Genomic DNA, 235,698 nt, shown 5'->3' with positions numbered 1-235,698 from the left:
CCCTGGAGGAGGGCACGGCAACCCACTGTAGTATTCTTGCCTGGGAAATCTCATGGACAGAGGAGCCTGGCATGGTATGGTCCATGGGATCACAGAGTCAGACACGACTTAGTGACTGTGCACATACACATTATTCATGAATTTTTTTCCAAAAATAGTTTGATTAGACTTCCCTGATGGTCCAATGGTTAAGAATCCGCCTGCCAATGCAGGGGGCATGAGTTCAATTCTTAGTCCAGGAAGACTTCCCAAGCCACCGGGCAACTAAGCCCATGCACAACAACTCCTGAAGCCCGCTGCTGCCTAGAGCCAGTGCTCTGAAACCAGAGAAGCCACCGAGACAAGAAGCCCTCACACCGCAACTGAAGAGTCACTCCTGCTTGCTGCAACTAGAGAAGGCCTGAATGCAGCATTAAAGACCCAGTGCAGCCAAAAATAATAAATAAAGTGTTAAAAAATACTAATAAAAAATAGATCGACAGATGTAGGTTGCATTGTAAAAAGTATTCTTTACTGAGGGTCCCAGTAAGAAAACTAAACAGTCAAGTTCATTGCTGCTTATTGCTTTCGATTGCTGTTACTCATCCATTGCATTTTATCTGTTCACCTTAGTGATGAACAATAGGTCACTCCAGAACCCTCACCCTACCACCAACCACACTGGTGAATATCTTAATACATGTCCGTCATGTGAGCCTTTATGTCTTGGATGCCTCCAAGCACAGCACCGAACAGGCTGAGCCAGCGTTCACAAAATAGAAAGGCTCAGAGGCCAAATTAGATGCCTGGATCACACAGACTAATAAGTCAATCAGCACCCAGCGAGAAGGCCAGGTGGGTGGGAGAGATGCAGTGGGTTCACATGCAGACCTAGGATGCCATACAAGAGGCTGGGAGGTATGTACCACCTGAATCTTGGTATGTGGTCCTCACCTGTCTTTTCCTTCTTACTCTCTCTGATATTAGCCTTTTCCAACGAAGGTGAATTATTAGCACAACAGTTGAGGTTTGAGCCAGGGTCCCAGCAGACAGAAGGTGACTGAGGGCAAACACTCACACTTTGAGAGTCAAAGGACAAAGGATGAGTAGGTCTGGCTACAGGTGTAACTCAACATTTAGTCTGATCAACAGCCCTGGGCTTTCTGTAGCAGAGGACCCTTGGGGCAGAATGGTTGTCACCGAATAAGAGCTGTATCCAGATCATGACTATTATGTGCCTAATGTTTTACAGTCTGTGCCTCATGAAAACTGAGTGGGGCAGGGGTACTGAGCATCTTCTGGGCCCTCCATCCCTTTTCATCTATATTCAGTGCGTTCTCTGGATCTGTTCTCTGGATCTGTCTCATATGTCTTATCTACCTATACTTCACAAACCTTCTGAGTTTCACCCTTCCCATTTGCCTGACGGAACTGAATGTTCTCCAGCAACCTGGCCGATGCACATTACCTGCTCCCTAGATGCCAGGTCAGGGGCACATGTACACACTTAGATTTGTTACACATGCCCGTGGCTGCATAGAATGACCCCTCTGGACATGAGCACCCAAAGCAGCAGAGTTTTCATTTCCCAACATCCTTGCCAAATGTGATTTTCTCCTCCTCTTGACATTTGCTATTTTGATGGGTATAAAATATTGTGATGGGTACGTAACTTCATAATCTCACTGCTTGGTATCCTGGGTGCTCTTTTTAAAGGGTTTCACAAATCTATCTCAGATATTTCCTAGAGACTTTGCAGAATGCCAAGCCACTGAGATGGTGAGCAGGGAACCAGAAAATGCCTCTCTCTGGGGAAAGTATCAGTGGGGATCGGACAGAGTGGGAGAACTGTGGGATCTGGGGCTCTCAGCCTACCCACCCAATTGCCCCAGGCAGTCTGGCCCGGCTAAGCAGTGCTAGAGACAAGGGAAGACACCTTCTGTCACTCTTCCCTCCCTTGCCACTCACCCCAGGTTGCCACCCACAGAACTGGTCCCAGCTGGGAAGACATGGGGCTTCCCAAGTCTTGTCTACTTGGGCAGGATGCCACAAAATCCAAGCCAATCACTACACCTCCCTCTGCTGGCCTCTGTCTCGTATTGTTACTGAAAGGAATTCGTGGGTCTGGTTGCTCACCACTCAAAAGGCAATAAACAGGTCAGGTTGGTGGAAAGGAAAGTTTGTTTTATTTCAGAGCAACAGCCCTGGGCAAGGGTGGCAGACATCTGTCCAAAGGCCCGCTCTCTGCCCCTGACAAACAGGCTTTACAGACAGAGTTGCCGGGGCGGGGGTTGGGGGGTGGGGGGCGTGTTACAGGCAGGAACAGCACAGTCATCTTTAACAGTCATCTTCAAATTGGTGGTCAGCGGTCTGACCAGCATCATCTTGATTGTTTTAGGTACAGTTAATCTGCAGTTCCGGGGTGCACTTGTTCCCATTTCTTCGTGGTCCATTCTAAGAATTGTGGCAGCTCATGTCCTGGGTACAGTCTGGTCATCATGTAGCTAATTCCTCCATCTGGTGTTTTGGTATCTATAAGACGGGTCACAGGATATGGCTCAGAATATTATCTACAGCCCTTGAGAAAGAACTAAAGGTCCTTGACTATGTCTAATGACTACATTATTATTATTTAGTCTCCTTTGACTGTTTTCCTTTGTGTCTGCATTTCTCATGTCTCTGATTAAACTTATCCTTTGACTGAAGTTTACCACAGGCAAAGGTGGGCAGAGGACTTGGGGTGGGGTGGGGGGGCCTACGGTCCTGCTCCGTCTCAGCACTGCAGGCAAAGAATCCACTTGTAAGTCCCCCAAAGCCTGGCACCCCGTTGCCTCCTTTCAACACACACCTCTGCTGATGCCGCCCAGTTCTCCTGGACAAGGTACGGCTGTGGGTGTTGTGGGTGGAGTCTTGTCCTCTCCACCGTGAAGTCTTGTCATCTTGTCCATGTCACTCCGTCCCACTGAAGCCAGGATCTCAGAATCTGGCTGTGACAATAGGTACACGGTCCGGGGCAGCAACAGTGATGGCCTGATGGGTGGACACATAACCCAGACAGGCCAGTCCCGGGCTTCATATAGGTACCCTGTGCTAGTCCCTGAGAGGGTAACAGGCAGGAAGGCCAGGGGTCTCCAAAGGGAGGAAATAGCCTGCAAGTGTCAGACATTTTTGTCTCTCTTAAGCGGCAGGAGGAAACAAAGTAGAGATATTTTTTCCTTCTCTATACAAATTTAAAAGGAGGTTTCTCTTAAAATACTGTGTTGCCTTAATGACACCTGGTTTCACCTGAAGTTAACTATTCTCAAACCTAGAGACAACCAATGCCTTTCTCTTATGGAAATGCTTGTCTTAAGCTATGCTAATGTACTATGCGTTTACCCCAAACTCTGTCTTCAAGTCAGTTCCTCTTGGCTCAGAACCTACTTGACAAACCAGTATGTTATACTCAGATATTGTTCCCCTAATCTATGTAAACAAAACTATTTGTATGGTGGTCTGCCCTTCTTCAAGATTCAAGTTAATCATTTTATGGCCCAGGATGAACCATTTGGTGTCAAGATTATCCTAAAATGCATCTTATGGGTGAGGGGCCTGGTGCCATTCTGAGTTTTAAGACATTCCTTTTTTTCATTAACAGACTGCTAGTGACTGGAAAATCCCATGGACAGAGGAGCGTGGTGGGCTGCAGTCCATGGGGTCACAAAGAGTTGGACACGACTGAGCGACTTCACTTTCACTTTTCACTTTCATGCATTGGAGAAGGAAATGGCAACCCACTCCAGTGTTCTTGCCTGGAGAATCCCAGGGATGGAGGAGCCTGGTGGGCTGCTGTCTATGGGGTCGCACAGAGTTGGACACTACTGAAGCGACTTAGCAGCAGCAGTGACTGGAGAAGGCAATGGCACCCCACTCCAGTACTCTTGCCTGGAAAATCCCATGGACGGAGGAGCGTGGTGGGCTGCAGTCCATGGGGTCGCAAAGAGTTGGACACAACTGAGCGACTTCACAGCAGCAGCAGCAGCAGCAGTGACTGGAAAATCCCATGGATGGAGGAGCGTGGTGGGCTGCAGTCCGTGGGGTCGCTAAGAGTCGGACACACCTGAGCGACTTCACTTTCCCTTTTCACTTTCATGCATTGGAGAAGGAAATGGCAACCCACTCCAGTATTCTTGCCTGGAGAATCCCAGGGATGGGAGCCCATTGGGCTGCCGTCTATGGGGTCGCACAGAGTCGGACACGACTGAAGCGACTTCGCAGCAGCAGCAGCAGCAGCAGCAGTGACTGGAAAATCTCATGGATGGAGGAGCCTGGTGGGCTGCAGTCCATGGGGTCGCTAAGAGTCGGACACGACTGAGCGACTTCATTTTCACTTTTCACTTTTCACTTTTCTGCATTGGAGAAGGAAATGGCAACCCACTCCAGTGTTCTTGCCTGGAGAACCCTAGGGACGGGGGAGCCTGGTGGGCTGCCGTCTATGGGGTCGCACAGAGTTGGACACGACTGAAGTGACTTAGCAGCAGCACCAGCAATGACTATATAACATCCAGCTGAAGACTAGCAGAGGGGTACTCTTTCTGCCCCCTTCTGATGCCTATGTCAGAAGCTTTCTCTATCTCCTTTATACTTTAATAACTTTATTACACAAAAGTTCTGAGCGATCAAGCCTTGTCTCTGGCCCCGGATTAAATTCTTCTCCTCTGGGGGCCAAGAATCCCGGCGTCTTTGCGTGATTCAACAACAACCTTTCATCCCCTTGCTCTGGGTCTCTCAGGCGGGTCATCAGCTTGGGCTGCGTGTGGCCTCAGCCCTCCTCCTGGCATAAGGTAACCCATCCACAGCAGGAGGGAAGCAGGCCAATGTCTATTTTCCATAGCAGAGCATCACAGCTTCTGGATCCAGTCTGAGTGGGCTGCCCAGTTCCTTTCTTGAGAGCAGGGTTTGCTGTGGGAGTTAAAACACCTGGAGGAAAAGACCTCCAAGGAGGAAGCTGGGGGCTCCCTAGAGGGGTGGTCACTTTCCACCCTATTTTTTGGCTATTCAAGATGTATTATATATAAACATATATTTTTTGGCTGGCAGGATCTTAGTTCCCTGACCAGGGATTGAACTTGGCCCCTCGACAGTGAAAGAGACAAATCCTAACCACTGGACAGCCAGGGAATTCCCAAGATGTATCATATTTAAAATCTATGATTATTATTTTGTTTCCAGATATTTTATAGCTGGTATGAATGCAGATTACTTTCTTATACGTAATAATACAATTGAATAGAGAGGGTCATGAGCATAATGTTCTTCCTTATTTCTTTGTATTTTGAGAGAAATTGTGAAATGAGAGAAAAACACAGTTTGAGCCCCTTCCTGGCAAGCTCCAAGGCATGACAGCTGTGTCCCAGTGCTTCAGACAGTTATCGCTTTCTTGGAGTCATCTCTGGCTCTCAGTTTCCAAATTGAGACAAGTCCAGAGTTTTCCACTTTTATCTTCTGCTTCAGTTATTTGTGATTATGATCAAGACTGCATTGTAGTTAATCACAGAGGATTTTATTCCAATCAGAGTTGCAGTACTATGTATCTTAATAGGCTGACCATCCAGCAAAGAATGTGATGGTGGAAATGGGCATCTCTTTTCTAGGGAGAGAATAGGTTTTACTTTCCAGTGGCCTAAAAGACTGATGTTTATATCTTTCCTTTTATCTTTTCTTTTCGCTTCTCTTCTTTTCACAGCTATTTGTAAGCCCTCCCCAGACAGCCATTTTGCTTTTTTGGATTTCTTTTCCATGGGGATGGTCTTGATCCCTGTCTCCTGTACAATGTCATTAACCTCAGTCCATAGTTCATCAGGCACTCTATCAGATCTAGCCCCTTAAATCTATTTCTCACTTCCACTGTATAGTCATAAGGGATTTGATTTAGGTCATACCTGAATGGTCTAGTGGTTTTCCCTACTTTCTTCAATTTAAGTCTGAATTTGGTAATAAGGAGTTCATGATCTGAGCCACAGTCAGCTCCTGGTCTTGTTTTTGTTGACTGTATAGAGCTTCTCCATCTTTGGCTGCAAAGAATACAATCAATCTGATTTCGGGGTTGACCATCTGGTGATGTCCATGTGTAGAGTCTTCTCTTGTGTTGTTGGAAGAGGGTGTTTGCTTTGACCAGTGCATTTTCTTGGCAAAACTCTATTAGTCTTTGCCCTGCTTCATTCCATATTCCAAGGCCAAATTTTCCTGTAACTTTGACATTGTACAGGAGACAGGGATCAAGACCATCCCCATGGAAAAGAAATGCAAAAAAGCAAAATGGCTGACTGGGGAGGCCTTACAAATAGCTGTGAAAAGAAGAGAAGTGAAAAGCAGAGGAGAAAAGCATCTGAATGCAGAGTTCCAAAGAATAGCAAGAAGAGATAAGAAAGCCTTCCTTGGAGATCAATGCAAAGAAACAGAGGAAAACAACAGAATGGGAAAGACTAGAGATCTCTTCAAGAAAATGAGAGATACCAAGGGGATATTTCATGCAAAGATGGGCTCAATAAAGGACAGAAATGGTATGGACCTAACAGAAGCAGAAGATATTAAGAAGAGGTGGCAAGAATACACAGAAGAACTGTACAAAAAAGATCTTCAGGACCCAGATAATCATGATGGTGTGATCACTCATCTAGAGCCAGACATCCTGGAATGTGAAGTCAAGTGGGCCTTAGAAAGCATCACTACGAACAAAGCTAGTGGAGGTGATGGAATTCCAATTGAGCTATTTCAAATTCTGAAAGATGATGCTGTGAAAGTGGTGCACTCAATGTGCCAGCAGATTTGGAAAACTCAGTAGTGGCCACAGGACTGGAAAAGGTCAGTTTTCATTCCAATCCCAAAGAAAGGCAATGCCAAAGAATGCTCAAACTACCACACAATTGCACTCATCTCACATGCTAGTAAAGTAATGCTCAAAATTCTCCAAGTCAGGCTTCAGCAATATGTGAACCGTGAACTTCCAGATGTTCAAGCTGGTTTTAGAAAAGGCAGAGGAACCAGAGATCAAATTGCCAACATCCGCTGGATCATTGAAAAAGCAAGAGAGTTCCAGAAAAACATCTATTTCTACTTTATTGACTATGCCAAAGCCTTTGACTGTGTGGATCACAATAAACTGTGGAAAATTCTGAAACAGATGGGAATACCAGACCACCTGACCTACCTCTTGAGAAATTTGAATGCAGGTCAGGAAGCAACAGTTAGAACTGGACATGGAACAACAGACTGGTTCCAAATAGGAAAAGGAGTTTGTCAAGGCTGTATATTGTCACCCTGCTTATTTAACTTATATGCAGAGTACATCATGAGAAACGCTGGGCTGGAAGAAACACAAGCTGGAATCAAGATTGCTGGGAGAAATCTCAATAACCTCAGATATGCAGATGCCACCACCCTTATGGCAGAAAGTGAAGAGGAACTAAAAAGCCTCTTGATGAAAGTGAAAGTGGAGAGTGAAAAAGTGGGCTTAAAGCTCAACATTCAGAAAACGAAGATCATGGCATCCAGTCCCACCACTTCATGGCAAATAGTTGGGGAAACAGTGGAAACAGTGGCAGACTTTATTTTTCTGGGCTCCAAAATCACTGCAGATGGTGAATGCAGCCATGAAATTAAAAGACGCTTACTCCTTGGAAGGAAAGTTATGTCCAACCTAGATAGCATATTCAAAAGCAGAGACGTTACTTTGCCAACAAAGGTCCGTCTAGTCATGGCTATGGTTTTTCCAGTGGTCATGTATGGATGTGAGAGTTGGACTGTGAAGAAGGCTGAGCGCCAAAGAATTGATCTTTTGAATTGTGGTGTTGGAGAAGACTCTTGAGAGTCCCTTGGATTACAAGGAGATCCAACCAGTCCATTCTGAAGGAGATCAGTCCTGGGTGTTCTTTGGAATGAATGATGCTAAAGCTGAAACTCCAGTACTTTGGCCACCTCATGCGAAGAGTTGACTCATTGGAAAAGACTCTGATGCTGGGAGGGATTGGGGGCAGGAGGAGAAGGGGACGACAGAGGATGAGATGGCTGGATGGCATCACTGACTCGATGGACTTGAGTCTGAGTGAACTCCGGGAGTTTGTGATGGACAGGGAGGCCTGGCGTGCTGTGATTCATGGGGTCGCAAAGAGTCGGACACGATTGAGCGACTGAACTGAACTGAAAAGACTGATGACTCTCTTGTTCTTCAGGCGGTGGCTCCAAAGAATGAGGCATGTTCCAGGCAGGTAAGCAGGCATGGCCGGAGCAAGGCATCACCAGCTTCATCAGCAGAGAGGCTGAGGCACTAGTACATTGAACGGCTTTGCATCCCGGCCAGGAGGGGGCGCAGGCACATGTCCTCCGACTATTGACCCCGAGCGTCCTGCTCGGCCCTCAGTGGCCGGCAGGTGGCGCCAGAACCTTCTTGGGCTCTGCACGGGCGCATGCGCACCTCTCCGGCGTCCTTGGCAACGGAGCGGCTTTTTCCCTCAGGAAGACCGAGGGCCAGCCATGGTGGCTCTGGGGCAGTGCCTGGGGTGGTGGCGTCCGAGGCGGCAAAGCGCTTCCGGCTACGCCGCGCGTCTGAGGAGGTGATCATGTGAAGGGGCTGGTTGTGCAGCGGGAGCCGGTGCGAGAGCTGGGACGGAGGTCTTGCTGCCGAGATGTCTGTCATGGGCACGGTGGTTTGTGCGGGATGGCAACCCACTCCAGTATTCTTGCCTGGAGAATCCCAGGGACGAGGGAGCCTGGTGGGCTGCCGTCTCTGGGGTCGCACAGAGTCGGACACGACCGAAGCGACTTAGCAGCAGCAGCACAGATGTGTCGTCGTGGAGGGAGATGTGGTGCTGGGGACCCCGCAGCCTCGGGAGAGGGATGAGCGGGACTAGGGACTGGCCTGGGGAGACGCAGGATCCCTGGGCAGAAGGGAGAGTTTACAGTTATCCCCGTTCTTCCGTTACTGTTTGTTCACTTGCCCTCAAAATGTTATAAAAATATCTGTTTTCCTTAGTGACTGAGAGTGTTTGCCTCCTCTTGTCCATAGGGCACTGAACTATTCAGTCACTGGTGCAAAGATGTTTACTAAATTCCTGGTATGTGCGGACAATACGGATAGAATGGAATAGTAGTTGAAAAAATACTGAAAAAGTAAAGAGGAAGTGTGTTACATTATTTTAATATTTTAAGTATGCAAAACCCAGAATTTTCTATAACTTTAATTTCCTGACTTTAAAGGAATGCAAATTATCTAAAATATACTTAATATACTTCTTAACCTCATTTCCAGATTAAGATGCTTGGGAAAGGAGCTTATTGAAAAATAAGATTATAGACATTCTAATTTACCATTCAAATAGAGATATACAAAATTAATCTAAATGCCTTCAGATATTGAAGTTATTAGGAGAAAGTTTATAATTTACAAAAGTATTTAAAAAAATACTAGCCATGCTTGACAGTTTCTTTTAACACAGTGACCATCTTAGATATGTATAAATATTAGATCACTGAAACATCTTTTGCAGGATTACAATGCAACTAGACATGTTAAAATAATAATATCCAGGTCACTACCAAGTTTTTATAAGAATATAGTGAAAATACTGCAAATCACTTTTAGAAGATCCAAAGACAGTTGTGATTAAAAAAAAAATACTAGCCTTGCCTATTAAGACAATTTAAGATGAAATATAGTAAAACTCAAAACTTTAGCATATTTAAGAGCCGAGACAATGGCTGCTTTTTGTAAATTAGACACTTTTGTTGCAAATTAGAAACTTTTGTAAATTATAAACTTTCTCCTAATAACTTAAATATCTGAAAGCATTTAGGTTAATTTTGTATATCTCTATTCAAATGGAAAATTAGAATGTCTATAATTTTATTTTTTAATAAGCTCCTTTCCCAAAAGAATTGATATTTTTATATGTAGTTCTTCATTCCCCATTTCTTTCCTTTTCCTTTTTTTATTTTTTATATCAGAAAATGTATGTCTGTGTCTTGTTAAACCTTTTCATTCTTCTAATGTATTTCAGGAGGTACATTCTCTTCCTGTAAACAAGGAGAGAGCCCTTCTAATAAGCATGCATTATATATATGATCAGGAATTTTCCAAGGAGCACTTAACAGTTTCCACTTGGCTTACAGTATCATCTTGTCTTGAATCCTGCACAAATATTTGTACAATAATGTCCTTTTACCAATGTGCTTCTGATTTCACCATGGTATATTTCCTAATATGACTTTATTTTATCTTATTTTTTCATATCATTTTATTTTTTTTTATTGGAGTATAGTTGCCGTACACTGCTGTGTCAGTTTCTGCTGCAACCCACTCCAGTATTCTTGCCTGGAGAATCCCAGGGACAGAGGAGCCTGGTGGGCTGCCATCTATGGGGTCGCACAGAGTCGGGCACGACTGAAGCAACTTAGCAGCAGCATCGCCCTATATACTCCTGTTTTTGAATTTCCTTCCCATCTAGGTTACTACAGGGCACCAAGTAGAGTTCCCTGTGCTATGCACTAGGTTCTTCTTCTTAGTTATCTATTTTATACATAGTAGCATATATCTAGGGCTTCCTGGGTGGTACTAGTGGTAAAGAATTGCCTGCAGTGCAGACACAAGAGATGTGGGTTCGATACCTGGGTCGGGAAGGTCCCCTGGAGGAGGGCATGGCAACCCACTCCAGTATTCTTGCCTGGAGAATCCCATGGACAGAGGAGCCTGATGGGCTACAGTCCATAGGGTTGCAGAGAATCAGACATTACTGAAGCAACTTCGCATGCATGCGGTGTATATATGTCAATCCCAATCTCACAATTCATCCCACCCCATTCACCCCCTTAGTGTCCATATATTTCTTCTCTACATCTGTGTCTCTATTTCTACTTTGCAAATAAGATCATCTATACCATTTATCTAGATTTCAAATAATGATTTTATTTAAAATATTAATCTAATAATACAGTATTTTTTACTTTGTTTTGTATCATATACTAATATATGCTTTAAGAGGATACATATTAATATTTACTAAATGTAGTTAATTTGCATGAGATGGTAGCTGATTGCATTTCATCTTGATGCCCATTGGGCATTCTTATTAGTGTTTAAAGTACTTTTTAGAACAGATACGAAAATATCTCCCATCAGGAAGCTTCCATTAGCCTCTTATCCTTATCTGTCAGAGGACAGACAGAATGAAAATCACAGTCACAGAAAACTAATCAACCTGATCACATGGATCACAGCCATGTCTAACTCAATGAAACTATGAGCCATGACATGTAGGCCCACTCAAGACGGACAGGTCATGGTGGAGAGGTCTGACAGAATGTGGTCCACTGGAGAAAGGAATGGCAAACCACTTTATTATTCTTGCCTTGAGAACCCCATGAACAGTATGAAAAGGCAAAAAGATAGGACACTGAAAGATGAATGCCCCAGGTCAATAGGTGCCCAATATGCTACTGGAGATCAGTGGAGAAATAACTCCAGAAAGAATGAAGGGATGGAGCCAAAGCAAAAACAACGCCCAGTTGTGGATGGGACTGGTGATGGAAGCAAGGTCCGATGCTGTAAAGAGCAGTATTGCATAGGAACCTGGAATGTTAGGTCCATGAATCAAGGCAAATTGGAAGTGGTCAAACAGGATATGGCAAGAGTGAACATTGACATTCTAGGAATCAGTGAACTAAAATGGACTGGAATGGGTGAATTTAACTCAGATGACCATTATATCTACTACTGTGGTCAAGAATCCCTCAGAAGAAATGGAGTAGCCATCATGGTCAACAAAAGAGTCCATAATGCAGTACAATTTCAAAAACGACACAATGATCTTTGTTCGTTTCCAAGGCAAACCATTCAATATCACAGTAATCCAAGTCTATGGCCTGACCAGTAATGCTGAAAAAATTGAAGTTGAATGGTTCTATGAAGACCTACAAGACCTTCCAGAACTAACACCCCCAAAAGATGTCCTTTTCATTATAGGGGACTGGAATGCAAAAGTAGGAAGTCAGAAACACCTGGAGTAACACGCAAATTTGGCCTTGGAGTACAGAATGAAGCAGGGCAAAGGCTAATAGAGTGCTGCCAACAGAACACACTGGTCATAGCAAACACCCTCTTCCAACAACACAAGAGAAGACTCTATACATGGACATCACCAGATAGTCAACACTGAAATCAGATTGATTATATTCTTTGCAGCCAAAGATGGAGAAGCTCTATACAGTCAGCAAAAACAAGACCGGGAGCTGACTGTGGCTCAGATCATGAACTCCTTATTGCCTAATTCAGACTTAACTTGAAGAAAGTGGGGAAAACCACTAGACCATTCAGGTATGACCTAAATCAAATCCCTTATGACTATACAGTGGAAGTAAGAAATAGATTTAAGGGCCTAGATCTGATAGACAGAGTGTCTGATGAACTATGGATGGAGGTTTTTGACATTATACAGGAGACAGGGATCAAGACCATCCCCAAGAAAAAGAAATGCAAAAAAGCAAAATGGCTCTATGAGGAGGCCTTACAAATGGCTGTGAAAAGAAGAGAAGTGAAAAGCAAAGGGGAAAAGGAAAGATACCCATTTGAATGCAGAGTTCCAAAGAATAGCAAGGAGAGATAAGAAAGCCTTCCTCAGTGATCAATGCAAAGAAATAGAGGAAAACAATAGAATGGGAAAGACTAGAGATCTCTTCAAGAAAATTAGTGATACCAAAGGAACATTTCATGCAAAGATGGGCTCAATAAAGGACAGAAATTGTATGGACCTAACAGAAGCAGAAGATATTAAGAAGAGGTGGCAAGAATACACAGAAGAACTGTACAAAAAAGATCTTCACGACCCAGATAATCACAATGGTGTGATCATTCACACTCACCTAGAGCTGGATATCCTGAATGTGAAGTCAGTGGGCCTTAGAAAGCATCACTACGAACAAAGCTAGTGGAAGTGATGGAATTCCAGTTGAGCTATTTCAAATCCTAAAAGATGATGCTGTGAAACTGCTGCACTCAATATGTCAACAAATTTGGAAAACTCAGCAGTGGCCACAGGACTGGAAAAGGTCAGTTTTCATTCCAATCCCAAAGAAAGGCAATGCCAAAGAATGCTCAAACTACCACATAATTGCACTCATTAAAGTAATGCTCACAATTCTCCAAGCCAGGCTTCAGCAGTTTGTGAACTGTGAACTTCCAGATGTTCAAGCTGGTTTTAGAAAAGGCAGAGGAACCAGAGATCAAATTGCCAACATCTGCTGGATCATCGAAAAAGCAAGAGAGTTCCAGAAAAACATCTATTTCTGCTTTATTGACTATGCCAAAGCCTTTGACTGTGTGGATCACAATAAACTGTGGAAAATTCTGAAGGAGATGGGAATACCAGACCACCTGACCTGCCTCTTGAGAAACCTGTATGCAGATCAGGAAGCAACAGTTAGAACTGGACATGGAACAACAGACTGGTTCCAAATAGGAAAAGGAGTATGTCAAGGCTGTATATTGTCACCCTGCTTATTTAACTTATATGCAGAGTTCATCATGAGAAACGCTGTACTGGAGGAAGCACAACTGGAATCAAGATTGCTGGGAGAAATCTCAATAACCTCAGATATGCAGATGATGCCACCCTTATGACAGAAAGTTAAGAAGAACTAAAGAGTCTCTTGATGAAAATGAAAGAGGAGAGTGAAAAAGTTGGCTTAAAGCTCAACTTTCAGAAAACTAAGATCATGGCATTGGTCCCATCACTTCATGGCAAAAAGATGGGAAACAGTGGAAACAGTGGCTGGCTTTATTTTGGGGGGCTCCAAAATTGATGCAGATGGTGATTGCAGCCATGAAATTAAAAGATGCTTACTCCTTTGAAGGAAAATTATGGCCAACCTAGACAGCATATTAAAAAGCAGAGACATTACTTTGTCAACAAAGGTCCATCTAGTCAAGGCTGTGGTTTTTCCAGTAGTCATGTATGGATGTGAGAGTTGGACTATAACGAAAGCTGAGCACTGAAGAATTGATGCTTTTGAACTATGGTATTGGATAAGAGTCTTGAGAGTCCCTTGGACTGCAAGGAGATCCAACCAGTCCATCCTAAAGGAGATCAGTCCTGGGTGTTCATTGGAAGGACTGATGTTGAAGCTGAAACTCAATACTTTGGCCACCTGATGCGAAGAGCTGACTCATTTGAAAAAACCCTATGCTGGGAAAGATTGAAGGCAGGAGGGGAAGGGGACAATAGAGGATGAGATGGTTGGATGGCATCACTGACTCAATAGATTTGGGTTTAGGTTGACTCTAGGAGTTGGTGATGGAGAGAGAGGCCTGTTCTGCTGTGGTTCATGGAGTCACAAAGAGTCAGACATGACCTAGTGACTGAACTGAACTGATATTCGTCAGGTATATTTGTCTAGTCAAATACCAACAGGCAAATTTGGCCTTGGAGTACAAAATGAAGCAGGGCAAAGGCTAACAGAGTTTTGCCAAGAGAATGCACTGGCCATAGCAAACACCTTCTTCCAACAACACAAGAGAAGATTTTACGCATGGACATCACCAGTTGGTCAATCCCGAAATCAGATTGATTATATTCTTTGCAGCCAAAGATGGAAAAGCTCTATACATTCAGCAAAAATAAGAATGGGAGCTGACTGTGGCTCAGATCATTAATTCTTTATTGCAAAATTCAGACTTAAATTGAGAAAACTAGGGAAAACCTCTAAACCATTCAGGTATGACCTAAATCAAATCCCTTATGATTATACAGTGGAAGTGACAAATAGATTCAAGGGATTAGATCTTATAGACAGAGTGCTTGAAGAACTAGGGCGGAGGTTTGTGACATTGTACAGGAGGCAGTGATCAAGACCATCCCCAAGAAAAAGAAATGCAAAAAGGTAAAATGGATGTCTGAAGAGGCCTTACAAATAACTGAGAAAAGTAGAGAACCTAGAGGCAAAGGAGAAAAGGAAAGATATATCCATCTGAATGCAGAGCTCCAAAGAATAGCAAGGAAAGATAAGAAAGCCTTCCTCAGCGATCAATGCAAAGAAATAGAGGAAAACAATAGAATGGGAAAGACTAGAGATCGCTTCAAGAAAATTAGTGATACCAAAGGAACATTTCATGCAAAAATAAGCTCAATAAAGGACAGAAATAGTATGGACCTAACAGAAGCATAAGAGATGGCAAAAATACACAGAAGAACTATACAAAAAAGATCTTTATGACCCAGATAACCATGATGGTGTGAATAGTCACCCAGAGCCAGACATCCTGGAATGTGAAGTCAAGTGGACTTTAGAAAGCATCTTCGTACTCTCTTAATGGTATTTCCCATTGTGGTTTTAAATGAAATTCTAGGTAATGAACAGTTTTCCTTCGTCTCAAATGAAAACTTGCTGGTGGGCCCGATAGTTTGATACTTTCCTCTCACATAATAAAGTGTACTTAGATGAAGTGAAATAAGCCTTACAGAAAGGATACACAGGTATGATTTCACTCACATAAGTTGTAGAACAGGCAAAACTAATTTATGGTAGAAAAAAAATGAGAGTGATGTTTGCCTCTGGGAGCATGATGACAGACAGTGACCGGAGAGGAACGTGAAGGAACTTTCTGGATCAATGATAGTGTTCTATATTTTTGTTGCAGGAAGGGGGACCCCTTCCTGGGCCCTAGACTGAGCTCTTGTCTAACACTCAGAAATGGATTGTCTAACAAGAAACACAGTGCTGACAAAGCAAGAGACTATTGTGAAGGGGCACCCCAGTGGAGAGCAGGAGGGTAAATGAACCCAGGAGACATGTCTACCATGTGGCTTGCAGTCTCTGGTTTTAGGTGATGTACTGTCCAGATTCTCTCTGATCAATCATTCTGGCTCAAGGTCCTTCCTGTGGTATACACATTGCTTAGCCAAGATGGATTCCAGCAAGGAGGATTGTGGGAGATTGGTAGGGCTTTTGGCATCTCTGGTTGACCTTTCCCGAACTCCTGTGGTTGGTGGTGGCTTGTTAGTTCCATGTTCCTTACCAGGACCTCCTGATGTAAAAGTAACTGGTGCAGATGATTACTATGGTGCCTGGCCCAGGGTGAGTGGTTTCAGTCAGTGTTTCCCCTAAGATAGGGATCTGGGTTGTACAGGTACATGTACTTGTTGAAACTTACAGTTGGTATATTTAAGATTTTGCATTTTATTATAAATAAATTTTATTCCAAAGAAATAATAAAACTGTAAGCAAATGTTGAACTGTACTTAATAATATTCCATAACATCTTACAGAAACACCAGAATGAACTTTTTGGCCAATCCAATATATACTCTGAAATATTCAGTGAGAAGCATATGAATGCCTGCAACTTACTTTGAACGGCATCCAAAAATCATTCAGGTTGATGGATAGAGTAGTGGAAGGAGAGCTAGCTCTGTGATAAAATGTCTAGAGTAAAATGCTGTGGTAAAAATCTAGGTAGGGAGTACTCGAGAGCTCACTGTAAAAAATAGTATTTTCACCTTATGTTTTCAGTTTCATTAAAAATGGGCAGAAATAAGTTGAAAGTCCTTGAAAAGTCCTTTAAAGTTCGGCGAGGCTAAAAGAAGGCTAGCTTCTCTTGCTCTGCTGTGCTGTGCTTAGTCGCATAGGACTGCAACCCCATGGACTGTAACTCGCCAGGCTCCTTGATCCAGGGGATTCTCCAGGCAAGAATACTGGAGTGGGTTGCCATGCCCTCCTCCAGGGGACCTTCCCAACCCAGGAATTGAACCCAAGTCTCCTGCGTTGCAGGCGATTCTTTACTGTCTGAGTCACTAGGGAAGCCCAAGAATACTAGAGTGGGTAGCCTATCCCTTCTCCAGAGGATCTTCCCGACCCAGGAATCAAACTGGGGTCTCCTGTATTGCAGGCGGATTCTTTACCAGCTGAGCCACCAGAGACGCCCCTCTTGCTCTGCAGCCACCTGTTTCTGCAGATCCTTTCTCAATCTGTGTCTTCCTGTCCTGCGGCTGCCCATGCAGGAGAGCGGCTTCCTCCCTCCTAGCCAGGAGCTCGTGTTCCCGAGCAGGCTTCTGTGTCTTGACTGGTTGGCCTGGTGTAGGAGGACTGAGTCCTCACCTACTGCCTGCGGTGACTCCAGGAAAGGCTAGGCACTTAGCCTTCTTCTCCCAGCCTGTGTCATCCAGCCTGCCCAGCCTGCCTGGGGGAGGCATCTCTGCCCCATGCCGCTTTCCTGGGTGCAGTCCAACTCTGCACTCCTGCCATCTCCAGGGGCTTCCTAGCTGACCATTTAATATACATGGCCTTGATTAATGGAAAACATCTGGCCTCGTGCTCCCTGGCAGAATACTTTGGAGAGCAGAGGTGAAACTGAGAAAGAAACGTCTGTTCCAAATAAATGAGCAGAAACTGTGCAAGATGGTGAAAGATGGCTGGGAGGTTGAGAGAGAGAGAGAGGGAGAAAGAATCTGTAGGAGCAGAGGTTACTAAAGAACCTGGAAAAGACAGCCCTCAAACACTCTTACTTTCAAGGGAGTTTCAAACTGCAAGACACCACTTTTTACCTGCCAGATTGTAAAAACAAAAGAAATTTTAAGTGATAATATTCAATGCTGGCAAGGAGGTGATAGTGAAAAGGCACTATTGTACATTAGCAGTAAGAACTTTTCATGGAAATGATTTAAAAATATGTATAAAAGATGATAAATTTTGAATCAATAAATTACATTCTAAGTGAAAATCAAAATGTTTTCAAAGATCTGTATATAAAGATGTTTAACAAATTATCATAATAATAGCAAAAAGTAGATATTGTCTATCAGGGTACTAATTATAGTCCAACAAAGTGATGCAACTATTATGCAGACATTTTTCATGAAATGATTTTAGGAAAAGAGAATCAGGTTACAGAATTTCATATACAATGTGATTCCCATTATATGCTATAAGACTCTCAGAGTTGTTCTCTTTTTCACATTTCTGGCATTTCCCAAGTTTTCTGCAATGCATGCACATTGTTTTTCAAATCAGAAAAGAATTTGTTTAATTTTTTAGTATTTATTTCATTTTTGGCTGTGCTGGGTCTTCACTGCTTTGCATGGGCTCTCTCTGGTTTCTGAGAGCGGGGGCTACTCGCGATTGTGGTGCGCCGGCTTAACGCGGTGGCTTCTCTTGTTGTAGAGCATAGGCTCTGGGAAGCTCGGACTTCAGCAGTTGCAGCATGTGGGCTAAGTAGTTGTGGAGCACGGGCTTAGTTGCTCCGAGCATATGAAATCCTCCTGGACCATGGATTAAACCTGTGCCTCCTGGATTGGCAGGCAGACTCCTGTCCACTATGCCACCAGGGATGTCCAGAAAAAAAAATTTTTTTTAATGCTGCACAGTCTGGGACTGGGATATGAGAGCGATATCTGCAAAAGGATTTGGGATATGTTGTAAAAAAAACTGTATCTTAAAAGACTTGTTTAAAAACTTAATCAATTTGCAAAATCTTTTGTTTATAATATAAAGTCAGTGCCGGTCCCACTTTTGGATCATATTGATGTAAATGTTGAGTTGGTAAGTAGAAGGAACAAAGATTGGTGCTTAAGAGCAGAGCTCTGTCTGTACTGGGCTGGAGCCATGTACTACAAATTTCCTGAGTGTACTTGTAAGCATAGGGTATGAACTGTCCATGATGATAAAGGTTGCTGCTACTGCTGTTTTGCAACATAGATGGCATTAGTTGCGGATTCTCACTAACCACAGGGGAAATGAGTTATTGGAAGGAAAGGAGCAGGGGTAAGGGAACTTCTGATTATGGAGCTCCTACAGTTTGCACTGTGCTGTGTGTTTTGCAAGCATTAGCAATCATCTAATCCTTAGAGTAGCCCTGTGAGATATTGATATAGTGTTGTAACCAGGAAGTGACAGAAACCTATGTTAAGCCAGCTGAAGCAGAATGGGAGTGTAGGGGTTCAGTTATCTGGAAAGGACAGTTTGATGGTGGCCACATGCTATATGGTCATAAATCTCTGGCAGGTTATACTAATATTTTCCCAAAAGAGCAGCAACAGTGTCTCCCATCTCACCAGCCTTTCCTACATTGTGATCATGAGACTTTCCATCAAGAATGGGGTCCATGTTCTTTCTCCTTGAATTTGGGTAGGCTTGTGACTATGGTAGAGGTCATGCCATGTGACTTTCCAGGCTAGGTTATAAAAGGCAGTACGGATTCACTCTGAGTCTCTTGGGACACTCACTCTGGGAACTCAGCCACCATGCTGTGAGGAAGTCCAAGCCATGTGGAGAATTGTGGGTCGGTGTCCTGGCTAACAGCCAGCATTAACCACTAGACATGCGAGTGAGGAAGCTCTGAGGTGACCCCTATCCCCACCATCATCTAGCCTCAACCATATGAGCCATCCTGACTGAACAAGAGCCACTCAGCTGAGCCTAGTTAAGTCCAGAACCGTGAGAATGATAATGAAATCATTGTTAAGTCACTAACCTTGGGGGTGACTTTTATAGCAACAGATATCTTTTTTCTTCTGGTATCCAAATAGAATCTCAGGTAAGAGATTTTACCGAAATCATTCTTTGCTATGCCAAACAGCTTCTTCCGTGCTTCTGGGAAAGATGGCAGCAAGCAGCTCTCTCTTATAAAGTCCCTACAGTTAGAGATTGTGGAGGATGGGAGACCTTTCCAATAAGGCCTGGCCACTTTAAGGTGTTCTATGCCCCTGGCCATGAAGTTGGTTCAAAGACAGTCAAGTGACCCAGACATTTCTTCCCTAGGATTTTCATGCTGGGACCTTCAGGAAAAATGACCCCTCTTATACTCCAGGACTCTGGTGGACTAATTGCCCTGGAATAGGGGAGGAGGCGTCATTCCTCAAAAGCAGGGATGCCGGTCCAAGCACACACGAGCACAAAAGATACAATTTAAGATCAGGGAAGAGTCTGGGCTATCTCAACCAGAACCTCTCAAATTTTAAAATTCTAAATAGATGAATTCATTCTTTAGGCATCCTAAATGCTTTTGTTGATAAGCATGTATTCATTTTTCTTTTTTTGTGTTAGGCATTTATTAAAATCTCCACTCAATTCTGCACCATAGAGATTATCCCTATGTTATAGACAAAAAAAAAAAAAAAAAAAAATCCAAGGCTCAGAGAAAATAAGCTGGCTCAAGGTCAGAAAGAGCAAAAGTAGCCACTTTGTGGTTCAAATTTAAATCGATCTGGGAAGCCCACGCTATTTCCACCACTACATATCTTCTGGTGAACAGTGTCCCTCAGGGCCACACTTAGGCAAAGCTGTGTGAATGGCTGAGGTAATCATTCTTTCCAACACCCTCCCACTTTGCAGTCTCCACTCTCTTTTGTAAGTCTCATGCCCTGGTGCCCATGGGTGATTTCTAAGTATGGTCACCTTAGCAGAAACCTGAGCTTTGGCTTTTTCATGATTTCCACCAAAACTGTGCTAACTCCCATACCTTAAGGCTGGTGATTTTTAACTGCTACTGCTGCTAAGTCGCTTCAGTCGTGTCCAACTCTGTGCGACCCCATAGACGGCAGCCCACCAGACTCCTCCATCCCTGGGATTCTCCAGGCAAGAACAGTGGAGTGGGTTGCCATTTCCTTCTCCTATGCATGAAAGTGAAAGTTGAAGTCGCTCAGTCGTGTTTGACTCTTAGCTACCCCATGGACTGCAGCCTACCAGGCTCCTCCATCCATGGGATTTTCCAGGCAAGAGTACCGGAGTGGGGTGCCATTGCCTTCTCTGGATTTTTAACTGAGGTGAGCCCAATCAGGTATTCGTTAGAGAGCCCTCTGGGTAATGGTGTCTCATTTGTACTTGACAAAGACCTTGAGGGTCTTCTGAAGAAGGGCCGCTGGTGGACAAGACCAGCCCACAGACAGCCATATGAGGATTATTAGCAGGCATATTAGTTTCCTGGGGCTCCTCTGACAAATCACATAAGCTGGATAGTGTAAAACAACAGAGATTTATTTTACCACAGCTCTAGATGCTAGAAATCCAGATTCAGGGTGTCGGCAGGCCTGGTTCCTTCTGGAGACCTAGAGAAGCTCTGTCCCATGCCTCTCTCTTAACTTCTGGGGTTGCTGGTAGCCCTGGGCATTCCTTGCCTAATTCCAGTCTCTGCCCCCATGTTTACATTGTCTTTCTCTCTGTGCATATCTGTGTCTCAAATTTCACTTTCTTTCATCTTATAAGAACAACAGTTATTGGATTAGGGCCCAACCTTAATGATCTTGTCTTGAGATCCTTATCTCAATTGCAACTGCAAAGATCCTCTTTCCAAATAGGTCACATCCTGAGGTGCGGTGTGTGTATTTGGGGGTGGTGGTGCTTAGGACTTGGACCTATATCCTGAGGGTACACCATCTACCCCACTCTAGCAGAGTATTTGGAAGCCCCAAAAGTTACACACTGAAGCTACTTGAGATTACCCCCCCCACCAAGTGCAGAGTCCTTTACTGTCTTTGATATCTCACTGATTACTCTGGAAAGGCTTTGTAGGGGTATCTAAATGTTTGCAGGCTAGACTTATATTAGTTCGTTCATTCCCGAGCAAGGATACTTATCAAAAAATCATAAAACAAAAAAGGTGTAGGTCGACTAATTCCTGGTCCTCCAAGGATCGAGTTGTATCCAAGGCAGGAGGGTGTTGTGAAGCAAGGGGGATTCTCTGCTTGGAGGTGTGCACAGAGGGCATTCCTGAGCCCTTCTGGTGCACTTCCTGGTTTATGGCTCTTTCAGAACAAGGAGGGCATCTGACTGATCTTTAAACCCTAGGATCCTGGTGGGGCTTTGCTCATTTGGGGGGTCTGTTCTTAGCTACCCCAAGTCCTTTCAAAAGACAGGTTGTGTGTGGTCACACAAATAAATAAAAGGGAAGAACCATTCTGCCCCTTTCTTTCCTGGGAGCTGCTGAGGGCAGAGGCATTGTCCTGCCCTGAGCCAGTCCAAAGCCTCAGCTCCTTAAAGCTTGCCTCCGCTGGTTATTTCTTTTGGTTCATCCTCAACTCTGAATACCTATAATTTTACTTTACACACCTTTATGCTGCTTAAACTGCCCCCTCAAAACTTTCCAGCCTGATTCCTGCAAGCCAGGAACCCTTGGGGCCTTCTCATTCCCCTGTTCTGCTCTCCTTCTTTTCTGTACTGGACCCCATTTTACTGATGAAGAAGCTGAGGGTTACAGAGGTGACACAACTTGCCCTATGTCTATGTAACTTGAGAAGTGCTTGTCCAGTTGCAATCCAGGGGCCTTTCTGTGTCCCCTAAGATGCCTGGTTTCTAGCAGCAGTTCCCAGGCTTTTGGATCTTGGAACTACTTTAGTGTAGGGGAAACATGGTGACCGCCCCCCCATCCCTGCCAACCTTATTATTGAAGCACTACTAAGGAGGGGGTGCTTCCCAGGTGGCTCAGTGGTAAAGAATCTGCCTGCCAATGCAGGAGACCTGGGTTCATTCCCTGGGTTGGGCAGATCCCCTGGAAAAGGAAATAGCAACTCACTCCAGTATTCTTGTCTGGAGAATCCCATGGACAGGGGCTGTAGTCCGTGGGGTTGCAAAGAGTTGGACAACAGCAACTAAAGAGCAACAAAGTGGGGAGCCGCAGCTTGTGCCCTCAGACCAAGGCTTGTCCAAACAGTTGGGCAGGGAAGTACTGAGGGTGAGGATGCTGGCTAGGGAAGGCCTCCAAGCTGCTAGCAGTCACTATTTGCTGGGCATTGTGCCAAGCACTTTCCCCATTTTATAGGCTCATTTTCCAGATGGAAGAAAGTGTGGCTCAAAGAAGATAGGTGATTCAGCACCTGAGAGAGGCTGGAGTGGGATTCACATGTAAGTCTGTCAATCACCTGCAATGTAGGAGACCTGGGTTCAATTCCTGGGTCGGGAAGATCCCCTGGAGGAAGGCATGGTGACCCACTCTATATTGTTGCCTGAAGAACTCCATGGACAGAGGAGCCTGGGGGTGAGTTGCAGTCCATGGGGGCTGCAAAGAGTTGGACATGACTGAGTGACTTTGACTTTATGTTAGCCTGGCGAGACAGGGGTCACCAGGTAATGAGTGGAGACCAGAGGGGATGTGACAGAAGTGGACAAGCAAGGCCTTTCTGGTCAGAGAGCCCTGGGTTTGGATCAACTCATCACCTGAGCCTTCTTTTCTTCATTTGAATAATGGGCATGGTAACACAGCAAGGAGGTACTGTTCCTACCTCAAGGCACCGTGGATAAATTTCAGAACTGAAGCAAAGAGCCTGACCCTGCAGGTCCTTTGCAAATAATGGCCATTCATCAGAGGCCATGCCCTTGGTTGGCAGAGGGGCCTTGGGTCTGTTTTTTCACTCCAGTGTCTCTCCCATTGGCATCCACTGGAGAAGAGATACGAGTCATCATAGTACAATCTAAGCAGAGTGTAACTGCAGAGGGCCATACTGTGCTCTTTGTCAGGGCTTCCCTAAGCTCAGGTCCACTCTTCTGGGATCCTGGCTGGCAAGGAGGCAATGACGTCTGAGCACAGGTCTGCGCTGCCTTTCCAAGCTAGAAATAGGGCAGGGTACCAGGTAGTTGATTTTCTTACCCACACTATATCCAGTGTTAGGCTCTTGGGGTAGGTCCCTGACTGATAGATACTGCAAGGGATGCTGCCAGGGACAAAAACTGGTTTGAAGGAGGGTGAGAGAGAAATTCCTGATAAAGTGCTACACACTGTGGTACCTCCTTTACGGCAGGACCTTCTCACACCCCCTGGAGGCTACACTAGGCCTGACCCTGGAGCCAGGTCTATTTAAGACAAGCGCCATACCCTGGACTCTAAGATTGTTTTTCCTTTGGCTTACTCCCCAAAACAGCCAATAACTGAGCAAAGATGATCTAAATATGGGTCCAGGTGGGTGGCTATGGCTCCTTACTGCCTCCCTTAGGGTTGAGGTGCCCCCTGAGTTGGGTGGTCTTGGCAGCCTGGGTGGAGTGGAGCCAGGTGGGAGGCCAGGTTCCCTGCCTCAGATGCCCTTAATCACATCAGCACCTAGGAACTGGTGCTGCACAAATGACACTGCTACTCAGGACATCACCTCCCCTACACTGCACATCTGAGCTGTGGGGCTTCATTTTCCATAGGCAGCCTGGGCTGGAACTGGATGACTCACACTATTCTCAGTAATCACTGAGATGGTCAGACTGACCGTCTGAATGCCTTGACCATGTTGCCTCCCCTGCATCTCCCCATCACCTATGGTCAAATTCTGTACTTTTCAACTTGGTTGTCAACTTCCCAGTACCTAGTCTCCTTCCACATTGAAGGCACGCTGTATCCAGCCATACCAGATGCCCTCCCTGCTTGCTCCTGTTTTTCCCACCAGTGCTACTCACTCCTTTGAGGCTGCCTTGGCTGGTACAGGTGTCTGAACCAAGATGACCTGCACCTGAATGCTGGTCCTGGGTTTCTTTAGCAGCTGAGTGACCTTAGGCAAGTTACTGTAGTGCTCAGGTCTCACTGTTCTGGAGCAAGGCTGAACTATGTCTAGGAACAGGGCACTGGCTCTAGAGGGGAGATCTAAGAGCTGCCTGGCCTCAGAGAGCCTCTCTTTAATTCCTTTTGGCCTCAGCATCCTCACCTGCAAAATGGAAATATGACTGCCTCCCTTGCAGGACTGTGGAAGTGACTGAAGGGGAACATGAGGCACAGAGGGTCTGATTGCTGTCTCCTTTAATTCTTACTATTCAACCACCTGCAAAGTCAAGCTTCAGCCTGTTTTCTTTGCAGCCTTAACCCCTTGCCCTTCTGAGGTCCTGACTGCCGTTCTCCCTGCTGAGCCCTCACTTCCCCTACTGGCTTTTTGCCTGCCCAGGTGCATGTGGCCAAGCTTCCCCAGAGGACACTGGGGATGCTTCCTGAAAATGCATGTTTCACCCTGACTGGGGTTTCCCTCCTTGCTTGTTTACCCTGCAACCACAGACTGGTTGGACCTCAGCCAAAACTCAAATGCTCATTAACCCTGCCTTCCTCAGAGTATGAGGCCAGCAATGTTCTTGACAGAGAGTTGGCAGTCCCTGCAGATTGACGTTTCAGCCCACCTGACTGGTGTAGTTGAAGCTGGGGAAGATGGAGACAGGGAAGGCCACTGCTATAATAACTCCTCTGCACCAAGGTGAACACAGGCCAGGTCTGAACAGGTGGGTGCGCCTGCTCACCCTCCAACAAAGTGTACAGGGGGAGATAGGTAAGTTCAAACACTTCTAGATGAAATCTTTGGAAAAAGTGAGGAAGAGAGATTGGAATAGAGGACATTATTTCAAGAACCCAAGTTATCGAAGTAAAGTAACAAAGATACTTTTAATTCATCTACTGATAAAAATTACTCAGCAAGGATTAGTAACCGTTTCAGCTCCTAATCTGTTAGTCATATCCTGGGCTGTCTTGAGCTTCTGGCTTAGCTAGTTATTTATGAACTTCATCCCCAGTATTAGAAAAACAAGGCATTAAATCAGTTTAGGTGAAATGAATGGCTGGCAGCCAAACTCAGTCTCTTATATTCCATATTTTTTCTTTAGTTCTTCTACTTTGTCAATGTAAGCTTTCATGGCATCTTCTTTAGAAGTCCCTGCAAGGTATCAACAAGATTATTTGTCAGAGAGGCAGTACTGTAGAAAGGCAGCAAACTTTAGAGCCCCAGGTTAATGCTGCGAGGCTGTTTCTCATCTGTGATGGGGATGGGGGTTCCACTACCTACACCTCACAGACCTGGCCAGGATGTGACTTTTGAAGTCCTTAAGGAGCTTGGCCCACAGGGAAGGCTCCATAAAGCACTGAGCTCATAATGTGTGTGCAGCAGCCTGAGGCCTGTCACTGGCTTGCTGGCCAGGTGAGTATCCCACTGTTGTGTCCCACTGACTTTCACGATTGGCTTTGATCTATCAAGTATTTCTCTGTTGGGCTCTTATCTCTCAGAGCTGTTAAGCTGCCAGGGAAGAAACAAAGCCAGATACCCTCTTCTCCCCAGAGAGCAGCTTTGGGAACTCTGAAGACAAGCAGCTGGCCCTTGGAGGGGAAGACAGAGGACACTGGAGATATCCCTCAGAGATAGTGATGCCTGGTGTCCTGGATTCTATGCTGAAGGAGAGATACTCAGTGGGAATTAGTGTGTGTTCTGGAGCAAGGGTGAGTACATGGGGCCTCAGAATGGTATGGAAATGCCCAATGGGAATGGACAGTCAGAGGGGCATTCCTGTTTCACTTACTTGCAGATCCTAGGAGTGTATTTATTGTATTCTGGCCCCTTCTGAATTCAAGGGTTTCTCATTTGCAGGAAGACAGAGGGCTTATTCAGAAATGAGCAAGCTAGGACACAAAAGCTGGCAGGCACTTCAGTGCCAACTTCTGGGTCTTGCTGCCGCAGGTGGCATGTGATTAAGTCACAGCCGGGATACTTCTTGGCCTCTGTTCTTAGCATATAATAGCTCCATTCACCGAAGCTATGATGTGCCAGCAGCCTGCCATGCATTAATTCATTTCTGTTTTTAGGTGCCTTTCTGGCTGGAAGGGAACTAGGGAGTGCTACTTGGGCCAGGGGGTCACTGGCTGGCCTTGTGAGGGAAGGGAAGGTGTGGACAGGAAACCATCCCTATTCTGAATATCATAAAGCCCAAGGCAACTCATCACCTCCCAGTCTGTTTGTCAGTGGCCTGGTCCCCTGCCCCTCCACTCTCCAGATGATATTATGACTCAGAGATGGTGTTTTTGGAAATGGCACACATGGTATCATAAGTGGTCTAGTTTTGTTTTTTTTTTTCCATTCTGGTCTAGGTCAAACTGGTTCCCAGCACGTGCCTCATCAATTCTGTTCTCTGTCCTTACCCCTTACACTCCTTAACAGTATTTCATGACTGGGGTTCCCAAATGAGGGAAGCGTATTAAAACAATTACCTTTCAGCTCATTCCAGGCATCCCACTTGGCCTTGCCTTTGAAGTCCAACATTCCAGGACGTTCTTAAACAAGGGAAGGAAAGACATTAGACCTGCTGCAAGTTCTAATGGGGAACGTTATCCATTTTCTTGCCATGATAGCCATATTTTATCTTCTTTTTCCAGGCTCTGCTGTGGAGTTAAATGGGTCTAGTATAGTGGGTTCTGCCTTCAGAAACTTACATGTACAGAAATTCAAACTTAAAATCTAGAGAAAATAGGAGGAAAACCGTTTTCATTACCAGATAGCCCCTTTCTTATAAATTAACTCCAAAATTTCTTTTAAAAACCATACTTTATTTTTTTTAAACAAGTACCACAATCCATTCACCTGGCTTAAAATTCAACCACCACAAAGGGATTACTATAAAGTTTCCTTCCACTCTTCCCACCCAAGGTCTCTCTCCCATGTTATTGTTATCAGTTTTGTAGGTGTCCTTTTCTGTGAACTGTCTGTTCATATCCTTGCCCCATTTTGCTATCAAATTGTTAGTCTATTTCTTATTGTTTTATGGGAATTTTATTCCACCCCCCTCACCCCGAAGGCAAGCTTCCTTTAAGGTACACCATGGTTTTATACCTGTAGACATGTTATCAGTTGCACTTGGGGAACACACTTACACCTCCCTGCTGACCTAGTTCACTGCCATGCTAAGAAGAAAGCCCAGGGGAGCAATCGCAGTGCCCGCACCAGGACCACAGTGTCTGAGAAACATAAAAGTCTCCCCCGAAGTGCTTGCTGGGAAGCATTCCCAGGGACACCTGAGGGAAACCGTGCCCCAGAATCATCAGGATCTGAGATTGGCACATCCCAATAGCCCTCTCATGATGATGGAAAGGTGATACAACATTTACACTGTCAAACTCAGGGGCCACCTGCCACTGGTGGCAGCTGAGCACCTGAAGTGTGACTGGGGAGTTAACTGTTGACTTTATTTCATTTTAACTATTCTCAGTTTAAATTTAGATAGCTGCATGTGCCTAGTGGCTGCTGTATTGGACCGAACAGCCCTAGAGGGAGCTGATAAGGAAGTGATAAGAATCCCAAGCCAGTCTACCTACACTAATGCGAAAGCAGGGCAGAGGACAGTCTCTGTGACAATCACGTTTGTCAGAAAAGTGTCTCAGTCACTCTGGTCACCCCTACTTCATTTCCCCTGCCTCCCTGGGAAGAGGCAGAGTTTATAAACCCAGGGTAAAACTCACCTTCACCACAAGACCTTTCTTAACTAAGCCCTCCCTGTGATTTTTATTTTAAAATATTTTATTTATTTGGCTGTGCTGGGTCTTAGTTGTTGCATATAGGATCTTTAACTGTTCCCCGACCAGGGGATCTAGTTCCCTGACCAGGGATAGAACCTGGGCCCCCTGCAGTGGGAGTATGGAATCTTAGCCACTGGACCATCAGGGAAGTCCCACTCCCTGTGATGTTTGATTTGGCACTGCCCAGGATCCTTAAGCAGCCAGCCCACCTGCTCTACCCTCTACCCTAACTGCAATGGAATTAGGGGCTATGCTCACCCTCCTAAACAGGAGCGAGGGGTGACCTCCTCTATGCTTCTGTGGCCACCATCTCTGAGTCCCTGTGTACAATGCATCATGCTATTGCCATATACTCTGGAGTTTGAAGAACTTAGGGGCAGAATGAAAACTGTCCAAGGGAGAAAAGACATTCTAGAATATGGTGGTCCAAACTAAGGCTTCAAATCTGTACCTAGATTTTTTGACAGGGAACAAATGGTGGAATTGCTGTCAGCAAAAATGCTTCTGACCTGCTGCAGAAAGCCAGCAGCTACTCTGGCCGTAGGAGCTGACATTGGGCTTGGCCCAGCTGCCAAGCTCTCCGACTTTGATCCTGTCCGACTGGGGTGGAAATAGTGTGGTTCAACAAAATTACTACTAGCTGAGAGCTTGGAGCAAGGCTCTTCAAAGCTGGGATCTTTGTTCCTCCCAAACAGATGGAAAATGCTGGTGATAACGAGACAAGTCCTCAAACTGGGATTTGAATTCTGCTATCTGAGCCACCAAGAAACCAAGAACAGTGCAGGGTCTGTAAACCCCATTCAGGAACATGATCTTTGGGCAACCTCTCCCAGTTTAAACCCCAGGAACCACCTTAAGAGTAGGGCTGTGGGTGGTTTTGAGAATGAGGTTCCCAGAGATTAACAGTTTCAGCACCAACCAAGGCTGCCAAGCCTACTTTGATGAATCTGGGCCCTCCCAACTCCACCTCAACATACCTGTATTTATGTCACCCACAGTTGCTTGTTTGTAGTGGCTGTAGATGAACAGCATCTCCTCATCTGCTGGCTTGGTCTTAAGATGCTTAACTTCCTCAGCAGCTTTGTCAAACTCAGCCTAAATATGAGTGAGAGAAGAGGCCTGACGAGTTCGGTAATTAGGATGGAGGGGTTGGAAAGGAAGCACTCTCTTGCCCTGCTGGTGAGGAAAAGCAGTCTTCCTCATCTCAACAGGGCAGCTAGAGAGATTCAGCAAAACCAGGAGGGTAAGCACATCCCTTCACTCACTTGGACAACTATGTACGGGGCTCTCACTAAACCAGGTATCACGAGCTGGAAACAGTGGTGAAGGAGGCAGGCTGAGACTGGCTGCAGTGGACACACACTTCACAGAAAAAGCAGCACGGCCAACTGGCTGGCCAGACAGAGGTCTCAGGATAGCCCTGACTTGCGATAGGGCTGGCACTGGGTGACTGAAACTGCGGAGAAAACTGCATGAGCGCAGCGGTGTCAGCGGCCAGAGCCCGCTGGTCCCCTCCCTCTGAGGCCAGGGGATCCGGCGCCGATCCCTGTTCCGGTGTCCGTACTGAAGACGGGGGAGGGGCCAAAGATCACCACCCCCCGCCCCCTCACTGCTAGGTCCCGGAAAATCGTCTACAGTCAAAGAAGAGGTCACCCCTCCTCAGGCTGTGACCCTCCCCTGGCCTCGCGCTGGACACTCGGCCCCTGCTTCCCCTGACCTCCAAGCTCTCAACCGCGGCCTCCTGGCTTCTCCACTCTATATGGCACCCCTACTCCTGCCGTGTCCTTCCGGATGGGGCACTCCGTCCCCTTAGTCTTTCAATCTATAAAAACCATTACATCCCATCTGTCCATGTTGGACGCTAGCCTCCGACCTCAATTCCTGCTTCACTGCGAACGAAGTCTTCCCTATGGGCAACTTGCCAGCCGTTGCGGACTCAGTAAAGATGTTAGGAGCCCAAAACCTGAAAGTTCCGCTTACAGGATTCTGTTCAGTCTGGGCTGGGCAAGGGTCCAGAAATAACAGCAGAGCACGGAAGGGAAAGACCCTGCGGGGTTGTGTCTGCGGGATAACCCCGCACCAGCTTCCCGCCTCGTGGCACCTTCGCAGCCAAGGCTGGGCACGCGTATTACCTGAGACATGCCGGCGGTGTTGCAAAGATTCCAGGAAGCCCGCGGAGGCGGCGAAGAGAAGGTAGCAGCAGCACAAGAGACTCAACTGGCAGCGATTTTAGAAGCGCAACCTTAGGCCTCTCCACCAGTGCTCGGACCAGGAGAGACAGCCAATCAGAAGCTAGATGTACGATGGGGGCGTGCCCAACCGCCCCAAGCTGCCCCCAAGCTGCCAAACTCTCTGCCAACCTCGCTTGAACCCGCGGGGGTTTCCTTGCGCAAGCGCAGCGAGGAGGAGTCGAAGGGGACGCCGGGAGCAGGTGAGGATCGCGGAAGTAGAGCGTTCTCGGTAGTGACTGCCAGTTGGTCAGAGCGGGAATTGGGTTCTTGGGTCACCGTGGGGACTGACCAGCGAGGCAGAAGACAGGGGGTGGACGTTGAAGAGCGGAGGTTTTAAAATTTGTTTCATTAAATCTTGTGTCCTGCGTGAAATGCCGGAAGTCGCGCCGCTGGACGAGTAAACGCTCACGCTTGGGGAGGGCGAGGGGCCCGGTCCTTCTGTTGGGACTTAGAAGAGACTTTCTGGGCGTGGTCCCTGGAGAACTGCGCGAGGGAGGGAAGCTGGATTGGTTCCCAGAGGGTCGAAGCCGAGGCCTCTTCCTCTGAATTTTTGACACGTTCTGTGACTTGCCGTTGGCCGTGATTTGCAGTCCTGTTTCGTGTGCAGTAATCCGTCTGGTGCACTTAAGTCAGGGATAGTGTCTTAGTTGTCTTGACCTCCCTGGTGGCTCAGACGGTAAAGAATCTGCCCAGTAGTGTGGGAGACCCAGGTTGGATCCCTGGATCGGGGAGATCCCCAGGAGGAGGGCACGGCAACACCTTCCAGTATTCTTGCCTGGAGAATCCCATGCACAGAGGAGCCTGGAGGGGCTACAGACCACGGGGTCGCAAAGAGCAGGACACAACCGAGCGAGTAACACTTTCACGTTAACAGACTTGGCCCGGACTAGGTGCTCAGCAGACATCTGTTATGACTTTCCTTCGTTCACGAGTGTGTACTGAAGTCTTGTCAGGTTACTTACACACTCCAGACCGTAGGGTGAAGGATTAAGGGAAAATAACTTTTGAGAAAGCCCCTCAAGAGGAAGCATTCCAGGCAGGAAATGAGTGTAAATGTCTGAGCAGGGAGTGAGGGGAGGATAGGAGATGAGGCTGGAAGTTTAAGGAGGTGACAGGCTGGCTGGATGATGCAGAACCTTGAATTTTATTCTGAGTGAATTAGAGGCTTTTGAGCAGAGGATAAGAAGACTAGGGCAGTTTTGCAAAGTTGTTGCAGAGGCTGATAGTCTCCATGGGAGAGAGGTGGGTGGGGGAGTTTGAAGGTGATACCTAAGAGACCAAAGGGAGAATTTTCTGGCTGCAGCTACAAAGGAGCTAGGTGAAAGGAGGGAATTGATGGAAAATAAGTCTCCTGTAATCTTTTGATAAAGAGAGACCATTCCTCTCCAATTCCTAATTTGTAAGGAGGAGTGGACTGCAGATCAACCTCCAGATCCTTCCCACATTAATTTATAGCTGTAGGTGTTTAAAGAAAGGCCAGGTAGATGCTTTCAGATATAACTTACTAACTTAATGGAGATCAGGCTTTATAAAAAGGGGAAAAATGGAGATGCAATAGCAGGGAGCACATCTTGAGTCTTCAGCCTATGTGTAATTTTGTTTGAGAAAGCAAAGCCAAACGAATTAACAAATTTTGGAGCTAACTTTGGGGAAAATTACATTTGAATTGTAAGAGATGTGAGTGTCTTCCAAAATGACAATTCAGAACTGTCTTTTTGCCCTTAGCCCCATATGAAACTTGGATTCACTTTTGTCTCCATCATTTGGTGCTTACAGCTTCCTTGATGAAATTCAGATTATTCCCTGTGTGGATCATATTTGCAGTCAAATATATTTTCTAGTAGGTAGGTTTTGTGCTTCCTGGTGGCTCAATGGCAATGATTCTGCCTGCAGTGCGGAGCCTCAGGAGACATGGGTAAACACAAAGTTATTGTGTTTGTGTTGTGTTTGGCACATTTGAAAAGATTAGGTACCTCTGAAAATGGAATTTTCTTTTTATTCCTCCAAGGTTGGCTAGTGTGATTGAATTTTGACTGAAGTTCAACATTGCAGAAAGCAAAGCTAGTGTTTTAAATTAACTTGGTAATCTCCAGCTTAAGTGGGGTTGATTTTTTGGTTGCTTCTTTGGAATATATGCCACATTTCTTGAAAAAACCGACCTTCCACATGGTGGTTTTGTGCCCAGGTTGCTTAAAGTGACAGAAGTATGGAGCTAATCTCAGGGAGCCTGAGTCTGCAGCAGCTTGAAGTGGGGCTTCAGTTCCTTAACCAGAGATTGAGGCCAGGTCGCTGTGGTAAGAGCCCCAAATCCTAGCCACTAGGCCAGTGGTCAGTGACAAGGGCCCCAGCCCTTCAGCTTTGCAGAAAAGAATTTCCAATGAAGTCAGAAAGTAGTGAAGCATGTGGAATATTTATTAAGAGGAAAAAGAGTACATTATATGTGGATAGAGACACGAGTGGACAGAGAGAGTCCCTGAGTTGTGCCTTCGTGGTAATTTGAATTACTTTTATGGGGCATTTCTTCCAAGTTTCTGTTGGCCAGTCATTTTGAATTGCCTGGTTCAGATACATCTCAGGATCCTCCCACATGTGTATATGTATCTCTTAGCCAAGATAGTTTCTACCGAAAAGGCCTAAAGGTAGAACATCTCTTATCATCACTCCCCTTTTGACCTCCACAGAACCTACATACAACGTATGTAGCTGGGGAGCCTCCTGACTTCAAGAATGGGAAATATGTGGTCTGGGCAGGGAACAGCCTCCTCTCTCAATTGTCCTGCTTTTCTCCACGTGGAGTTCTGGTCCACAGAGAATGAATCTTCAATTGCTTTACCCTGGGGTGGTGGGTGGGAGGGGAGCTGTGGCATCTGCCTCCTGCCTCAGAACTAGTAGTGATTGCAGATCCCAGGGAACCGGGTGCTATGTGATCTTGAGAAGAAGGAAGAATGTTTTTCCTTGTTAGGGGATCCAGCCTAGGCCAAGTTTCGAAATAGCTGAAGGCATGCTTACTTTGTGCTTCCTTCCCTCACCTATGCAAATACTGCTTTATGCCCTGGAAATCAGTCCTGGGTGTTCATTGGAAGGAATGATGCTAAAGCTGAAGAAACTCCAATACTTTGGCCACCTCATGTGAAGAGTTGACTCATTGGAAAAGACCCTGATGCTGGGAGGGATTGGGGGCAGGAGGAGAAGGGGACGACAGAGGATGAGATGGCTGGATGGCATCGCCGACTCGATGGACATGAGTTTGGGTGAACTCTGGGAGTTGTTGATGAACAGGGAGGCCTGGCGTGCTGCAATTCATGGGGTTACAAAGAGTCGGACACGACTGAGTGACTGAACTGAACTGAACCATCTCTGCTCTAGGGAATTGGAATGTCATTCAGCTTTTAACATAAAGAGAGGGTAACAAGTCAGCAGCTGGTATTTAACTTTTAAAAGTAAATTTTAGAGTATATTTGGGGTCAGTAGATGATATGAATTTAAAAAAATAATTTGTTTTTGGCTATGCTGAGTCTTTGTCGTCAGGCAGGCTTTTCTCTTGTTGTGGCTAGCAGGTGCTACTCTCTAGTTGTGGAGTAAGAGCTTCTCATTGCAGTGGCTTCCCTTGTGGAGCACATGCTCCAGGGCACGTGCAGGCTTCAGTCGTTTTGGTACATGGGCTCAGTAGTTTCAGCTCCCAGGCTCTAGAGCATGGGCTCAATAGTTGTGGTGCACGGGCTTAGTTGGCTCTGTGGCATCTTCCTGCACCAGGGGACCATGTCTCCTGCACTGGTAGGTGGATTCTTTACCACTGACCCACCAGGGAAGCCCCGAATTTTTTGATTCTACATTTGACACTACTGGAAGGGTCTTCATATCCCAAGAAAGAACAAGGTTGTTAGCTCTGTTCATATTCTTGTTAGCAGCTATCACAGTTAGTAATTATTTTTGTAATTATTTTATTTACAATTACTTTTATTTTAATTTACTCCTCTACTGTCTGAACCCCTGCCCTACCTAAGTCAGGGAGGATAGGGATTACTGAGTATCAGTTAGTGCTCTGTCTCCAAGTATCTGGCACTTAAATGGTGGGTGAATGAACAGAGTGCTTTTCTCTCTATGAAACATTTTCCTTCTGATTAGCCATGAACTTAGAAACCAACCAAGTTTATTAGAACTAAATGTGAAACTATGAGCTAGAGTAAAGTAGATGAACTCTGGTGGAAGGGCTATGTCATCTCTATGTTCTGCCCTCAGTCTTGGAAATAGAACACTTGAAATGTTAAGGGAAGATGAGAACCTGACGACGTGTCGCCCACTTGACCCTCCTAGTTAGTGGAGGGGCCATTACCATTACTGCAGTTTCCCCCACATCCTTGTCTTTCCAGTTTTGGCTGCTCACAGGCTTCACTTGCTGGGTGTCGGTGTAAAGCCAGCCAGGCAAGTTATATTAAGAGGTGAAAGCAGTTCTTGCCCAGTGGGTGTGAATAGTAGTTTAATATTATGTTTCTTGGTATAAACTAAATCTCTAATTTCTAAGAGTAACCTAGTCATTAAAATGTGAAAATCATTACCAAAAGCGTTACGGTAAAGCTTTACTAGAAGGCAAGAGTTAGTGTATTCACAAATGATGAATTATATTCATTTTGTATTTTCTGGTTTCTTGGCATAAGAGACTGGGGTTAATCATTTCTGTGACATTTTAAAATTGTAGTTTCTATTTTCAGGAGTCAGGGTGCTCTGGTTTACCGTTCTCTGGCCAGGTAGTCCATGGCCTGGGGGTCTATTAGCTCATGTTGTCCTGGAGAAACAACCTGAGTTTCTTCATTAATGATGATACCTATAATAGTAATTTTAGAAAGATGTTATCAGTAACAGTGATTGTAGCCATCTGACTCTGGTTTCTTAGTGCTCAGCACCCAATTGAGGTCAGAGGGGATAAAACAGGGAATAAAATTTTGGATAGAGAGATTAACCATAAACTTGGTAAGGGAACTTGATTTTAGGGAGGCTTGGGTTCAGAGGCACTTGGGAACTGCTGCTGGGATAGGAGTGGGGAGAGCTGGATAGAGTTGTGGCTTTTATTTTGTGAAGGTGGGGGGAACTGCCAGCTGAGGTGAAAATGTACCATAGCTTTTCTTCTCCTGCCTGCCCCCCACCCCCCTGCCATTTCTCCTCCTTTGTCTCTTTTCCTTTTCTGATGAAAAAACTGGTAAGAGGAGGCCTGGTTACCAGAGATCTTAACCAGCCCTTCCCCTTTGCCATTCTTTTCTTCCTTTGGGTATTTATATTTGGAGCAATTGGGTGAGAGAAGAATGGGCATGGGTGTAAGACACATGAGTGTGTGAGTCTCACCTTTCCCCTGTCCTGTTTCTGCCCAGCCAACATGGGGTGGGGGCGTGGTTTGGGCTTAGCTGAGACATGAAGACCAGGGCTTGGGTAGAGGTGGAGGTATTCCTGGCAGGAAGTGACCTTCACTGGCTGGGAGTTAAGAAGTAAGGAAAGTTACTTATAAGTTGGTCATGCACTGGTGAGCTGCTACCTGTGTTCTGTTTAGAAATACTTACGAATGTGGGCAGGCATAATGAAGTGCTCTACAAAGATAACTTAAGTTCAGTACTGTAGTTCCTGTTCAACTTCACTAGAAGTATGAACTCTCTTCTAAATCTACTTTGTCTTCCTCACTTTGCCTGTTTCCCTAGCTCCTAGTTGCATGTGACAAGTGCTTGGTAAATGCTTTGAAACTAGGTTGTTACAGATGAATTTTCTAGTGCGCTTTCCTATTGCCTGTCAACAACAACAAAAAAATAGAAATATTAATATTTGATGACAAATGATGTGGCTGATAATTCCTTTGGAGATAATGCTGCTGTTGCTAAGTTACTTCAGTCGTGTCTGACTCTGTGCGACCACACAGACGGCAGCCCACCAGGCTCCCCTGTCCCTGGGATTCTCTAGGCAAGAACACTGGAGTGGGTTGCCATTTCCTTCTCCAATGCATGAAAGTGAAAAGTGAAAGTGAAGTCCCTCAGTCGTGTCCGACTCTTAGCGAGATAATACAGTTTTATTTATTTGCTTATTTTTGATTTTTTTTTTTGGATGTGGACCATTTTTAAAATCTGTATTGCTTTTGTTACAATATTGCTTCTGTTTTATGTTTTTCATTTTTTTGGCCACCAGGCATGTGGAACCTTTAGCTTCTCAGATCAGATCAGATCAGTCACTCAGTCGTGTCCAACTCTTTGCGACCCCATGAATCACAGCGCACCAGGCCTCCCTGTCCATCACCAACTCCCGGAGTTCACTGAGACTCACGTCCATCGAGTCAGTGATGCCATCCAGCCATCTCATCCTCTGTCGTCCCCTTCTCCTCTTGCCCCCAATCCTTCCCAGCATCAGAGTCTTTTCCAATGAGTCAACTCTTCACATGAGGTGGCCAAAGTACTGGAGTTTCAGCTTTAGCATCATTCCTTCCAAAGAAGTCCCAGGGCTGATCTCCTTCAGAATGGACTGGTTGGATCTCCTTGCAGTCCAAGGGACTCTCAAGAGTCTTCTCCAACACCACAGTTCACAAGCATCAATTCTTCGGCGCTCAGCCTTCTTCACAGTCTAACTCTCATATCCATACATGACCACAGGAAAAACCATAGCCTTGACTAGACGAACCTTTGTTGGCAAAGTAATGTCTCTGCTTTTGAATATGCTGTCTAGGTTGGACATAACTTTCCTTCCAAGGAATAAGCGTCTTTTAATTTCATGGCTGCAATCACCATCTGCAGTGATTTTGGAGCCCAGAAAAATAAAGTCAGCCACTGTTTCCCCATCTATTTCCCATGAAGTGATGGGACCAGATGCCATGATCTTCGTTTTCTGAATGTTGAGCTTTAAGCCAACTTTTTCACTCTCCACTCTCACTTTCATCAAGAGGCTTTTTAGTTCCTCTTCACTTTCTGCCATAAGGGTGGTGGCATCTGCATATCTGAGGTTATTGATATTTCTCCCTGCAATCTTGATTCCAACTTGTGTTTCTTCCAGTCCAGCGTTTCTTCTGATGTACTCTGCATATAAGTTAAATAAGCAGGGTGACAATATACAGCCTTGACGAACTCCTTTTCCTATTTGGAACCAGTCTGTTATTCCATGTCCAGTTCTAACTGTTGCTTTCTGACCTGCATACAGATTTCTCAAGAGGCAGATCAGGTGGTCTGGTATTCCCATCTGTTTCAGAATTTTCCACAGTTTATTGTGATCCACACGGTCAAAGGCTTTGGCATAGTCAAGAAAGCAGAAATAGGTGTTTTTCTGGAACTCTCTTGCTTTTTCCGTGATCCAGCGGATGTTAGCAATTTGATCTCTGGTTCCTCTGCCTTTTCTAAAACCAGCTTGAACATCAGGAAGTTCACGGTTCACATATTGCTGAAGCCTGGCTTGGAGAATTTTGAGCATTACTTTACTAACGTGTGAGATGAGTGCAATTGTGTGGTAGTTTGAGCATTCTTTGGCATTGCCTTTCTTTGGGATTGGAATGAAAACTGACCTTTTCCAGTCCTGTGGCCACTGCTGAGTTTTCCAAATTTGCTGGCACATTGAGTGCAGCACTTTCACAGCATCATCTTTCAGGATTTGGAATAGCTCAATTGGAATTCCATCACCTCCACTAGCTTTGTTCGTAGTGATGCTTTCTAAGGCCCACTTGACTTCACACTCCAGGATGTCTGGCTCTAGGTCAGTGATCACACCATCATGATTATCTGGGTCATGAAGATCTTTTTTGTACAGTTCTTCTGTGTATTCTTGCCATCTCTTCTTAATATCTTCTGCTTCTGTTAGGTCCGTACCATTTCTGTCCTTTATCGAGCCCATCTTTGCATGAAATGTTCCTTTGGTATCTCTGATTTTCTTGAAGAGATCCCTAGTCTTTCCCATTCTGTTGTTTTCCTCTATTTCTTTGCATTGATCGCTGAAGAAGGCTTTCTTATCTCTTCTTGCTATTCTTTGGAACTCTGCATTCAGATGTTTATATCTTTCCTTTTCTCCTTTGCTTTTCGCTTGTCTTCTTTTCACAGCTATTTGTAAGGCCTCCCCAGGCAGCCATTTTGGTTTTTTGCATTTCTTTTCCATGGGAATGGTCTTGATCCCTGTCTCCTGTACAATGTCACGAACCTCATTCCATAGTTCATCAGGCACTCTATCTATCAGATCTAGGCCCTTAAATCTATTTCTCACTTCCACTGTATAATCATAAGGGATTTGATTTAGGTCATACCTAAATGGTGTAGTGGTTTTCCCTACTTTCTTCAATTTAAGTCTGAATTTGGCAATAAGGAGTTCATGGTCTGAACCAGAGTTTAAACCTGTGCCCCCTGCAGTGGAAGTGTGGAGTTTCTTAACCACTGGACAGCAGGGACGTCCTTCTGTGCTCTTTACCTGTTTTGTCCTGATGGTAACAGCTTGCACAACTATTGTACATACCACAAATAGTATATTGGCAATAATAGGTTGAAGATACAGAACATTTTCATCATCGTCCTTTTATTGCCCTGTGATAGCCACAACCACTTCCCTCCTGTCCTGACTCTTCCTCTGCTCCTGGCAACCAGCAATTTATTCTAGTTCTATAATTTTGTCATTTCAAGAATGTTATATAAGTGAAATCATGTAGTTTGTAACCTTTTGGGATTGGCTTCTTTACTCATCATAATTCTCTAGTGATTCATCCAGATTGTTGTATGTACCAGTAATTCCTATTGCTGAGTGTATTCCATCATATAGATGAACCAGTTTGTTTAACTGTTCACCTGTTGAAGGACATCTGCACTGTTTCCACATTTTAATTGTTACCAGTAAAGCTGCTGCTAGTCACTCATGTACAGATTTTTCTGTGAATGTTTTCATTTTTCTGGAATGAAAGCCCAGGAGTGCAGTTCTGGGCCATATGGCCATTCCATATTTGGTTTTGTAAGAAATTGCCATTGTGTCTGTACCATTTTACATTCCTACCAGTAGTAAAGGAGAGATCCAGTTTCTCCACATCCTTGCCAGAATTTGGTGTTATCACTATTTTTTATTTTAGGCATTCTTATATGTGTGTAGTGGTATCTCATTGTGGTTTTAGGTTTGCATTCCCTAATTATTAATGATGTTGAGCATCTTTGTGTGTGTGTATTTGTGCCACATGTATAATCTCTTCTCTGAATTTTCTGTATCTTTTGATTGTGTTTAAATTGGATTTTTTTAGATGTTGAGTTTTGGGAGTTCTTAATATATTCCAGATACTATTCCTTTGTTGGATATGTGGTTTACAAATATTTTCTTCCAATTTTTAGTTTTTTTTTTTTTTTAATCTTAACAGAGTCTTTCACAAACCATAAAATTTTAATTCTGGTGAAATCCAGTTTTTCCAGTTTTTTCTTTTATGGATTACACTTTTGGTGTCATGTATAATAAATTTTGACCTAGCCCTAGATTCTGAGAATTTTCTCTTTTTTTTAGTAAAAGTTTTATAGTTTTGCATTTTAAAATTCACATAATTTATTTTGAGTTAATTTTTGTATAAAGTATAAGATTTAGATTGAGGTTCTCCTCCCCTCCCCTACCTTGGATGTCTAATTGTTCCAGCACCATTTGTTGAAAAGATATCTTTCCTTTAATGAATTGCTTTTTGCACCTTTGTCTGTAATCTCTTGGGCATATTTATGTGGTCTTTTCTGGGTCCTGTCTTCTGTTGATCTGTGCATCTGTTCCTCCACCAATACTACACAGTCTTGATTATTGTAGCTGTATAATAAATTTTGAAATTGGGTAAACTAATTCTTTCTACTTTATTCTCCTTTTGCAGAATTGTTTAGTTATTTTAGTTCCTTTCTCATTCCATATAAATTTTAGAATAAACTTGTCTATGTCTAGAACTTCCAGAACTATGTTCTAGAACCATAACTATATTGAATAAGAGTGATGAGAGTGTATATATACTTGCCTTGGATTTGTAGAGAATATTGGTCTGTGGCTTTTGTTTTTATAGTGCCTTTGGTTGGTTATCCTGTAACTATTAACTTCATAAAATGAATTAGGAAATGTGCCCTCCTATTCTGTTTTCTAGAAGAGAATGTGTAGAATTCTTCAGTGAAACCTTCTGGGCCTAGAGATTTCTCTTTTGGGAGTATCAAAATTATGGATTTTCCTTAATAGTTTCCTTAAAAGTTCCATTCAGATTATCTATTTCTTATTGGATTAATGGTGGTAGTTGGTGTTTTTCAAGAAATTGGCCCCTTTAACCTATGTTGTGAAATGTGTGTATGTAGATTTTTTCATAGTATTCCCTTATGAAATGTACAGAGTCTTAGCGAATATTTGTTTCATTTCTGATATTGATCATTTAGATCTTCTCTCTTTTTTTGGCCAGTCTTGCACAAGATTTGTCAATTTTTTTGGTCTTTCCAAAGAACTAGCCCTTTTTTCATTGATTTTTTCTTTATTGTCTTTCTGTTTTCAACTTTATTGATTTCTGTCCTCTATTATTTCTTTCCTTCTGCCTATTTTGGGTTGTTTTGCTTTTATTTTTCTAGGTTCCTGAGATGAAAGCTTCTGACTCTTCACCAGGCCCCCTGTGACACTAATATTAACATTTGTGAAGTGGAGCACAGGTTGCTGGATGGCGAGCTGTGGTCAACGGAGGACCACAGAGAAGTTGAAATAGAGATCGTTATTACTCACCCGTCCTGAAGGAAGTACATGGCACTACTCGAGGACCCACATGGGGAGGAGGTCAAGACTGAGTACAGGGAGAGAGTGAGCTGTAAGACCTGGAACACGTGGTCTATGGGTGGAATCCCTGGGGTTCCCTGGCTAACACTGGATTGATCAGTTCAAACCAAATATGCAGGGTTCCAGTAAGCTCTGTGGAGGTTTTATCTAAGGAGTGTCAAAGGGCAGGCCCTGGAGGCAGGGGAAACTGGTGATCACAAGGGCTGTGGGGGAAGTCTTATCAGGAGCTTGTATTTCTTTGTGATTCAGGGCTGTTATCTAGGGCACATTCTTCCGTGAGGGGGCAAGTTTCAGTTTAAGGTCCTCGTGGGGCTACACAGCCAAACAAAATGTTTGCTGGGGCAGCAGTATCACGTAGTAGCTTAGCTAAACTCTCCACAGCGCCCCCGTGGGGAAGGCGGGGGCCTTTTATTACTGTGGAGGTGGGAGTCTGAGCTCTTTACTGACTCCAGGATGCCGAGGAGTCAAGCTGGTGATTATCCAGCTCCCTACTCAGCCTTCTCTAATGTGACCCTGGCGGGGGGGTTGGGGCTCCTCATTAAGGCCTGGGGAGGGTAGAAGTCTAGGCTCCAGCTCTACCTTTGCTAGTGGGGGTTGGGCAGCAGTTTCTTATGTGATTTCTGGCTGGATTAGAGGGCTCCTTTGTCTAAAAGTTTTCTTTCTTGGCTAGGCTGCCCCTTTCCTGGTCCTTTGGCTAGATAGAGAAGACTTGTTCAAGCTTTTTTTTTTCCTTTTCCTGCACCTGTTTGTGATTCTGGGTTGCTGACTTCTTCAGCTCTGTGTCTGAGATATATGAAAACCCAGGGACCTCTCCACCATGTTCCTTAGGTCTGTAGATCCCTAGCTAATTGTTGCCCTCCCTCCACCTTTCTGATCCTCTTACATTTGTTTTATAGATAATGTTCAGGATTTTTAGTTGTATTTTAATCAGGACATATAGGGAAAGATACATCTACTCCATCTTCCTAGACACAGAAATGAAGAATAGTGCCACTTAAAATTCATCATTAGTTTCTCCGTGAGTTAGACTAGATTCTGAATTCATAACCCAAGTTGTGGCTTTTAAAGTTGAATAAAAACTCAGTGTTCTCCATTCTTTTCAGAAGAGCATTAGTTCTCTTTTGGCTATTTGAAGGTTGTTTCATGTGGTTGAAGCTTACAACCTCCCAAATTCAATAGCAGGATTATTTTCTTCTTAAGAAGCCAAGTGGTAGGGGAATATAGCCAATATTTTGTAATAAGTGGAGTATAACCTTTAAAAAATGTTGTTCTCTTATAACTTATATAGTATTCTATAGCAACTTCTTCAATTAAAAAAAAAAAGAAGCCAAGTGGTCAAATACAAGCCAAGTGGTTTGCCATTAAAAGTGAGTTTGTGCTGTGCTATGCTAAGTGGCTTCAGTCATGTCCGACTCTGTGCAACCCTATGGACTGTAGCCCACCAGGCTCCTCTGTCCATGGGATTCTCCAGGCAAGAATACTGGAGTGGGTTGCCATTTCCTCCTCCAGGGGATCTTCCTGACCCAGGGATCGAACCTGTGTCTCCCACATTGCAGGTGGGTTCTGTACCACTAGCCCCACCTGGGAAGCCCAAAAAGTGAGTTTCGGTAAGGCCAAATCCAACTTTAGCTAGTGCTTAATATAATGTATGTTTTAAAATATTAACTTAGAAACAATTTATTTTAAAAAGCATCCTTCCTGGGATGGGTGATACAAAAAGTAAGTTTTGAATTTATCTTAACAGTATTTTCGGGCTTCCCAGGTGGCCCTAGTGGTAAAGAACTCATCTGTCAATGCAGGTAGAAGAGACATGGGTTTGATCCCTTGGTCAGAAAGATCCCCTAGAGGAGGGCATGGCAACCCACTCCAGTATTCTTGACTGGAGAATCCCTGGCTTTAGAGGAGCCTGGAGTCCGAAGGGTCCCTTAGTCCATAGGGTCACACAGTCAGACACAACTACAGTGACTTAGCACATGACAGTATTTTCTGATTATGTGTAACAGTACCTGAAATGTTGCTGCAGTGACACTGATTGTTCTTTAGTAGAGTCTGCCAAATACATTATTTGTGTGTAGGTAGCTCTTGATGGAAGGCATGTGTTCTAGTCTTGTCTCTGCTACTGAATTAGCTGTGTTATTCTAGACTCACATATCCTTTGTTTCCTCATCGGCAAAATAGGGGCAGTTGCACCTGCTTTGCTGATAGGTAATTGAGGATTATTAGTGACATTGTACAGGGGACAGGGAACAAGACCATTCCCAAGAAAAAGAAATGCAAAAAAAGCAAAATGACTGTCTGAGGAGGCCTTACAAATAGCTGTGAAAAGAAGAGAAGTGAAAGGCAAAGGAGAAAAGGAAAGATACACCTATTTAAATGCAGAGGTCCAAAGAATAGCAAGGAGAGATAAGAAAGCCTTCCTCAGTGATCAATGCAAAGAAATAGAGGAAAACAACAGAATGGGAAAGACTAGAGATCTCTTCAAGAAAATTAGAGATACCAAGGGAATATTTCATGCAAAGATTGGCTCAATAAAGGACAGAAATTGTATGGACCTAACAGAAGCAGAAGATATTAAGAAGAGGTGGCAAGAATACACAGAAGAAGTGTACAAAAAAGATCTTCACTGCCGGGGTCCAGCCCCGGTGGATCCAGGGAATTCGAAGGGGAGACGGCTTTGGCGATCAGGATATGATAGAATTAAAGATATAAAGAGTGGTTAAATAAGGATAGCTCAGTGAGAAAATTTAGTGAAGAAAAGAGGCTGAATAATTCAGCCAGAAGGTGAGAGAAAGAACGACATGGGGAAACCAACTTCAGTGAACAAGGCCCGCACTTTATTTTCCAAAGTAGTTTTTATGCCTTAAGTTATGCATAGAGGATAATGGGGGAAGGGGTAGAGTCATGAAGTAAGCCAGGCTTTCTTCCTGCAGACTTATCATATGCAAAAGTTTAGGTGATTTGCATCATCTTCTGGCCCGGAGGCCTGTTAACATTTTAAGACCCTTTCTTCAGAAAACTTATTTTTCTCTAAAGGTGATTAGTCAGGTGCCACCCTCCAAAAGCATTAGATAAAGTTGCATTCCTACAGGGCAAAGGTGTGGTGGGCTATAACAAGAAAAAGAATTAACTCAAGGGTCCAAGGTTACAAACATTAAAGCTACTACTTACACCAATTATATTAATCAATACACTGCCAGGGACACAGCAGGTAAGGGATATGGAGATTTAGCAGCAAACATTGGCCCAACAAGTGAAAAACCCTTCACCAATACAATTTCTAATCAATCTTTCAACTGCTCAAAGGAATCTGTATTTAGACAGTTTAGAACATCTCATGCCTCTCACAGTTGGGAAGCTCTGAACAATCACATGGCCGGAAAAACCTATTCAGGCAGGCTAGAGGACTTCCAAAGGAGTTTGTAGGTTGAAACACTATCACACCCAGGAACTTTATTAACTGGAGCTGTAAGTTAACTCTTTTTTCAGAGAGAGGTAGTGGGGGACAGCCCCCTGTAAAGTCAGAGGTATAGGTGAGAGCACAAAGCAGAAAGTAGGCAGACTCTGGTTTTGGGGGTAGATGCTCGAGAATTTCCAGGGGGACTCCTGAGGCTTGATCCCGCCTTTGCGTATGCCAAGCCTCCTTCCTCATGACCTTTGCCACGGGCGGAGTTCCTCATGCTGGCTCCTGGCAGTGATAGAATTCCAGTTGAGCTATTCCAGATCCTGAAAGATGATGCTGTGAAAGTGTTGCACTCAATATGCAATATGCCGGGAGATGGCTCCCGGCATCTCCCCCTTTTTTATTTCTTAAAACAGCCAGATGCAGCTCAGTCGCGAGTTTCTGAATGTTCTGCTGAAGAATCCTGACAATACAAGGAAGAATGATTATGAGAAGCAAAATTAAAGCACCAACAGATTAGACAGAATGTTTTTTCCTGAAATGAAGTTAGAGAAAGTGTGAAAAAAGTCATTAGCTGCTCCAGCAGCGGTAAAATCCAGTTGAGAGTGTTCCAGGGTCTGTATTTGATTATGAAGTTTCCCTAAGTCCAGGCCAATGTCAGAGCTGTTCCAAACACCTGAGATATGATTTTTGATTTTTTCCCGTTCATAATCTGTCTCATTCACCTTCAAACATGTCACGCATATCCACCGGTAATCAGTGTGGCAAGACAGAACCATTTTCACTTTTAAAGCCTGTAACTCAGTCCCAATATGCATTATTGCCTCTTCCAAGGCATCTACCCTCATCTCCAACTTTCTATCTATAGCTTCCTGTGTTGCTAGAGTTAGAGAAACATTTTTAGACATGGTATCAACATATTGGGCAGTATGCACTTGTTGAGTCAATGATATTGCTGCCACAGTAACAGAAGTAATTGTGGTTATTAAAGCTGCTATTTCCAGGATAAGCAAGCCCACAAACCGTCGTGATAGGATAAGCAAGCCCACAAACCGTCGTGATCGCATTAAATCTTGTAGCAGGAAGAAAGCCTGGCTTACTGCACTTCACGACCAAGATAATCATGATGGTGTGATCACTCACACTCACCTAGAGCCAGACATCCTGGAATGTGAAGTCAGGTGGGCCTTAGGAATCATCACTACGAACAAAGCTAGTGGAGGTGATGGAATTCCGATTGAGCTATTTCAAATCCTGGAAGATGATGCTGTGAAACTGCTGTGCTCAATATGCCAGCAAATTTGGAAAACTCACCAGTGGCCACAGGACTGGAAAAGGTCAGTTTTCATCCCAGCCCCAAAGGCAATGCCAAAGAATATTCAAACTACCGCACAATTGCACTCATCTCACACGCTAGTAAAGTAATGCTCAAAATTCTCCAAGCCAGGCTTCAGCAGTTCATGAACCGTGAACTTACAGATGTTCAAGCTGGTTTTAGAAAAGGCAGAGGAACCAGAGATCGAATTGCCAACATCCGCTGGATCATTGAAAAAACAAGAGCATTCCAGAAAAACATCTATTTCTGGTTTATTGACTATGCCAAAGCCTTTGACTGTGTTGATCACAATAAACTGTGGAAAATTCTGAAAGAGCTGGGAATACCAGACCACCTGACCTGCCTCTTGAGAAACCTATATGCAGATCAGGAAGCAACAGTTAGAACTGGACATGGAACAGCACACTGTTTCCAAATAGGAAAAGGAGTACGTCAAGGCTGAATATTGTCACCCTGCTTATTTAACTTCTATACAGAGTTCATCATGAGAAATGCTGGGCTGGATGAAGGACAAGCTGGAATCAAGATTTCCAGGAGAAATAGCGATACCCTCAGATATCCAGATGACACCACCCTTATGGCAGAAATTGAAGAACTAAAGAGCCTCTTGATGAAAGTGAAAGAGGAGAGTGAGACAGTTGACTTAAAGCTCAACATTCAGAAAACGAAGATCATGGCATCTGGTCCCATCACTTCATGGGAAATAGATGGGGAAACAGTGGCTGACTATTTTTTTGGGCTCCAAAATCACTGCAGATAGTGACTGCAGCCATGAAATTAAAAGATGTTTGCTCCTTGGAAGGAAAGTTATGACCAACCTAGACAGCATATTCAAAAGCAGAGACATTACTTTGCCAACAAAGGTCCGTCTAGTTAAGGCTGTGGTTTTTCTGGTAGTCTTATGGATGTGAGAGTTGGACTATAAAGAAAGCTGAGTGCCGAAGAATTGATGCTTTTGAACTGTAGTGTTGGAGAAGACTCTTGAGAGTCCCTTGGACTGCAAGGAGATCCAACCAGTCCATCCTAAAGATCATTGTTTATTGGAAGGACTGATGTTGAAGCTGAAACTCCAGTACTTTGGCCACCTGATGCAAATAGCTGACTCATTTGAAAAGACCCTGATGCTGGGAAAGATTGAGGGCAGGAGTGGAAGGGGATGACAGAGGATGAGATGGTTGGATGGCATCACCAACACAATGGACATGGGTTTGGGTGGTCTCCGGGAGTTGGTGATAGACAGGGAAGCCTGACTGACGTACTGCGGTTCATGGGGTCGTAAAGAGTCAGACATGACTAAACGACTGATCTGAACCTAATGATATTTCTAAAGCGTTTAGCACATTCCGAGTAGCTATTATTATCATCCTTAATGCACTTTGTTAAAGCAAAAACCTTGAAGCATATTCATAACAAAATTAGGGATAACTTGCCCCAGTCCTTGTTATAAATGATCATAGAGTTGAGATTGAGGAATCTGTGACTTTTCTTCATTGACTCCATTGTAGTTTTTCAGGAACTGTTTGCAGTGCCATTTAATACGGATTGGTGTAATAATAGAGATTTTTTTTGGTGGGGGGGGGGGGCTTGTTGAATTGGGTTCCTAGACTCAATTCCAGTGTACATATATGGAGCCTTCCCCACATCAACAAGCAGTTCTTGATGCTAGGAGGGTATCCACAAATTCAACTCAGTTCTGACAGTACCTGTCCAGATAGAATCAGATTCCGTAGACAAAGGGCTCAGTTGCACAAGTTTGCTCTCCACTTCAGAGGCCAGTCACACAAGTTGTTATCTGTGCTTTTGACCAGCTACAGACTGGAGGTTCTGTTGACCCCTCCAATTCAGGATGCCAGCTGCAAGTCTAGGTTGCAGCCCATACTTCTGATCAATTGGCTGTAAATCAGAGGTTCCCACAACTCCCTCTTGGGGTTCAATTAGCTTGTTAGAAGAGCTCACAGAACTCAGGAAAACCTGTTTACTCACTAGATTACCAACTTATTATAAAAGGATATTAAAGGATATACATCAACAGTCAGACAAGATACATGGGTTGAGGTCCTACAAAGGGACTTCTGTTGTCATGGCTGATGAAGCTGAGCATGGGGGCATGTGGAAGTGTTCTGGTTCCCCAACATGGAAGATCTCTGAAAAAGATCCAAAAAGCTGTCCTTTGGAGTTGTTTATGGAGGCTTCATTACATGGTTATGATTAACTAAATCACTGGCCAGTGGTGATCGATTCAACTTCCAGCACAGGGTGGGACTGAAAGTTAGTTTTCCTAACACAGCCCCCACCTTTGTATAGACCCCAAGAGTCATCTTCCCTGGAGTGGTTTTCAGAAACTGAGGGTGAGAGACCAAATTCCATTCCATTGTTCAGGAGATTCTAAGAGATTTGGAAACTGTGAGCAGGAACTGTGGATGAGGACCAAATATATATGTATTTCCTATAAGTCATGACATTTCTGTGTAGTGAGGCTTCACTGTCACTGTGGCTCATATGTATTTTTTTTTTTTCTGCACCATGCAGCATGGAGGATCTTAGTTCCCTGGACCAGGGATCCAAATCATGCCCCCTGCAGTGCAAGTGCTGATTCATAACTCCTGGACCACCAGGGAACTCCTGTTGTTCATATTTTAATAATTAGGTTACTTTCAAAAATGAAAGTTTTAGTTGAAGCAGACAAATGTTAAAACTGTCATTCATGCCCCTTTATCCACTGCCTCCCTCTGTAAGAACACCTTTCACTTCTATATATGTCTTTGCAATTTGGCATTTGTGTTAGTCTCTTAGGGTTGCTATAGCAAAGTATCGTAAGCTGGGAGACTTCAAATAACAGATATTTATTGTCCCATAGTTCTGGGGGCCAGAAGTCCAAAATCAATGAGCAAGCCTGATTGCTTGTGAAGATTGTGAGAGAGAATCTGTTCCTTGTCTCTTATTTTCTGGTAGCCCCAAGCATTCCTTGGCTCGTAGAGGCATCACTTCAGTCCCCCATCTTCACATGGTGGTCTTCTTGTGTGCTTGTCTTTACAAGGCCCTCTGCTTTCATAAGGACGCTAGTTGTATTGGATATGAGGCCCAGCCTATCCCAGTATGATCTCACCTTAATGAGTTGCATCTTCAGCAACTGCATTTACAAGTAAGGTCACATTCTGAGGAAGGGGTAGGTATTAGGTTGTCAACTTGTCTTTTTAGGGAGAACACAGTAATACCCACAAGAACATTCACCTAAAAATCAGAAATAAATGAATTGGTATTAAAAACAAGTGCTCTTCTTCAAGCATTATTGTTCTATAGTAGGGGAAAACAGAGCAAAGGAATAATAAGTGGAGCTGAGTCAGTCAGAAAAGGTCCTCCTGATAGGGAGGATCCAGTTTTAGAAAAAGCAAGAATGTTTCAAGCTAGAGAACAACCTGTTGTCTAGTTTCTGGAATAATTCAGAAAGCTGGATGTATTGGAAGAACCAAAGGAGGACCAGTGTAATTGTTGAGCAGTGGCATAGGGGGAGATGGTGTCTAGGGCCAAACCATGCAGGGACTAGCTGGCGTAATGATGAGTTCACTTCTTTCCTTTAGGGGCTCTGGGGAGCCTGTGAAGAATTTTAAGCAGGGGAGACATATTCAGATTTACATATTATGGAGATCACTCCTGCTGCTATATGTCACATGGATTGAGAGAACTGGACTGGTATTGGGACCAAGACCAGTTTCTATTATTTCAGTAGAGACAGTGAGAGTGGAGGCTTAGACTAGTGTAATGGAGGTGGAGAGAAATGGGGAAATTCAAGATAAGTTTTGGGGAAAGAGCTGAGAAGATTTGCTGGATTAGCTAAAGAGTAGGGAAGGAGGAATGCTCTGCTGATGGCTTGAGTAACTCAGTGTAATTGACTGAGATGGGGAATTTAGGACTAGGAGTTGAGGTCAGATTTAACTGCCAGGTTCAGTTTGGGATATGTTAAATGCCTGGGGTGATAACTAACTAGAGGATTTAAGTAGCCCACTGATGTCTGAGTTTTGAACTTAGGTCTGGAAATGTATTTGAGAGAATGGTCAGAGGAGCAGTAACATTTCAAGGTCTCAGAGAGGAGAGGAGCCTGGAGAAGATCTAGGAAAGGAAAAGTGCAGTAATAGACAGCTGGAGAGAGGCAGACGAGGATGAGCAGGTTCTTCAGCTCTGTTGAGTGCTTCTAAGAAGTTGAGTGTGATCAAAGGGATATGAAGAAAAGGAGAGAAATGTATTCAGTGGATCTGACCTCTGCTATTTTAACTGAGGGGTGAGTGCAAAGTCTTTCAGTTCTATTCAGTTCAGTCACTCAGTCATGTCTGACTCTTTGCGACCCCATGGACTGCAGCGTGCCATGCTTCCCAGTCCATCACCAACTTCCAGAGCTTGCTCAAACTCATGTCTATCAAGTCGGTGATGCCATCCAACCACCTCATCCTCTGTTGCCCCCTTCTCTTCCTGTCTTCAGTCTCTCTGAGCATCAGGGTCTTTTCCAATGAGTCAGTTCTTCACATCAGATGGCCAAAGTATTGGAGCTTCAGCATCAGTCTTTCCAATGATATTCAAGACTGATTTCCTTTAGGATTGGTTGGTTGGATCTCCTTGCAGTCCAAGGGACTCTCAAGAGTCTTCTCCCACATCACAGTTCAAAAGCATCAATTCTTTGGCACTCAGCCTTCTTTATGGTCCAACTCTCACATCCATACATGACTACTGGAAAAACCATAGCTTTGACTAGACGGACCTCTGTTGGCAAAGTAATGTCTCTGCTTTTGAATATGCTATCTAGGTTGGTCATACCTTTTCTTCCAAGGAGCAAGTGTCTTTTAATTTCATGGCTGTGGACATCATCTGCAGTGATTTTGGAGCCCAAGAAAATAAAGTCTGTCACTATTTCCATTGTTTTCCCATCTATTTGCCATGAAATGCTGAGACTGATGCCATGATCTTCATTTTTTGAATGTTGAGTTTTAAGCCAGATTTTTTACTCTCCTCTTTCACTTTCATCAGAGGCTGTTTAGTTCCTGTTCACTTTCTGCCAAAAGGGTGGTGTCATCTGCATATCTGAGGTTATTACTATTTCTCCTGGCAATCTTGATTCCAGCTTGTGCTTCCTCCAGCCCAGCATTTCTCATGATGTACTCTACATATAAGTTAAATAAGCAAGGTGACAATATACAGCCTTGACGTATTCCTTTCCCAATTTGGAACCAGTCCATTGTTCCATGTCTGGTTCTAACTGTTGCTTCTTGATCTGCATACAGATTTCTCAGGAGGGAGGTAAGGTGATCTGGTATTCCCATCTCTTGAAGAATTTTCCACAGTTTACTGTGATCCACACAATCAAAGGCTTTGGCATAGTCAATAAAGCAGAAGTAGATGTTTTTCTGGAACTCTCTTGCTTTTCCAATGATGGAACGAATGTTGACAATTTGATATCTGGTTCCTCTGCCTTTTCTAAATCTGGAAGTTCTCAGTTTGTGTACTGTTGAAGCCTAGCTTGGAGAATTTTGAGCATATCTTTGCTAGTGTGTGAGATGAGTACAATTTTGTAACAGTTTGAACATTCTTTGGCATTGCCTTTCTTTGGGATTGGAATGAAAACTGATCTTTTCCAGTCCTGTGGCCACTGCTGAGTTTTCCAAATTTGCTGGCATATTGAGTGCAGCAGTTTCACAGCATCATCTTTTAGGATTTGAAATTGCTCAACTGGAATTCCATCACCTCCACTAACTTTGTTGGTAATGATGCTTCCTAATGCCCACTTGACTTTGCATTCCAGGATGTCTGGCTCTAGGTGAGTGATCACACCATCATGGTTATCTGGGTCATTAAGATCTTTTTTTGTGTAGTTGTTCTGTATATTCTTCCTAATATCCTATATTCTTGCTTAATATCTTCTGCTTCTGTTAGGTCCCTACCATTTCTGTCCCCATCTTTGCATGAAGTGTTCCATTGGTAGCTCTTATTTGCTTGAAGAGATCTCTAGTCTTTCCCATTCTATTGTTTTCCTTTATTTGCATTGATCACTGAGCAAGGCTTTCTTATGTCTCCTTGCAATTCTTTGGAACTCTGCATTCAGATGAACATATAAATTTCCTTTTCTCTTTTGCCTTTCACTTCTTTCTAAGCTATTTGTAAGGCCTCCTCAGACAACCATTTTGCCTTTTTGCATTTCTTTTTCTTGGGGATGGTTTTGATCACCGACTCCTGTACAATATTAGGAACCTTTATTCTAAAGTCTTCTTTAGAATAGATTGAAGAGAGAATGGGAGGTGGGGAATTGGATCAGCAGAGTAAACATACCAGCCCTATGCTGGGGGCAGATACTATCTTCCAAGGCCATAGACTATATAGATATCCTGAGAAAAGATAGCTGAGAACAAAGGCCGCCAGTGCTTCTGCTCAGTAAGATATGCAGAAACTCAGACTCATGGAAAATTGTCTCTGGCTAGGAGCCACTCCCAAGTGGCACTGGTGGTAAAGAACCCGCTTGCCAGTGCAGAAGATCTAAGGAATGCGGTTTGATCCCTGGATTGGGAAGATCCCCTGAAGAAGGGGCAACCCACTCCAGTATTCTTGCCTGGAGAATCCCATGGACAGAGGAGCCTAGTAGCTACAGTCCATGGGGTCACAAAAAGTCAGACATGACTGAAGTGACTTAGCACACATGGCAAGAGCCACTCCTCATTTCTATAGCATATTCCAGTGAATTTTCCTCTGAGTATGCCACTCTCTCAGCCAGTCTGGTTAATCTACTGACAGGCTGGGACTAAATCAGTTCTGTTCATCTCAGACAGCATTTCATTAGGACTACTGTCAGTAAGACTCCAAGCAGCAGGATTAGGGGAACCTGCTGTATCGACCTCCACCATACCACCAGGGTCCTGAGCAAATCCCAGAAACCAACCATGGGCCTTGAAAAACCAGGGCCCTTTCTCTTTAAGTTTCTGTATTGATCTTCCCTCTGGGTACAAGACATCAATCCAGGTGCAGCAGCTTGTATTAGCCTTGGCAGAGACTTTATCCTGGGCAAAAGGCAGGAGTCTAGAGTCTGCCACCCATAGCCACTCTGGCCAGTGAGTGACCCTTGCTAACCTGCAGGATGACGTGGTGTTACTTATCGCTTTAGCTTAAGCTGGGGATGGATTTCAAACCACCCTTTCTGATTGGATGGCTCACTGTGGGGGAAACTGTCCATAGGGTCTACTTAAGATAGTTAACCCTCCTAGAAGCTTTCCTGAGTTCCCTAGAGCTCTTTTGGAGAGATTGCTACCTCTAATCTAGTTGCTGGTCATCTGAGATCTTACTCATGTGTGTTCTTAGACCTGTTTTTTGGGAGAGAGGCAAGTGGTGTGCATGTGCACGCATACACACATACACATTCACGCATACAACCAGTCACAGGCCTGGAGGTGCATTTGGTATCCCTGGAAAAAAATTTCTTTACAGTTTGCAACTGGTACTCACGTGGTTCGGAACACATAGGTTATCAGGGCCTCCAGTATGACCCTTGACCCGCTCAACCCAAATGTATCACTTGGGTTCACATTATTGCATTTAGGCCTTGTTTTTGGAGGCACTGCATGAGGGCCGGCAGTCAGTCTGTCTTGTTTGTTTAGGTTGCTTGCTGAGTGTCATTGTCTGTTACATGATATGCTGAGCAGTGGCTGTGGAAATGGGGTGGAGAAGATGTCTGGAGGTGTGGACAGATGTCTTGTATGAGAAGTACAGGAGCTGGGACAGATGTTCTAAGACACTTGTTTTCTTGGTAACAGTGATCACATTGGGGTCAGAGCCATCTGTCAGGGGTGGCAAATTCAGGAGTCAATTAAATTTGAAGTGCTTATACCAATTTTGGGGAAGCTTGTCAGGGTGTTTTGCTTCACGTGAACTGCTCCGGGACAGTTTGGAAAGATGAAAGATTGTTAGGGAATGATCGTTCCCACTCGTATCTCCTGGGGTACAAGTTGTTCTGTTCTTCAATGATGAGGTTAATTCCCTCCCTTCACCTCCACAAAAATCTGTGTGTCACATTCCAAGCCCGTGGACACTGCTGGGTTTGAGCTTAGCCAAACCATCCGTGAACTAAGTCCAGGCATTTAGGGCAACCTCGGTGAACAGAGTGTCCTGCTGAGTCAGTAGCTGTGTCAAGGAGGTGAGGAGCCCCAAACACAAAGGAGTGCCTCCGAATGGAGGCTGTCTCCCTTTGCTAGAGGCTGTAGTTTGCAAAATCATCAGCCACAGAGACTGGTACCTCAACGAGGTCGTTGGGTTGTGGGAACCAAAGTTAGACATGTAGGGCAGCTTGTTGGACTACTTTTGATGCAGCCAATTGATTTGGGCACCACTCAGGATGCTGCCTTGTAGGTTAAAAGACCATGTAGAGTGTCCATGTGAGGACTGTATCAATCAGGGTTCAACTGGAGAAGCAGCAGAACCAGTAGGGACAAAATACACAGACACACACACATACACACGGAATTGACTTACTCCATGGTGGGGACTGGATAAGCAGGTTGGAAATCCAGAGGCCAGCAGTCAGGAAGGGCCCATGAGGAGCAGACTGGACCCCACAGACGCCAACCAAGGCTCGTGGTCCCAGGCAGCGGTCAGGAGGGAGGACCCAGGGGGAGGGAGAACAAGCGCAGGCCTCACTGTAGTTTGGACTCTTTGAGCTCAGGGATACCTATGTCCTGTGCTGTGCTTAGTTGCTCAGTTGTGTCCAACTCTTTGCAACTCCATGGACCGTAGCCTACCAGGCTTCTCAGTCCATGGGATTCTTCAGGCAAGAATACTGGAATGGGTTGCCACGCCCTCCTCCAGGGGATCTTCCCAACTCATGGATCCAACCCAGGTCTCCTGCATTGCAGGCAGATTCTTTACTGCCTGAGCCACCAGGGAAGTCCTCCTAAAGGGCTTCTAACTGATTAAGTCAGGCCCGCCCAGGAAAATCTCCCTTTTGATTAATTTAAGGCCAGCTGATTATGGACTTTAATTATGTCTACAAAATGAATATGCTACAAAATGATCACTGCCCCCTTCTTCCTCTGACATTCTGGAGAGAATATCCCTTGTGCATTCTGGGGACTGTAGCTCAGCCTGGTCACGATGAGCCACCCCAGGCATATACTGTCTCTAGTACCCAAAGAGTGTAGCAAGGTGCTAGGCTTTCTCTTTGGTGGTGGGAGGCTGAGGAGGCAGCTGTTGTTCCTTGATCACCAAAGGGCTTGGGCATTGTGAATCCACCCACATAATCCCAGGAAACTTTACTTGTTGAGTAGGGCCCTGGATTTGGCTGGCAGAGGTGTGGTAACAGCACAGGCAGGACCATGGAGACTGAGGTGTCTGATTTGCCAGCCAACAGGACATCTTTTATATATTGAAAACTTTGAACATCAATGGGTAGGGCAATTACATGTTGTCTTGACCCACTCACTGATGATACACAGCAGGGGAGCTTCTCTCACTAGCATTTATCTATAGCTCTTCCTCATGGGGAAGAATCTCCTCTGGCACTGTGGATGGGGAAGTATTAAGGATATACAAGCATCATTTGTACAATCAGATGTAGAAACAACAGCAGTACTTTGAATTGGCCTGAAGCACCCATCTGCTACATCGTGTTAGTTTTCCTCTCCCATTGTAAATCTTGTCCAGATTCTGTTAGCTGAATCTGAGTACCTCTTCCTGCACAGGGCCAAGTAGCACAGTGACGTGGGTGCCTGTATCCACAGAGCCACAGATATTTGAGTCCCTCCTTTCCTTGGAGTTCTCCAGTATGCTTGGGTATGTCAGGTCTTCAGTCTCTCTTGGGAGCAGAGAGGCCTCAGGCCACCCCTGATGATTCTCCTAAAAGCAGAGGTCAGGGTAGAAGGCACAGGGCAGGATCAGGGTTACAAAGGGATAGAGGAGCTTTGTGCCAGTAAGCGTGTGTGTGTGTGTGTGTGTGTGTGTGTGTGTGCGCGCTAAGTCGCTTCAGTCGTGTCCAGCTCTCTGTGACCTCATGGACACAGGCTTCTCTGTCCTACCAGGCTTCTCTGTCCATGGGATTCTCCAGGCAAGAATACTGGAGTGGGTTGCCATGCCCTCCTCCAGGGGATCTTCCCGACCCAGGGACTGAACCTGTTTCTCTTACGTCTTCTGCACTGGCAGGCAAGTTCTTTACCACTAGCGCCACCTGGGAAGCCCCACTTATCTTTAGTTTCATATGGCTTGGTGACTAAACATGGCTCAACTTAATGAATTTTTCAGTTATCCAAAAGCTCTGCATCCTCACTGATGACATAATCTGTTTCAGCTCTGAGGACTCTACTCAATAGCTGCAGCCACATTGCTTCTCATCTGGAGTCAGGGGCTTGTGCTTCACTGCCTCAGTAATATCCCTTCCTCCTCCCACTCAAGGGAGAGTGAGCAACAACAAAAGGTGGGCAGGTTGTTTCAGTCCTACCTTTTGCTGCTTGTCCTCTAAGGTTAATTAGCCCTAACACCCCCACACCCATCACTTGGAGAAGAACCTTTGTTACTGGATCCCAGGGAATCTTCTTGTGTACCCTAAACCCATGGGACCCTTGTCTTTTCTGTTCCAGAAAGCCATGTTTCTGCCAGCATCCCATCCTTGTCACCTAACTGTGAAGAGTCTTGAGATTTTACCCAACTTGGAAGCTAGCAAGTCAGCCTGTCAGTTTCCTGGATGCTGGCAGAAGACATGGGACTCCTGGTTCTGAGACAAGGGACTGTATATCAGCACAGTCAACAGCATGAGCTCCCTGTCTGTGTCATTTCCTTTTGTCCCATGAGTCCACAGCTGTAGAACCCTGAATTTAGGTAATCCAAATATTGCAATATTTTTTAGTCCCATGAGTCCACAGCTGTAGAACCCTGAATTTAGGTAATCCAAATATTGCAATATTTTTAAAGAACTATAGCGAGCCTACCCAACCTTAGCCCAGAGGGAATCATTGTTTTTGTTATACTAGACAGGAAACACGGAGAGGGCAATGGCACCCCACTCCAGTACTTTTGCCTGGAAAATCCCATGGACAGAGGAGCCTGGTAGGCTGCAGTCCATGGGATTGCTGGAGTCAGACACGACTGAGTGACTTCACTTTCCCTTTTCACTTTCATGCATTGGAGAAGGAAATGGCAACCCACTCCAGTGTTCTTGCCTGGAGAATCCCAGGGACGGCGGAGCCTGGTTGGCTGCTGTCTCTGGGGTCGCACAGAGTTGGACACGACTGAAGTGATGCAGCAGCATCAGCAGCGGCAGACAGGAAACACAACCGCCCTCTATTCTGGAGGGGGAGAAATCTGTCTTCCTGGACTGTTTGCTCTGTACACATCCTTGAAAAGAGTATTTGAGAGCTAGAGCAGCCAGTGCCTCTGCTCACAAGGTGTGCAGAAGTGTGAGAGCACCATGAAGTATCTCCAACACACTGTGTAAGGATTGACATTCTCACTGATGATTGTGTATCAAGAAAAATCGAATTGGTATTCCATGTACCTTGTTACAAACAGGAAGGACGGCATGAAATATTTTTACCAAATGGTTAACTCTTAAACCCTTTGGAAAACTCAACTGTCCAGAATAGATAGTTCTCTGAGAGTTTTGTTTTCGTCCTTGAGCAGAGAAACCAGATTATGATTTTGTGTATTTGCCCCAAATCGAAGGTCATAAAGGCAGGTCTGTGGAATTGTAGGTGTTGATTTGTCAGTGAGTGATACACTCAGGGTAAACAGCAAGAGTTTACTTATTAGAATTGACCATGACTCTTTCTCTGAAAAGGCTAGCTGCTAATGTCATCTTACAGTGAAGCAGTTACAGTATGAGAATTATTTGCATAATCATCTGATTTAGCTAATATTTGTTGTTTAGTCTCTAAACTAAACTATGTCTGATTTTATCGACCCCATGGACTGTAGCCTGCCAGGCTCTTCTGTTCATGGGATTTCCCAGGCAAAAATAGTGGAATGGGTTACCATTTCTTTCTCCAGGGGATCTTCGCCTCCCAAGGATTGAACCCATGTCTCCTGTATTGGCAGGCAGATTCTTTACCACTGAGCCATAAGGGAAGCCTTAATTTAGCTAATTATTTGTCTTACACCTTTTGTGTTATCTTAAACATCTGGAGATTTTATTTTTCTGACCTATCTAAAAAATGGCTGAGGTCAAAGACTTTAAAGTCTTTCATAAGTTAATACATTGAAAATCTCTTTTTCAAAAGTTTTCTGTCACTGAAAGATGAATGAACTGATTTTTCTAATATAGTAATGTTTTGATTTGAATTATACAACTAAACATTTGGAAGAAAAAGGCTAGGAGGTTTTCACATGTTTATTTGATTCTCTCATGGACCTATTCTAAAAAGTTTTCGCTTATGATCTTAAAAATTATACTTTTGAAAATATTTAAAGCAAATTTCTGTTAACTTTTTTCTTTTTATTATAATGACTAGTTTTTGGTATTTCATTTTTACCAAGGTCTATTTTTAGAATAAAATTTTGTTCTTTATTTATGAGTTTAAAAATAATTACACTTTTAAAGTAGGCTGGAATAGATTAGAATGGAATTAACATTTTAGGCATAGTCTAAAATAATTGCCTTGATTATAATTTGTCATTCTTATCAACTTCAGTTAAATTGGAATTTTATATAAACTTACTAATTTGCCAAGGTTATGTTCTCTTTAAAAGGTGAACATTTCTCATTCACCTATTTAGCAGTGTGCTAGGTGTTCAGTATTTTTAAGAATAGTATAAAGAATGTAGGTCAGTTGTAGTGAGGTGAATGAACCCAGAGCCTGTTAAACACAGTGAGGTTAAGTCAGAAAGTAAAAAGCAAATATCATATATTAAAGCATATACTCATGAACCTACTTACAGGGAAGGAATGGAGATGCAAATGTAGAGAACGGACATAGGGGCATAGCAGAGGAAGGAGAGTATAGGATGAATGGAGAAAATAGCATTTACATGTATACACTTTGTTGTTGTTCAGTCGCTAAGTTGTGTCTGACTCATTGTGACCCCATGGACTGCAGCACGCCAGTCTCTGTCCTTGGCTGTCTCCCAGAGTTTGCTCCAATTCATGGCTATTGAGTCAGTGATGCTGTCTAACCATCTCTTCCTCTGCTGCCCCCTTTTCCTTTTGCCTTTAGTCTTTCCCAGCATCAGGGTCTTTTTCAATGAGTCGGCTCTTCCCATCAGGTGGCCAAAGTATTGGAGTTTCAGCTTCAGCATCAGTCCTTCCAATGAATATTCAGGACTGATTTCCTTTAGGATTGACTGGTTTGATCTCTTAGAAGTCCAGGGGACTCTCAGGAGTCTTTTCCAGCACCACAATTTGAAAGCATCAATTCTTACACGTACCATATATACACTATCATGTGTAAAATAGATAACTAGTGGGAAGCCATTATATAACACAGGGAGTCCAGCCGAGAGCTCTGTGACCTCCTGGAGGGGTGCGATGGAACCGGGGAGGGGAACACTGGAGGGAGGGTGTGTGTATATAATTATGACTGATTCAAGTTGTTTAGAAGAAACCAACACAACATTGTAAAGCAGTTATTCTCCAATTAAAAAAAAAAGGCAAAAACATTAAAGGAAAAAAGAATGTAGGTTTTCTCCCCTCTCTTTGGCCTCAAACAACTTTTTCTAGGGGTAAAATCACATATTTGGGTGATATTTAATAGTACATGTGTTTATTTTCTTCAGAATCATTGTCAAACTCGCTTGCATATTGAGTAATTTTCATCTTAGTAGTACTCTTCTTTTTCCTACTTTTATGCCAGTTTAGTTTCCTCATATAAAAGAACAATAAACTGTATTTCTTCTTTTTATTGATTTGTTTCAAAAGGAAGGCAGATTAACTCTTTGCTGTGTTTTATTAGTTCCTAAATCTAGAGGAAAATTAAGCATTTAGTGTAATACATGTTTTTTGTATGTGCTTAGAACATTAGTTTTTTGAAAGCTGTACCTTTTTCATATGGGTAAGACAAGTTTTAAAGCAAACTTGGTATTATGACAATTTTGTTTTTACAATACTTAAATTTAGGGGGTAGATATAACTACAAAATATTTTAGTTTTTCAAAATGATTCACCTTAGGAATCTGTTAAATTTCAAGTTATGTACACCCTTTATCCTTCCTGGTGATTATAAAATCTGAATGCTAACTGCCTGAATGGTGAGTGCTTTTCTACACTTAAAACTTCTGATTCTTTACATGTATGTGTATGGCTGAGTCCCTTCACCTGAAATTATCACAACATTGTTAATCGGCTATACGCCAGTACAGAATAAAAAGTTTTTTAAAAAAAGCTTTTAACTCTCAAGGACATTTGGATTCTCTTCCATTCTCTGACAAAAAGTGAAGAGTGTGCTTTCTTCATATACTGCAAAGCACGTGAAAGTGAAAGTTGCTCAGTCGTGTCCAGCTCTTTGCGACACCGTGGACTGTATAGTCCATGGAATTCTCCAGGCCAGAATACTGGAGTGGGTAGCCTTTCCCTTCTCCAGGGGATCTTCCCAACCCAGGGATCGAACCCAGGTCTCCCGCATTGCAGGTGGATTCTTTACCAGCTGAGCCACGAGGAAAGGCCAAGAATACTGGAGTGAGTAGCCTATCCTTTCTCCAGTGGATCTTCTCCACCCAGGAATCGAACCGGGGTCTCCTGCATTGCAGGTGGATTCTTTACCAATTGAGTTATCAGGGAAACCCGGAAAACACATATACTTTTTTTTTTTTTAATTGTAATGCAGTCAATCCTTGTTATTCACAGACTGTGTATTTGTGATTTGCCTATTCACTAAAATTTACTTGCAACCCCCAAAGCAATACCCAGGTACTTTCTTGGTCATTCTCCAGTCTGCAGGGCTGTGACACATTTGAATCAACAAAATTCACATTGCCACCTGAGGTGAAATGAGGCAACTTGCTGCCTTCTTGTTTCAGTTCATATTGTAAACAGGTGTCCACATTGTGCTTCATTTAATGCCATGCTTTTCACATTTTCATGGTTGTTTATTGGTGATGTCACTTTAAAATGGCCCCCAAATATCTTGCTGTCTGTGTGTGCCTTAGAAAACATGTGTGTTTTGCAAACTTTGTTCAGGCATCTTCTAATACTCCTGGCTGTGAGTTTAAAATTTATGAATCAGCAGTGTACAGTATATATCAAATAAGGTGTCTTTAAACAGAAATGCACATAAAACAAGGTTATGTATTTACCAGTTAATGAACATTGTGACTAGAGGAAACAGGTGTCCCAGAACCTGACTCTATATTTCCCCTGGAGCACTGGTCTAGTATTCATGAGTTCAGTGTTTGAGACCACTTTACAGACAGCATCCACTGCAAGTAACTAGAATCAGCTGTAGTTATTTTATTTTATTTTGTTGAACTGATAGAGATCATCAGTCAAGTATTTTAGGCATATGTGTGTTTGGTGTTTATGTTAATGCTGGGCTGTGCACTTTCATCTCAGCTCAGTGCCCTAGCTAGTTTACAACTCATCAGCTCAGAGCTTTGCCTCAGGGAGAGGCATCAGCTCTGGCATGAGAGCCATTGGATGGTTAGGGAACCTGGCTGGCAGCTTGGCTTGGCTTTCCCTGACCACTCCATCCTGACTTTCCACCTTCCCTTTTCGCGCTGCTGCAGTCTGGGCCATGAAATGCAGCTCCGACCTGACCTGTGACACTGGTCCAGGAGGGGAGGATATTGGACTGCATCGGTTCTTGGCTCTGATGGTGCAGGGACGTGGGATGTGGGAGCTCCTCATGAGGGCCTGCCTCTGTGGGTTTTGTGCTTGCTTTGTTTGTTTCTTTGTTTTTTAAGAGTTTTGCTTGGCTATGGTCATGGGTTTTTCTTCATTATCCCAAACCAGCTAGGTAAGGTACCAGCCAGAACAGGTTTCTAAGGCAGGGAAGTTTAAAGACCTTCCTAAGCCCTGAAGTGAAGTGAAGTCGCTCAGTCATGTCCGACTCTTTGCGACCCCATGGACAGTAGCCTACTAGGCTCCGCCGTCCGTGGGATTTTCCAGGCAAGAATACTGGAGTGGGCTGCCATTTCCTTCTCCAGGGGATTTTCCCAACCCAGGGATCGAACCTGGTCTCCTGCATTGCAGACAGACGCTTTAGCGTCTGAGCCACCAGGGAAGCCTTCCTAAGCCCTAGGCACTGTTACTTTTCAAATCCCCTCCCTACATTGTAGAAAATGGTCTTGTATCCTGTATTAAATCTAAGATTTATAAGTAGAGTTGAATTGCTGTTGAAACGTTACTTGTGTTGTAGTTACTTAAATGTTAAATTTGATTTTTTTTAAATTTCATGTTCTAGAGCAGAAAGTTTTTTCTTCAGATCTCAAGCATTTTCATAGACCCTGGAAAAAACTCATAGGTACCTGAGTGCTTCTCTAGTGGCTCTGCGGTAGAGAATCCTCCTGTAGTGCAGGAGATGTGGGTTTGATCCCTGGGTCAGGAAGATCCCCTGGAGGAGGAAATGGCAACCCGCTCCAGGAGTCTTGCCTGGAGAATCCCATGGACAGAGGAGCTTGGTAGGCTACAGTCCATGGGGCTGCAAAGAGTCAGACACAACTGAGCGACTAAACAACAATAACCATGTCTGTAGTGCTGGACTGTGTCAGGAATTCAGGTGTTCCTCAGCATTGCAGTTATCCAGACACTGATGGGGGCTCGGACGTGCCTCATGACACATATGTTGCTTTGGTACAAAAACAAGCCATAACAGATGACTGCAGTATGACGTGGTCAGGTGCTGTGGGTGGACAGAGGGCCTTTAGCTGAGTTGGGGCAGAGGAGAAAGTATTGTGATGCTGTCCTGGAGCATGGTGCCAGGCTGGGTTTTGGAGGCTTGCCTTTGTAGTAAGGTGAAGAGTGGAGAGACAAAGGGAGTTTAGAGAAAATCTGGGGGTGGAAAGGTATGGCAGGGGCTTGGGAACGGCGTGATGTGTGTGGAAAATTATGGGCTGACATTACTGCTGGTGTAATATGTACAAAGTGGGTTGTGGTGGTGACAAATACCATCAGAGGAGCAGGGAGGGGCTGAGTATGGAAGGCCTTTTGTGCTTCTTAGACAAGTGTAAACTCGTCTTGGGCGTGTGACCTGTTTCTAGTGCTTCTTGACTGCTGAGTAATACTTTCTGGATTTATCAATAGTTGGTATCCTTCAATACATATCAGTAATATAACTAAGTTTCTGACCCTCTCTGTCCTTTCCAGTATTTGCTAAGTTCTGTTTTGTTTGCCTTTGCTCAGTAAGCTCTTTTTTCTTAAAGGAAATAGAAATACCTTAGTTTAAAAATAACTTTTTGTTGATGTGTACCACATACCTCAGAAAAGTGAAAATGTAAGTATACAGAGAAATTAGCCTAATTTCAAAACACATACTCATTCTTAAAACATCAAGAAATATTAAAAATTTATAAAACAAGTCACAGTCTCTGGGATTTCTACCATTCATAGCTACTGTGAACATTTTGGTCAATGCTGCTCTGAACCTGTCTCTGATCTTATGCAGACACCATACACCCATGGTTTTCTAACTTATTTTTTCATTCACTAGTATTTCATCAGATCAGATCAGATCAGATCAGTCACTCAGTCGTATCTGACTCTTTGTGACCCCATGAATTATAGCACGCCAGGCCTCCCTGTCCATCACCAATTCCCGGAGTTCACTCAGACTCATGTCCATCGAGTCAGTGATGCCATCCAGCCATCTCATCCTCTGGCGTCCCCTTCTCCTCTTGCCCCCAATCCCTCCCAGCATCAGAGTCTTTTCCAGTGAGTCAACTCTTCACATGAGGTGGCCAAAGTACTGGAGTTTCAGCTTTAGCATCATTCCTTCCAAAGAAATCCCAGGGCTGATCACCTTCAGAATGGACTGGTTGGATCTCCTTGCAGTCCAAGGGACTCTCAAGAGTCTTCTCCAACACCACAGTTCAAAAGCATCAATTCTTTGGCGCTCAGCCTTCTTCACAGTCCAACTCTCACATCCATACATGACCACAGGAAAAACCATAGCCTTGACTAGACGGACCTTTGTTGGCAAAGTAATGTCTCTGCTTTTGAATATGTTATCTAGGTTGATCATAACTGTCCTTCCAAGGAGTAAGCGTTTTTTAATTTCATGGCTGCAGTCACCATCTGCAGTGATTTTGGAGCCCAGAAAAATAAAGTCTGCCACTGTTTCCACTGTTTCCCCATCTATTTGCCATGAAGTGGTGGGACCGGATGCCATGATCTTCGTTTTCTGAATGTTGAGCTTTAAGCCAACTTTTTCACTCTCCACTTTCACCTTCATCAAGAGGCTTTTGAGTTCCTCTTCACTTTCTGCCATAAGGGTGGTGTCATCTGCATATCTGAGGTTATTGATATTTCTCCCGGCAATCTTGATTCCAGCTTGTGTTTCTTCCAGTCCAGCGTTTCTCATGATGTACTCTGCATATAAGTTAAATAAGCAGGGTGACAATATACAGCCTTGACGTACTCCTTTTCCTATTTGGAACCAATCTGTTGTTCCATGTCCAGTTCTAACTGTTGCTTCCTGACCTGCATACAGATTTCTCAAGAGGCAGATCAGGTGGTCTGGTATTCCCATCTGTTTCAGAATTTTCCACAGTTTATTGTGATCCACACAGTCAAAGGCTTTGGCATAGTCAATAAAGCAGAAATAGATGTTTCTCTGGAACTCTCTTGCTTTTTCCATGATTCAGCAGATGTTGGCAATTTGATCTCTGGTTCCTCTGCCTTTTCTGAAACCAGCTTGCACATCACGAAGTTCACAGTTCACATATTGCTGAAGCCTGGCTTGGAGAATTTTGAGCATTACTTTACTAACGTGTGAGATGAGTGCAATTGTGCGGTAGTTTGAGCATTCTTTGGCATTGCCTTTCTTTGGGATTGGAATAGCCATCTTTTAAAGTTAATATCTGTGGATTCATTTCACCCTTTAATGGCTGCAAGGGATTTCATTTTATGGCATGACATAATTTACTTCATTGATGAACTCAATTGATTCAATTGATGAATTCAGTTACTTCATTGAATTCTAATTTTTATAAACTATTAGAAGCACATCAGTGGAAAAAATCTTCCTTGAATGTACATTTTTGTACATTTATCTTTTCTTAAAATGATTTTATTATTAAAAAACTTCAAGCATCTAAAAACTGTGTAGTATGATAAGGTCCCATGTACATTCAGCTTCAGCAGTTACCAGTGTTCTACTTTTTTTTTCAATCTACACATCCATAATTGTTTTTCCTCTGTCAAGAATATTTGAAAGCAAGTACCAGTCATAGTATCATTTTACCTATATACCTCAGTCTTTTAAGTTAGACTCACGAGCATAATAATATTAAATAAACAGAATTGATATTGATTCCTAATATCTTCTAGTATTACGCAGATTAAGATCCATGCATGATCTAAACATTAGCTGATATATCTCTTTTAAGTCTCTTAGTTTATAACCTTCCTCCCCTTCTATGTATTGCATGCTAATTATTTGTTGAAGAAAACAAGTCATTTATTCAGTAGAGTTTCCACAGTCTACTGATGACCTCCTTATGGTGTCATTTAACTTGTTCTTGCAGACACTGTCATAACCCCTAAACTGGGAGTTAGATCCAGAGGCTTAATTCATTTGTTAAGTTGGATTCATTTGTTAAGTTGGATTACTAAGTTTAGCCCCTGAAGTATCCATTCTAAAGTTTCCCATCAATCTTTTACCTAATGGTTTTGTCACCCCTTTATGATCACTGCCTACTTTCTTTTTTTTTTTTTCTGAAAACATCAAACATTTATTATCTCACTCCTGTGGGTCAGGAATTCAGGCTTGCCCTAGCTGGATGCCTCTGGTTCGAGGCCTTTCACCGAGTTGCAGTCAAGCTGGTGGTTGGAGAAGGCGGTTTAATATGAAGCCCTGATTGGAAGGGCTCCCCTTACAAGCTCCTGTATGTGGTTGCTGGGGGAGGCTTCAGCTCTTCAAGCAGGTTGATGATGGACTGAGGGCCTGGCTCCTTGGGGACTGCTGTTCCCACCTGGTACCTCACCCTCACCCCCTGCATGAGTTACCCTAGAGACAGTGAGAGAACGACACCAAGACAGTGCCATAATCTTTTTATAATGTAATCTCACAAGTCACATCCCACCATTCTGCCCTATTCTAAATACCTGCCTGCCAGTCTTTAGCTGGATGTTATGTAGCTACTAAGTAAAAAGTAAAAGTAAAAAGTCACTCAGTCATGTCCAACTCTTTGCAACCCCGAGGACTATAGCCTATCAGGCTCCTCCTTCCATGGGATTCTCCAGGTAAGGATACTGGAGTGGGTTGCTATTTCCTTCTCCAGGGGAGAAGTTACTGCTGCTGCTAAGTCACTCCAGTGTGTCTGACTCTGTGCGACCCCATAGACGGCAGCCCACCAGGCTCCCCCGTCCCTGGGATTCTCCAGGCAAGAACACTGGAGTGGGTTGCCATTTCCTTCTCCAATGCATGAAAGTGACAAGTGAAAGTGAAGTCACTCAGTCGTGTCTGACTCTTAGTGACCCCATGGACTGCAGCCTACCAGGCTCCTCCATCCATGGGATTTTCCAGGCAAGAGTACTGGAGTGGGGTGCCATTGCCTTCTCCAATGCCTACTTTCATTACTTCATTAGGGTTTCCAAAATGATGGCCTTTAGCAACTTTTTATTTTAAGCTAATTGCAGAGTCACATGCAGTTATAAGAAATAATACCAGTGATCCTTTCTGCCCCTTATCCAGCTTTCCCCAAGGGTGACATCCTGTGTCATGGTGGTCTTATATTAATCACATCTAGGGAATTGATGTTGATACAATCCATGGACCATATTCACATGTCACTAGTTTTACATCTTCTTCTGTAGGCTTGTGTGCATGTGCACGTGTATTTGGTTTTAGGCAATTTTATCACATATGTAGATAAGTGTGGATAACATCATGGTCAAGAATTAGAAACTTGCCATCACAAGGATCTCTTTTGTTACCCTTTTATAGCCAGAGCCACCTCCTTCCCTCCTTGCTAACCCCAGGGACACTAATTATTCTCCGTTTCTATACTTTTGTCATTACAAGAATGACATACAGGACTCCCCTGGTTGTCTAATGGTTAAGAATCCATCTTCTGATGCAGAGGGCATGGATTTGATCCCTGGTCTGGGAAGATTTCACATGCCATAGGGCAGCTAAGCTCAGGTGCCCTACCGCCCATGCTCTGCAACAAGAGACACCACTGCAGTGAGTAGCTGTGCACTGCTACTAGAGAGTAGCCCCTGCTTGCCACAGCTAGGGAAGGCCCGTGTGCAGCAGTGAAGACCCAGAACAGCCGAAAATAAACAAACAAGTAAAAGTCTACTGTTAAAAAAGAATGATGTATAATGGAACTACGCAGTATGTAACCTTCTGAGATTGATTTTTCTTTTCAATTTAATTCCCTTAAGATCTATCAAAATTGTTATGTGTATCAGTAGTTTTTTCTTTTTTATTCCCCAGTGTTTCATGATATGAATATACCACACTTGGTTTAACCACTCACATGTTGAAGGATGTTTGGGTTGTTTCCAGTTTGGGGGTATTAAACATGGATATACTATGAGCATTTATATATAGGTTTTTTGTGTGAACATAAGTTTTCATTTCTCTGCCATAAATGCTCAAGAGTGCATTTGCTAGGTCTATGATAAGCATGTGTTTTGTAAGAAATTATCGTATTTTTTTCTAGAGTGGCTGTACCATTTTGCATTTCCATCAGTAGTGAGTGAAAGATTAGTTTCTCTATACCCTCACCAGTATTTGGTGTTATCATTGTTTTTATTTTAGCCATTTTTATATTTGTGTAAATCATAATTTTTAAATTCTGTCATTCCTTCAGGGCTTTTTAGCTGTCATTCTTCTTTAAAGAAAAAACTTTTCATCAGCTATTTGGTAATCTTAAAATACAAACTGTATAAGAATCTGATTATTTTTCTCATTTTCAATGCCCCGTTCCCTACCTTGGTAAGCCAGTTTTCAGGAAAACAAATAAGTGCTCCTTTAGCTTCCCAAGTGACTAATCGACTTAAAAAAAATCATTATAATCTCATGGATTTTTAAATATTTGATGTGATTGTCTTCTCCGGGTAAATTAGTAGAATGAAAATTGTCATGTCAAAAGGTAGGCAAATTAAAAATTTTGATATTGGTTATCCCACTCCTCTCCAGAAAGTCTATCATTTAATGTTCTTGACAAGAGTATGTAAAATATTTATTTTTCTATATCCTTGCCAACACTGGTGTGGCCAGTTTTTAATTGAAATATATTTACCAATCTTTGGCTAATCAGTATGTTACTATTTGTATTTTTCAGTTCTATAGTTACCAGTAATATTGACTTAAAGATTTAGCCTATTGCTCATTGATTACCTTTATCCATGTTTCTATAAAGACATTTGTCTTTTCTTATAATTTTTTTTTTTTTTGCTATATCTGTCAACCTTTTCCTTGGTGGTTGCTGATTTTTATTTGCTTAGAAAGGTCTTTTCTACCTTAAGATTATAAAAGTTTATACCTATTTTTTGATGCCTTCCTGTGATTTTACAGTTTAGTTTAAATATTTGTTCTACATATAGTTTATTTTGTATAAGACATGAAGTAAGGATCCAGAATTACCTTTTTCTAAATGTCTGACCAGTTTTCCTAATGCCATTGATTAAGGTGTCTTTTCCCCACAAATGTGAAATGCCATTTTTATACTAAATTCTTGAATCTTGAGTCTTTTCGGAGTTTTCTATTCTCTTCTACTGATTTGTCAGTCTTCAGTGTCACATACGGAGAAGGTAATGGCACCCCACTCCAGTACTCTTGCCTGGAAAATCCCATGGACGGAGGAGCCTGGTGGGCTTCAGTCCATGGGGTCGCTAAGAGTCGGACACGACTGAGCGAATTCACTTTCACTTTTCACTTTCATGCATTGGAGAAGGAAATGGCAACCCACTCCAGTGTTCTTGCCTGGAGAATCCCAGGGTCAGGGGAGCCTGGTGGGCTGCTGTCTCTGGGGTCGCACAGAGTCGGACGAGACTGAAGCGACTTAGCAGCAGCAGCAGCAGCAGCAGCAGCAGTGTCACCTAATTTATGGTACTGCTGGTCTCTCTGTCTCTCTCTCTCTTTTCTTTTTTTTTTCTTTTATGACTTTGCTAAGTTCACAAGCATTTTCTTCTAGATTAGAAATACTTGTTTTAAGTCCAGACCACCCTGTTACATTTTGATGGGGATTTTATTTAATTTATAGATTAATTTAGGGAGAATTATTTCTTTACAACTCTGAGCTTTCATAGTTAAGAACATGGTCTATCATTTCATTTATTCACACCTTTTTTCTTGTTTTTGAATATGTTTTGTTAATTTACCTCTAAATTTTTGCTTTTGCTTTCTCTGTCCCTTCATTTGAAGGATACCTTTTAAACTTGATCAGATTCATTTTTTAAAAGTAGGTCAAACCTTCTGGGAAAACATCACACTTATAATTTGTAATACTTGCATTCCAAGCTGTCTCTTCAGTATGTCTGGCTCCCTAAACTAACAACATAGATTTCCCACAGTCCTTGAGACAAATTAAATAATGGCCTCATTCTAATAGTAGCTAATATGGCTTAGTTACTGAGTATAAATTACTACAAATTTCTGATGAAGATGACAATACATTGTTAATCAAATTAGACAGTAATGCACATTTGGAGTTTTAAACTGAAAACTTCAGCTATTTAAGTACAGCATATGGGGCAGCTTTTTTTAAAGTGGAAAAAAAAGCCTACAGTTATAAAAGTTTCATAAGGCATACATGTGCTAGCTTGCTTGGCCTCTTTCGTTAGTCCATTTACATAATTTATTTCATTGCACCTGGGAATCTTGTATCTTTGTTTGCTGCCTACATGAGCTGTCTTTATGCCCAAACCTGTTTAATCCCAAGTAGACCCTTGATAAAAGCAGCTACTATTTATTGAGATCCAACTATATGTTCGGGCTGAGAAGTAGAGTCAATAATTAAGTTTGATTTGTCCGGCTCTGAACTCTTTAGGAATTTGGACTTCATTGTAGGGCTTCTGTCTGTGTGTGTGTATGTGTGTACTGAATTATAGGGCTTCCGTGTGTGTGTGTGTGTGTGTGTGTAGTGTGTTTTGGAGAGCTTCTTTGTTGTTTTGGGGGCTAAGTGAGAGAAGGAAGAAATTGGTCATAATTTTCACAAACCTGTTAACCCTGCCTCTAAAATATGGAGTCGTTTTTTTCTTTCTTTTTTAAATGTATTTATGTATTTATTTGGTTGCTTCAGGTCCTAGTTGTAGCATGCAGGATCTTCGTTGTGGTGGGGGCTCTCCAGCTGTGGCTTGCAGGCTCCAGAGTGAGTGGGCTCAGTAACTGCAGCATTTAGTTGCTCCTCGGCATGTGGAATCATAGTTCCCCCACCAGGGATCACACCTGCGTCCCCTGCATTGCAAGGGATTCTTGCAATGGATTCTTAATCACTAGACCACAGGGGAAGTTCCTAGAGTCTTTTATGCTATCCCTTTCTTGAGAGAGATTCTTTATTAGGTATCTCAGTAAATTTTAAATTGTAATTTTGTAGATGTCTTGCTAAACTGCCATTATTTGGTAAATTTTAGGGTCAGAATTTTGGGGAAGCCCTGTAAAACCAGATTTAATAACAAATAGCGTAGCAGCTAATAATGGAATTTCCAAAAGATTTAATTTAAGCTCTCAAACCACAAAATAAGATTATACAATGAATCCTTTATTTTAAAAGAAAAATACTATTTTTAATTCAAGACCATTCAATTAAAACCATTTGTTTAATTATAAACAGTACACTATAATCAAAGATTATTTTATGCATTAAAACAGCTTGAACCTTTGCTTTTCACACGTAATGTGCTGTATATTCTCTCAAACTTAGTGAGATATTTGTATAAGCATTTTGTGATTCAGAGAAACTTTCCAGATCAAATTAGTGTGGCTTCTTTGTGTATATTATGAAATATTCCAGACATACTAAAAGGCTTAAAGAATAGTAGCTATACTGTCCCTATACTTAACATCCTGCTTAAGATATAAAATGCAACCAGTATGACGGAAACACCTGTTTTACTTCTCCCTAATTGCATATCCTTTCTTTGCTCCAAGAATCATCTCTTTTTCAACATAATGAAACCTATGTTTTTTAATTTTGTGTAAATGATGTGTTATTCTGATGCTTTTGTGACTTGCTTTTTTTGCATTCACCATACTATTTCTGAGATTTCATCTGTGTTGATGTGCATAGTTCAAGTTCATTCATTTTCACTGCTTGAAGTATTTTGTTGAATGAAAGTTCCATAATTATCTATTCTCCTGCTGATGGACATTTAGTTGGTTCCAGTTTTTGTAATTAACAATGTTAGTACTGATGTTTTTTTACAGTTCTCCTTGTGCACACATGTGAGAGATTCCCAAGAGTACCTACATATGAATGACGTTGCTGGATTGAAAGGTATATGAATCTTCAGCTTTACTAAATATTGCCCAGTTGTCTCCAGAAGTAGAATCCACTTGGATGCCCACCTTAACTGATTAAACTCTCATTGTTCTGCACTCTTGCCAACAGTAGGTATTGTCAGGCTTTTTCGTTTGTCAGTTTGATGAGTAATATATAGCTCATTGTTATTTTGAATTTCTCTGATTACTGGTGAGGTTGGACATCTTCTTTTATCTTATTAGCATTACAGGTATTTTGTTTTTAATACTTGTGTATTATGGCTGAAAGTTATATGCAAAGTTGAAAGCATGAAGTAGTTGCTACTAATTAGAAATGTACCATAATTTTATTTTTAAAACATTGTCAACTTTGCAGATTTTTTGGAGGAAATTATTTGGGGTGATTTTTTTTTTAACAGTATATTATATATTAGATCATGAAATTTGGAATTAAGTTGGTGCTTGAATCCTGGCTCCATGTTTTATGACCTTGGGCATTTAGTGCAATGAATTTTTCCTCATCTTAAAATAAGTATGATTTGGTAATAAAATTAAAGTATGGTTTGGTAATAGAATTAAATCTGATAATATTAACACTGGCATGTAGGACTGTTACATAGTTTAGGGTGAAATAAACATATTCAAATTAAACAATAGTGTGGACAATGGGTGATACTATGCATGCTAAGTTGCTTCGGTTGTGTCCAGCTCTTTGCAATCCTATGGATTCTAGCCTACCAGGCTTCTCTGTCCATGGCATTTTCTAGGTAAGGATACTGGAGTGGGTTACCATGCCCTCCTCCAGGGGATCTTCCCAACCCATGGATGGAACCCTGAGTTTCTTTCGTCTCTTGCATTGTCAGGTGGATTCTTTACCACTAGCACCACCTGGGAAGCCTGGGTAGTACTGTGACACATGATTAAATCAGTTCTGAAATCTGGCAGCATTTGTGAAATGAAAATGCAGCCTGATATTTGATGCTAATATAAGTGAACTTCCTCTCAGGGCCAAATGAGATTGGTGGTATAGCACACCAGAGCAGTAACGTGTGCAGCCCCACGTCTCCACATACACCCACACTTCTGAGTCGGTGTTCATCTTCTGTACCTTGTCAGTTTTCTACCTGTCAGAACATCAGGAACTGTGGTAAAGCTGTCCAGGATCACAGTGGGTAGGTGGGAGTGACCTTGGGACCCTTTGGTTGTCTCGGAATCTGGTCTGGTTCTGGGAATTCTGTCGTTAACTGTGCAGTGTGGGAGAGATGGGCTGGGTGCCTGAGAGCTGATGGAGGAAATGCAGGCTGGTGGATAATAATGAGCTGATGTTATTATCCCTTGCCACAGGAATTTCTGCACATGGCTTCCGAAGATGTGACCATTACAGTTCGCCTCATTCGTTCATTTGAGCATCGCAATTTCAGACCTGTAGTATATCATGGAGTTCATTTGGACCAAACTGTAAAGGATTTTATAGTATTTCTAAAGCAAGGTATGAGATGTCTCAGCCACTTTGTTTTATTAGTGTTTCAAAAAAGAATAGTTGAGTATTAGAGTGATAGTAATCTTTTAAAAGCACTTTGAAAGATATCAATCTGTGTTCTAAGCCAGGTGTGAGGCTTGCTCCTGCTCTGGGCCTTGATATCAGCAGCAGTATCTCTCCAAGGCTTATTTAGCAACGTGTGCCTTCCTCAGGGATTGTCACTATCATGTTTGACTTCTCCTTTTTTTTTTTTTTAATTAAAAAAATTTAAGATCTATGATTCCTCATGAAAAATGGCTTTATGTATTTGGAGGCTAGTTAACAAGAGAAGGTAGTGTTACCTGGCTGAGCACACAGAGGGCATGCTGGGGAGCATGACAGGAAGGTAGCAGGCCTCTATCTGTCCAGCTAGGAGATCACGAGAGCACCTGGTCATTGTGGGCACAGAGTGATGACCAGCCTCACTGGTGTAGTGTATCATTCCAAGCTCAGCATACAGCAGGTGTGAATGTAGTCTTCATTTAGATAGGTCCTTGGTGGGTTTCTATCCTCTGGTCTTAATTACAGAAGTGTTCCGGTCATCAACATTTGATGAAACATCTAGAATAAGCTTTTATTGCTTTAATTGAATTGCGATTTATATATGGTATAATTTACAGATCTTAGTGTACATTTCTATGAATTTTGGCAGATGTAGCACTTTATATCCAACTTAAGTTTTTTCAACTGACATAATTTGAGATAGAGAAGTTGTGGAAACTCCTGAAAGCTCTTCACACAGGTTCCCCAAATGTCACCATTTTGTTACATTTGTTTTTCTCTCTCCTCCTCCTCCCCAGTTCCTTTCTTACTTTTCCACTTCATTTTCCTCTCTGAACCATTTAGAAGTATGTTGCAGACATTATTCCCTTTTACCTCTGAATATTTCAGGGTGTATTTTCCAAAAACAGGGAATTTGCTTATATTATATATTAACTATATATAGTTAATGTAATGAAAATCAGAAACTTAACATTGAAACAATGCTATCAACTAATTTACAGACCTTACTGAGATTTTACCTGTCCCAGTAAGGTCTTTCTGAACAAAAGAAAATCCAAAGATATATGTTAGTTCAGTTTCTTTAATCTGAATTAATTTCTTCATCCAGGAGTCTTTTTTGTTGTTGTTGATTTTAATTATTTTTTTTGAAGGATAATTGCTTTACAGAATTTTGTTGTTTTCTGTCAAACCTCAACATGAATCAGCCACAGGTATACATATATCCCCTCCCTTTTAAACCTCTCTCCCATCTCTCACCCCATCCCACCTCTCTAGATTGATACAGAGCCCCTATTTGAGTTTCCTGAGCCATACAGCAAATAGATGGTTGGCTATATATTTTACATATGGTGATGTAAATTTCCATGTTGCTCTTTCCATACATCTCATCCTCTCCTCCCCTCTCCCTATGTCCATAAGTCTATTCTCTGTGTCTGTTTCTCCACTGCCTGTAAATAAATTCTTCAGTACCATTTTTCTAGATTCCATATATATGCATTAGAATACAATATTTAACTTTCCCTTTCTGACTCACTTCAGTCTGTATGATAGGTTCTAGGTTCATCCACCTCATCAGAACTGACTTAAATGCATTCTTCTTTATGGCTGAGTAATATTCCATTATGTATATGTACCAAAACTTCTTTATCCATTCATCTGTTGATGGACATCTAGGTTGCTTTCATGTTCTAGCTATTGTAAATAGTGCTACAATGAACAATGGGATACACGTATCTTTTTCAATTTTGATTTCCTCAGGATATATGCCTAGGCGTGGGATTGCTGGTTCATATGGTGGTTTTATTCCTAGTTTTTTAAGGACTCTCCATACCGTCTTCCATAGCGGCTGGATCAATTTACATTCCCACCAGCAATGCAAGAGCATTCCCTTTTCTCCACACCCACTCCAGCATTTATTGCTTGTAGACTTTTTGATGATGGCCATTCTGACCGGTGTGAGGTGATATCTCATTGTAGTTTTGATTTACATTTCTCTAATACTGAGCGATGTTGAGCATCTTTTCATGTGTTTGTTAGCCATCTGTATGTCTTCTTTGGAGAAATGTCTGTTTAGATCTTCTCCCCACTTTTTGATTGGGTTGTTTGTTTTTCTGGCATTGAGTTGTGTGAGCTGCTTGTGTATTTTGGAAATTAATCCTTTGTCAGTTGTTTCATTTGTTATTACTTCCTCCCATTCTGAGGGTTGTCTTTTCACCTTACTTATAGTTTCCTTTGTTGTGCAAAAGCTTTTAAGTTTAATGAGGTCCCACTTGTTTACTTTTGTTTTTATTTCTGTTACTCTAGGAGGTGGGTCATAGAGGATCTTGCTTTGATTTATGTCATCAAGTGTTCTGCCTATGTTTTCCTCTTAGAGTTTTATAATTTCTGTCTTACATTTACGTCTTTAATCCATTTTGAGTTTATCTTTGTGTGTGGTATTAGGAAGTGTTCTAATTTCATTCTTTTACATACAGCTGTCCAGTTTTCCCAGCACCATTTATTGAAGAGGCTGTCTTTGCCCCATTGTATATTCGCCTCTTTTGTCAAAAATAAGGTACCCATAGGTGCATGGGTTTATTTCTGGGCTTTGAATCTTGTTCCATTACTCATTCTATGAGGCCACCATCACTCTGATGCCAAAACCAGACAGAGACAACACACAAAAGGAAAACTACAGGCCAATATCACTGATGAACACAGATGCAAAAATCCTCAACAAAATTTTAGCAGACAGAATTCAGCAACACATCAAAAATCTCATACACCATGATCAAGTTGGGTTTATTCCAGGAATGCAAGGATTCTTCAATATATGCAAATCAATCAATGTGATACACCATATTAATAAATTGAAAGATAAAAACCATATGATGATCTCATTAGATGCAGAAAAAGCCTTTGACAAAATTCAGCACCTATTTATGATGAAAACTCTTCAAAAAATGGGCATAGAAGTACCCTGCCTCAACATAGTAAAGGCTATATATGATAAGCCTATAGCAAACATTATTCTCAATGGGGAAAAACTGAAAGCATTAACCCTGAGATCAGGAACAAGACAAGGGTGTCCACTTTCACCACTATTATTCAACATAGTTCTGGAAGTCCTAGCTACAGCAGTCATCAAAGAAAAAGAAATAAAAGGAATCCAGATCGGAAAAGAAGTAAAGCTCTCCTTGTTTGCAGATGACATGATATTGTACATAGAAAACCCTAAAGATAATATCAGAAAAATACTAGAGCTAGTCAGTGAATTTAGCAAAGTTGCAGGATACAAAATCAATACACAGAAATCACTTGTATTTCTATATACTAACAATGAAAAGTCAGAAAGAGAAATTAAGGAATCAGTCCCACTCACCATTGCAACAAAAAGAATGAAATACCTAGGAATAAACTACCTAAGGAAACAAAAGAACTATACATAGAAAATTATAAGACACTAATGAAAGAAATCAAAGATGACATAAACATATGGAGAGATATTCCATGTTCCTGGGTAGGAAGAATCAATATTGTGAAAATGACTATACTACCAAATGCAATCTACAGATTCAGTGTGATCCCTAACAAATACCAATGGTATTTTTCACAGAACTAGAACAGAAAATTTCACAATTCCTATGGAAACACAAAAGACCCTGAATAGCCAAACCAGTCTTAAGAAGAATGGAGCTGGAGGAATCAACCTTCTTGACTTCAGATTATTCTACAAAGCTACAGTCATCAGGACAGTATAGTACTGGCACAAAAACAGAGATATAGACCAATGGAACAATATAGAAAACCCAGAAATAAACCCATTTGGGAGTCTTTTATTGTGTTTCATCACATTGGCAATTTTGAATAGTACAGGCTAGTTTTTTTGTAGAATGCTTCCCTCAGGTGGGTTTTTCCAGTGTTTTCTCTATTAGATTTAGGTTATGCTTTTGGCAGAGAAATCATTGAAATGATGCTGACCTTCAGTGCATTTACACCAAGTCACACATGCTGTCGAATGGCCACATTGCTGACAATGGTGACTTCAATCAGTTGGTTAAGGCAAAATCAGATTGATTATATTCTTTGCAGCCAAAGATGGAAAAGCTCTATACAGTCAGCAAAAACAAGACCAGGAGCTGACTGTGGCTCAGATCATGAACTCCTTATTGCTGAATTTAGACTTAAATTGAAGAATGTAGGGAAAACCATTAGACCATTCAGGTATGACCTAAATCAAATCCTTTATGATTATACAGTGGAAGTCAGAAATAGATTTAAGGGACTAGATAATAGAGTGCCTGATGAACTATGGATGGAGGTTCAGGACATTGTACAGGAAACAGGGAGTAAGACCATCCCCAAGAAAAAGAAATGCGAAAAAGCAAAATGGCTGCTGTCTGAGGAGGCCTTACAAATAGCTATGAAAAGAAGAGAGGCAAAAAGCAAAGGAGAAAAGGAAAGATATACACATTTGAATGCAGAGTTCCAAAGAATAGCAAGGAGAGATAAGAAAGCCTTCCTCAGTGATCAGTGCAAAGAAATAGAGGAAAACAATAGAATGGGAAAGACTAGAGATCTCTTCAAGAAAATTAGAGATACGAAGGGTACATTTCATGCAAAGATGGGCTCAGTAAAGGACAGAAATGGTATGGACCTAATAGAAGCAGAAGATATTAAGACGAGGTGGCAAGAATACACAGAAGAACTGCATAAAAAAGATCTTCATGACCAAGATAATCACGATGGTGTGATCACTGACCTAGAGCCAGACATCCTGGAATGTGAAGTCAGGTGGGCCTTAGGAAGCATCACTAGGAAAAAAGCTAGTGGACGTGATGGAATTCCAGTTGAGCAATTTCAAATCCTGAAGAAGATGCTATGAAAGTGCTGCACTCAATATGCCAGCAAATTTGGAAAACTCAACAGTGGCCACAGGACTAGAAAAGGTCAATTTTCATTCCAGTCCCAAAGAAAGGCCATGTCAAATAATGCTCAAACTACCGCACAATTGCACTCATCTCACATGCTAGCAAAGTAATGCTCAAAATTCTCCAAGCCAGGCTTCAGCACTATGTGAACTGTGAACTTCCAGATGTTCAAATTGGATTTAGAAAAGGCAGGGGAACCAAATTGTCAACATCCGCTGAATCATTGAAAAAGCAAGAGATTTCCAGAAAAACATCTACTTCTGCTTTATTGACTATGCTAAAACCTTTGACTGTGTGGATCACAATAAACTGTGGAAAATTCTGAAAGAGCTGGGAATACCAGACCACCCGACCTGCCTCTTGAGAAATTTATATGCAGGTCAGGAAGCAACAGTTAGAACTGGACATGGAACAGACTGGTTCCAAATAGGAAAAGGAGTACATCAAGGCTGTATATTGTCACCCTGCTTATTTAACTTATATGCAGAGTACATCGTGAGAAACGCTGGGCTGGAGGAAGCACAAGCTTGAATCAAGATTGCAGGGAGAAATATCAATAACCTCAGATATGCAGATGACACCGCCCTTATGGCAGAAAGTGAAGAACTAAAGAACCTCTTGATGAAAGTGAAAGAAGAGAGTGAAAAAGTTGACTTAAAGCTCAACATTCAGAAAACTAAGATCATGGCCATCACTTCATGGGAAATAGATGGGGAAACAGTGGAAACAGTGGCTGACTTTATTTTTTTGGGTTCCAAAATCACTGCAGATGGTGACCGCAGCCATGAAATTAAAAGATGCTTACTCCTTAGAAGGGAAAGTTATGGCCAACCTAGACAGCATATTAAAAAGCAGAGACATTACTTTGTCAACAAAGGTCCATCTAGTCAAGGCTATTGTTTTTCCAGTAGTCATGTATGGATGTGAGAGTTGGACTATAAAGAAAGCCGAGCACCAAAGAATTGATGCTTTTGCACTGTGGTGTTGGAGAAGACTCTTGAGAGTCCTTTGGACTGCAAAGAAATGCAACCAGTCCATCCTAAAGGAGATCAATCCTGGGTGTTCATTGGAAGAACTGATGTTGAAGCTGAAACTTTGGCCACCTGATGCGAATAGCTGACTTATTCGAAAAGACCCTGATGCTGGGAAAGATTGAGGGCAGGAGAAGGGAACGACAGAGGATGAGATGGTTGGATGGCATCACCGACTCAATGGACATGAGTTTGAGTAAATTCTGGGAGCTGGTGATGGGCAGGGAGGCCTGGCGTGCTGCAGTTCATGGGGTCGCAGAGTTGGACACGACTGAGCGACTATACTGAACTGAACTGAAGGTGATAGCTGCCAAGTTTCTCTACTGTAAATTTTGATTGTACTTGAAAAGTAACTTGTTAGGGATACATTCTGAGACTATGTGAATGTCCTGTTACTTCCCAATCTTTCATCCACTAGTTTAGCATTATTTGATGATTCTTGCCTGAATCAGTTATGATATTCGGCAAACAATGATTCTTCTTATTCCATCATTCCTTTTACATATATTAGTTGTTTTTCTACAGTAAGGAAGAGCTTTTTATCCTACCCCCCCATTCCTACTCCTGCCCCATGTATTTAATCTTTGGTTTATATCATTGTGCACTCACGGATACTTACTTTATTCAGAGGATTATAATTCTTTATTTTTATTATACTCTGATGGTCTAATCATCCTCATTTTGGCTGGGGGTAGCCAAAAACACTATTCAAAATTGCCAATGAAAGACAATAAAAAACTCCTGAATGAAGAAATTAATTCAGATTAAAGGAACTGAACTAACATATGTCCTTGGATTTTCTTTTGTTACAGAAAGGAAGGACAAGGCTCCATGTCCTTTTAACATGTCCACATCCTTCTTTGAGCACTTCCTTACTTTTTGATCTAAGATGTTGCAGATGTGTCCTGTTCTTTTCCTACCCCAGCCCTGGGATCAGTCATTTCTCTGAGGAGCTGTGATTCCATTACTGGGGAATGTTATTGGGAAACCACAAACTTGATTTATATGTGTGCAATGTAAGTGTACATAGTTAACTTTTAAAAATGTAGTGAATTCTTGACATTTTGCTTCCTGATTGACTTTGTAAAATTTCTAAACTCTTCTCCCTTCCTTTTTTTTTTTTTTTCCATCTAATTCAAGTGGCTTTACTGCTCGGTGTTACTTGCCTAAGAAGAAAGCATGGTGTTTTAACTCATAGAGAAGACAGGCTAGTCACTCTACTTGTTAGGGGGAGATTGAGAGTTGGTGCTAAGATATTGCCAATTACAGAGTGTCCTGTTTTTGAAAGGCTATCACCAAAAGTATACTCAGATTTTGAAATAAAAACAAATCCCTACTTTTCTTATTTTAAAATCTTTGTGTGTATTATGGGTTACAGTGTTTCTTAGTGTTAGTACAGTAAGTGCTCTGCTTGGTACAGTGCAGAATAGATTCTCTGAAGCCCTTGAGAACAAGATGTAATCATCAGGCTGCTCTAGTGCCAAGGGAAGATATATTCTCCCCAGGGTCACTGTGTTCTTTTCCTTCCCAAGTACCATAGAATTGCTCCCCATTAGAGCAGTGGTGTGGATCACTGCAAATGCTCAGCACAGCCTACTCACATCTTTCATCTGTTACCTGTTTCTATTAATATTGTACATGTGGGAAATGTGTTCCACTGATTAAAAGATAAACTTTGGGCTTCAGGCCTTTCTGAGCTGTGTGCTCTGTGCCTACCTTTGTCCTCTAATTTGAGGTACAGTGGAACTCTGCAAAGTTAGTGAATTTACCTTTTATGAATTGTGTACATAACAAAGACCAAATAGCTTATTACTGAGGAATTTTTGAACTAATTTGTGCTAAGAGCTTTATGTAGATTTTCTCATTTCATCCTCACAGCATCCTTCTAAATTAGGAACTGGTATTATCTCCATTTTGCAGATGAAGAAACTAAAGAGCAGAGAGAGAAGTTGAGAAGCTTGCCTGAGATTACATGGCAAAAACAAGGCAAAGCTGCAGTCCAACCTTGCAGTTTAGCTATACAACCATGTACGCCTAAGCAGTACACTCAGTTGCCTCTTTATTCTTCTCTATTACCTTACTTGCTTAAATAGAATCTCTGAAATAAATGGATTTGCTTAGATTCAAAAGAGTCTTTGAATTTAGTTCATCATGCTCTACTGTTTTATTTTTAGTTGAAGTATAGTTGATTTACCATGTTTCAGGTATATAACAAACAGATTCACACACATACATATTCTTTTTCAGATTCTTTTCCATTATAGGTTATTATATTGAATATAGTTAGCTCCCTGTGCTTTACAGTAGTCCTTGTTTAAATTTTATACATAGTAGTGTGTATCTGTTAATTTCAAATTTCTAATTTATCCTTCCCACCCTTTCCCTTTGATAACCATAATTTTATTTTCTATGTCTGTGAGTCTATTTTTGTCTTGTAAAAAAGTTCATTTGTATTATTATTTTAGATTCCACAGATAAGTATATAATATTTGTCTTTCTGTGTCTGACTTAACTTCATTTAGTATGATAATATCTAGGTTCATCCATGTTGTTGCAAATGGCACTACTCTGTTCTTTAATATGGCTGAGTAATATCCCATTTTATTTGTATACCACATCTCCTCTATCCATTCCTCTGATGATGGACATTTAGGTTGCTTCCATGTCTTGGTTTTGTAAATAGTGCTGCTGTGAACATTTCTGTTAAGAGTTTTTGTCTATTTTGGATATGTGCCCAGGAGTGGGGTTCCCAGATCATATGGTAACTCTAGTTTTAGTTTTTTAAGGAGCTTCCATCCTGCTCTCCATAGTGACTGCACCAATTTATATTCCCACCAACAGTGTAGGAGGGTCCTGTTTTCTCCACACACTCTCCAGCGTTTATTATTTGTAGACTTTTAAAAATATTTTCATTTATATATTTATTTGGCTGCACCAGGTCTTAGTCTCTGGGCACGTAGGATCTAGTTCCCTAACCAGGGATTGAAGCCAGGCGCCCTGTGCTGGGCACACAGAGTCTTGACCACTGGACACCAGGGGAGTCGCCTATTTGTAGACTTTGAGGGTGGCCATTCTGACTGGTCTGAGGTCTGGTCTGATCTCATTATACTTTTGATTTGCGTTTATCTAATAATTAGCAATGTTGAGCATCTTTTCATGTGCCTGTTGGCCTTGCTTTAATGTTTTGAACACTGAAAGCTGGAAGGATGCTTGACATCATGGCACAGAGAATCTTGTATACAAACCGAATGTTCATTGGGGTTATTTTAGATGCCTTCTTGCCTTTCCAGCTGTCCTTTTGATAAATCACTTTTGCCATCCATAGTTTAACATGGTCTCTTCCCATAATTGTCTTTTTCTCCCTCAACCAAGAAACTTTGGTTAAATTGGATCCATTCTGCCTTGAGAATCATTGAACCACTATACCATCCCATTAAAATCTAAAGTTGTGTAAATAGAACAAATAAGTGTAGTGGATATAAACTAGCATTTATAAATAAGTGTAAATATAATAATACCTAAGATTGTATCCATATATAAGCATATAAATATAGTAAAACAAATCTATTATTAACATAGGGGAAATGGATATTGATCAGATATTTTGATCATAGAGATATCATGTATTACCTTATTTAGATGACAAATTTTCAGAATAATATACAAACCAATTATCTAGACTATATGACATTTTAATTATTTCTTGATCTGGCATTTTAATACTTTGCAATACTTTAGATTTGGGTTCTGAATGTAAAATCATTTCATCTATTAAATAAAGAAAAGCTGTGGAGATTTTATCCAAACGTCCAACTCAGAACTCAATTCTTTATACCCCGTTACTCCCAGTGAACTGTTACTTTGTAGAGCAGTCTGTTCTGATGGGTGACTACTAGAATAGTTAGAAAAATTTTCCTTATCTTTTAAATCTTTATTTATTTGTTTATATTTAATTCTCCCCTCCACAGTTTCCCCTATTATTAACATATTAGTATGCTGCATTTGTTGCAATTAATGAACCAATGTTGATGTCGTATTAAGTACAGTCCATAGTTGATTCAGGTTTCCTTAGTGTTTACTGATGTCCTTTTTCTGCTCCAGGATCCCAGCCGGGATACTACATGACGCGTAGTTGTCATGTCTCTCTAGGGTCTGTGAACTGTGGAAATTTCTCAGATTTTCCTTGTTTGAGGACTTCCACAGTTTTGGGGAGTACTGATCAAGCTTACTGTAGGATATCCCTCTATTGGAATGTGCCTGATGATTTTTCTCATGATTAGACTGGAGTTATGGGTTTTCGAGAGGAAGATCACACAGATAGTGTCACTTTTATCATATCACATCATATCAAGGGTACATATTTTCTAAATGATTTATGGTTGTTGATGTTGACTTTGACCACTTGGCTGAAGTAGTACAGGTTTCTCCACTGTATCACTGGTTACTCTGGTATCTCCCTGTTCATAAGGTACTCTGGAAGGAAGTCACTATGCACAGCGCACAGTTAAGGAGTGGGGAATTATGTTCTCCTTCCTTTAGCGTACAATAGCTACATAATTTACTTGAAATTCTTTTGCATGGGAGATATTTGTTGCTCAGATTGTTATAGATTTGGTCACTGAAAACTTTCAGTTGTCTTCTGTGCCCCTTTGACGTATGCCGTCTGTGTGTGGTTTTTAAGATGGTCCAGGCTAATTTTGTGTATTTCCCATGCCAGTCCTAGAACCAGCCATTTCTCCAGGAGCCTTGGTTGCTTTTATTGGAGTATGGTTTTAGACCAAAATCTGGGTGCTAGGTATGCTCTTCACTACTTTAATTTCTTAGGCTTTCTTGACAGAGCAAGGAAATATGTCAACCTGTGTATTTACACATATGTATAAATATTTTCATATTTACCACCTGAATCTGTATGTTAAATGTGAGTTCTTACTGATGTTTCCAACTCTAATCCATTATCACGTGGATCATTTCAGCCTTCTCTGTTTGCTTATCTGTACATCCTCACTCCCAATTGTGAGAAACCTGGCTCCCATCATCTGCCATCCATTTATTTACCTGTTTAATTCCAGTATACACGTATGGGCTTCCCTGATAGCTCAGTTGGTAAAGAATCTGCCTGCAGTGCAGGAGACCCTGGTTTGATTCCTGGGTTGGGAAGATCCCCTGGAGAAGGGAAAGGCTACCCACTCCAGTATTTTTGGACTTCCCTTGTGGCTCAGCTGGTAAAGAATCCTCCTGTGATGCAGGAGACCCTGGTTTGATCCCTGGGTTGGGAAGATCCCCTGGAGAAGGGAAAGGCTACCCACTCCAATATTTTGGCCTGGAGAATTCCATGGACTATATATTTCATGGGGTTACAAAGAGTTGGACACAACTGAGAAACTTTCACTTTCCCTGGAGAAGGAAATGGCAACCCATTCCAACATCCTTGCCTGGAAAATTCCATGGACTGGGGAGCCTGGCAGGCTACAGTCCCTGGGGTTTCAAAGAGTCAGACACGACTGAGCAACTTAAACTTAACATACAGGTATAGCTGTATTAGAGTTGTTATTTGGTACTCTGTGGGAAACAACTTGATATTAACTAGAATACAGTGCTTTTGTGATTTCCTTTTGCCTTGCTGCTGCTACTGCTGCTGCTAAGTCGCTTCAGTCGTGTCTGACTCTATGCGACCCCATAGATGGCAGCCCACCAGGCTCCCCCGTCCCTGGGATTCTCCAGGCAAGAACACTGGAGTGGGTTGCCATTTCCTTCTCCAATGCATGAAAGTGAAAGTGAAGTGGCTCAGTCGGGTCCGACTCTTAGCGACCCCATGGACTGCAGCCCTCCAGGCTCCTCCATCCATGGGATTTTCCAGGCAAGAGTACTGGAGTGGGGTGCCATCGCCTTCTCCATCCTTTTGCCTTAGTCTTACAAAATCTGTTCATTGCCAGAGTTATTTAGGTCAGCACCTTTTTTCTCTCTCTCCAGTAAGATTGTTTCATATATTTACAATACATTTATATTCTCTTCTTACCCTCTGTGTTCTTTCCTGGGACCCTCTGTCCTGTTTTTTTTTGTAGTTGTTTTGTTTTGCATACATTAAAGTTCACTCTTTGTGCTGTAAAGTTCTATGGGTTTTGTAGCCACCATTATAGTATCATACAGAATAGTTTAATTGCTCTAAAAATCGCCCATGCTTCTTCTTTTCATCCTCTTTGCAAGCCCCTGGTATCCACCGATCTTTTTATTGTCTCTAGTTTTGCTTTTTCCGGAATATCATGTACTTGGAATCATACAGTATGCAGTCTTTTCAGACTGGCTTCTTTCACTTAGAAACATGCATTTAAGGATCTTCTGTATGTTTTCATTGCAAGTCCTATCTTCTTAACCTCCTTTAACCTGGAACAGGTCTCACCTTCAGTTATCTGTCATTTTATTGATTTTTTTTATTTTTGAGAAAAAATCCAAATCTGAGTTTTTATAGAATGCCCCACAATTTGAATTTGTCAGATTGTTTTCATATGATTAGATTCAGATTAGACATTTTTGACAGGATTACCATGTAGGTTGCAGGTTGACAAAATCACGAGCTATGGGTCAGTCTGACCTTCCCCCTGTTTTTATAAAGTTTATTGAAACACAGCCACACCCATTTATTTACATATTATATGTACTGCTTTTGTATTTCATTGGCACTTAAATAGTTGTGACGGAAACCATGTGGCTCACAAAAACTAAAATATTTTTTACTGATCTTTACGGAAATAGTTTGCTGATCCCTAACGTTGGTGATTCCTCCTCACTGCATCATATCAGGAAGCACTTGGTTATTGGTAGTATTTATGAACTTACCGGATCAGCCGTTTATTAGAGAAGAATTAAACTGAGGAATGGCCAGATGAAAAATATGCATAGGACAAAGCATGGGGAAGGGGGGTGGAACTTCCGTGCCCTCTTGGAGTGCACCATTCTCCCTGGTATCACCATGTGTTCAGCAGCCTGGAAGCTCTCGTGATAGATGTTTAAATCATTTGGTTAAGATGCTGTCTACTAGATTTCTCTGTTGTAAAGGTATCTTTTCAACTAATAAATAGTTGAGACCATATGTGTATGTTGTTTCCAATAGTTTTAGTATCTATTTTGTTTTTAAATTCATTTTTAAATTTTTTGGCTGCACCAAAACAGTTCCTCAACCAGAGATCGAACTTGTGTCCCCTGTATTGAAGCCTGGAGTTTTAACTTCAGGACTGCCAGGGAAGTCCCAGTTTTAGTATCCATTGATGATCTTTACCCAAATCTCTGGTAGTTGCAGTAACTGGGATTTTTTTCTAACCCTGTGACTCCTTCCATGTTTATTATCTAGCACTTTTTTTCTGTAAAGAGGCACTCCCCTGGTGCCCCTCCTACTTAGAAAGGAACAGGATAGTTTTATAGTAGCAAAATCATAGCACATTATCACCTTATCAGAAAGGGACCATTCCTTCAATACAGTGTTAGGGTAATACTCTCTTGTTTGTATTACAAATGTACTATAGATTCCTTAGTTTAAATATTCCATAAATTTAAAACGTGAAATAATACTTTATCTTCTGTGGCTATGACTTAACAGAATGAAAATATAAGCAATGAAGAAAGTAATGCTAACTTAAGGATAGTTGGTGGTTACTTCTGGGAAGGGAGGTCGATGGTACTAAGGAAAGAAATCTTTGATTCCTGCCAAACATCAACATGAATCAGCCATAGGAGTACTTATGTCCCCTTCCTCCAGAGCCTCCCTCCCACATCCCACCCTTTCCCAGCCTTCTAGGTTGTCACGGAGCCCTGGTTTGAGTTCCCCAAGTCGTACAGCAAATGTCCATTGGCTGTCTGTTTTACATATTGGTAGTGTATATGCTTCTACAGCATCCACTTCTGTTAGAAACTTTTTCAGTAAAGTTGGAATAGAAGGGAACTTTCTCTACCTGATTAAAGATAATTGTGAAAAAAATGATACCTTTCATCATATTTAATGGTGAAAGACTGAGGATTTTCCTCCTAATATAAGGAACTAGGCAAGGTATTTTCTTAGAAATTGCTTCTATTAAACACTGTGCTGGAAGTTCTAGCCAGTTCAGTAAGACAAGATAGAGAAATAAATGGATCCAAGTTAGAAAGAGGTAAAATTGTCATTATTCACTGGTGAGTTGATTATCTTTGTTGAAAATCCTATGGAGTTTATAAAAACACTACTGTAACTAGTAACTTGAGCTTTTAGCAAGGTTGTAGGATATAAATGAATATATAAAAACTAATTATGCAATATACAGTTGGAAACTAAAAAAGAATAATAGCATCCAAAAAATTGAAATAGGGTATATTCGATAAGAGTTGTAAGACTTTTGCACTGAAAACTCTAAAACATCACTGAGAAGTTTAAAGACCTAGATAAATGGAGATATACTATGTTCATAGATCAGAAACCTCAATATGGTTAAGACGTCATGACTCCTCAAAATAATGTATGGATTCCAATCCCAATCAGAATCTCAGCAAGCTTTCTTTTTTCCTTCAGATAATGTCTACTTATTCTAAAGTCTATGAATAAGTTACTCTAACATGTTCAAAAATTATAAGGAAAGTAAAAAAGACATAATATATAAATAAATAATGATATAAATAAATCACAGAAAGAAATAAGTTGAAAGAGTTACACTATCTGATTTCACGACTTATTACTGTAAAACTATGTCAGGCAGGATTCAGTGGTATTGTTATACAGATGACATGTATATCGATGAAAAATAGTCCAGAGATAGTCTTATACGTATGTTTAATTGGTTTTTGATCACAGCATTTTAGGGGGAAGCTGTCATCTTTCTAAAAAGGAGCTGAAACAATTGGATATTCACATGCAAATAAATGAACTTGAACTCTCACCTGTTGTCATACACAAAAAATGATTTGAGATTGGTCAAGGCCTAAATTTAAAATCTGAAACTATAAAAACTTCTGAAAGAAAACATAAGAGAAAATCTTAAAGACTGATTTTGCAAAATTTATTAAAGTACAATGAGCCCCCCCCTCCAAAAAAAATCTAGCTAGGGTTCATCAAAATTAAAAACTTTTGCTTTTTAAAATACACTGTTAAGAAAATGAAGAGGCAAACCACAGACTTTGGAGAAAATACTTGTAAAACATGTATTCAACAAGGAATTTGTGTCTAGAATAATAGTAACTAAAGAAAGAAACCAAACTCTTACCACTCAAGTTATATGACATATAACCCAATTAAAAAAATGGGCAAAATATTTGAACATGCACTTCATCAAAGAAAATGTATGGACGACGAATAAGCACATTCGGTGATACTCATCATCAGTCTTTAGTGAAATGCAAGTTAAAACCACAATGAGAGCATAACACACCCACTTAACAAGACTGAAATAAGAAAGCTTTAGAAGTTAAAAACCAAGTTTTTGGCTAGGATGTGAAAAAACTGGAGCTTCTTATCTGTTGCTAGTGGGAGCGTTAAAAAGGTACCACTTTGGAAGATGATTTGGCAAATTCTTGACAAGTTAAACATACGAACCTACCGTACAACCCAGCCATTCCACCTGTAGATGTAATGAAAGTATATGTCTACATATGAATGCTCATGGCCGTATTCATAGCGGTATAAAATGGGAAACAACCTTTTTCATAAGGAAGTGTTTGTTCTTTTCCTCTTCCTCTTCAAGCATTTTTATATGTAAAGTTCACCTCACCAGAATGTGTTTAACATCTAATCTTTCTTTTCTTTTGCCACTGCAGAAGATACCAGCTTTAGTCCTACCCTTCTTAGTGTGGCAGATGGAAGTTGGGAGGGCTGGTTTCTAGTCCTGGCTCTTGACACTTTGGGCTGATCGACTGCCTTCTTGGGACCTCAGTGCCCTAACCTGCTGATTAAAGGGATTAAATGATGCATTTTTACTCATGTCTGTTTTTGAGCACCTGCCGTGTGCCAGGCACTCTGTTAGGCTTTGGCAACGTGATGAAGGAAATAGGCTGTAGTCCTCGCCCTCACTGGAACCAGTATTTATTAACATATGATGTGCCAGGCACTGTCCTAGGTTTTGGGAAGACAGGCCATTGTGTCTTAATCTCTAGAAATTTATGAATTAGTAGAGAAGAGAGACCAAACTAAGTAAACAAAGCTCTAATTGTAAAAAATGTTATGAATGAAGGAATATGAGAGGAGCCTGCCGGGGACCAGCCCCGGCTGATCCAGGGTATTCGAAGGAGAGACAGCGTAGGCGAAGATCAGGAAACAATTGCTTAATTAAATGTTAATTAAGGATATAAAGAGTAATAGAATGAGGATAGCTCAGTGAGGAAATTCAGTGGAGAAAAGAGGCTGAATAATTCAGCCAGAAGGTAAGAGAAAGAACGACATGGTGAGACCAAGTTTCGGTGAACAAGGCCCCGCACTTTATTTTCCAAAGTAGTTTTTATACCTTAAGTTATGCATAGAGGATAATGGGGGAAGGGGTAGAGTCTTGAAGCAAGCCAGGCTTTCTTCCTGCAAGCTTATCATATGCAAAAGCTTAGGTGATTTGCATCATCTTCTGGCCTGGAGGCCTGTTAACATTTTAAGACCCTTTCTTCAGAAAACTTATTTTTCTCTAAAGGTGATTGGTCAGGAGCCACCCTCCAAAAGCATTAGATAAAGTTGCATTCCTACAGAGCAAAGGTGTGGTGGGCTATAACAAGAAAAAGAATTAACAGGTTACAAACATTAAAGCTACTACTTACACCAATTATATTAATCAATACACTGCCAGGGACACAGCAGGTAAGGGATATGGAAACTTAGCAGCAAACATTGGCCCAACAAGTGAAAATCCCTCACCAATACAATTTCTAATCAATCTTTTAACTACTCAAAAGAATCTGTGTTTAGACAGTTTAGAACATCTCCTGCCTCTCACAGTTGGGAGGCTCTGAGCAATCACATGTGGCCGGAAAAACCTATTCAGGCAGGCTAGAGGATTTCCAAAGGAGTTTGTAGGTTAAACACTGTCACACCCAGGAATTATTAACTGGAGCTGTAAGCTAACTTTTTTCAGAGAGGTAGTGGGGGACAGCCCCCCGTAAAGTCAGAGGTGTAGGTGAAAGCACAAAGCAGAAAGTAGGCAGACTCTGGTTTTGGGTGTAAATGCTCGAGAATTTCCAGGGGGACTCCTGAGGCTCGATCCCGCCTTTGCGTGTGCCGAGCCTCCTTCCTCATGACCTTTGTCATGGGCGGAGTTCCTCACTGGCTCCCAGCAGTGATAGAATTCCAGTTGAGCTATTCCAGATCCTGAAAGATGATGCTGTGGAAAGTGCTGCACTCAATATGCAATATGCACTATGCACTCAATATGCAATATGCCGGCTCCTGGCATGAGAGGAGACCCCTATTTTAGTAGGGCTGTCCTGGAAGGCCTCTTTGTGGAGGTGACAGCTGAGCTGAGATCCACAGATGGAAAAAAACTACTCCTTTCATCTCTGTCATAGTCTCTTCTCTCAGAAGCCTAGACTTGTGAGGTCTAAGGGGGTGATTTGGTGTCCTGACTGTAGACATCTCTAAATGAAAATAGTTTCATGGCACTGTTTGTTCTGTACCTTAGTCCTTTCTTCAGGGAGTTTTGCTGTCTAGTTTAGGAAATACCAATGGCAATAAATTAAACAGATTTAATTCTTCTTTCTGATATTTAGTCAACACTTCTTTGGCTTATAATTCAAAAGTGAGAAACAAAAGATAAAATGAAGTTCTGTGCTCCGCTAAGGCTAAAACAGAGGTTTCAGACGGAGGTTGGGCAGGCGAATGTGGACTCCACAGACAGGTTTCCTTTGGCCTACAGCATTTTTTTTTTCTTTTTTTCTTTTCTGGCTGCATTGAGTCGTAGTTGCTGCACACAGGATCTTCATTGTGGCACGTGGGCTTGTTGCCCTGTGGCATGTCTTGCCTGGGAAATCCCATGGACAGAGGAGCCTGGTGGGATACAGTCCATGGGTTCACAAGAGTAGGATATGACTGAGGGACTAAACCACCACCAATGTGGGGATCTTAGTTCCCCAATCAGAAATCGAACCTGTGTCCCCTGCTTTGGAAGGTGAATTCAGCCACTGGATAACCAGGGAAGTCCCTGCCTACAGTATTTTAAAAGTCAATACAATTCACCTAACCTCCCTCCCCACTCACCCTAGACTTAGTGTTTCCATTTAAATCTTTAGGTGACCAATTAGAATGAAGGGACTGCACCTCCTTTTATGGGATGCTTGCTCTTACCTCATGGCCCTCCTGTTTGCCCAGCCTCACTCATTCCTGTCATCTAGTTGGCCTCCTGTGATTGTGTTTGTCTAAGAATCATCTCAGCAGGTTTTCATTTTGAGTCTAAATATGCTTGGGACTGGCCGGCTGTGAGTCTGATTTACAGGTGTGGGGCTGGGTGATTCTAGCATGTGGCAGGTGAGATCATAGCCCTAGCTGTGAACACACCTTTGTTACAAGATTCACAGGGAGCGTGCCCTCTCAAAAGTGGGGACTTGTCTCAGTAACTTCTTATTTTCCCTGTCCCTGGAATACTTGGTAGTGGGTACTTTAAATGCTTGTAACGTAAATGAATAAATTATATTTTAATTTTGGTATTTATTTGACCTTTAAAATTTGGGCTTTCCTGGTGACTCAGTGGTAAAAGAATCTTCCTGCAGTGCAAGAGATGTGGGTTTAATCCTTGGGTCAGGAAGATACCCTGAAGAAGGGAATGGCTACCCACTCCAGTATTGTTGCCTGGAAAATTCCATGGACAGAGCAGCTTGGTAGGCTACAGTCCATGGGGTTGCAAAAGAGTCGGACATAACTTAGTAAATAACACTTTTTCACTTTCACTGACCTTTAAAAGGTTAAATGTACTTGAACACTTTTCCTAATTCAGATGTGTAGGTTTTTTAAAAAGTTTTCTTTCGTAACACATTCCTATGGTTTTTAAGGATGAATATGTAAAAAGGAATACAGTGAAAAATCTCCTTCCCACTTCTGTTCTTTATCAGACCAGTGCATCATGCTCTCTCCCATGGAAGTATAAACAAAAGCAAATACATATTCTTATTTTTCCTCTCTTTTATTCAAAAGGTAGCATACTAAAAATAATGCTCTGACTTATACCTGCTTTGCTCTTAAAAAAAATTTTATTTAATTTTTGGCTGCATTAGATCTTTGTTGCTGCGCACAGGCTTTCTCTAGTTGCGGCACTCGGGGGCTACTCTCTAATTGCTGTGCACAGACTTCCATTGTGGTGGCTTCTCTTGTTAAGGAGCACCAGGCTCTACAGCGTGGGTTCAGTAGTTGTGGCGCATAGGCTTGGTTGCTCTGTGGCATGTGGGATCTTCTGGACCAGGGATTGAACCCATGTTCTCTGCGCTGGCAGGCAGATTCTTAACCACCTGGACTACCAGGAAAATCTGCGTTCTTTACTCTTGACATATCTTGAAGATCTTAACAATGTTAGTAAAGAGCTTCCTTCTCCTTCTTTTTTGGTTGTTTTACTGGTTGTTGAAAAATATGTTTAGTTGTTTGGACATATTATAGTTTATTTAGGAAGTCCCCTCATTGAAAGATACTTGGATTTTCCCAGGCATTTGCTATTGCGAACAGTGCTACAGTTAGTACCTTTGTTTAAGTCATTTCATACACACACACACACACACACACACACACACGAGTGTGCAAAGTATATTTCTATGGTAAATTCTCCAAGTGGAATTGTTAGGTCAAAGGATATATGCATATGTAATTTAGATATATGTTACTTAATTCCCTCTGTAAGGGTTGTAGTTTAATTAATTATAAATGAACACTAATACTAGTGTTTGAATACACTGTTTTAAGAAAATTTTACAGTTTCTTTGCTGAGTTAGAGTAGTTACATTATAGGTTGTATGAATTTTGATAAGAGTGATAAGATTGTTCCAGATCTTTGGTTTCTACTACTGACCCCAAGGGATTCTCAGATTCATGTGCTAAATGAACATCAACTATATAATAATGTTTCACACATACTTACTATATATTTCAAGTGTATGTAGATGCTATTGTATAATAAAATGCCAATTCTCTTAATACTATGACTATTTGAATATTTTATAATAAAAATACTCTTTATCTTACAGATATCCCTTTGAGGACCAGCCTCCCACCACCATTCAGAAATTATAAATATGGTAACCAATTTTTCTTATTCTTTTAAAACATATAATTTCACATTAGTTTTATTTTGAAGTGAATTTAAATTTGGTTTTCAAAAATGAGTTTGCAATCTGTATATACAAACCAATATGGAAGTTATTTAAAATATAGGAATTCTAGTATATCGTTAAAGTAAATACTACTTGTGTCATCAAGTGGCGTATTTATGAGGAATAGCATGTTTGGAAAATGATTTGAAATGAATTTCTTTGTCAGGTAATCAGAAAAGGAGAAATGATTAAAGACTGGGAATTAAAAGAAGAGATTTAACATTTTAGATGTCAATAACTTGAGTATGTTGGCTTCCCTGGTGCCTCAGTGGTAAAGAATTCATCTGCCAACGTAGGAGCTGCTGCTGCTGCTGCTGCTAAGTCGTTTCAGTCATGTCTGACTCTGTGCAACCCCAGAGACGGCAGCCCACCAGGCTCCTCTGTCCCTGGGATTCTCCAGGCAAGAACACTGGAGTGGGTTGCCATTTCCTTCTCCAATGCATGAAAGTGAAAAGTGAAAGTGAAGTCACTCAGTCGTGTCCAACTCTTTGAGACTCCATGGACTGCAGCCTACCAGACTCCTTTGTCCATGGAATTTTCCAGGCAAGAGTACTAAAGTGGGTTGCCATTGCCTTCTCCAGCCAACACAGGAGAGGCAGGTTCAATCCTTGGGTCAGGAAGATCCCCCGGAGAAGGAAATGGCAACCCACTCCAGTATTCTTGCCTGGGAAATCCCATGGACAGAGGAGCCTGGTGGGCAATAGTCCATAGGGCTTTTAGCAAAAGAGTCGGACTCTACTTAGCTGACTAAACAACAACAGCAACAACTTGAGCATGTTACACAGTAATTTTATACGTTGCAGTTACTGACTTTAAAATGTAGTAATAAGTCAAGAAGCTAGGTTTCATTATTCATTATAAAGATGCACAGTTATTAACCTTCAGGATATTGACACTCACCAAACTTTGGATTTGAGACTTCACTTGAGAATTATGATGCACCTAATAAATATTTCTGTTAATTGGCGCAGACATTTTAAAGCATAAATTTTTAATTACCCTAGATCATTTCTGGAGTGGTTTTTAATTCTGCTGCCATTTGGTAGAGCAACTTATGACATAAAATACTTTGAAATCACAATCTTCACCGTGTGTGTGCATTTTAATATTCAGAGATTAATTGTGAGGTCACAAGGGGTAGTCAAGCAGAAGTTAAAGGCACTGAGTCGAAAGTACTTTGATTTATTGGACTTCAAGAATTTACATACTAAATATTGAATAAGAGAAAGGAATAAAAAGCATGATTAAGTAAATATGAAACTTTTCAGTTCTGTCTTTCACAGCTTTCAAAGTGTCAAGCCTTGAAATACAACCTTAAACTTGAATCTGTCTACAGATGCCACTTCAGATTGGCATAGTTACATATGGGTTCCCTTTTTTACATGCTGTAGATGTGTATTCAAACTTGTGTTCCATGTAAATTATTTTGAAAGATAAGTTTTAGATAATGAAGTTATCAAAATATCTGGCTACTAATCATCATGATGGTAAATAATGTATTCCTTCAATTTTTCCCTTTGTTGGTATTTGTATATTTAGGTGTGATGTTGGGTATGTATATTAGTTTGTTAATGGGTGGAGTATCTTCTTGCATTGATTCTTTTATCATTTTATAGTGTCTTTCTTTCTTTTATGGCCTTTGTTAAAAAGTCTGTTTTGTCTGACTTGAGTATTTTGCCACCCCTGCTTTCTTATCCTTTTTGTTTGCATAAAATATCTTTTAAAATCTTTTTTTATTAATTGAATTATACTTAATTTATGATTTCTGTTATACAACAAAGTGACTCATATATATGTATGTATGTATGTGTGTGTGTGTGTGTGTATTCTTTTTCATTATGATGTATCCCAGGACATTGAATATAATTTCCTGTGCTATACAATAGGACCTTGTTATCCATCCATTCTATATGTAATTTTTGCATCTACAAAACCCAAGACTGCCGGGAGAAATGTCAATAACCTCAGATATGCAGATGACACCACCCTTATGGCAGAAAGTGAAGAGAAAGTAAAGAGCCTCTTGATGATGGTGAAAGAGGAGAGGGAAAAATCTAGCTTAAAACTAAACATCAGAAAACAAAGATCATGGCATCTGGTCCCATCACTTCATGGCAAATAGATGGGGAAACAATGGAAACAGTGAGAGACTTTATTTTCTTGAGCCCTAAAATCACTGCAGATGGTGGCTGCAGCCATGAAATTAAAAGATTCTTTCTCCTTCAAAGAAAAGCTATGACAAACCTAGACAGCATATTAAAAAGCAGAGACATTACTTTGCTGACAAAGATCTGTCTAGTCAAAGCTATGGTTTCTCCAGTAGTCATGTATGGATGTGAGAGTTGGACTATAAAGAAAGCTGAGTGCCGAAGAATTGATGCTTTTGAACTGTGGTGTTGGAGAAGACTCTTGAGAGTCCCTTGGACTGCAAGGAGATCCAACCAGTCAGTCCTAAAGGAAATCAGTCCTGAATGTTCATTGGAAGGACTGGTGTTGAAGCTGAAACTCCAATACTTTGGCCACCTGATATGAAGGACTGACTCATTGAAAAAGACCCTGATACTGGGAAAGATTGAAGGTAGGAGGAGAAGGTGACGACAGAGGATGAGATGGTTGGATGGCATCACCGACTCAATGGACATGAGTTTGAGCAAGCTCTGGGAGTTGGTGATGGGCAGGGAAGCCTGGCATGCTGCAGTCCATGGGGTTGCCAAGAGTCAGACATGACTGAGTGACTGAACTGAACTTGGGAGACTGACCTAAGAAAATATTGGTACAATTTGTGTCAGAAAATGTTTTGTCTGTGTTCTCTTCTAGGAGTATTGTGGTGTCTTGTCTTATGTTTACATCTTTAGGCCATTTTGAGTTTATTTTTGTGTGTGTTGTATGGATGTGTTCTGACTTTACTGATTTACATGTGGCAGAATCACTTGCTAAAGAGACTTCCCCTTGTATACTGTTGCCACTTTGTCAAAGATTAATTGACTGTATGTGTGGCTTTATTTCTGGGCTCTCTGTTATGTTCCATTGATCTGTATGTCTGTTTTTGCCCCAAACCACACTATTTTGATTACTGTAGCTTTGCAGTATTGTTAGTATTATAGTATCAATCGACTCCTTCCTGAAGTTGGGGAGAGTTTGCCTCCTGTTTTGTTTTTCCCTCAGGAGTGCTCTGGCAGCTGTGGTCTTTTATAGCTCTGTACGTGAGTCTTTCCTATCCCCTCACTCTCAGTGTATGTGTGTCCTTCACCCTAAAGTGGGTCTCTGGTAGGCAACATATTGTAAGCTTGTTTTATTATCCAGTCTGTCACTCTAAGTCTTTTGATTGGAGCATTTAGTTAATTGATAATTAAGGTAATTATTGCCAGATGTGTTTTTATTGCCATTTAAACCTTGTTTTGCAGTTGATTTTGTACTTTTTCCTTGTTCCTTTTTCTTTTACCATGGTGGTAGATAACATATCTTTCTTATTAGTCCACCTTATTAACATCCACTTGTCCTATTATTTCTATACTACTCAGATGAATTGGCAGGAAAAACTAACACATTTACCTGTGAGGAAATTAGAGAACCACCATGGTTTTGGTAGAATTCAAGTGACTGTGTTTGGCTCTTTAACAATCTGCCACTTTGTCTTTGACAAGAAACGCTGAAGTGTTCCTTGCTCACCTGTCCTCGTCCTGCAGTATTGCTACACTCTCTGAGGGACTGAACACAGTAGGTGTTGGGGAGTGGAAAGGGCACAGAGTCAGATTTCATTTTTGTTGGTTGCCATCTCTGTGCCCTTGGACAAAGGTCCAGTCTCTCTGCCAGGCTGCCAAGAGTCAGAGATTTCTCAGAGCCCTGCCTCCCATTTAATTGGCATCTGTGTCTATTACTGATTTACCCTGGCCAGATAGTGTGTTCTTAAAGCACAGGGGATGTTGTCTTATTTTTAAATTCTTTTTGTTTAGGCATGGTGTATGTGTGCAGTGAATGTTTGTTGTTGTACAGTGTGAGGCTGCTAATTCTGTTTGTTTCTAAGGCTTGTGAGATTACATTAAACAATGTGAACACATTAAATACTCTGCAAACGTAAATCTTGTTTTTATCTTTATGAGGTTGTTTTCCTCAAGAAATCTTCACTAAGGAAACAATACCAGCAGAAGTTGTTTCTGTTAATAATTAACATTGTTTTTTTTAAGAAGTAAAAACAAGTGAAAAAGATGATTTAACAAAGAAAGGGGCATTTCTTTTTTTTTTAAATTTTATTTTATTTTTAAACTTTACATAATTGTATTAGTTTTGCGGGGCATTTCTTTTCTTCCCAATTCTTACCAATTTCTGTTGGAGAGAAAAATCTGGTGAAAATTTATGTTCAAAGCATTTCTTTTTCTAATAAAAATAAAACGTTGCCTCCTTATTGTGGGGTTGCAGAGCATATCGGAGCAAAGATATTTCTAACTTAAAGGTTATTAGCAAAATATATAGAACATGATGACACTTGGAGAGGTCAGTATGCAATTTTGCAGGTCGATTATAACAGACTTTAATCAAGGTCCTTTTGTTTAAAAAGAAAAAAGCAACTACTATTGGCTTCTCTAACTTATCTCTAGTAACAAACAATATATATTTATAGTGAGAAAAAGACTATAATAGGTAACTCAGTATAATAGATAATTCAAAAGTCACATTTGTTTGTTTTCTTGTGTACATTGTAAGCTTATTTTTAGCCATTGTGACCTATTTTATATCCTAAATGTGTATATTTCACTTAGGTAAGATTGATTTTTATAAGGCTACCTTATATTAAAAATTGTAATAGGCAATTGAAAGTTTACTATTTAAAATAATGAGCATTTCAGAGTGCCTGTTCTTAACTAAATAGGTACCCTAATTCTTCTTTATTATTAGAACATAGTTAAATCAAGGTTTTTTTTTTCTTTAACAGAGTCTTTCATTTCACTGAAATTCCTTGTTGAATCAAATAGCATGATTGATAGAAATGAATTTTAGCTTAAGGTTAAGAGTTTATTCAGATATAATAATATATGTAAACTATAACTATATATATATATATGTATATAAACTATAACTATATGTATAACTATAGTAAATTAGACTTCCCTGATGGCTCAGAGGGTAAAGCGTCTATCTACAATGCGGGAGACCCGGGTTCGAGCCCTGAGTTGGGAAGATCCCCTGGAGAAGGAAATGGCAACCCACCCCAGTATTCTTACCTGGAAAATCCCATGGATGGAGGAGCCTGGTAGGCTACAGTCTGTGGGGTCACAAAGAGTCGGACACGGCTGAGTGACTTCACTTTCACTTTCACTTTCACAGTAAATTAATTAAATGGCTAGGTAAAACTGAGTGGAGAATTAGTAACTTTCTGAATTTAAACCTGTTGAATGCTATGTCTGTTAAATAATTAAGAACTGATTATTGTCCAGTTAGAAGTACCCAATGTAGAGAAACTACTTACTGGAAAAACACAGTGTAGCCTGATTTCAAGATAAACAGATTAAGGAGTGAAGGAGAGATTGAATAAAGCAGATTAGATAGTGTGAGCCTGTGCAGTATTTGAAAACCAGGAGACAGACATTGGTAGTCTTTGAGTATTAGCAGCCTTGATCAGATTACCAGTGCATCCTTGATGGTGTTTAAATTCTGAGAGTGGTAGCAACTTGTTGCTATGATCATTTGACCTCCTGTCACTGAATCTCTTCTGAGAGATTAGTAGAAAAATAGTAGTAGTAGACATTAACAAAGACAGACTTTTTAAAAAACCTTATTTGCTAATCTTAGTATTTAGGGACTCTAACAAACAAGATAGAGTTATATCATTCAGCTGTTTTCTAAGGGAAAAAGGGCTGAGTTGACTACAGGTTATGGTATAAACACAGCTCTCTGTGTCAAAGGGCTTTAAAATATTTTATACAGTGATCTTTAATTTTAATGATATGCAAATGTAATATTTCTTTTACTGCGTATTAGATTTTTAAGTGAACCTGATCATAAGGCAGGGACCCAGATTCCTCACTTTCCTAGCTGCCACACTCCCCAGCTCACCACACACCTCATCTCACTTTGTGTATGTGTGCACTCACTTGTGTCTGACTTTGTGACCCCATGGGTTACAGCCCACCAGGCCCCTCTGTCCGTGGGATTTTCCAGGTGAGAATACTGGAGGGGGTGTCATTTCCTTCTCCAGGGGATCTTCCTGACCCAGGGATCGAACCCTCATCTCTTTGTGTCTCCTTCATTGGTAGATCCTTTACCACTAGCGCCACCAGGGAAGCCTTTTAATCTCACTTCAATAAGTTTGAAATGAAGCTTTAGAATAATTTTAGTAAAAAGACTTTTTTTCTTTCAGATAAACTGAAGATTGTTCATCAAGCACATAAATCAAAGGTATGTTTCATATGTACAGTATCTGGCACATAGCAGGTAATCAATTTTGGTTGACTTAGTGAATAAATGAATGAACATGTGTACTTCTAAGATATTTTTCATTATAGTAGCATTTTTCATTTTGAATTTACCCTTTAAATAGCCTTTTATCCATTAAAAGAAAAAAAAAAACCCTCTAAATTGTATTCCTGTTGGTAATAGATTCTTTTTTTAAAAAGTGTTAATTTAAAAAAAAAATGTTGTTAATATATTGAGTTGACCAAAAAGTTTGTTCAGGTTTTTCTGGTGCAGAAAAACTTGAATGAACTTTTTGGTCAACCCAGTATATCAAGCAAATGTTTAACAAGCATAAAACTTGTTGAAATAAATTCAGCTTACAAATAAAGGAAATCAAATTTTATATCTAGTCCAATTTCTTTGATTTTCTTAGTTCTATACCAGAAGAGGGCATTAAGAAAATAACGTGTTTTCTCTCATTTGACTCTCTCTGTGTGTTAAGGCCCCATACTGTGGCTCTCGGAAACAGGCCTGCTAGTTGCACAGAGGACATGGGCCGCCCCAGAGAGGACTGCTTAGTTATGTGTTTATAGTATGTTTACATTTCCGTCTTCATACTTTTTCAGAACAATGTTTTTATGTTTGCATCTCATGTAGATAGACCAGAGTGATCTTTTTTCTTGAATCTCAGTGACCTCGTATAGACTTCTCATTAAAACAATAATCTCCTCTATTATAGAAACTACTCAAGGACAAGGGACTGTATTTTATTCCTCATATCTCCAATACCTAGCACAATGCCTCATTCAAAGGAATGTTTCCATAACAATTTTTGAAGGAAGTATTTATTTATGGATTCATTTAATTTTATTCTCTTTGCTAGTCATAGATGATGCCCCCCACAAACACAGTCAGCTTTCAAATAAATGTATAACAAGAGATCATAAAGAAGATGGTATAAGGATATGTCTGTTGACTGTGGATTAGTAACTCAAATTTTTTTTTCCCTGTGGCTTAAAACAACACACATTTACTGTCTTATAGTTCTGGAGGTCAGAAATCTGAAATCAGTTTCCCTGGGCTAAAATCAAGCTGGTTCTTTCCAGTAACTTTATTTTTCTATACCAAGGACTATGTATACAAATTTGACAGCATCCAATTGTCAAATGCTTTGAAATTTGGTGCTTGTGTATGTCTGGGACTATGGTATGGAATCTTTACTTTGTATGGATGCTAGAATTGTATCTGGCCACAGACTCCATCCATTTTCTCTTGTCCAAGCCAGGACTGTTTTTAGGCTTGTCCCTAAAATGTGGAGAGTAGGAATCTTGATTTTATTGTAGAAAGAAAATAAATAAAGTTAAAATGAAACAAAAGGCTCTTTAAAAAGGTTGTCATCCTCCATTTAGTGTTGCATTTATATCATAGCTTGCTCATATGCTCATGTTTCCTAAAAGGAAATAATAAGTAGAGTATTCCTTTATCCTAATGAAGACCTAATTCATAATATTCAAATTAATCAGTATTATGATATTTTTTAAAAAATCAGAAAGTTTTCCTGCTATAGTTGGAAATATCTTAGAATTGTTTCTTATATTTAAAACATATGTTCCATCTTGGCACATTAGAGTTGTGAAATTAGAGCCCATTTTTCAGTTGAGCAATGTATTTACTTAAAGATTCTCCAAACAAATTGAGTCACTGAGGATGTTTCTGGAATCTGGCTTTATAAACTTCTCATCTAAATCATAGAGATTCTAGTTGAGATTGTTGTTATTTAGTTGCTAAGTTGTGTCCAACTCTTTTGCAACCCCATGGACTGTAGCCCTGCCAGGCTCCTCTGTCCATGGGATTTCCCAGGCAAGAATTCTGGAGTAGGTTGCCGTTTCCTTCTCCAGGGGATCTTCCAGACCCAGGAATGGAACCCCTGTCTCCTGCATTGGCAGGTGGGTTGTTTACCCCAAAGCCACCAGGGAAACCCAGTAAAGAGATAGTCTTCAGATTTCCTCTTTAACTTTTGTAAGGAAGAAGTCAATATATTTTTACAGATACAGTTTTAAGACTTAAAACTTTTACCCACATGTTCCTCATTTGTGCCTTTTCCAACTGCCAACCGTTTTTCTCATTTTTGCATGCGCCCATTTACAAGGCCTATAGACATCGCTGGCCCAGCCGGTCAGTTTTCCAACTCTGCTGTAATTTTAGTCTTCTTCCTTAGCCAAAGGGAAAAACTTCCAACTAACTCCTGTATCTTAATGAACTTGTTCACAAGGCATGTTCCCCATTTCCCCAAATTTCTAGGTTTAGACTTTCTTAATTGAAATTACCAGGTGTCCACAGAAATTTGGTGCCATCACCACAATAAAAAAGTGACTGGATACCTTCCCACCAAGCCTCCTGTCTGCATGATGAGCTCAGTGTTTGTTGAATGAATCAGTAGTCCAGTGCAAGTAATTACTATAGTATGGTTTATTTTGGTAAGAAAATGTACTTGTGTGTCTATGTGTGTAGTATGGAGTATAATCAGTAGGCTACTTGTAAAGTCATAATGCTGCTGCTGCTGCTAAGTTGCTTCAGTCGTGTCCGACTCTGTGCGACCCCATAGATGGCAGCCCACCAGGCTCCCCTGTCCCTGGGATTCTCCAGGCAAGAACACTGGAGTGGGTTGCCATTTCCTTCTCCAATGCAGGAAAGTGAAAAGTGAAAGTGAAGTCGCTCAGTCGTGTCCGACTCTTTGCGACCCCATGGACTGCAGCCTACCAGGCTCCTCTGTCCATGGGATTTTCCAGGCAAGAGTACTGGAGTGGGGTGCCATTGCCTTCTCCCAAAGTCATAGTAATTCCTATCAAAAAGATTTGAAAGAAAAACCCCAATTTCTGTCTTATATTTTGTGAGTTTGGAAACCAGATAGCTATCCTTGTTAAAAGTTTATGAAAGGAAGAAGTCACACCCTGTAGTAAACTTTGTAAGAAATATGCAAGATCTTTAAGAAGAAAACTTTAAAATTGCAGAGAGGTTATTCAGTTGTCCAGACTCATTGAGCTGAACTTCTCTTAAGAACTATGTGCTATCTTTATATGAAATTCCACCTTAATTTAACAAAAAAGAAAAACATGCAAAGAGAGATATAAGATGAGATTTAAGTGGAAATGTAAAGGATATTTGGATGGGAAGAGGCAACAGTATGAAGATGTCAGTTCTCTTATAGTTAATTTACAAATTTAATGCCACCCAAATAAAATTCTAGTAACAGCTGTGTGTATATATGTATTTGTATATATGCGTGTGTGTGTGTGTATGTGGTGTGTATATAAAAGCTAAAGAAACTGATTATAAAACTAACATGCAAAAGATAAATAATGAAGAATAGTCAGAAGAAAGAGAAATGAGAGTGACTAACCCTGGCACATTAAGACATATTGTAAAACTATAGTAATTAAAACAGTGTGGTACTGTCACATGAGCTGTTAGTTCAAAGACACAGAATCAGAAGTCCAAAAATAGACCCAATTATATATGGGAATTTAGTATATAGTGAATATTGCATTTCAAATTTATGGAGAAAATATGGAGGATTCAGTAAATGTTATTGGAACAACTGGAAAACAGTTAAATGAATCCATATCCTTTTCCTTATGCCAAAATAAATACTCAAATAAGTCTGAGATGAAACCCATAGGTAAGGATAGAGATTAACTAGATTAACATGAATGGATAATTTGGTCAAGTTGGGTGTTGGGTACATGAAGGGTTCATTGTACTATTCTGCATACATTTTATGTCTGAAATACTCTATGATTAGAAGTTTAAAAGAGGAAGTTAATTAAAAATATTTTAAGGAAACATGGGATTTTAAAGTAATCTTACACTGAAGGTCTTTTTAAGTATGATAGATAAATAAAAGATTGATACATTTTCCTTTATTCATTCAGCAGACATTAAGCACCTTCTTTAAAAAAAGGCTCTAGAAGGAAAATGAAGGAACAAATGAAAACTGGGAGATTTTCTAACTTGTATTACAGAAAAGACCTAATTTTCTTAGTGAAAAGTGAGTGTTAGTCACTCACTTGTGTCTGACTCGTTGTGACTGGCGTGGGTAGCCATTCCCTTCTCCAGAGGATCTTCCTGACCTGGGGATTGAACCCAGGTCTCCTGCATTTCAGGTAGATTCTTTACCATCTGAGCCTTCAGGGAAGCCCGGTTTTCTTAGAATGTAACAATATTCCACAATTCCATTAAAAAAATTATCCAACAAGTTTATTCAGTCTTGTGGACTCTGTGGGAGAGGGAGAGGGTGGGGAGATTTGGGAGAATAGCATTGAAACATGTGTAATATCATGTATGAAACGAGTCGCCAGTCCAGGTTCGATGCACGGTACTGGATGCTTGGGGCTGGTGCACTGGGAAGACCCAGAGGGAGGGGAGGGGAGGGAGGAGGGAGGAGGGTTCAGGATGGGGAACGTGGGTATACCTGTTGTGGATTCATTTCGATATTTGGCAAAACTAATACAATATTGTAAAGTTTAAAAATAAAAAAAAAAAAAAGAAACTATTCACACCTTTATTCACACCCAAATAAATACAAATTACTCTTCTTGGGGGCTTCCTTGGTAGCTCAGTAGGTAGAGAATATGCCTGCAGTGCAGCAGACCCAGGTTCAATCCCTGGGTCAGGAAGATGCCCTGGAGAAGGAAATGGCAACCCACTTCAGTATTCTTGCCTGGAGAATCCTATGGATAGAGGAACATGGAGGGCTACAGTCCAGGGGTCGCAAGAGTTGGACATGACTTAGTGACTAAGCCACCACAACACTATTCTTAATCTACATTTGCTAGATTGGCAATATCAAAATCTTTCGATAATACACTGTGCTGGTGAGGGTATGGGAAACAGGGGCTCTCAGTGATGGGTGAAGTGAAGTGAAGTGAAGTCGCACAGTCGTGTCCAACTCTTTGCGATCCCATGGACTGTAGCCCACCAGGCTCCTCCATCCATGGAATTTTCTAGGCAAGAATACTGGAGTGGGTTGCCATTTCCTTCTCCAGGGGATCTTCCCAACCCAGAGATCGAACCCAGGTCTCCTGCATTGCAGGCAGATGCTTTACCATCTGAGCCACCAGGGAATCCCAGTGATGGGTAGTGGTGGTATAAATGGGTACTGCTTCTTTGGAGAGTAATTTAGAAATATCTGTCGAAATAAAAATTGTACTTTCTCTCTGACTGAATAGTTCTACTTCTAGGAATTTATCTTACAGACAAAACTTGTACATACGCCAAATGATACATGGACAAGAATATTTGATGCAGGACTGAGTAGGATAGGAAGAGATAGGAAACAACCTGAATGTCCATCAGTAGGGATAGAGAGAGTGTTAATCCTTCCATTGGAATATACTGAAGCCTTGATAAATTATGATGCAGCTCTTAAACTGATTTTGAATGATTTTAAGATTTTTTTTTTTTTTTTTGTATTGGGGTATAGCTGATAATCAGTGTTGTGAGAGTTTCAAGTGAAGAGCTAAGGGACTCAGCCATATATATACATGTATCCATTCTCTCCCAAACCCTGCTCCCAATCTAGGCTGCCACATAACATTGAGCAGAGCTGCATGTGCTATACAGTAGGTCCTTGTTGGTTATCCACTTTAAATATAGCAGTGTATACGTGTCCATCCCAAACTCCCTAACTGTCCTTTTCCCTCATCCTTTCCCCCAGCAACCATAAGTCTGTTCTCTGTGAGTCTCTTTTTGTTTTGTAGGTTCAGTTGTATCTGAATGACTTTAAGATATTTTAAGAGAAGTTAGAATACAGCATATACCATGCCATTGTTTGTGTGGAAAAGTTTATAGGCACATCTCTGCCTGCATGTACATGTACAACAACAGTCTCTGGAAGGTACAAGGACAGTCTCTGGAAGGATGCATAAGAATTAGTACAAATTCTCTGGTGGAGAGCTGGGTTGCTGGGTGGAGGAGGGAGAAGCCTACTTCTCATTCTGTCCCTATGTACTTGGAGCATTTTGTCTTGTGAGCATGTATTACCTATTCTAAAATGATTTTTTCAGTAAAGTCCCCCCCCCCCCCCCTCTTTTAATCTGTGCACGTTTAAGCCCCTGTGCTCTTTCTAGTGAGAAAAGCTGTGGAGCGTGGCTCCTGGGGCAGCTCTTTTGACTGCTGAGAGGCCTTTCTTTTGAGTCTCTCTCTCAGCCATATTCTGGAAAGATAATCTGGTACTAAACAACTGCGTTCTGGTTGACAGGTGGTACTGTCTGCCCAGCAAGTGCTCACTACCAGCTGCTGTTTAGAGGCAGGATCAACATTTATGTTTAAGTGGATTTGTGAGTAGCATTGGAGAGCAAACTCTCCCTAAATCACAAAGAGAAATGTTAGTTAACAGGACTTGGGACCAAGTGTTTGTTAGCTGGAGCAGGGTTTTTAAATACGTGAGCTTTTAAGGAAAGGCAAGCTCACTTCTCTAAGAAGTCAGACTGGTCAAAACTGGATCTGTTGCAGGAAGAGGGACACCTACCAGGACTCAAGACTGAGCTCTTGTCTAAGACTGGGAAATGAATTGTCCGAGGAGACACCCATGCTGACAAAGCAAGAGGCTTTACTGGCAAGGGGCTCCCGGGTGAAAAGCAGGAGGGTAAGGGAACCCAGGGGGACTGCTCTGCCACGTGGCCTGCAGTCTCAGGTTTTATGGTGATGAGATAGGCTTCTGGGTTGTCTCTGGCCAGTCGTTCTGACTCAGGGTCCTTCCTGGTGGAGCAAGCATTGTTCAGCCAAGATGGATTCCAGTGAGAAGGATTCTGGGAGATTAGTAGGACATGTGGCATCTCCTTTTGACCTTTCCCAAGTTTTTCCAGTTGGTGGTGGCTTGTTAGTTCTGTTTTCCTTACTAGGATCTTCTGTTGTAAAATCATGCAAATGGTTACTGTCGTGCCTGACCAGGGTGGGCGGTTTCAGTCAGTGTTTCCACTAACAGAACCTTAGTCCCCCGACCACATCCTCTGAGCCTGTGTCCTAACCTCTCTGAGTCCTCCTGGGTTATTGCGAGGATGAGATGATGATGAAACAGAACACTGACAGCTAACACTACTCCCTATGTGACTGACATTGCACTGGGGGTTTTATATACTTCATCTCTGTTCATCCTCACCACATGGCAATAAGAAGATGCATTGCTACCCCTACATTTTTTTTCCTAAGGCTATGTAATATATTGAGACCACGCAGCTGGATATTTGTGGAACCTGAATTTTAACCCAGCTCCAGCACAAAAGCTTTGTGTTCTAGCCCTGCCTCCCTAGCGCTTTATGTAACGTGTGTTTAGTAAGCACTCACTATGTACATGTTCACTGCTTTCCCTACAGCGATGGGAACAAAATGTGACTTGGATTATTGCTGTGACGCAAAGTAACAATTCATTTGTCTTTGAGGAATCTCACCAAATGTGAAACTAATAAAAGTACTGGTAAAAAGTGGATTTGTTTTTCTTTCTAGACAAATGAACTTGTGTTGAGTTTGGAAGATGATGACAGACTCCTGTTAAAAGAAGATAGCACCCTGAAAGCAGCTGGAATTGGTGAGAAAGTGTGTGTGTGTGTGCATGCAGAGCTGGAGGGGCACTGTCTTTCCCGGCCTGGATGGTGATGTCTGGCTGATTATATTTAGATAACTTAATGCAAAGTAAATGCTACCCTTGGTGCTCTTTACACTACCTGATAATTATTCAGAGGGGAAGGACAAGAATGATGTACATTCAGATCGTTTGACTGAGGGCAGTAGATATCTGCTCTCCCAACGTTCAGCATGCAAATAGTTCTTTCCAGAAAGTATGCTCAGAATTCTGCTGAGGGTTATTTTAAGTGATTGACAGGTTATTACTCACTTAATAACCTACTTACTCATATCAGCTTCATTTGAGCTGATAGTTTAAGAGAAAAGGGCCCGGTAGAAATATCGTGGAATAATGAAGTGAGATGTTGTTTGTATAACAAGCAGCATGGTTTCTGGTAGTTATCCAAATCATTGCGAGCCGACCAAGTCATGGAATTTCAAATAGGGGCCTATGGTATGCAGTTGAAAAATTGCCTGATTTAGCCTTTCAATTTGGAATATGCATGCAGTTTTATTTTAAAGAAATGCTGTGTGACATGTGTTGTGACCATTAGATGTCACTATAATTCTACTTACATGTATACTCAGATGATGTGGTAGTACAGTGAAGGTTTCGAGAGAAATGTGAGCAGTTGAAGGCATTATGCCTCTGACATAATGAAGCAGCACAAATCACACTTACTTTCTAATGTTTTATATGCACTGGTCAAGGGACACTCTAAGGTTCATGAAGTCCATGTTAGGAATCCTTACATTTTTTTGACAGGTGTTTTATTGTTGTCACATCTGTCAGGAATTCATTTTAAAATGACACATGTGGTTGAAGTGGATTCCTGACATCTCTAACTTAGATAGGATTTTGAATGCCATGTTATATAATCTCAGACTTGTTTTCTGTGTCTAAGTCTATACTCTTGACTAGATTTAATGTCTTTCCATATTGTGACTCGGAGAAGGAAATGGCAGCCCACTCCAGTGTTCTTGCCTGGAGAATCCCAGGGACGGGGGAGCCTGGTGGGCTGCCGTCTATGGGGTCTCACAGAGTTGGACATGACTGAAGCAACTTAGCAGCAGCAGCAGTATTGATACAGAAATTGACAGCTCCATGGAAAAGATTGGAAAATTAAAAAACCAACTAAAAAGCAGTTTCATGGTATGAGAAAATTTTGACATCTCAAATAAGTGGAGAAGAGAATGAATTAGCCAGAAACTGTTGGGCCCATTGCCAAAACATTTGAGAAAATCAAACTTAAGTTCTTAGTCTTTATTCTAAAATAAATTCTATATAGATTAAATGTTTGCAATGTGAAAAAGTTTTTAGATAAAATGTAGGTCAGTAGTTTCATAATCTTGGGGAAAAGAGCTTTCTAAGCATGCCCTTGAAGCCAGAAGCCATAAAGCAGGAAGAAATGATAGATTTGACCACATAAACAGAGTTAAAGGAGAAGCAATAAATTGTGAAAAAATATTTGCAGCATATATGACAAAGAAAGCCTGACTTTATAAAGAGGTCTTATAATTAGTATTAAAAGGAGAAATAAACTACTGATAGAAGAAATAGCTAACATAAAAAATACTTCAGCCCTGTTAGTAATGAGAGCAATATACATGAAAATAGAGACTAAATTTTATGTAGCTTACTACTTTAGTGATTAAGAATTAGAGGCTGAAGTCAGAGTGCTTGGGTTAGCAGCTTGACTGCCACGTACTGTCTGGGTGACCTTAGACAAGCAATAATTTAAGACTAGCAGACACGGAGAATGGTGGTTGTATCTGAAGGAATGTTAGAAAATGGATGTTCCCTTGTACTACTGTTGGGAAGGTGTATTATCTCTAACTTTGTTGATCAATTTTACCAGTAAGACTTTCTCAAACTTACTAAGTAATTTTCTGTCGTATCTATTACCAAGCCAACAGAAGTATGCTTCCTCAACTCTGTGACTCCTCCAAGGTTGTGGTCCTTCCTGGTTTGAGATTCATTGATGTAGAGCTTTATTGAATGGAAATAGAAAATGTATTGTGTGATGCCATTTTTATTTTTAAATGTATGTATTTACATGTCTGTATATGTATATGAAGAAGAGATCATATACTAAAATTATAAAAATGCTTTCCCTGGGTGGTGGCATTGCTAGCAATTGTTTTTTTCTTTATTCTCCATTTATCTAGTTGTTCTTGTAATTTAAACTTTCTTTTATAATTTACATGTATTACTTATAAAGTAAGGGCCCAATTTTAAGGAATCAACTCCTAAATTTAGGGAAAATTGGTTTGAATGATGGCTCTGCATCTGTGACCTTCTGGAAGCCATTTAGAGTCTCTGAACTTCTACTTCGATTTCTGTAAAATGAAACAGAAATAATAAACCTATTTCAGAGGGTTGTCATAGGGTGAAGTAAAAGAATGTATATGAAAGCATCTGGAGCAATGCATGTAAACGCCCTCAAAAACACTTCATTTTATTTGGAAACCATTTTGGAGAAAGCAATTGACAAATGTTTTGAATTTGTTAAAATCTCAAGTTGTTGGTTTAATTGTCATCAATTTCAGACTTATATAACAAACCACCTATAAAGGTATAAATCAAATCACTTTTTTTTTTTTTTGGTCGTTCTTGTTTTAAGGCCATATAGATCTTCGATCAGAATCGGATCATTTTCATGGGTTCTCCACTGGTTTCAGGTTGTTACTTCAAACAGTTCTCATGCCCTGGCAAGTCTGTAGCCCTGGTTGAGGGTGTCTTCCATCCCTGTTGGGAGCAACCCCCTCTTCTGCATGTTCCCCTTTGTTGCTGAGAGCAGTGTTTCTGTACCCTTGAGAACAAGCCACAGTTATTACTCATGGGGAAGGAGGTGATGGCCCCTGGAGAGCAACAAAAAACTCTAAGTGGGAGTAGAGTTGTAAAAGCAGTACTTGAAATGTGTGATTTTTCTAGGGAATTTTCCCTCCCTTGCTGCTGTGCCTGGTTAGGTTTTTGAGAGGTTTTAGGAGAAAAATTCTAAGTCATCGCTTTCTCCCTTCTTACCACTTGATCTTGCTGTAGAGCTGTCACTCTGCCATCACAGCCAGTTGCCATGGGAATAAGGCCAGTGTAACAAATGTATCATTATGACTTTTCTGTAAAAATCATGAAAGGAAAAGAAAGACTGTGAGGGGGGAAATTAGGGGAACAAACTGGTTTGAAGATTTCTTTTCTCACCAAGAAATTCTCTAGCCTTTTATCTACATTGCAGATCCCAATTGTATATTCTACGCTCGATGTCAGGGGAGGTTTTTGCTTGTGGATTTAGTCCTGAAATACATCAATAAAAAGATTTGTTTTGTGGAAGAAGGCCTTACCTAGAATTGTTATTTATAATTTAAAGATCTTGTTGTTAACAGTTGTGGTTTTATGGACTAATTCCCCTAAGTAATACATTTTCATGTTAAATATTTTTGGGGTTATATTTTATCTCTTTGATTTTGCTGCATTCTACTATTGCTATCTTTTGAATTGTCTCCGGTTTAGGAAAGAAACTGAAATAGGGTAACTCTTCTAAAGTCAGTTGTGTTTTACTGGAAATATTTTAAAACAAGACACAGTCTGGCAGACTCTAAGTGCTCACCTCTGGGAAGAGTTCGAATCAGGCCACGTCTTGGAATAATTCCCCAGTTCCCTGTGGCTTGTTTTCACTTTGTGCGTCACTCCTCTATTGTCTGCCCACAACCGAAACCCAGTCTCGGTGCCCGGCCCCTCCCGGTGATCTTGGCTAGGCAGCTCAAATTGTAGGATTCCTTGGCTCCACTTCTTTATCAGGATCATATATGATTAGTGTTTCCTGAAGGTTTGAGTCCCTTTCCCATCCTCTTTTAGGTAGTCATATCTTGAGGCATACATGCTTTCCTGCTTTGACAGCGTGTTTAACTGGCTGTTCATGTTAACATCACAGCAGCGATGATCTGGTACTTGCTAAAATAGGTGGCAGGCCCTGGGAATTTGGGATCCCAGAGAAAGAAGATGAGAAGGAACCTTCCAGACATGATTCGTCCCTTTTTGCTCTCCTCTCGGGCTTCCCTGGTAGCTCAGATGTAAAGAATCTGCCCGCCGATGCAGGAGACATGGGTTTGATCCCTTGGTCAGGAATATCCCCTGGAGAAGGGAATGGCAACCTACTCTAATATTCTTGTCTGGAGAATTCCATGACTGAGAAACCTGCAGGGCTACAGTCCATGGCGTCACAAAGAGTCGGACACAACTGAGCGACTAACACTTTCACTTTGCATGCTGTTGTGGAGATCACAGTGTCCAGTCTATCAAAGGTCAGATGTATTTCTATATTTGTTTTCTCCAAACTATAGTTTGAAATCTTTCTCAACCAGCTTGAAAACAGATTCTCAAGCAAATAAGAAATAAAAGACACACGATTGTTTGGAACTACTTGTTGGATTGTTGACCTCCTTTGGCAAAAAGTTAGAAATAAAACAGCTGTGGGCATGGTTTTGAATGATTTGGAGATTAGACTTTTGTGAAACTTGCAAGGATGAGTCCTGGACCCAGGCGAGACAGTGAAACTTTGTCCTTTTGGTGTCAAATTGCTGCAGAAATCACACCTTGCCCTTCCTGGATTTTTTTTTTTTTTTTGCCAATAATCTGGAGTTATTATTCACATTACAGCCTGCTCTGATCATTAATTGTCTGTACTGCAGTCAGGACACTTTTCTCAGCCTCTTTCTCAGATGACAGTTGCTGTGCTGCACACAGCTTTGATATGAGGCTCGGGATTTAGAAGCCATACAGTAAATCCTTGTTGATAGACGGGTTTATTGAAATAAGTTAGTTGAGGAGTTTAAGTATATTATACTCAACTTTCCTGAGATTTTTGCATTTAAAATTGGTTTTTCTTCTTTTTTAAAAAAATTTGAAGTTATTATTTTCCCATTCAAGGTGTATATATGTGCATTTTATAATGGAAACATTATAAAATTCTTAATAATTAATTTCATATCCAACATTTGAATGTCCTGGCTTGTGTTCATTTCATTAAACTTGAAAGTCAATATTAAAATGATCCACAAATGTATTTGGAGAGTTCTTACTTGGTTTCACTTGCTAGTAAGACAAAGGGATGAGCTGGTGGTATATTTATTGGATTTGAGAATGCACATTCATTTCCCATTCACATGCCAGGGCACTATGCACCTGCGTGCATGGCCGCCTGCAGCACATTTAATTTAAAATCAGGTGCCCTAGGGGACCAGCATGTGGTAGACTTCCTGAGGGTTCTTCTGGAGCCATTTTAAATAGAATTTGGGATAATGGAGGAAAGGGTGATTATGTAGAGGTCTTGAAAATCTTTTGTAATTTGTTTTCACTGTAATTGGCAAGTAAATTTTCAGTCTAAATACGTGAAATCATTGTCTCAGACATTTTCAATAGGGTTATGTAGATTTAATAAAAAACATAATATTCTGTTTCTGCTTAAGAAATGTTACTAAAATTTAAAATCCACCTTATGTCTTTCTTTTGAATGTTCAAAGCAGCTAACTCCTAATTTGTGTGTTATTCTCCAATTTGTTAAGGGTGAACATTTTTATCAACCTGGACCATTTGAATTTAACCCATTTGTCAATCTAGTTTTCCTGAAAAAAAATTCATTCATCTGAAAATAAAATCTTTACCTTAGATGACCTCATTTTTAAGCCTGTAGTATATAAATAATGGATTGATCTATAACTTAATTAGACCCAAGAGAACTTATGTGTCAAAACAGAAATGCTTTGTCAGTTCTTTCTATACATTCATTTAATTCTAAACCCATTATTGGTATCCTGAAGAGCCGTAAGATGTACTAGTTTCTCAAAAGGGGTACAGATAAATGTCAACTGCGGTTAAGTGAAAATGGTTATTACAGTTAGTGTGTATTGAGCAAAGCGCTGTGTGGGCAAAGCACTGTGTAAAGTTCTGTATGTAAATAGCACATTGTGTATGAAATCTTGCATTGTGATTATTAAGAACAGGGGACTTTTGCTTATTCTCCTAACATCAGGAGGAGGATATTAGAATCACTTGCAAATTATGTAGGTCTACCTTTGGGCTTGCTTCTCTTCAAAAAAGGAGCTTTTTATTTAAAGGATAGATCTCAGAATATCTTCTCTTTGAATACTGAATTTTTTGAAGCCCCCTTTTCAACTTTTTACTAATTCCTAGTCTAGAGCTCTTAGCTGTTAATTTAAACGCCATTTTCTTGTAAAATTTAACTGTACATTAACTTACTATTTGCCCAGGGTACATTTGTATACAGCCCCTCTCATCAATTCCCAGTTTCTTTCTGCTGTGTTTTCCCTGCTTGCCTACACACACACACACTCAGGCTTATTGTAACAAGAGTTCATAATATGATTTTTATCAAGATTAACCTTCGTTTAATCTTGAATATATAAAAGGGCTGGAATGAGGATCTGAGACTCTGGGTGATTTTATTTTCTTCTTTCAACATTTCCATATTTTCTGTAAAGACCACAGGAATTTAGGTTTGAGAAACATTAAATTTGGTATACTTAAAACCAGCAAAAACATTTTTAATGAAATGTTATGCTAAGCTCTTTAATTTCATTCTTCTGTGATAAATTCTAATGAAGAGATGAGAGCTTTAAACTGGGAGACCAGTGGTAATCCTTGGCATCCTTCCTGATTATCCTATTTATTTGGCTTGAAGAGTTTCACTTGTCTGTTTTTAGAGAATATGTTAATTGAGTGATCAGTATTCATTACAAATAATCTTGTCTGTTTTCTTGTCAAGATTCTGAAGGCCCTTTTGCTCTTTCTGTAAAAGCTAAGCAGGCTGTATTAACTTCTGATTTAATTTAAAAAATGTGGAACTTGTTGGTGCAACACCTTAAAGAATTGCATGTTTAATAATTGGAAGGCTTTCCATCAGATTTGTCTCCAGTCTGAATTAATAATGTTGCTGACTTATTGTTTTAGAAGACAGAGTCCTTGACCTGCTAGGTTGAAAGAATTGTGACTGCTCTGAACCTTTGTGGGTCCTTTAGCTGTGCCATATCCCTTGTGAATAATTAGAGGTATTTGAAGGTATTGCGGTAGAAGCCAATTTGTGTCTTTCACTTTGCATATTGTTGAAGCCTCATGAATTAGTCATAAGCGGGCAAAAAATTAACTTCTTCAGACACATATTTTGATGGGTCATGAGGGAGAATGTAAAGTGATCTGTAAAATATTCTACTGATCCTCTAAGTATTAAATTATTATACCTACAGGCTAATTTCAGAGGGGGGAGAAAAGAGTTTTCATCCTCCTTCAGGAACAGAGTAACACATTTGGAAAAAAAAATAATGGCTTATTATTTCTAGGATTGTCAAGAGGACTATAAATGAACAATTTTATGATTTCTTGGAAACCAGATTCATGTGTTAACTCTTGTTTTTAATTTTTTTGGTTATTTTTCTTTTTACTTTTAAATTGGTTGAATTCTAGATTCTCGTACTTAAAACTTCTTGGTGATTTTGTGAAATGTGAAACCATACTTGTTTTTCTAACTTTAGGCCTTGGAAGCACTGAATCAATGAAATATGGATTTCCATACTTATTTAAAATCTAGTTTTACATTAAAATTTTTTTCCATTTTCTATTTTTCTTTTTTTTTCAGCCAGTGAAACTGAAATTGCATTCTTCTGTGAAGAAGACTATAAGAACTACAAAGCTAATCCCATTTCATCCTGGTGAAAACCTCACAGAGCTTTCTTTTTTGCATACTTGTATTAAGCTCTTTATTCCACTAGTGAGTTTCTGAAATTGACAAATAAACTTAAAAAAATTAATCCCAGCCTCTGCCATTTGAGGTAAAATCTGTGGTGTGTTCTCTCTGTGCAGGTCTCATTTCTTTCTTTCTTGTTGTAAAATAATGTGTTTATTTATGGGAAAAACATCTGGTTTTAAGTGAAAGAAATAATTATTCAAAAATCACCGTGGAGTGTTGGCTCTTTAGTTAGAATTTGTTTCTCTAAATTAGAGGTCATTTTGGTGACTTGCATGTTGGATTCTTTAAAAAAGATTATAAGACCAAGGTCATTCTCTTTTATTTTGTGTTTTCTCTAAAGTTTCTAATTAGAGCCCCTGTTACTATCTTTGTCTAGCAGGGATTCTTATGACCATGAATGACCATAAGAGTCTCTTATGACCATGAATGCCATCTTTTCACTCACTGTGATAAACACCACCACACATGAAATTAAATTGGGTATATTTTAGGGAGGTTTTCTGGTATAAGAGTTTCTTCTTTCTTTTCATGTTACAGCCCACACAAATAACATTGCCGAAATGTGTTTTTCTGAGCTATGTTTCCTGACTTCAGGAGCAAACTATAATAGAATCAAACTCATTTATTTGGAGAGAGGAGGTAGCAGGAAGTTTGCACTTCTGGAAGGAGATTGTCCATTGAGAACAAGTCTAAGTCATGGATGATACATTCTTTCAAAATAATACTTTGATGTCTGACTACCAGCATCTGAAGAATAGTGGATTCAAGGGGCCCTCTCAGCCAGCATGTATCTAATCAGAACTCTGAGAGAGGTTAGTTGGCTCTAGAATTGTTCCATGAAGCCTTAAATTGCTAGTAAGGCTTCATTGTGGTGAGGCTAATATAAGAAAATCTATTCTGCTAAAACAAACAAACAAACAAACAAAAATAAAACTTGAAAGTCTGGTTAACATAGCCAGAAGATACGTTGCTTTGTTTAAAGGCAAAGCACTGGGAGTAGAGGAAGGTAAGGGCAGAAAGTAGCTAGGCCTTATGTCATGCTGAGGAGTTGGAACTTTACCTAGTAGGTAGTTGGGAGCCAATGGAAAGATTTAAACAGGTAAATTACATGATTAGATTTGTATATTAGAAACTAAGCTTTGGCAGCAGTGTCCATATGGCAGAAGGACTAGAAGATAGTTGTCATAGACCAGGTGAAGGTTGGAAGGCCTCAACCCAGGACCCAACAGAGGGGAGGGAGAAGAGGAGACCTTGCTGAAGTATTGCTAACCTTTGGTCATGCATTGGATGGCAGGCATTGTGTTAGGTAGCTACATGTGTTATTTAATTTTTACCACAATTCTTTAAGGGGCTTCCCAGGGTGGCACTAGTGGTAAAGAACCTGCCTGCCAGTACAGGAGACATAAGAGACACAGGTTTGATCCCTGGATTGGGAAGATCCCCTGGAGGAGGGCATGGCAACCCATTCTAGTATTCTTGCTTGGAGAATCCCCTGGACAAAGGAGCCTGGTGTGGGCTGTGGTCCATAGGGTTGAAAAGAGTCAGACATGACTGAAATGATTTAGCATGCACAGCTCTTTAGTCTTGATAGTATCATATCTATTTATAGATGAAGAAATTAGGGCCCAGACAGGTAGTAACTTACCCAAGGCAACACAGTGCACTGTGAGTGGAGCCAGGTCTGTCTTAAATTTTTGACCTTGCCCATTTTATCCTGTGGCCTCCTAGGAGAGCTATGAGGTAGAATCTTTGGAACTTGCTGAATGGCTGTTATGGAAGGTGTAGAAGAAGGAGGAAAGGAGACTTTAATTCTTCCAGATTCTTGCTGGAGCAAGTGAGTGCATTGATGGTGACAGCCTGAACCCAAACAGAGAGTTAAGTAAGTAGAAGAATAAGTTAAAGCATATTCAGTTTGATTATTTTTCAAACGTTCAGTATACCCACACTTTTTTTTCTTTTTTAATAAAAATTAAGCATTCTTTACCTGTATGTTTTCTTTTTAACAAATAATGCAAAAATATGTAGGTATGTCTAATCCTTTGTTTTGGCCTATATTTATTTTCCTTATTAGAAAGTTGCATATAGCCTTTCCTCACTTGTAAACACAGATGTAAAAGTCAGAAATTAAAATATTATTGTGAACTAAGAAGGATTTTTACCATGAGTGAAAGATTGGTTTAAAACATAAAAATTTACCATTGTACATAGTTTGCAAAATCTATAAAGAAGAAGGAAATTGTGCTATCTCAATAGATGCCAGAAAGAAGTGTATGATGATGTGCAACGCCATGTGTGAATAACAGTAGAACAGAGTCTCCCTAACCTGATGAAGGTTACCCACAGGAAACACACTAATGGAGAAGTGCTTAGCAAACCTGTGAGATGAACGGGACGGGGAGGACCACTATTACCAGTACGATTCAGAATGGTCCTGCCTCATACTGCAGCCAGTGCATAAGAAAAGTAGTGAGAACCACAGGCGTTGGAAAGGAGGAGACAAAACATTTACAGGTAATATGATTGCAGGAGAATCAACTGACAAGTTATAAGAACTAACAGGAGACTTTGAGTGCTTAATGAGCTTAAAATGTGCACAAAAGCTATAAAACTGTTAACTAGAAGATATAAGAGACCTAAGTAGAGAAATACTACACATTCATAGATGGAAACTTTGGTGTGTAGTAAAGATGTTGATTTATATCTAATCTGTAATTTAGTGCAACCTCGGTATTTATATTGGGGTTTGACAAATTGATTTTAAGGTTCATTTGGAAAAGCAAATGTATAAGAAGAGCCAAGATCAATTTGTAAAAACAAGGCATAGGGAGGATTGCCTACCCCGTGTCAAAATACTTTGTAAAACTGAAGTAATTAAAACAGCTTGATTGTGATACAGCAAACCAAAACATCAGTGAATAGAAACTGACTGATGTCTATGGAAACTTAGTATATAATAAAGGTGTTTATAATCAGTGGAAAAAAGATGGATATTTAGCACCTGCCTACACTCCAGTACTTTTGCCTGGAAAATCCCATGGACGGAGGAGCCTGGTAGGCTGCAGTCCATGGGGTCGATAGAGTCGGACACGACTGAGTGACTTCACTTTCACTTTTCACTATCATGCATTGGAGAAGGAAATGGCAACCCACTCCAGTGTTCTTGCCTGGAGAATCCCAGGGATGGGGGAGCCTGGTGGGCTGCCATCTATGGGGTCTCACAGAGTCGGACACGACTGAAGCGACTTAGCAGCAGCAGGTCTTAAAAAAATGATTAAGGACCTTACTTCCTACCATTCACTGAAATTTCAGATGGACTAAATAAACATGAAAAAAGAAATGAATTTATTAGAAAAAAAGTGATTATTTTTATGACCTCAGGGTAAGGCTGGCTTTAAAACACAAAATGTGCAAATGCCATCATTTGCTGAATTTGATGTATTGGTATGAAAAACTAGATTCTTCTCCCACCCTCTGCCAATATAAACAGATTGAAAGACAAAGACTGGGAAAAGCTACTTGCACATATAAGGTTGACAGAGGATTAGTTTCCAGAATATATGAAGAACTCTTATAAAAATCAATGGGAAAAGGACAAACCTGCAACAGAAAAATGGATACATTTTGTACAGAAGAAATTTGTAAAAAAGGAAACATATGGCTTATAAAAATTTGAAAAGACACACATCCTGTGATTCAAGGAAATTAAAACAGTAGAGAGTCATTTTTATTCATCAAGTTGGCAAAAAGTTAAAGGTTTTGTTAGCAAGTATTGACAGTGATGTGTGCCTACACCGGGAGTATAAATTTGTGTGCAGTCAACTTAGTCAAGCAATTTGATGGACTGTATGTTAAAATAACAAATGTGTGTCTTCTCTTGACCTAGCAGTTCCACTTCTTAAAATGAATCTCAAGGAAACCCTCTAAAGCCTGCAGAAGAAGGCATTTATAAAAGAATTGACTGCAGAATTATTTTTAGTAGAAAAACACTAAATGCTGTTAGTAGAGAGTAGCTAAGTGACATTTTGGAGAAGGCGATGGCACCCCACTCCAGTACTCTTGCCTGGAAAATCCCATGGACGGACGAGCCTGGTGGGCTGCAGTCCATGGGGTTGCAAAGAGTCAGACATGACTGAGCGACTTCACTTTTCACTTTCATGCATTGGAGAAGGAAATGGCAACCCACTCCAGTGTTCTTGCCTGGAGAATCCCAGGGATGGGGGAGCCTGGTGGGCTGCCGTCTATGGGGTCACATAGAGTCGGACACGATTGAAGCAACTTAGCAGCAGCAGCAGCAAATGACATTTGGTGTATCTATACTGTGTGTTGCTACTTAATCTGAAACAATGAGGGCCATTCATATTGCTTAGTGACATCTAAGCGATAATGTTTGATAATCTTTGAGACATCTTGATGGGTGAAATTGCAAAGGGTCTCAAACTGATGTCATTTGTTTTAAAAAGACACAAAGTGATAATATATATAATGTTATATATACGTGTGTATGTATGAATACACACATTGTATACACATATGTACATATACACAGAAGAACATACACCAAACTGATAACATTGATTACCCCGTGGTAGGGGCCTAGGATTGGGAGATGAAAGTGGTAAAAGGCTTTATCTGTAATATTTAAGGAGAATGTATCTGTGTTAAGAATTAGTAAAAACTAGTACACGTATAGAAATTAAAAGAGGCAGGAAAAGAACCCATCAGACAATTGCTATTAATATTTTGGCATATTCCACCTAGGTTATTTTTTCTATGTATTTTTTTAATGTTTCTGATCTTTTTGATGTGTTTGGAGTTATACAAGTAATACGTGCTTGTTAAAAACAACTCTAGAGGACTTTCCTGGTGGCTCAGGGGTTATGAATCCACTTTGCAGTGCAGGGGGCATGGGTTCAATCCCTGGTGCAGGAACTTAAATTTCACATGCTGTGGAGCAACCAAGCCTGTGAGCTGCAGACACTGAGCCCGTGCACTATGGCGTGCAAGTGCCACAACTAGGGAGTCTGTGGACAGTGATGAAAGATCCCCAAAGATGCCGCGGAGACTCAACGCAGCCCAAGTAAGATAACTAAAAACAACGCTAAGGTGAAATAAAATGCCCTTCAGCGGTCTCTTTTTGCATGACTTGGTGTTCATACTTCAGTTTTTTTTTTTTCCTGCACATATATCAGTTTTTAAGTGTGCATTTTAAAACATTATCATTTGAATATTTTATTTTTTAATTGAAAATATTTTTATTTTTATTTTTTTTTACTTTACAATATTGTATTGGTTTTGCCATACATCAACATGAATCCGCCACGGGTGTACACGTGTTTCCCATCCTGAACCTCCCTCCCCGCTCCCTCCCTGTACCATCCCTCTGGGTCATCTCAGTGGACCAGCCCCAAGCATCCAGTATCATGCATCGAACCTGGACTGGCGATTTGTTTCATATATGATATTATACATGTTTCAATGCCATTCTCCCAAATCATCCCCCTCCTCCCTCTCCCACAGAGTCCAAAAGACTGTTCTATACATCTGTGTCTCTTTTGCTGTCTCGCATACAGGGTTATCGTTACCATCTTTCTAAATTCCATATATTTGTTAGTATACTGTAAAATACTCTCATATATATAGAAGTCTCATTTTCTTTCTTTTTAAAACCTTTATTTATTTTTGGCTGTGCTGGGTCTTCGTGCCATGTGTGGGCTTTCTCTAGTTGGAGCAAGTGTGGAATGCTCTCTAGTTGTAGTTCTCAGGCTTCTCATTGCGGTGGCTTCTCTTGTGAAGCACAGACTCTAGGGTGAGCAGGCTTCAGTATTTGCAGTACTTGGGCTCAGTAATTGTGGCTCAGGGGCTCAGTAGTTCTGGCACACGAGTCTACTTGCCTTGAGGCATGTGGAATCTTCCCAGACCAGGGATCACACTGGTGTCCCTTGCATTGGCAGGTGGATTCTTAACCACTGGACCACCAGGGAAGTCCTGGAAGTCTCATTTTCTTTTTGAAAAATCACTGTGCACCAGACACTGCATGTGTTTTATATATTAAGTCCTCGAGTTGGATAGAGCTATGAGTAGCTCCATCTGTGAAGTGGAGGTCATGATGCCCAGCTTACAGGATCTTAGTGTCAAGTGAGACACTGTCCACAGGGCACTCAATAGGCAGGGCCTGGTGTGGGGTAAGTGCTCATCGAGTGTCTTACGATACTCACGAATCATGAAACCGTATCAGCTTCAGTTTGGAGCCCCAGACCCTGATGCACTCAGGTATTAAGCCACTTGCCCAAGGCCTAAAATCTGGAAGGTCAAAGAGCAGGTTTCTTCTGGCTTCAGATACCATGTTCTGCCACTCTTGAAGAACAAGGTGTGTTGGGCACTTGGAGAAACATGATATGAAGGTTGTCAACCATGGGCTGAGAGGTGGTGTCCCATTTCTGTTGATTGTCACCCCTTCTCCAAGCATTTTGGCCATTCTCAGTTGAAGAGAACTTTCTGCCTCTTCTTGTGCCAAACAAACACACAGGCTCTAGCCCCACTTAATAACCACACCTAGTTTTATGTGTCTGAGGCTTTTTAACACAGCAAAGGTGTTTTATTTCCCTTCTCTTTCTGCCTGTTTTAGATACATGCAGGAGAGGTGGTGATGCTCTTGCCTATGTGGGACACCCAGAGAGCTGGCCTGGCCTGAGCCTCTTGGGAAACTGCTGCTCATTGCTAAGGAGGAGAGGGGAGGGAAAAATGAGGCTTTCTTACTTCGGGCATGCAGGGGCAGTGGCCAGAGGAGTCTGAGGCTGCTGAACCACATCTCAAGAACACAGAAAAGTCCAAGTAAGACAAGTAAGTCCAAGAATCTGGACTTGTTCATTTTTTCTTCACTGTGTGGGCATGCATGTGTGTTAGGGGAGGGGCTCTGATTATTGGTTATAGGCAGTTTCCTTTTATTTTACTCTTAAAACACTCTCATAGTTAATCAGGTTAGTTAGCAAAGGTAACTGAAGCAAGTCTATAGTTAATTCCTTGGTTTGAGGTGAACATTTTGAACCCCACCATCATGATGGGGGGGCTTGGGTGTCTGAGGGCCTGGAAAATACCCGTCTTTCACTTTGAACCTCCTGCATGAAGCTCATGGCCACTATCGACCTTTCACTCAGCACTTCCAGCATGATAGAGAAGAGCATAGCTTTTGTTATTTCTCTCCATCAAGGGAGACGTATTTCTTCAATGAATCAGACCGGAGACCAGTTCTCCCATTCCCAGATGTGCATTTTGGGTTATAATACTAACACTGACCTTGGATAACGGCCCTTGGAGACTCATTTCTTTTTTGATTGTTAGTCAGTGAGAGGATTATATAATGTGCAATGACTTAAAAGAAAACATATAGGATATGTGTCATGCTGCCTTATGATGTGGGTTTTCTAGAGAGCACTGACTCAACTCTTCTGTGCTTCTGGCTCTTCACACAAGTATTCAGTCAATAATGTCATTCATAGGCAGCAAGATTTAGGATGGAGAAAATCCATTTCAGGTCCCAGGTGATGTCATACGACTCCTGAAATATGTGAAGGCATATGGTTTGGGGAATGCTGGGAATGCCTTAGAGATCAGGCCTTTGGTTTTAGCTTCATTCATAAGTCCAATACACAGGAAAAATGCCACCCCAAATAATACAATTTTTGTCTTTCATGAGTAAGTAGAGGCTCTGATTCTTTAACAGGACTAAGGCAAGTGATAAAGACAAGATTGTAGGGGCTTCTTCCCCCCATTTCTCACTTAGTGGGAAATGAGAGCGAGAAAGATCAAGGACTATTATCTGCATTCCTTTCTTTGTTCAGTCCTACTTAGTGAAAAACAAGAATCTCATTTAATTTCATCATTATTGCCTCTTTGCCTCTTCCTCCCTCACATCATCCCCAGTTTTGTGCTTTCTGCCATCAGACTGTACATCACCTGCCTGCCCAACCCCTTGTTGCAGGACCCAGCACCAGTCCCACTTACTCCTTGCAAACTCAGGTCAGCTTTTGGCTCATGCCAGTACTACTACTGTCATGATTTGGTATAGACAAGCCTTCCAGTACCATGGAGCCTTGCTGCTCGACTGTCTCAGCCAACTGCTTACTCTCATGTTCACACTTGAGCCATAGTTATCATCACTAATCACGTCCTGCTGCTGCTAAGTTGCTTCAGTCGTGTCCGACTCTGTGAGACCCCATAGATGGCAGCCCACCAGGCTCCCCTGTCCCTGGGATTCTCCAGGCAAGAACACTGGAGTGGGTTGCCATTTCCTTCTCCAATGCATGAAAGTGAAAAGTGAAAGTGAAGTCACTCAGTCGTGTCTGACCCTCAGCGACCGCTTGGACTGCAGCCTTCCAGGCTCCTCCATCCATAGGATTTTCCAGGCAAGAGTACTGGAGTGGGGTGCCATTGCCTTCTCTGAATCACATCCTAGTCCAAAACTTCTCAATATCATGCCTCTCATTCATCAACCACTGTGTACTGTCTTTCCAGTTCTTTCCCTCTGGTGCCCCCTCCTGCAGTTCTTCAGACTTGCAAGACGCCACCAGCATTGACTCTACTATCTTTTCACTGTCCTTCCTCCTAACCCCACTGAGATTCTCTGGTCCTTTGGAGAAGACTCTTGCGAGTCCCTTGGACAGCAAGGAAATCAAGCCAGTCAACCTTAAAGGAAATCAACCCTGAGTATTCATTGGAAGGACTGATGCTGAAGCTGAAGCTCCAATACTTTGGCCACCTGATGCGAAGAGCTGACTCATTGGAAAAGGCCCTGATGGAAAAGATTGAAGGCAGGAAGAGAAGGGGGTGACAGAGGGCGAGATAGTTGGATGGCATCACCGATTCAATGGACATGAGTTTGAGCAAGCCCTGGGAGATGGTGAAGGACAGGAAAGACTGGTGTGCTGCAGTCCATGGGGTTGTGGAGAGTTGGACACAACTTAGCGACTGAACTCCCAAGTCCCCATGCTAAATTCTACCCTCTGCCTTCTCCATGTTTGCCTGGCTGGATAAAAACATGTGGGCTGGCAAACCGTTTTGTTTGGTTTGTGACTGCTAAACTCAGGTGAGTTCCTAATGCTGCCCTGCAGTTCTTACGCTTCCCTAGTTCCATCACTCTACTTGGCCCTCAATTTTAACACCTCCTTTCCAACTTTAAGCTGCTATCACTGCTTCCTGTTTCACTTGAGAAAATAGAAGTCATCAGAAGATAACTTGCTTCTGTCCCGCCAGTTACTGATGAATGAGAAGACTCCTTTCAAGTCTGGCCTCTACTTGTGTATCCATCCCTGCCTTTGAAGCACCACCACAGCACTTGGCCTCTCTCCCTCTCTTGTGTTGTCACATCTGCCCTGTACCCCAGATCGTTCCCACCAGTATATGAACATATAAACATGCTGTAGTGTCTCTCATCTTGACCCACAACAGTTGTCCCCTTTTCCCTTTACAGCAAAGTTCCTTAACAGAGTTAATCATACTCTCCTTTCCCCACTTTCTCTCTTCCCATTTTCCCTTGAACTCTAGTTGGGATTTCATCCCCATCACTGTACTGACTTGGGTCTGGTCAGGATCACCAGTGGATTCCCTCTTGCCAAAGGAGTATGATGCTTTGGCTTCAAATTACTGGGCCTATCAGAAGCATTTGGTACAGATTCACTTGGCACCCTCCTGCTTGTGTTCATTCGGCTTTCTGGTGCTCCCCTGGCCACTCATCCTGATTTTCTTTACTGGTCCTTCCTCATCTTCTTTCCCTTTCTACTCCCTTGATGACCTCGTGCATCTCACAGTTTTAAATGACAACTAGATGCTGTGGACTCCTGATTTTTTAATAATTTTATTCATTCATTCATTTTTGGCTGCACTGGATCTTTGTTGCTTTGTGCGGGCTTTCTTTAGTTGCAGTGATGGACTTCTCATTGCAGTGGCTTTTCTAGTTATGGAGCACAGGCTCTAGGTGTAAGGGCTTCAGTAATTGCAGCACATGGGCTCAGTAGTTGAGGCTCCAAGGCATGTGGAATCTTCCCAGATCAGGGATTGATCCTGTGTCCCTTACATTGGCAGGCAGATTCTTATCTACTGCGCCACCAGTGGATAAGTTAGAAGTCCCTTCTAACTCTATCTACTCTTAAAAAATCTGTTTCTGGTCAGTCTGCTACCAGGCTGTCCCCACTATATAGAACTGTGCTGGCAATAGGCCAGCATAGATATTTCTTGAATGAATGCCTTTGGGACTATATCTGCATCTTAAAACTTTACAGACTCTTGAAGCTCATCTCTTAGCAAAGTAGACCCGAAGTAGATTGGATGAGTTCTAGACACTTTTTTACTTGAAGACAGTCATCTAGATTTGTATACTAATAGACTGGGCCCTGTAGTAATCGGCCAGCAGTCCTTAGGGCACATGTGTTTCAAATGGTATTGAGGAAATGAGATTAAAAATCTTGTTACAGTTGGTGTTTATTTGTCTGAACCTGGTGGCTGTCACACCTGCCTGTGCGTGCAGCTGACAGCTCTCTTCACTGTGCAGTCCCTGTGTGTGCCTGGAGGCCATCATGCACCTCGTGTGAGGGTTTTTTACCAGCTGGAAAAAAACACAGTGTTGAGTACTCACAATAGACAAGACAGGTGTCCTAGATTGTCATCTCTTTCTGTTTGAACTGTCCCTGGAAAGCTGAGTAGAAAACTGCACAGTGGATCTTACAACTGTACAAATTACAGCAGTATTTTTTCCCCTACTTGCCTTAAAGCAAAGTTTCTTGTTTTAAAAGTGACCTAGAAGTGAACTTGTGGTGACATTTAAAATTATACAAATTGAAAAAAGCAAATGGTACACTTCTGCCTGTATTGGAATTGTTTATCTTTCAGTGTTTGCTTTAAGCAAGTGTGAGCAGGAGGAAAGAGCATTGGCTCTGAAGTCAGCGCTAGGTTGGAAGGACAGACACACCGTCACGAGTACGGAGGTGTACCCTTGGGCAAGCCGCTCGGCCTCTCTGGGTCTCAGTCTCTTCTACTGTTGTTGTTTAGTCTCCAAGTTGTGTCCCACTCCTGTGACCCCATGGACTGTAGCCCTCCAGTCTCTGTCTATGGGATTTCCCAGGCAAGAATACTGAAGTGTGCTGCCATTTCATTCTCCAGGGGATCTTCCCAACCCAGGGATCGAACCTGTGTCTCCTGCATTGGCAGGCAGATTCTTTCCCACTGAGCCAGCTGGGAAGCCCCTTTTCTCCCATTACATGGAGCAGGGGGTGCGGGGGGGGGGATAATAATTCTGACTGCACAGGATTGCTCTGAGCTTTAGCAAAATGGCCTACTCAGTGCCTGGCATACAGATACTCTATTTTGGGAGGAACTATCATGTTGGCTGTTTCACAAAGAAGACCATTCATCCTATTTAGGGACAATCTAAACAGAGAATGGGGTTGTCCTACATCAAACACTGGGCAGTAGAGCCAAGCCTTTACAAGTATTTCCTGCTGCTTGCCAATTTTCTCTTGACCTGTTGGCTCCAATAATACAGCCCAGTAATGTTCTTGGGACCTGGTGAAGAATTCATTTTTCTTTTTCCAAGAAATCTTCCCATCTATTCCCTTTCCTGCAGAGCCTTGCCCTTGAATGCAGCTAACCATTAACAATGTTAAATGTTTCTTGTACCTGTCCCTTTTCTTCTGGTTGGCATTGTTCCCAGTTAGGATTGAGTTAATTGACAACAGCAGAACAATTTAAATGCCCCCTTTAAAAGAATAAGGACTATTCTTTTTCTATTCTCTGGATATAACTTGCTTAAAATGGGGATAAGGGCAGGAGTTGGTAGAATGAATGGATTCCAGAAAGGTGGATACAGAGGTTGTTCAAACAAATTTCATCTATGGGAAGAACAATTTTGAAAAGCAGATTTTGCCATTTGAATTTTCTAGATACCTGCTTGGGATTCTTTATTGGTGCTGATTAATTTCTGGCCATTAATGTGACGATCTTACACAGCAGCTCTTCCTCTAATGTAACATCATTCTTGCCCTTTTAGCCGATATCCACTGCAGGCCAGAAGTCCAGGCAGCAGGGCAGGTAGAAGGAAATCCTCCGTGGACTCAGCGCCATCTGCCTGCTTTTCTGCCACCAGGTGTCAGCAGAGGCCGCTGGGCCTCCGAGTTGCCAGGGCAGAGAGGGCTGAGCCCTTTGTCAAAGACTGTGCTTAGTGGATGGGCTTTCCAGGAGGTGCTAGAGGTATAGAACCCACCTGCCAGTGCAGGAGATGGAAGAGGCGCGGGTGCGATCCCTGGATTGGAAAGATCCCCTGGAAGAGGGCATGACAACTCACTCCTATTCTTGCCTAGAGAATCCCATGGACAGAGGAGCCTGGCAGGCTACAGTCCATAGAGTCACAAAGAATCGGATGTGACTGAAGTGGCTTAGCAGCAGCAGCAGAAGGTAGGTTTGTACACCTATCAAGTCGGCCTTGCGGTACTTCAGCAGAAAGTCAAAGCCTTCAACCAGTAAATGATTTGTTGTACTCCTGTTCAAAATGATCCTGTGGTTTCTACTGCCTAAAATTTTAATTTGTTTCAGAAATCAGTGCCTAATGATTACAAAACCAATGGCTACTTTTAGTCAGTTGCACCTCTGTAATCTTCCTTATTTCTACAATGAATACCAGTAAGGTGTTCATGCTTCAGAAAATGCTCCTACTTATTTGTTGAGGATTATTTTTTGAAGGTAAGGATCGAGAGGTGGCGAACAAGTCTTAATAGATCCTTTGTTAAAAGCTTCCAAGTATACTGCATTATGTGCGACTTCCTTTGTTCGGCTGAAGTTAGATGCTTAAGCCAGTTCCTTCCCAAACCAGTGATGTTTGTGAAAACATTCTACTTGGTGGAAGGCCTTGGGAGCTCTCTTTTTTTGAGCTTTAAAGCAGTGCCCACAGCTCCGGGAGCAAAGAGTGACTCGCACCTCAAGGACATAAAAATTACTTTGCACAAGGTGGTGTCTCTCTTCCCTTTTAAAGGCTGAATGTTCTCACACATGATTAGGCAATGCCTTTAACCCCTAACAGTTTACAAAAACCCCTGTGTTTGTTTCTGAATTATTTAAAACAATTTTTAAAACATCATTTTGAGTTAGTGAACAGAATTAAAAACCAATTCGGCATGATACAGAATTGCCTCTGTGGGTTCTCTTCATGGTTCGGCTTCAGTCTGGCCATTAGAAGAGAACTTTTTGTGTAAACAGAGGGCTGAGCTGGTGCTGGGAGTGGGGCCTAGAGTAGATTTTAAAACTTTAAAAAAAAATTCTCTATTTTTTGTTTTTGGCTGTGCTGGATATTTGTTGCTGCATGGGGGCTTTTTCTCGTTGCAGAGAGTGTGGGCTTCTCTTCATTGCTGTGTGTGGGCTTCTTGTTGTGGTGTCTTCTCTCGTTGAAGAGCACAGGCTTGAGGCACACAGTGGCTGCAGCATGGCACGAGGGCTCAGTAGTTGAGCGGCATTTGAGTCGTCCCGGACCAGGGATTGAACTGGTGTCCCCTGCTTTGCAAGGTGGATTCTTAACCGCTGGACCACCAGGGAAACCCCTGACAGTAGATTTGAAGTAGCAGTGTCTTTCTGTAGCTTTGGGGACTCTATTGGTGTCTAATTTCAGCCCCCAGTGCTGTCTATGTCACTCAGCTCTTTAATGCATGTACCGCAGCTGGTGGATGCTTCCAGACTAAGACATTGATGAGAGGCTTGGCAAAGTATAAGATGAAACACAGTAACTGAAAAGGAGGAGGAGAATTCTAAGAAGCCTATTGGATGTAGGAATGAGTCCAACCCTCCCCTACCTCTCCATTTTCCAAATTCTTACAGCCCTGGGATGAAAGGGGCTTCTCTGATCTAGTGAGCATTCTGTGGCCTTAGGTCTCCTATATTTCATGGAAATGTGTTGGGACCTACCTGTTGTGCAAAGGCCTGGTGACTGCCCTTCCTCAAGGTCTCCAGCACAAGGGGACACAGTAGTATAGAGACAGGAATTTGTGTGTGGTCCTCTGTATTCTCCCCTCTTCTTATTCTAAGATAGTTGGGCTCTTTGGTGTCCTAGCCCAGGGGTGCTTGAAGGGTTGAAAGCAGAAGCAACTTGAAGATAAATTCTGTAAGTCTTTCTTGAAAGCCTTAGCTGGTCAGGTACATTTTGGAAGGCACAGTGGGGGAGACTGGGAAGCTGGAGTGATTCTCCAAGACAGGAGGGGAATGGAGGCCTGTGAGTTCTACCATAAGCAGCTGTCTGCATTCTTGGGGCATGGCGGGTGGGTCTGACCTTGGAGACAAAGAGGTAGTTGTACACAGGGGAGCACTCCAACTCCACTCAAGACCGCAGGCTTCTCTATTCCTCATGAGAGCAGCCAGGTCGTTAGCCTCTCGGAACCACGTGGATTGAGATAACAGGCATCTCTGGGAAAGCAAGTATGAACCGAAGACTAAGAGCCCCAGAAATATTTTGCCCCAGGACCTTTGCGTAACCCTCAGGTAGGGGATAAGGAAGATCGGTAATGTCTGAGGTTGAACTTCAAGCCAGATAGGGACTTGAAATCAGACTTCAGGAAATAAAAAATATGAAATTTCTTTTACACATTATTTCATAATTGCAAATTCATACACGCTATACTATGAACTCTTTATTGACAAATTCAGACTTAAATTGAAGAAAGTAGGGAAAACCGCTAGACCATTCAGGTATTACCTAAATCAAATCCCTTAGGATTATACAGTGGAAGTGACAAATAGATTCAAGGGACTAGATCCTGTAGACAGAGTTCCTGAAGAACTATGGACTGAGGTTCGTGACATTGTACAGAAGGTGGTGATCAAGATCATCCCCAAGAAAAAGAAATGAAAAAAGGCAAAATGGTTGTCTTAGGAGGACTTACAAATAGCTGTGAAAAGAAGAGAAGTGAAAGGCAAAGGAGAAAAGGAAAGATAAATGCATTTGAATGCAGAGTTCCAAAGAACAGCAAGGAGAGATAAGAAAGCCTTCCTCAGTGATCAGTGCAAAGAAATAGAGGAAAACAATAGAATGGGAAAGACTAGAGATCTCTTCAAGAAAATTACAGATTTCAAGGGAACATTTCATGCAAAGATGGGCAAGATAAAGGACAGAAATTGTATGGACCTAACAGAAGCAGAAGATATTAAGAAGAGGTGGCAAGAACACACAGAGGAACTATACAAAAAAGATTTTCACGACCCAGATAATCACAATAGTGATGACTATGATGGTGATTACTCTAGGTGATCACTCACCTAGAGCCAGACAATCTGGAATGTGGAGTAAAGTGGCCCTTAGGAAGCATCACTACAAACAAAGCTAGTGGAGGTGGATGGAGTTCCATTTGAGCTATTTCAATACCTAAAGGATGATGCTGTGAAAGTGCTACACTCAATATATGAGCATATTTGGAAAACTCAGCAGTGGCCAAAGGACTGGAAAAGGTCAGTTTTCATTCCAGTCCCTAAGAAAGGCAATGCCAAAGAATGTTCAAGTTCAGTTCGGTTCACTTAAGTTGCTCAGTCATGTCCAACTCTTTGCGACCCCATGAACTGCAGCATGCCAGGCCTCCCTGCCCATCACAAACTCCTGGAGCATACCCAAACTCATGTCCATTGGGTCGGTGATGCCATCCAACCATCTCATCCTCCATTGTCCCCTTCTCCTCCTGCCCTCAATCTTTCCCAGCATCAGGGTCTTTTCAAATGAGTCAGATAGCATCAGGTAGCCAAAGTAATGGAGTTTCAGCATCAACATCAGTCCTTCCAATGAATACCTAGGACTGATCTCCTTTAGGATGGACTGGTTGGATCTCCTTGCAGTCCAAGGGACTCTCAAGAGTCTTCTCCAACACCACAGTTCAAAAGCATCAATTCTTCAGCACTCAGCTTTCCTTATAGTCCAACTGTCACATCCATACATGACTACTGGAAAAACCATAGCCTTGACTAGATGGACCTTTGTTGGCAAAGTAATGTCTCTGCTTTTGAATATGCTATCTAGGTTGGTCATAACTTTCCTTCCAAGGAGTAAGCGTCTTTTAATTTCATGGCTGCAATCACATCTGCATTGATCTTGGAGCCCCCAAAATAATGCAAGCCACGGTTTCCACTGTTTCCCCATCTATTTCCCATGGAGTGATGAGACCAGATGCCATGATCTTAGTTTTCTGAATGTTGAGCTTTAAGCCAACTTTTTCACTCTCCTCTTTCACTTTCATCAAGAGGTTCTTTAGTTCTTCACTTTCTGACATAAGGGTGGTGTCATCTGCATATCTGAGGTTATTGAGATTTCTCGTGGCAATCTTGATTCCAGCTTGTGCTTCCTCCAGCCCAGCATTTCTCATGATGTACTCTGCATGTAAGTTAAATAAGCAGGGTGACAATATACAACCTTGAGGTATTCCTTTTCCTATTTGGAACCAGTCTGTTGTTCCATGTCCAGTTCTAACTGTTGCTTCTTGACCTGCATACAGGTTTCTCAAGAGGCAGGTCAGGTGGTCTGGTATTCCCAGCTCTTTCAGAATTTTCCACAGTTTACTGTGATCCACACAGTCAAAGGCTTTGGCATAGTCAACAAAGCAGAAATAGATGTTTTTATGGAGCTCTCTTGCTTTTTTCAATGATCCAGCAGATGTTGGCAATTTGATCTCCAGTTCCTCTGCCTTTTCTAAATCCAGCTTGAACATCAGGAAGTTCATGGTTCACATATTGCAGAAGCCTGGCTTGGAGAATTTTGAGCATTACTTTACTAGCGTGTGAGATGAGTGTAATTGTGTGGTAGTTTGAGCATTCTTTGGCATTGCCTTTCTTTGGGATTGAAATGAAAACTGACCTTTTCCAGTCCTGTGGCCACTGCTGAGTTTTCCAAATCTGCTGGCACATTGAGTGCACCACTTTCACAGCATCATCTTTCAGGATTTGAAATAGCTCAACTGGAATTCCATCACCTCCACTAGCTTTGTTCGTAGTGATGCTTCCTAATGTCCACTTGACTTCACATTCCAGGATGTCTGGCTCTAGGTGAGTGATCATACCATTGTGATTATCTGGGTCATAAAGATCTTTTTGGTACAGTTCTTCTGTGTATTCTTGCCACCTCTTCTCAATATCTTCTGCTTCTGTTAGGTCCATACAATTTCTGTCCTTTATTGAGCCCATCTTTGCATGAAATGTACCCTTCATATCTCTAATTTTCTTGAAGACATCTCTAGTCTTTCCCATTCTATTGTTTTCCTCTATTTCTTTGCATTGATCGCTGAGGAAGGCTTTCTTATCTCTCCTTGCTATTCTTTGGAACTCTGCATTCAAATGGGTATATCTTTCCTTTTCTCCTTTGCCTTTCATTTCTCTTCTTTTCACAGCTATTTGTAAGGCCTCCTCAGACAGCCATTTTGCTTTTTTTGCATTTCTTTGTCTTGGGGATGATCTTGATCCCTGTCTCCTGTACAATGTCACAAACCTCCGTCCATAGTTCATCAGGCACTCTATCACATCTAGTCCCTTAAATCTGTTTCTGACTTCCACTGTATAATCATAAGGGATTTGATTTAGGTCATACTGGAATGGTTTAGTGGTTTTCCCCACTTTCTTTAATTTCAGTCTGAATTCGGCAATAAGGAGTTCATGATCTGAGCCACAGTCCCTCCCGGTCTTCTTTTTGCTGACTATATAGAGCTTCTCCTCTTTGGCTGCAAAGAATATAATCAATCTGATTTTGGTGTGGGCCATCTGGTGAAGTCCATGTTTAGAGTCCTCTCTTGTGTTGTTGGAAGAGGGTGTTTACTATGACCAGTGAGTTCTCTTGACAGAACTCTGTTAGCCTTAGCCCTGCTTCATTCTGTGCTCCAAGGCCAAATTTGCCTGTTACTCCAGATGTTTCTTGACTTCCTACTTTTACATTCCAGTCCCATATAATGAAAAGGACATCTTTTTTTGGGTGTTAGTTCTAAAAGGTATTGTAGGTCTCCATAGAACCATTCAACTTCAGCTTCTTCAGCGTTACTGGGAAGGGTATAGATTGGATTACTGTGATATTGAGTGGTTTGCCCTGGAAATGAACAGAGATCATTCTGTCGTTTTTAAGATTACATCCAAGTACTGCATTTTGGACTATTTTGTTGACTATGATGGCTACTCCATTTCTTCTAAGGGATTCCTGCCCACAGTAGTAGATATAATGGTCATCTGAGTTAAATCCCCCCATTCCAGTCCATTTTAGTTCGCTGATTCCTGGAATGTCGACCTTCGCTCTTGCCATCTTCTGTTGGACCACTTCCAATTTGCCTTGATTCATGGACCTAACATTCCAGGTTCCTATGCAATACTGCTCTTTACAACATAAGACCTTGCTTCTATCACCAGTCACACCCACAACTGGGTGTTGTTTTTGCTTTGGCTCCACCTCTTCATTCTTTCTGAAGTTATTTCTCCACTGATCTCCAGTAGCATGTTGGGCACCTACTGACTTGGGGAGTTCATCTTTCAGTGTCCTATCTTTTTGCCTTTTCATACTGTTCATGGGGTTCTCAAGGCAAGAATACTAAAGTAGTTTGCCATTTCCTTCTCCAGTGGACCACATTCTGTCAGACCTCTCCAGCATGACCCGTCCATCTTGGATGGCCCCACACGGCTTGGCCTAGTTTCACTGAGTTAAACAAGGCTGTGGTCTATGTGATCAGATTGGCTAGTTTTCTGTGATTGTGGTTTCAGTTTGTCTGCCCTCTGATGCCCTCTCTCAGCGCCTGCCATCTTACTTGGGTTTCCCTTACTTTGGACGTGGGGTGTCTTCTCACAGCCACCACTCTTGACCTTGGACGTGGGGTATCTCATCTCTGCCGCTTGCCTCCCTTGCACTGCATAGCCCCTGCTCACCACCCTGACTACCGCACAATTGCACTCACTTCACACGCTGGCAAAGTAATGCTCAAAATTCTCCAAGCCAGGCTTCAACAATATGTGAACTGTGAACTTCCAGATGTTCAAGCTGGATTTAGCAAAGGCAGAGGAACCAGAGATCAAATTGCCAACATCCGTTGGATCCTTGATAAAGCAAAGAGTTCCAGAAAAACATCTCCTTCTGCTTTATTGACTATGCCAAAGCCTTGGATTGTGTGGATCACAACAAACTGTGGAAAATTCTTGAAGAGTTGGAAATACCAGACCACCTGACCTGCCTCCTGAGAAATCTGTATGCAGGTCAAGAAGCAATAGTTAGAACTAGACATGGAACAACAGACTGGTTCCAAATCAGGAAAGGAGTTCGTCAAGACTGTATATTGTCATCCTGCTTATTTAACTTATATGCAGAGTACATCATGAGAAATGCTGGACTGGATGAAGCACAAGCTGGAATTAAGATTTCCAGGAAAAATATCAATAACCTCAGATATGCAGATGGTACCACACTTATGTCAGAAAGTGAAGAACTAAAGAGCCTCTTGATGAAAGTAAAAGAGGAGAGTGAAAAAGTTGGCTTAAAGCTCAACATTCAGAAAACTAAAAGATCATGGCATCTGGTCCCATCACTTTATGACAAATAGATGGGTAAATAATGGAAACAGTGACAGACTTTTTTGGGGGGCTCCAAAAATAGTGCAGATGGTGACTGCAGTCATGAAATTAAAAGGTGCTTGCTCCTTGGAAGAAAAGTGATGACCAACCCAGACAGCATATTAAAAAGCAGAGACATTACTTTGCAAACAAAGGTCCGTCTAGTCAAAGCTATGGTTTTCCAGTAGTCAGGTATGGATGTGAGAGTTGGACTATAAAGAAAGCTAAGCAATGAAGAATTGATGCTTTTGCACTGTGGTGTTGGAGAAGACTCTTGAGAGTCCCTTGGACAGCAAGGAGAGTCAACCAGTCCATCCTAAAGGAAATGAGTCCTGAATATTCACTGGAAGGACTGATGCTGAAGCTGAAGCTCCAATACTTTGGCCACGTGATGCAAAGAACTGACTCATTTGAAAAGACTGATGTTAGGAGTGAAGGTAGGAGGAGAAGGGGATGACAGAGGATGAGATGGTTGGATGACATCACTGACTCTATGGACATGAGTTTGAGTAAGCTCTGAAAGTTGGTGATAGACAGGGAGGCCTGGCATGCTACAGTCCATGGTATCACAAAGAATCGGACACAACTCAGCGACCAAACTGAACTGAACTGAACACAGTATACCAGATTCATATAATCTAATGTTTAAGGAGGAGCAATGTAACCTCTTGGTTACCAACCAAAATGATAATTTAGTAAAAATGGAGAGCAGAATTAAATTCTCCTGCCAAATTATCAAAAGAAACACCTATTTTTTTTTTTTTTTGGGAGAATTAAAAAATATATGTTTATCTTACCAAGTTAAAAAAAAATAATGTCCGACAGTAGTAATGCCTTATACTAGCTTCCATCTCCTCTCTCTGGTCTCAAGTCCCCAAAGCAGCTACTTTAAACTCTTGATTAGTTCCTTCTGCTATTTTTCTTCATGTTTCATCTTATCTGCTCCTGTTCCTTTCCTTGATCTGCCCATTTGGGGAACAATCTATTGACTTTCTACTGTAGACGGGAATTGACTCACCTATTTTAAATAGATGAGGATTTAACTCTCTTATGCTCCTTTCACATTTCTATCCTTTATTTTCATGATTGTATACCATGATTATGCCTTTTCTTGGGAATTTGTAAATGCTTTCCCCCTTCACATGTATAGCATTTCCCCATCAGAGTGGTCTAAGGCTTTTGTTAGTTTTTTCCCAACTGCTGAAGCATATCAGATAACCTCTTCTCCGTGGCTTGCTGAATCTTAAGACCTCTATCCTGCTGTGACCGGATGGGCTGCTCCTTGGGTCTGCTGTAAAAATATTACAGGGGGCTATCATCTGGGGCTCCCTTCCTTGTTTTCCTGTCTTCTTGGTTCCTGAATGCTTTATCCTTTTTTGTCTCACTTCTTGCACTGTATCACAGCTTCTATTAGATTGGTGCAAAAGTAGCTGCAGTTTTGCATTGTTGATCTTTGCATTTTGATATTGGAATACATTCTTAAATAAATGTGATTATGTTATACATCATTTCAGTGCTCATTTTTTGCTTTATGTTTTTTTGCTAATGACTTATTGCTTGCTATTTATGTTTATTTTAGATCATGGAAATGATGTTAGATAAAAAGCAAATTTGAGCAGTTTTCTTATTTGAGTTCAAAATGGGTCATAAAGCATCAGAGACAACTTGCAACATCAACAACACATGTGGCCCAGGAACTGCTAACAAAAATATAGTGCAGTGGTGGTTCAGGAAGTTTTGCAAAGGAGATGGGAACCTTGAAGATGAGGAGCGTAGTGGCTGACCATTGGAAGTTGACAATGATCAACTGAGAGGATCATCGAAGCTGATCCTCTTGCAGCTACATGAAAAGTTGCCCAAGAACTTAATGTTGACCATTCTATAGTCGTTTGGCATTTGAAGCAAATAGGAAAGGTGAAAAGGCTTGATAAGTGGGTGCCTCATGAGGTGACTGCAATTTAAAGAAATTGTCGTTTTGAAGTGTTGTCTTCTCTTGTTCTACACAACAACAACGAACCATTTCTTGATTGGATTGTGACATATACGACAATCAGCAATGGTCAAATTTGTACCAAAAAATGGGTCATGGTCACTGGTGGTTGGCTGCTGGTCTGATCCACTACAGCATTCTGAATCCCGGCAAAACCATTACATCTGAGAAGAAAGCTCAGAAAATCAATGAGATGCACTGAAAACTGCAATGCCTGCAGCCAACATTAGTCAACAGAAAGGGCCCAATTCTCCACGACAGCACCTGCCCACACAGCATACAACCAACACTTCAAAAGCTGAACAAATTGGGCTACAAAGTTTTGTCTCATCTGCCATATTCACCTAACTTCGCATCAACTGAGTACCACTTCTTCAAGCGTGTTGACAATTTTTGCAGGGAAAATGCTTTCAAAACCAGCAGAACATGGAAAATGCTTTCCAAGATTTCGTTGAATCTTGAAGTATGCTACAGGAATAAACAAACTTATTTCTTGTTGGCAAAATGTGTTGATTGTAAAGATTCCTATTTTGATTAATAAGCATGTGTTTAAGCCTAGTTATAATAATTTAAAATTCAGGATCTGAAACCTCAGTTACTTTTGCACCAACCTAATAGTAGGTTCCCCAAAATGGGCTAGCCTGGTAGCTCAGCTGGTAAAGAATCCACCTGCAATGCAGGAGACCCCAGTTCAATTCCTGGGTCAGGAAGATCCACTGGAGAAGGGATAGGCTACCTATTCCAGTATTCTTGGGCTTCCCTGGTGGCTCAGCTGGCAAAAAATCTGCCTACAGTGCAGGGGACCTGGGCTGGATCCCTGGGTTGGGAAGATCCCCTGGAGAAGAGAATGGATACCCACTCCAGTATTCTGACCTGGAGAATGCCATGGACTGTATAGTCCATGGGGTCGCAGAGAGTCGGACATGGCTGAGCAACTTTCACTTTCTTTCAAAAATGGGCACATAGAAGGTCTGTGTTTTAAAATGTTTGAAAATGGCTGTTTTTTTTTTTTTTTTTTTTTTCAGACACTGGTAGGTATTAAAGTCTAGACTGAAACACTGATGCTTAGAGTTTTGAAGGTGCCATCTGCTTTTAGATTATAGGAAGCTGTTGAGAGGACTAGTGCCTTATTTTTTGTTGTTCAGTGGCTCAGTCATGTACGACTCTTTGTAACCCCATGGACTGCAGCATGCCAGGCTTCCCTGTCCTTTACCATCTCCCAGAGCTTGCTCTAACTCATGTCCTTTGAATCGGTGATGCTATCCAACCATCTCGTTCTCTGTTGTTCCCTTCTCCTGCCTTCAATCTTTCCCAGCATCAGGGTCTTTTCCAATGAGTCAGCTCTTCACCTCAAGTGGCCAAAGTATTGGAGCTTCAGCTTCAGCATCAGTCCTTCCAATGAATATTCAGGGTTGATTTCCTTTAGGATGGACTGGTTGACTCTCCTTGCTGTCCAAGGGACTCTCAAGAGTCTTCTCCAACACCACAGTGCAAAAGCATCAATTCTTCAGTGCAGCCTTCTTTATGGTCCAACTCTCACATCCATACATGACTACTGGAAAAGCCATAGCTTTGACTATATAGACCTTTGTTTGCAAAGTAATGTCTCTGCTTTTTAATATGCTGTCTAGGTTTGTCATAGCTTTTCTTCCAAGGAGCAGGTGTCTTTGAATTTCATGACTGTCGTCACCATCTGCAGTGATTTTGGAGCCCAAGAAAATAAAGTCTGTCACTGTTTTCATTGTTTCTCCATCTATTTGCCATGAAGTGATGGGACCCAATGCCATGATCTTCATTTTTTGAATGTTGAGTTTTTTTTTTTAATTATTATTGACATTGCTTTATTTTCATTGACTTTTAAAAAAAATTATTTATTTTTAAATTGAAGGATAATTGCCTTACAGAATTTTGTTGTTTTCTGTCAAACCTCAACATGAATCAGCCATAGGTGTGTGTGTGTGTGTGTGTGTGTGTATATATATATATATATATATATATATATATATATATATATATCCCCCTCCCTTTTGAACTTCCCTCTCATCTCCCTCCCCATCCTACCCCCCTAGGTTGATACAGAGCCCCTGTTTGAGTTTCCTGAGTCATACAGCAAATTCTCGTTGGCTGTAATGCAAATTTCTGTGTTGCGCTTTCCATACATCTCACCCTCTCCTCCCTCTTCCTGTGTCCATAAGTCTGTTCTCTATGTCTGCTTCTCCATTGCTGCCCTGTAAATAGATTCTTCAGTACCATTTTTCTACATTCTGTATATATGTGTTAGAATATGATATTGAATACAAATGTTGAGTTTTAAGCCAGCTTTTTCACTCTCCTCTTTCACCTTCATCAAGAGGCTCTTTAGTTCCTCTTCCCTTTCTGCCATAAGGGTGGTGTCATATTTCTCCCAGCAATCTTAATTCCAGCTTGTGATCTAAAGATGTTGCTTGTAGTTTTATTGAAATGTCTTATTCTGTTCCTTACATGGTTTCTGTTTCCTCTGGGTTCTTTTTCTCAGTTTCTTGTGTGGTAGAGGTATTTATCACAATGTCTGTCCATTTACATTAAGCTTGAAGTTTGAAGCTTATAAGCTTGAAGTTACATTACAAACAACTTCTTCAAAGTGCTCTGTGGATGGATGGGACCTTCTGAATGGTGCTCCAGGGCCCAGGGTCTGGAGAATAAATCTCCATTCTCCTGTCTGGGAATGGCCTGAGGTTCTGAGGATGCAGAAAGGTGAATTAAGCCAGCTTCTTATCACTTTTTGAGGGCACTTTACTAGGAGCATCTTAACTCTGGCAGTTCCTACTCCTCTATAAACTTTCCATCTTCAAAAATGGGATGAACTATCTTAATCTCTTTGTCTTGATGGGCTTATACCTATCCTGTCCCTTTATCCTCATTTTAGTGGAGTTTCCAGAGGAGATGATATAATGAATATGTTCAGTCCATCATGTTTAACTGGAAGTCTGCATGCAAGCTTCTTTCCCTGTTTCCTTTTTAAAAATTGAAGTATAATTTACATACAGTAAAATGCAAAGACCTTAAGTGGACAGTTCCATGAGTTGTGACAAATGTACAACTTACATCCCTATCTGTATCTTTACAGACTGTGCCCATGCCCCCAGATATTTCCTTCATGCCCCTTTTCAGGTCTCTCCCCTCTTTTCCACCATTAAAAGCCACTGTTGTGATTTCTGTCAATGAATTTGGGATCCTAATTTTTGAATATTTGAGGGAAGTATTTATATGGTACAAATCATCCTCCCAGCTTACCTAACTGAAGAACAGCTCTATTATAAGAAATTGAAATTTAAGTGAGAGCAATTCTGTTTTATTAAAAAAAAAAACACCAAATTTTGTCCAATTTAATGTCCTTCTTCAGGAGTGAAGAGAGGTTTATTGTTACCTCGAAAAGCTTTTAAGGAAATCAGTTTCCTCCATAACCACCAGAATGTCATATCACATATTTAGTTAAAAACTCAAGTAGTCCAAAATGATCCTTAATATCTTTGAACAAACATCATGTCCTCTTTCCATGTCTTCAAGGTCACAATCCCCAGGTTCTTCTGAACAAAAACTGAGATCCCCTTGTTTTTAGATGGATATGTGATTAGCCGTCCTTTCAAATACCTTCTGATGTCTGTGCACTTGTGGGCACAAGGCTCTCCTGGCAGGGGTGGCGGGGAGGGTGGATCTTGACTGGCACTGTGTATATAGGGGGATCTGTGATACTGACATGATAAGGACTGGGGTGTGCTAATTGCCTGGCTTCTGCCTGGTGGTTGCTCCTTTCATATAGACCTTCCACGAATGACAAAAGTCATATTTTTAAAATGCTAAGTCTGAGTGTTTTTTCCACAACAAGAGTTAGCAACCTCTGCAGGACAAGCTAGGCCATCAGAAGAGAGACCCAGCCAGGTCCAAGAGCAGCTAGCATTTACTGAGTGCAGCTACTAATATTAATAGATTTATGTATTTGGTTACCCTGCTAGTAAGTGATGGAGCTAGGGTTTAGAGTCTGCTTAGGACCAGCTATCACTCTGTCTTCGTATGGAAGGCAGGAGGGACTCTAAGGTTAAGAGGGAAGATCCTTAGAATCACCAGCTGCACTGCAGAATACTTGCTAATTGTAACTGGAGCAAATGATATCCTTCTTTGCCTTTTACTGCTTTCTGATACCTCCTCAAGATGAGACAGCTCAAAATTTTTGGAATTGACATCTTACAAGACTGCCTTCCCTTTCTCTTTCCACTTCCTCTGCCTTCCTTTGGGCCTTCATTATTTTTCATTTTGATCATTGAGACACCATTCTGTCTGCAGGAGACTGTCCTGCAGACTCTCATCCAGTGTGTCCATCTGTCATGCGTATTACCTGAATAATCTCTTAAAAATGTAAGTCAGAAAGAGAAAAACAAATATCATATATTAATGCCTATATATGGAATGTAGAAAAATGATACTGATGAGCCTATTTTCAGGGCAGAAATAGAGATGCAGATATAAAGAACAGACCTGTAGATATGGTGGGGGTAAGGAGAGGGAAGGAGGAATTGAGAGAGTAGCATTGTCATATATACACTGCTGCTAAGTTGCATCAGTTGTGTCTGATTCTGTGTGACCCCATAGACGGCAGCCCACCAGGCTCCCCCGTCCCTGGGATTCTCCAGGCAAGAACACTGGAGTGGGTTGCAATTTCCTTCTCCAATGCATGAAAGTGAAAAGTGAAAGTGAAGTCTCTCAGTCGTGTCCAACTCTTTGCGACCTCATGGACTGCAGCCTACCAGGCTCCTCTGTCCATGGGATTTTCCAGGCAAGAGTACTGGAGTGGGGTGCCATCGCCTTCTCCGATATATACACTACCATGTGTAAATTAGCTAGTGGGAAGCTGCTGTATAGCACAGGGAGCCCCGCCCCATGCTCTGTGATGACCTAGCGAGGTGGAGTGGGGGTGGGTATGGGAGGGATGCTCAAGGGGAGGGGATTTGTTGTTTAGTAGCTAAGTCCTGTCCGACTCTTTGTAACCCCATGGACTATAGCCCTCCAGCCTCCTCTGTCTATGGGATTTCCCAGGCAAGAATACTGGAATGGGTTGCCATGCCCTCCTCCAGGGGATCTTCCTGACTCAGGGATCGAACTCTTGTCTCCTACATCTCCTGCACTGCAGGCAGATTCTTTACTGCTGAGCCACCAGGGAAGCCCCTGAGGAAGGGGATATATGTATACATATAGCTAATTTGTCAGTAGAAACTAACACAACATTGTAAAGCAATTGTCTTCCAATAAAAAGTAATTTAAAAAATTCAAGTCTGACTATGTTCCTGTCTGCTTAAAACCAGCTGATGATGGGTTCCTGTTTCCTTCAGCATGAAGTACACGCTCTAGTGTGGTGCTGGGGACTTTTTGGTTTAATCTCGAGGCATATCTCCAACCTTTTCTCTTGCTATGTGAGCTGGCATGCCCCTCCTCTAGCCTACAGCTCTCCTTTGTCCCCAGCGTCTGTTTTTCTGCACATGCCATGCTGCCATGGCTTCTCTGGAATGTTCCACCCCTCCTCCACCAGACAGGCATTCACCTTGGGAGACACTGCCAAGGCCAAGGATCACCTCATCTCTGAGATCTTTTCTGACCCACCCCTCCCACCACCTCATGGCCAGTAGCCTAGACTGTGCTCTCCTTTGGGTCCTCACCAGGTCCTGGCCAGTTTTTATAGAGCTTATTACAACACACCATGGTCTTGCTTTTTCATATGTTCATCTTCCTAACAAGACAGGGATCTCCCCAAGATTGAGGATTGAGTCTAATTCACTGTTGGGGTTCCCTTGCCTGGCACATATCAGGACTTAATAAAGCTATAGTTCTATTTATTTATATATGAATGGATGGATTTGCTTTCCTTATTGCATCATATACTTTTCTAAAAGTTACTTGGCTTTCTGGAACTTATATTAAGAAATTTAGATACCAGCAATAATATCTGGTTAGCTCAGCCAGTGCCAAAATTGCCTGTTGAGATTATCTGTGCCTCTCAGCTAGGACCACAATTTCTGCTGTTTATCTATGTTCTCCCCATGGACACAGTGTTGGACATGCATTACCTGTGTACATGTATCTGTTGATTTGAGTTGGGGGGGGTGTGGAGGTGATGGAATTCCAGTTGAGCTATTCCAAATCCTGAAAGATGATGCTGTGAAAGTGCTGCACTCAATATGCCAGCAAATTTGGAAAACTCAGCAGTGGCCACAGGACTGGAAAAAGTCAGTTTTCATTCCAATCCCAAAGAAAGGCAATGCCAAAGAATGCTCAAACTACTGCACAATTGCACTCATCTCACATGCTGGTAAAGTAATGCTCAAAATTCTCCAAGCCAGGCTTCAGCAATATGTGAACTGTGAACTTCCTGATGTTCAAGCTGGTTTTAGAAAAGGCAGAGGAACCAGAGATCAAATTGCCAACATCCGCTGGATCATCGAAAAAGCAAGAGAGTTCCAGAAAAACATCTATTTCTGCTTTATTGACTATGCCAAAGCCTTTGACTATGTGGATCACAATAAACTGTGGAAAATTCTGAAACAGATGGGAATACCAGACCACCTGATCTGCCTCTTGAGAAATTTGTATGCAGGTCAGGAAGCAACAGTTAGAACTGGACATGGAACAACAGACTGGTTCCAAATAGGAAAAGGAGTTCGTCAAGGCTGTATATTGTCACCCTGTTTATTTAACTTATATGCAGAGTACATCATGAGAAACGCTAGACTGGAAGAAACACAAGCTGGAATCAAGATTGCCGGGAGAAATATTAATAACCTCAGATGTGCAGATGACACCACCCTTATGGCAGAAAGTAAAGAGGAACTCAAAAGCCTCTTGATGAAAGTGAAAGTGGAGAGTGAAAAAGTGGGCTTAAAGCTCAACATTCAGAAAACGAAGATCATGGCATCCGGTCCCACCACTTCATGGGAAATAGATGGGGAAACAGTGGAAACAGTGTCAGACTTTTTTCTGGGCTCCAAAATCACTACAGATGGTGACTGCAGCCATGAAATTAAAAGACGCTTACTCCTTGGAAGGAATGTTATGACCAACCTAGATAGCATATTCAAAAGCAGAGACATTACTTTGCCAACAAAGGTTCATCTAGTCAGGGCTATGGTTTTTCCTGTGGTCATGTATGGATGTGAGAGTTGGGCTGTGAAGAAGACTGAGCGCTGAAGAATTGATGCTTTTGAACTGTGGTGTTGGAGAAGACTCTTGAGAGTCCCTTGGACTGCAAGGAGATCCAACCAGTCCATTCTGAAGGAGATCAGCCCTGGGATTTCTTTGGAAGGAATGATACTAAAGCTGAAACTCCAGTACTTTGGCCACCTCATGCGAAGAGCTGACTCACTGGAAAAGACTGTGATGCTGGGAGGGATTGGGGGCAGGAGGAGAAGGGGACGACAGAAGATGAGATGATTGGACGGCATCACTGACTTGATGGACGTGAGTCTCAGTGAACTCTGGGAGTTGGTGATGGACAGGGAGGCCTGGCGTGCTGCGATTCATGGGGTCGCAAAGAGTCGGACACGACTGAGTGACTGATCTGATCTGATCTGGGGGTGGGAGACAAAAGACAGAAAAAATAGGGTCCCTACTATTGAGGACCTGACGCTTAAAAGGGGAGACGGGACACATCCTGTAGGGGGAAAGCCAATTACTAACGACGTCCCTGGTGCTCCAGTGGTTTAGAATCCACCTGCCATTGCAGGGGACATGGCTTCAGTTCGTGGTCCTGGAAGATTCCACCTGCTTTGGGGCAGTTAGGCCCATGCACTGCAGCTACTGGGCCTGCGCTCTAGAGCCTAAGCTCTGCAATGAGAAGCCACCACCACAAGAAGGACATGCACCACAACTGGAGAATAGTCCCCACTTGCCACAACTAGAGGAAGCCCGTGTCCAGTGAGGAAGACCCATCACAGCCAAAAAGACTGTTCTAAATCCCTTATATAGGACAGTCCTTCGAAAAATAAACAAATAAATAAAAACATATTCTCTTGAAAAATGACTAAGACTTTCCTCCCAAGTCCCCAAAGGTGCTTGCACGTATCCCCAAAGAAGCCATTCTGAGTTGCATGACCCTGATGAAGGTCTTCCTTCACCATATGATTTGTTGCAGTAAAAATAAGGAAGGAATTTTTCAGCAGTTAAGGTCACTTTGTACCGAGACTATGGCACTCTATCATGTAAAATAAAATGTCAGTTGATAGTACTGTGTCATTCTTTTCAAATGATTTTATGCACAGTACATGGTTTTATTATAGATGAATTGGATTTGACTGTTGGTTTTTAAGAATTTAGTAAGAATATGCAAACAAATGTATATATCTTATTTAAAGAATCCTAATAAGGAAATTGCAACAGTACTAATGTTGAGTGAAAGCTGTGTTGGGTGTTTTGGATATGAATGCCCTTGTCTGATCTTCTCTACAATCCTGGGACAATGATTTTAAATTGCCTATTCACAGAAGGAAAAACCAAAGCTAATTAACTGGCTGGAGATCTCTACAGCCACTATCATGTACCATTTATAAATAGTTAAATCTAAATTCATTCATGTGAAATTCTGGGTTAAATCTTTTAGAAAATTGACAACTATAAGATTCTGTTGGCTATACTTATGTGTATTTATTTATATTTTTATCCATGTATACATTTTTTAAAATTTAATTAAAAAATTTTAAATAATTTTTATAGGTTACTTTCCATTTACAGTTATTACAAAGCGCCGGCTATATTCCCTGTGTTGTACAGTACATTCTTTCCATGCATATGTTTTTAAGTTTCAAACATGAAAACTATTTTAGCCACTAGGCTGCAAAAGTAAATGCATAGCATACAAAACGAATGTGGGCTGCTGTATATCAGTATTTCCATATAAATATATTTTCTCAGGTAAAAGCCTGAGGAAACCTGGAGCAGTATTTTGGGGTGGAGATAATTTGACAGTATATACCTAAATCAACAGTACACAAATCCAGTGACCCACTGAGGCCTCTGGGGATTCTATATGATACAGTAACATGATAGTTAAGAGCACATGACTCTGGGAAATTTACTTTGAGCCCCACATTCCTCATCTGTAGCATTAGGCTAATGGTGCCTACCAAGTGAGGTGTCATTAGGATTAAATGTCAGATGTCTGTCTGGTGCTTGTTCATGTTGTTATTCAGTTGCTCAGTCATGTACCACTCTTGTGACCCCATGGGCTGCAGCATGCCAGGCTTCCCTGTCCTTTACTATCTCCCAGAGTTTGCTGAAACTCATGTCCATTGATTCAGTGATGCCATCCACTCATTTCATCCTCTGTTGTCCCCTTCTCCTCCTGCCCTCAATCTTTCCCAGTGTCAATTACACTGGCACTTATCACAAGCATTGCCGATGACTGAACAACAAAGGCATGCTGCTATAGCTGTTGACCTTCAACAACCCCTGAGGGAGTTCAGGGTGCAGTAAGGCTCTCTGTGGTCCAGGGAATCTGGTGGGACAGGTCTTTAGATAGTTGGATGTTTTTAGGAACAGATTTTATGATACCTATCCTTGCATCTCCTCATATCTAGAGAAGCACTAAATCCTTTCATGGTGACATCAGATCCTCCTGACTTACAAAAACCTTCTGTAAATTAAGTGCTTCATGGTATTGAACTCCCCCTTCACTGAAACCTTATATATTGACTTTCCCCCACTGCCGCTTTGGAGCAGTCTCTCAGAACTATCTGAGATCATGCCTCCCGGGCTCCAGTCCTCATTTTGCCCCAAATAAAACTTAACTTGCAACTCTCAATTGTACATCTTTTTTTAGTCAACACCAGAATCAGGATCTTTTACAGAGTCCACTCTTCACATCAGGTGGCCAAAGTGTTGGAGCTTCAGCTTCAGCATTAGTCCTTCCAATGAATATTCAGGGTTGATTTCCTTTAGGATAGACTGGTTTGATCTCCTTGCTGTCCAAGTTGCTCTCAAGAGTCTTCTTCAGCATCACAGTTCGAAAGCATCAGTTCTTCAGGGCTCTGCTTTCTTTATGATCCAACTCTCACATCTGTACATGACTGCTAGAAAAACCATAGCTTTAACTATATGGACATTTGTTGGTTAAGTGATGTCTATGCTTTTTAACATGCCATCTAGGTTTGTAATAGCTTTTCTTTTGATTTCATGGCTGCAAGTCACTGTCTGCAGTGATTTTGGAGCCCAAGAAAATTAAGTCTGCCACTGTTTCCATTGTTTTCCCATCTACTTGCCATGAAGTGATTGGACTGGATGCCATGAGCTTAGTTTTTTTAATGTTGAGTTCTAAGCCACCTTTTTTACTCTCCTCTTTCAAAGAGTACATAGCTCTTGTCATTGGCTAGAAGTACACTCTCCTTCTCACTGGTTAATGAGGTGCTCTCTTCTGATTATGCAGACTGAGAGGGCATGGAGAAACTGAGGTTGGCTGCTGGGCGATTATGGAAGGCTTCTAGGAGCTCCAGGAGGGAGAAAAGATGTCACTTAGAAGAGAAGTGAGCTTGATGTTTGAAGCCATTTTCATATCACCGGTGAGCAGAAAGCCCAGATTCTATCAAGAAACCACCCCTGGATGTCTTAGTTGTGCTCCCAAATGTCTGTAGTCATTTGATTGTGCAAATAGGGCTTGTATTCTCTACTTCCTGAGAAGTCTCAGTTTCCAAGATTCAGTCCTATCAGCAAAGCCCAATTTCTGATTTTTTGAATTTGATAATATGGAACCTAGAAGTGGAAAAACCCTCCAGTGTTAATCTTTAAACATTGTACATTAGTTATGGGATATGGCAAAGAGAAAGGGGAGCAGGTGGGAGGGGTACAGAAAGGACAGAGGGAGGAGAAAGGCAGGACCAGGGCTAACCCAGAGCTGGACACCCAGGAATGTTGGGAGAGGGGGTTGCTACACTGGGTTGAGTGAGCACATTACATAAACCAAAGACTGGGAGTTTAAGGCGATGCCCGCAGAGGCTGCAGAGTGCTGACCCTTGTACCTTCCACTTGCCCCTGCTGCTCTTTGGTGTCTCCAGGGGCATCCTGCCTGACACCTCAAGGGAGGTGGTCACCAGCATCTCTCTGGAATCCCCTCCTCTCCATCAAGGGGCCCGAGGAGAGATTTCCCAGGTTGGGACATGGGCCTATCAGGGCATCAGTCAACTATGAGTGGCCCCTTAATTATTCAAGGCACTCACCTAACGTGGCCAACTCTCCAGCCCTTCCTGTGCTCATCCACAAGGAGAGAAACTCTGAATTGGATACTCTTTCCTAGGGCCTTGGAAGAATTCTCCCAAGGGCTGGAATCATCTCCTACCTCAGTCTTGAGGTTTTAAAAGAGTGAAATGAGAGCATTTTGTGATTCTGGGCTTCATGCTTTCACTCTATTCCCCATTTCATCACACCCCTCAGTGCTATGAAATGTGGATTAGTTTTTAATCTTCCTTTCTCATTTTTGTTGTGTTGGTGTTGAACTGATTATGCAGAACTGTGTGTTGATATCTCTTGGCATCTTCCCTCCAGGGATGGAGCTGTGCTTTCTAAACATCACCTTTAATCCTCTTATGGAAGGAGGCTGTATAAGGTGCTCACCCCATCCATCAGGACCCATTGAGACTGACAGGTTACAGGCCCTTGTAACCTGGGCACACAGGACAGGAGGTTCAGAGGTGCCAAGATCCCAAATCTATTGCTACCCTCCAGCCATCCATCTCAGGTGACGCTGGTGGCTACAAGAATAAATACATGAAAATTAAGCCCACTCTGCCTGCAAAAGAGAAGAGAAGGCAAGCTGGCTGTAGGCTGTCACCTGGAATCACCTACTGGGAGGTGCTGAGTCACCTCTAGATGAAGGATGGAGAGGAGGCTTGAGTGACAGGCTCACTGGCAGCACCTTGTACAAGGGAGCTGCAGTTCAAGGTGAAAACAGATTCTCTGCCTTGGAGCCAACCTATCAGTGTAAAATATTTTACTCTTAATACAGGGATATTTGTGATAAGTAGATCAACACAGGAATGCCTGGTTTCATTTTTCATTTACATGTGCTCCTTGGAATACCTCTCACTTTCCTATCTTAATGGCCTTTCCAGAACTTTTCAGAGCACATCCAGCTGACTCCTAGTGTGTCTGGGGATAATTTCTGGTGGTGGTGCACTGAGAAAGTTACTCTTGTTTCATCTGCCCTGCTGCTTTTCTGGTTGAGTGGAGAAGAGGCTTCACTCTGGTGCTTACAACTTCCTTCGCCTGATTCTTTCTTGTTTGTTTTCTGTTTTTAAAGATACCAGGGCCAGTCCACTAAGCATTTTAGCAGGTAAATATCTAGCTAGACTTAGTAAACCCTCTTTTGTTTCTAAGATTTTATTTGTTTTAAGATTTTATGGAAGGTAGTACTGGTTTTCCATTTACATTAGAGGCATTTATTTAGCAAACACTCATATAGCATTTATTCTATGGAAGGCCTGTTTCAAACACTTTGTAAAGAGACAGCCCTTTGTTTCTCACAACCTGATTGTAAGCCTTTGTGATAAGAATTATAATCACCCTCATCATGCTTGTGTCCATGCTAAGTCACTTCAGTCATGTCTGACTCTTTGAGACCTTGTGTATCACAGCCCACCAGGCTCCTCTGCCCGTGGGATTCTCCAGGCAAGAGTACTGGGTTGCCATGCCCTCCTCCAGGGGATCTTCCCGACCCAAGGATCAAACCCAGGTCTCTTATGTCTTCTGTATTGACGAGCAGGTTCTCTACCACTAGCGCCACCTGGGAAGCCCACCCTCATCACATAGATGGGGAAACTGAGGCACAAGGGAGTTAAATCAGGTTAGGAAGTGGCAGAAGCAGTGTTGAAACCAGGGCAGCTTGACTCCAGACTGTGTTCTTCACCTCTGTGCACTGCTGCCTCTCCAGAAGGAATGCTTTAAAAATTGATATAGTCAAGGGGAAAAAAAAAAATGAGCCGATTCAAAAAACATGATATGAAGAAAATGAGGTTCATGTACTATTTGTAAATGGCAGAAATGGTGATGGTGAACTAAAATGAGCGTCGCTGGTCGCTCCCCTGGCCTGCAGGAGAGGAAGTGACTGGCCGACTAAGCACTCTACCTCAGACACAATGCACTGCACCTGGAGGATCCCTGGGGCTGCAGATAAAACTTCTTGCAGGTTGACTGTGTTGTAGAGACCTCCTGCTGCAGTAGACGATGTATTTGTAATAGTATGTACATGAATTCACAGGTACACGCATGTGCACAGTGCTGCTTGCACTGCTGTCATGGACCAGGAATGGAGCCGCACAGCTTGATCAGCACCATTCCTTCTTTTCTTTCTTAATGGAAATATAGTTGATTTACAATGTTGTGTTACAAAGGCAAAACAAAACAAACAAAAATACTAGTTTCTGGCATACAGCAAGGTGATTCAGCTTTATGTGTGTGTGTTTTTGAGATTCTTTGTCGCTATAGGTTATTGCAAGATGTTGAATATAGTTCCCTGTGCTGTACTGTAGGACTTTGTTGTCCTCCATACAGTGGTGTGTATATGTTAATCCCAAACTCCCATTTCATCCCTCCTCAACCTTTTCCCATTTGGTCACCATAAATTTGTTTTCTTTGTGAGTCTGTTTCTGTTTTATAAATAAGTTCATTTGAAACATTTTTTTTTAATTCCACAAATAAGTAGAATATGATATTTGTCTTTCTCTGACTTACTTCACTTAGTATAATAATCTCTATTATTCACATTGCTGCAGATGGTAATGTTTCATTCTTTTTTATGGCTGAGTGATAGCCCCTGGAGGAGGGAATGGCAACCTACTCCAGTATTCTTGCCTGGAGAATTCCATGGACAGAGGAGCCTGGTGGGCTACAGTCCATGGAGTCACAGAGAGTTGGACAGGACTGAGCGACTAACACTTTCATTTTCACAATATTCCACTGTATATATGTAGCACATCTTTTTTCATTCATCTTATTTTCTTTAACCTGTATTATCTCTTTAAATTTTCACAACAGCCTCTGTGGTGGGTTTCATCTTCATCCCAGGATGAGGAAGCTGAGTCTGGGCTATTCTACAGAACTTATTCAGGCCACCCTGCTGACAGGGGTGGGCCTGGGCTGGGAGACCAGGCCAGGCTGCTCCTAAAACCCAGCAAGGTCTCAGCCATGATATAACACTCTCAGTTACTTATTCCTTAAGGGTGAACTCAGTCTTCCTACATTCTCTTTCAGAAAAAAAATGTTGGGTCTGACCATAACTCTTGACTATAAGTCTCAGACTCTGGCATTTAAATAATAAATAACTTAAATCTTAGAGACTGATTACATTTGTCAGCTCTTTATTTCATCAGGTAAACACATTACTTCCCTAAGTAGTTGCAAAGTTCAACAATGCTTCTTTAACATTGTCAATACACAAATGAAAGGAGATCATAACAAAGAAACATAGGGAGGACATAAGCTTGGAATAATCTGTGTGCATGTATGTTCATGTGCACAAACATGTGTACATGTGTACAGTATATTTTTAAGACAAATGAAAGCTTCTTCATGGAGCCAAGTTGGTAGTATTGGGGAACCACTGTCTTAAGAGTTCCTGCCTAGTGTTTCTGCTGTCTTCTGTTGGCTGGTAATGAGATAATTTTTTAAATTGAAATATTTATAATGTGTTAGTATCAGGTATGGAGAAGGCAATGGCACCCCACTCCAGTACTCTTGCCTGGAAAATCCCATGGACGGAGGAGCCTGGTATGTTGCAGTCCATGGGGTCGCTAGGAGTTGGACATGACTGAGCGACTTCACTTTCACTTTTCACCTTCATGCATTGGAGAAGGAAATGGCAACCCACTCCAGTGTTCTTGCCTGGGGAATCCCACGGACGGGGGAGCCTGGTGGGCTGCTGTCTATGGGGTCGCACAGAGTCGGACACGACTGAAGCGACTTAGCAGCAGCAGCAGTATCAGGTATACAGCAAAGTGATTTGTTATACATATGTGTATATATGTGTGTTTGTGTGTGTATCTTTTCTTTTTCAGATCCTTTCCCATGATAGGTTATTATAAGATTATTGAATATAGTTGTACTATACAGTAGGACCTTTTTTTTTTAATCTATTTTATATAAGTAGTGTGTATATGGCACCCCACTCCAGTACTCTTGCCTGGCAAATCCCATGTACGGAGGAGCCTGGTGGGCTGCAGTTCATGGGGTTGCTGGGAGTCGGACACGACTGAGCGACTTCACTTTGACTTTTCACTTTCATGCATTGGAGAAGGAAACGGCAACCAACTCCAGTGTTCTTGCCTGGAGAATCCCAGGGACGGGGGAGCCTGGTGGGCTGCTGTCTACGGGGTCGCACAGAGTCGGACACGACTGAAGCGACTAGCAGCAGCAGCAGCAGCAGCAGCAGCAGCAGCAGCAGCAGTGTGTATATATTGATCCCAAACTACCAATTTATCCCTCCCCGATCCTTTCCCCTTTGGTAACCATAAGTTTGTTTTCTCTTTTATGTATTTATTTTGGCTGCACTCAGTCTTCATTGCTGCACGCGGGCTTTCTCTGGCTGCAGAGAGTGGAGACTACTCTCTAGTTGCGCTGTGCCGGCTTCTCACTGCGGTGACGTCTCTTGTCGAGGAGCACAGACTCCAGGTGCACGGGCTTCAGTAGTTGAAGCATGCAGGGTCAGCAGTTGCAGCCTGTGGGCTCTAGGGCATGTGAGCTTCAGTAGCTGTGGTGCGTGGGCTCACTACCAGGCTCGAGAGCATGGGCTTAGTTGCTTTCCAGCATGTGGCATCTTCCCAGACCAGGGATGGAACTCGTGTCCCCTACACAGGCAGGTGGATTCTTACCTACTGTGCCACCAGGGAACTCCAGTAAGTTTGTTTTTTGTGTCTGTGAGTGTTTCTATCTTGTAAATAAGTTCATTTGTATCATTTTTTTTTAATTCCACAAAAAAGTGATATTATGATATTTGTCATTGTCTGACTTATTTCACTTAGTAGTTTAGTTGCTTCAGTCATGTCCAACTCTGTGTGACCCTATGGACTGTAGCTCACCAGGCTCCTCTGTCCATGGGATTCTCCAGGCAAGAATACTGGACTGGGTTGCTGTTTCCTTCTCCAGGGGATCTTCCTGACCCAGGGATGGGACTTGTGTCTCTTATATCTCCTGCATTGGCAAGTACGTTCTTTACCACTAGCGCCACCTTGGAAGCCTATGATAATCTCTAGGTCCATCCATGTTACTGCAAATGATATTATTTCATTCTTTGTAATGGTTGAGTAATATTCCATTCTATGTATGCACCACAGTTTTTAAAACCCATTTGTCTGTCAATGAGCAGTTATGTGACTTCCACGTCCTGGCTATTACTTCACTTTCACTTTTCACTTTCATGCATTGGAGAAGGAAATGGCAACCCACTCCAGTGTTCTTGCCTGGAGAATCCCAGGGACAGCGGAGCCTGGTGGGCTGCCGTCTATGGGGTCGCACAGAGTTGGACACGACTGAAGCGACTTAGCAGCAGTAGCAGCAGTATCCATTTAGTGAAGCCTTCTTGTCATGGACTTTTTTTGGGTAGGAAGTAATCTAAACAATTTTGATTATTAATTCATTGTTTTACTTGTTATAGATCTCTTCAGATTTTGTTTCTTCTTGATTTGGTGTCAGTAGCTTGTGACTTTCTAGGAATTTGCCCTGGAAGACTATCTAATTTGTTGGCATATAGTAGCTCATAGTATTCCCTTATAGTCTGTTTCATTTCTGTAAGGTTGGTAGTAATGTCCCCACTTCATTTGTGATTTTACTGATTTAAGGCTTCTGTTTTTTTTTGATCAGTCTTGTTTGTCTATTTTGTTGATTTTTTAAAAGAGCCAATTTTTTGGTTTTATTGATTCTATTGTTTTTCTATTCTCTAGTTCATTTATTTTCACATTGGTCTTTATAATTTTCTTTCTTCTGCCTTTTTATTGGGATTTTTGCTTGCTCTTGTTTTTCTAGTTTATTCAGATTATTGATTTGAGGTCTTTAGTCTTTTTAAATATAGGTATTTACTGCTATAACTTTCCTCCAACCACTGCTTTAGTTATATCCTAAGCTTTGGAGAAGGAAATGGCAACCCACTCTAGTATTCTCTCCTGGAGAATCCCATGGACAAGGAGCCTGGCAGTCCATGGGATTGCAAGAGTCAGACATGACTTAGTGGCTAAACCACCATAAGCTTTGGTATGTTTTTCATTCAACTCAAAATATTTTCTAATTTTCTTTGTTATTTCTTCTTTGATCCATTGCTATGTTGTTTAATTTCCAGATATTTTGAATTCATAAAATTTATTTTTGTTATTGATTTCTAATTTCTTTCCATTGTGAAGAACATACTTTGTATGATTTTAGTCTTTTAAAATTTATTGGAACTGGTAAATTTTATTGGAACTAATGTATAGTCTGTCCTGGGGAATATTCCATGTGTGGTTGAGAAGAAGGTGTACACTGCTGTTGGAGTGTTCTATAGATATGTGTAAGTCTGATTGGTTTATAGTGTTCAAATCTTGGATTTTCTTATTGTTCTTTTGTCAGGTTTTCTACCCATCCCTGAAAATGGACTATTGAAGGCACCAGCTATTATTTTTGAATTGTCGAGTTCTCTCTTCAGTTTTGACAGTTTTACTTCATGTATTGGGGGGTTGGTAGGACATTTATCTTTATAACTGTTATATATTCCTGATATATTGATTTTTTTTTTAAGATTCTGACTCCATTAAATTATTTTGTCTTAAGTCTATTTGTCTTTTTTCATATGGTCATGACAGTTCTCTTTTGGTTATTGTTTGCATAGAGTATCTTTTTCTATCCTTTTACTTTCAACCTACTTGTGACCTTGAATCTGAAGTGTTTCTCTTGTAGCCAACAGATAGTTGACTCATTAAAACAATCCATTTTGCCCTTTAAATGGAGTGTTTGATCTTTTTACATATAATGTAGTTATTTATAAGGTAGGAGTTATGTCTCCCATCTTGCCATTTGTTTTCTATATATCTTCTCTTTTGTGCCTCAGTTTCCCCATTATTTATTTTTTTGTGTTAAATAGACATTTTGTAGTGTACCATTTTAATTCCCTTGTCATTTCTTTAACTATATATTATTTTCTTACTGGTTGTCTTTGAAATTATAGTTAACATATTAATTTATAACAATTTAAGTTTGGGTTAATACCAACTTAATTTCAGTATTATACAAAACTTTGCCCCTATGCTGCTGCTAAGTCACTTCAGTTGTGTCCAACTCTGTGCGACCCCATAGACGGCAGCCCACCAGGCTCCCCTGTCCCTGGGATTCTCCAGGCAAGAACACTGGAGTGGGTTGCCATTTCCTTCTCCAATGCATGAAAGTGAAAAGTGAAAGTGAAGTCGCTCAGTCGTGTCCGACTCTTAGTGACCCCATGGACTGCAGCCTACCAGGCTCCTCCATCCATGGGATTTTCCAGGCAAGAGTACTGGAGTGGGGTGCCATTGCCTTAATTCCATCCTCTCTCCTTTGTGTTGTTTATTGTTGTACAAATTACACCATTATACACTGTGTGCCCATCAACTCAGATTATAATTATTGTTTTATGTGTTGTCTTTTAAATCACATGGTAGAAAATTACAAATTAAAAATATGTTTATATGTTTACCCCTGTCGGTACCTTTATTGGTGTTCTTTACTTTTCATCTGAGTTTGAGTTGCTGTCTAGTGTTCTTTTAATTCAGTCCGAAAAAAAATCCCCTTAGCATATCTTGTAGGATTGGTTCACTAGTGATGAATTATCTCAGTTTTTGTTTATCTGTGAATATCTTCATTTTTCTTTCATATTTGAACACATTTATAATGGGTATTTTGAGGTCCTTTCTGTGAAATTTGATATCTGGTTGTTTCCAGAGGCAGCTTTTGTTATTCTTTTATTCCCAAGGTGTATGGGTTACATTTTCTTGTTTCTTGCATGCCTCATAATTTTTTGTTAGAAACTGGACATTTGAGATGATATATTGTAGGACTCTGGGTACTCGTCTCCCTTCTTCCCCAACCAAGATCTGTTATTTTTGTTTGCCTGTTTTTTAGTGACTGGATTATTTTAGCAATATTATTTTCTCCATCCTATAAAGTGTGAAGTCTCTGATGTTGTTCCTCAGGGAGTGAAACCAAGCAAGACCCTCTGGGGCTCCTGGGTATAGAAGCATTTCTGTGTCCCCATTCCTTGTTTGTAGGGAACAGACCCCAACCTCCATGACCTTCCCTGCCTGTGTCCCAAAGAGCAGATTCAAACAGTTGCTAATCAGGGAAGGGAGGAGATTCAGAGACAAAGAAAACACAGCCAAGAAACAACAGTGCAGCCTTGGGGCAGGGTCCTGTTTCTTTCCGGATGGCATCAGATCAGATCAGATCAGATCAGTCGCTCAGTCGTGTCTGACTCTTTGCGACCACATGAATCGCAGCACACCAGGCCTCCCTGTCCATCACCAACTCCTGGAGTTCACTCAGACTCATGTCCATCGAGTCAGTGATGCCATCCAGCCATCTCATCCTCTGTCGTCCCCTTCTCCTCCTGCCCCTAATCCCTCACAGCATCAGAGTCTTTTCCAATGAGTCAACTCTTACCATGAGGTGGCCAAAGTACTGGAGTTTCAGCTTTAGCATCATTCCTTCCAAAGAAATCCCAGGGCTGATCTCCTTCAGAATGGACTGGTTGGATCTCCTTGCAGTCCAAGGGACTCTCAAGAGTCTTCTCCAACACCACAGTTCAAAAGCATCAATTCTTTGGCGCTCAGCCTTCTTCACAGTCCAACTCTCACATCCATACATGACCACAGGAAAAACCGTAGCCTTGACTAGACAAACCTTTGTTGGCAAAGTAATGTCTCTGCTTTTGAATATGCTATCTAGATTGGTCATAACTTTCCTTCCAAGGAGTAAGCGTCTTTTAATTTCATGGCTGCAGTCACCATCTGTAGTGATTTTGGAGCCCAGAAAAATAAAGTCTGCCACTGTTTCCACTGTTTCCCCATCTATTTCCCATGAAGTGATGGGACCGGATGCCATGATCTTCGTTTTCTGAATGTTGAGCTTTAAGCCCACTTTTTCACTCTCCACTTTCACTTTCATCAAGAGGCTTTTTAGTTCCTCTTCACTTTCTGCCATAAGGGTGGTGTCATCTGCATATCTGAGGTTATTGATATTTCTCCTGGCAATCTTGATTCCAGTTTGTGTTTTTTCCAGTCCAGCGTTTCTCATGATGTACTCTGCATATAAGTTAAATAAACAGGGTGACAATATACAGCCTTGACGAACTCCTTTTCCTATTTGGAACCAGTCTGTTGTTCCATGTCCAGTTCTAACTGTTGCTTCCTGACCTGCATAGGCATAGCAATATCTTTAAGCTCTTTATAGAACTAAAGTGAAAAAGTGAAGTCGCTCAGTCGTGTCCAACTCTTTGTGACCCCATGGCCTGTAGCTTACTAGGCTTCTAGGTCCATGGGATTTTCCAGGCAAGAATACTGGAGTGGGTTACCATTTCCTTCTCCAGGAGATCTTCCCGACCCAGGGATTGAACCCAGGTCTCCCACATTGTAGGCAGATGCTTTACCGTTTGAGCCACCAGGGAAGTCCTATAGAACTAAACCCCCAACAAATGCGAGATGTCAGCAGTTCTTCATTCTAGAGAAGACCATCTGAAGTCAGATTAAAGGAACCAGAGAAGCTCATCAAGAGATTACTTGAGAGCAGATTAAAGGAGTGCAGGCCCTGCACACACCCTGATCCTTATCAGCAAGCCCACTCTTGAACTATTGCTATAAAACTCTTCACCAAATCCTCCCAGGTTTGGACTGTTTTCAAAGGCAGGAGCCTGCCATGACTCCCTTTGCCTGGAAAAGCAATAAAGCTCTTCTTTTCTAATTCACCCCAACTCTGTCTCCAAGATTTGATTTGGCACCAGTGCACAGAGGCTGAGTTTTCGGCATCAGAAGACACAACTTGGATACTTCCACACCTTGGGATGATAGTGATATTGGTAAGTGCTCTTTCTGTCCCTGACAACACTCAGTTGTTAAACCCCACTAATTGCAAGCTTATTGCTCTATTGTTTCTAATAATGCCCTAGGGCATAAATTGTCCTACAAACTAATCCAATCAAAGTGTGGCTCTTTGAAAGAATAGTTTCTGAGGGATGTTTGATATTCTGACTTTAAGAGGATTCCTCCCAGCAGTGCTACTCCATGAGTCTCTCATAAACTAGCCATCCTACAGTTTAGGTTGTGTTTTCTTAAAAATCCATGAATCTCCTTCTCATTGTCTTTCACCAAAACCTTCACTGTGCTGTTAGGTTTGAAGTTTTCCTTGCTCTACTGAAACTGAAATCAGTTCCTTTGGGAAGAGATTAGGAACTACCTATTTTACAATCTGCTTCTCACCCAGCCGAAATCACTGAGCCAGGGCTCTAGAGCTGCAGGCATGGACAATGACAAGCTTCTCTCTGAATCATACTTCTTCTCTGAGTGATCACTAGAATGTGCTGGCAGCAGCCTGTAGCCCCTTTGTCTTGTCTCTCCTGGCATGAAGCCGTCACATAGGATGAGGCAAGGCAGGTGGGCCCCAGTATTCTCAGCATGCCACATCTGGGGTATAACCTCTATTCTAAATGTGGGGGTTGAACATAAGAAGGGAGCCTCCACCTCTCAATGACACTTGCTTAGAATTAGCCTTGGAGAAAAAGGTCCATTTAGTCAAAGCTATGGTTTTTCCAGTAGTCATGTATGGATGTGAGAGTTGGACTATATAGAAAGCTGAGCGCTGAAGAATTGATGCTTTTGAACTGTGGTGTTGGAGAAGACTCTTGAGAGTCCCATGGACTGCAAGGAGACCCAACCAGTCCATCATAAAGGAAATCAGTCCTGGATATTCATTGGGAGGACTGATGCTGAAGCTGAAACTCCAATCATTTGGCCACCTGATGTGAAGAACTGACTCATTGGAAAAGACCTTGATGCTGGGAAAGACTGAAGCTAGGAGGAGAAGGGGGTGAAAGGATGAGATGGTTGGATGGCATAATCTACTCCATGGACAAGCTTCAGGAGCTGGTGATGGACAGGGAAGCCTGGCATGCTGCAGTCCACGGGGTTGCAAAGAGTCAGACATGACTGAGCAAATGAACTGATAGGCAGCTAGGGATAGGATGTGAAACACTGAAGTTCTGCCTGTCCTAGGAATAGGGCCCTTTCAATGGTAGCTTGAGGAGAGGGAGCCCTATGTCCTTGGCTGCACAAGTCTGGAGTCTTCACTGAGCTGGAAGAGGGAGGAGGGTGGTCTTTGTTCAAAGACTGCCTACTTGTGCCTTTGTTACCAAATTTGGGGTGTGTGTGTGCTTGCTAAGTCACTTCAGTCATTTCTGACTCTGTGCGATGCTATGGACTGTAGCCCACCAGGCTCCTCTCTCCATAGGATTCTCCAGTCAAGAATACTGGAGTGGGTTGCCATGCCCTCCTTCAGGGGATCCTCCCAACCTAGGGATCAAACCTGTGTCACCAGTGGCTCCTGCATTGCAGGCAGATTCTTTACCACCAAGCCACTGGGTAAGCCCAATTTTGGGGGGTAGTTTTTCTCAAATATATGCACTAAAGTCACCTATGCTCTAGACCTTATCTCTTCCTATACCCTCTAGAACTTTGACCTCATTCTCTCTCTTCTTGAAAGACTCCAGTTCATCTTGTTCTTTTCCAGAAAGATTTAAAACATGTTCAGGTCAGAACCATGGGAAAAAATAACCAGCTCTCCTTCTAATCCCCCATTTCTCCAACCCTTTCTCTCCCCTACTTTACAGCCAAATCTTAAAATAGTATCTAGAAGAACTAGCCTCCATTTCCTTACTTCTCACTCATTCCCAGTCTTTACTTTATCCCCAACATTCCATTGAAATTCTCACCCTAAAATTTCCATATTTCCAGATTCAGTGGACATTTACTGGTTTTTACCCTACTTGACTTCTCCATAGAATTCAACACTGTTTCCAACATTCACATGAGCACACGCACACACACACTCTCTCTCTCTTACACTTCTTAGCCCTTATTTTAAAACATTAGTTTTAAAAGGGTCAACAGTGTTTAGTTGAATATCACTGAGTTTCTCTCAATACCAACTTACTGACTGTAAGATCATTACTTATAATAATTTCTACTCATTATTAATACACACACACACACACACACATATATATCAGTTCAGTTGCTCAGTCGTGTCCTATTCTGCAACCCCATGGACTGCAGCATGCCAGGCTTCCCTGTCCATCACCAACTCCCAAAGCTTGCCCAAAGTCATGTCCATCAAGTTGATGATGCCATCCAACCATCTCATCCTTTCACCCCCTTCTCCTCTTGCCTTCAATCTTTCCCAGCATCAGGGTCTTCACATCAGGTGGCCAAAGTATTGGAGTTTCAGCTTCAGCATCAGTCCTTCCAGTGAATATTCAGGACTGATTTCCTTTAGGATTGACTGGTTTGATATGTTAGCGTAAATTACTTTGGATTTGTTTCTACTTTATATTTCACTTAAGACCTTATATTGATTTAAAGGGCTTCCCTGGTGACTCAGATGGTAAAGAATCCGCCTGCAATGCGGGAAACCTGGGTATGGTCCCTGGGTTGGGAAAAAACGACATGTAGTAGTTTATATTATTTCTGAATTTCATTCATAGAAAGGAATTTTCAACATATTTGTTAGAAAAAGTTGGTGCTAGTCTGGTGAGATTGAGAGTTTCTGCTGTAGCAGTGCCAGTTTCCTCTTTCTAAAGAGATCCAGTGCAAGTGAGCTTCTGTACTTCCCAGCGTCCCCCTTCATTACTTTGGAAACACATTCAGCTTCTCAAGTAGCTGAATGATAATTCTCTTTAACTAATATGAGTTATTTTGGTTGCTCCTTAGTGCTTATGCAAGCTACCAAAATAATGGATATTTTTTCATCTACTTTATCCCTTCTTTTTAAACTTACCTCTCCCAGCCTTATGCATGGGAGGATGCACGCTTGCAAACCTCCAAGTACAAGATTTTGTTTTTCTATTGAAAATTATTTGTAGTGAAGTTTTTTTCTGGCCGTGGTTCTTATTTTGGAAAACTCTTTTCACAGGCTCAAAATGGCAAGGTCATCTTTTGGTTATTGTTCCCAAGAAATGGTTTTCAACCACTAGATTGCTTTCCGCACATGGGTTTCTTTTTTATTTCCTGGTACAAGACAGTTCTGGTTGCTTCAGGAGAAAAGCTTGACTGCGTGACAGGTGGGTGTTCTGTGAAGAGTTCCTGTTTTCTTGATGGACCCAGAGCCGATATGTGGGACCGCCTGGGAGCACCCTACATGAAGCACACAGAGGGCAAGACTGTGGCCAGTGGGGTGTTTTCTCCCTCTACTTTTAAGAGAACAAGGGTTTGCAGCAGCATCAGCAGTATCTCACCAGGGCAGCCAGGGAACCAGAGTCCAGGGGAAGCTTAATGGAGCAGGCATGCACTGGCTGTGGGCTGTAGACTGTAGCACAGCAGAGACTAAGAAAGCCATCGAAACCCTTGTTACTCTGTTTGGGGATCAGCATCATGTGTGGCACTTGGGAGCTTATTAAAAGATGCACAGTCCTCATTCCTGACCCATGGATCCAAATCGAGGTGTGGACGAGATCCTGATGCAACTCCTGTGCACATTATAGTTTGAGGAGCACTGCTGCTCTAATCAGACCACAGCACAGACACTCCTCCCTCCAGGAAGTCTTCCTGGTACTCCTTTCAATACCCCAGCACTCTGTCACCTGGATCTCCTCTGTGTCCTCATTGGCCTTGTTGCTGCAGGTCTGCATGTCCCTTCCTCAGAGGTGAGTGCTAACCCAGATCATTCTGTGCTCACCTTGCACACAACCTGATTCAGAGCATATTCTAATCAGAAGGCCCACTGGGCCAGTGAACCAGTGAATGGGCAGGTGATCAATGAGACAGACATAACAGCCTGAAATTCATGGAAGGCTAGGTGTTTATTTTTGCTGCTTCTCAGACAAGCTCCTCAAGGTAAAAACAAAACATACAGTTTCAATAGCATAGATTTTAAACGTTCAACCTCATACCATGGCATTTCAGGTTTCCAGAGCACTTTGGTTCAGGCACTTTTGTACCTAGAGGCACAGAGAATTTCCCAGGCTGGAAGGGAGTGACTTATCCTCATGGGGGTGCTGTTGTCAGCTGCCTGGTGAGGTACGGAAGAGCAGCAGATGACACCAGGTCAAGGCCAAACACACAGCCCACCCTGCCCTTCATGAGCAGGTTGTCCAGTTGGGGTGTGGTCAGGTCCTCTGCTGCACCTGCCCCCCTGAGGAGCACCTGCAGCAAAAGGTGGGCAGGGAAGGGGAGGGAGCATATTAGACTTGGCTCTGTGTCAGCATCTTTGGTGTAAGGAAACATCCCAGGCCCAGGGAGGGCCAGAGAAAAAGGGCAGCTAATACTGAGTTGGGCTGACAATCCTTGGTGAGTCCCAGCTGCCCATGTTCTCCCTGCTTCCTATCAGCAGGAAATTGACGGGCATTTTTGTCAAGCAAATGCTGAAATCTCTGCTTCGCCCACCGCCTTTCCAGTGAGCTTCTCTGAGGCCAAGGCTGCCGCTCCATCAGGGCCCATCTGGGAGGTAAGCTCATGCCGCTCGGCTCTTGAGCAGCAGACAGAAACATCCGCAGGAAGCAGGCAGTTTTGTCTGCACTGCTTTCCCTCCATCAGTCACTGGCCTAATGAGATATGCTTGCACTTGGCTTCTTTTTTTTTTTTTCCTTTTTACTCAAGGACCCTAATGCGCTCCACAGACATGAGCTCATGCAGTCTCCATGGGGAGGCAGGAGCATTCGTTCTGTGGCACTCCTGGGTCAGCTTTTGCCAGCTGACTCTCTTTATTTCATGAGATGGTTAGATAATATCACCAACTCAATGGATGTGAATCTGAACAAACTCTGGGAGATAGTGAAGGACAGGGGAGCCTGGCGAGCTGCAGTCCACAGGGTCACAAAGAGTTGGACACGACTTTGTGATAGAACAACAGGATGCCCCCTGGCCTGGGAGACCTAAGAATATAAGCATGACCAATGTCCCCTTTCAGGGTACATCTCACTGATGTCTTCCATCAGGACCGTACCCCATTGTGTTCAGAGATGACACATCATTCCGATGCTGCCAGGGGTTGGGGGCTTAGCCGAGAACAGCTGTTTCTCTCTACAGGGGAAATAAAAAGTTTCAGTATGAATCAGTGAGGGACAGCATACAATCCAAGGACACATGTTCTGTGGCCTCTCTTGTGCTTTGGGGCAGCAGTGTTTCTAGTTTGTAGCTTTGGTGGAAAAGACCTGCCACCTTACCCCCCACAGCTATTTTGAAACATAACCCTGCATTAGGAAGAACCTGGAGCCAGTGTAGCTTTGGGGTGTTCAGAAGGCAGGTTCTCTGCCTGGCGGCAGCAGGAAATTTAAAAAATCCCCAGTGTCCTTCCACAGGACAATTCAGTGAGGACTATCCATCCTTCAGCCCTCTGGCTGGGGCCCCGAGAAAAGCAGGCCTTGTTTTCCCCTCCCCCTTGAACCAACTTTTAGAGGGTCTGCTCTTGGGGAGACGTTCAGACTAATGATTTACAAGGTGAGAAGGCACAGTGGTTTAAAGAACAGTCATCACCAACTTAAAGAAAGAAAAAAAAGTACACTTATTCTCAAGACAGGGTTAATTAGTGGCTCCGGTAAGGAGGTGATTTCACACTCCCACAGGAGGATCAATTTGCAGCTGGCGGGGTGATTTCTGACTTTTAGGAAAAAAAATCTCCCCAGCTCAGGGAGGATTAGGGGTAGCAGCCTCAGCCCCAGTTGTTCCCCCTTCCCACCTCCTAACCTGGCAAAGGATGAACCTTCAGGTGGCTCCCTGGGCACAGACCTGGGCTCACCCCCAGTGCCCTCAACCCCACCTGGCCTCCTGCTGCAGCCAAAGGAAGGGCGGCACCCTGCTCCCCGGTGACTGGTCAGCTCTGTGCACCTGGATTGGGCTCCAGGCAGAGCTCCTGTCTGCCCTGCTACCCAAGAGCCTCAGCTCTGCAAACGCCTAGGGAAAGTAGCAAAATGGGCAGGGAGCAGGGAGGCGCACACATGGATGCAATCATCAAAGTACAAGCCTCTCATTGCCTTTTCTGTGCCACATCTGCTCAGCTCTGCAGATGTTACAAGTGTCAGCTGCCCTTCTCCTAACATCTGGCACTGGCTTTGAAATCTACAGGTTGAAATCTCAGGGACTCAACTTTTAAGCTAAGTAAGTGTAATTGTAAATCCTGTTATCTATATGAAATACATGTGGACATATATATATCACACACAGGCGTGTCATTCTGAATATTACTGCACACATCCCAGGAATCCAGACCTCAGCCCACCAACTTGTGTGTAATTCTGCTGTCCTGCATGATCGAGAAGTCCTGGCAAACTCCGGGCACTGTCCTGCCTGCGTCTGGTTCCCCGGAGCTGGGTGCAGGCCCATCACACGTGGCTTGTCTTCTGGGCCAGGGCGTGGTCCACTGGCAGTGTGAACCTGACGGAGCCATCTTTCTCCCAGCCCCTCCGGATCTTGGTGAGTCTGCGGCTGATGCACGGCAGGAGAAACAGGCCTTTGGCCAGGATGATAACACAGGGCACCAGCAGGGTGAGGGTGAAGGTGGGGGGCAGGAAGAACTTGTAGCGGCTCTCCTCAAAGGCGCGGGTCCAGCCGTAGGTGAGCGTGTGCAGGGTGCTCAGTACCAGAGCCACAAAGCCCAGAGTGGACTGCGGGGGAAAAGAAGGCTGCAGTAAGGGTGAGGATGGACATAGCGATCCCACCAATGACAGAGGGGAAGGAAGCAGGGTGGCTTTAGTGGGGCTCTGGGTTCGAATCCCAGCACCGTCACTCATTCTCTGCATGATCTTATTACTACCCAAACTCTCTGAACCTCAGTTTTCCCAACAGAAAAACGGGAACAATGCTCATATGCCAATGTGTGTAAGAATTGATTGATTCAGAAGGATTCAATAAAACAACAATGCTTTTCCCCAAACTGTATTATTCATACCTCTAGTGGCTGCCAAAGGACTTAAGATGGAATTAAATTCAAAGAAGTTTAAAAACACATTAGTAGTTTTGTGTATATATTCATGCATATAGAGTAATAAGTATCTGCTAGCATATCAAAATCATAATTTCACAGATAATATTTGGCATAAGATAAGGCCAGGAGAAAGACAAGTGGATTTTAAGTTGATTTAAAGATAAACACAGGGACTTCCCTGGTGGTCCAGTGGTTAAGAATCTGCCTTGCAATGCAGGGGACGCTGGCTCCATCCCTGGTTGGGGAGCTGAGATCTCACATGCCATTGGGTGCTGCTGCTGCTAAGTCACTTCAGTCGTGTCTGACTCTGTGTGACCCCATAGACAGCAGGCAGCCCACCAGGCTCCCCCGTCCCTGGGATTCTCCAGGAAAGAACACTGGAGTGGCTTGCCATTTCTTTCTCCAATGCATGAAAGTGAAAAGTGAAAGTGAAGTCGCTCAGTCGTGTCCGACTCTTAGTGACCCCATGGACTGTAGCCTACCAGGCTCCTCCATCCATGGGATTTTCCAGGCAAGAGTACTGGAGTGGGGTGCCATTGCCTTCTCCAGCTGTTGGGTGGGGTATGGCCAAAAAGAAGAAAAGATAAAACACAACGCAAAAAGTTCCCTTGACACCAACAGTGAAGACGGCTCTCAGGGGCCTCTAGGCTAGGTGTCTTCATGCTGTATACAAAGCCCATAGCACCACAGAAATGCTGCCCATGGGTACTGGTCCCTTACTTCCTGCCCGTGCTCTGAGCTACAAACACCCCAGGTACAAACCCTACCAGGATTACTCTCCTGCCTGGAAGGAGATTAGTGATGCTAAGGAGATCAAGACCATCACAAATCCGAATGGACATGGTCCAGGCCATCTTACAGCAGAGCGTCCCACCCTTGAGCCAGGTGTGGGCTTTTGTGGATGACTTCCAGCCACGAGCAGCTCATCACCCCAAGTGCTATATAAATACGACTTTCTATGGGGACTACAATGTGAAAATAGCCAAGAAGTGCTGATCTGTAACTCTAGCCTCTGGGAATCTTTTTGCAGGCAGGGTTTCTTGCAAACTACAAATGACGCCTTCCAGATTTCTGTTGGTGCTATCCTCAACTGACACTGTGACCCTCAGCAAGTCACTTCATTAGCCTCAGAGAAAAGGAAGTGATTAAAAAAGCTGAAGTCAGAATTGTGGGGAAAGCGCTGTATCGATGCAGCATTCTGCAGCCCCCAGACCTGGCAGGCAACAGTGCGGAGCAGAGCGCACCTAGGGTTAGGGCTTTGTAGAGGTTGGGGAGGGGGTACAGGGCACTGAGAGAGTCCTGGTGGGAGAGACCTGTGTTCACTGCATAAGGAATATGCAATGACCCATCAAGCAATGAACACACGTGCATTTTCTCCAAGGAGACACTGCAAGGGTCTAATTGAAATGTGGCAGCTTGATGGTACCTGAGGGTGCTTTTTACAGGTTGGTTTTGAGCTTTCCACGGAGAAGCTATAATTGGCCTCTTGGATTTCCTTCAGGCCCAGCTTGTCAGCATCAATCCAGGGGCTTGGCTGACAGATGCTGTCTTGTTTTCACTCTCCTCAGACACGGCTCTAAGTGGGTCTGATTTTACTACCGCACCTCATGCTTACTCCTCACTAGCATGGGCAGCGCTTTGCTTATACCCACTCCAGTGTAAACCCAAGATGGTGAACCTCAGTAACTGGTTCAGAAGAATTGCTTGTAATGCTTCTACTAAAAATAGTAATAATAAATATTTTCTAATGGCTATACGTACAAGTTCATAAATAGGTTCACAAGTATAACGTTTTAACCCTAAGTAAAATACTAGCTGGGGTCCCCTTGTGGCTCAGTGGTAAAGAACCCACTTGCCAAAGCAGGAGACGTGGGTTCGATCCTGATTGGGGAAGATCCCACAAGCCTCAGAGCAACTATGCTCGTGCATGACAATTACTGAGCCTGTGTTCTAGAGCCCAGGAGCCGCAACTACTGACCTCGATCCCTGGGTTAGGAAGATCCCCTGGAGAAGGAAATGGCAACCCACTCCAGTATTCTTGCCTGGGAAAATCCCATGGACAGAGGAGCCTGGCAGACTGTAGTCCATGAGGTTGCAAAGAGTTGGATATGACTTAGTGACTGAACAAGAAAAAAAATACTAGCTGCCAAAAGATCCCATCTCTATCCTTCCTTAGCCATCTCTGGTTCTTCTTGGCTTTGTGACCACTTCAAGGATCTTTTTATCACATCCTTAACAACTTCTTGGCTCAGTACAGCCTGTTGGGAAAGGCCATGGTTGGCTCTGTGCTACCCACAGGTACTTCAGTTATCAGATGAAAATGGTTGGCCCCCAAATGGGAGGCTTCTTGACTGTGAGTCACATGTAACCAGAGTCACTTCCAGACCTGTCCAGAATTCCAAATCTCCTAGCAACTTCTGAACCACACTAACTTTTTCTAAGTTCTGATCTATTGATAATGAAGACTCGGGTTAAAGAAGTTCCCAGCATTGAGAAAATATTTGGGATTAATATCCAGAATATATAGAGAACACTTTAAACTCAACAACAACAAAAACAAACAACCTAACTCAAAAATAGGTAAAGGACTTGAATAGAAATTTCTCCAAAGAAGATATATAAATGGTCAGTAAACACATGAAAAGATGCCCAACATGAGGAAAATGTAAATCAAAACCACTCCACATCCATTAGGAGGGCTACTATTAAAAACAAAACGAAACAAGAAAAGTGTTGGTGAGGGTGTGGAGAAATTGGAACACTTGCTGCTAGTGGGAGTGGAAAGAATGCGGCTACAACAGAAGATGGTGTGGTGATTCCTCAGTGAATTAAAGAATACTCACCATGTGCTTTGGCAATTCCACTTCTGGTATATAGCCCAAGTAACTGAAAGTAGGCTCCTGAAGAGTGCTAACTATAAGCCCAGAGTCCTCATCTGACCACAGAGTAATTCTCCATCAGGAATAAATCTTCAACTAGCCTTCCAACCACCCCGATATTTCCCAAACAATTTTCAAGTCCCAAACTACTGCTCTCCTTACTCAGATGAATTCACTGGGTTTTGCTGAGATGGCTGGGATGTGCCTTTTCATAGCCAGAGACTATGTTTCTAAATATGGCTGCATAGTAACATCACTTGGGGAGCTTGGGAAACATCTTAATGCCCAAGTGCCAGTCCTGGGAATTCAGATTAAATTGGCTTGGGATGGGGCTCAGACATTGGTAGTTTTTACAAGTTCCGCAATGATGCTGTTTGCAGATAGGACTGCTGCTGCTGCTGCTGCTGCTAAGTCGCTTCAGCCGTGTCCGACTCTGAGCAACCCCATAGATGGCAGCCCACCAGGCTCTGCCATCCCTGGGATTCTCCAGGCAAGAACACTGGAGTGGGTTGCCATTTCCTTCTCCAATGCATGACAGTGAAAAGTGAAAGTGAAGTCGCTCAGTCGTGTCCGACCCTCAGCGACCCCATGGACTGCAGCCCACCAGGCTCCTCTGTCCATGGGATTTTCCAGGCAAGAGTACTGGAGTGGGTTGCCATTGCCTTCTCCGGCAGACAGGACTAAGAATCACCAATTTGGGAGATTCTCCTCACCTGAGACTTTCTAGCTTGAGGCTGAGACGTCTTCGTGGCCCCTCTACTCAGGCTGTTTGATGGGGGTGGACCCAGTCCTTTCTGTTGCTTTGACAAAGACCCACCCAGTGTGAATGGGCTCACACTCTGCACTGTGATACCTTCCCAGATGCTGCAGCAGTGAGAACTCACCCTGGCCCAGGAACGAGTCCCGGCGGCCCCAGTGAGGCCTAAGCACCTCCCTTGGTGACGTGTCCTGGGGCTCCAGTGTTTTGCCCATGCTCTCCACTGTCCCTGGCCCTGATTTGGAGAGTGATGGACTGTGCTGGGCAAACAAGACATGCCCTGGGAGACAATAAAGACCTGCTCCCATTCAGACATCCTTTTCCCTTCACTATCCAGAATCCCATGGTGACAGATGGCAGGAGGCCCCAGCCTCGGGCTGATGGCTCACAGAGAGGGCTGACAGCCAAAGACCGGCCAATGACAAAGGGCCTTTTGACTTTCCAATCCCAATGAGAAGCTTGGATGACTCCAGCAAGTTTGTTTCCCTAAAACTCACTCTCCTTGGGAACAATTTAAAAATCCCAGAACAGCCAAAGGGAGGCATGGTCTTGGGGCAATTAATGACCCCCACAACAATCTAAGGCCATTTCTATTATATGTAAGCTTGTTAGTGAGAAAGAAACCACCAGTTGTTGCTGGCTCCTGCCAGTGCTCAGTTACTGTGGTGGGAAGGGGCTTTGGACCATTGCTCACAAGGCTGGGATCAAAGCAGACCTCTGCTATCATTTCAGGCAAGTGGCTAGAGCAGGCAAGGCCATAGGAAGCTCCTCTAACTATGGGGCAGAACTGAGGTGGTAAGAGCTGAACCCTAATTTCTCTTCCAGTTGAGTTGCACTGACCTGGGTATTCTGCAATCGGACAATGTTTAACTGGCTTAAGTAGGAGCAGTTGGCACAGCCCCAAATAATAGCAACAAAAACACCCAGACAAACAAAACCCCAAATCAAAAACTTATTGAAAACAGCCTCAGGAACGTAAGCACAGGTCAACTTGTTGAATCAACACACTGTTTTGATGGCTTGTAGCTCAGTAAATCATTAGAGACCCAGGGGTCAGGCCAGGCCCACTGGGAACCACGTTGTCTCCACAGTCAGTTTCCAGGCCCTGGTGACCTGCTGCTGTCCTTCTCGGCTGGGGAGGAAATGTGATCAGGGTACTCCTTGTTACAGAGCAGCACTTACCTTACGGAGAAGCTCACCTCAGAGAGTATACAGCCACCATTTGGGTGTGTGTGTCATGCACTACACATGTCCTCAACAGAGATTCTCCCAGTGACTACAGGAGGCGGACACAGACAATTCAGGCCACAGTCAGGATGCTCGGAGAGGCTAAGAAACTGTCTAGTGGTGCAGGGCTGGTCAGTAGTGGTCTTGGAACTGAAACGCAGGTCTGCTGGCTCCACCATCTCAGAGACTGTCACACACCGCATGGCATGCACTTAAGTCACTCAAAGAGCTTATAAGACAGATTCTAGAGCCAACCCATAGATCGGGGTAGTCCTGGGTATCTGCATTTCTCCAAGAGCTCTGTGACTTCTGACTTTTTGATGTCAGCTCACCATAAGAATCGCATTTTCATTACCACCCAGGACACAATGACGTCTATCCACATATGTATCTATAACTACTGAGCTGATACAACTGAAAAAGAGATGTCTGTGCTTAGAACATGTAAAGTGCCCTGAAATTTTGGGAGACATTCTACTCTATTTAAAAAGCTTGTTGTAGCCCCAAAATTGATTTCATGACCCATCAATGAGTGCCCACTGCAGTTTGCAAACCCTGCCTTGGACCGTTCTAAGGCCCTCAGGGGAGTCTCTTGGCCTCCCCTGAGTGCTGAGTGACTCAACTGTTCAGTCTCTTGCTGCTTTCTACTGGGCTCAGAAATGGGCAATTGGTAGCTTAGTGATCATGGAAATGTGGCCACATGCCCTGAGAATAATGGCAAATCACTTTGTATTTGTGTTTTACACATAATCTTGCACAGTGAGTCGCAGCACCTCTGGAGGGAATTCACTCCACTTCACAAGAGTGTAAGTAAGGTAAGGCTTAGAGAGTGTATGATCTGCCTGCCTATGGTTCCAGAGCTGGAACAAATCTGTTCCTCCTCCATGTCAGCACTCTTGAGAGATAAAGCATTTGAGGACAGAATGTAGGCACTGGATTTCCACAAGTAAAACCCTGCCTTTCCACCCCTCTCTTGGCCTTCCACCCCCCTCTTCCTGCAGCATCAGCAGGACTTTCCTATTTGTATTTCAACTCTTCAGTATGTAAAGCAGAGCGGCTGCTGAGGTCCCTGTCAGCTTTTGCTAACAAAACCAAATCCCCCGGCTTTCTCTGGCAGCAGGAGCCGGGGCTTGTAATCTATGGCTGCTTAAGGAAGCAACTTTCTGGTGAGGGGAGCAAACTGCAGCCTGTTTTAATTGTGGATAAACCATGCACCCTTGCAGACTCCAGGCAGGAACTGGAAAATCCCAGATTTGTGTGTTTGACACATGAGGATTAGTGGCAGATAAATAAAATTCTTTCTTCCCCTCTTTTGCCAGCATGTAGTCAGGCCTAAGCATTCCTCCAGAGACCTTCCAAGATGAGCAGAGCCAGTGAGAGTCAGAAACTGATATAAAACACCACGACTCTGTTTCGTTCTAGGGTGTGCATGTGTCCCCAGTTAGGAACAATAAATTGGGATTATATAAGAGTACCACACCATTGGTGTCCCTGTTGGAATCTCATGCTGTGTCCTTGCTGCACAGAGAAGATATGCAACAGATGTTTGTTGGCAGTGGGGGCGGAAGTGATAGCTGTTCCCTGCCCTGATACCACGTCGATGGTAGAACCCAGTATTAGTCAGCACTCATCACTGGAGTGGGTGAGTTAGTGTGTCAGTACCGGGGGTTGACCACGTGCTCTGTATAGAGAACAGTGGGCGATGCCAGAGGAATGCAAATGTCCCTTCCCAGTTGTCCTTAAAATTAAAACATGGCTATGCCTGGCTTTAGAGGACGAAACAGCAACCCACCCCAGCATTCTTGCCTGGGAAATCCCATGGACACAGGAGCCTGGGAGGGCTACAGTCCATGGGGTTACAAAGAGTCAGACATGACTGAGCAACTGGGCATGCACACATGCACGCCTGGCTTGTTCACAGGCTAGCACAATGCTGGGTGCAGAGTATGTGTTCAGTAAACACTGAGTGAATAAATGCATGAAGAACCTTTGCCACTAGTAGCAGCTTCCCAAGTGTGTTCTGTAGAGTGTAGATAGCTGTTATGTGGGTGGCGGTGGTGGGGGAATGGGGTAGGGAGGGTGCTACGACTCAAATAAGTTGGCTGAACAAGGTTTGCCTGTGGTAGACATTAATTTGATGTGCCAAAGTGCATTGTGACTAATTCAGGGGGCAGTGGATCTTTTCCCAAATGTATTTGACCCCACATGTCCTTTTTCATAGGAGCAGTGTCCTTTGGGAAATGCTGTGGTTTATTTCCTATAAATTGGAGACCCTCATGCTCACCTCCCATCCACTCTGCATGGAGGTCAAAGGGAATAACAGGGCCCGGTTGAGCTGAGGGTGCTGGGTGGGCTGCTAGATTCACTCAAGGGCTCGCTGACTCCCTAGCCAGATCAGTGACACATCCAGTGACTCCATGTTATAGGATTTTGTTTCAGAAGCCCAAGAATTGCAGAAACTGAGAACGTGTAGTCCAGGGTTCAGCATTCTGCCATCTGATTTTTTCACGTGCCTAAGTCTGGCTTCCCCAGATGTTGTGAGGATGAGCTGGTCCCAGGCAGCCCCTTTCTCAGGAGACCTGGGTGAGCCTGCCAGGCTCCCAGGACACCGGAAAGAGTGGTTCTGTTGCACAGATTATGAAAGCCCAGGCAGCATGTGGATGGGAAGGCGCCTGCAGGGCCCAGGCTACCTTACCTGGACAAAGCTGAACTCCCTCCAGTTGAGTGAGTTCGCGATGGATGGCAGTGAGGTGACAGCCAGCAGGGACAGCATGCCAAGGGCCAGCACTCCCAGGGACAGGTAGATCTCCATCCGCCACACTTCCTCCTCATTCCAGAGGTGACTCTTATTGGTCAAGACCTGGTATAGAAGGAAGGAAAACCATGAACACTGGCCAAGGTCGATGCCCTGGGATTTGGGCCAGTGAGGAATTTCGGATGGGAGAAACACAGATACAACCAACATTTCTACTTTCCACCTCATGTAATGTGTGTCTAGCTCTGTTTGAAGCGCTTTTCAAGTATCAGTTCACCTGATCCTTAGAACGACCCTGTGAGGGAGAGTTCATTACTGTCCCCGTTTTTCAGATGAGGGAAACGAGGCACAGAGATCAAGTTACCTTGCCGTGGTCACACACACCTCAGGAGATGGCAGAGCTGAGATTAGGAACCAGGCAGCAGGCTCCGAAGACAAGGCTCCCTCCCCACGGCTTTCACAAATTTGCCTGGGGCCAGTCAACCAGAGCAGCCACATGAGCCAAGAGTAAGGAGCCAGAGAATTTGATAAGACACAAAGAACCTCCAAACATGACCATCTCTCAAGGTTTTCGGGTGCCCAAGTCCCCCAGAGGAGGGAGGAGCTCTTCAGCTCAGAATCCCATCAGCTAGGTGGGCTGCTGCCCTTGCTGCCCACCTCCCATCCCAGCTTGTCTCACCCGGGACCCTTGGTCCCCCAAGCTGCCCCCATCACTGGTTCATACTCCAGACACACACAGACATCAAACCCCTCAACATTTCCTTACTAGCCCCAGCTCTCATCTTCCCACCCAGCTCCTTATTTCTGTTTGAGAAATACAGCTTTGACTCAACTGTGGAGTCCCATACTGAGGTCACAGGTGTGAGGCCTTTGATGCAGAGCCCAGATCCAAGGTCACCTCTGGAACTGACTGAGCCTCATTGTAACCATTGCCAAAAACCCGCCCTGATCCTTACGGGCCAGATTCCTGACTCCAAATTAGGCAAAAATGCCCCTCCTCCCAAACCCTCCACCCTGGTACTCACCCTACTGCACTCAAACCAATCACCTAATGCCACCCTTCAAGCAGGAATTTTCTTTGTCTTGAGGCCATAAAAATTGGCTACCAACCCATGTAAAGCATCAGCTGTCCCTTGAGCCGACCAGCTGTTCTAACAGCATCCCGTTGGCTCTCCCTGGTCTGTCAGGAGATTGGCCCATGGTGCTCACAGCCCCCACATTACCTCAACTCTTTGTTCTTAATAAACTCACTCCCATCTGAAATGCTCTGTGTCTGGAAGTTCTTTTCCAACCTGCACTTGGAATGCCATGACATCAACCACTGCTACACAGCAGGGGCCAAGATCCACTCACCAAGCAGACCCATGAGCACTTAAGAAGCACCTACTGTGCCAACATCTGTTGGATCATCAAAAAAGCAAGAGAGTCCGAGAAAAACAAAGCCAAAGCCTTTGACTGTGTGGATCACAACAAACTGGAAAATTCTTCAAGAGATGGGAATACCAGACCACCTGACCTGCCTCCTGAGAAATCTGTATGCATGTCAAGCAGCAAGAGTTAGAACGGTACATGGAACAACAGACTGGGTCCAAATCAGGAAAGGAGGACGTCAAGGCTGTATATTGTCACCCTGCTTATTTAACTTATATGCAGAGTACATTATGAGAAATGCCAGGCTGGATGAAGCACAAGCTGGAATCAAGATTGCCCAGAGAAATATCAATAACCTCAGATATGCAGATGGCACCATCCTTATGGCAGAAGAAGTAAAGAGCCTCTTGATGAAAGTGAAAGAGGAGAGTGAAAAAGCTGGCTTAAAGCTCAATATTCAGAAAACTAAGATCATGGCATCTGGTCACATGACTTCATGGCAAATAGATGGGGAAACAGTGGAAACAGTGTCAGACTGCTCCAAAATCACTGCAGATGGTGATTGCAGCAATGAAATTAAAAGATGCTTGCTCCTTGGAAGAAAGGCTATGGCCAACCTAGACAGCATATTAAAAAGTGGAGACATTACATTGCCAACAAATATCCATCTAGTCAAAGCTATGGTTTTTCCAGTGGTCACGTATGGATGTGAGAGTTGAACTGTGAAGAAAGCTGAGTGCCGAAGAACTGATGCTTTTGAACTGTGGTGTTGGAGAAGACTCTTGAGAGTCCCTTGGACAGCAAGGAGATCCAACCAGTCAATTTTAAAGGAAATCAGTCCTAAATATTCATTGGAAGGACTGATGCTGAAGCTGAAACTCCAATACTTTGGCCACTTGATGTGAAGAACTGACTCATTTGAAAAGACCCTTATGCTGGGAAAGATTGAAGTCAGAAGGAGAAGGGGACAACAGAGGATGAGATGATTGGATGGCATCACTGACTCGATGGACATGAGTTTGAGTAAGCTCCGGGAGTTGGTGATGGACAGAGAAGCCTGGTGTGCTGCAGTCCATGGGGTCACAAAGAGTCAGATATGAGTGAGCGAATGAACTGAACTGAACTGTGTGCTAGGCCCTGGGCCACAGAGAACAAAGACACCTGCCCTCACAGAGTTCCGGATGCCCCACTGAGCTCCAGGGATGCACCCATTGATGAGCCACTGCAGGCCCAGAGGGTGTCTACTTCCTTCCTCCCCACGGGGAGTGCTCTTGCACCTGAGCCCCCTCCAAGCAGGGCTGACAGATCCTTCTATAAAACTATCATTTCCCAACTAGACCAGGTAGCAGAGTTCCCGGAAGTCAAGGTGTTCTCTCAGAACACTGGGAAATGCTGGTGCTTCAATTCTACCCACAGGACAAGGAACAGCATTTCCCTTAGGAAATATGACCAGGCTTTAGCAGGCACATCTCCGCTTTGCAAAACAGAGTCAGTCAGGTTTTTGAGAAACTATTTCAGCAGAGGGAAAAAAAAAAATAACCCAAGTGAGCTAGAAGATGTAATAATAAAAATGAATCTAGTGGGCTGAGCAAAAATGGTTGAAAAGCTTATGAGAAAAAGTTGAAAGAAACTGAGCAAATGCCATCCATTGAATACTTTTCCTGTAGTTTGTGAAAAATGATGGACTCTGTTCTATTTCAGTGCAGGCTGGCTCTCGCTGGTGTCATTAAGCCACAAAAGGACCAGGAGTCTGGAGACCCAGGTTCTCACCCTGACCACAAGTCCTGTGAGACTCTGGGCAACTCCAGCTCTGGGCCTGTTTCTCCACAGAGCAGGAAGAGCTCGTGTCTAAAATCCTAGAATTTTGCTCCCTTACCAAACAAATGTCATCACCAGCTAGGGAAGGCGGGGCCGGATATTACCCTGAAGGGGGCTGGGAGGTCTCCCTCCTACCTGAGCCTGGTGGAGGCTTACTCACACCTTCCCATGGCTAACAACTGCCTCTTGTAAGTCATCCCCATGTTCTCAGTTGTTTGTTCTTCAGATATACTTCATTAGTCACTCCCTTCTGCCTTTTGGTAAGATTAGGCAGTTAATGTCACAAGTCAAGAGTCTGGATGATGACACACACCACATTTGCTTGCAAAATGTCTTGTTTTTTTTCTAATATTTCCACTCAGCAGTGATGCTGGGAAGGGGTTGGGTGAGGCGGGCAAGGGAGTAATGGGTGTTGAGGAACCTGTGTGAGCATCTGGATATTAGGCCGTGGGGGTCTCATCCAACCAAAGTGCTGTTCTCAGGGCTCCCAGTGACCAGGGTCACACACGGCTAACCGGGACATAGATTCAATAGCTCTCTACTCCCCTAGGGATTCTCCCGTGTTCAGAGCTAATTAAGCTGTCCACCTTGACACGATGAGGACAGTGCTCATCAACAAGAGATGGAATGCTGGCATCCACGCATGACGTTTCCTTTCCCTGTAGGTTTCAGCTTAGAGGCAGAAGGGTTCAGGGACAGGAGACCCAGAAGGCTCACCATGTCCCAAGAGTGGGTGGTGGTTGGCAAGAGGGTGATGCTGACCTCCAGCCAAACCCGGAGACTATGCTAAAGCAGGAGAAGGGTCAGTCTAGGGTGCTGGTGAGAATGGCTTCGCTGTCCCAAGGCCTGGGTTCCAATGCTGGGTCTGCTGCTGGGGGTCAGTCATGAGATCCAGGCAGTCGATTTCCAGAGTACCAGCACCTCTCTCTGTTATTGCAAAGACTAAATGGATGATGTTTGTGAAGTGAGAAGTGACTGGCACATAGTAGATGATTAATATAATAAATGGCTGGTGCTGTTGGTCTTAATGGCAGCTGGAAAGTTAGACTAGTCTTTCCCCAAGCTTTACCCAGGCTTCTTGTAAGAGATGCCTGGTGTTAGCTTCATGGTGGCCAAGTTAACAGTCACTCAGTGAATATGCACTGGGACTCTGTGTTAGGAACCATGGACCTCAAGGGGTGGAAGACCCATCCAGTCATGGAAATCTAGGCTGGGCAGACATGTAGATGAGTGATTATACAGTGATGCAAAAGAAATATCATAGAAATATGGACCAAACACAACAGAAAACAGAGGTAGGAATGGGGAATGGGAGAGTGGCTGGAGAGGCTTAATAGAGGTTGGGTTTTGAAGGAGGAATAGGAGTTTGTCAGACTGTCAAGCTGTCCCAGGTTGGGGTGTCCAAGCTAGAGGAATGAGCTCTGCCCATTCTGAGGACAGTATGGGACCTGAGTGTGATGTGTCAAAGAAGCACTGGGGAGATGAGGCTGGGGATAGAGCCCAGATGCATTGTGAAGGGTCTGTCCTTATCCTGAGTCACCAAATGCTTTTCAGTAGTGACATGGTCAGACGTGAGATCTAGATGGTTCTCTCTGACAGCTTAGACTAGATTTGGGGTGAGAGGAAGGAGAAGAGAGTGTGTGCATAAAACATTGTCTTTGATATTAATTTTGATCTTAAAATGTATTTCTAAGGCACCATTGAAGTAAATCAGAAAGCACTAGTAAATAAAATATGATTTACCATAGATGTAAATCAGAAAGTAGTAGTTACCATTGGTAATACTATTAATAATATCAATAAACATAGTCTTAGAGGTCTTCTCTGCAGCTGGTGTACAGCTGCGTCTCCAATTCTGTGGACTTCGGGTTAAAGGAAACCTGTGTTTCCTGTGCCCAGGCTAGCGTGCTCCCTTCCCTCCAGTCGGGCAGCCAAGGTGGGCCCTGAGAGGGCAGCCTGAGGGCAGACTGGAAAAGTCACAGGTCACAAACTGCCCCCAGAGCCCTGCTGTTAGGGGCTGAATGCAGGACAACCTCAGATGCCCAGTCTTGGAGCCTGAGGGCATGGTTGACCTGCAGACTATCCAGTATCTAAACCTCCAGGTTCAGGCAACTCATCACTTCCTGGGTGTGCATCCTACTTCTGGGCTACTCTGCTGTTAACCGGCCTCCCCGCCCCCGACATACCCACAGCAGCCCTGGCTCTGCACTACAGAACACTGCAGAACAAGGTTTGGCCCCTTCGCTTGACTTTGCTATCTGTCTCTGATCCCATCCTGTGGGAGTGATGGTTGCTTGGCAACCTCCACCGGGGCCTGCAGCCTTACAGGGCTTTGAAACCCAGGGAAAATGACCTTGCACTTGCCTTGGTATTTGCATCATGGCAAAACTATATTAACATAATATCAAGAAGAGCCTTGGGGACTTCCCTGGTGGCATAGTGGATAAGAATCTGCCTATGAGACAGGAGACATGGGTTTGATCCCTGGTCCGGTAGATCCACATGCTGCAGAGCAAAGAAGCACATGTGCCATAGCTACTGAGCCCACACTCTAGAGCCTGCAAGCCACTACTGAAGCCCATGAGCTCTAGGGCCCATGAGTGACAACTACTGAAAACGGAGTACCCTAGAGCCCGCACATCGCAGCTGCTGAGCCTGTGTGCCTAGAGCATGTGCTCAGCAACCAGAGAAGCCACTGCAATGAGAAGTCTGGACACGGCAACAGAGTAGCCCCTGCTTGCCTCACCTAGAGAAAGCCCATGCAACAACAAAGACCCAGCATAGCCAAAAATAAATAAATGATTGAATTAAAAACAGAAAGAGCCTTTGCAGGGCGGAGAATCTGGAGAGTGGCAGTCAGAGGGTGAGCAGGGGAAGGGGCAGCCAAGGGTTTGCCTCATGCTCTGGTGGGAAGAGGGCATCACCTTCTTCCCTCCCTGCTGCCTGAAATGCCTGCCACCCAGATCTGCCACCTCCTGGGCAGCATACCCCGAGAGGCTATGCAGGGCCTCCTGCCCAGTGGGAGAATATCAGAGAGCATCAAAACCACTAGCACTGGGTAAGACCTCCATCTACATCAGGGTGCTGAGAACCAAGGAGGGGCCATGACTTGCTCAAGGTCAAGCTCTTTGTTCTCATCAGTGATGCTAGAGGACAAGAGTCCAGAGTTCTGGCCTGCAGGCCTGCACGCCACCCCATGCCAGCTAAGGGGAGGATGAGACTGTCCTATTTCCTCCTGTGCCCTTAGGGCCTGGTAGAGTAGAACTCAGTGAATGAATGAGCTCTGGGATCACTTACTCAACTGGTAATTTGGACTTGTTTTCCCTGTAGAAATTACATGGGCGTGAACATGGATCTGGAAGAGAATGGCTGGATCTGCATCCCACCTCAGCCCCTCACTGGCCGTGTGACTTTGGCCAAGTAACTTAAACTCTCTGTGCCTCAGTTTTATCACCTGTAAAATAAGGGTAGTAGAGCATCTACTTTATAGAGATAAGAGCTAAATGAATTCATGCTGGGTATGTAAAGCTCTTAGAATGCTACTTAGAACACAGTAAGCTATTTTTAAAGAGTGTGTGACCATTATTTTTCTCTTTCTCTCTCGTTGCCAGCAGGTGTCTTGCTTTTTCACCTGAAGTCTGGGTTCCAACTTTCTCTTATGAAAGCCCAAGCCTACAGATGCAATGATGCCAGGTGTCCATGGGTGGGGAAGGACAAAGGCATTTGAGAAACTGAGAGCAGGGAGGCAGGAACCCAAGTGAGTAGGGGCTGAGGTCTGTGGTTCCCAGGAAGCGGCCCCACCTTGCCCCCACAGTCCTGCTCTGGGAAGTGGCCAGGCCTCTGAGGGGATGGCTGCATGGCAGATGTGCCTGGGGAGGGCACAGCCTCAGTAGGATCCCTGCTTCCCAAGCAAGAACAAAACTGCAGCTGGAACCAGGGGTAGATGAGAAGGGTCTCATTGGGTGACTTAAGTGTCCTGGAGTGTGTAGGACCCACACACCAGGCCAGAGGCTGAGGGCTAGAGGGAGAATCAAGCAGGTTCAGGAAAATAAAGAACAGCAGTGTTGCTTGCAGACCTGAGCTTTGGAGTCAGAATCAGGCCCTGTGAGTTTGTAAACCAGGAGGAAGCATCTAGGGGGCCTATTTCTGTAGGTACAGGTGCCAGGGGAGGCTGCCTGTGGTGCTATTTGGTTTGGGCTGAAGGCCCTGCATTCCCAGGAATCCTGATGGCAAAAGAGCACCATCTGGCTTTCCTAAATGCATAATTACTGTGCCCCCCTGCAAAAAACATATTTCTGCAGCCTTCCCCATCTCAGATGATGGTAACTCCATCCCCCTTGGTACTCAGGCTGAGAACCTGAGCACCTCATCTATCCCAAGTCTATTACAGCAATCCTGTGTACTCAGGCTTCAAAACATGCCTTCAGTACCTTCTTGCCCCTCTGCTGCCCCCACCCCATTCCAAGCCTCCATCGCCTCTCATCAGGGTTTCTGCACAGCCTCCTAACTGGTCTCCCAGCATCTTCATCTGATCAAGTTAGAAGATCTTTTAGCTTCTCCACCTGGTAGCAGAGTGAGCCAATTAAAACCCCAGATGGATCATCAATCCTCTACTCAAAACCTTTCATTGGCTTAGAGTCTAAGGCCAAAGCCCTTTCTTGGCCTTCAAGGCCTCTCTGGTGTGGCTTCAGCCTCCCAGGCCTCACCCACCACTGCCTCCCTGGGCTCCACCAAGAGGTCCTCCTTGCTATTCCTCAAAGGTGCCAGGCAGCTCCTCTCCTTCCAACCTGTGCTCACATATCACCTACTTAGCAAGGTCTCCTACACCACCCTTTAAAATCACACCCCACCCTTCTCCACAGTTTTCTTTTCCTCCTTAGCCATAGGCATGTGTGCTCAGTTATATCTGACTTTTTGTGACCCCATGTACGTAGCCCGCCACGCTCCTCTGTCCATGGGATTCTCCAGGCAAGAATACTGGAGTGGGGTGCCATTCCCCACTCCAGGGGATCTTTCCAACCAGGGATCAACCCACATTTCCACATCTCCTTCTCCTGCATCAGCAGGCAGATTCTTTACAGCTGTCCCATGGGGAAGAATTGGCAGATGACAAGTGGAGCACTGTACCTACGGGACACCCAGTACCATGACTGGCAGGAGACGACTCACGAGGGCCGTACCTGCTTGACGGCCAGGTTGACCAAGTCGTAGCGGTGGGAGCGACGCAGCGGCAAGCAGAGACTGTAGAGCGCGTGCAGGGCAGCGCAGAAGAAACTGAGCAGGCCGATCTGCTTGCGGTGCTGCAGCCAGTGGTCCAGCCAGTCGGGGAAGCGTTGGTACTTGGTGCCGCGGCGCAACTGCAGGGCAGCTGCCAGCACGCCAGGCAGGTACACCAGCGACAGCAGCACGTAGGCCACGCAGGGCAGCGTTGTGTTGACCACGAACACAGGGAGCTTGTAGAACTTGTTCTTGCCCTCCTGCACGTAGGGCTCCAGCACATCTCGGACAAAGTTGTAGGCGTAGAAGAAGATGAAGAGCCCCAGGGCCAGGAGGGCAGGCACCTTCCAGCCTGGGAAGAGGCGCAAGGGCATGGCTTCCACCTCCCGGGCCGAGGCCAGGGACCCCATGTCCACAGGGGTGAAGCCCATGGCCCTCACCATCTCCAGGACAGTGCGCTTGGCTTCCGGCTGGTCACTGCAGATGGGCACCTGTGGGGAGGGAGGTGGGAGGCATCAGATGGGGTCCCTGGGTGGGGCCTCAGAGAGCCTCCTGGCCAAACTCCTCACTGAATAGCCGAGGAAACTGCCAGGTAAGGTACAGCTGGAGCAGAAGGTGGCCCTGACTCCCAGGCCAGAGGCCTTTCTTCCCTGTGGTCTCCCAGTCTCTGACCCAGCAGTGCCCGCTACTCAAGGATAATGGCCAACACTCATTCAACAGTGAGCATCTCACCCAGCTCATAGCCATCAGCACCCACACGCAGAACACCCATCTAGGCAGCCCCCAGGAGCCCTTGGAATAGGTGCCTTGAGGACTCTGGCCTGCCCTGAGGGTTGCTCAGCTATTGGGCTTTGCATATGGCCAAGAACGTGCTGCTGTGGCTGCAGCTCCATCCCTCAGTCCACAAGTGTCCTCTGTGACCATGTCCTCTTGCCCCTTACAGCTCTCAGCCAACACACAAGGCAATCCACAAGTCAGCCCCTGCCTTGTAGCCCACTGCTCCCCTCTGTGAGCCCCCAGGCAGGTCCACTGGTGTCCTCTGGTCCCAAACACTCCATGTGTCTTGCTGACACTGCTGTGGTCAGCTGCTCTACCAACACTGACTCAGGACCTACTATGTACCAGGCTTAACACATGTGATCCCTCAGCATTGCCACAAGCCTGAAAGTAGGTACTACTGTCCACATTTTTCAGGTGAGGAAACTGAAGTTTGGGAGCATCAATTCTCACCTCTGTGTCTCAGAAGGAATGCCCTTTCTGTGCCTGATGACATGAGGTAGGGCCGAGGCCAAAGCTGACCTCAAAGGCTTCCCCAGCCAGCTGCTGGTTCTGCTCCCTCCAGGCTCTGCTATTCTACATTCAGCCACTGTCCATTGCCTGTCCATATATGAGAGTCCCAAGATGCAGGCTGTAAAGAGGACCCTCCAGTTAGAGGGGCTGGGTACCTTGGGCTCTCCCACAGCCTGGCATGGAGTTGGCAGAGGAGCCATCTGAGCTGGACTCATTGGAAGAGGGTCTCATACACATGTGGAGCCTGGCATCCTTCCTTCAGGAAAGTGCAGGTGGCCTCTTGACATTAGAAACCATCTTGTCTTGGTTAGAGCCCCTCTTGCCAACAACTGTATGCAGCAATGGCTGTTTCTGGAGCCTTTTTCCACTTCCAGAAAAACCTGCTATTAACTATTCTGAGAAATCTGCTCAGTTCTTGGAAGCCCTTGGAATAGATGAGATAAAGTTTGGGACTTGCCTGCTTCCTCAGGACCTGGCGCAGGTTCTTCTTTCTAAGTCCAATCCTAAAAGCAAAATCTCTCTTGTTCTAGACTCCAGATAGTAAAAAGAAAGCCATCAACCTTTTCCTCCTTATTTTCTTGGAAATCAAATTACAATAGAAGAACATGGATTTCCAGTTCAAACCCCAGCTCACTAAGTTATGGGACCTGGTGTAAGTAAGCTCATTAACAACTCTGCACCACACTGCCCTACTCTGCGAAATGGAACTTTGCAGTCATGTGAGATGAGCTGAGATAACGTACACGAAGAGCCTGGTTCATCAAGGGCCTTCAATGAAACTTAGCCTTTTACATTTATTATGGTGACTGGCATTCCTCCAGCACTTACCTGCCTATTTCCATCCCTTGGACCAGACTGCAGGGTCCAGGCAGAGATCACATTGAAGGCCTTGACCACTGCACAGGTGGGGAAAAGGGAGGCCAGGTACTCAGCGTTGGACTGATGGTGCTGCAGGTGCTCCTGCTCTGTGGGATTGCTCACGTCCACCAGGATCTTGCCAGCCAGCTGGTCACTGAGGCCACACAATGTGGAGTAGTGTTCCCGGAACATAGCCACGAAGATGACCTCCGGGGAGCCCACCGCCTCCTCCTGGAGAGTCACTTGCGCTGCTGAGGGAAACAGCCCAGCCATGCGTTTGGGGTTGCGGCTCCCCACCACCACACTGAAGCCGGAGCCCACCAGGCGGGTGGCCAGGGAGCGAGCAAAGTCCCCGCTGCCCAGGATGCCCACTTTGGGAACCTCACTGGAGGCCTCAGCAAGGCTGCCATCACTGTCCACCAGGTGGTGGCTGATGAGCGGCTTGTCCATCTTTCCTGATGTTCTGGTGGCTAGAAGAGAAAACAGGAAGTTGGTCAGCTTGTGGACTGCCCCTCCTACCAGCTCCCTCTCTGTCCATCAGAACTGCATGATGGTCCAACATTCACCCAACAGACCTTTCAGTGTTAATATATGCCAGCATGGGGGCACAAGCTGAATAAGTCCCAGCCCCTTCTTCAGGAGCTCACAGATTCCAGAAGAGGAGAGGGAAGGACCTCTGCATTCTACTCTGTCCTTTGTCCTGAATTATTTGTTTGGTACAAATTTGTGAGAGTGAGTGTGCTGGGAAAGAAGGGTATGGAATTTCTATGATCAATGCTATGCATGTCTTTTCAAAAGCATTATGTAATAGTCAGTGTTAGTATCCGGGAGTGACCCCAACCTCAGCATCATCGGGTTTATCGGATTACTAGGAAGGGTAGACGATGCGTTCCTGTGCTTGTTTACACTCTGCATTTTGGAATGGTATCTCTGATGCTCTTCCTTAAGTAGACAGTGAGCAGCTTAAAGATAGCAACTTCATCTTATTTGACTGTGGATCTTACCATTTATCACAAGGCCTGGCACAGAGCTGGTGTTCAGTGCTTACTGAATGAATGAACGAACGAACACCACAGTTCTACTCTCTGAGGATAGGACTGGAGTGGGACTTGACAGTGAATGGGACCTAAGACTGGGCCCCTGAATTTGGGCTACAAATTTACAGTACACTTGGGTGGGAAAGTTATTTGTTTTAATTGTCACCGACTTCTAGCTGTAAGTTGCTATTTTCTTCAGTATGAATGTAAGCAGCAGCACAGTAGTATTGGCCTATCTGCAGCTTTGTCACCAATAATGACCAATGTCACATCACAAGTTTAATTGTGAAAGGGCTCTCCAAATATGATTTAAACTCATCATTAATTTAAAATTATGGTAGATAGAACACCTAAATACATAAAGCAAATATTAACATACCCCAAGGGAAAATAGCAACAATAACAGTAGGGGACTTCACTATCCCACTTTCAATAATGGATGGATCAGACAAATAAGAAAAGTCAGCATGGAAACATTGAACTTGAACTATACCTTAGACCCAATGAACCCAACAAATATATAGAGAACATTCTATCCAACAGCAGCACGATAGACATTCTCCTCACACGTCACAGAACAGAGCATATGTTAGGTCATAAGACACATCTTAACGATTTAAAAAAGCTGAAATCACGTCAAGTATTTTTCCGACCACAATGGTATGAAACTAGAAATCAGTAACAGGAGAAAAATTAGAAAATTCACAAATATGTGGAAATTAACATACTCCTGAATGACCAATAAGCTGAGGAAGAATCAAAAGAGAAATTAAAAAAGAAAATATCTGAAGCAAGCAAAAATGGAAGTATAACATACCAAAAAGTATGAAGTGAAGCAAAAGCAGCTCTAAGAGGAAAGTATAGCTTAATGCCAAAATGAAGAAAAAAGAAAGATCTCAAAACAACTTAGTTTACATCTCAAGGAACTAGAAAAAGAACAACAAAGTCCAAGTTAACGGAAGGAAATAATAAAGATCAGAGTGGGAATAATTGAAACAAAAGCTAGAAAAACAATAGAAAAAAATCAATGAAGACCTGGTATTCTGAAAAGATAAAATCGACAAACCTTTAGCTAATACACTAAGAAAAAAAAAAAAGATTCAAATAAAATAAAAAAGAAAGAGACATTATAACTGACATCACAGAAATACAAAAGATTATAAGAGACTATTATGGACAATTATATGACAACAAATTGGACAACACCAAAAAAATGGATAAATTCCTAAAAACATACTATCTACCAAGACTGACTCATGATGAAATAAAAAATCTAAATAGGCCAGTAATGAGTAAGGAGATTGAATCAGTGATTTAAAAAACTCTCTGACTTAGCTGACTAGATAGATGCTGAATCAAAGAAGAATATCTATAATGATAAAGAAGTTACTAAGACACTCTTCCCTTTCCTAACTACATGTCTCTGTGAGGCTGGATTTTCTTCATATATTTTAATCAAATATTGCCTCACAGTGAATGCAGAAACATGAGAATCCAGCTCTTTCATATTAAGCCAGCCCTTAAGGAGATATTAAAAAATATAAAACAATGCCTCTGTTCGCATTACTTTTTGTTTTGGAAAATATCATTTTCCTGAAAATATCTCACTATTTTAAAATAAAATGAATTTATTGTGACTATTTTAAAATAATAAGCAAAAAAACAAACAAACAAAAAGACCCCAAAGCCTCTCCCAACAAAGAAAGGCCTAGGACTGGATGGCTTCACTGGTGAATTCTTCCAGAGATTTCCTGACAAGTTAATGCTAATCCTTTCCTCACTCTTCAAAAAAACTGAAGAGAAAGGAACACTTCCAAGCTCACTTTATGATGCTATCATTACTCTAATACTAAAGCCAGATAAGGACAGTACAAGAGAAGGAAATTACAGGCCAATATCCCTGATGAACATAGATGCAAAAATCCTCAATGAAACACTAAGAAATTGAATTCAGCAGCACATTAAAAGGATCCTACACCACGATCAAAGTGGGATTTATCCCTGGGATGCCAGGATGGTTCAACATAGGCAAACCTTTAAATGTGATGTACCATAATGAAAGAATGAGGGATGAAATTAATCCGATCATCTCAATAGATGCAGAAAAAACATTTAACAAAAGAGAACATTCTTTCATGATAAAAACTCTCAACAAGTTAGATACAGAATTAGGAATGTACTTCAGTATAATAAAGGCCATACATGACAAGCTCACACGTACATCATACTCAATCATGAGAAGCTGAAAGCTTTTCCTCTAAGTCATCAGGGACAATACAAGGATGCCCACTCCTGGCCACTTCTACTCAACATAGTAGTGGAAGTCCTAGTTAGAGCAATCAGACAAGAAAAAGAACAAAAGACATCCAGATTGGTAAGGAAGAAATAAAATTGTCTTTCTTTACAGTTGACATGATCTTATATATAGAAAACTCTAAAGACACCACCAAAAAACTATTAAAACTAAGAAATTAATCCAGTGAAGCTGCAGGATAGAAAATCAACATGCAAAAATAAGCTGTATATATACCAACAATGAACTATCTGAAAAAGGAATGCACTAAACAGTCCCATCAGTTCAGTTCAGTTCAGTCGCTCAGTCGTGTCCGGCTCTTTGTGACCCCATGAATGGCAGCACGCCAGGCCGCCCTGTCCATCACCAACTCCCGGAGTTCACTCAAACTCATGTCCATCGAGTTGGTGATGTCATCCAGCCATTTCATCCTCTGTCGTCCCTTCTCCTCCTGCCCCCAATCCCTCCCAGCATCAGGGTCTTTTCCAATGAGTCAAACTCTTCGCATGAGGTGGCCAAAGTATTGGAGTTTCAGCTTTAGCATCAGTCCTTCCAATGAACACCCAGGACTGATCTTCTTTAGGTGGGACTGGTTGGATCTCCTTGCAGTCCAAGGGACTCTCAAGAGTCTTCTCCAACACCACAGTTCAAAAGCATCAATTCTTCGGTGCTCAGCTTTCTTCACAGTCCCATACAGTACCATTAACAAGGACTTCCCTGGTGGTCCAGTGGTTAAGAATCTGCCTCCCAATGCAGGGAGTGCTGGTTTGATCCCTGGTCAGAGAACTAAGATCCCACATGCCTTGGGGCAACTAAGCCCATTTGCCACAACAAAAGATCCCATGTGTACTGCAACTAAGACCCAATGCAGCCAAATAAAACAAATAAATAAATATTTTTTAAAGAATAAAATACTTTGGAATAAATTTAACCAAGGAGGGGAAAGATCTGTACACTTAAAACTACGGAACACTGATGAAAGAAATTGAAGAAGATGCTAATAAATTAAAAGACTTTCAGATTCATAGCAATCTATACAAAAATTCCAATGACATTTTTCAGATATAGAAAAAAAAAATACTAAGATTCATACAGAACCATAAAAGATTTGAAATAACCAGAGCAATCTTGAGCAAGAAGAACAAAGCTGGAAGCATCATACTTCCTGATTTCAAATTATATTACAAAACTTTAGTAATTAAAACAATATATTACTGACATAAAACAGACATAAACCAAAACAGAATAGCCAACCCAGAAATAAACCCATGCATATATGGTCAAGAATATGCAATAGGGAAAGGACAATCTCTTCAATAAATGGCTTTGGAAAAACTGGACATCCTTATGGAAAAGAATGAAAGTGGACCCATATCTCATATCATACAGAAAAATCAACTCAAAATGGATTAAAGACTCACACTCAAAAAAAAAAAAAAAAACAAGACCTGAAACTGTATTACTGTCCTAGAAAAAAACTTGGGAAAAAGCTCCTTGACATTGGTCTTGTCAATGACTTCATTTAGATTTGACACCAAAAGTACAAAGATCAGAAGTAAAAACAAACAAATTGAGTTTGACTATATCAAACTAAAAAGTTTTTGCACAGCAAAGGAAAAATCAACAGTCAACAACATAAAAAGGTAATCTATGGAATGGAAGAAAACATTTGTAAATCATATCCATTAAGGGGTTAATTTCTAAAATATTTAAGGAAATCATACAACTCAATAGTAAAAACCCAAGTAATCCAATTAAAAATGCAAAGGAATTAACAGACATTTTGCTAAGGAAGACATACAAATGGTCAACAAATATATAAAAAGATACTTAACATCACTAATCAGGAAAATGTAAATCAAAACCTCATACCTGTTAGGATGACTAGTGTCAAAAAGTCAAAAGATAGTAAGTGTTGGCACACATGTAGAGAAAAGAGAACCCTTCTGGGGGTTGGTGATGGACAGGGAGGCCTGGCGTGCTGCAATTCATGGGGTCGCAAAGAGTCAGACACAACTGAGCGACTAAACTGAACTGATGCATTGCTAGTAGGAATGTAAATTCATACAGCCATTGTGGAAAACAGCACAGTGACTCCTCAAAATATTAAAAATAGAACTACCAGATGCTCCAGCACACTACTACTGGATATTTACCAAAGGAAAGAAAATCACTCTCTTGGAGAGATCTGTACCCCATGTTTATTGCAGCATAATTTGTAGTAGACAAGATAAGGAAACAACCTCAGTGTCTGTCCGTGGATGAAGGATAATGAAAATATGGTGTATGAGTACAATGGAATATTATTCAACCTTAAAAAAAGAAGGAAATCTTGATATTTGCATCAATATAATGAACCCGGAGGACATTATGCTAAGTGGAATAAACCAAATACAGAAGACAAATACTGCATGACCCCAATTATATGTGGTTCTGAAAAACCCCAACTTAGAAGTAGAGAGTAGACCGGTGACCAGGAGAAATGGGGAGATATTGGCCTAAGGGTAGAAACTTTCAGTTATGAGTATGTTTGGGAGATCTAATGAACACCATGGTGACTACAGTTGATAACAGCACACATTATGGGGGGGTTGTAGCAGTGAAGAAACCAATATGTGTTAAGCATCCAGAACAGTGCTCTCTCAGCACTTAAGCCAGCACTGGGTGGATGGCGGCTCTGGTGATGAAGCAGACCCTGGGTGCCAGCACTGTCCCAGCGGCAGGGATGAGGTGATGGAAGGATGCAGTGACCCTCCCAGTGCCTCTGTACCTGAGGAAGAGGGGTGAGTGGTGACAGGGGCTTTTCAGGCGACCTTAGATTCCCAGGCTAGCATCAGGGATTTGGGCCAAGATAACTGTACATCCCTCTCTAGGGACTCCAGCTTTCCCTATGGCCCAGCTTTCCCTGGGGTCTCCCCAGTCCCTGCTCTAGCCACCTGGAGACACCGGCGCCAGAGCAGGCTTTGTTCCTATGGGAGGGAGAGTCACCACACTGAGGCCTCCAGGTCACCTTCATGTTTGCTAATGATTTGGAGGATCCCAAGCAGGTCCCCTCATGAACAGAAGCCTTTCCTCTGGCTTTGCTCTCCCCTTCTCCTTCCCATCTCCTGAGCAATTACCATGTGCTAAACACTCTTGGGAGCATAAAGATGAATAAGAAACACTCCCCACTCTCCAGTGGTTTATAATTGCATGTGTCTGTGTGTGTGTTGGGTAATGCAGGAAAAGACGGGATAGGGCTTCCAAAGGGGCAGCCAACGACAACATTATGGCACACACAGCCTCTGCTGGTCCTTGAAGAGCTCTGAGTGATCGACAGCCTCACAGTAAACATGAACCAGCCCAAAGAGAAGTCAGTGAGGTCTGGACTTGGAATCCTGTCTGTGTTTATCCCCAGACTTAGCATCACAAGGTGGGAGGAAGTGTTCAGGGCTGGCACTCAGGCTTCACTGCTCAGAACCTCATTTGTATTTGCTTCCCGTCAGGGATCTGAGGTGACACAGCTGAAGCTGAGGGAAGCCACAGCCCCGGACTGGGGGACCTGGGGCTGGTCCCAGTTTTGCCCTGAACTGACCCTGAAACATTGGAACATCTAGGGACCTATTAAACATCCAGACTTATCGTCCTCAGTGGCCCTGCTTTGAGCCTCAGGGTAAATGGGAACTAAACATGAAACACCTCCAAAGTGCTTCTTGCGTCCAAAATCTGGTCCTCGGGACAGGAAAAGGCCAGCCACCTGGGCAGAGGTGCCAGGTTCTGATCATAGCCACGCCCATTGCTCACCACCCAGGTGCTTCTGCACTTTAGTCCTCTCACCTTTAAAATGGGGACACAAATTGCATCTTTCTCCAAGGACTGTTGTGAGCATAAAATTAGTTAACAAGAGCTCAGAGCCACCTTTTCTGACTGGTGCTACGTGTACATGTACGTGTGTGTGTGTGTGTGTATCTATGTGTACTCTCCTCTGAAGAGTTTCACGGGCCTTTCAGAATTCTTCGGCCCTCCCAGTGCCCAGCATGAGGCCTGCAGCTGGCATGATGCTGGCAAGAGCAGGGCATGTGGTAGGATCCTGGAGGCCCCAAAGGTCTGGCGGAGCCCCTGTTGCCTGTCCATGTGACCCAAAGGTGAGAGGGCCTAACCCTGCCTGGGCCCTGGCTCCCCTGCTATTCTATTTACAGATCTGGGGGAGGTGGAAGGGAGGGGATCAAATTGCAGCTGGGTTGGGGCAGCTGGGGCCTGCGGCCTGCACATACACACCTTCCCGCCTCCCCTTCTCAAACTGTGGACGGAACAACATGTAGGCCTGGTTGTGCAGGAACTGGCACAAACCTCAGTTCCCAGTCCCCTCTGGGTCTCTGCCCTGCTTGCCACTCCTCCTTCCTGGCAGGGCCACAACATGGGTTGTCTGTGGCTGGGAGCCAGGCCTGGCCCACAGGCCTGCCTGCCAGCTTCTGTCTGCTCTCAGACAGGCCTTCAGAGGTGGGCAGTCAGGGCATGGACAGCGCTGCAGCCCCTTCCACACGGGCGGCACACGCCCGTCAGATCCCAGGGGCTGGAGCAGGCTGCAGCCACGAAGGCACTGCTTTGGGGCCGGATATGGGTGGGGGCGGGGGTGCCAGCTTGGCACCCTGCAGCTGGAGGGTCTGCAGGCCACCTGGGATGCCACCCCCTCCACCCCCAGGGCAGAGGCTAACTTAGCTAACATTTCTGGCCTCATGGACTGCAAGAGGAATATGGCACAATTCTTGCCCTCAAGTGGCCCACAGTTGTGTTCGAGCTTTATTTTAAAATTTTAACATTAAATCTGGGGGGCTTACATTCCTGTAATTCTATGTATGTGCTGTGCTAAGTCACTTCAGTCGTGTCTGACTCTTTGTGACCCCATGGACTGTAGCCCGCCAGGCTCCTCTGTCCATGGGATTCTCCAGGCAAGAATACTGGTGTGGGTTGCCATGCCCTCCTCCAGGGGATCTTCCTGACCCAGGGATCAAACCAGAACTGCTCTATTTATTTATAAATTAAGTATATTTTAGTATGACTTGTGCACTCTAATGTTATATACAGAATAAATCATATATAAACACACATAAATGTAAAGAGATAAGGCTAAAAATTTAAAAACAAACAGAAGCTCTAAGTTTTCTTCCCACTCCCAGGGATGATCCCTGACAACCCCTGGGGAAGTTCACACCCTCCAGACACTGGGGTCCCCACGGAGTGACATGCACAAGAGGCAACTGAACACGGTCCCCTGGGAGAGGACCCTGCCCACAGACAGGGCAGCTGGGCAGCTTCCTGCAGGAGGTGGGCCTGAGCTGAGCCTTGAAAGATGTGCAATTGAGCTCAGTAAAGCCTTCTAGAAAGATGAGCCTGTGTAAGAAAAGGCCCAGGAGCTGAAGAGCAGGGATCCACAGATAGCTCGTGGCCCTGGGGCAAAGGGTATATGTGTCCACAGCCAGCACCCGGGAGCTGGCAAGTCATAAATGAAAATGCAAATTCTTACCCAGAACTTAAAAAAAAAAGACTAAAAAAGCATAGAGATGAAGATCATGGCTCTCAGAGGCTGAAACTCTAGGTTCCATCCTGACAATTTCCTCACAAGTAGACATGGACAAGTTCCTTCAGTTTCCTCATCTGTGAAATGGTGGAAGACCGCCTGGCTTCCCTCAGTGGGCATGGATTAGCTGAGCCTGGTACACACCTGGGCTTTGCCTGTGGTTAGGGACCTAGGGGGCTTCTCTAGGTCCTTGTCTGTTGGCGTCCCCATGCCTTGCCCCAGTCAACTTTGAGAAGGTAGAGATCACCATGCTTGTTCCATGACCCGACTTCTAAAACCCAGCCTTGTGCCTGAAACATTGCAGATGTTCCATGCATATTTGTGACTAGAGATACATGTCACAGGAGCTTCCAGCTTCAAAACTTACTCTATTTGTCCTTTGGGGGCAGAAATCCTTCCAAAATGCAGTGCCTGTTTCGAGAAAAGGCAAGCACATCCTCACCCAGAACCCAGAGATCAACCTGAGCTGCAAGAAGGGATGTTCCTGAGTCTCGTCTTGCTTTTATAGAACTGTGTTATAGGCTTACTTCCTCCCTCACTGGCAGGACATTTATCACAGCTGTCAGCCTGCTTGCCTCTTAATTAAAGCCCTCCAAGATCCTGCTAATTGGCTGTGGACAAGAAATACAGACGACGCACTATCAAGACAGTGAAAGGACAACCCACAGAATGACAGGGCAATTTTGCAAGCCATATATCCAATGAGGGGCTTGTTTCTAAGTATATAAAGAACGCTTAGAGCTCAATATTAAAAAGACAGCCTATATAAAATTGGGCAAAGGATTTGAGTAGACATTTCTCCAAAGATATACTGGTTTTCAAGAAACACACAAAAAGATGCTCAACATGATCAGCCCCCATGGAAAAGCAAATTATCAAGAAAACCATGAGGTATCACTTTATATCCACTCCAGTACTCTTGCCTGGAAAATCCCATGGACGGAGGAGCCTGGTGGGCTGCAGTCCATGGAGTTGCAAAGAGTCAGACACGACTGCGAAATTTCACTTTCACTTTTCACTTTCATGCATTGGAGAAGGAAATGGCACCCCACTCCAGTACTCTTGCCTGGAAAATCCCATGGATGGAGGAGCCAGGTAGGCTGCAGTCCATGGGGTCGCTAAGAGTCGGACACGACTGAACAACTTCACTTTCACCTTTCACTCTCATGCATTGGAGAAGGAAATGGCAACCCACTCCAGTGTTCTTGCCTGGAGAATCCCAGGGATGGGGGAGCCTGGTGGGCTGCCGTCTATGGGGTCACACAGAGTCGGACACAACTGAAGAGACTTAGCAGCAGCAGCAGGATGGCTTAACCAAAAAAAAAAGAGGGAGACAAAGATAAAAATTGTTGGTGGGGATATAGAGAAATCAAAACCCGCATCCACTGCTATTGGGGAAGTAAAGTGGTACAGCCGCTGGAGAAGAGAGTCTGGAGGTTCCTCAGAAATTTAAACAGAGTTTCTATATACTCCAGCAATCCCACTTGTAGGAACACAGATACCCTAGAAAAATGAAAGCATATATACACACACAAATGTGTGCACCAATGTTCCCAGTAGCACATTCACAATAAACCCAGAGGAAACACCCCAATGGCCGCCACTCATGAATGCATAAACAAAATGTGGTTCATGCACACAGCGGAATAACATTCATAGTGAAAAGGAATGAAGAACTAATACACACGACAACATTATGAACTTGGAGAATATTATGTTAAATGAAAGGAACCAGTCTCAAAAGGCCACATACTGTATGATTCCATTTATATGAAATGCCTAGAAACAGGCAAGTCTACAGAGACAGAAAGTAGATGAGAGGCTGCCAGGAACTAAGGTTGGGGGCGGGGGGTACGGGGTTGGGGAAAATGAAGAGTGACTGCTCACTGGTACAGGGTTTCTTTTTGGAGTGATGAAAACGTTCTAAAATTGATTGTGGTGATGGGTGTACAGCTCTGTGCATATACTAAAAAACCACTGGGTGGCTTACTTTAAATGGATGAATTATATAGTACACGAATTATAGCTCAATAAAGTTGTTACAAAAAAACCTGAGACACTACACAGCCTGTTACTATGTGTAAACTAAGAGCAAACATGCTTTGGTGAGAGTTTAAGGACTGCTCATGAGTTAATGCATGGATTTTGTGACATCAGTGTTGGTGATTCTGCAACCTTCCCAAGTTATCTCCTAGTTGTTCCCAAAATTTGAGGTTTCTAAGCCCCAGGACATGTAGAAAAGTGAGGCTTATGTAATCAACACTATTAACTACTGCTGTAGGGGAGATGGTTGCTGTTGTTTAGTTGCTCAGTTGTGTCTGACTCTCTGCATCCCCATGGGCTGGAGCTCACCAGGCTCCTCTGTCCATGGAATTTCCTAGGCAAGAATACTGAACTGAGTTGCCATTTCCTTCTCCAGGGGATCTGACCCAGGGATCAACCCCATGTCTCCTGCATTGCAGGCGATTCTTCACCACTCAGCCACCTCGGAAGCCCCAAAGGCAGATAATACCATGGGCTAAACAGTCCTCTTTGCTTCTGAATGGGCCTTGCAGCTTTTGCCCACACAACTACTTCTCTGCATTCCACCCCATGTCAGCAGACAGCTGTTCCAGAGCCACGGTGGATGGCCTGCAAGGAAGGGTGCTAAGGCCTGAGGCTCACCTACCAGCTCCTGGGATGGGTCAGCGAATAGGGCACGTGTGTTCCAGTGAGTGGGGACAGGCAGGCATCATCGGCTCCTCATAGTGGCTGAGGGTTTATGTAAGGACCTGCAGCTGGAAACTAGCACACAGTTGCCAATCTGCCTGCATTAGGTCCAACACATTCATCTTTCCCCACCAAACTCATCCCTTCCTTAATTAGGCAGAAGATTGGCCCCTGAGAGCCATCAGTGGTCATTGGGAGGTTGCCTAGCAGAGTGTGGTCTTGTAAAACATTTGGATTTACTCAGGATCAGTCACCTTAGGAAAATGCAAAGTGGGCCAGCAAGAACACAGGCAGTTATGGGGTTATATTTCAGCTGTACCACTTACGAGCTGGGTGGCCTTGGCAAGTCACTTTACCTCTCTGAGCCTCAGTTTCTTCATCTGTACAATGGAGTGATGTCACTTACTTTAATGAAACATAGTAAGGATTATAGGAGGTAGCAAAGTGCCACGATCTGAGCCTGTTAGAACTCATATGAGTTTCATGTTGTTCCTCTCTGCCTAGGATTTTTAAAAACCTTTGATCTGTGTAAAGCAGAAATAAATGCACCTAAATCAATAAATGGTGTTCTCTGCTGAATGGAAAATTTTACTCTAAAGTTTTCTAAAAATACGCTCTGAGGTAATGGTCTGGATATCTGCACACACTTCTCACTAAGACAATTGGAGGAAAAGTCATGCTGCTCTTTGGGGCTTAGGAAGAAGTAACAGGGGGTAGTTGAGCAGGGAGGGGTACAGTGGAGAGAGGCTGGTGGTCAGGGGCAGGGCACCAAGGGACCGGGCTTTGCTAGTCTCAGCACCAGGCTCCCTCCCAGGGATGGAGCTCAAGGCACTGGTGTTGACAGGCCACCAGCAGCCCTTACCAGCAACCCCAGCTCCTAGATCAAACCCCACCAGCAGCCACTCTGCCTTCATGCTCTTTGAGAACAGCCCTTTTGCACTGACAGGATCTCTCTTTCCTGCCTTTGTCCTCCCCAGACTCCAAGGGCAAGAACAGTCAAATTCACTTCTGTAGTCCCAGCACTTAGCCCAGTGCCTCGAATGTATTAGGTCAATCCTGAGCTACACTTGAGTCATCTGGAGGGCTTGGTAAAACATACTGCTGGGTGGGACTTCCCTGGTGGCTCCATGGTGAAGAGTCTGCCTGCCAATGCAGGGAACATGGGTTTCAACCCCCGATCCAGGAAGATCCCACATGCCATGGAGCAACTAAGCCCATATTCTACTACAACTACTGAGCCCACGTGCTGTGATTACTGAAGCCTGAGCCCTAGAGCCTGTGCTCCTCAGTGAGAAGCCACTGCAATGAGAAGCCCGTACACCACAACTACAGAAAAGCCAGGGAAACAACAGAGACCTAGCATGGTCAAAAACAAACAAATTAATAAAACTATATATGTATTAAAAAAAAAAAGAAACCATACTGCTGAGCAGGACTTCCCTGGTGGTCCAGTGGTTAAGAATCAGTCTTTCAAAGCAGAGGACGCGAGTTCAATCCCTGCTCAGGGGAACTAAGATCCCACATGCCACGGAGGAACTAAGCCCAGGAGCTGCCACTGCTGAGCCTGCACACCACAACTAGAGAGTCCGTGCTCTGCAACAAATGATCCCAAGTGCCACGCGGCCAAAAACAAAAGCAAAAACCTACTGCTGGGCTGCATCCCCAGGATTTTTGATGCTACTGGTCCTAGGACCACAGGCTAAAAACACTGCAGCAGATGCTCACAAAAGGTCTGTGTGAGGGGCAAGTGAATTAATGAATTACTTGCATGTAAGAACCACTTCCGATCTGACTTCTTCCTTGAATTCTTATAGTCAGGCCTAGCCTTTAGGCCACTCCTTCATTAAGCCTCCCTGACCCCCAGGACCCCAGGTATCATTAACTCTTCTTATACTCCTTTCAGTCTTGAGGGCCAGGTGCACCCCATCCCTGCACACACTTTGGCCTCCCAAAGCTGGCTCTTTCTGGTAAAGAGAAGGCGGTCAAGGCTATAGTGGTATTGCCCACTCAGCCAATGAGGTGAACCCTCCAGGCAAACTGCTCCCATGGCCCCCTCCCCGGACTGTGTGTGGGTCACCAGGCCCACTGCAGGGGGTCACCTCTCCCACTGAGGGAGAAGAGAGTAGTGAAACCAGGAGACCACACGGATCCTGTGGACCCAGGAGCCCCCAACACATCAACTGGGGTGATCTCCCCAGAAGACTTAGTTTCCTGAAGGACCAAGAATTCAGATGGCCTGAAGTCATATCCATATCCATGTATTCTTTCACTAGGATTTGACAGCCAGGCCTGGAGGAAATGCTCACTTGCACAGTTCATCACTACCCACCGTCAGCACAGAGGCAGGAGGGTGGTCAGTGCTGCTTGCGAGGGGGAGGGAGGAAGTCCCGGTGGTCAGCACCAAGGCCAGTGGCGCAAAGCAGGGAAGATGCTAGCAAGGGGCCCTGTGCTCACAACCCCAGGGGCACCGTTTACATTGCGATCCATGCGAACAGTGCCCTCTGGAGTTGGGCAGTGCACATCCTGTGTGGTTTTACGTAAATGTTGGTCCTGCCAACCCTGGTCTGAATACCCACTGCGTACCTAGCAGGCATTCTGGCTGCTGCTGCTGCTAAGTCGCTTCAGTTGTGTCCAACTCTGTGCAACCCCATGGACAGCAGCCCACCAGGCTCCCCTGTCCATGGGATTCTCTAGGTAAGAATACTGGAGTGGGTTGCCATTTCCTTCTCCAGGTGTTCTGGCAGGTGGCTAAAAAGACGGTTTGTCCTCTTGAGGCTCTTAGGGGAAAGGTCGGCTACACCCCATGGCCAGGAGAAAAGTGCTTGAATGAGGGCGTGCCCAGCACTGTGGGAGCCAGGGAGGAACACTTGCCTCTGCCCAGTGAGGTCAGGGTGCTGGCATGTGGAGGCAGCCAGCTCCCTATGGACCGGTTAAGCCAGCCAGGTTGGAGGCTGTCAGGCAGCGGCAAGTGAAATCTGCCGCCTCAGCGATGGGGGTTGGATGGCTTCTCGCTTTCCAGGGACACTTGGTGCTGCAACTCCTGGGGCCAGATGGGTCTTGGGGCTGGTTGCTGCCTCCACCCTTTCCCCTTGCCATGATGTACCTTTGCACATCCAGAAATAGGCCCACCTGGCCCTGGGGGCTCCCCTGCCCCTGGGGAGGATAGAGGAAGGGAAAGGGCAGGTCCCCAGACTTTGGCCAAGCGGCTCAGCCTGCCTCACATGGCCAGATTCTTGGGTTTGGGATGCATGTTTCCTGGCTTTGCCCAGCTGATGGGCCACCTTCTCCAGAAAGCCTCTGGGGTGCCTGAAACTGACCCTCAGGGGCCTCTTCCTCTGAACTCTTAGGGACAGTGGGACTCAGCCTCCACTCTCCAACTGCTCTGTGTGAGGATGGTTGTCACGCCACTCCATCCCAACCACCTGCCACAGGCCAGCTCCACACAGAACTCTGACTTTTGTTAGAAGTCTCTGAGAGCTCAAAGAACTGGTCCGGGAGGTCCTGGGAGCACCTCCTGGCTTCCTCCTGGGCCCTGAAGGACAGGGGCACCTTGTGCTCCGTGACTCAGTCTGCACTCCTGTCACATTACCATTGACCACACATACCGGTTTGCTCGTTTATCACCCCGCCAGACTAGGGGCCGCTTTGGACTCATTTCTGTGTCTCTAGCATCTGGTCTGGGGCCTAGCACCATGTAGGTGCTCAATCAATGTTTGTGGTTTGGATGACTTAACTGCTAGATTCTGTGCCCGAGGGCAGAGTGTGCTTGGGAATGAGCCCTGGCTGTTCACCCCAGCACCTAGCTGGGGTCCTCCTCTGCCCAGAGGGGATTAAATCACATGATGAGTTTTGAAGTCCTACTGTAGCTTGCTTATACTGTTAGAACTGGCCAGACATTTCACTGTTCGATGAACTTAGTAACACAGAAGACCAATGCATAGCTGCACTCACACACTGCAAAGAAACAGAATGATGCAGTTCAGCTCATGCAACTCTGGCCAAAGTAGGAAATCAAACACCACATCTGAGACACATTAGGGTGCAGCCTGGTAAGGACAAACCCAGGGAAGGAGGCTTCAGGGATGCTGGGCCAATGGCTCCAGGGTCCATGAATCTCTGAGCCAGGAGGTGGCAACCATTCAGAGCGATCTGCCCTCTCCATCAGGGAACAGTACCTGGGGCAGGTGAGGCACAGCTGTGGCTTCTGGCAGATGAATTCCTTGGCTTTTCCCAATCAAGACCCACCTGACCTATGGTCTTGACTCTGGACATCCTTCCTTATGCTTTTTCCTGATCAAGTCATAGACTTAATCTTTGTGCCTGAAAAGTCTTTTCCTTCAAAATGACAAAATTCAAAGTCCAGCAGAAAGGCCATTCCTCTGCGAAGCCCTCACCCTACCTCCTCTTCGAGGCAGGATTAACCTCCCTCCCCTGGTCCTCTTGGCTGCCTGCAGCATGCTTACAGGATGGAACCAGCATATAATGGTAGGAACTTTCTTTGAGAGGCCCAAGGGGTGGATGGTGGTAGAGTTCCTAGCCTCCTTAAATCTCCATCGCCCTTCCCCATGTGCTAATGTTAATATTAAAATGAATACACTTTGATATGAATAATTCACATTTCCCAGTCTGGTAAAGTGAATACACCTCCGACAAAATCTTTCCCATTTTATAAATCTGAAAGAGACAATAAGTACAAAGCCGGCTACTTGTTATGCAAATAGATACGGTTTTCAGGGAAGTCCCCTAGTTCCTTCTTCCCTCCACATGACTGCCCCTAAAGCCACGGCATGTAGAAATCTGGGTCTCCCCAGGGCTATGAGGTCCGCCAGCCCTTCCCTACTGAGATGCAGCTGGGAAGTCACAGCCCAGTACCCAGCAAGTGTCTGGCACATGCCACATCACCAACAATCAGGAGTCAAAGAAGCAACGATGAGGTGGGGTCTGACTCACACAGTGGAGAGACTTTAACTGTGGACTTGTACACTCAGGGTATCACTGCTTCCATTTTACAGATGAGAAAGCTGACGTCAAGTCAGGACTTCCTGAAGGCCCCTAAGTGGCTCTTACCCCAGCCCCGTCCAGTCCTGCTCATTCACATGGGTGTGAGTAATAGCCAGTCGTCTGGTCTACATGGGGCTCTGAGGTGGCTTGGCTTCCTCTCTGCTCTCCCTCTGCCCAGCTGAGCTGCCCAAACCCATACTTTCCAACCTCATTCTCAAGTTGTTTCTGCGGATCCAGGGCTGCCCTCTGTCCTAGATTCTAAACCACAGCAGCACTGGCCCTCCCTCCCTGATCTCAGGTTGAGGGGTCCAGGGGGCAAGAAGGAGAGTCTACCTGTGTCCAGTTGCCCGCCCCCCCAAACCCCCACAGCTGACCTGACAGGAGACAGCATAGAAGATGCCATCTCAAGTACAGGTTTAAAAGCTGGGTCACAGACACACACATCTAATTGGTGCGTTTCTATTTTTTTTCTGAGGGCATTTTCCCTTTCTGATGGACTCTAACAAACATTTTACTGTTAGATTTCTTGTAATACTGCCTGGAATCATTATTTAGACATCATTAAAAAATCATTATATTTTTAAAAGGAAGGCTGAGAAGTTCCTACAGAAGAGAATAACAGAAAGCAGGAGTGCGTGCACATGCGTGCACACACAACCCTGTACACACACAAAGACATATATGCAAGTTTGGTTGGACAGAAAAGAGAGGTTTATCACCACACTGCCTGCAAAACAGAAGTGAATGAAAAATTTATAGGGCTTTTTACAAACATTTAGATTTTTGAAACATTCTAAAAAAATCCGGTTGGACTACTTACAGCAGCAGTTCTCTGATAAAGCAACCCAGAAGTGGTTACTAATAAGTAAAATTTACAATTCCCAAATGGACCTGCCTTCCACAAAAATATATCATAAACATTAACCTTTTTTTTTTTTTTAACACACCAGAGCCCACAAAGCCAGTGCTCACATTAACTGAAGGCACTGTGTGTGATAAATCCTTGAACCCTTTACTTTGAAAAGGTTTATGACTTAATGTGCAGATAAGATTTCCCATTTTGGCAAGATCACCAGATGATACTCTTTGGTGCCAGTTCTAAAACAGGGGCTCCCCGAGATGCTGGGGTACACTCAAGCAGCCCAGGATTGGAGGGGCTGGAGAGAGGGCCCCACATGCTGCCCAGGCCATGTGGCTCTGCACCCTATAACCAGACTCACCCACACAGGCCGATGCGAGGATCTGACGCATGCGTCCCCTGACAGCCCCACTGTGATCTGGCCACCCGTTCTTCCTGGAGTCTCCCCCTGACCCGTAAGCTGCCTGACTTTGGCTTGGAACACAGAACTCAGGCAGATGCTCAGAAGGCATGGGACTGCCAGGGGCTTGGACAGCTGGGCTGCCACTGCCTCAGCCTGCACTCTGGTTCCTGGCTGCAGGGAGTGAACGGGATAGTGACTGATGCTTGGTTTCAGAGTGCACTGCAAGCGAGTGGCTCTGGCCTGATACTTCCTGTTTAGGGAGGAAACCTCACTGGTGATAATTAGTGGCTCAGACTCAAGTCTCTTTGCTACAGGAACTGAGGCAGGACAGCCAGCAGAACCCAGGATACATAAAATGAATAAATGTCATCCAACGCAGGGCAGACTGCCTCACCACAGGAGTGAGTGTGTGTGTGAGAGAGAGAGAGAGAGAGATGCCTTTACTTCTCAGATACAAAGCCAAACATAATGGCTGCAGAAAATGGCAATTTACCAATTGCTGCAGGGGGTAATTTATTGCAATCACTGTGGTTGTCATTGGCTTAGTGCTAATTCTCTCTACATTCGGTGCCAACAAGTCTTCACAGTCATCTTTACTAGCTAGTTGGTGTCTCTCTCCAGTGGGGAGACAGACAGAGAGACAGACAGAAGGACGAACAGAAAGACAATAGTGTCCAGAGGACATAGCCTGGATGGGGAAGGCCTGTCTGTGCAGTGACCCTGGAGGCCAGGCCGCACCAGCAGCACAGGGGGAGGCCAGAGGTGTGGAAGCTTTTGTATCATTGAAGTAAACTATGCCAAGTTCAGTCTTACGACAAGTACTTTTGATTGTTTTCAAATTGTTGGAAAACTGGTGATTTTGGGAAACTAGCTCTGAGGAACCATGGGCATCTGGGCCTTTGATGACCAGAATACACACCCTGGTTTCCAGACAGGTTTACTCATTGCCAGCAACAGGTCAGGGCCTGCATGGTTCTCTGCTAGGGCTCCTCTGTCTCACCCTGTGGGCAGGCATGGAGAGGCATTGTGGAATGTTTCCAGAGTCCAGCCTAGACCAGCAATGCACAGACTGGCTTTCCCCTGCTCAACTCATCTGCCACCCCTCCTTCCAGTCCCCGCTGCCCCCCTCTTCTGCCAGTACCGTCACCTCCACCTGAAGTCTTGACTTCCTTCTGTCCATTGACACTCCTCTTCCCTGAAGATCTAGCCTGAGCCCTTGGGCATGCAAGGCACCCACCCCGCCACAGCCCCCGACCCATCTCCCTCATTCTGAATACAGAAGCAGCTGTCTTCATGGGGGATCTAGTTAGACAGATCTAGGTGTGAATTCAGGTTTGACCGTGTACCAGCTATGTGACCTTGGGCAGGCTACTTTCCTTCTCTGTTCTGATGGTTAAGTAAGACAGTAAGCATGAAAGCTCCCAAATGTACATCTTAGAACTGTTATTTTGTATGCATGGCCTGTGTTCTGCTGTAGGCCACCGCCCACATGCAGCCCTGGACTCTTTCCCTTCCGCTGCCTAGGAGCATTTTGTATCCTCATTTGGCTTCCCAGTCGACGGTAAGTTCCTTGAGGGCTCTCCAGTCCTGTGAACCTACACAGCCCCTTGGAGAAGCTGCCCTGTCAGGAAACCACACTTCCTTCTGAAAGCAAACCCTCCAGGCATGAGCAGCACCCCCATGGTTCCAGCCGTGATGCCCTGCCCCCTGGGGTTCTCCCCAAGCCCCTAGTTGTGTCCTGAGCTCCCCCCATCTTGTGATTCCCCCTCCCTTCACATGTCACACAGAGCCATGCCAGAGCAGGATGTTCTAGAAGAGCTGTAGCAAAACTTTGTTGTTGATTAGTCGCTCTGTCATGTCTAACTCTTTGTGACTCCATGGACTGTAGCCCGCCAGGTTCCTCTGTCTATGAGATTTCCCAGGCAAGAATACTGGAGCAGGTTATCATTTCCTTCTCCAGGGGATCTTTCTGACCCAGGGGTGAAACCCCCATCTCCTGCATTGCAGGCAGATTCTTTACCATTTGAGCCACAAAGGAAGTCCACAGCAAAATTACGAGAGGACAAAGGCCACCAAGCCAGAACTCACAGAGCAGTCAGATCTCCAGCCTCCAGCCTTCTAATCTAGGAACATCAGGAGGGCAGGGCTTTCCCAGATCGAACCCCCTGAACTCTCATCATAACCCTTGGCCACCTGGCTCAGCATGTCTTGTTTCTTCCCTAAAAATTCCAGGCGCCACCTGATTTCCAGCCAGTGTGGAGCCATCTCTATACACAGCCACAAAGGGCCTGCTCTGACCTCCAGGAGAGGCTCAGCCCCACACCAGGTTATGGTTCATTTGGCAGACCCCCACCCCACCGTATCTGTGCAATACTGACCCATGTACACATCTGGCTGGGCACCTGGGCTTGGCACAGACCTGTTTGATTCAAAAGGTCCATTGGGGTGACTCCACAGGCACTGTATTTGGCTAGCCTGTCTTTCACAAAATCTACCTGGAGGGCCCATCTCACAGGGCCACCTGAAGCCCCTTAACATTCTCAGCTGTCAACTCTGAATGACTCATCTTCAGAGAGACCTTCACCCCAACAGCAGGGCATGCTGTCACCTCCCCAAGCCCACCAGTCAAATCACAGGCCTCCCCTTTCCACAGCCTGACAGCCACCAGAAGCACTGGTTGCTACAATCATGGGTCCTCCCATCACAGACGGCACACAGGCTCTGGGAAACATGCTGTCTGCACTTGAACCAAGACAGCCTACTCCCCACGGAAGACTTAGGAGGCCCATTCACCAGTCCATAAACTCCTTTACATTTACCTGGACTCATTTGATAGTTTTGAGACTGCATTTTTCACAGTTTAATCTCCTAATTGGATAGCTCTAAAAGGCTTAAAAATGTGCTGTGCTTTGACCCCACCTGGATCTCATTAAGCAGAAGAGGAAGTGAGAAGTTACTGCCTGATTGCAGGCCAATTAGGGCTCACCTGTTGCAGGCTTTGCCAGATGACAATGGTGACTGATGAGGACAGACTGATTGGAAAGAGTTGAGTGTCAGGTAATTCTCCAGTGACAGTGTTCCATGCCTGAGGACAGGGGAAATCTTTTGCTCTGGGTTGAAGAGACAATGCAGGGGTTTATGATTCTGCATAAATTTGCAGCCACTGATCCGGCCAGGGCAGTGGTCAATACCTCCAGCTCAGGGAGAAGCCATCTCTGGTTTGGAATCCTGGCTCCCTCCCATTAGCTGTGGAACCTGGGCCTCAGTTCTCCCACTCATATTCAGAGATAAGTGGAGGGTGTTGGTTTTCCTGTGACTATAAATGACAACCTACACTCATCCTGCTAGAAGTGGGACTCAAACCAGGTCCTGAGTGCCTGACACCAAGTTAGTGCTCAGTAGATGTTGAATGAAGAAACAATTAGGCAAAATTTGGATAAGTAGTTATAGTCAGTGGTTCAAAAGAATGGAGTCTCATGCGTTCTTGGGAAAGTCATAAGGCTGGGAGAACAGCACTGTCTATTTCACAGGACAGTTGGAAGGTTCAAGTGTGCTCACACCTATAACATGCTTGGCACGTGGGGAGCTGACTATTCACTGACGATGACGATCGTATTTCAGGTATGAAGTGGTGCTCACTGTATGCCAAGGCATGAAGGGCTGACATGCAGAGGCCTGGGAACGGCAGATCAGGTTGGACAGGTAGGTGGCCCCAGCTCTGGGGCACAGATAGGAGGAAGTGAGCCTTCTGTAGCCAAATGTTTGAAAACCACCTAGTGTGCCTTGTCCCCACCCCTTGCCTTCCCACCTCCAAGTTCTATAACCCAAACTAGATTGAGACCTGGGCTCAAGACCAGGTCTGCAACAGAGAAGGGGACCACGGAGGCCATGCCCTAGTGAACTGAGGGGTTCAGACAAGAGGAGCAATGAGCCTGTAAGGTTCCCAGCTGCTTTTCACTCAAACCCTGGGAGAATGGGAAGGGGTCTGATATTTATTGTAGTCCTAAACCTCAGCACCATCACACAGGGCATCCTCCCCCAGCAGGCATTATTGTTCCTGTTTTATAGGAATATCAGGTCCCAAGCCCTTAGCAAGGTCTTGTAGATGAAACAGGTTCAGAGAACGGAGGCCGTGCTTTAGGCCACATGGTAAAGGGCTGTGATGACTGTGAAGGCAGGCACCCTCCTCTGCAGTCAGCCACTCCACTGTTCAGGTTTGCAGCTATGGACTTTAGTCCTAACATTTCCCCTTTTAACTCTCTGAAGCCCTGCCCAACACTCTGATATATCCTGCAAGGGAAGGGCCCTGAGTTAAGGAAAGAAAACTTGGAGGGGAGAGGAGTTCATCTGTTTGGCATCTCTAGTCCAAAGAGGGCATACCTATGGTCCCAGTGTGACCAGGCCTGGTCCTGAGGAGCTCAACAAGCTTGAGGCCGTCTGTCCAACCCTCCAATGAACAAGTGGCCTGGTCTGTTTGCAGGGAGCTCCCTGCAAACTCTGAGGCCAGGGTCACCACATGCCAACTCCAGGCCTTCCTCCCCCAGGCCTGGCTGAGGTCACTTGTCCATCATTCAAGGTCTCCTTCAGGAAAACTTTTCTATCCCAGTGATAGCCCCTGCCCCACGAAGTCCATTCATCCATCAGACATCGCTTAAGTGTTGTAGGGGAGAGTCAATTGACTCCATGTTGGATCTATTTCTTTGACTTGCTTTTCATCGCTTTTGTTATTATAATCATACGTTAGGGCCTGCCTCAGAGAACCCTGTCCCTCTACCTGACTATTAATCTAAAGCGCCCTTATTCAGCTCCTAGGAGATAATCTGAACCTGTCCACCAGTGAACGGCTGTAAGAAAGACGAGAATAGCATATCCCTTTCCCAAGGCTGGCCATTCCCAGAGATGTTTTGCAAGACTGATGGCCTTTTTTACTTTACTTCCTCATTGCCTCTATTCTGCTTTTTTGCCTTAGTTCCTCACTGCTTCTCTCTCTGGTTCTATAAAAGAACCTAGCACCCAGACCCCACAAGATGGTTTTTTGGAGATATTAGTCTGCCATCTTCTCGGTCAGCCAGCTTTCCAAATAAAGTCGTATTCCTTGCCTCAACACCTCATCTCTCGGTTAATTGGCATGTTGTGTGGAGAGAAGAGTGAACTTGTACTCGGTAACAAAAGCACCTGCTCCAAGCTGGCCCCTCTGGAGGCCACTGGGGATACAGATGACGGTAGAGATGACTTAGATACGGTCTTAGCCCTCCAGGCACTCCTGACTAGATGCTAGGGGGGTTCACTCTGCAAAATTGGACTCGGCCTGCTGTGGGTAGGACCTTGTTGTTGTTTAGTCACTTAGTCATGTCTGACTCTTTTGCAACCCCATGGACTGTAGCCTGCCAGGCTTTTCTGTCCGTGGGATTTCCCAGGCAAGAATACTAGAGTGGGTTGCCATTTCCTTCTTCAGGGGATCTTCCCAACCCAGGGATTGAACCCATGTCTCCTTCATTGGCAGGTGGATTCTTTACCACTGAGCCAACAAGGAAGACATAGGTATCTGTATTTTTAAGAAACCATGCAGGTGACTGAGGTTCACACCCAGGTAAAATTCTTTGGTCTTGTGGATTTTCTGGCCCCTAGCCTGGGATTCTTCAGGCTGCCACAATCCTCGGAGAGCATGACGTATCTCTCCAAGTAGTAGCACCCTCTCGGCTCTCAAGTCAGATAAATCTGTGTACAAATCCTACTTTTGCAACTTAGTACTTGTATGGCACCCCACTCCAGTACTCTTGCCTGGAAAATCCCATGGACGGAGGAGCCTGGTAGGCTGCAGTCCATGGGGTCGCTAGGAGTCGGACATGACTGAACAACTTCACTTTCACTTTTCACTTTCATTCATTGGAGAAGGAAATGGTAACCCACTCCAGTGTTCTTGCCTGGAGAATCCCAGGGACAGGGGAGCCTGGTGGGCTGCCCTCTGTGGGTTCGCACAGAGTCGGACACGACTGAAGCGACTTAGCAGCAGCATCCTTATAAAACACCCATGCTACCTGAGGCTCAGTTTCCCCATCTTAAATGAGATAATAATGGTGCCTTTCCCTACTGAGGATTAACTGGAATACTGTGTGCAAAGCAAGAATTCAGGTGTGCACAATAAATGTCTGCTATTAATCATATCATCACTGGACTCTGGTGGACAGAAACACTTCCCTGTATTTCCAGGATCCATATCTGCAGCCTGTGTCTCAGAGGCGGCATTGGAAACCTCTGAGGCCTCTCCCCAGAGTCCTCTGCCAGGGCTCCAACAAGACTTGTCTGCATTTTCCCTGAGGACCCAGCCTCCTGGTCCTCAGAGGACATACTAACTCGTCGTACCCTCCCCTTCATCTAACCCAGAGTGAGCAAAGTTCCAACCACGCCTCTCTGGGCAGCCTGCCCCCCCAATTTCGGGGAAACCGGTAAGTTTGCCAGGCAAGAGCTCCGCGGGCAGAGGACACTGGTCAGCCCAGCCTCTTCCCGGTCAAGGTCGGGAGCCCCCGCCCCTGCCGCCTGCCCCGCCCGGGGCAGGCACAGGGCTGGGAGCCCTGGAGAGAAGATCCCGCCCATCGCTCGGGCGCTCCCCTGAGACCGCGGGCAGGGGCAGCGGGGAACGCGGGACCTGTGGACTCGGCGGGTCCGCGGGGTGGGGCGAGGGACACAGCATCCCGGGGAATTAGCTAGGTCCCTTCAGTCCCGCCCCTGCGCTGCGAGCACCCGGCCCTGCCCACCTCGGGTGGCGCACGAGGTTGGGGAGGAAGGCACACAGGGAGTGGAGGACCCAGGACCCGGGTTCGCTGCCGCCGGGCACACGTGGCTGGGTCCCAGTCGCCCAGGTTTCCTGCATGCGTGGGGCGGCTCAGGCGCAGGAGGCTACGGGGCAGCCTCCGGGGCCGGGGTCCCTGGCAGGGCGCAGCCCCGCGGCGACCTGGGCGAGGGGTCACTCACCTTTTAGGCCCGCCGCTGCTCCAAGCGGCGGCAGCAGAAGGTCCGCGGCGGCGGAGGCGGTGGCCCGGCCCGGAGGCTCCTCCTCTCTCGGTGCCCCGCCCGCCCGCGGGGCCGGACCTGTGCGGGAGGAGGCCGCCCGCCTGCCGGCTGCTGCTGCTTATCCGGCTTGGCCACCTCCCCCGGGACCGCAATCGGGGAGCTGCAGGGTCCTCGATCCCACCCTGCGGCACCAGCAGTGGTGGTGGGCCGCAGGGACAAACGACCCTCCCCTCCCCCGGCCTAATGTTCCTAAACTTCCGGAACTACACCTCTATGCTGCTGCTGCTGCTGCTAAGTCGCTTCAGTCGACTCTATGCGACTCCATAGACGGCCGCCCACCAGGCTCCCCCGTCCCTGGGATTCTCCAGGCAAGAACACCTCTATCTCCCCCATTAAAGTGGGCAACTCTTAACCAGGACAAGCAGGGCATCTGGTAACTTCTGGGACCAGCTGGCTCCCTTCATCCGAGGGACACCTCAAAGCCACGTCCATTTCATAATGCCAGGTTAAGTGGCAGGCCAAGTTCACACAGGTGGGAAGATGCAAGGTACCAGTTCAACCTGGCTTCCTTCCATCCTGCAAGGGAAGCAGCAGCAGAGGCCCCCTTCTCCACTAGGCTGCATCCAGGCCTCTGTGCTTCCATTGCTCCTCTGTTCCTGGTCTACCCTTAGCGCAGACCTCTGACCCTTCTTCAGAGTCCTCACTTCCAGGGCCTGGGAACTGGGGGAGGGCCCTTGGGAGGGCCCTAGTCTCCTCATCTAGACTTTCTAGGCTTGAAACTACCACCCTACCCTGAGACAGATGGCCTTTAGCCCTGGGCGTTGTCCTCCACTCCCCCATGATGGTGGCCTCCCAGCACAGCCGTGAGTCAGGTATAAGGTGGGGGTATCTTTCAGGTACCTTTCTAGAGCTGTGCGCTGTCATCTGAAGCCCTTTCTCACCTGCAGTCTCACATCATGTGCTGCTGACCACCATTCCTCTCCTTCCACAGGTGAGGACACAGGGGCTCTGATCGTTGTGGGGCACCAATGTCACACATCTTCTGGGAGGCTGACTGGGGGTTGCCTGACCCCTGGGACTCTCTCTGGATTAGTCCTTTAGGACATATTCTGCCAGCCCTTGATAAAGAGCTTCAAAATACTCCAGGATCCCAAGCTGTTCTGGGGAGATAAGTCCTAGGGAGGGACCATCTGAACCCAGAAACCAGAAAGGCAGGGGGCTGGGCCTCAAGAATGGCCCCACAACTAGACCTCAGGGAGCACGATGAGGGGGAGAGGCAGAGCTCTGGCCAGGTGGTGGGGTGAGAGTCCTTTTCTTTGTCCTCTCGCTTCACCAGCATCTTGTGCTTTCTCACTTCCACAGGTTTCCTCTTGCATAAAATACCCACCCACCCCAGCTCTCCACTCTGCCAGACCCTGAGGCCCGGCTTCTCTCCCACCTCCTGTCTCACCCTGCCCCAGGAAAACATCCTCTCTGAGCTCTGGAGGCAGTTCTCATAGGTCCTTTGTGCATTCCACACTCAGGGAACCGCACCATATCACAGTATTCCAAGTGCTGGGGACATAGTTGCCCCATGCCTGGTTCTGGCCCTAGGACGGGAGGTTGCCTCTGCAGTGACTTTGGGGAAACAGGAATGAGCAGGTAGCCTTCTTTGGTGCCCCTCACATGGTGCCCTGCACACAGTAGGTGCTCTTTAAATATCTTCTGTCTGATGAGGGTCTCTGAGCACCCTTCCTGTTACTCCAGAGGAGTTGGAGCACAAGGAGATGTAGCTTGGGAAACAGAGATGTGGAGAGGTCTTCCAATATTCTCAAAGGATCTATCTAGCATCCTTCCAAAGAGTCCTGGTAGGCCTCTGAGGGGCTCCCCATGAGTTGGAGAGAGGGCAAAGGCTGGAGCAGCAGAGATACACAGAGGAATGTCCTAGTGGAGCATGAACTTGTACAAGAGAACAATGAGGGGCCTGAAAGGCACAGGGAGGGAGAGAGGTGAACACCCTGCTGAGGCCAAGCACCTTGGTGGACAGAGCACCATCCACGCCACTGGCCTTTGATGCTTGGCCTGTCTGTCTCACCTGACGTGGGGCCTAGTGTGGCTGAGAGCTGAATCAGTGTTTCCTGGAGCCCAACTCCGGGAAGCAGATGTGCCATCTCCTGAGCCGGGGGGAGGATGGTGCCCTGACACTGGTCGAGCACCTCCTCTGTGCCAGACTCGTGTCCATGGCTAGGCCAAGGGCAGAGTGGCTGGAGCCATCCTTCGGAGACGTTTGTCAGATTGTGTTACTCCTTCGCTCAGAACTTGCCCCTGGCTCCCTGGTCTCTGAGAGTCAAAGTAAAGTCCTTTCTATGGCGACCAGGCCCAGCAGGACCTTGTCTCCGGCTCCCTTCTCTTTGCTATCACTCAGCCCTGCCACACTGGCCTTCTCCCTCCCTCCTTTGGATCCTTGAGAAATAACATCACCTCTGTGAGACTCACCCAGTTATCTGCATCCCTCATCTGGGTACCCTGCCCTATTTCTTTTCACTTAGCCTTTTTCTCCTTCTAGTGTGTGTTAGTCACTTAGTCGTGTCTGACTCTTTGTGACCCCATGGATTGTAGCCCGCCAGGCTCCTCTGTTCATGGGATTATTCAGGCAAGAATAATCCCATGCCATTTTCTACTCCAGGGGATCTTCCCAGCCCAGGGATTGAACCCATGTCTCCTGCATTGGCAGGCAGATTCTTTACCACTGAACCACCAGGAAAGCCCTTTTTTCTCCTTCTAACTCACTATAAGACACACCTTCTCTGTTTGCTGTTCATTAATGTTCTGCTCCCACAGAAATGGAAGCTCCTTCAGGGCAGGGAGTTTTATCTGCCTCTTTCACTTCTGTATTCCCAGTGCCTGGATCAGAGCCTGGCACATAGTCGGTGCCCTGTAAACAGTTATTGAATGAATGCTTGGCCATTCTCAACCTTCTGCACCTCCCAGCATCTCCGAGAAGCTTCGCCTAGGACTCCCCCCACATCTGGTCTCCTCCTTTGCTTGCCCCAGAGCTGGCACTGCAGGCACACAGGAGGTGCTCAGCACATGTGATGGTGGATATCTGGATATGGAGCCCCTGCATGTCAGTCTCCTGAGATTGCTCTTTTTCCTGCAGACAAGGCTACTCCTTTGGCTTAGAAGATGAGAGTATCCGGGAAGAGAATCTAGGTTTATCTCCTACTTGGCCCAGAGAGAAGGACATAGTTCAGACTCAGCTTCTTGGATTGATCCAGCACTTATAAGCTCGGACAAAACACATCCATTTCACAAAATAAATACTCTAATTGACTACTAAATCAAGACGGTCACTAGAAGCCGTGTGCCAGATGTATTCTGACAGCCTGGCTGGGAGCCAGGCCACCTGGACCTAGATGTGCTCAGGCTGGGCTGCAGCCCCAGAAAAGGTGTCCTGCCCTCCACTGCCCAGCCCAGGCAAGGTGAGACTCCCCAAACCAAGCCTCTGGGCACAGGGAACTGCTTCCTTCTGTGAGGGAGGGAGTGGGACTGCAACTTAGGGAAGCGATTTCAAGGGAAAATGGAGGGGTTGTGTCTTCTTCCATGATGACCCTGTGGATAAAGCTTTGTTGGAACCACCCAGAGGTGAGGCAGTGGTCACAGGCATGGGGTGGGGTGGGCTGTGGGGGACAGGTGCTGGAAGGGGAGGCAAGCTGCAGAAGTGTGCTCAGGGTTTAAGCTTACAGTCTCTTTCATGTCATGGATTATTTCAAGCCAATATTGTAAGGCATTATAAGGTGTGACTAACAGGGCCCTCAACCCTCTGCCCCTGCACCCAGGGCTTGGCACTCTGGTGTAAGTCTTGCCCTCCTTCTAGTCCTCTATTGCAACATGAGCTCTCTCCAGAGGAAAAGCTCTCTGAGTTCAGTGGAACGAGAGACTGTATCCACAAGAGATTTAACTGTGGCAGCACAAGAGCATGAACAAGGTTCTAGAGGCAGGTGCTTTTAGGGGGAGGGGTGGGCACATCCAAGACTAGGGGAAGGGTGGGCAGGAACAGCCATTTTGCTAAGGGCGCTCGGACACATGGTAGGCACTTAGTCTCTGTGTGCGTCGGGATTCATGGCTTGGGGCTGGACATCTGTGGTCAGTGGGAACCATGGCAGCACTGCATTACTTTCAGCTGGGGGAACCGCATAGGTGCACAGCTAGAGAAGTCTGGGCTTTTAGCTCCTTGCTCCAAGTATGGTACACGTGGTACCCTGGGAGTTTTTTAGAACTACCCACCCCAGATCTAAATCAGAAAGGCATTTTCAAAAGACTTGCTGGAGATTGCATGCATATTAAAGTTTGAGAAATGTGGGTCTACAGCACAGATGAGGAAAGGGACAACTCGCTGAACACCCAGGCCAATCTGACCATCAGAAACCTATATTGGAATGCATTCACCTTAATGGGATGGTATTTTAATACCATTCCCTTTGCTCTCTCAAAGGCTCTTATGAGCCAAATAGCCTGATTTCATCTGCTTCTGAATTTTTAGAAATATGAAGTAAATGACCTGTTTCTCACAATGCTCAATGCCTATTATATAAAGCTCTAGGAAAAAAATATAAGACTAGTATGCATCTTCCTTTCCAGTTGCTGATCCTATTTCCCTTTTTACCATGGACACTAGGATACTCAGACCCGTATTCATGCTTATCTTATCTTTACTAAATATATTTAATGAAAGTCACTCAGTTGTGTCTGACTCTGCAACCCTATGGACTGTACAGTCCATGGAATTCTCCAGGCTAGAATACTGGAGTGGGTAGCCTATTCCTTTTCCACAGATCTTCCCGACCCAGGAATTGAAACGGGGTCTCCTGCACTGCAGGCGGATTCTTTACCAGCCGAGCTACCTTAAGTTCTACTTTATTTTTACCCCAGCCCACCATGGGCTTTAAAGTAGAATTTAAAGTAGCTCAGCTGGTGTTCTTGCCTGGAGAATCCCAGGGACGGGGGAGCCTGGTGGGCTGCCGTCTGTGGGGTCACACAGAGTTGGACATGACTCAAGTGACTTAGCAGCAGCAGCATGATTTCCCAAGTCTTATTTACTATTAACCTTATTGTGAAGCTCTTCTTTATAAGCTGTTCAAAATTGCTTTTGGAAAAAGCTGATTGTTTAAGGAAAATAAATAGGTAACATCTGTTTGTTACAATGGCAAATTCATTTCTCCCTGGGCAAACATTACCCTTTCATTCCCATCCTCTGCTGGATTTTTGAGAAGGTGGAAGGATTGGGAGACAGATGAGTCTGCCCAAAGTTACTAAGAAAAGAAAGCTCGACCAGCTAGGCGGCACTGGGGCGTCAGTAGTGGGATTCAGTGACACCCATACTATGCTCCTTCCTGCTTTCTCCCTCCCCATTTGTGCCCAACTCACCTGATTGGGGGTGCAAGGGGCTGTCCTCCATGTCAAGGGACTTACCGCAGCCTGGAGCAGGGGCTCTGCTCACCAGCTGCCCACTCTCCATGTGCTGCTCCTTCTCCCCTGGGCCCGAGCCTGGTGGCCAGGGCTCACTCAGCTCACTCAGCTCAGTGTGGGCGGAGTGTGGAGTTAGCCCAGACTGCTCAAGCGCAGCGGTGTCAGAGCCTCTCCTGGCCTAGGTGGGGTCACTGACCTCAGGGTTATCTGTACATGCACTGTGGTCAGTAGCTAGATAAGCCTTCCTTCCAGGCCTGGGAATGTTTTCATCCTGCCTAATTCTCTGCTTCCTGGGTATTGGCTCCAAAAGGGAGGAGGGTAGGAGGGTAAGGAAGTGACATTTTTGAAGTTCCACCACCTATTTAACTTATATGCAGAGTACATCATATGAAATGCAGGACTGGATAAACACAAGCTGGAATCAAGATTTCCAGGAGAAATATCAATAACTTCAGATATGAAGATAACATCACCCTTATGGCAGAAAACGAAGAGGAACTAAAGAGCCTCTTGATGGTGAAAGAAGAGAGTGAAAAAGCTGGCTTAAAACTCAACATTCAAAAAACAAAGATTATGGCATCCGGTCCCATCACTTCATGGGAAATAGATGGGGTACAATGGAACAGTGACAGACTTTATTTTCTTGGACTCCAAAATCACTGCAAATGGTGACTACAGCCATGAAATTAAAAGACATTTGCTCCTTGGAAGAAAAGCTATGACAAACCTAGACAGCATGTTAAAAAGCAGAGACATTACTTTGCAAACAAATGTCTGTATAGTCAAAGCTATGGTTTTTCTAGTAGTCATGTATGGGTAAAAGATTTGGACCGTAAAGAAGGCTGGGCACCAAAGAACTGACGCTGTTGAACTGTGGTGTTGGAGAAGACTCTTGAGAGTCCCTTGGACAGCAAGGAGATCAAATCAGCCAATCCTAAAGGAAATCAGTCCTGAATATTCATTGGAAGGACTGATGCTGAAGCTGAAGCTCCAACACTTTGGCCACCTGATGTGAAAAGCCGACTCATTGGAAAAGACCTTCATGCTGGGAAATACTGAAGGCAGGAGCAGAAGGGGATGATGGAGGACGAGATGATTGGATTAGCATTGAAGTAGACATTACTAGTCAGTGTAGAACTCTGAGACCTTGGTATTGTTTTCAGTAAACATCCACTCCATTGTTCTGAATTCCTGGAATGTCTCTTTAGTCTGATAAGTTATCAGCACTCAGATCCAGGGAATGGCAGTAATTGGATTCTGTTCCATATGCTTGGGGGAAAAGCAACTGGTGATTATTAATCTTCAGTTCAGTTCAGTCGCTCAACTCTTTGTGACCCCATGGACTGCAGCATGCCAGGCTTCCCTGTCCATCACCAACTCCCAGAGTTTACTCAAACTCATGTCCATCGAGTCGGTGATGCCATCCAACCATCTTATCCTCTGTTGTCCCATTCTCCTCCTGCCCTCAATCTTTCTCAGCATCAGGGTCTTTTCAAATGAGTCAGTTCTTTGAATCAAGTGGCCAAAGTATTGGAGTTTCAGCTTCAACATCAGTCCTTCCAATGAATATTTAGGACTGATTTCCTTTAGGATTGACTGGTTTGATCTCCTTGCAGTCCAAGGGACTCTCAAGAGTCTTCTCCAACACCACAGTTCAAAAGCATCAATTCTTTTGCGCCCAGCTTTCTTTATAGTCCAACTCTCACATCCATACATGGAAAAACCATAGCTTTGACTAGATGGACCTTTGTTTGCAAAGTAATGTCTCTGCTTTTTAAATATGCTGTCTAGGTTGGTCATACTTTTTCTTCCAAGGAGCAAGCGTCTTTCAATTTCATGGCTGCAGTCACCATCTGCAGTGATTTTGGAGCCCCCCCAAAAAGTCTGTCACTGTTTCCACTGTTTCCCCATCTATTTGCCACGAAGTGATAGGACCAGATGCCATGAACTTAGTTTTCTGAATGTTGAGTTTTTTTTTTTTAATTTTATTATATTTTTAAACTTTACAATATTGTATTAGTTTTGCCAAATATTGAAATGAATCCACCACAGGTATACCTGTGTTCCCCATCCTGAACCCTCCTCCCTCCTCCCTCCCCATACCCTCCCTCTGGGTTGTCCCAGTGCACCAGCCCCAAGCATCCAGTATCGTGCATCGAACCTGGACTGGTGACTCATTTCATACATGATATTATACATGTTTCAATGCCATTCTCCCAAATCTCCCCACCCTCTCCCTCTCCCACAGAGTCCACAAGACTGATCTATACATCAGTGTCTCTTTTGCTGTCTCGTACACAGGGTTATTGTTACCATCTTTCTAAATTCCATATATATGCGTTAGTATACTGTATTGGTGTTTTTCTTTCTGGCTTACTTCACTCTGTATAATAGGTTCCAGTTTCATCCATCTCATTAGAACTGATTCAAATGTATTCTTTTTAATGGCTGAGTAATACTCCATTGTGTATATGTACCACAGCTTTATTATCCATTCATCTGCTGATGGGCATCTAGGTTGCTTCCATGTCCTGGCTATTATAAACAGTGCTGCGATGAACATTGGGGTACATGTGTCTCTTTCCCTTCTGGTTTCCTCAGTGTGTATGCCCAGCAGCGGGATTGCTGAATCATAAGGCAGTTCTGAATGTTGAGTTTTAAGCCCACTTTTTCACTCTTCTCTTTCACTTTCATCAAGAGGCTCTTTAGTTCTTCTTTGCTTTCTGCCATAAGGGTGATGTCATCTTCATATCATTATTGATATTTCTCCCGGCAATCTTGATTCCAGCTTGTGCTTCATCCAGTTCAGCATTTCTCATGATGTATTCTGCATATAAGTTAAATAAGCAGAGTGACAATATACAGCCTTGATGTACTCCCTTCCCGATTTGAAACCAGTCTGTTGTTCCATGTCCAGTTCTAACTGTTGCTTCTTGACCTGCATACAGATTTCTCAGGAGGCAGGTGGTCTGGTAGCCTTTGACTGTGCAGATCACAACAAACTGGAAAATTCTTAAAGATCATTAATCTTAAACCCATACATCTGGTAAAATGGCCAGAGGGCATGAAAAAGGGTGGTGACTTAATCCAAGGATAAAGAGAAACCATAAAGATTTTAAGTATCTTGACTTAAATTGATTGGTTTAAATTGACTTTAAATTGATTGGTTAGAAATAATGGTTATTATTGGTTAGAATAATAATTGGTTAGTAATAATTTGAGGAAGGATATAAAAACCGTTTTAAGTCCCACCTTGGGGGTACCCTTTACCCCCTCTCAGTGATAGGTTGGTACTTTCCTCCTCTTTAATAAATCCTATTCACTTGCTACCGTGAGTGTTTGTGTTCTTCAGCTCTGCAGACAAGAACTCAGATTCCCATCTCAGCATCTCTGACTCAATGGATGTGAGTTTGAGCAGGCTCTGGGAGATGGTGACGGACAGGGAAGCCTGGTGTGCTGCCGTCCATGAGGTCACAAAGCGTCCGACAAGGCTGAGCAACTGAACAACAGTAACACAAGCTTGAGGCAAGGCCTGTGCCACATTTAAATCACGTGCTTTAAGCCCCATCAAGACCTTGTGAGGTGAATAGAATGAGCCACATTTTCAGATGAAGAAAGCATCATGCAGTGAGGAAGTAGAGCTGGGATTTGAACCAGGTCTGCCTCAACCACAGGTCTTTCTGCTCCCGCTGCCTCACCAGGTGCACGGCTCCTGTGGGCAATGGCCAGCACACCTTTGTGCTAAGGGCTGGGGTCAGCCCAGTCAGGGGCAGAGCAGGAGAAGTCCATGTTAGTGTGGTCAGAGGGAAGATGAATCTGGATGGGGAAACACTTGCCCTGCCCCTCCTAGGTGGAGTCCTATGAGCCGCCCTAGCCTCTCAGAGGTGAGGCTCCACCAATGAGATCTGCATAGCCTGGAAGCAGGTCTGTGAAATGTCAGGTAGGTTTTCAAGAGTCTGGTTCTTTCCAGTGTACTGCCCGGTTTCACTGATGTGCAAAAGCGGGCTGTGATCCTCAGAGTCGTGTAAACATTTGCTATTCCCTGGCAGCATGTGAGAAGCTAGGTCCCTGCAGGACAAATAAGGGAGATAGCGGCCCAAGTCCTGGTATATCCTCCAAGAACCAAGGCCACAGTCAGCTAGATCCTGGGGACTCCAGCGGGGAGAGGGACCAGGGATTGGTCTTTAGAGGCATTTGCAGGACAAAGCAACATACTGACCTGGCTTCAGACTGAAGCCAGGATTCAAACTTGGTTTCCTCAGCTGCAGAATGAGAGCGTAGATCTCCTTCAGGTGATTGTAAGAATGAAGTGATAAATTGCCAGGAAAATGCCTGGCACATAGCAGGTGTTCATTAAAAGGTTGTCAATCAATTAAGAGGAAAAGGAAGAGTGAAGTGGGCAGACCACTGAAAAGAGTCATTTCCATAAGAAATGCACTTCCTAGCAGGCCTCTCTTCTCCCCCTTGGGAAAGTCTTCTTCCTTCTGTGTCCTGATCTAAACTCTCACTGTCTCTGAGAAGCCCTCAGGGAACTAGCTCTCCTCTCAACTCATGTCAAAGACCCCCAGTGAATGCCAGTTCCCCCACTCCACCCTCCTTTCATAGTGGTCAGTGGGCACTGTGGGCCCTCTAGTCAGCTTCCAGGCTGACTGTAGAAACTTCTTGCCCAGTTCCCTGCCCCTGCGAGCTCAAGGTGTCTGAAAACTTAAGTGTGTGAAACTTCCCCCAATGCCTTGTGAGTCCTGTGAACAGGGCTTGCCCTGTGCATGATCTGGGGGTCCCTGAAAGATGCTGCAGCAGATGGGGCTGGGGACAAAGGGGACAGATGAAGAGAGGCCTGGTTTGCCTTTGGGTGAAAATCGAGGCTTTGTCCTGCTGGCTGTGGGGGCCCAGGAAGATTTGAAGAGGCATGAGTGTGTGTGATAATAATAGCTAAGAGTTTCTGAAGCATGCTTTATACCAGGCCCTGTTCCTAGCGTGTTAACTGTGTTAACTCATATAATCCTTGTATGGGCAGTGTCAACTACAAATGGGCACTTGCCCAGAGTATTGCCAGTGACTGAACAAGGGCATTTGCCTCCCGCCTCTGTGGAGATCGAAGCCTGTGCTGCTTCAGGTGTTCACCTTCAACACTCCCCGAGGGGAGTTCAGGGTGGAGTGAGGCACCCTGTGCTCCAGCGAACCTGGTGGGACACGTCTTTAGATAGGTGGGTATTTTAAGGAACAGATTTTATGATCCCAATCCTTGCATCTCCTCATATCCAGAAAAGCACTAAATCCCTTCATGATGACATCAGATCCTGGCAACTAGCAGAAAACCTCTTGTGAAGTAAGCATTGATGGCCCTGAACTCTCCCTTCACCATAACTGTATGGACTGACCTTCCCCCACTACCTCTCTGAAGCAACCTCTCAGAGCTATCTGAAATGCTGTCTCCTGGGCTGCAGTCCTCATTTTGCCCCAAATCAAGCTTAACTCACAACTCTCAAATTGTGCATCTTTTTCAGTCAACAGCAGGTCATTCAAGATAGCTGTTCTCTTACTCTCTGTATATCCCCTCTTCAACCAGACCTTGCTTCATTCACGTAACTACCTAATCCTTCTAAATTAATTAGTCACTGGTAACTGATGAGCCCACCTGATGTCAATAAATACTAGCCTTTTCCTCTGCGTATTTCCTCTCCTTTTCCTTTGAGTTTTCCTCAAAAACTGCTGTCATGTCTCACTTACCATCTCTCACACACTGTGGGGGGTCTCTCCAGGACCTTCTGCGTAAGATCCCCTGTCCAATAAACCACTGCTGTCTCTGTCACTGTCTCTGGGCTCTTTCTTTGATCTTGGGGTTGGGCAACTACAAGGCTTGCAGACCCACAGGATACAGCCCAACAATCTTCACAGAACATTCTCCCTATTTTCCAATAGGAGACAGGTATGGGGAGGTTACATCACCTATTGCATTGTATTGTTAGTCTCTCAGTCGTGTCCAACTCTTTGTGACCCCAAGACTGTAGCCTACCAGGCTCCTCTGTCCATGGGACTCTCCAGGCAAGAATACTGGAGTGGGTTGTCATTTCGTTCTCCAGGGGATCTTCCTGACCCAGGGATCAAACCCAGATCTCCTGCATTGCAAGCAGATTCTTTAAACCATCTGAGCTACAGAGATGTCCCTACATCACCTACTTGATGTGAAATAGCTCAGAAAGTGGTGGAGCTGGGATTGAAAGCTGATGGGTGTATTTTGGTGCCCACTCCCTACCACTTCCTTTCTGTCTCTTGGAAGCCATCGGGGGTGGATCATAAAAGGCATATGAGAGGCTGGGAGGGGGTGAAGTGTACTTAGGGGACAAAATAAGTCTGGTAAATCTTGTGTGTTCAGAGCTCCTCCCTCAGGGCTAAGGGCTGCATGTTTAATCAGAGATCAAAGCAACTGCCCAAGCAGTTGTCCGGCTGGGGCTAAAAAGGGCATTCAAAAAGGTCATTTAGCCAAAATCAAATCTCTTGCTTTCTGGAATCCAGGAAGGGAAGTGACTGAGGACTTATGGCCCACCCACTGCCTTGGACACCTGGAGAGAACAAGGCTTTTGATGTGACAAGGCTTTTGAAGTTGAAACCTGAGCCTCAGTTTTCTTATCTGTAAAATGGAGCTGATGACAGCAGGGGAGGAAACTACATGCAGATGGTGAAATTAGGCCTTGAACACACATTAATTCCCCAATCTGCCCTCACCTATATCCTTGGTTCATTGTCCTTCTCGGCCCCAATCAATCCCCTGGATTCCAGAGCCTGGAGGGATGGAAGGAGGATGCTAGGACCCTGGGTACCTGCTGCCCATTGGACCTGGCCCAGTCCTGGCTGGAAGACCTGAACTTTGTGGCTGCGAGGCCCAGTCTTCACTCAGCTCTCCCCTCACAAGCTTTCCTGACATTCCAGAAACCCTCATTCTTCAAAGGTGGGAAGCAGGTTGTTGTTCAGTTGCTCAGTCGTGTCCAGCTCTTTGCAGCCCCATGGACTGCAGCGCACCAGGCTTCCGTGTCCTTCACCATCTCCTAGAGTTTGCTCAAACTCATATCCATTGAGTCAGTGATGCCATCCAACCATCCCATCTTCTGTCACCCCCTTTTCCTCCTGCCCTCAATCTTTCCCAGCATCAGGGTCTTTTCAAATGAGTCAGTTCTTCACATCAGGTAGCCAAAATATTGGAGTTTCAGCTTCAACATCAGTCCTTCCAATGAACACCCAGGGCTGATCTCCTTTAGGATGGACTGGCTGGATCTCCTTGCAGTTCAAGGGACTCTCAAGAGTCTTCTCCAACACCACAGTTCAGAAGCATCAGTTCTTCGGTGTTCAGCTTTCTTTATAGTCCAACTCTCACATCCATACACGGCTACTGGAAAAACCATAGCTTTGACTAGACGGACCTTTGTTGGCAAGGTAATGCCTCTGCTTTTTAATACACTGTCTAGGTTGGTCATGGCCACCCACTCTAGTACTCTTGCCTGGAAAATCCCATGGACAGAGGAGCCTGGTGGGCTGCAGTCCACGGGGTCGCTAAGAGTCAGGCACGACTGAGCGACTTCACTTTCACTTTTCACTTTCATGCATTGGAGAAGGAAATGGCAACCCACTCCAGTGTTCTTGCCTGGAGTATCCCAGGGACAGAGGAGCCTAGTGGGCTGCCGTCCTTGGGGTCCCACAGAGTCGGACAAGACTGAAGCGACTTAGCAGCAGCAGCAGCAGGTTGGTCATAAATTTCCTTCCAAGGAGCAAGTGTCTTTTAATTTCCTGGCTGCGATCACCATCTGCAGTGATTTTGGAGCCCATGAAAATAAAGTCTGTCACTGTTTCCATTGTTTCCCCATCATTTGCCCTGAAGTGATGGGACCAGATGCCATGATCTTAGTTTTCTGAATGTTAAGTTTTAAGCCCACTTTTTCACTCTTCTCTTTCACTTTCATCAAGAGGCTCTTCAGTTCTTCTTTGCTTTCTGCCATAAGGGTGGTGTCTCTGCTTATCTGAGGTTATTGATATTTCTCCCAGTAATCTTGATTCCAGCTTGTGCTTCATCCAGTTCAGCATTTCTCACGATGTACTCTGCATATAAGTTAAATAAGCAGGGTGACAATATACAGCCTTGACGTACTCCTTTTCCTATTTGGAACCAGTCTGTTGTTCCATGTCCAGTTGTAACTGTTGCTTCTTGACCTGCATACAGATTTCTCAATAGGCAGGTCAGGTGGTCTGGTATTCCCATTGCTTTAAAAATTTAGAGTTAGAGGGCAGAAAAGCAAACTTCGAGACATGCAGAGTTAGAAGCAATTAAAGTAAAAAAAACTAGGAATGTTCTCGCCTGCTCACTGTTCTCTTTACCTTCTTTGTTCTCAGGAAAGGGAAAGAAAAAAAGCTCATTTTTTTTTTTTTTTTTTTCTTTTTCACTGCAATAACTACAACATGTGGATGGCTAGGGATGTGTTCGTTTTCTTGCTTCAAAGAATGGATTTCTATCAGCTGGTCAAATCATGGGGAAAGAAGCTAATCTGGGGGTGGGAAAGCAGGGGGCCTTAGAATTGGGCAAGGAGGTTCCCCACTGGGCCAGAGAGTGCTGATCTGAGTGTTCAGGTAAGGAGGAGCAAGAGTTCCAGCCAGTGGGGATTGAGTTGCAACTTCCTTCTTCCCCTCTCCAGCCTTTCCCTGTTCCAGTTTCATTTCTAGGGGATCACGTGGGCACAGCTGAGAACTGAGTGGAGTTGTAAGGTCAGTAAGTTGTAAGATCATGCAGTGAATGTGAGCTGTAAGGTTTGCATGAGCCAGGAGTGCTGGGCTTAAGTTATCTTCAAACTTTGAGGGATGTTTTGCTCAGAGTCATGGTTGGGCCTAGTTGTGCTGGAGGCAATCAGCAATCCCATTCCTTCTCCAAAGCCAGTGGGGTCATCAGTGGTCCCCAGTGGAGAGAGCTGTGCCCACATGAGTGCACATGTGACCATCTCATATGGTCATTGGCAAATGTAGGGGTCAGACCAGAGGCTAGAGAAAGGGTCTCATGCAAGAGCCCTTGGTAGCAGTTTTCTGGGAAATCTGTCTTTGTTCAGTCACTAAGTTGTGTCTGACTCTTTGTGACCTCATGGACTGCAGCACGCCAGGCTTCCCTGTCTTTCACTGTCTCCTGGAGTTTGTTCAAACTCTTTCCACTGAGTCAGTGACACCATGCAACCATCTCATCCTCTGTTGCCCCTTTCTCCTCTTGCCCTCAGTCTTTCCCAGTGTTGGCTGAAAAAGATGTACAATGTGAGAGTTGTGAGTTAAGTTTTATTTGGGGCAAAATGAGGACTGCAGCCCAGGAGATAGCATCCCAGTTAGTTCTGAGAGACTGCTCCGAAGAGGTAGTGGGGGAAGGTCAATATAGAAGATTTTGGTGAAGGGGGAGTTCAATGCCATCAAGCGCTTACTTTGCAAGAGATTTTCTGCTAGTTGTGAGGATCTGATGTCATCATGAAGGGATTTAGTGCCTTTCTAGATAAGAAGAATAGGCACAATAAAGGACAGAAACAGTATGGACCTAACAGAAGCAGAAGATATTAAGAAGAGGTGGCAAGAATATGCAGAAGAACTATACAAAAAAGATCTACATGACCCAGATAACCACGATGGTGTGATCACTCACCTAGAGCCAGACGTCCTGAAATGCAAAGTCAAGCGGGCCTTAGGAAGCATCACTGAGAACAAAGGTAATGTAAGTGATGGAATTCCAGCTGATCGAATTTCAAATCCTAAAAGATGATGCTGTGAAAGTATTGCACTCATGGAGTTTGCTCAAAGTGGCTACAGGACTGGAAAATATGGAAAACTCAGCAGTGGCCACAGGACTGGAAAAGGTCAGTTTTCATTTCAATCCCAAAGAAGGGTAATGCCAAAGAACGTTCAAACTACTGCACAGTTGCACTCATTTCACCTGTTAGCAAGATCATGCTCAAAATTCTTCAAGCTAGGCTTCAATAGTACGTGAACCAAGAACTTCCAGATGTACAAGCTAGATTTAGAAAAGGCAGAGGAACCAGAGACCAAATTGCCAACATCCGTTGGATCATAGAAAAAGCAAGATAATTCCAGAAAAACATCTACTTCTGCTTTATTGACTATGCTAAAAAGTTTGACTGTGTGGATAACAACAAACTGTGGAAAATTCTTCAAGAGATGGGAATACCAGACCACCTTACCTACCTCCTGAGAAATCTGTACTCAGGTCAAGAAGCAACAGTTAGAACTAGACATGGAACAACAGACTGGTTCCAAATCTGGAAAAGAATACATTGAGACTGTATATTGTCACCCTGCTTATTTAACTTATATGCAGAGTACATTATGAGAAATGCTGGAATCAAGATTGCCAGGAGAAATATCAATACCTCAAATAAGCAGATGACACCACCCTTATGGCAGAAAGCTAAGAGGAACTAAAGAGCCTCTTGAAAGTGAAAGAGGAGAGTGAAAAAGCTGGCTTAAAACTCAACATTCAAAAAATGAAGATCATGACATCTGGTCCCATCACTTCATGGCATATAGACGGGGAAATAATGGGAACAGTGACAGACTTTATTTTTGGGGGCTCCGAAATCACTGCAGATGGTGACTGCAGCCATGAAATTAAAAGATGCTTGCTCCTTGGAAGAAAAGCTATGACAAACCTAAGCAGCATATTAAAAAATAGAGGCATTACTTTGCTAACAAAAGTCTGTATAGCCAAAACTATGGTTTTTCCAGTGGTCATGTATGGATGTGACCTTGGACCATAAAGAAGGCTGAGTGCTGAAGAACTGAGGCTTTTGAACTGTGGTGTTGGAGAAGACTCTTGAGAGTCCCTTGGACTAAAGAAGATCAAACCACTCAATCCTAAAGGAAATCAGTCCTGAATATCCATTGGAAGGACTGATGCTGAAGCTGAAGCTTCAATACTTTAGCCACCTGATGCAAAGAGCTGACTCATTGGAAAAAAACCCTGATGCTGTGAAAGATTGAAGGCAGGAGGAGAACGGGACGATAGAGTATGAGATGGTTGGATGGCATCACTGACTCCATGGACATGAGTTTGAGCAAGCTCTGGGAGATGGTGAAGGACAGGTAAGCCTGGTGTGCTGCAGTCCATAGGGTTGCAAAAAGTTGGACACAATTGAGCTGCTGAACAATGAAAAGGATTGGGATCATAAAATCTGTTTCTGAAAATGTCTAGCTATCTAAAGACCTGTCCCACCAGGTTCCGTGGAGCACAGGGTGCCTCACTCCACCCTGAATTCCCTGAGTGAGTGTTGAAGGTCAACAGCTGCAGTAGCACAGGGTTCAATCTCCACAGAGGCAGATGGCAAATGCCCTTGTTGTTCAGTTGTTGGAAGTGCTCTGGGAAAGTGCCAATTTGTAGTTGACACCAGTACCAGGGTGTTTTCCAATCAGTTGGCTCTTCTCATCAGGTGACCAAAGTATCGGAGCTTCAACTTCAGCATCAGTCCTTCCAGTGACTATCCAGGGTTGATTTCCTTTAGGATTGACTGGTTTGATCTCCTTGCTGTCCAAGGGACTCTCAAGAGTCTTCTAGAGCACCACAATTCAAAAGTATCAGTTCTTTGGCACTTAGTCTTCTTTATTTCTGGGAAATACTCAGAAATAATGGGGGGCGGTGGCAGGTGTACTTTGAGACGGGCTAACATTCTGGGTAGATGGTGGTAGGAACTCGTATTACAAAGACTTTAGCCTAAAAAGCAAGGGCACTTTCTTTTGGGATCACAGGCTGATGGGCTCAGAGACCCATATATTCCACCCTGGTCTCTGGCCTGCAGACTAGTCAAGTATGGGGTGGAAGAATGCCCTAAGGCTGGTATGGTGGTGACAAGGAATGGGCAGGACTGGCAGGGGCTGGGGAATCCAGGCAGAACTGATGGCAAGTGTGGGGTCCCTGCGCCCAGCATCTAGTCTCCTTTTACTGCCAACCCCAGAACGCTGAGATTTCCTCCCAAGCAGCGTTTACTTCAGAATTTGACTGGGGCTTCCCTGCTGGCTTAGTGGTAAAGAATCTGCCTGCCAATGCAGGAGACACAAGTTTGATCCCTGATCCTCAAAGATCCCACATGCCACGGGACAGCTAAGCCCCTGCACCACAACTACTCAGCCTACACTCGAGAGCCAGTGCTCCAAAACAGTGAGAAACCCATGCACAGTAGCTAGAGACTGGCCCCTTCTTGAAGCAACTAGAGAAAAGCCCACGCATCAGTAAAGCAATTAAAAAGAGAATTTGACTGGTTCCCTAACTATGACACAGCTTTTCACTTCTCCAGGCTTTTCATGCAGTGAAAAGTGAAAGTGTTAGTCTCTAAGTTGTATCTGCCTCTTTGCAACCCCATGGACTGTTGCCCGTCATGCTCCTCTGTCCATGGGATTCTCCAGGCAAGAATACTGGAGTGGGTTGCCATTTCCTTCTCCAGGGCATCTTCCCAACCCAGGGATCAAACCCCAGTCTCCTGCATTGCAGGCAAATTCTTTACCATCTGAGCCACCAGAGAAACCCCATTTCATGTAGGGACCAGGTACAATTACTGGTAAAATAACATGCCAAACCCCAAAGCAGAGGCTCAAGTTCTTGGCAGAGGGCAAACCGCAGTGACTGGCAGTGTGGCGAGCTGGGCTGCAGGGGCAGCACGGGCTTCTTGCCCAATCAGGGCAGAGGTGGGGGTGCCTGAGCACTTAGGCAGGGTTGGAGGCCCAGTCCATTTCCTAGACCATTAGCAAGGCGAGTGACTGTTGAAAAATTAACCACAGGCAGGGGTAATGCGTTTTGAAGAGGAAAAATCTCCTCAGAGGCTCAAATGCAGGACCTCGGCCCGAGAGGCTGGCCGCTGTGGGCGGAGCTTTTGGAAAAGCAAAGAGTGAAAAGATATGGAGTTTGCCTCCATAGCAGCCTTCCTCAGTAGTGTGGTTGAGGGAGTGACCCCAAGGGCTGGGGCTTCTCTTTTATGGCCTCCACTGAGCCTCAGATCTGGGAAGACTTCTTTGACCTCTTTCAAGGCTCTGCTCTCTCACCTCGAGAGTGTCCCCCCTCCGCCCTGTGGCACATGCTCTGAAGCAGGCCCATCTTCTCCAGTCAGCCCCCAAATGTGTTTCCTTGAGGCAGAAGTCCAGTTGGTTGTAAACACTCCTGGGCAGAGAGCTCACCTGAGCTGGGGCAGAGCACCTGATACTCCCTCTGCTTGGCATGGGGTCCCCTTGCCTACCAGCTGGCTCTCCTGTGCATGTGCCAGCTGCCCCACTTCCATTATTTCTAATGTCTTCAGCACCCTTCCAAGATGGTCCTTACCATCTGCCCATTTCTCAGACGAGGACACAGATCTCCCAGCAGTGAGAGCTGAGAAAGCCATGTGGCAGGCAGTGCTTCAACCAGGCCAGCTCAGTGCAGCATGGATCTTGAATGTGTCTTCAACACCCTCCCCTTGCTGAGGTAGGTAGCACCTGAACCATAGGTTTCTGTCAGGCTCACGTTCAACTGAAAAATGTCCATACCACCTGCAATGCAATAGATATGATCCTTGGCTCAAGAAGATCCCCTGGAAAAGGAAATGGCAACCCACCCCAGTATTCTTGCTTAGAAAATCCCTTGGATGGTGGAGCCTGGCGGGCTACTGTCCGTGGTGTCACAAGGGTCGTACACGACTTAGTGATTAACCCATCACCACATCATATTTGAAAGCTTTTGATGGATGGTTGGTTTGTCAAATGGGTATAAAGCCAGGGCTTTCAGGCTTTTTCTTGGAGTCATACAATCTGGCCCAATACATATCTACTTATATATAGCTTATAGATCCATACCTGAAACAAAAGTGTGAGGAGACAAAACATATCCTCACCACATGTGGTAAGATCTGATATTTAAACTTTTATTCTCTTCCACTTCATTAAAGAAAAAGCTTGTTGACCTAATCCTCTAATTAAGATGTACACTGAAATTTACCAACACTGGCTGGTGGCCACGTGCAGCTGGTCAGGAAGCGGGGCTGCCAGTGTGCTGTGGTCACTGTGGTGCGGTGGTGGGTTGTGGCCTTTGGGGGTCTGTACACTGGGGCCTGTGTGAGAAACAGATGGGAGACTGTCCAGCCACAAGCGTCTCAAGCCTGTACCCCAGGGAGTACCTGGGGTCTGAGGCATCCACCCTGCATCTCAGTGGGACCCAGATTCCCTAACCTAGCTGGGTGCCTTTGAACTTAGTCACTCTGCTCTAAGCTTCTTATCAGAGCACTGAAATGGTGGTAGCTGATAATGCCCATGGGCTGTTCTATGTTGACCATTCTGGGATGGCTCCAACTTGAACTTGACTTTCTGTAAAACCCTGCCCACTGAGGGGCCAGCCACCAGAGGCTGAGTGGGGCTGGGAGCACTGTAGGAGCAGGGAGTGGGACTGGGCAGGGGTGGCAAGCAGCAAGACTTGAGCCTTCTGGTATTGCTCTGGGCACTCAGGAAACATCACAGGTGGGGAGCCATGGACCTGTCATTCCCCTCTTTAGTGGGAGCCTCCATACCTCCTAGCATTTGGAATGCAAGAATGTAGTCATAATTACACACCCAGGCACCCTAGCCAAGCTTCATACCAGCTCGCTCTGTTTTGAGTTCTTCACCACTTAGTGGGCAGCTTCATCTCTTTTGTGTTAGATGTTTCTTTAATGTGAAGAATTATATTATTCTTAACACAGGCTACAGTCTGAGTGCCCTGGGCCAGGAGGAAGGCAGAATTCATCTCAGAGAGGGAAAGAGAAAGAGGTCTGCCCCTTTGGGACTCCACCTTGGCCATGAAAGTCAAACTCCTGTTTAATCCTTCACCTCACACCTAGGAGCACAGGCATCAGACTAATGGGAGATACATTTTCCTTTTCATTTTCTTTAAAGTATTTTTATTTATTTGGCTGCACTGGCCCTGGGTCTTTGTTGCTGTGTGCTGGCTTTCTCCAGCTGTGGCGAGTGGGGGTTACTCCTTGCTGTGGTGCGTGCGTTTCTCGTTGCTGTGGCTTCTCTTGTTGCGGAGCATGGGCTCAGTAGTTGTGAAGCATGGGCTTAGTTGCCTTGCAGCACATGGAATCGTCCTGATCAGGGATTGAACCCATATCCCCTGCATTGGCAGGCAGATTTTTAACCACTGCACCACCAGGGAAGTCCAAATTTTCTTGTATTTTAAATAACAGGAATTTTGCATTTCAGGCCACTTGCCACTTGGGAGAGAGGGTGAGGAGCCAGAGCTGAGTCAGGCAAAAGGAAGATCTAAAGAGATAAGGGTTCCTGAAACAGGGTGGAATCTAGGAGCTTCTTGTTAGGAAGTGTGCTGTGGGACATCCGCTGGGAGTTTCCCAACCCCACGTCAGTTACGTGCCCTGGGTTCTCAGACTTTCATGAGCGACCGTCTTGAACACCTGCTTGTGGTTAGCATGCTCTGGGGCCTGCGGGAAGGGGAGCAGCCTGAATCCATGTCGGGCACCTAGGATGTGGAACTGGAGCTGTGTTTGCTTCACTGTTGGGTGGGAGCAGACCACTGTGTGGACTGGCTAGGAAAACATGAGCCCCTGCACATTCAAGAAGCTTGGATTCCAGAACTTTTGGGTGGCCCTCCATTGGGTTTCAAGGCCATCTCTCTAGCCAGCTGTGCAGAATGGTCATGCCTTTTGCCAACCCCTTCTTGTCCTTTGTTGAATGTGTGTTAACTTCTGCCTACATTATTTTCCTTTAGGATAGGAAATCAGTAAGGAAAAAGCAAGATCCCCTAAAAGAAGCACTTACTCTAGCTCTAGCGTCCTTTCATCTTAAGAGACAAGTAATGAGACGTCACACTCACACGGCCCTTACAGTGCCAGACTCTGTCCTATATGTGGTCTGACATACATGATTTCACTGTCTTATGGTCAGCCCATGAGGTGGGCTCTGTGACTACCACCCCCATTTTATAGATGAGGGAACTGAGGCACTCAGAGCTCCCATAGGCATAACCTCTCTCCTGTGAATAGCTCTCAAACTGCAGTATGTTTCTTGAATGATTTCTGATTAACCCAGTGGTTCTCATCTGTGCCAATTATACCCATCCCCCGGCTCCACCACCCCAGCAGGGGACACGACAACATCTGGAGATATTTTTGGGCAGAGCCTCAGGCCAGTGTGCATGTGTTGTATTTGCAGGGAGAGCTCAGGGAGCTGAGTGTGGGGCTGGGGGAGTGAAATGGAGAGGGGGGAGCCAAATCAAGGGTACATTGCTTGACATGATGTCCATCCTGCTAGAAGCTTCTGGGGAGTTTATGTGATTCTGCAGATCCTCCAGCCTTATGGCCATGGAGGACTGCTCCAAGGCTCCTTAGCGGTCCTGTGCTTCTGAGCTGGGAGCAGACTAGGCCCTGCTGTAGTCAGAGGGGAGGTGAAGGGAGTATGAGATGGGGCACTAGAGCAAGGGACAGACCCAGTGGGCCAGTGCTGAGACCCCCACCACACCATCAACAGACATTGACACATACCCGGTGAGGACTGTGGAGAAGGCAATGGCAACCCATTCCAGTACTCTTGCCTGGAACATCCCATGGACAGAGAAGCCTGGTAGGCTGCAGTCCATGGAGTCGCAAAGAGTCAGACACTACTGAGCAACTTCACTTGCACTTTTCACTTTCATGCATTGGAGGAGGAAATGGCAACCCACTCCAGTACTCTCGCCTGGAACATCCCATGGACGGAGGAGCCTGGTAGGCTGCAGTCCATGGGGTCGCAAAGCATTTTTCACTTTCATGCATTGGAGGAGGAAATGGCAACCCACTCCAGTGTTCTTGCCTGGAGAATCCCAGGGATGGGGGAGCCTGGTGGGCTGCCGTCTATGGGGTTGCACAGAGTCGGACACGACTGAAGCGACTTAGCAGCAGCAGCAGCAGTGAGGATTGGCAAAACCCCTGCCTTCAGGCCATCATTGTCTGGCTGGGGAAAAAAGACAGGATTCTTCCAAACAGTTGGTGAGGCCAGGACCTTACATAACCCAGCTGCACACCCACTGAACAACAGATGACAATGTCAGAGCTAGAAGAAGCTTCAAGGAGTCTCTTGTTAATTCCAGTCCAACCTTCTCACTTAGAGAAAAATTGAGGTTCATGTATTCATTTGTTCAACAACTATGCCCATTTTATTATAGTAAAATGAGAGAGAAGTTACTTGTCTTCAGAAGGCAGTCGGTGTTTTGGGTGATTCACCAGGAAGTCCTAGAGGACTGGCTGGGGTAGGGGGTGGGCAGGGCGGGCTTGGAGCACCTCTGCTGACTTACCACACCACTTGGAGGGTGATTCCCAGTTATTCTGGACACATCAAGGAAGACCTGGCTTTTGCTGGGGACTTGGCTGTCCTCCCTCAACGTTAATGGGTATTGATCTACAAATAAACTCTCGAGTACAAGAGATGAGGACTCTTTAAAGAACAAGCATCAGTTCATGTAGAATTTGGAGTCCTACAGTAATATGGACACTGTGTCCATACTTTTGGTTCTGTTTAACCTTGAGCGGTTTGTCTTTCCTCTCTCTGAGCCTAAATTTCCCCAAGTTTTTAACCCAGCTAGAGTCTTCCAGAAAGGCAAGCTTTGTTGAATGCATGAACCAACCCACATAACAGTCAAATTTAGAAAGATGGTAACGATGACCCTATATGCGAGACAGCAAAAGAGACACAGATGTAAAGAACAGACTTCTGGACTCTGTGGGAGAAGGCGAGGGTGGGATGATTTGAGAGAATAGCATTGAAACATGTATATTATCATATGTGAAATAGATCGCCAGTCCAGGCTCGATGCATGAGACAGGGTGCTCAGGGCTGGTACGCTGGGATGACCCTGAGGGATGGGATGGGGAGGGAGGTGGGAGGGGGGTTCAGGATGGGGAACACATGTATACCCATGGCTGATTCATGTCGATGTATGGCAAAAACCACTACAGTATTGTAAAGTAATTAGCCTCCAATTAAAATAAATAAATTAATTAAAAAAATACAAACAAACAAACAAAAAAGAAATAGCCTTGGAGATAATCTTACCTTGTTTAAAGATGGGGAAATTGAGTCCCAGGGAGAGAAAGCATGAATTGCCCTCCAAACACCTACAAGCAAGTGAAGGCGGCGGACGTGTAACTAATGAATCCAAGGTGACAAGTATTAGAGCAGGGACGCGTGCCAGGAACAAAAGCATAACGAGAGGGGTGATGAAATCTGTCCAGGCTTCTGTGGATGGTGGGCAGTGGGCTGGAAAAAGCCTTAAATTCCCCCAGATGCCACAGAAGTGTCTGTTACTATCATATTCTTTCATTTTCAATTTTTTAAAATTTATTTTTAATTGGAGGTTAATTGCTTTACAGTGTTGTATTGGTTTCTGCTGCACAATAACATGAGTCAGCCATAAGCATACCTCTATTCCCTTCTTCTCGAACCTTCCTCCCACATCTACCCCCCATTCCACCCCTCTAGATCATCATAGAGCACCAGGCTGAGCTCCCTGTGTTATACAGCAACTTCTCAGTAGCAGCCTCATATTCTTTCTTCCCTCCCTCTCTGCTTCTGTCCCTCCTTCCCCTTCTGTGACCATGAGGGTTCTGGGTTGCCCACAATAGACCTGTGCTCTGACTGTCTGGAGCAAGATATGGGTCCTTACAGAATCGAGGGAGGCACCAGGGAAATGAGCTGGAACCACAGGCCACCAGGAAGACAGCTGAGGCCATGTGACAGGACTCTGTGGCCATCAGCATGGACACCAGATACCACTACTGGCCCTGTTGCTTCTGCTGCACCCAAGCCATCTGACCAGCCCTGCTTCCAAGTGTTACTCATTCTAGGCTAAATCCCTGATAGGAGATCCCTTCATCTGAACTTTGGGCATCATCTAGCTATCGGCTGCCCAGGCTAAAGGGAGCAAGTCAGGGCCTTCCAGCTCTCCTGGAGGAGGCAGGGCTAACTTTCTCCAAGACTCACACAGCGGCCCTTCCCTGAAACATGGGGAAGTGGTCTAGATACTGGGTCCCTCCTACTCTGTGTTCTGTCCTCTCCTGGCCTCCCTGCACTCACCCTACATAGGATGTGGTCCAAGCTGCAAGTAGCTCATGGCCCATGAGAAGGCAGCTTGAGACTGAGTCCTCCCAAAACCCCAGGCTGGGCCCAGGGCTGATCTCTTGCATTCCAGGAATATCTGAGAGGTGAGTCTGGCCCAGTAGTGCCCTGCATCTCCAGACAGCATCTTAGTGAGCATTCCGACGTCTGTGTTCTGACGCATCCTACAGATGTCAGGACCAAAGAGAACTTGATCAGAAGAGGACACTTCTGCAAAGTGGTGAGTGCTCACTTCACCCCCGGACTCTGAAGTGAGCGGTTGAGGATCCCAAGGCCACAAGAGGACCTGAATTAGCGCACTCTTCTCCCTCTCCTCTCCCTCCACAAGCTGCTCTCAAGAAGTGACAACACGAGGCATCACCTCCCTCCTGTCTTGCTAGATAAGCCTGTCACACACAAAAGATGATGCATGTGGATCTGCACCTTGTTTTTTTTCCCTTAGCAGTGTATCTTGGTGATACACTGGCCCTCCATGTCAGGGCACCTAGAAGTCTCATTCTTTGTGATAGCTGCAGAATATACACCTTATTTATTTACCTAGTCCCCTTTGGATGGAGAGTTTGAAGGTTTCCATGCTTTGCTCTTACAGTTTTTTTGTTTGTTTGTTTTTGGTGTATGTGACTGTATTTGGGCTTCTCAGGTGGCTCCGTGTTAAAGAGTCCGTCTGCCAATGCAGGAGACCCAGGTTCAATCCCTGGGTCAGGAAGATCCCCTGGAGTAGGAAATGGCAACCCATTCTAGTATTCTTGTCTGGAAAATTCCAGGGACAGAGGAACCTGGCGGTCTACAGTCCATGGGATTGCAAAGAGTTGGAGATGACTGAGTGGCTGAGCAAACACTCATGCACTGTATTTGGAGGAGAAATTCCTAGGAGTAGAATGCCTGGATTTACTAGTATGCACATTAAAAATGTTATCAGATATTGCCAAACTGCGCTTGAGTAGAGGCTGTATCAATGTGCACTCCCAAGGGCAATGTATGAAAATGGGTTCTGGTTCCATACCTCAGGGTATCTGGAATGTGGGGAGGTAGGAGAGGTGATGTGTTTGCTCATCAGAAACCACCAAGATAGCAATGCCTTGTACTTGGCTGGGAAGATATTTTCATAGTTCTCTGGGTGTGTTATAAATGTTCATTTTCTGAATGCAAAGTATTTTGTCAGGGTTTTTCCCTTTTGATGGCAGAATTGGTCTCAAGGGCCTCCCTTAGCCCTCGGGGTGGTGGCTTTCAGGGTAAAGGAGAGACAGCAGAACTTTCCTCTGGCCGTGCACTCCCCTGCATTTCAAACTGACTGGCCCTGTGGCAAGTTCATTGCTCAGCCAACAGAAAATGGCAGCGGCCCAAATACATCACTCTGGAGCAAGCATTCCTTCACTAGCTCACTAGCCTGCATCTGTCAGTCCTTCTGTCCATCCAGCTATTCCCGCCATCTATCCCTCTCTTCTTTCATAAAACATTTATGAGTACCTTCTCTAAATTTGGCACTGGTATATGTGCTCGGAGAGCTACAGGGTGATGAGAATGGATGTAGAAATGCAAACAACCAACAATACTGTGATGCAGAGGAAGGCTGGTTACAGCAGATCCACTTATTACAGAGCTGCCCTGTGCTGGGCCCATGTACGCGGGATGCAGAAACGCCGGAAGGAACCATCCTCCTTCCCCTAAGGAGATTAGGGTCTCCCAGGGAGGAAGGGTAGCTACTATTTCCTATTATCAGGGAAATGCCCTCTACATGTAGGAGCACTGAGGAAGGGATTTGTTCTTGCTGGGGGTGAAAGAATGTCACATTATTTTATTTGCTTTGCATGCTAAGTCACTTTAGTTGTGTCTGACTCTTTGCGGTCCTATAGATTGCAGCCCGCCAGGCTCTTCTGTCCATGGGATTCTCTAGACAAGAACACTGGAGTTGGTTGCCATGCCCTCCTCCAGGGGATCTTCCTGGTCTAGGGATCAAACCAGCATCTCATTATGTCTCCTGCATTGACAGGAGGGTTCTTGACCACTAGCACCCCCTGGGAAGCCAGTTAAGCTGGCTGCAAGCCCCTGTTTGTCAGGATAGAGGAGAAATCCATAGCTGCCATATTCTGGGCTGGCCACCCCCAGGGTGAGCGTTCAGGGGTCAGCACTCTGGTCTTCTGCATCGCTGGTTCCTCTAAGTTCCCATCCCAGCAGGAGTGGTTCCTCTGCCTCCGTGTGGACTAAAGCTGGAGGTCTTTACTAAGGTGGGAAGCCTCAGGATGTAAGGTCAGCCTCCCTAGGGACCTCCCCTACAAGATCTGTTATCTGTGGGGGAGGCGTTCAGATGAAAGCGTGGGTTCCTGCCATCTCAGAGACTGCACTTCCAGAGTTTCTAAATTTCAATTCCTAGGTCCTGGGGAAAATGAAATCTTCCCTTCTCCCTGGATTCCAATCTTGCTGAACTTAAGTGTCCCTTCCTTTCAGTGAAATCGGTTCGATCAACTTGATGAGCACGGACAATGAAAACAAGAGCCTTCTGGGCATCATCTCCCTGGGTGCCTGGGCAGCTTCTGATCTCCGCTGGCTGAGCAACACACTACAGGGAATCAGAGGCCTGGTCCCTGTTCTGTATGGGGAGGTGAGCATCCCTACTGCAGTGTAGAGGATATGGCTCTGATCCCCTCAGATGTGTTTATCTGTGCCTGTGCACCCATCCCCCGGGGTAGAAGGGCATGTCGTCTAAGGCTCTGCACCTGTGACTCTGAAGCCTTCAGGCTTTTAAGCCACACTGCCTGCACACACGCACAGATGGCTGAGTGCAAGACTAGTGCTGGTCCGTGAAAGCCTAGCTACCCTACCTCAAGTGGTGTAATTGACATTGAGCTGAGTTAGAATTTTGCCCAAAGCACCGTCTTCTTCCGTTTTTTTCTGTTCTGCTCCTCCTACTCCCTTACTGGTTTCTCCTGGGAGCACTCTCTTAGCCAATCTCATGAACTCCCATCTCAGGGCCTGCTTCTGAGGAATGGACCCATGACAACCAGTGGGGACAAAACAGATATGGACTGTTCCTGGTGCTCCCCTTGGGAGTGCAGTGAATGTGTTCTTTCAGAGCAGAGTTTCACAGCAGAAGGGATTCTTGAACCTACCCAGTCTCACTTGGTTCAGTTGGGTAGACCAGATGACCAGCACAGGCCAAGGAGAGGCAGCTTCCCAGGGTGCAGGTGAGAACAGCATAATGTTCGACTGCAGACTACAAGCTCAGGCCCCAGTGCAGCTCAGCTGCCCTGGATGAATAACCCTAACCACTTTGGTTTCTAGCCCCTTTGCCTAGTGTGAGCAAAGCCAGAGTCCAGAATAAGAGAAATGAAATCCCACTTAAACCAGTAAAGCCAGAGAGCTGG

At 43.9% G+C, this 235,698-nt stretch overlaps 3 protein-coding genes and 1 long non-coding RNA gene across 10 annotated transcripts; 2 read left to right on the top strand and 2 right to left on the bottom strand.

The window, feature by feature from the left end:
• The first annotated feature begins 8,408 nt into the window (after positions 1-8,408).
• Positions 8,409-115,040, top strand: C2H2orf76 (chromosome 2 C2orf76 homolog). Of its 4 annotated transcripts, XM_027562347.1 has the most exons (7): positions 30,571-30,656; positions 71,414-71,483; positions 72,812-72,956; positions 93,082-93,132; positions 99,563-99,600; positions 107,101-107,182; positions 114,864-115,040. In XM_027562347.1, exons 3-7 carry the CDS (start codon positions 72,824-72,826, stop codon positions 114,938-114,940), a joined length of 381 nt encoding a protein of 126 aa, XP_027418148.1. In that variant the 5' UTR covers positions 30,571-30,656; positions 71,414-71,483; positions 72,812-72,823; the 3' UTR covers positions 114,941-115,040. The 4 variants fall into 4 exon arrangements, with proteins under 4 accessions (XP_027418142.1, XP_027418148.1, XP_027418164.1 ...); XM_027562341.1 differs by lacking the exons at positions 30,571-30,656; positions 72,812-72,956 and adding an exon at positions 8,409-8,570; XM_027562363.1 differs by lacking the exon at positions 71,414-71,483 and having other exon boundaries at positions 30,595-30,656.
• DBI (diazepam binding inhibitor, acyl-CoA binding protein) lies at positions 25,309-30,850 on the bottom strand. Its single transcript, XM_027562379.1, has 4 exons — positions 30,358-30,850; positions 29,203-29,320; positions 26,924-26,986; positions 25,309-25,601 (listed from the first exon to the last, which is right to left on the bottom strand). Exons 1-4 carry the CDS (start codon positions 30,364-30,366, stop codon positions 25,528-25,530), a joined length of 264 nt encoding a protein of 87 aa, XP_027418180.1. The 5' UTR covers positions 30,367-30,850; the 3' UTR covers positions 25,309-25,527.
• Positions 115,041-157,165: 42,125 nt separating the features above from the next.
• On the top strand, positions 157,166-162,400 carry LOC113905291. Its single transcript, XR_003514632.1, has 2 exons — positions 157,166-157,609; positions 160,717-162,400. It is a non-coding gene; the product is annotated as an uncharacterized LOC113905291 (long non-coding RNA).
• On the bottom strand, positions 161,584-213,327 carry STEAP3 (STEAP3 metalloreductase). 4 transcript variants are annotated; one of them, XM_027562301.1, is made up of 5 exons: positions 213,170-213,327; positions 182,864-183,363; positions 180,709-181,236; positions 172,280-172,444; positions 161,584-164,401 (listed from the first exon to the last, which is right to left on the bottom strand). In XM_027562301.1, exons 1-5 carry the CDS (start codon positions 213,258-213,260, stop codon positions 164,120-164,122), a joined length of 1,566 nt encoding a protein of 521 aa, XP_027418102.1. In that variant the 5' UTR covers positions 213,261-213,327; the 3' UTR covers positions 161,584-164,119. The 4 variants fall into 4 exon arrangements, with proteins under 4 accessions (XP_027418102.1, XP_027418118.1, XP_027418125.1 ...); XM_027562317.1 differs by lacking the exon at positions 213,170-213,327 and adding an exon at positions 208,705-208,902; XM_027562324.1 differs by lacking the exon at positions 213,170-213,327 and adding an exon at positions 208,664-208,855.
• Between the last annotated feature and the right edge of the window lie 22,371 nt (positions 213,328-235,698).

The sequence above is a fragment of the Bos indicus x Bos taurus genome, chromosome 2, assembly GCF_003369695.1.
Source record: "Bos indicus x Bos taurus breed Angus x Brahman F1 hybrid chromosome 2, Bos_hybrid_MaternalHap_v2.0, whole genome shotgun sequence".
NCBI lineage: Eukaryota > Metazoa > Chordata > Mammalia > Artiodactyla > Bovidae > Bos > Bos indicus x Bos taurus.
Note: the sequence above shows the minus strand (reverse complement) of the source record. Positions and strands in the feature narration are given on the sequence as shown.

Bases quoted from the DNA above. Each gene is read 5' to 3' on its own strand.
- DBI (XM_027562379.1), bottom strand. The intron at 26,987-29,202 runs GTATGTTGAGGT...CCCTTGTTTAAG, and splicing joins TGTGGGTGACATAAATACAG to AACGTCCTGGAATGTTGGAC. The intron at 25,602-26,923 runs GTAATTGTTTTA...GATACCTTGCAG, and splicing joins TGCCTGGAATGAGCTGAAAG to GGACTTCTAAAGAAGATGCC.
- STEAP3 (XM_027562301.1), bottom strand. From the start codon at position 213,260: ATGGAGAGTGGGCAGCTGGTGAGCAGAGCCCCTGCTCCAGGCTGCGGT. The intron at 183,364-213,169 runs GTGAGTTGGGCA...TTTCTCTTCTAG, and splicing joins CCCCTTGCACCCCCAATCAG to CCACCAGAACATCAGGAAAG. The intron at 172,445-180,708 runs GTACGGCCCTCG...CTTCTATACCAG, and splicing joins TCAACCTGGCCGTCAAGCAG to GTCTTGACCAATAAGAGTCA.
- C2H2orf76 (XM_027562341.1), top strand. From the start codon at position 8,424: ATGCGCACCTCTCCGGCGTCCTTGGCAACGGAGCGGCTTTTTCCCTCA. The intron at 8,571-71,413 runs GTGATCATGTGA...GTTTTTTTACAG, and splicing joins TACGCCGCGCGTCTGAGGAG to TTCTCCTTGTGCACACATGT. The intron at 93,133-99,562 runs GTAACCAATTTT...TTTTTCTTTCAG, and splicing joins ATTCAGAAATTATAAATATG to ATAAACTGAAGATTGTTCAT.